This window comes from Choristoneura fumiferana, chromosome 23 (genome assembly GCF_025370935.1).
Source record: "Choristoneura fumiferana chromosome 23, NRCan_CFum_1, whole genome shotgun sequence".
Taxonomy (NCBI): Eukaryota; Metazoa; Arthropoda; class Insecta; order Lepidoptera; family Tortricidae; genus Choristoneura; species Choristoneura fumiferana.
Genome location: NC_133494.1, coordinates 10,029,321 through 10,273,216, shown reverse-complemented (window position 1 = coordinate 10,273,216; position 243,896 = coordinate 10,029,321). Strand labels below are relative to the sequence as shown.

General features: G+C 37.6%; 16 protein-coding genes across 48 annotated transcripts; 6 read left to right on the top strand and 10 right to left on the bottom strand.

Annotated features, from left to right (window-relative positions):
• Positions 1 to 3,430: 3,430 nt before the first annotated feature.
• Positions 3,431 to 5,566, bottom strand: LOC141440936 (clavesin-2-like). Its single transcript, XM_074105529.1, has one exon. The coding sequence runs from the start codon at positions 5,471 to 5,473 to the stop codon at positions 4,469 to 4,471; it is 1,005 nt and encodes a 334-aa protein (XP_073961630.1). The 5' UTR covers positions 5,474 to 5,566; the 3' UTR covers positions 3,431 to 4,468.
• A 16,394-nt stretch (positions 5,567 to 21,960) lies between these two features.
• Positions 21,961 to 35,062, top strand: qtc (GRIP domain-containing protein quick-to-court). 5 transcript variants are annotated; one of them, XM_074105789.1, is made up of 6 exons: positions 21,961 to 22,432; positions 28,693 to 28,958; positions 29,470 to 30,513; positions 31,068 to 31,169; positions 32,104 to 32,196; positions 33,900 to 35,062. In XM_074105789.1, the coding sequence occupies exons 2-6, from the start codon at positions 28,722 to 28,724 to the stop codon at positions 34,101 to 34,103; spliced, it is 1,680 nt and encodes a 559-aa protein (XP_073961890.1). In that variant the 5' UTR covers positions 21,961 to 22,432; positions 28,693 to 28,721; the 3' UTR covers positions 34,104 to 35,062. The 5 variants fall into 5 exon arrangements, with proteins under 5 accessions (XP_073961890.1, XP_073961894.1, XP_073961893.1 ...); XM_074105792.1 differs by lacking the exon at positions 21,961 to 22,432 and adding an exon at positions 24,980 to 25,087; XM_074105790.1 differs by lacking the exon at positions 21,961 to 22,432 and adding an exon at positions 28,248 to 28,549.
• Positions 35,063 to 35,369: 307 nt separating this feature from the next.
• LOC141441117 (protein smoothened-like) lies at positions 35,370 to 58,147 on the bottom strand. Of its 4 annotated transcripts, none has more exons than XM_074105787.1 (10): positions 57,928 to 58,147; positions 52,826 to 53,483; positions 51,801 to 52,014; positions 45,114 to 45,234; positions 44,210 to 44,288; positions 43,209 to 43,433; positions 40,566 to 40,767; positions 40,118 to 40,297; positions 38,433 to 38,633; positions 35,370 to 37,463 (listed from the first exon to the last, which is right to left on the bottom strand). In XM_074105787.1, the coding sequence occupies exons 2-10, from the start codon at positions 53,481 to 53,483 to the stop codon at positions 37,076 to 37,078; spliced, it is 2,268 nt and encodes a 755-aa protein (XP_073961888.1). In that variant the 5' UTR covers positions 57,928 to 58,147; the 3' UTR covers positions 35,370 to 37,075. The 4 variants fall into 4 exon arrangements, with proteins under 4 accessions (XP_073961888.1, XP_073961887.1, XP_073961889.1 ...); XM_074105786.1 differs by lacking the exon at positions 57,928 to 58,147 and adding an exon at positions 57,642 to 57,728; XM_074105788.1 differs by lacking the exon at positions 57,928 to 58,147 and adding an exon at positions 54,788 to 55,255.
• Positions 58,148 to 66,382: 8,235 nt separating this feature from the next.
• On the top strand, positions 66,383 to 97,179 carry LOC141441127 (cytochrome P450 4C1-like). Of its 2 annotated transcripts, none has more exons than XM_074105805.1 (11): positions 66,383 to 66,402; positions 72,109 to 72,273; positions 75,883 to 75,972; positions 76,260 to 76,370; positions 77,255 to 77,440; positions 87,265 to 87,461; positions 89,967 to 90,021; positions 90,959 to 91,142; positions 91,722 to 91,873; positions 92,683 to 92,871; positions 95,089 to 97,179. In XM_074105805.1, the coding sequence occupies exons 2-11, from the start codon at positions 72,117 to 72,119 to the stop codon at positions 95,238 to 95,240; spliced, it is 1,473 nt and encodes a 490-aa protein (XP_073961906.1). In that variant the 5' UTR covers positions 66,383 to 66,402; positions 72,109 to 72,116; the 3' UTR covers positions 95,241 to 97,179. The 2 variants fall into 2 exon arrangements, with proteins under 2 accessions (XP_073961906.1, XP_073961905.1); XM_074105804.1 differs by lacking the exon at positions 66,383 to 66,402 and adding an exon at positions 67,057 to 67,188.
• Positions 97,180 to 98,107: 928 nt separating this feature from the next.
• Positions 98,108 to 106,471, bottom strand: LOC141441126 (uncharacterized). 3 transcript variants are annotated; one of them, XM_074105801.1, is made up of 7 exons: positions 106,414 to 106,471; positions 105,748 to 105,818; positions 104,447 to 104,630; positions 102,484 to 102,701; positions 101,230 to 101,355; positions 100,848 to 100,874; positions 98,108 to 99,153 (listed from the first exon to the last, which is right to left on the bottom strand). In XM_074105801.1, exons 1-7 carry the CDS (start codon positions 106,448 to 106,450, stop codon positions 98,839 to 98,841), a joined length of 978 nt encoding a protein of 325 aa, XP_073961902.1. In that variant the 5' UTR covers positions 106,451 to 106,471; the 3' UTR covers positions 98,108 to 98,838. The 3 variants fall into 3 exon arrangements, with proteins under 3 accessions (XP_073961902.1, XP_073961903.1, XP_073961904.1); XM_074105802.1 differs by lacking the exon at positions 106,414 to 106,471 and adding an exon at positions 106,247 to 106,405; XM_074105803.1 differs by lacking the exon at positions 106,414 to 106,471 and adding an exon at positions 105,950 to 105,968.
• A 169-nt stretch (positions 106,472 to 106,640) lies between these two features.
• LOC141441303 (dyslexia-associated protein KIAA0319) lies at positions 106,641 to 123,907 on the top strand. 2 transcript variants are annotated; one of them, XM_074105990.1, is made up of 14 exons: positions 107,464 to 108,015; positions 109,271 to 109,501; positions 110,879 to 111,408; positions 111,491 to 111,611; positions 111,983 to 112,212; positions 112,790 to 113,012; positions 113,757 to 113,914; positions 114,981 to 115,121; positions 115,790 to 116,030; positions 116,811 to 117,001; positions 117,569 to 117,859; positions 118,470 to 118,689; positions 119,911 to 120,078; positions 120,631 to 123,907. In XM_074105990.1, the coding sequence occupies exons 1-14, from the start codon at positions 107,853 to 107,855 to the stop codon at positions 120,792 to 120,794; spliced, it is 3,072 nt and encodes a 1,023-aa protein (XP_073962091.1). In that variant the 5' UTR covers positions 107,464 to 107,852; the 3' UTR covers positions 120,795 to 123,907. The 2 variants fall into 2 exon arrangements, with proteins under 2 accessions (XP_073962092.1, XP_073962091.1); XM_074105991.1 differs by lacking the exons at positions 107,464 to 108,015; positions 119,911 to 120,078; positions 120,631 to 123,907 and adding an exon at positions 106,641 to 106,990 and having other exon boundaries at positions 118,470 to 118,908.
• A 171-nt stretch (positions 123,908 to 124,078) lies between these two features.
• On the bottom strand, positions 124,079 to 127,459 carry LOC141441304 (androgen-induced gene 1 protein-like). Its single transcript, XM_074105992.1, has 2 exons — positions 126,985 to 127,459; positions 124,079 to 126,907 (listed from the first exon to the last, which is right to left on the bottom strand). The coding sequence occupies exons 1-2, from the start codon at positions 127,132 to 127,134 to the stop codon at positions 126,350 to 126,352; spliced, it is 708 nt and encodes a 235-aa protein (XP_073962093.1). The 5' UTR covers positions 127,135 to 127,459; the 3' UTR covers positions 124,079 to 126,349.
• Positions 127,460 to 128,574: 1,115 nt separating this feature from the next.
• LOC141440861 (dynein regulatory complex protein 1) lies at positions 128,575 to 140,715 on the bottom strand. Of its 2 annotated transcripts, XM_074105436.1 has the most exons (16): positions 140,516 to 140,715; positions 139,842 to 140,029; positions 137,918 to 138,153; positions 136,343 to 136,549; positions 135,864 to 136,031; positions 135,134 to 135,512; positions 134,851 to 134,948; positions 134,649 to 134,774; positions 134,404 to 134,523; positions 134,257 to 134,311; positions 134,099 to 134,183; positions 132,795 to 132,871; positions 132,356 to 132,490; positions 132,155 to 132,257; positions 131,912 to 132,075; positions 128,575 to 131,087 (listed from the first exon to the last, which is right to left on the bottom strand). In XM_074105436.1, exons 1-16 carry the CDS (start codon positions 140,644 to 140,646, stop codon positions 130,897 to 130,899), a joined length of 2,463 nt encoding a protein of 820 aa, XP_073961537.1. In that variant the 5' UTR covers positions 140,647 to 140,715; the 3' UTR covers positions 128,575 to 130,896. The 2 variants fall into 2 exon arrangements, with proteins under 2 accessions (XP_073961537.1, XP_073961538.1); XM_074105437.1 differs by lacking the exons at positions 139,842 to 140,029; positions 140,516 to 140,715 and adding an exon at positions 138,278 to 138,326.
• A 7,001-nt stretch (positions 140,716 to 147,716) lies between these two features.
• Positions 147,717 to 152,325, bottom strand: RpL11 (ribosomal protein L11). Its single transcript, XM_074105355.1, has 5 exons — positions 152,234 to 152,325; positions 151,828 to 151,998; positions 151,134 to 151,283; positions 149,788 to 149,935; positions 147,717 to 147,869 (listed from the first exon to the last, which is right to left on the bottom strand). Exons 1-5 carry the CDS (start codon positions 152,237 to 152,239, stop codon positions 147,742 to 147,744), a joined length of 603 nt encoding a protein of 200 aa, XP_073961456.1. The 5' UTR covers positions 152,240 to 152,325; the 3' UTR covers positions 147,717 to 147,741.
• A 3,714-nt stretch (positions 152,326 to 156,039) lies between these two features.
• Positions 156,040 to 181,809, top strand: LOC141441109 (uncharacterized). Of its 17 annotated transcripts, none has more exons than XM_074105764.1 (22): positions 156,040 to 156,229; positions 161,720 to 161,891; positions 162,733 to 162,928; positions 164,072 to 164,137; positions 164,386 to 164,478; positions 165,382 to 165,465; positions 166,119 to 166,263; positions 168,356 to 168,466; positions 168,614 to 168,724; positions 168,940 to 169,050; positions 169,179 to 169,289; positions 169,795 to 169,878; positions 170,568 to 170,651; positions 170,968 to 171,138; positions 171,245 to 171,415; positions 171,636 to 171,806; positions 172,939 to 173,008; positions 173,511 to 173,672; positions 175,865 to 175,999; positions 176,437 to 176,546; positions 176,682 to 176,764; positions 177,634 to 181,809. In XM_074105764.1, exons 2-21 carry the CDS (start codon positions 161,857 to 161,859, stop codon positions 176,750 to 176,752), a joined length of 2,292 nt encoding a protein of 763 aa, XP_073961865.1. In that variant the 5' UTR covers positions 156,040 to 156,229; positions 161,720 to 161,856; the 3' UTR covers positions 176,753 to 176,764; positions 177,634 to 181,809. The 17 variants fall into 17 exon arrangements, with proteins under 17 accessions (XP_073961865.1, XP_073961862.1, XP_073961874.1 ...); XM_074105761.1 differs by having other exon boundaries at positions 156,040 to 156,362; XM_074105763.1 differs by lacking the exon at positions 156,040 to 156,229 and adding an exon at positions 156,454 to 156,799.
• A 143-nt stretch (positions 181,810 to 181,952) lies between these two features.
• Arp5 (Actin-related protein 5) lies at positions 181,953 to 192,545 on the bottom strand. Its single transcript, XM_074105778.1, has 12 exons — positions 192,363 to 192,545; positions 192,126 to 192,291; positions 191,467 to 191,633; positions 190,859 to 191,050; positions 190,523 to 190,753; positions 189,098 to 189,219; positions 188,914 to 188,994; positions 188,506 to 188,670; positions 186,360 to 186,523; positions 185,411 to 185,548; positions 184,310 to 184,464; positions 181,953 to 182,307 (listed from the first exon to the last, which is right to left on the bottom strand). The coding sequence occupies exons 1-12, from the start codon at positions 192,469 to 192,471 to the stop codon at positions 182,003 to 182,005; spliced, it is 1,995 nt and encodes a 664-aa protein (XP_073961879.1). The 5' UTR covers positions 192,472 to 192,545; the 3' UTR covers positions 181,953 to 182,002.
• Positions 192,546 to 194,073: 1,528 nt separating this feature from the next.
• Positions 194,074 to 207,618, bottom strand: VhaSFD (V-type proton ATPase subunit VhaSFD). Of its 4 annotated transcripts, XM_074105741.1 has the most exons (12): positions 207,527 to 207,618; positions 207,185 to 207,208; positions 206,798 to 206,879; positions 206,544 to 206,724; positions 204,650 to 204,862; positions 203,303 to 203,488; positions 201,792 to 201,926; positions 200,797 to 200,982; positions 200,013 to 200,200; positions 199,096 to 199,284; positions 197,429 to 197,542; positions 194,074 to 194,605 (listed from the first exon to the last, which is right to left on the bottom strand). In XM_074105741.1, exons 1-12 carry the CDS (start codon positions 207,573 to 207,575, stop codon positions 194,530 to 194,532), a joined length of 1,623 nt encoding a protein of 540 aa, XP_073961842.1. In that variant the 5' UTR covers positions 207,576 to 207,618; the 3' UTR covers positions 194,074 to 194,529. The 4 variants fall into 4 exon arrangements, with proteins under 4 accessions (XP_073961842.1, XP_073961844.1, XP_073961843.1 ...); XM_074105743.1 differs by lacking the exon at positions 203,303 to 203,488; XM_074105742.1 differs by lacking the exons at positions 207,185 to 207,208; positions 207,527 to 207,618 and adding an exon at positions 206,960 to 207,157.
• A 108-nt stretch (positions 207,619 to 207,726) lies between these two features.
• Positions 207,727 to 210,470, top strand: Tsen2 (tRNA splicing endonuclease subunit 2). Its single transcript, XM_074105745.1, has 3 exons — positions 207,727 to 208,555; positions 209,635 to 209,759; positions 210,330 to 210,470. Exons 1-3 carry the CDS (start codon positions 207,733 to 207,735, stop codon positions 210,462 to 210,464), a joined length of 1,083 nt encoding a protein of 360 aa, XP_073961846.1. The 5' UTR covers positions 207,727 to 207,732; the 3' UTR covers positions 210,465 to 210,470.
• Positions 210,462 to 211,131, bottom strand: LOC141441099 (COX assembly mitochondrial protein homolog). Its single transcript, XM_074105748.1, has 2 exons — positions 210,898 to 211,131; positions 210,462 to 210,822 (listed from the first exon to the last, which is right to left on the bottom strand). Exons 1-2 carry the CDS (start codon positions 210,953 to 210,955, stop codon positions 210,524 to 210,526), a joined length of 357 nt encoding a protein of 118 aa, XP_073961849.1. The 5' UTR covers positions 210,956 to 211,131; the 3' UTR covers positions 210,462 to 210,523.
• Positions 211,132 to 212,139: 1,008 nt separating this feature from the next.
• Positions 212,140 to 215,262, top strand: Rpn11 (regulatory particle non-ATPase 11). The gene is made up of 4 exons (XM_074105747.1): positions 212,140 to 212,271; positions 212,413 to 212,613; positions 213,240 to 213,396; positions 214,489 to 215,262. The coding sequence occupies exons 2-4, from the start codon at positions 212,436 to 212,438 to the stop codon at positions 215,087 to 215,089; spliced, it is 936 nt and encodes a 311-aa protein (XP_073961848.1). The 5' UTR covers positions 212,140 to 212,271; positions 212,413 to 212,435; the 3' UTR covers positions 215,090 to 215,262.
• Positions 215,263 to 215,267: 5 nt separating this feature from the next.
• LOC141441094 (uncharacterized) lies at positions 215,268 to 242,211 on the bottom strand. 2 transcript variants are annotated; one of them, XM_074105739.1, is made up of 20 exons: positions 241,948 to 242,211; positions 237,292 to 237,407; positions 233,872 to 234,111; positions 233,504 to 233,666; positions 232,932 to 233,070; positions 232,534 to 232,746; positions 230,061 to 230,262; positions 229,012 to 229,186; positions 227,492 to 227,588; positions 226,396 to 226,484; positions 225,481 to 225,640; positions 224,100 to 224,223; positions 222,897 to 223,028; positions 220,081 to 220,247; positions 219,233 to 219,351; positions 218,394 to 218,504; positions 217,377 to 217,541; positions 216,356 to 216,429; positions 216,137 to 216,220; positions 215,268 to 215,469 (listed from the first exon to the last, which is right to left on the bottom strand). In XM_074105739.1, the coding sequence occupies exons 1-20, from the start codon at positions 242,141 to 242,143 to the stop codon at positions 215,281 to 215,283; spliced, it is 2,955 nt and encodes a 984-aa protein (XP_073961840.1). In that variant the 5' UTR covers positions 242,144 to 242,211; the 3' UTR covers positions 215,268 to 215,280. The 2 variants fall into 2 exon arrangements, with proteins under 2 accessions (XP_073961840.1, XP_073961841.1); XM_074105740.1 differs by lacking the exon at positions 216,137 to 216,220.
• Positions 242,212 to 243,896: the final 1,685 nt, after the last annotated feature.

Sequence of the window (243,896 nt, the reverse complement as noted above, 5' to 3'; positions counted from 1 at the left end):
ATGTACAGTCAAGTTTTTAAATTTATGAGCAAAAATTTGATCAAAAAGATGAGAACACGACTCTATTGTTAACGGCGTAGAAGCATGTATATTTTTGATCAAATTTTTGCTCAGAAGTTTACGAAAAAATATTGACACCTACGCAGTTTTTTTTTTGTTAGGTAAAGACATAAATTAGATCAATAGATCTATGGTACCGTTGTTTGCGGTGGATCCTATCCTACCGTCTATACGTCCTGTAAACCTATCTGCGCCGCCGCACCGCTCGACCGCAACCCGGGTACCTACTGCGCAAGCGCATAAAACAGTATTAGGTTACAATCACTGATTTCGCAATAGATCTTCGAGTAAACATGTTTTCGTATTACAGCTTATTGTTCTGAGACGTAGCGCGGTGATTACCGATGTATCTCTTCTTTCCATCCACTAGTAAAGATGGTCAGTTTTAGATCAGAGGAAATAAATTATTAATATTTTTGTGTAGATTGTTATGATATATATGTTATAATATATATAGTTATAGAGTTTGATATTTTTGAAAAACAAAGTGAAATATGCAAGATCACGATCACCGCCAAATTGACCGACTCTACCAAGCAATCTAGCTTCAAGTAGAGTTGCCAAAAATACTGCTGGCAAAATATAATCCTGACTGAGTGACCTGAAATTGTGAAAGAACATGACTGAAAACAATAAACATTTGGGTTAAAGGTCAAGCAATCAGGCTATTAACTCTAAAAAGAAGTGGAGTTACGAGTGCCAATGCGACGTTCTTTCAACAAATAGTTTTCTTGTGTATTTAGTTTACTGTAACGTAACGTTGCAAGTTGAGAATTATTGAGCCACTCTGCTCGCAGTGGAAATCCCGCTTTAATATTTTGAAACCTTATTTGTATGTGTGGCTTAGAGGCCTGGTTAACCAGGGAGTTCCTTCCGGCCCGGGCCGGGCGGAAGCGGCCGCGTGACGTGCGCGCGCGCCGGTTCGATGCGCTCCCCATTGTCTTCAATCATAAAACTGTATGGGGAATGAGCCAGTGGTGTACTGTTCTACTTTATGGGCGAATTTCTTGTTCTAATTGGCTGTAAAAATACTGGTGGGAGTTAGAATAAGGAGACGTTTTCAGTTGGAATTTGCACCTTGCGGGTAGGTACAACGTCAAACAACTGCAATGACTTTTCGAATACTGTGTCTCACTCCTAGATATAATCTAACCATTTATAGTAATAATAATAATAATGACAACTTACAATACAATTCAATACAATAACACTTTATTGCACACCAACACATAGTAAGCAGTACAGAAAACATGGGTCTGTATACATAGAGATTTAACGTTATTATAACTTTTCTTGTTAAACATTGTTAAGTAAAAATGCATCCAGGTGTAAAAATGAGTACAGGCGATGTATGTGTACTTACAGTCACATTCTTGTCCCTTTTAACTACTTGTAATAAAGTAGGTACCTAATGGTTTGTTAAGACTGTCGGCAACCATACAGATCTTTACTAGTTCCCCGTATGTGGTACACTATGACGATCACCGTCCCTTTTTGAACATTTAAGTTGGTGATCGACGTACGAGCCGTTATAGCGCGGTTTACAGCGACGGTTGTACTCGCGACTCGTTGGTACTGATCGACTAGCGAGCAAAACAGTCGTGTGACCGCGGTTGAGCCAATATGTCGTGTTCAAATTATGAAGTTTTGATTGCACATATAAGTACTGAGTTCCCTAATGAAATAAAAATCGGTAGGTAGGCATTGAATTTGTCTAGGTATTTTGAATTTGAATTGAATCAGCCAGACCTATTAATTGGAAGTATGTCATTAATAATAATATTAAATAAGAATTTATATCAGATATTTGTAACCATAGATTTATTTTATGTAAAACAATTTATAAAATGAAATACTTAATTGGCCCTCTAATATTGGTGTGTCCTAACAGGCGTCACATGTAGGGTTACCACCCGTACTCTAAAATAGAGTATTGTCCTCTTTTTCATGTAGGCGTACTTTATAATCTACACACCAATAAAGTACGCTAAAATAATCTATTTACGTAAAAACTATTCTTACTGGCTCGTTACTGGTATGAGTACTTATGAGACTAAATAAACTGTATCCACTTAGGATAAAATAATAAATACTCTTTTTTTATTCTGTGTACTTTATTTTTGTCCTTCTAAAATGAAAATTACTTTATTGCCCTAAAAAAAGGTTGCAACCCTAGTCACATGTATACCTGCCTATTTATAATTCCATCTATGTTTGTAATGTGATATGCAATAAATGAATGAAATGAAATGAATTATTATTACTACGTATAGATAAAGATCTTCTCTATGCCATACCATAGTTCAATGTAGGTAGGTAAGTACTTACTTTGAGTCTGATCGTTGAGAAATTCAAGCTCCTTATAATACCATAACTTTGTCTGATACAAATCTTCACTTCCAGACCCGGTTCTCAGCATGCAGTAACTTTGTTATGTTGTTTTCTTTCGCCGGCAACTGACAAAACTGCCGGCTCGGCTCGCCGGCCGTGATCGACACGCGGTTTTACACGGCGAGCCGAGTAAAAAATTAAACATACTTGACGAGCCACGAGCCCGGCTCGTCGGTATATAAAACCACGGTATTGTATTGATACAACGGCGAGCTTTACCGACGAGCCGCAAAACCGCGGTTTTACTCGCCCGTCGATCAGGGCCTCAAGTTAACCTATGGCTTCTAAATTTAATGTTTTTACTTATTTATACTTGTGAGGCACACGAGTGATGAAATTTAATTCTCTCACGGTTGTTTGACGATTTCACCAGAATTTCAAAGCAATAATAAAGTAAATTACGGAATAGTCATGGTTTCCCTTTAAATCATTTCTACATTTCGGTTTACAATTATTTCATGAAGTTTATGGCGTGGTAGCGAGACCTATAACCATTATTGAATCGATAGTTTGTTGCAAATAAGGACATGCTGATGTGAGAAGTCAAAAACGACGAGTTAGTTTGTTTTTATTAAAACTGGAATGACACCTTTATTTGTATTTTATAGAATATCGGTGCCATCTCCGTAGTAAAAAGATTTCTATCAATATGACCAGCTAGCTATGAACAGATGCTACCAGATGTAAATCTTATCTATCTATTTTAAGTATTCATGGAACTACTAGTACGGCACTCAATTACTTGTACTTGGCATATCTAATCAATAAAGAGGATTCGATTTCTAAATAAAACGCGATCCCTAAAGGCACGAATCAACATAAATACTTTAAAATATAGTTAGGCCTCAAACGGAATTAAAATATAAGTACCTAGTTATTGCGAGATAGTATCTTGACATGGCAAGAATGACAAAGTTAAATATTTACCAACTGTCTGACTGAGGAAATGTAGCTAATGTGTAAGAAGATAAAAAGATGGTGATTTTTAATACGTTTATTCAAACTGCTACAATTTTCAAGCAACAGTCAGCTGAATGTGTATTTACAGTCATGTCACATGCAGCGTGTAGTGTAGGGCATTGTTAGACACCCGCGTCTACCCGGACAATACTCCAAGTGTCGCTGCCGACAATGTTATATCTACATACAATTGTTTCAGTTACTATAGGAAGCTATACATGCGTAAGAGAGCTTATTTTTGATATGTATGTATACTCGAGAGCTAGCCACATCCATTACAAACCCGTGGCCAGAAAGAGAATACAATAAATAAAATATTACTGTCTCCTAGGTATCACATCGTTCAGTTGCACATGCCTCATCTATCATACATACCAGCTTCATTCACACCGGCACAAAAATAAAATATAGTAGTAAATGCGCAACAAGCCTCACATGACCAAAGCGTGGATTATCAATCAACAGTCATACTTCTAAAATGCATGTTCTTAACTAACTCTTAAAGATAAACATGAGATATTTTGTCACTTACTATTCAAGAAGGTAATAAATGTTTAATAAATAGATTTATAACTATAGGGAGCTCGTTAACGATCCTACAAAAAAAGAAGCGAGTGGAATTCAGAGCTAAAGTCGAATGGCAGTGGATGCGTCAAAACGAGAGTTCGGCACCGTTACATGCGGCATAGCGACGAGCGCGGCGATGCGCGCTGACCGCTCGCCGCGCCGCCATTAAACGCAGCTGGGTCGTTAATTAAACGAACACGGACAGAAAAATATTGACTTCAATTAAGCAACAGAAAAAGCCACACTTGAATCATCACTCTGTCTATATAGAACTGTCATTTCTAACGTACACGCACCAGGCACACCGCGATTATAAATTCTAACTTTCTATGAGACTTTTTACTCTGGAGTGTTCTTAGTAATCCCTAGATAATAAATTAGCATTACATTCGATATCACAATTGCATACGCACAAATGCACTAGTGACACGTGCGAAGCGGCGTTTCTGTCCAATCGGTAACCACGTCGCATTCACTGTGCATCCAACGGTCAATCTTTATCACGCAACAACTCTGACTTTGCACCTTTTTCATTGCCGTGGAATGAAAAATTAGGATTGTCCTTTTGTTTATACGCTTTATCGAGTTTCGCCGAAGGAGGTTCGTCTTCAGGAGGTGCCGCGGTCGTTATCGATACCGGCACCGGTGTCATGATGGGGCTATCTTTGCTTTCAGCGCGATAAAACTCGTTGAGCCATCTCTCCGAATTGTACGAGGGTCCCTCTCCACCCAACTCCGCCGGTAGTATATCGAGCGGCAGAGCATCATGTAACGTCGATAGATTGTTGCCGTGCAGCACTATGCGCTCTCGCGTTTTCGCTCTCAAATACGGCTTTATCACGGCAAGCGCCGTCTCCACATACCAAGGTTGTCCGATGAAATGTATGGTCTTGAATCTCACCGGCATGCAATCCTGGAGGCCGTCGATCATCAGTTTTAACACTTTCGCTTGTAAACTACACGATTGCTTAAAGGTAAACTCGGACCAGTCGACGATGATAACGTATCCGTTGGCCTGGTTCTGCGGGTCGTGCAACGTGCGCTCGAGCGTGAGCAGCAGCGCGCGATAGACGGCGAGCAGCGGGCAGGCCTGCGGCGTCCAGTTGGCGGCGAACATGAGCAGCACGCAGCGGCCGCGTCGGTCGCGCTGCGCCAGCACGCCGGGCAGCCCGTCCGCCAGCGCGCGCAGCACGCCGCCGTCCGCCGGCGCCCACAGCTCGGCGTGCTCGCGCCGGTACTGGTGGTACGCCACCAGCAGCTCGAAGCTCTGCTGCACGTCGTGCTTGCGCGCGTGCAGGAAGCGGCGCAGGAACGCGTCGTCCTGGCAGCGGCTCTTGTCGCGCAGCGCGAGGTTAAGGCTCGAGTCCACGGCCTCCTTGAGGCCGGCGAGCGCGCGCTGCCGGTCGCCGTCCGTCAGCCGCTTGCGGGACACGTCGCAGAGCAGCTCGTTCTGCATCTGGTGCAGCCTCCAGTCGTACTCCACGTACTCGTTCATGGCGGCCGAGGTGAGTCATGCGCCTTTCTCTCGCGTGGCGTGGTTGCGCGCGCGCCGACGGGGCTCGGAGCCGACTGCGTCCGCGCCGCGCGCCGCGCCGCCGCACCGCCACACTCCGTTCATTAAACCGTATAGTGCTGCCTTCACGCACGACCAGTACTGGAGCGAATGAACTCGCTTGAGGATAATTAACCTTGTTTATGCCTAACTTGGGTGTGGTTTCCTTAGTCTTATTTTTCCATTTAAATGTAATTGTTTACACTGCTTTGTTTATTGTTCTTTATTAAAAATAGAGTCACTAAATACTAATATTAATACTGTTGTTGTCGTATATTTAATGAAATAAATCAGGATAGCTCCCTTCTTAAATCGAATTTAACCCAACGTGTTTCAGGCTAATTAGTAGCCCTTTGCTTTAGGAACTTTTAAGGGTTTTTATTTTATTTGATGGCTGGAAATATGGATTAAAAATCATATTAGATAAACTACGATTAGACAATTACCTACAAATAAAGGAAAAGTCCTTTATTAGTGTTATTACTATGTTTTTACCTGTTCAATTATTGTAATACAATGTAGTAAAATGCATCATTGTTATCTTCTATTTCCTATTTACCATAATCCTAGCAGATAGAGTTTGATAAGACAAGTAATAAGTGGCTGCACGTTTCCAACGGAGCATAACTTGCAGAGCGAGTTATAAATAAAAGAAAAACTGAAGGTTGGCGGTATACCGGTCAGTTGGCTGGCTGGTTTCTGCGATGACGTAGCCTTTGTGTGCGTGAGGGACGCACAGTATGCACGAGAGCAAGACAGGTATTACTACTCTTAAACTTTACTTCTATGAAGCCTTATACGTTACGTATAAACGTGCCCGAAAATCGTTTAACGTCCGTGCTTTGTTCGCGATATCGAATGCCTCACTAATAGCTGGCCGGCCACGCATTGTTCCGCGCGTACATAATGAGGCTTCTGCTATCTATGGTTTATTTAACCATACACGCGACCAAATATATCGTGTCATAGTTTTTGGGACTCTACCAATGGATCATTTTCATTTCATTATGATCACAAGCAATAATCAATGATGGATCCAGACATTTCTTGAGATGTTATAGGTGCATTAAATAAATAAGAGCACGTTATTAATATAAATTGATATTCCTTATATTTTGAGAATAACATGTTATTGTTTCATTTTAATAGATGCAAAAGACATCAACGAAGCCCAGAACAAGTTTCTTTGTCTTTTTGTCTCATATTTATATATATTACGAAATCAACTACATATCTACTATAACTGTTAACTGACAAAGAAAGCCTAATAATTCAACTTACCTGATGGTTACTCTATTTTTTCACGCAAATACGAAGTTAGTTTTTATTAATTAAACATTACACTTTTTGTCTGATTAGTTCATTTACGGTAAGTTCAACGACATTTAAAAAAATAACCGTGCTGGTGCAACGCATGGTCGTTGCCCCGGCTAGCTGCGCTAGCGCGGTAAAAATAGACTGTCTCCCGAGATGCGCAGGCGATAGCCAACGCTCTGCATGCTTATGTTGTCCTGGTAACCTGACATTATACTACACATCAAACTCTTACATACCAGCTAAGTACACATTGGACTGAAACGTAAACGTATAGAGGTACAATTACACCAGGTATATGGAGTTCTATGGAGGAGGCCTATGTCCAACAGCGGACGTCCTACGGCTGATATGATGATGATGACACAATTGGGTAGTTTATTGAGTAAAAAACATTCTATTCAGTCTATCGGGTAGATAAATAATAAATAAATAAATATCACGGGACAATTCACACCAATTGACCTAGTCCCAAAGTAAGCTTAGCAAAGCTTGTGTTGTGTTATGGGTACTAAGCAACGGATAAATATAATTATATAGATAGATACATACTTAAATACATATTAAACACCCAAGACCCGAGAACAAACATTCGTATTTTTCATACAAATATCTGCCCCGACACGGGAATCGAACCCGGGACCTCAAGCTTCGTAGTCAGGTTCTCTATAACCACTAGGCCATCTGGTCGTCATTGGTAGATAATTACGAAATATTGGAAACGTATTTTTTATTTTGTCAATGAAACAAAAAAATACAAAGATGAAGTCACGTCGTGCTAAAGGGTCGCTTGGCAAGACGTCACGCAGAACTTTAACTCATCATCATCATGTCAGCCGAAAGACGTCCACTGCTGGACATAGGCCTCCCCCAAGGTTCTCCGCTCTGACCGGTCTTATGCTTTCCGCATGCAACGCGATCCCGCGATCTTAACCAGGTCGTCGCTCCATCTTGTTGGAGGCCTAGCGACAGTTCGTCTCTCGGTCCGCGGACGCCATTCGAGAACCTTCTGACCCCATCGGCCATCAGTCCTGCGAGCAATGTGTACCGCCCACTGCCACTTCAACTGCCACTTCTGAACTTTAACTGGCTGGCTATATCTTCATCATTTTTGTTTAGTAAAATAAAAGATACGTTTCTAAATTTTCTGACTAGCCGTTACCCGCGCAGAATTTGATTATCACTATCCCACGGGAACTATGCAATTTTTCGGGATAAAAACTATCCTTTGTCCTTGTCCTGGACTCAAACTATCTGTATACCAAATTTCATCTAAATCGGTTCTGTGGTTTAGGTGTAATGAAGTAACAAACAAACGAACAGACTTACAAACTCTTGCATTTATAATATTAGTGACATAATCTAACTGAAGGACTAATTTGAATTTTTTAGGACACTAGCCTATTGCCATTGATAATAGAGCAAAAAACCCTAAAAAACACATTTCTTGCATAAAAATATATTTTTTTACTTTTAATTGCTTTAATTATTCGTCTATAAACATAAGTTGAATCAATAAGTAAGATACCTATTTGGTTTGGTACCGCATATTCAATAATAACTTGTTATTGAACATACGAGACTAAATCGAACCATATGGTCTGAAGATCAAGACACAAACATAACAAGACTTCATTTACATACAGCTGTAACATTAAATAAAACTGAAAGAAACTAAGTGCGTGTCGCGCCACGCGTGGTGGACGTTTTGGACGGTAGACGGACAGACGGACGGACATGGCGAGACTATAAGGGTTCCATCCGTGGGAAAATGTTTCGAGTGTTCGTGAGAACGTTTTAGTTATGGTTTAGTTACGGTTAATTAGATCGATTTTGACACAACATCTAAATGTAGGTTGATGGAGTGACTTTTTTTTGGGATTGTGGACTTCATAATGATCTATACACGTACTCTCATATTACCTAGGCAGTAGTGTACCGTAAGTAGAAGTAAGGATTATTTTATGTAATACATGGTAATACTAGCATGTTGCGCACGCGCGACTCTGTCTGCGTAGAATTCGTTTATCGCTATCCCACGGGAACTATGCAATTTTCCAAAATAAAAACTACCTATCCTGTGTCCTTCCCCAGGACTCAAACTATCTGTATACCGAATTTCATCTAAATCAGTTCAGCGGTTTATACGTGATGAAGTAACAAACAAACAGACGTACAAACATTTGCATTCATAATATTAGTAGGAAGTACGATATAAATATAACAACAATTTATTCATCCGCACAAACCAATAATATAAATAATCAGCGATTTCACACATAGTTATGCAATCTTACATATTTCTTGTTTTTTATGATTTTGCGCTGATTATATTGATTTCTTATTTTTAATCCCGTTATTGCACCACTTTTATACAGAAAGTTCCTTCTCATCATTTTCTAACTGAAATACTTAGATAAGCAATCGATCCTACTGATAATTTTGATAACCTAATATTATCATCAGGTGTCTGATAGATAATGATAAGCAGAATCGAGTAGTTAGATACGTCCCATTTCCACTGGTGGCCATACCCTAAATGTAGAGTCTCGTACAAGTGCTTAATTGTCCTACTTAGAGCCAGTTCCTATCTAGACGGACTGCCAAATATGTTTTCTACCATCAGCCAAATATGTTTTCTACCACCCTAAAGTTGATAATCGTTTGCATGTCATAAAACAATAATGCCAATAGAGGTGCCTGTCAACTTGAAAGTTCGACTTTAGCGACATATTCATTTGATAGGAACTTGTTTAAGAATTGATAGACCACTTATTTGGCTGGCTGATGGTACAGTACATTTCAATCGCAGATATAGAATATTATTGCAATGTTCTGCCGTCAGAATGCAGCACTAGCATAAATCGTAAATAGTTTTTTGAATGTGTTTATAGGCGGTGGTGATCTCTTACCATCAGGAGACCCACTTGCTCGTTTTCCATCCAGTCGAATAAAAAAAATGGCTTTTAAAAGTCCGTAGGAATATAATATTACTAGATGAAAACCCGGCTCCGCTCGGGTAAAATGTAGACTCATAATAATATGTTTGAAAAAATTTTTTGCCAGTAAAGACTGTCGTACTTATCGAAAAATCTGACGTATATTCCCAGCCTTAATTATTATCACAAACACTTTAACGGCTAACCTACGTATCGGGTATTTCACCAGTAGATATTTCTCCTAAATCTTATTTGCCCAAATAACTACGTAGTCAGTCCCAAAGTTCTGTCACAAATGAAAATAATGATAAAAACAAAAGTACCAATCAGTTTTTAATAAATTATATACCAATTTAAAGTACATTTAATAAAAAAAATAAATTTAGTACTTAAAATTATTCAAAATGACTTCCTTTGTTTTTAATACAGGCCCTTAATCGGCGCAGCCAGTCGTCTATCGCAGCACGCACCATTTTCATGTCTATTTCAGCGACTGCTTTTCTTAAAGATGACTTCAGGCTCTCCAAATTTTTATGGGGTTTAGCACAGACCATCCCCTCTAAGACCTGCCAAATTTTAAAGTCCAGAGGATTAAGGTTCGGACTGGAGGAAGGCCAATCTTCGTGTCTTATAAAGTCGTTTTTGACGGCCAAACCAGGCTTGAGTGGTCTTGGCTTTGTGTGCTGGCGCAGAATCCTGCTGGAACACAAAATTATGACCTGAAAATAGCGTGTTGGGCAGATCTTTGACATGCTTATCCAAAACCGTCTCTTGGTACACTCTCGCACTGATTTTGACCCCTTTTTCGCAAAAATGAACATCAGTTGGCCCGTAATAAGATCAGAGAATACTCTTCAGAGCTCCTAGCGTACACTCTATCATTATGTTTATTGTACTTCTCTTCAATATCGAAAATCTTTTCGTCTGTAAAGAGGATATCACGGTGTCGATTTTTCGCGTACCGCTTTAACAACTTCCGGGATCTTTTAAACCTTATTGTTTTAAGACGGGCATTAAGTAAGTGCCCACTCTATTTTTTGTATGCTCGCAGACTAAGATCTTCGTTTAAAACCTTTTTGACGTTTTTCTACTGACACCCATCTGCAAAGCCATCAACTTCTGTTTTCGGACAGGATTTCTTGCTATGCGTGCCTTGATCGCTTTGATCACTGCTGGTGTTTGTACGGAGCGAGGCCGGCCAATTCTTTTCTTGTCCTCAACACTGGAGACTTCATTGTACCTGTCAATCGTACGGTACACAAACCTAAGCGTTATATTTTCGTTTTTGAGCAACTTGAAAATGGTACTTGGCGAGTGCCCACAGCGGTGCAATGCTAAACAGCTATTCGGTTTTCTTTCAACGTCCACTCCATCGTGAGAAATTGCAGCGAATGACTGTTTATTGTTTTAAAATAATTGACAAACATTCAAAAATGGAATTCAATCAAATTTTCTTAAAATCATGTTTTAAATTTAAAAATAATATGCCAGTGACAGAACTTTGGGACCGACTACGTATGTCTGTCTCATAATCAAAGAAATTAGACCTAAAGGGCCCCATATAAGGTACGATCCGTCTGTACGATCGATCTGATGAAATCGACGAATCGTACCGTGTGTGGGGCCCTTAAAAGGTCACAATGGAGAACGAAATGCAAACCTGTGACACGTGATGACGTGACACTCACGCCACTTTGATGTGATGACTTTGACATGTTTACTACGCAACGCCATTATACATATATACTCAGTAATTTATTCCATTTTTTATTGAAAATACTCGCTAAATCCGAATTTTCTACCTACAAGTTGTCGACTCGGAACAAACGTCAACAACTGAAGATAGTTATAGTTGAAGGTAGTTGGTGATAGTTTTGAGTTTTGATAAGATCCATTCAAGTTTTCCGGCAAGACGTTTCGTTTTACACAGTCACATGAGTCACAGTTCTTTGTAATGGATACTTTTTTGGCGTGACGCACGCGATGTGTTGAAGGCGAGCCGTATCTAAGAGCTAGCTAGTATGAAACGGAACGTTTATTAACTACCAAGATGGCGACTGCGGTTTGTTTGTCAGTGCCATTAGAATTTAACGAAATTCTCCATAATCCGAATTTTGCGGATATATGTTGTCGACTCGGATCGACTAATTTTTTACGCTCTTCAATTTGATGTGCATTTCGTTCGAGTCTACCGTACCCCTTGACGAAATTATTAATATAGATTATATATAGGTGCCGGATTGCTACCACCATCTTGCCTGATAATCCTGGCCGTGAAGCAGCAGTGCTTGCACTGTTGAGTTACGGCGTGGAGAGTAAGACAGCCGGTGGAATTACTGGCATGTGAGGTATCCCATCTTAGGCCTCTAGGTTGGCAACGCGTCTGCAATACCCCTAGTGTTGCAAATGTTTATGGGCGGTGGTGATCTCTTACCATCAGGAGACCCACTTGCTCGTTTGTCATCCAGTCGAATAAAAAAATATTATTTTATGATATTTTGTTTTAAGAGAACTGACGTTGTCATGGCGGTTTGCTTACGGTTTGTGCTTTGCGTAATATTCCCTATTGTGCTGACTGCAATGGAACTGCGATGAAATGTTTCGGCGAATAACGTTTGGCAACCTGTTTTATTTCGCAACTTTTCATTTCGCAAACTCTAAAACTGTAAATATTTCAGGATTTATTTCAGAGCCATCGTCCCTTAGGCCCTTTAGGTTAGGTTAGGTTAGTTTTATAAAAATTCTGAAATATTCACTGTTTCAGAAATATTAAACGATTGGGAAATGAATTGTTGCGAAATGAAACGGGTTGCCAAACGTTATTCGCCGAAACATTAGTAAACCATTAATCATGGACTATAATAATTGTATTGTTACAGTTCATTAATAGTTATTTTAATATTTTTACTTGTGCCAGTGGTGCATTCACCCAGCGAGTTATTCCCTTATACATCAACTAATATTATAAATTCGACAATGTGTTCCCGAATTTTGACACAGACTTACTTCTATCCTGATCCTAAAGTAATTGTTATGGGGTATAAAAGCGAAACCTTAAGTGCGAAACTTTTTAAGAGTGTGAGTACGTAATTTAGTATGCTCATTGCTTGCTACTTCCTCGCACTAAAAGTACTAAATATTTGGAATGAAGATAGTTTACTCTAAATTAACAAATAAATTAAATTTAAAAGTAGCAATGTTCCTGTGCTGCGACTTCTGGCCGGAGCATGAGGTGTTCCGTCGTTTTAGGGTAGCGACGAAGATAACATTGAAAAATCCCTAAGTAAGTAATTTTTTTGTTCCTCTTTTTGTATTTTTTGCATACTTATGCAATGTATACTTAATTGAATTTTACAGCACATTTGTATAATTACTGCAATTCTGTAATTTTTTATTGATAAATAAATCAATAAATAAATAATACATAAACAAATCTCAACTCTGCGCGGATAAAATCGCGAGCAAAGGCAAGTACTTGTAACTTCAAAAGAAGAATCGTTCACCGCAAAAAGCATGTAAAATGGCAATTCGATATCGCTAGTTGCCGTATCTGAATGTACACTTAAACATGTTACGTTGTTGACGTAGTTGACGTAAACGTGAAACAATGACACTAACAAACGTTAATGGGTTAAGCCGCCGCACAAGGTCACTGCCAGACAACGCGAGATGAAGACACGCTAACTCACGCACCTGCACACATTATGTCCACGCGGCCCACTCGCTCCTAAGATACACATGCCTTCTCTTTTTAACTAATGATGGATAAAAGTGATATAGAAATTATCATCCTTTGTAGAGATTAAACAAAAAAAAAATGAAACTCTACATTCCCCAATAGTCACGTGTCGTCTCGGATGTTCGAAGTTGCAGTGTCATAGGGAGTATTTAAGGGAATATTACTGCAATTTTCTGCCGGCAGAGTGCAGCACTAGCACAAAACCGTAAACAGTTTTTTGAGTATCTTTATGTAAATGCCATAATGTCATATTATTTCAATTATTTTTTTGGAAATATAGCTTTATCGTTACAATCATGTTATTTTGTTACTAATAAATATGTCATGATTTCTATAGGTACTAATACTCTTTGATCATGATCTGTCATGGTGACAATAGTATATTTTTTATCGAGGGACTAAAATAAGCCCAGCGAGGGTGTCTCTTTATCCGAGGGTTTATATGACTTTTAGTCTTGAGGTGAAAACTCTAATTTTCACTTCGATTGCGAGAAAATGCTTTCTGTTAAAGAAGTAAGGCTATATTGACCTACTTTTAGAGCATGAGAAGTGAAGAATATAAAGAGAACTGACGTTGTCATGGAGGTTTGCCCCCTGCGCAGAGCTTTGCCTAATATGCCTATTATGTAGATTCCTGGGCAAAAAATAATAGTCTATTTATTCCTTCAGTTTTATTAACAGATAATATTGGGCTCGTTTTATCTTTAGTTTATCAAACAAAAAATAACAAAGATGAAGCGCGTCAAAGTTCAGTTGTGGGGGGACCCGTGACGTCACTCGATCCTTAGCAAAAAGTGTAGTGCGAGTGTGATACCAGATATCACACGGAACTTTAAACGATCATATACTTGTGACTTTAGTGGTACGTCCATGAAGCACATGCGCCTCATGCGTGACTTTACTGGTACGCCCATGAAGCACATGTGCCTCATGCTTGACTTTACTGGTACGTCCATGAAGCACATGTGCCTCATGCGTGACTTTACTGGTACGTTCATGAAGCACATGTGCCTCATGCGTGACTTTACTGGTACGTCCATGAAGCACATGTGCGTCAGCCAGTGAAGTAGGTAGTGCAGTTGTTCTTTCGATAAATAATAAACTTTATTACGTATTATTAATATTATATTATTTTTATTCATAAAGCACACCAATGAAAATTACTATGAGGACATTAAACACATTGGGGATATTACGTTAGGTACAATCATTACGATGGTGACGTTTCCAAAGAACGCTGCACATTGCTTCGGGACAGGGAACCTGTTAAGTCATTGTTATTAACCTCATATGCATTTAATCTGAATTAAATAAACTGTACTGAATTATGTAGGTACGTAAACTCTTTATTGTACAAAATAAGTAAACAAACACAATTGGCAAACATTGAGATATATGTACAAAGGCGAACTTATCCTATTATTATATTATTTAAGGGATCTCTACCAGTCAACCTACAAATATTGTTTAGTAATCAAATTAATAAATAGTTTCTAAATCGGATGAAACCGTCCTCAATGAAAAATGTGAGTGTGATCCCTAACTTAAAGATACATACTTAGTTAATTTGTAGTCTGTGCTGGATCTGCCAGATAAGTGGATCACACAGAGAAATAAAAAAGCGTGGCATGACATTACAGTCAAATTAACTTTTTGCAAAAGTACATTATTATAGGGTACCGAGTATGTGAGGAGGTACGTAAATGTCGGTGAACTCGAGACAGCAAACGTTCAACCATTAGAGGATAATGCTCTGTTTTCTTATTCTCCTATGAACACCAATAATGATATGTTTTGAATATAAGATTTTAATAATTTGTTCACCTTAATTATGAACTGTAAAAGTAACTTAATACATTTTATATAAGTATGCTGCAGTGGTGCAGTATCTCCCAGAAGAAGAGCTACCGTGGTGGCCTAGTTATTTGACCAATGGCCTCTCAAAATTTACCACGAGCAAGTAATTCAATGGTGTGTGTGAAGTTATATAGGCTATAGGCAGATATAGGCTGAGATTATGTAGAGCTAAACCTGATTTAAGACACGATTTTCCGGTTTATTTCATTAAATTTTGCTACAGACTACACTAAAACTATCAAGGCCTAAATACCTATTAACTTTCAAAAATATTCCCTCGTTGGAGATTCAAATGAGTCAACTTCCTTTCAAACCTCCGCAATCTACACAGTCTAACCGCCATTTAAGAAGGACGTTAATAATATAAACCTAACAACATAACAAACTATACTAGATTCATATACTAAATTTACAATGTTGCGAAGTGTGCAATTTATGTAATTGGAGTAATTTCAAACTCGTTTCACATATTCACTGATCTAGATGATGACGCTCTTAAGACTCTAAACCAGCGCTTAAGGTGTATGATCTCGCACATGCATCATTTTAGTCTTATCTGATACACGATGCACTTTAATAATTGGCCGGTGCACCAACTGCATGCAAATGTAATCATTCCTCCCGTGAAATCGGGAGAGAGCGAGCACTCGAGCGGTAAATGTGGCTCCGATGTTACCCGACAGGTACTTACAATGAAAAGGAAATTTACAGTTTATTGTGAACCATGGACAATACGATATGTTTATTTACGATTCACCTTGTCAACGGTTAAATTGACGCCTGGTTCGTAGCGAATCTGTAATATTTTACATTTGGTGAGAATTTTAACCGTGATATTTCCTTAAAAAGTCGTGTGTGAAATACTTTTACTATTGTTATGAGAACATAGCAAACGAGCAAGCGGGTCATGTCATGGAAAATGATTACCGCCGCTTATCAAGACCAATTACTCAAGGAGAGTCACTAGTCTGTTGCCGGCCTTTAAAAGAAGTATAAACCCTTTTCTTGAAAGCCCCAATGTCATAATTGGTTTTAAAAAAAAGTTCAGTTACAAAATTTCTAAAAAATACAAGTTTCATATAGGTACAAGTAAATATTAGGACCCCTTTTGTGTGGTGGTTGTGGTAACAGGTGAATGCGGGTTCGGATGTGAGAGTGAGTAGCAGCGCTCTATTACCAAGCAAACAGGCCCCAGCACTGAAGAGTGGAAAGTGGGGGGGAAATCATCACACTTTTTCCTGAGAAACTGTTAATTATTAAGGGCTCAAAATAGGCTCAAAATCCTCAAATGACGACTCTATCAAGAGCGTAGTACCTGCCTACCGGAGCTGCCTACATAGTAGTATAATGACGAGAGCGGTGTAGAAAAAGAGTCTGTTATTGGTAGGTGGGCCAATCAACTTTTTTACCGACACTAATCTGTCCGCGACATTTTTCAAACAATTGCAGATTTTTGTAGGTAAACATGTTTTTTCTGTAATTTAATAGATGGTGTACATGAATACATGCCATCCTATGTAAGTTTAAGCTATTAAACCGCGAAATATCTTGTTGGAAGTACGTTTTTTTTGGTAACGCTAGAGACAATTTTGGTAACGCAGGAGACGTCCAAAGTGTCGGTAAAATAGTTGATTGACCCAGGTACGTGTATATTTGTCTGTATTAGAAAGTGCATTATGTTTTGAGATGTACAGTCGAGTTCATAAAATTGTGAGCAAAAATTTGATCCAAAATATCTGAACACGCCTCTACGCCGTTAACAATAGAGTCGTGTTCAGATTTTTTTGATCAAATTTTTGCTCTCAAGTTTATGAACTCGACTGTACTTAGGTAGCAGTATTGGCAATGAGCAACATCTTTATATTCGACCTTGTGTAGCAAAACTTTCATAAATGGATATCTAACTAAGTAGTATGAACGTGATATTGATTCATAAAAAAAATTAATACACCGTCTATAGGTACTCATTAAATCTTCAGAAGAGATATAGCAGAATCTTCTAACGCGGCGTTTATCTACTTTAATTGGCTACGTTGGGCGTGCTGTCATGTCACAGTAGAAATAAAATAATACAGTATAACCAAGAACCATATATGTATAGTATAAGTTTTTTTTTTTGGAATCTTTTTGTATTATTTATTTCAATTCCAAATTTTTTGTTACTTTTACGGTCATCCCGTAAAACCCATATCGAAATACAAACTGAAATACCAGAAAAATAAGACAGAGATATGTGGTGCATAGGATAAATTCGTGTCTGTATCACTGTCCAGTGGTGGTGTAGTGGTATAGCACGTGGCATGGAATGCCGAGGACCTGGGTTCGATTCCTAGCGCTGGTCTTATTTTTCTGGTTTTTCTATGCATCTATATTTCAGTTAGTATTTTCGATAATACAGTATAACCAATCTACAAACAAAGGTCCGAATTCACACTCGTATATGCATGTTTTGTCGGTACCTACGCATCTCTACATAAATGCATGCCTTAACTCACCTGGATAGCGGGCAAACTCGAATGGAAAACGGTAAAGATAATAGACGTACCTACGGATATAAAAAATATAGGTATGTAGATTCACAGAATTGTTTATTATACGATATAGTTGAAGTACTGCTGTTTATACCTTGGCGCTGTGCAGCCTATGACCAGCCGGCTTGGTAGGTTCTAAAACCTGAATCCGCTATAGGAGGTGTGTATACGGTTTAGTACAATGTATAGGTAGTAACGTTTTCTCAATTCATTGCATTAAAATAATGTCCTCCTTCTAGTGTTCTAATCCTCGTTGCTGAGGGTTGTGCCCTTCATGAATCATTTTCCGGACAATAGCTCTCCATTTGACACGGTCTTCGGCTGCTTGAAAATAATTTACAAACAGGTAAACATACCTTTGCCTTCGATTGTACACTACAAACTGAGCTGAAACCATAACTCTTGCATGTTCCTTAGACATTTCATCGAATAAACCTTAGGTATATCTACTAACTCAAACTCAAACTCACTCAAACTCAATCTCACAACATGTATTGACATAAAAAACACACTACATCACAACAAAAATACAGAAAAAACATGAATAGGAGAAGAGAGAGAAATTAGAGACGTTGCGCTGAATGTGATGCCAAAAGGACTCAGCTCAGCATGTGCCGTAGCCCTGTAACCAGAGCTGCAGCGCTGGTTTTCAGCTGAACCCCGGTAAGTGTTCACCCACGTAACTGAGCGCGTAATTATTGTGGGAAAAGAAAATAATTTTATATTATAATATAAAACAGTTCAAGTGCGAGTCGGACTCGCGCACCGAGGGTTCCGTACACAATAATAGGTATGTAAGTAAACGAGAATCGTGTCTTGAAGATATTTCTCGCTTTTTCCGAGTGATTTAAAATATCCAGTGTATGCAGAGCCCTACTCTTAAGCAAAATGTACTCAGTGTGGGGTCAGATTATATTGGTCAAATAGGGTTACTCGGAATCGAATATATAAATCCCGTTCTTTCCCGTTACCGTTAGAATTTCCAAAAATCCTTCCTTAGTGGATGCCTACATTGTATAAGGTATCTATGTGCAAAATTTCAAGTCTCTAGGTCCAGTGGTTTGGGCTGTGCGTTGAAATATCAACGATTGATTTTCGATTGACTTTGTCACCACATTACCCCCTTTCAGGGGTTGAATTCTCAAAAAACCTGAAACACGTGTTTACTTATTTGTTGTTAAGAATACTCCTGTGAAGTTTCGAATAAAATAGTCTTACTAATCTTGTTTCCCCATACTAACTGGACCCCCATTTCACCCCCTTAGAGGGTGAATTTAGAAAAATCCTTTCTTAGTGCACCCCTAGACCTTAAAAGGAACCTACGTGCTAAATTTGAAATCCGAGAACCAGCAGTTTGGGCTGTCCGTTGATACAACAGTCAATCACTTTTGCCTTTTATATATATAGATGATATTTACAGACAGACATAAAAAATCAAGATTTTTTCAGACTTTTCTAGTTGGTTGTGTTATAATAGCTACCTTCATGTCAAATTTCAAGATTCTGAGTTCACGGGAAGTACCCTGTAGGTTTTGATTTCCTTGCGAGTTTCGAAAATTTGCGGAAATTTGCACCATAAACTGCTGCATCTTTTGATTGCGTTGGCTTAGAAGTATGATTTTTTCACAGCTCTAAGGGACAGTAGACCTCAGTATTTGGTATAAATTTCAGGTTGATACCTCCACGCGTTCCCGAGAAAAGGGGTCTTGACAGACAGACAGACGGACAAAAGTGATCCTATAAGGCAGGTTTTCTCAAACATATGGCTCCACTTACCCCTGTTAAAGTTTTTAGACGATAGCGAACTACAAAGACAAGAGAAGAGATAGTTTTAGTGCTAGTTTTAGTCTTAGTTTTTCTTGCAGCCTGGTGGTTTTTGGAGTCACGTAAACCTTGTCGCGAACCCCCTACCGTCGAATAGCGAACCCCTAGGGGTTCGCGTACCCACTTTGAGTAACCCTGCTATAAGGGTTCCGTTTTTTCCTTTTGAGGTAAGGAACCCTAAAAATTATCACCACTAAATCCGTCGCCAAGTGCGATGACTGTATCTTTTCAGATTAACTCTACCAGTAGTAAGTAAGTTTAATAAGTTTTATTTATTGTTTTGACACTAAAATGATTCACAATTTGTGTTACTAGCACAAGTACTGTACTAGTAGTAGCTTGTACTGTTTATTTTTCTGTACGCTAACTACACACAAATATTTACACAGTTGTATCCTATAAATTAAATACGGTGACAGCTGTTAAATCCAAAAGCAATTATCTAATGTACGTTTTTCATACTTAATATTAATGAAATCATACCTACATGCAATTTTTACATAATGTTTTTTAAAAATGAAGTTGAAATATTCTTTGACAATAAATGGCTTTAAGTCAACAAGATGCTTGTTCTGTGAAAATTTAATACCTGATGTAACTCCAACCGTTTCGCAGTAGAACCAACCTGGCAGACGATAGACGGACCGGAAGGAGAGCTCTATTGCGCTAATGCAAAACGGAAGGAAACTTCGCAAGAATCTTGATCACGCTAGATTTAGCATCGGTATTGTCGTTATCTTTCTTAAATTTAATCCTGAACATCATCTCTTTTCATTATAATTACTTGCTGAAACAGTAATAACAAAAAAACGCGCCAAAACGCTAAATATTTACCCACTTGCTAGACACGTTACTGTATTTTACTTGCATTTCTTAAGTTTTTCATCTAGGAAAATGTTATAAAACGCAAAATTGCGTTACTTAATTAGGATTAGGACCAAGAAAAGCAATTACTTTTAATAACTTAGAGAGGGAATGTTTGAAGGCGATATGTTTTGTGTTTATCGACAGCATCAAAATATACCGGATGGATACGATCAGTTAATGTAGTGCTTAGTGAGAAGTCTAATTTAAATTTTAAAATGCAATTTAACCCGTTTGAAATTTAAGAATAAATATTTATTGTGTATAACACGGAAAAGTACCAGAGTACAAGACAATTATAGAAAGGAAATCTTAGCTAAATTATCCCCTTTAGGAATATCTCCCAGTTAACTTATGAGTGTAGATTAGATATGTTAAGTACAACCTCACGGTTGCAGTAGGTAACAATATAAATACAACTAGTGTATGTCCGCGGCGACGTCACTGTTGCAGAACTTCTTATCCTGTGGGAATTTAATGACTAGCTAAGAATGTAGTTCCTTATATAGTCTGTGCCAACATTACGAAGGTTAAGTGGCTTTGCATACGAGTAGAGCAAGGTTTCATCTGTTTATATACATGAGTTTAAGCTTGATGTTGATGAGACAACTGGCTAACTAACCAATCAGACCAGCTTTTTCTTGTAATATAGAATTTAAAATAAATGTTGGTAAAGTTGTCTAATTTATTTACAAGCAACTGTTGTTATAATCTGAGTCTGAAATATAAGAGTCAAGCATAGACTCAAAGACATAGCATACAATGTAGGTACCCATGTAATTGCATCACAGCGCTGCCGATTAACAGGTTGGACTTGTACCTAATCGCTTCAAAAATGGTTTATCCAGATTTCTATCAATTAAAAGAAAACAAATTAGAAAACTGAACACAACCCGTACCTACACGTGTAACTTGTTTCCACGGTTATCAGACTATGTCGCACATAATTGTTCGCGAATTAATAACTTCCATCCGCATAGCTATCGACCATTTTGTATTGGCAGATCGTGGACGTGGACGATGAACGAACCAATTTTAACATTCCAAGCCATTCCATGTGCATTAAGAATATACATCAAAGCAATCTATGCCAATAGTTCAAGTCGTAGCGACAACTGCTTCTATGAAAATACAGAGTAAAAAACATACAAAAGACATAATACGTTCTTGCATAACTGACAATGCGTAAAATTAAAAGAATAAAATAAAATCTGAAGTCTTAAGTTGCAAAAGATTAGATCAGTTGTACCTGCCTAATGCTTAGGTTACATAAAAACATATTTGCGAATAGTATTTACAACGTTGCACCAGATGGCGCAGGGCTCGACTCGACAGGCGCATCGTAACGCAGCTCGATCGCAGTGCAGTCAGCGTGGCTCTACATTAATATAATATTCAAAAGTAGACGATAGAACCCATATACAGTTCTTACAAACTTTCTGATCCAAAGCGCAGTAGCAATTGTGTCAAAATATAACAATAGAAGTACTGTTTCCACCGTGGATGAGGCAGCGACGTGGCGCGGGGGGCGAGGACACTCGCGCGGTGGCGGTGGCGGCACCAAGCACCGTGAACAAACATTGACCAAGCACGCTCCGACTACTTGCCGCAACATTCTTAGTGTAAAAGTTACTGTGGATGGTTTACTCTATGCAATTTGCGATGTTTAAGTTGATACTAACAAAGTTATCAAACGAAAAGTGTGCGAACGAAAACGACTTTTCTATTTGACCGAACCGCGACTGTACCCTTTGAGTATGATGTGTTAACTTAGTGTTACGAATGTGTTCAACGGCAGCGATGGATATTAGAAACTCCGCGCAATACACTATAAGTGAGTGCAACGTTTTCATAATTTTCCTTTCGATTTATTGGTTAATGTTACACGTACTTTCGTGCGCTAATTTACTTTAATTTTCAGCTACACGTTACTGATGAATTCTTATGTAACTCTTACAAGATAGTTTTCCAGGCTCTGGCATTGGATACGAAACTATTTCCAAGTAAATTAAGTTTCGTTAGCCTGCAGATTTACCTATAAAAACCTAGTATAATAATTTTTACAACTCGTAATTTCAGCGAATAAAAAACCGATGATTTCTTTTGAATGTTTCATTGTTCATTATCATGAAATTTCAATGCACTGATTGAATGCATTGAAATTTCATGATGATTCAATCACGGCATATAAGTAGGTATGCATGATTACAAACTATTTTAGTCGGAGTTTTTGATTAAAAAACCGATACCTACATCACATGTAAAACTAACTACAAAATTAACTATTTTAGAAGCATAACATAAAATGTAGATAAGTATAATATTATACCCACTCGCTACAGAGTTGTTCAGTATAAGCAATTATTTTTTGTGCTGTTTTACTTTGGCCTTCAACCGGCCATGTCTGGTAACTGCTAGTTAGAAAAAACACGTAGCTGTAATAAACCTTAAGTGGATTGTCGGTTAAATCTGCCAATCATTAATAGCATTCGATAGTTGTGTGCCTGCGCCAGCTATGTACCTAGGTACTATTTCATGAATTAATTATTTATTCTAATAAATACTAAGTGTAGAACTTCAATTTCAAACCTAATCCCATACACGTTGATTGGTATAAAATCGTTTCAGCTATAATAGTTATAACAGGCATCAAAATAAATGTAAAAGTAATATTTGTGCTATGTAAAAATAATGAACAGATAAATAAACTTATTTTCCTTTAAACAGAAAGGTCAAATTAACTATAGGTACAACTTGTTTACCTACATCACTTTAGTTACAAATTATACGCCAATTAAGTAGAACAAGATTAACAAATAAACAATGTAATATTTATTTTATATTTAATTCAAACATAATCGATGCATGAAAGAAATAAAAGTAAAGCTCTTGACAGAATTACGAGCTAAATTTTATGTGCCTAGTCACTTCAAAAATAAATCAATTATCGGTTTTAACTGATTTCAATAGCTAGGTATAAATATTTATGTTGCCCGATAAGATATTATTTTATTATTATGACTCATAAGTAGTTAAATCCAAGTCATAAAAGGTGTCTAGTTAGTTAGACTAGACTTTCACGTAATAAATGCGTAGCCTAAACCCGGATTTTTAATCCCACGGAAAAAATGTAAACAAAGTTTCGTCATTGTCAAAATGACTTTTCAGGGGATTTCAAGGTATGGGCCCGCTAGAAATATTAAGTAGTTATATAAAGTTCTGTTGTTACCATGTTTGGTCTATTTTCGATAAAAGAGTCGTTTTTACGGGAGACAACTTATAAAAGTCGTCTTTTGACCGAGAAGTACTCGGACTGGAGTCCATCCTTTCATACAACAATGAACGAAAAACAACGGAAACCCTAACAATGAACAACTTAACAACTAAAAATATAACACCAATGTGGACAGTAAAAAAAATAACAGAATAAGACTCACTGGAAAACGATTACGATACGAATTCAGTCTCGAATGTTAGTGCACTGAGTGACGTCTCGCAGCAAGCGGCCCACAGCTTAAAAACCGGGGTGTAATACCAGGACAATAAATAAATTATGCATGCATACGAAAACAGTATTATCTTTGTAAGTTAATATACCAAAGTGTAAATGCCAAAATAAAGAATTTCAGCAGTAAATTAAAATATTTTATCTTGATTAAGAAATACAGTTTTTAATGGAAAGTCGATTTCTGGCAAATGTGGAAAGAGTAAAATATCTTGAATTCTGCGAATGTTTTTTGATAACGGCAACACCTTTGTTTACGTTATTTCCATGGGATTAAAAATCCGGGAGGTAGGTATATATAATATGTACACTCCGTTTAATTCAAGGTTTGAATTAACGTTCAAACTGTAACGCATCACGTTGCACGGTATTTCGAACACAAATGGACTAAAAATACATTTAATAACATTTAGTTTTTACTATGGAAGTTAACACAATTTCAGATAGTTTTTTTGTTTCAATTAAAAACGTGTGCAAAACCGTTCAGCTTCAAATGTTAAAATAAATGGAGTTATAGTAGTGTAGTATCTAGTACTTCACACACAAGCTGAACACGATTTTTCTGTAATTTAAGTAACTATTTAATCATTGGATATTAACGACAAACTGCATTATTAACTATGCATTATTATTTTTATTCGCATAGCATAGTTAATTTTTCGGTTTCTAAGTGCCTACTTGCGAAATAAATAATTATAAATTAAACAAATCCGCCATTCAAGGTAATTAACAAAAATTGGTATAAGTACCTACCTAATTATGTGCAATAAAAATCGTCAAGGTGACAGGCAACGGAAGCGTGCCAGTAGGTAGGTACGTCTAAATTAAACTATAATGAAATAATACATGAATGTCAGTTGGTGCTGTTATAGCCTAAGCTATAGTAGCTATAGTAGTACGTTTCCGTTTACGTTTAGTGTTAGAAAATTCTAAACATACTTATAGTGTGAGGTGTTGATTTAGTTACAACCAGTTTATTGATAAGTAAGTATGTGCATTGCATACCTATATATTAACTAAGGAACTCGTAGAACCTACAAGAGTCTTCTAATAGACACCTTTACTTAATTATAAAAGTAACTTGGTAGTAATAGCGAAGAGTCCGTAGAACCTTATTCCCACCGGCTTGCCCAATATTTAGAAAATAGGACAACAGTACATACAGAATTAATGAAAGATGTAGCGATCTTTGCTTCTACTATACCACGGAAATATCTGACGCCGCGCCAGTGAGTTAGGCAAATGTTTGAAAAGAACAAAAATTTTAACTTTACCAGGAAACAAATGTATATTTTAAGTAACTCGCGAATAACAAAAACTGAGCCTAAGTGAGTCTCGCAATAGATATTCCGCAAGCGGGCGTTTCTTGCTCGGTTGTGTAACCGTAGCGGTAATAAATCTAAGAGAGCCGCCGCTGCCGTTCAAATGAGACCGAACACGAACATTGGTCTCGTTTTTTATTTACTTGCCTGTTTACTATATTCGAAGTTATTGTTCTTTCGCATTCGTGGCGCGGGATGGCGCTGCAAAACACCATATTTAGAAAAGATTCTTGTAAAGACACAAATTATCTTAGCTCTTTCACAAATTGTCGTCTGCGGCAACCGCTATGCTCCCGATCCCACGGTCTCTATGGAATTGATTTCTTGTGGGTATGATTGTTGTCTTCTACATATTATAATACGTAGATAAGTTAGATACTTACTTTATCATTTTAATGGCCTATTGTTATTGTTGACGGTATACATTGGTATATTTATACTTTTACTATTTATCCGCTAAATGCTAGAAAATTAATAGAGATCAGCGATAGAGATTAATTTTAATAACTCAGTCGCTATTAGACTTACTCCGTGGACTTCATTTATACTCTATAGGTAACGGGGTAGGTAGGGTTTATACTCTATTTATAGTCTATAGGTAAGTACATAACTATTTATCTTAACCGAGTGTTTTTGATGTAGGTAGATAAAGTAAATATTCTTCTATACACTTGTATACATGTATGTAGGTATATAGGTATACCTACAGTGTGACACAAGACTACGCGACATGAAAGGAAAGTACCTAGTTAAATACTCTAACTAGATAGAATATTTTGCTGGAAGGAGACTTTGTTTTATTCTGCATTCAGAATAAGTATTTCTAAAAATGACTTGCTTCATCTGCGAATTGAATCGACACAAATGTAAAAAACATCCCGGAATTGCGTACGTGCCGTCAGTGGCGTAGTTACCGAAGGACTAGACGGGGCAGTGCCCCGGGGCCCCTAAGCTCAGGGGCCCCACGGACTCTGACTTACACTATAAATTGAACTAGTGAAAATTTCTCCCACATTCGGAATATTCGGAATACGGAACGAACTATTTTAAATAGTTTAGTTGGGGTTCTTTTAATAAAGTTTGTAATGTTTTTTACTAAGTATAAATTGATTTCAAACGTATAGTTAAACAGGCTATAAACGGTACAGTGGCCACAAACGGTACTTCTGCCCTATCTACCTACCCCGTATTGCCTGGTTTTACGCTCTAAGTGCACCACTAGTGCAGCACTATATACGCAGCTGCACCAAGGCGCACACGAAAAACTTTTTTGTTTTTAAAAAATCTTAGATTTGGCTAAGCAAACTTACTGCTGATTAAAACAAATAATACTAGAGAAATATAAATAAAATTCATTATTTCTTACGCCTTTCAACGCAATTTGGAATGTATGAGTCGTGATATATGTATGGTAGAGTTGCGATGGATGGCACCACACGACGTTATAGCGCAGTGTTTTCCAACCTTTATTTCGCCGAGCCTCCCCGAACCAAAAATACTTAATTATTTTAATAAAAATAATAATAATAATAGCCATTCAATCGCAAAAAACGTATTTCTTATTTTTGTAGAAATTAAAGGAAAAACACTATTTTTTTTCGATTGAATGGCTATTCGGAACAGTTAATTTACCTAGGTACTCGTTTAATAGATTTTTTTTCGGAAATGCAAATGTACCTATTACCTCCTCAATTCCAAACTCATTCAACTCCTACTTTACTCCATAAAGCACGTAACAATATCAGAAATACCAAAATACTAATGTTACGATTCAAGCTGTAATCGAATCATACCTACTAATGATACCTGCATCTAATTGCTTACATAACCTGCAGGTACATATAAATGATTACAACAATGTTCTTTCACAAGACGCACAAGTCGATCAAAATGGCGGAGTCAATAAAAATGGTGCGTTCCACTTTATGGACCTACCTAACATACGAATAAGAATGTTCTAAATCCACTCTACCTACCTATCCATTGTAAATTTATTAATAAGCTCACGTTACGGGTGTCCATGGGCGGCGGCGATTGCTTCCCATCAGGTGACCCGCATGCTCATTTTCCTCCTCTTACATAAAAAAAAAACTAAAAAGCAATTCCAGCATCAGTCAGCATTCCCGGAGTGGTACAACACAGGAATCTTTAAAAAATAAAAACCTATCAGTTCCTCAAAGGGCCGGCAACGTAGGTACTTGTGATATCCCCCTTGTTGCGTATCCATAGGACCATGGGTGACGGTGATTGCTTCCCATCAGATGACCCGCATGATTGTATATGATAGGGGGCAAACGAGCCGGCGGTTCACCTGATTAAACGCAATCACCACCGCCCATGGACATCTATAACATAAGACTTACGGACGCGTTGCCGGGCCTTTGAGAAATATGAGTAAGCTCATTTTTTGAAGATTCCCAAGTTGTAGGTACCGGTTGTATAAAATATATAATTAAATTATTAAGACTAACACTATGCTCAAACCATCCCAGTGTTGAGTGTTGTTGTTCGCGACAAGGTGCCTACCTATAGCCTATCTGCCAAGGGGTTCAGCTAGGTTTGTGCTAATAGACTGGTAACTATCTAAGTACCTACCTGCCTACACATAATTCCTGTACTCTGACGCTAGTGAAACACTAAAGGGAATAACGTCCCTGTAACTTTTTTGGCAGATACTTATTTATCCATTCCATTTATTCCTGAAAGTGCTAACAATTATGCCTGTTCTCGAAAAAAATCGAGGTAGGAAATATATTAGTGGCAATAAAAAAATGCCTTTAGCTTTACTGATGATTGTACCCACAATTTCCGGTTCCAAATTTAACTTATCAGAGCGTCGTGTTGTAATTTTCGTTTGCAAATTGTAATGTTGCAATACTTAGGTACTTAAGTTAAGCGGTGCAATGCAACTGATAACAAAGGCAAGGAATAACAGCGCTTATCAGCTTTTCCTATTTCAATCACTCGTTTACATCAACCTGAGACATCAACTCAACTGAAATGAAGTTCGTGAACAAAAGAAAATTAATGACAACAAAATTAAAATTCATTGTTTGCAAGTGGAACAAAAGATGGTTTTAACATGGGTTTAACTGTCTCGCTGCTTGTTTGTGTTTGTACTAACGTAAGTAACGTGCCGTATATTCGGTGGCCGCAGGTATGTAAATATCTGCCTGCAGCTGCAGATCACTGTTGTTCTTAATCTGTGGTCGTGCCGCTGCCGATTTGTCACTGTTTTTTTGACACGTGAATTATTTATTTTTACAGCGCAACCCATATGTGAATAATTGAAGAAAATGAACAGAAATTCCAACAGAAGAATACCGGAATACCACGATGAGCACTGCTGCGCGGGAAATGTCTCAAACAATTTCCGCCGCACCTCGTCACTGCGCCTGCGCGGTGAAAAAATGGTGCAGCGCTCGCCTCTTTCTACAAGGAAATTAATTTCAATTCCTATAATCACGGAACATCAGAAAAACCACCACGATGGGCACCGTCTCGTGGAGCCTAACCATCGCGCTCGGAGCCAAGTAAGTGTCAGTGTATGTATGGTACCATATTGCCATGGCTACTCAAGCCAAACCAAACGCAAATTTGCCTTACGTCAACTAAAAACGACGGTATGCACTGTACTTTGACTGTACTCAAGCAGACTAGTCTAAAAATAAATAAATAAAAATATTTCCAAAAAGTGAGGTTATCATAGGAAAAGAAAACTGGTTAATTTAAAACTGTAGCAAAAATTAGGTCATAACTATCCATATTCAGCATTGTGTTAAAAAGGTGTTAGGTATAATTTTTTTTAATAATGATTAACTGAACACTGTTGTCATCCCCTGATGCTGCTGTATATAATTACAACATACATAATAATATCTTATATTTCTTAGCATTTACAATATTTATTATAAATCTATTGAATAGATCCCATACTTGTGCAGTAGTGTCTGCTGCCATCATTATAGGTTTGTAATTTAACCTGTCCTGTGTTTTGTTTTATTATTATGAACAAACATTTAATACTTTGTTTGATTTTTCCAGTCATTTAGCTCGAATGCTCAAAAGCCAAACAAATCCGGCCTGAAAATACAAGAGCACTGCATGGAGAACGGGAAGCTGAGTGTCTCAGATTCAGCGCACACTCCACCTGGATCTCCCGAGGAGTTGCCTGATGATGAGTCCTTACACAGCTATGGCAGTGCTGCCACTGCTGCTTCAGTGGATGCTGGTTATGCACCATTTAATGGCACTACGTTCAGTGGACGATCCATGCGCTATGTTCTTCACTGTTCATCACATGCGGGTCTTGCTGGAGAAGAATATCTGACTCCTACCCAGAGGGCTCAAAAACAAATTCGTAGACTGAAAAATCTCCTCTCTCAAGCCAAAAAAGACTTAGACAAGAAAGATAGTGAAATTTTTCATCTCACTAAAGAAGTTGTGGAGTTACGCCTTTACAAAGCTTCAATCTGCTCCCCAGATGAGAAGTCTAACTCTAGCGAAATTGTAACTATAAGAGAAAATGCTGATGAAGCATCACTTGAACAGGAGAGCCCAAAAACAGAAGATGCACCTCATACCTTTGATGTTACAGACAGCCCCCTGTTCAAAGCTCAAACCCCAACCAGGAGCCGCAACAGCGAAATGCAAGGTTCCTTTACAGATTCTGGTCACTTTGATGATCTCACTAACTCTTCTCTACATTCCAAAGAATCTGTTCACATGTTGACTCACGATGCATCCTGTATGGTCGAACTAAATGGTGATGAGGATCGCCAGAGCTTGATCTCATATTATGAAAAGAAAGTTGAAGATGTGATGAGAGCTCATGTAGGTGAAACACAGGAATTAAAGAAAGCTCATAATGATAAAGTAGAAGCGCTGCTTCAGAAACTAGCTGATGTTAACACACGATATTGTGAATTGCTGCCAAATTACGAGCAAGCTAAAGAAAAGATACATATTCTGGAGAAGCAGCTAGAAGAGGCGAGTAAGCAACTGCAGGAGGAGGAAAGCCGCCACCGAGCTGTGTACTTACAAATGTACAATAAGGGTGTGGAAGCTGCAAACTATTCAGTTAATAAGGTAAATTTAATAATTAAGTTAAATTTGCTATAATTACATTCCTTAGAAACTTAACCTGTCTTCTCCCAGAGGCACAAATTTGTGCCCAAATTCCTTTGATCCTGTTATCCTGGGAGATGACAGATTAATATAAATAAGCATTAATTATTTATATCACTTTACTATTTGTTTACTCCATATTGTTGCAAGTCTTAACCTCCTGGGGTTCAGTGATAATACTAGTACATATTGTTAGCAATAGAACTTATATCTTTTGAAAAAGGAATAAAGTGTCATTTTCTCTGTATCATTCAAATTGACAAAAAAATAAATTCAACTTAATGTCTCATAGACATTAAGTTTTAAATTTCAATGTTATATTTTGTTGTATGGTGGGCCGCAGGAGGTTAAGATTTATTTTATTGTCAGTAGAAGCTTTTTTCTAATTTAAAAATATTGTGTTGGTTGTGCTCAGTCTGCGTGATATTTTTTATTTCTAAAATTGTATGGACAGAAAAATAGTCCTTCACTATTAGGATATTTTTAACATAATTTTAAATCCACTTTTTTTTCAGGATGGTGAGGCAAGCGGATCACAGAGTCCAATGAGCCGGGTGTCTGTGGAGGAGCTGCTGGAACAACTGCAGATCACGCAGACTGAGCTTGAAAACGTCAGAGTAAGTAGCCTAGCTGCATCTTCTATACCTGTTTGACTGCAATAACTTTTGGTATCATAAATAATCATAATAAACTATCTTTAGACAACTTCAAAGCACTTTTGCATAAGTTGCCAATTTTTAAATTGATAAAATCATTTGAAATATCTTTCGATAATCTCCTTCAAAATCTATACTTATTCATCATTTTTCATAATATAAACACAACTTCCTGCATTTCAGTTCATCACAGCATCAGCCATGCTTCACCCTTTATTGTTTCATTTCTATTGAATTTCAAATGAACAGTCAGCAGCAGGAGTAGATGAGCGGTTACGGTGCTCAAAATGATTACATTGAAAGGCTCATTACATTTGTAACATTAATTCAATATCTTAATTATCCTGAACAATATTTAAAAATATTAAAATTTTAGAGTTGTTTGGTTGACTGTTAGTTATTGTAAAAAAAAGATTATATAAACTGAAATTAATTAAAACGCGTATGACGTGACAGCATCGTCATCAAATAAATGTATTCATTCTGCAATTACTGGCACATGAGGTATCCCATCTTAGGCCTCTAGGTTGGCAACGCGTCTGCAATACCCCTGGTGTTGCAAATGTTTATGGGCGGTGGTGATCTCTTACCATCAGGAGACCCACTTGCTCTCGTTTGCCATCCAGACAAATAAAAAAAACTACATTTATGCAGGATTGTGTACAAATCTCATTAGATAAAATTAAATTTGAAATTACCTTACTCCATCTATCATTCCATGTTGACTGTTTTTCATTCAATAACAAGCTAACAAACTAAATGTAGTTACTGTTTAGAGGCTCCCAGCCAGATGTTCTGTAAGTGAATATTAACCACAGGATTGTACACAAGTCTTCTGTAGTGTGCATGTAGTGGCAATTAACAGAAACCCGCTTTAATGAGTAGTGCATTCCAGGACACGGCATTCAAGGAAGACAGAACAGCCAAATCCAAAGTACTGCTAAGTGCAAAGGAGGCTGTTTCTTTATGGGTCCTAGGAGCTCGAAAGGTTGGATATTAAACATTGGATAGAACATTCACCATTCAACACCATGTTTTCTAAATATTTTATTTTGTAACATACACTCTGCTTTAGCGCACAATATTTTGAATTGTAAATTATTTTATTGTAATTTACTTAATTCATAATGGTACATAATGGTCTACGAATATGTACATAATTTTTAAGTTGTACTCCTTTTGATCATGCTCACAGATTTTTGTGTATTAATTTGATACAAGTGACAGTTTACTTAGGGTGAAACAGAGGGCGAGATATGCACATCCCGTTTGCAGCTCTTTTAGTATTAATAGCGTTTAAAGTCGCTTCTGAAATACATCTGTACTACTAGCGTATTAACAGTTATTTACATATTAGCAGAATTTATTGTTTCATTATATTACATAGTCAGTCAAGGTTCTTTATTTTAATTGTGCCTAAAGTTAACATTGAATTCCGCTTGTAAATATTTATGATTTATCTAGTAATTTGTTTCATAAAAAATATTGGAAGTAAAATCGAGCAATAAGGCTGAAACAACAGTTACATGTAATATATTATTTAGCTTGCAATATGAATAATAAAACTTTATCTAAAAAGAAATATCTTAACATGCAAATGTAATTAAAATACCATAATATAAAAAATTTGGCCCTCAAATGTATGCAGTAATGGGTAATTTTGTATGTAGCGTGGGCCAAATTTTGTGCCGCTGAGTATATATTGAAGTTCATATTGTTTCAGACTTATTGCAAGGTTTACCTCAAAATTTAAGTAGTTACTAACAATAACTTTGTAGTACAGTCAAGTGTAAAAATATGAACTTATTCAAAGTTTCAAAAATAAGTAACACAGCCTCTTATTCCGACGCAATAAGGCCGTAGTAACATATTTTTGAGTGGTTCCAATAGATAATTATTTTTGCACTTGACTGTACGTAGTTGCGCTTTAGCAGTAAAACTTCAGCCCACTGTTTACTAACAAAAGAAATTTATAAATAAATTTAATTTTCGACTTTTATTTCACAGAAATTTTACCAATGTAATGTTAGTAAACTTGGGTCTTAACAGAAACAGCATAAATTAACTTGCATTCGTAGTTTACTTATTTTCCTGGCCTAAATAAGCTTTGCATGATATAATGGATTTGAAACAGCCTCTTTTGGTTTTGGGTCGTAGTAAAGGTACTTGGGTTTTTATTACTTATTTAATCTTTAAGGTCGAAAATGTATTAAGGTAAGGTAAAGGTTTTGTATTACTGTGGTATTACATATTATTTCAGTAGAAATTAAGGTTTGAAATCGTGTTCAATTATTTATATGTTCTGTGAAATGTTGAAAAAAAATCGCATTGTTTACTTGTGTAGAAAATTAAATATGATAGTTTAAAGTTTTTAAGCTTAATAGTTAAAATTGAGCAGCATGTTTTCTTAAATAGAGTTCAGGTGCCAAGTGCTGCAGCTAAAATGCATACTGGCACTACGCTTCGCCATATTCGCATGCAAAAGGGGGCAACTTTTACATAAAAAAGTATACATAATTCATGGGAAGGGCACGCAGTGACCGAAAAATTAATACTAATTATTGTGAAGTGCGGTGCTAGCATTAGATATTGAGAACAGAGACAATTTAAAAGCCCTAAGACGTAATTTTGAGCTGCAGCGTTAATTCGTTAATATTTTAGAACACCTTCTAATTGACTGATCTATTCCAGGCCATGTATCGTCGCATCGTGGAGTCCCAGAAGGGCAACAAAACCAACGTGGATCCCGAAGTTACTCTGCAATTTCTCAAGTCTGCGATCTACTACTTCCTCACTGACCCCGAGAACCACCAAGGACATCTCAATGCAATAGAGAACATCCTCGGCTTCACCGACGCAGAGAAGCAAAACATCCGCAAGGCCAGAGCGACATAAGACTGCTGTGAACGTGTGATACGCCCTTACCGTAGAATCCGTAGATAAATTGATTTGCTAGTATTGCTACATACACTTAGATAGAATTTAAAGTTGCGTGTCGTCCGAGACGATACATGTAAAAATCGTATTTTGAGATCATGTGCACTAGATTGAATATTATATTAAATCCTACATACAAAGCATAATATTTTGCACATAATATTAAGTTGTGTGGTTTTACTCTTAATTTTTTTTTTAGATAAGATATTCAATCGAATTTATTTTAGATACAGAATTTGTGAATTCCTTTTAGTTTTAAGGCCAAAGAATTTGAGTTTCTGCTCTCATAAAATAGTGCAATTTGACTTTAAGTTAAGAGTACAGTGATTTAAACTTCATCGTTCCTAAGTACTTGCTACATTCATTTTGTTACGTTTTTATAGGTTTATGTCTTTTTGGTGTTGTTTTCCTATTTTTATGTGATCTTTTTCTTAGTTTTAGTATTTTGCATGCTGGTCAGCATTTGTTTTATTTTACATAATATCAGGTTATATGAATCAAGGCATATTATTGTTTTAATTCTACTTTCATCGATTTAAAATCGTATTTGTGTACCAACCACACACCCGGAGTATTGTTGAGGATAAAAATTATGGTCGGATTTCAATTCATCTATAAATAAATAATACAATAAGTAAATAATAACATAAATTATACTTGCCACACTAGAAATTTTTATCCTCAAATGTAATTCCGGCAATAAAAGGTCTTAACACAAAATCCATCAAATTCTTGCCACTGCAATGTAACATCTGTGATTAAAGTACCTTTGTTAGTAAATTTCATAATAAATTTATTATCTTATATTAGCGCACTTCTCAATTTGAGAATTGCTGAAGTTAGCTTGGTCTTATATTTACCTACTTCTGCATTTGGCAAATTGAATAAGTGTTCGGTCATGCAAGTAATTAAGTTGTTGATAAATTATGCAAATAGGGAAAACAGATTATGGGTACATTTTGGATATAGGTGATTTTGCATCCATTCTATTTTAAAATAATAATGAGGCAGCTACCAAATACGTCCAGTAAAGTTAAATCGGATACCTAAATTGCAATACCTAGGTATTATAGATTTTAATTAATTTATTCACTGTTTGTGTATTTCATGACATAGTATATCCTGTGACATAGTTTGCTTGCTTCCGTTATTATTAAACTGGAAAACAATTAAAATATTGTTTGATTCGTCGCTTAATTAGAGATAAAAGAAAAACAACAGAACTAGATAAAACGCATTTTATTGCAAAATATATTGTCACGAAAATATAACTTCATGTAAACTGGTAATCCACACAAAAAGAGTAAAACTTCTTTAAAGCCATAAAAGTAATGTGTATTACACATCGCAGAGTATTTTACTCTATAAAACATGTCCTCACAAATATCAATATTATCATGTATCGGATTAACTGCATTTTGATTCGAGGTATCTTGTAAAAATACAACACCTATTATTTTTACCTTCATTGCCAAGGAGGAAAACTTGGTTTTTATCAAATGATGTGAAAAAAGTGGGAAGCCAGGACCTTAGCAATAAAAGTGATAATAGGTTCTAGTCTTATGATAATAATTACCATCTTCTAAAGCCTCGCAAACATCTTCACAACAACAGTTTCACAACCATTTGTGTGCGTAAGAAAATTATAAAAAAATAATAATACAACATACAGATCCTATTAAATAAAATAAAGTACAAAAACTAACCTAATCGCATTGGTTCAAAAAAGCATTGAATACACAACAAATATCGGTGTAATTTAAATCGGCGACCGAATATTTCATGCATAATGATATGGCACATTTATTATGTAGTGTGAGTTGCTGACGAATTTTATCTATCATAAATATAATCAAATGTCATGGATTTTGTCACTACGGGACTAAAATTAGAGATTCTGATCAGTCTTTTGTTTTCTTAAATCAAGTTAGAAATCGGAAGCTGCGCAGTCAATTATTTAAAGAAATTGAATCTTTTTACACAACCCAGGCAGGGGAGTTACGAGTAGTAAAATTATTAAGCGTTGTCTTATATCTAGTTGCAAACTTAATTAACTTATGTTATGAAATTTGAACTTCGGAACCTATTCTAACTAGCATAATTGCACTGCATGTACATCTTGCAGAGTTCTGCAGTTTGTATCATTGTGGATTGGACAGTTTAATAACTAATTTTAATCTTACATAGTTCGATCACGATATGATGAGGTCACAGGGCCTCATAATCCCCAGCGCTTAAATAAAACGTTAATTTACAAAAATAATTCAACACAATAAATAAATTATTTCATCAGCAGCAGGGTTACTACGAAAGTCGAAACTCGAAGTTCGTGTCGTGCGGTCCCTCTGACACTTATACTATTTAATACGAGAGCAAGCGGGCTCGCACGACAGGAACTTCGAGTTTCGTAGTAGGCCTGCAGGTAAGGTAGATTGGAAGCTGGTCTACAACTATTCAAATTTCACTTTAACCTACCGCATCTCAGTCAGCCGACAAACTCGCCTTTACCGTACGTACTGGGAATTATAAGCTAGTGTAAATTCGTCGAGATAACAGCTTAATTAATGCCGTACTAAATCAACATCGGACAGTCTCTTTAATGTAACAGCTCCGCCGACATCATCTCTATCGGATGCACTTCGACCTAATGGGATCTTTCTGCTTATCCCCAACACGAATACTATCTTCTTCTCGCAAAGTTATATCATCGATAATAAAATGCGAAAGAAATATGTACCTAACCTATTCAATGTCTCAAAAATTATATACCAATATCAATATTTTTTTTACCGGTACAATAAGTTCGCGGTACTGCATATTGTACTTCACCGGTAATAGCTATCAGCGACACCCTAATAAAATGGACGCTCAATTTATAAGCTGCTACTAGACCGACTGTATACTAACTAAATCATTGGTTTCGTTTTCTATCAATCAAAACTAAATTTGACTTCTTCGCGGGACGGATCGTTGTTAGCCGCGACGGCCTGCAGCCAATAGCGGCTGATCTGGCTCTCTATAGACGGGGTGCTCTCCTTGCGAGCGGAGGCGCGGGCCTTGCGTTTCGCTTTGCTGTGCTTGGTGCGGCGGCGGCCGACTTTTGTCTTCATTTCGGCGATTTTGACGGACAGTTGGCTGTCGAGGGAGTTGCGGCGGGACTCGACGGAGACGTGGCGAAGGCTGATGCTGATCTGCGAGTCCTGGCTGTGGCGGCGGTCGGGCGTGGAGCTGAGCGACGCGTGCGGCCGCAGGACTAGCGCGTCGCGCCGGCGCACGAAGCGCGGCAGGTTCGCCGCCCACGACGATGATAGCTCGCAACTGGAACACGGACCAAATAAACAATTAGCCTTTATCGACTATGCCCCCGTGAAACAATAGATGCGGTAGTTGGATTGTAATCCGGGATTTTACTGCATAATTCGAAAAAGTGCTATTCCCAAACTTCATTGTAGATTCATATTTTTCGTAGGATAAGAACACCTAAGTAAAATTTCATGTCACTGGTAAAAGTAGCCTGTGTTATTCCTAAGATACAATTGTATTCTTCTGCATATTCAATTCCATTGAAATAAATTCAGCCGTTTAAGCGGAAAAAGTAACAAAAACACATTAGTACGTTTTTAAACTGGGAGCGCCAAAGTTCGCATACTCTTTTCTGAGATTTGTTTTATAACAATTCTGAACAATTATTGGATTCAGAGATAAAAGAGTTATGACAAACGATTAATTCTGACAAACATTACATTCGGGCTTTCAATAAGTATGCGAGCCGATATGGACCCTTTGAAATTTTATAGAGCCAAGCGGTCCTCTACGAAATTTATATTTAAGCGATCATTATGGTAAATATTAAATAGACAGGAAGATCACATCTTTGTTCAAATAACTCTCACGTGCAAATGACGGCTTACGGGCCACCAGCGCCGAACAAAAAACATTTTGACCATGAAATGTTAGATCATTTTGAGCACCATAACCTTCTACTTCTGCTGCCGACTGTTCCATCAAACCAACTGAATCCTAACAGACTGAAACCTTTGCATACAAAAACTCATAGTAGCATCACATTGCTTGACAACGGTTCACTGTGAGAACGATCTACAGTGGGTCAGGAATTAAATGGTTCCATAGTAGTCACCTGCAATATTTGCCACAGTGGAGCCTGCATGCAAAAATATCCCTAGCAATAGTCGTATCAGATATGCACGCTTTGTAGTGTCAGATATTGGTGCTGGTGACTGTACAGAGTTGTAACTTATATTTCTGGTTCTAGTCTGCGGTGTATACCTCTCATGTTTAGCATTATAAGGGTAGTCGAGCGGCTCCGTCTGGTCGAGGCACAGCCCCACGGGGTCCTGGCGCGAGCCGCCCAGCGATATGGAGACCCGGCCGCGCGCCGCGAACTCGCCGCGCCGCCGGTACGCGCGCGCGATCAGCTCGTGCTTGCGCGCGCGACGCTCCTCCGCCTCCACAGAGCAACCGAATTTCCTGACGGGGAAAACATTCGTTACAATGAGGGCTATCGCGAATGAATTCGCGCTAGAGGCGCTAGTGTAGGTGAGGTCTCCGAAATGTCAATCTCATAGTTTTTGGTGAGCTACGCGGTTTATTTATAATTAGAATAATTTTGTGAATATTTTGCATTACCTGAAATGAATTATGGCAATTATGCGTTACGGGGCAATGAATGTCTGTGTTTTGAGACAGTTTTGTCTTTAGAAACTTTTGTCCTCCCTTTTTCCGAACAAAACGGACTAAGCAACACTGTGGTTGCTGGATATTTTTATGGTACGGTTTTAAGGTGTATTAATTATGATTTTAATCTAAACTTTGTTTTAACACCCGTAATAAGAGACTTTGAAAGCCACACTTAAAACCTCACGCAACATGCGCCATCTAGTGAGACAAAATACGATATGCCCTCATTGTTCTAGAAATTGCAAGTAGAACTCGCAACTTCGTACAAAATCAAATAATACGATTGATATTTTTTGCCAAGGAAAAAACTGCTTTTCATAGACAATTACTTTTCTACTAGTATTGTAATTCCAGCAGTTTTGCACCATTTTATTTTTTTTGCATGATGTGATTTTAATGGTGCGCAATGGTGCGTGTGAAGTTTCCAATCCGCACTGGGCCCGCGTGGGAACTATGGCCCAAGCCCTCTTGTTCTGAGAGGAGGCCTGTGCCCAGTCATGGGACGTATACGGGCCTACACGGCCAACACTATGCTGAGCTGGGACCGGTTCGCGATTTCGCATATTGTTTTTTTTTTTATTGTTTACTATGCGAAGAGCGAATAAATATTTATATTTCTATTTATATAGGCTGGGATGGTGGTGGTGGTGATTTTAATAATTGGTCCCCTTCACGTGTAGACACCTAGCCGCTAATGGCCGCGGCTACGTGTAATAACTACAACTTCCAACAAGTAACTGTGGTCATAGGTGGCGTCATCTTTATTATTCTTTTGGTACTTTTATAGTCTCAAGATCGTAATAGTCTCAGTTACGGTTCCATAGTGAAAAATCTAAAAGGTTCCGCTTATAACTCTTAAGATGGCGCTACCTGCGACACCTTAGGATACAAAATGGCGATTGTCATAATATCTTATCCAATAAAACCACGATCAAGCTAACATTGCCTACTGTTACTCCATGACATAATTAAAACGAAGCTAACGGACCTAGATCCAACAACTGTCTGATATACCCAGGGATCGACCCACCTTGCCGGCGGTTTACGATCGCTCGATGACCCTGCCTTAACAGGTTCCTACCGGCTTGATCTAGCTGGCGATTGAAGATAATGCGGATTTGAAACCAGTAAGATCTCATCTCAATCGACCTGACTATATTCGTTGCCGGCGCCAACATCACCGAGAGGAGTCACCATCCCTTACAGCAGCCCATGGCCCCGAGAGACTACTTGCAGATATCCCAGTGGACAGCAAGCAGTTTGGTTGCAGTCACCTGGCGAGGTAGCGGCGCCAAGCGGCGGCGGCGGCGGGCGTCCAGGTCCAGGAGGCCATGAGCACGCCGGCTAGGAAGCAGCACAGTAGCCGCAGCTGCAGCACCGACACCGACGGCCGCGCGCCGCCCGCGCAGCCGCGCCCCGGCCCCGACCCCGACCCCAGCGACACCATGCGGCACCTGATAAATAAAAATATAAACCTGATAAATAAATAACAGTCAAATAAAAAAACATTCCTCCCCTTTTGTCGCAGATATTAATTTATAATTGTAAATCAATGAGTATAAAAAATCTGTTGCTGCCCTAGATCCAGCCCAAAACCGTACGGGGGGATCAACCTTTGTCACCAAATAAAGAGCACTAAGACGTCAGAAGCATTAACATCGACATTAAGCTGGCTTTATTTTGGTCACCTCTCGTATCAAAATAAGTTAAAGAAGCACTTACACAATGTTATCTCTGAAGGAGTCTTTCCATAAATCAGCGTTGCGGAACTCGTAGAGGTGACAAGCGAAGGTGACAGCGATGAAGATGGCGACCAGAGCGGCGGTGAGCGAGCAGCGCGTGATGGTCTGGCGGATCTTGTTGGCCGCGCGCGCCGATATCACGTCTTTACTGGACACGCGCACTGCTATTAGGGAGAACACGCCTGGAACAGAAATTAAGCAGACTTAAACAGTAGTCACACACTAGAAGCACAAGCTTGACCCGTTTTATTCCCTGCTGGAATGTTATGACGTAGCACTACTAAAGATTCGCTAGGCTTTCTCCGACCTATTTATTTGGTATCTCTATATACGCAAAAAAAAACGTTTTAAGTACGTGTTCCGAGCCACTAGCCAAACAAATGGAATCCATTTGTCGAAGCCGCCCGGGTCACCGCCATCATGGTTGCCCGTATTGGCTCTGTGCACGACATCAGCGCCACCTAGCGTCCGCAAGTTTATCGGCTCTGAGGTTCTGCAGGGCTACTACGAAACTCGAAGTTCGTATCGTACCGTCCCTCTCGCTCTCGTATTAAATAGTATAAGTGTCAGAGGGACCGCTCGACACGAACTTCGAGTTTCGTAGTAGCCCTGCTGACGTTTTGAAATTTCATTGCGACATTGTGACAAAAATCAAACCTATCACGTATTAATTTATAATACAAAATTACTGTGATACCGTGATTTAGGTGGACAAAGGGCTGTGAATTCATTTTTAGTCATTAAAATTAAATGAGAATAAGAATAAGAATAGTTTATTTGTCAAACATAGGTACAGATGTAGAGATGATAAATTAAAAAATATAGAACCCTGTGTTTTGCCACATGGCGTACAAAATTTCAGTTTTTTTTTTTATAATTGCAGCTATTTAAATATACATATCAGTCAAAGAAAGAAAAAAAAACATAAAAAAAAACAATATAAATGTCATATAAAAAATAATAATCAAAGCACTAAAAAAACAAATTAAAAACAGTCCATCAAAATTCAAAATCATAACATTAAAACAATATCAATATTAATAATTATAAATTGTCATCACTTAAAAATTCATTGACGCTATAATAACATTTATTTAGGAGTAACAATGACATGTTTTTTTTAAATTGCGCCAAATTTCATAAGTGCTTGTTATAGCCTAAATTGAATAAGATATTTTGACTTTGACTTTGACTTAATTCAGTTCTTTAAAAGAATCTGGAATTTTATTAAATATTTGAGGCGCCATCCCTAAGACACTTTTCCGCACCAACGCTTTTTTGCAAGTTTTCCTCCGCAATGTATGGTGATATTGAGAGCGAACAGGGAGCCCGGCGTATCTCTGTCAGTTTATTGAACAGGCTAGCATGAGAATGGACATAGATAGCTACCTCCAAAATGTAAAGCGATGGAAAAGTAAGGAACACAACTATCAGTCATTTTAAGATTATACATAGCCCTTATGCACCTTTTCTGAGCCTTGAACACTGTTTCCCTACAAGTCGAATTTCCCCAAAATATTATTCCGTATCTTAGTGTTGACGCTACAAGTCCATGATAGGCGGTCAGCAGGGAATCTGTGTTCACGATCTTTGCAAGTTTATTTAGCGCAAAAGCTGATTTACTTGATCTGCCTGAAATTTCCATGCGAGTTTACTGTCGATCATTAACCCTAGGAACTTTGTGACCTCAACCCTTTCTATAGTTTGTCCGGCATAATTAACATAAATGTTTTCACTTGTTTTCTTTGATAAAAATGCATTAAATTAGTTTTGGTCAAATTAATTATTAAATTATTATGATCAAGCCATGTAACAATTTTTCCTACTACATTTTTTATGTCGTGTTCATATTGAGTCAAATCTTTACATTTAATGATGGATGTATTATCATCAGCAAACAGAATCATAGGGTGATATACTGTTTTTGTCAAATCATTTATGTATATCAAGAAAAGCAGAGGGCCAAGCACACTGCCCTGCGGAACACCGTATTTCACAAATTTAGTGACAGATGTGTATATAATATCTCTTTTGGTCTTTGTACATACCCTAGATATCTGTATATTGTTGCCGTTCAGTGAGATAAGACTCAATAAGCTTCCGAACCTGACCCCTTATACCATAAAGGCCAAGCTTGTATAGGAGAATCTTGTGGTCCACATGATCAAATGCCTTGGTCATATCGGTAAACAATGCACACACAGGTATACCATTATCAACACTGTCCATAACAATATTAATAAAATCAAAAACTGCCATATTTATGCCAAAGTTTATGTCCGCCTTCAGAGCGAAATTCGTACGGCCTCAGTTTAACTTACATCTACAGAACTACTTCTATAGAACTTCTATGAGGTTGTTCGATGTAAGTTGAACTGAGTCTGTACGAAGTTCGCTCTACTTGTGCGTGGTGGAAGGTGCGTAAAAAAAGGTAACGAGCAAAAACAAAAACGAAGGACTTAGGTGTAAAAAGACGACCTGGCAAACCTAGGCGGCGATGGTGGGATGAACTGGACTACTTCTTGAAGGACTGGCCCTTGTACGCAATAGGCAGAGAGCAGTGGCCTTTGTTCAGCAGTGGGACAGAATTGCCTAACTAATAATACTGGGACCATTTACATACCTCTTAGTAGAAAGTATCCCCCAAGAGCAAACACGAGGCAGAGAGGCGCGAGCAGCAGCGCGGCGCGCATGGGGTGGCTGACGTAGCCCACGAAGCACACGCCCGTGATGCTGCTGCCGTCCACCTCGCCCAGAGCCATCGTCGTTATCGTCAGCACCAGCGGCAGCGACCAAGCCACCAGGTGGAAATACGCCGCCTTCTTGTCTATCCTGTCTTGCATTTTACCTGGAGGGCAAAGTTAGCTTAAATTAATATCAGACAGTTTTTTTTTTATATATACGAAGGGGAAACGAGCGTGCGGGTCACCTGATGGGAAGCAATCACCGCCGCCCATGAACACCTGCCGACACGAGGAGTATCACAGATGTGTTTCCAGCCGTTGGAGAGACTGATAAGATAAGCTCGTTTTTTAAAGATCCCTACTTCGTCTATGCACTTTTCACTTTCCCATGGTAAAATGTAGGCAATGTTAATAGTGCTACTTTCTATTATCTATATTTTTATCGGTTCAGTATTAAAGTGCCTAGAAATTCAGCCAGTTGAAACAAATTATACGTTTTAATGAATTTTTATTACCTGTATCAGTAATTAAAATAAATATCATCTGTTTTTATACTCCAACAGGCAGGAACTTAAAGACACTACACAGGACCGTGACTCATGAAAGTCTCTACTGCAAACCCTATGTCCCTGCTGAAAAACATAATATGAATAGAACATAGCATGAATAATAATATGCTGACAAGAGTTTTTTTTAAGAGTTAAATGCAATCGTGTCTATAAATAATTAGTTTATTGCTATCCCGTGAAAACTATGCAATTTTTTCTTCAGCGGAAGCTGTCCAGCCGTTTTAGCGTGACAATTAACAAAACGTTAACACAATTACACTCACAAACTTTCGCATTTATAATGTTAGTAGGATGATAAAATATATGAGTACAGTAGGGCTACTCATACTACTCCATATTATTAATACTAAGTCATGATAAGAAATAATTACCCAAAGATCGAAAACTCATGTGCCACGCGTAAGTGAAAATCACGAACCAAACGCAAGCAGCCATCATGAAATAGTACACCTGCAGAAGAACAAAAAAAATAAGACAAAATACTAGCAGAAAAAAATCTTGATGTTATTAGCATTAAACCAAGTTAAATTTAGAACGTAATTAAAGGTAAACCAAAAATATATGACTATGGTCAAGAGGGCGCTATTGTTCTTATTTATATGTACTAATCGTTGATCGGAGTTTATATGGCAATAGTTCAGTATAGTCGGAACAATGCCATCTTGACTTGTCTACAATGTTTACCTGTTAGCCCAATGTTAATTTGGAAAGGTTTTGTAGTGAAATAGTTTCATTCCCTAAGCGTTTTTTTTTTCAGTAGTTTATTATAAACATTATTTAGACTACTAATCGTTTTAGGCATTTTTTTTATTTTCTTGTTTTTGTTCAAAGAGACCGCCACAGTGACACTGACAATCATTAAAATTATTGCCAGTGTAAGAAATAAGTTCCAATTAAATTCCGCAACATGGCGAATAGTTATATATTTCTGGTCAGGCTTTATAAGGGTGGCTTTCTATAACTTTATTCAAAGACGACCGATGAGCGAGTAAAACTAGACGTCTTCAATTTCTTAGGAATCATTGATTATTTTCTCGCTCATCGGTCGAGTTATCCACACAACTCTAGTAGTATGTTCTTCAGCGTCAATTTTTAAAGCAAACAAATTCAAACTCATGACAAACAACAAGTTCAGTTGAGGGCCTAAATATACACAGCCATAGCGTCAAATAATATATGTATAGCTTTATGGATAGTGACACCAAGGTGTATAGATATTTTTGACGTGGTAACTGGTAACATACATGTTTATGACTTTGACTGTACACTACTTACTAGAACGAAAACAACGACGCACGACAAATTTTCTTCAGCGGAAGGTTCACCCTGACGCCTAGTCCCATCTTTTGAGCAAACTATGTCCTCCCTAGAACCAATACCGAACTGGACTAGCCATCTGTAACAAAAGCACCTTCTTAGTTTTACACATTCAAATTCCAAAACAATTAAAAGGTTGGCATATAAAATTATATCAGACATATTTATCAACGCGCAATAATGTTCGTTATATTGTCTATGACTAATCGCAACGCTACATCTGATTTCACCTTGCCAGGTTGGCGTAACAAGCCGGCTGCTGTTACTAATTGTGTGATTTTGAATCATGCAAAAAACCAGATATACAAGTTTTAGCTAAAATACCAATAATATAATATTATATTTGTGTAACCTTTTTCTACAATAAAGAGTATGAATAAACAAACAAATATCTTTCCAAGTAAGAAAATACAAGCACTTTATTCAGTGAATTATTCTGTAAGCAGTTGTATAATATTGTATTTTTTAAACAGACTATATACAATCCGTGAGCTCTTAGAAGAACCTTCGGATTCGGGGGAAATCGGAAGGATTCGTGTATGTTGGATTTTATGTGTACTCCCCACATTAGCATTGTCTATTGTCTATGACAGCTCATCCTTTTGCACTCTCTTTATCTATGCGATACTGTCTTCGCCTTGTCAAAAATCCCCACGAGTGCTACGGTGTATCTTTTGAGTCTCTATTTAAAAATCAGTGTCCATCTTCTAATACTATATTTATTTTTTGACTCACAATGTGGAAATATATTATTGACATAATATAAAGATCTACATTGGCTGGATTTGTGTTTTTTGTTTTCGACACACCTCATACGAATAACCTTGGTAAGTATATCGCACGGCGACGCAGCCCACAGCGCAATTGCTCTTGCCAACAGGTTAGAGTGCCCAGAAAAATCCCAACGCCGTGTGATTGCTCAACAATTATACCAAGAAGGTAATATTTTTTTTGAGGTTATAAGTTTGCACTAATCCCCTCGTGCAAACAGATCGATACCCAAATCCAGCCACAACTTAACATTATGTCGAAGACGGAAACTACGACAAATATCCCCGTTGAAAAACTAGAAGGTATAAATAATTATGTAAACTGGAAATTTGCTATGCAAATGTTGCTGACCCTGGATGGAATGTGGAAGTGCATCGACGGCACCAATACTGATGCTACCACAGACGGCCGCGCTCTGGCTCGTATTTGCCTCGCAATTAAACCAACTCTTTATCAATATGTCCGTGATGCAAAGACTGCAAAAGATGCTTGGCAGAAGTTAGCGAACACATTTGAACCAAAGGGTTTATACAGAAAGGTTTTATTACTCAGACAACTTCACAAGATTGAATACAAACAGTACAGCGGAATGTCGGAGTACATTGAGGCAGTAATGCGGCTAGTGCAGCAACTGGCGGATATCGGTAAAATCATTGAAGACGATGAGGTTGCGGAGATCCTGCTAAGCGGCCTGTCACAGGAGTTTGACAACTTAGTATCTGGTTTGGAGACAGCCTGTCTGACAGGCAACCTTACAAGCGAAATAGTCCGTACGCGCCTGCTACAGGAGGAGCATCGGCGCAATGGTGAAGAAGGCTCAACGGCATATTATGTTAAGAAGAAGAAGAGTCCGTTATTCTGCAGTTTCTGCAAGAGGACCGGCCACAATATCAAGAAATGTTTTAAGAAGAAGAGGGAAGATCAGAAGGGACCGCATTCCATGTTTGCTTCGGCTAATGCAGTATCCAGACAAGACTCCCAGGACTTCATCCTTGATAGTGGGTCAACGTCACACATGACCTCGGATAGGGACCTCTTTAGTGAGACTGCAGGTAAAAATTCTATTGTATATATAGCCAATGGTCATAAACTAGTTAGTAATATTACTGGTAAAATTCCTCTTTCTTCTAACATATGCCTAAGTAATGTTCTCCATGTGCCAGACCTTACTAGTAATTTATTGTCAGTAGGACAAATTGCTGACAGGGGATATTCTGTCATTTTTAAAAAGGATAAATGTCAAATATTTCAAGACTGTAAAGTCACTGGCAACCCAATTTTGACTGCTAGGAATGAGAAAGGTTTGTATAAAGTGAAGGTGCAAGGACGGCCTGTCTTTGAGGAGGAGCCTCTCAAGCCCATGCAACGGCAAGGTACAGAGAAGGCTCATGCAGCGTTAGATGTGTCCATGGACACATGGCACAAGCGTCTTGGCCATTTATCAGAGGAAGGTATGCGAACTTTGGGTGATGGAAAACATTGCATGAATTTTCGTTTTAAGGAACAACAGCAGGAAGGCATACGTGGTAGCTGCGTGTCGTGCTTGACGGGGAAGATGCCTACAGCACCTTATCCTACTGTCAGCTCCAGTCGCACTACTCAACCACTCCAAATCATACACTCTGATGTCATCGGCCCGATGCAAGTACGCTCATGGGGCGGAGCACGTTACTTGCTTACCTTTACGGACAACTTTACCCGAAAAACATGGGGATACCTAATGAAAAATAAATCTGAGGTGAGTTCTCACTTTATTCATTTTAAAAGCCTAGTTGAAAAACAAAAGGGACTGCCAATAAAAGTGCTTCGTACAGATAATGGTACCGAGTATGTTAATCATAGACTCAGTAGTTATCTTCAGAAGTATGGTATCATTCACCAAACCACAGTGCCCTACTGTAGTGCTCAGAATGGCCTTGCAGAAAGGGCAGGCAAGACTATTTTTGACAAAGCAAGGGCTATGCTACAGGAATCTGGTCTTTGTAATCGATTCTGGGGTGAGAGCGTAATGTGCGCAATTTATTTAAAAAATAGATCTCCTACCAGAGCTTTATCAGGTAGCATTCCTGAACGCTTATGGTCTGAGTCTGAAATAGATGTCAGCCATTTACGCGTCTTTGGCTGTCTTGCTTATGCTTTAATTCCTAGTCAAAAACGTCGAAAGCTCGATCCAAAATCGAAAGCTTATATATTTGTAGGTTATGGTGAAAATTGCAAAGGATACCGTTTGTCTGATCCTACCAATCCTCGTAATGTAATACTTTCAAGGACAGTTACTTTTATAGAGGATAAGTTTCCTGAAAAACATAACAGATGTCAGCCAAGTTGTGGGGATAATTTTTATTTTTACAATATTGACAATTCAAATAATGGCAATAATTCAAATTTTAAGGAATCTAGTCAAGAAACTATTTTAAATGATGATTTAGTTTTAAATAATGATTTAATTTTAAATAATGAATTGAATATGAATAATAAAGCCAATTTTAATGATGAACATGACAAATCCAATAAATCTTGCTCAACAAACCCTCATATAATTTCAGATGCAGAGTCGCCAACTATGCCTGCGTGCTCGCCGCTGTCTGAAAATTACTGCACTGGCGATGAAGGTGCTGATGACGATTATGGTGATGAGGATTACGTGCCAGAGGGCACTATGTCTTCGCTTCCTACGTCATCACTTGATGGTAATGACAAAGGTAATGGAGATTGTGTTCCACTGGACGCGGAAGCTTCTGTGCCTGAGTCTGCTGCACCTGATAAAGAGTCCATGTCGTCGGCTGTTCCCGACACATTTAACTCGCGCCCTGTACGTCGTACGAGAGGTAATGTTCCTGGCAGGTTTAACGATTATGATTTGTCCATGTTATCTATGATGGCTGATGGTTCTTTGGATGAACCGTCGTCATATGAGGAAGCTGTTAACTCTTCAAATAAAGACAGCTGGTGCCAGGCGATGAGAAGTGAGTATGACTCTATGATCAAAAATAATGTTTGGACGCTAGTTGATCGGCCCAAAAACGAAAATATCGTTAAATGTAAATGGGTCTTCAAAAGGAAGCTAGATGATTCAGGTAAAAATTCTAAATTCAAAGCTAGACTGGTTGCTCGTGGCTTTAGTCAAAAGGAGGGGATTGACTATACTGATACTTTTTCACCAGTGGTAAGGCACAGCACTTTGAGAATCTTATTTTCTTTAGCAACAGAATTGGAATTAGAAATTGATCATATTGATGTTACGACCGCTTTCTTAAATGGTGATCTTGATGAAAAGATCTTTATGGAACAACCACCAGGTTTTAAAAGTAATGACAAAGTTTGTTTACTTAATAAAAGCATTTATGGCCTGAAACAGGCGAGTAGAGTGTGGAATGCAAAAATTCATTCAGTATTGTCATTAAATAATTATGTTCAAAGTAAATGTGAACCTTGCATTTATGTTAAGAAAACTAAGTCAGAACATATAATTATAGGTCTCTATGTCGATGACTTTTATATCTTTCATAACAATTGTATTCAAAGTGTTCTAAAAATGTTACAAGATAATTTTGAAATCCGTCATTTAGGAAAGTTACAAAATTGTTTAGGTATGAATATTAATAGATATAATGGTGTTACTACATTAGACCAATCCGCATATGTAAAGCGTTTGTTAATTAAGTACAATATGTCTGATTGTAAAGCTGTTTCCACACCATTGCCTGTTAATTCTAAATTTGAAAAATCTGAAAAGGAATGTATAAGCGATGATGCCTATAAATATAGACAGTTATTGGGCAGTTTGATGTATTTAAGTGTTTGCACAAGACCTGATATATCATTTGCATGCAGCCAGTTAAGCATGTTTAATAATTGTTTTGATGAAAGTCACTGGCGCGCTGCAAAACGTGTTTTGCGATATTTGGCAGGTACAGTCAATCACGGACTGTACTTCACTAAGAGCGATAGTTTTGATATCAATGCTTACACAGATGCAGACTGGGCAAACGATATATCAGACCGCAGATCTTACACTGGGTTTGTCATAAAGTTAGGCAATAATGTTATCAACTGGGAGTCCAGAAAGCAGCGTTGTATTGCTCTATCAAGCTGTGAATCAGAGTATATCTCTATTGCTGAAGTGTGCAAAGACATTTGCTTTGTTAAAAGTTTCATTGCTGAAATTATAGACAAAACTTGTAATGTAGTTGTATACAATGACAGTCAAAGTGCACAAAAGTTGCTTCTTATTAAAGATCACTCCCATAAGAGAACTAAGCACATAGACCTAAGATACCATTATATCAAAGATCTAGTCCAAAAGAAATACCTAAGTGTTAAATATTTGCAAACAGATCACATGGTGGCAGACATACTTACAAAGCCATTATGTGCTCAGAAACATAACAACTTTGTGAAGGCATTGAATCTTAAACCGTTAAGCTTGAAATAGTATATAATTGTAATGTTGTTATGTTAAGTTAATTATGCATCATTTTATTTTAATGCTCTACTTTATGCATGTTATAATGAGCTACTAGGCTTTAGTTTTTAAACTCTACCATACCTTGTTTGCCTGTTATTATGTAATGTATGCTTATGTAGAGCCATAATTGCTCATGTAGTCTCAGGATTAATGTAATCTAATGTGAGGCGTAAGGAGGAGTGTTGGATTTTATGTGTACTCCCCACATTAGCATTGTCTATTGTCTATGACAGCTCATCCTTTTGCACTCTCTTTATCTATGCGATTCTGTCTTCGCCTTGTCAAAAATCCCCACGAGTGCTACGGTGTATCTTTTGAGTCTCTATTTAAAAATCAGTGTCCATCTTCTAATACTATATTTATTTTTTGACTCACAATGTGGAAATATATTATTGACATAATATAAAGATCTACATTGGCTGGATTTGTGTTTTTTGTTTTCGACACACCTCATACGAATAACCTTGGTAAGTATATCGCACGGCGACGCAGCCCACAGCGCAATTGCTCTTGCCAACAGTGTAGTAGAAAATGACAATTGTCTTTTTGACTTAGTAGCAATCCATCACGCGGAGAGTGCACTCTTTGTGTTTTCATTTATACATATAGAGCAGTTAAAACCGCCACTTACTTATTTATTTAGTTTATTTTCCGAAAATTGTTTTCTATACGGAGTCAACTTAAATAGGGTATTTCTGTAAATAACCAATAACGGGAAATTGTTTATAATAAAATGTATATATTTTTTTTTAAAGAAGCTGAAAGTTATAGTAGTAACGAGGATTTTGAAAAGTACATTAAAAAAATATTAAACGAAGCAGACCAAAAAAATTAATTTGACATACCCAAGAGAAGTAGACACCGTATTTCCGCGTAGTGTGTTCTCTATTTAAATTAACGATGGAAGAATTCGCGAATGCTGATTTTGTTTTATTTGTATCATGACAAAAAGTCATATTGTATTAAAATTAGAAAAATATAAACAAGCGTAATATTATTACAGTAAGGTTTATTTTGTACTGATGGTTCTTTACATAACTTTTTACGGTAATTTCGAAAGGTTTTCCAAGTTGATAACAGAACAGAACCGCATATCACGATCGCGTGTCATCGTCAATACCCGAAGAATGCTTCTAAAATCCGAAGGTTTTTTTAAGATCTCACGGAGTGTACTTAGTGCAATCCACGAAGACGCGTGATTTTGTCAAAATTAGACATTAATGACATTGTAATAAGAACCACGGCACGCGTCATCGTGAATGACTCTACCTATACCTACCTACGTAATTTTTAAGTCAAAATATCAGTCTTTGATCAGACAATAAGATTCTTATTAGATCGTCAGTAAGTCAGAAATAACCCTCCTTTGGTGAGTGTAAATACTTAAAGAGCAAGCAGTTTCTCACCCCATAGAAGCGACAGCGAAGCACACATTGATGTAGAAGATGACCAGCGCAGGGTATTTGTTGGCGCTGCGCCAGTCAATGAGGAATGTGGCGACGGTGATGAGGTTGAACAGGAGGCACACGCCCGCGCCCCACGCGACCAAGCGGTGGATCTGATGATGCTCGTCCTCGGTATACAACGGGTCCTGACAAGGCAGCCCGCACCCAGATATACCTGGACATATGTAATAAATTCAAAAAATTTCATTTCCTACATGAGGTATAGGTAAAAAGTTAAGAAGATGACCTGTTGTATTAGTATTACAGTAACGTGTCCGTATAGATAAGTCGACGTTGCTTAATGAGTTAAGTCCCATATCAATTCTATGCCCTAGTCCTTACAAAAGGTCATCTTCTAAGGTTTTTACTTATATTACATTTAGGGGCTGTTTCACCATCCGTTGATTAGTGTTAACTGGCGGTTAGGTGTGATGCCGTCGCTATTTGTTTTGTTCGAATAGACGGAGACGGCATCACATTTAACCGTCGGTTAACGCTAATCAATGGATGGTGAAACAGCCCCTTAGAGTTAATGGGGGTGGAAGATTTTGTGATAAAAAAATATAAAGTATAGAAACTGCTGTGATTTTATTATGTATATAACTCTATTGTACATAAAAGTAATAGGTTACAGAGCATAGTAGATGCACAAAGGGGAATTTATATCTTAAAGGGATCTCTTCCAGTTAACCTTTGAATGATAGACAAGATGTCAGAAAGTAATAAAGTAAAATTAATAAAAGGCCTAAACCTATATTATCCCAAATAACAACATATAGAACATAGTCAAGAAGAGTTATTGTTGGTGAAAATTATAAGGTGATCGAATTTTGGTTCCAGTGTTGAGAAAAGACAGATAAGGATCAGTCAATAAGGATACTAGGAATATGTAACTTTGGAAATCCATTCTGATTGGAAATTATCTGATATCACTCAATTTACTTTTTATTCGCCTCACCATCAACATTAACACCTCAAACACTCACCTTTATAAAAATGTAAAGCTTTTTCAGTATGTATGAGGGGCGGCAAACATCTGCCTGTCGTATTGAACTTCATCTCTCTCGCGGCGTTGTCGCATTTCGGTGGGAACAGTGTTTCGTTGCATTTCAAATACGACGGAAAATATGAGGTATTATACAAAATGGCGCAAGGTTCCATTGTGACGTTACACATTTCAAACGAAGGCAGATACACCATGTCCTGCCCTAGCACCGTTTCACATTTCGGCATAAATGTCGCACAGAGTAAGGGCTGTATAACGGCCCAGCATTTTGGCACATTTATCAGGTGTGTATACAACTCCAACTGGTTTTGAATCTGGTGTTGGTTATTAAAAAATGTAAGATGAACACTGGTTTTATCAAAAGGTAGTTTGGCACCGAGGCAGGTGTTGTTTACGAGTGGTTCGCAGCGGGCTCGTCTCACGCAGCTGTCGAGTTTGATCTCTCGCTCGGGGAACCACTGAGTGCCTTTCTCGGTCTTTATCAGTCTGTAGTTGGGGGTTCCGTTGATGGCCTCGAGATGTTCCGTGACATTGTCAGCGAACACGTCCGCGATAGAGTTCCGCCCGTTGACGCCATCGTGGCTGGCCTTGCACACAGTTACTGTTAAGAGCCAGCATAGTCTTCGCAAGACGCTCATCTACAACAAAAGAGAAACGCCTTTAGATTCGCTGCCCAGCACACACTGTCAAATATAAAATGTAAAAAAATTAAACTGCATTTTCATTTATCAAATATCCTTTATTTATGTAGGTGCAGGGCGACGTCAAATAAAAACCCTTTCCAATTTCAGATATTTATTTTTTCTACATTACCGGAAATAAAGTACTTAGAAGTAAATAATTAATAAATAATAATGTAAAATTGTCCAAGGAACAGGGAGCTGCGATGGGTGTGGAAGTGCGCTGAACCAACACATTGTTGAATACAAAAAAATATCGCCAAGCCTAGCATTATGTCAGTCCAAATCTTAATCAAAACGTAAAATGAGTCAGGTTGGGTATAAACATCTTTTCTGGCTCTATCTTGAAAATAAATAAAAGAAAAAGTCTAACTTAAAAGAAAGTATTTTAATGCAAAACAGCATCTGCATGCATCAAAATGATAAGAACTTGATAACTATTTACTAAACCCAACATTGCTTTGTTTGGGTTAGGATTGTTATTTTTACCCGACTGTGACTGTGTTTTTGACGGGTATTTATTGCTTATTTTCTCAATTCGATAATCGCGTCTCTTATCCTTTCCAACAAAGCACTCTTATTGGTCATTAGGAATTTTAAATAATAATGCCAGTTAAAAGTATATTAAAAATAAATAAAATGAAACTAAACATAACACCAAAACTAGATACTGAAAACCACACAATTTTTATTTGTAGGTAGATACGTACGCAAAAACAATTTCGAACATCTGCTTCGCTCAACTGGATGCAAAAACTTACAGAAGTATAAGATATGTGACAGGGTGGCACAGTAGCAAATTCCAACTCCTATTTTTTCCATTGTATGTTTTTGTTTTCTCCTCAAAAGAAAGCACTTTACTGATTAACGGGAGCAGATATTTGTATGCCTGTTTGTAACTTATTTTACAATTTGATATTCCTTCAATGCATTTATCAAAGTATAACATGCTCATTAAATCTGGCCTGATCTCCATAAACCTATTCCATTGAAAATATTAATCAGAAATCTGAAAATCGTGCACATAAAGAAATATGAGATGTATTAGACAGCTGCACTTTACTCAAGGAGGGGGGTACGCCTTGGACATGGTGTAATCTTTATTTATTTTCATTTTTATTACCATTTATTTAATTACTCAACATGAAATCCTACATAAACAAATGTATCTTTACAAATGAAGGAATGGGGTGTAACTCATTTTATTAATCTTTCTTTTATTTTTTATTAACAAAACAAGTCAAAAAATACCGGTATCTTACTATAAGATGTTGCGTTTTGACGACTCCAGTGAAGAAGGCAGGAAGTCATACGGGCCACGACGAGCGGCTTCTCTGCTTAATCCCGCGCGGGCGACTGAGCGGCGGACGCGGCCGACTCATCTTTTGATAAAGTACCTGACAGCATATAAACATATCATGTGCCAGAGTTCACAGTTCAAATTAATTAGCAAATAGGACAGTTCAACTCACCAAGGTCCGCCAGTAAAAGAGAACACCTGTAGGTACAAGAATGTTAATATTTTTTTTTGTTTTTGTAATGTAAATTTATTGTTTGCAGAATCATCAGCTGAGGAAATAAAATACAAGCTGTAAATAAACCTTATATACAACCTTTTAGCAACTGCATCATCACTAAACATACTTCATCTTTACACTTACACACAACTTTCGTTCTAAAGATTTTTAAAGTCTTTGCAGGCAACCAACTATCAGTTTTTGGAGTACTAATTGGGCACGGATTTTCCTCCTCTTCGGAAAGATCGCCCGGAGCCCCCGCGGCCGCGCCAGGACGCCCCACGCTGCCCGCGCCTGTTGCCACGGCCACCATGCCCGTTCATGCCACGACCGCGACCCCTATCTTGGCCTCTCCCTCGATCTTGACCTCTACCTCGATACCCGCCGCTCCAACGTTGATTACGCGAATAATCATCGCCATCCTCATTATACGATTCTTCATCATAATTTTGATCATAGGATTGTTGATCGTCATCATTGTAGTCATCATTGTTATGCTGATACTGGTTGTCATAATTTGAATCATAATGCACTTTATTGAATCCATTGTCAGAGAAAGGTTGTCGAGGTGGAGGCATATTACCCATTGGTGGCATATTGTTCATTGGTGGCATGTTGCCCATTGGTGGCATGTTGCCCATAGGGGGCATATTATTCATTGGTGGCATGTTGCCCATTGGAGGCATTCCTGCCATATGAGGAGGCATATTATGCATTGGTGGCATGGAATTCATTCCCATTGGAGGTGGTCCCATTGGACCCATATTACCCATAGGCATAGGTGGTCTCATCATGTTGCTCATTGGAGGCCTATTTCCCATTGGTCTTACATTATTCATATTAGGTTGATTGAAGTCTTGATTGCCTTGCTCTTCCATGTCCACCTCATTGTCATAGCTTTCATCATGCCTGTAATCTTCCATATCATTATTATCTTCATTGTCTTGTCCATCAGAATCATGTTCTGCTTCAGGATATTCAAATGGTTGAAAGCTTTCCTCTTCAGCATCATCTTCCAAATGAGGCATTACATCATGCAACTCTTCTATTTCTCCTGAAGCTATATATTTTTTGAGTGCTACAGGACCATCTGCTATTGCTTTTTCAAGTTTTGAACCAGGCTCTACAGAAATCAGTTTACCATAGATGAATATAGCTGAAGGGGTTATTTGTTGCAATGGAACTGCACCTGGTACAGATTCTACTAAAGCTTGCGTTAGAGCTTCTGTGGTTGCATCATCTGCAGTAGGACCATGATTCCATTGAGCTTGGAAATTTCTGGGTATAGGTTTGCTGTAGGGAACCTTTTTCACTTTCTTCTCGAAATCCATTGGTATTAAGGTTGTATCCAAATCAAGACCAGGTATGACTTTGTCTGTGTCTGAGGAAAATATTTCAACTTTGTCTTCTGGTCCCATGCCCGGAATAATTGCTGGTTCATCTAGATCATGATCATCTTGCACTCCAGGTGGTAATGTATTAAGATTATATTTATCTCTCATTTGATCTCCAGGACGGTTTCTGGTCCAAAATTTGGATGTATGATCGTTGGACCCTGAGCAAAGTATGTGGCCAAGAGGATGCCATGCCATTGTCCAAACTATAGATTCATGAGCACCTTCTATACACCCAACTTCCTTGTCTGTACCCACATTCCAAAACAGAATAGCACCATCAGAACCACCTGAGCAGAATAGACCTTCATGTGTTGGGTGCCAAGCTACACTAGATGCTTCTTTTTTGTGTCCTCTAAATATTTGTAGTTCAGATCCAAGTTTGCGAATATCAAATAGCTTGAGCAAATGGTCACGGGATGCTGTAATTAGCCAATTTCCATTATCATTCCATTTCAAGTCCATCACAGTTGATTTGTGAGCGTGAAGAGTTGAGAGAGCTGTTCCAGACTTTGGGTCCCATAATTTAATCGGTTGCTGATTGTCCTTGCTACCAGAGACTATAAGGGCCTTAGTGGGATGCCACTGTACACATTTCACATCTGCACCATGGCCTCTCAAAATTCTTTCTTCTTGACATCTGTAGAAATCAAAGATACGTAAGGTACCATCATCTGAGCAGGTAACAATTTTAGAATCGCTGGGACTGAAACTGATGCCCCTTACTGCTTCTTTGTGTGCTTGGTACATTTTGACATTGTTCATGTTGCTTTGCCAATACTTAATGAAACCAGAGTGATCACCAGTCACCATCCATCCTTCACCATGAGACCAGACCATTGACCGAACTGGTGAATCATGAGCTTGCAAAATGGTTTCAAAATTGAATGTTAAGCCATTCCATAACGTGAACTCCCCAGATGACGCTCCAGTTATTAACCTTCGACCTTCTGGAGTCCAAGCCACAGCGAAAATAGGACACCTCATTTTATTAGTCGCCGTTTTTACGAAACGTGTGGTGACCGCGTTAATAGGGTTATCAGGATACGATGGAGGCGGCAAGAGATCTGGAGTGTACATAGCGTCAGGCTGGAGAGCGTGCCTATCCCTCCAGTCTCTTTGCCAAACACGACACTCTAACGCTTTAATTATAGCAGCATTATAGTCAACAGTTTTCCGCATAACAGATTTACGTAAACGTTTACCATCGAAATCGTCTTGAGTCATATTCAGGGGGCCCTGAGGCGGGAAACGCATCTGGTAGTTGAAAGGCCTAAAATTATGGCGCATGTTGTTTCGACCGGGTGGACCCATGGGACCACCCATGCCGGGTGGTGGCATTCCCATATTCGGTGGCGGATGTCCGAAATCCATGGTTAGTCACTTCGATACCTAGTTAGAAAAATATTTGCATTATAAATACAAATCCACCAATCGAGTCGACCGATGCCAACACAATTTAAGTGATCATTTATTTCCATGACTTCTTACCTTGTTATTGTGACACGCTATAACATTCTACACGGCCTTATTTACGACACAACACACATAATTACCGACACTGTTTAAATTAAATTAACGAAATGTTAGTATTAAAATAACACCAAACATTAACCCAACATTAACCTATTTTACTACATAAGAGAAAATGATACGATACGCTTTGCTAGGCGAACAAAGCATAGTCAAGCATCGCGTTTTTTTTGTTTCGTTTTTGCCATAAGCAATTTGGCACAGACAAGGAAAAATAATGTATTCTATTCATGTGCAAACCCCTCCCTCCGCAAAGATGAAGTTAAGCCAAGTGCCAAGTTTTAAAATGAGCTAACTTCACATTTACGGTAAGTGAAGTGTGCAGCTGACTTTACGGCTTTACTTAGGTCCATCTTGAGGGTCCATTCATCCATTCATTAATTTCTTAGTGGATGGAGTTTAAAATGTTGGGTTGCCCACGTAAACAGCGTTTGTAAAAAAGCCTTAAAAATTCTGTTATGCATTAACAACAACAATTAACCATAAATTTTCGTGTGAGATTGGGAATAAGGTACTCAACTCAGTTGTTTTTAGGGTTCGGGGTCGTAATCCAACAAGGAACTTTAAAAGAAGGAAAAAAAGGGTCCGTTAGGGTCAGGGCTACCACCGTTTCTAAGTTAAGCAGCATTTAAAAAAGTTTTAAATCAATTACAATTTTCAAACTATGAGATTTAAATAAAAAGCCATTTAAAAAACCCTTCTAGAGCAGAAAAAATTTATGAAAATCTTTAATGAGGGCTATCGCGAATGAATTTGCCGCTAGAGGCGCTAGTGTAGCGTGAGGTCTCCGAAATGTCAAATCTCATAGTTTTTGGGTGAGCTACGCGGGTTTATTTATAACTAGAATAATTTTGTGAATATTTTGCAATATCTGAAATTAATTATGGCAAATATGCGTTCCGGGCAATGAATGTTTGTGTTTTGGGACATTTTGTCTTTCGGAAACCTTTGTCCTCCCTTTTTTCCGAACAAAACGGGGACTATGCAACACTGTGGCATGCTCGATATTTTATGGTACGTTTTAAGGTGTATTAAATATGCTTTATCTAAACTTTGTTTTCACGCCCGTAATAACAGACTTTGAAAGCCATACTTAAAACCTCACGCAACAGTGCGCCATCTAGTGAGACAAAAAACGATAGCCCCCATTGCATTGTTTTAGATTTTTTTTTAATTGCACCACCAAAGAGGTAACACAAGTATTTTTGCTATAAAATTAGCCCGCATAGTGTAAAAAAATCTAGTGTTAGGTTGGTCAACCTGACGGTCTTATGAAATTTGACAGATTGCGTACTAAAAATTGTTGCTACCAATCCTATCAAAAATAGTAAGTAGCCGTATTTAAAAAAAAACTATGTCAAAATACCACAAACGGGACTTATCACGCTATTATTACATAAGTAATAATAGCGTGATAAGTCTCGTTTGTGGTATTTTGACTATGAGTGAGAATCACGAAAGTTTAAAACGTTAAAAAACTATGTGTTTGCTTGGCCGACCTGGCCCCCATCCGTAATTTGACAGATCGCGGGTAAAAATATCTGCTACTAACTCTGCCAAAAAAAAAAATAAAGAAATTAAAAAAAAAATGAATTGGCGGGAACCTTGCGAATTTTCCGTGGACATTTTTTGAGAGTGCGAATGTAACTTACAAAAATGGAATCATCGAGTGCTAGTGACATTAATTTCCTATTTGTTTAGCATCTCTTTAGCATGAGTATTTTTTCGTAATAGTTGAAAGAAAAGCAGATTATGCACCTCGCATTAAGTAATTTATAGTGCCCTCGTGCTTTTTAAAGCCTTCGCTCACGCTCGGGCTCCAAATCAGCACTCGGTGCAATAGTAAATAACTTTCGGCTTGGTGCAACAATCTACTATTGTTATTTGTTTATTTTCACGTTTAAAGTCAATATAAGTATTACCGTTCATACGAGCGTGGTCAAGTAAATTTTTGCTATTTGTTGCTTACATATGATAATTGTTTTTAAATAATTTATTGAATCAGTTCAGTTTTCTTTCATTAATTGTTTTTGTCACAAAAAACTTTCGTTTTCGTACCTATTACTATTTTTGCTTGGATTGGATCTCGGATTCTGAAATTATTATGAGATGACTTAAAATTGGTATCTTTCTGTAAAATGATGATGACTGAAAGTTTATAGGAATACAAAACTAAAACAGGTACTTATATTGTAAACAAATATTTTTTGTGGCCAGGAGGTGCCTTAGTCATATATATAAAGTAAGTTAAGAAACTTGGTTTCACCAGTCGAATTACACGCGTAACGACCTCTGTCTAGGTCTAGGGCATCTAGCGCAGCCTCCACTGGTAAAACCTGGCCCTATACCTACTACGAAGTGCAAAAATCGAACTTCCTAAGTATCTTGCCGTCCCGCTGACGCTAATATTATTTAATACGAGAGTGAGAGGGATGGTACGATACGAACTTCGATTTTCGTAGTAGCTTCCGGGCGGCTTCGTTTAGCCACCTCGCGTTCGTCATGTTTGATCGCGCTGACAACTCCGGATTTCCAATGCTGCAGCAGGGTTACTCGATACAGGGAAACTCGAAACTCGAAGTTCGTGTCGTGCGGTCCCTCAGACACTTATACTATTAATACGAGAGCGAGAGGGACGGTACGATACGAACTTCGAGTTTCGTAGTAGCCCTGCTGGGCATAGTGTAGATTCGCGAGCGTCCCTCAGATCGTTGAGCGCTGGCTCTACCTAGAGACCTGACTCCAAGAGAGGAGGAGGTCCTATCCATGTTGACGACAGGTAACAACAAAGCCGAGTCATGCGGCAGAAAAGTGAAATGAGATAACGCAGCAGATAAGCAGCTACCAGCTACGACTATATAATTATCGCCGTCCTGTGCCGTAGGTATGTTTATTGTCTGTCTGTCCGTATGCCACCGGTACCTATTTTATTCGAAAACTGTAAATGCTTTAAGAATGAAATACTACACAAAAAGTATTAACAGTCCCTACGCTGAGCCAAGGACGGACGAAACTATAGAAGTTCTGTGTTAGGGATACGGAACCCTGAAAATCGTATATCTGTCCGCGGATGTCCATAACTTTTCTTCTCTACAGGTTGCATATTTCAGTCGAATCTCGTCAAAGTTTAGTTTAACTTATTTAGTACTAGCCTTAACCTGCGGCTTCGCCCGCATTAGACATAGCTAATGCCGTCTTAACTCAACTGTTGATGCCCGTGCACTTTTTTGAAATATACAACTACAACCGTTTACTTACACGATTCTTGTTACCATGGCAACGCAATAAATAAATGTCTTAAAGTTTGGGTGAAAAAAATGTGTAAAAAAAAATAGAACCAACTACATAAAACCATGAAAATAATTTTCTACCAGTCTGAAGTCGGTGTCTCAGCACGAGCCAGCAGGAGTGATTGAAGCCCAATGTTAGCATGTAGGTATATAGGTGAGATAGACGACTAAAGGTCCACTCCTGCTGGCTCGTGCTGAGGCACCGACTTCAGACTAGTAAAATATTATTTTCATGGTTTTTTGTAGTCGGTTCAATTTTTTTCTCGCTTTTTAGTGTAAATAATCTAAGATACAATAGTTCAATGTCAACTGCTCGTCACCTTTTACGAAAGATTGCTTCTTCCGATGCAGAGACGTTCATTATTGAGGAGTCCTGGTGCTTCACCACCCGTTCCATTTTACCATATGCATTACGAGGAGCATAAATTGCTCAGCAACGGTGTTAAAGTAATTGAAATTCAAACCGAGAAATACTTGTTATTGAGTACCTCTAACTCCGATGGTCAACTGTGGTCTTCATCATCAATTCCATTTCACCAAATGATGATTTTCAAGAGCAAATACACGAGTTACAAAATAAATAAATAAATATTATGGGACACTTGACACCAATTTACCTAGTCCCGAACTAAGAAAAGCTTACTACTAAATATATCCAATTTACCATAGGTGTCCCTACAATATTTGAAGAGTTTCCTCGATTTCCTTAAGATCCAATCATCAGTTCCAGATTTGATGCTTATTTGACCTAGTGTAGCGTGAGGTCTCCGAAATGTCAAATGTTTTTGGGTGAGCTACGCGGGTTTATTTATAATTAGAATAATTTTGTGAATATTTTGCAATATCTGAAAATAATTATGGCAAATATGCGTTCCGGGGCAATGAATGTCTGTGTTTTGAGACAGTTTTGTCTTTCGGAAACCTTTGTCCTCCCTTTTTTCCGAACAAAACGGGGACTATGCAACACTGTGGCATGCTCGATATTTTTATGGTACGGTTTTAAAGTGTATTAAATATAATTTTAATCTAAACAATGATTTCACGCCCGTAATAACAGACTTTGAAAGCCATACTTAAAAACCTCACGCAACAGTGCGCCATCTAGTGAGACAAAAAACGATAGCCCTCATTGAAGCCATTCCTATACGATCGCAAAAAAAAGTTTTCAAAACGGGTCCATAAATGACGGAGCTCTGAGGTAACAAACATAAAAAAAAAATACAACCGAATTGATAACCTCCTCCTTTTTTGAAGTGGTTAAAAAGGTATTGTATTGTATTGTAAAACTCTTTATTGTACATGAAAATAACAGAACACAGGATAAGATACAGAATAAGGTTATTGGGTTACGGTAACAATTTGAAAGGACAACGTTCGCTCGCACAACACCATCTATTGATTGCAAAAGAAGTTAAAACACGTCATCTTGAGACCCAACCCAAGGAACGGTATGTCACCGTTCTTGGACAGTGCACTCTATTCTTGTTTACACTTAAAATAATTATAATCCCACGGGAACGCATTACCGGGAAATCAGGTATCTTATGTCCCAATGCAGATCTTTGTCTATCTGTACGCCAAGTTTAATGTACCTAAATTCGCGCAGCTGTTATTGCCTGATTGAATAACAAACATCCAAATATCTTCACTTTCACATTTATATTAGTAGGATTACGTATAGTTTAACTTACTTTAGTTTTTTCTTGTCATTTCAAAAAAAACTAGCAAGGTGTACAACTAACAGAAACAGAGCCACTACAGGTACTATACCTAATAATATGTATGTTATGTTAAGAGGATTACACTCATAATAATAAGATTTTGTTAAAAAACAGACTTTCAGCTGACTGTAGGTGTTTTCAGTTGAATGTAGGTAGTATTGTCATTCAAAACAAACTACTTTTCGACACCAAATTTCAAGTTGATGCCAACAACTGGCGAAAAAATTCATGCAGCAAAGACAAAGCTGCCCGGATCACCAGAATTTCAATTAAATATTAATATTGTATGTATTATATACCAAAACCTTTATATACCATATTCGCATAATACCTATACCACAGGGTTACTTAAAGTGGGGTCCACGGCAACGGACCCTTTTGGGTTCGCAGCATGTGTATCAGGGGTCCGCAGAAAGTTAGTCTGTGAACATATTTATAGGAAATTGCGTAGTAAACTTGACAAGACGCTTTGTCATTGTCGGGTGGCGAATTCAATATTATGCAATGCGTAATCACTGCGCTTAGGCGCTGCGCGTAGGTTTTATTTTTTATTAATATAATAAGGCTTTTTTTCCTTTACAACAATGTTTTTGACAGGGGTCCGTGGAATTGTTTAAATTGTAAAATTGGTCTGTACTGCAAAAAGTTTAAGAAACCCTGCTAAACCTGGAAGCGGTCGAAAAATTGATTGCAAATTTTGATTCCACGACTTACAAACATACAAACAAACAAAGAATACATACATATATGCACCGTAAATAAAAGCTTGTGACAATAAAAAAATCATATAAATTGATTACCCAAAAGGTCAACACTTTTTACGATAAAATTATTATTAGAGTAAGATTAGGTAAATATAGTTCCTTATGATTCAATTTACTCATCTACAAATACGGCAAACCAGTATTTTGGAGCCCATTAAATTTGTTCGGTAATCGTATACAAATATATATATATATATATATATCATATCATATATATAAATATATACTAATATATTTATATAATCATCATAAGATCAATTGATTAAGCTTTTTTTATCCATGAACATGACAATCTAAATTTTTTGCTTCAGGCTTAGAATATAATAATACATAATAGCGCTTTAGGTTGAATATTGTAAACTGAAAATTTAGCAAATATATATATATATATAAGTTTTATGTACCTACAGTTAGTAAGTATTAAAATACCAGCCAAGTGCGTGTCGGGGTACGCGCAGAGTATTCCGCACCAAATTCTGGTAAATTAAATTAGGTAAATATACCTACCTATATTTTATGGTGATTGAGTCGCCAAAATGGCAAAAACGGAACCCTTATAGTTTCGCCATGTCTGTCTGTCTGTCTGTCCGTCCGTCCGCGGCTTTGCTCAGGAACTGTCAATGATAGAAAGCTGTAATTTTGCACGAATATATATGTAAACTATGCCGACAAAATGGTATAATAAAAAAAACAAAAAAATTTTTTTTAGTGTACCTCCCATAGACGTAAAGTGGGGGTGATTTTATTTTCTCATCCAACCCTATAGTGTGGGATATCGTTATATAGATCTTTTAAAATCGATCAATCGAATACGAATCGAGTAGAATCGATTCAATGATTTGTTTGCGAAATATTCAACTTTAAAGGGAAAAATTTCATTCAAATCGGGCGTCCCCCCCTCTAAAATCTAAACCGGTAGGTGGAAAAATTTGAAAAAATTCATAATGGTAGTAAGTATATCAAACTTTCAAAGAAAACTATAACGGCTAAGTTTGCTTGAGATTTATTAGTAGTTTATGAGTAAATAGCAGCCTAAGGTATAAAATAGACCTAAACTTGGAAGATTCCGTATAAAATACGAAATCCTTAGAAAAATATTACATAATTTTTTCGTAATGGCTACGGAACCCTATTTTGGGCGTGTCCAACACGCTATTGGCCGGTTTTCATGGTATGATTGGGGGCGTGCAGTCGGGAAAATCCATTATGGATGGAAAGGAAAGGCCCAGACAGTGCAGGGCAGGATACACTCACCAACTAAAAAATCCGCCGCGGCTGCACGTCCGCAACGCCCTGTAACTTATATACTCATTACCTTACCTACTTACCAACAATACGAAAATCGATTATTGTGAACAAAAATAAAAACCAGCCAAGAGCGTGTCGGACACGCCCAAAATAGGGTTCCGTAGCCGTTACGAAAAAAATAAGTAATATTTTTCTAAGAATTTCGTATTTTATACGGAATCTTCCAAGTTTAGGTATATTTTATACATTAGGCTGCTATTTACTCTTAAACTACTAATAATTCGCAAGCGAACTTAGCCGTTATAGTTTTTCTTGAAAGTTTGATAAACTTACTACAACTCTGATTTTATTCAAAATTTTCCACCCACCGGTTTAGATTTTAAGGGGGGGACGCTCGATTTTAATGAAAATTTGCACTTTAAAGTTGAATATTTTGCAAAATTATCACTAAATCGATAAATTGTTTTAGCAACTCCCTAATGATTTTGAAAGACCTATCCAACGATACCCCACACTATAAGATTGGATGAGAAAAAAAAATCACCCCCACTTTACGTCTATGGGAGGTACCCTAATTTTTTTTTTTAGTTTTTTGTTATACCATTTTGTCGGCTTAGTTTACATACATATTCGTGAAAAATTACAGCTTTCTAGCATTGATAGTCCCTGAGCAAAGCCGCGGACGAACGGACAGACAGACAGACATGGCGAAACTATAAGGGTTCCGTTTTTGCCATTTTGGCTCCGGAACCCTTAAAAATAGGTAGTTCGAAAAATTGTGAATTTTGATTTTTGGTAAGGTTTGCTTAACTCTCTGCAGAACGCAAGGCACCTACAAAAATGTAGGCTTGACAACAGGTTTAGAATTGCTAATGGGTGAATAATCAAGGCTCGATTTTGACGCGTCAGATAGGTTATTGCCACTGTTAACTTGTTTTTACGTATTGTTATATTTTTTATACTATAGTTGATATCCTATATAATTCTCTATTTGTAGCATCTAATAATATATTGATATTCCTCTGCCTCTGCAAGAAAAAAATATCAAAACTTGTTTTCCATTACTTGTGGGTGGGCTGTCCGGAATCCGTTTTTACTTTGAAACCCTTAAATTGTAAAGAAACCATTGGGTAACTCTGGTTAATTTTAGTCAAGGCATGTTCTTAATTAGTTGATGCGTGCAAAAAAACGTTGTGAGTACAATTATTGTGCCCCGAATCATCCCATAAACAAACGTCAAAGTTTAGTTCGATCTTACTCGTTTCTAAGCTTGTGCCTCCGCGTACCTGCCGGCTACGCTGCTGCAGCCAATGGTAAAGTTGGTTTCATTCGTCGCTTAGTTTCCCGCCAATCACGAAGGGCGTCAAAAAATTCTAATAATGGTGGCTTTTGAAAAAAAGCGAACAAAGTGTAAGTACCTAATGTCTGAAAAAGAATCGCTAGAAAAAAAAATAGGTAGCTGAAAGGGAAAGAGAAAATAAAACTAAAGCAATCTAATTTAAGGCGAAGAATTAAAAAAAGGAAGATATCAGAAAAAAAGCTGAAGGAAAATAATTACCTCTCAATAATTTGAGACCAATTATAACTATATTGATTAATATTGATGCAAACAGGACACACTGTTAATTATGGTGGTCAGTATCAAATTTTGGTGACGCTTTTTCAAATGATGGTGGACATTTGCAAATTTTGGTGGACTGTAAATTTTTTAAATTTAAATTTTTCCTAAATTACTTGGCGTAATACTGGGCCATTTAGTAAACTTGTTTAATATACCTATTAGTTTCATTTGCGAACTTAACTTTATTTAAGTCTTAATTTGAAAATTACCACTAAAATTGGCAAGAAGATAAGCTGTTGCGATTCACCCTAATATTGCTGCAGCTATACTTTTGATACTGGCGTCGCAACAGATCACCACGTTCAAATTCGAAATCTGACGAAAATTCTCGACTAGTTTAAAATGGTCCGGTACCGCGTAAATGAATACGTGTATTGTGCAAATATTTGCGTTATAGTGTAAACTAAACGTTGAGGATATGTTATAGCCGCCGTGTTAAGGCACAATGATTATTCGGCCGGAGTCGTAATCTGCCCGCCAGTGCCGCAGCCCGTTTCCTGACTACTGAATAATCAAAAGGATAATTTTGTGTTTTTGTGAATTTAAACGGATATTTGAATAGTGAGGAAAAGTTGGTGAGTTATTGGGATTTTTAATGTTGATTTCCACCCGTATGATGAGTTACAGCAGATGCGGATATTTAAAATTGTTTTTTCCTTTAATAAGTTTCTCCAATCGTGAATATAGGAAAAATGACAGAAATGGGTATGTCTACCTAGGTCTGTGTTGTTACACACACAATTTTATTAACTAAGTATAAGGGCGTCTAGCATGAAATTTTGTACAACAACCACAATACAACATAATAACACTAGGTAGAGTTGCCGTGGAAAGGTAGAGCTAACGCGTCTGAGGGTAGATTTAGACACACTCAGAATGTAAATCATGAAAAAAATTTAAAAAATGTAACAGTACAAAAACTTATACCTAAATTCCAAAAGTGTACCTATCTACGCGTTCATAATACTTCCTTAATTAATGTAGACTTTTCCGCTGTTTGGTAAAAACTTGTCATTTCAATTTATAATATTCATTTCTAGTTTCTCGATTATCAAAGCAGAAAACTTTTAATTTTTTTTTTAAACGTATCAAAGTGGGGGTAGCTACGTAACATTGTTGTACAAATAAAAAAGCAAAGAAAATCTGGAAATATCACCAGAATTAAAATGAATCTCAGAGAAACTTATCAGTTCAAGTTGCACTATATTATAGTTTGATTTACGGCAAGACAAGTAAACAAAAATTACATCAAGGAGAAAAAATAGCGGTCACTTTTCATACAGCTTCGTACTTACTGAATGAAAAATTCTCTTCGCTCGTTAGTGTACGTTAAAAGTAGTGTGTTATTATTATTTCGTATGGCTTGTAGTTAGAAAGTATAAAAATATTTCCCGCTTATAGTTAGAAAATTACAAAAAAACAAAACTACAACCTAATGTCTAAATTAAGTAGCCAATCCCTAGCACCTGCCGTAAGCTAGAGCAAGTCGCTCATACCTCCCGCAAAACACCTGTCCCTACCTACCTCCTTGCGGTCCACCCCGGGCAACGGCTTCGCACGAAGACGGCTGAAAGATTCCGACTGTTCCTGGCTAGCTGGGTTTGTTCCTTATGAGCCTCCTAGCTATTCCTGCTTTTCTCTGGTTTTTATATTTTCGAAAATGAATAGTAGTGCGTTGATTATTTTATACGCATGCAAATACGTATTGTTTAAAAAATGATAAAGATTGGATTTCAAAAAAAATATAGTACCTATAAGCAAATGTCGTCGAGTCTTAACGTAGCCATCGACCGTGATACTACTAAAATAAAGCTTATATAATAAAAACCAAACGAACTTGATACCTGCGTAGTTATTTAATAAAGGCAATAAAATTAATAATATCTTTAGCTATATAAGCGTCATTAAAATGAAGAGAATATGATAAATAACTATATTCGTTGAGATATTCGTAGCTGTGAGGTCAAAGCAAAATATTGTGGATTTTCGCAGTGACACACACTATACAAAAAATAAAGTTAATTTCGCAAATTTATCGCAGAATTAGGAAATATAATACTTAAGCCAAAAAATACATAGCTATTTATATTCAACTATCCGTAAATTCAGAAATTATAAAAAGTGCTAATTTAAGGTACAAAATTCATCATCATCATCATCATCATCCCAGCCTATATACAGCCTATGTACAAGGTTCATTTTAGGTATTTTGTAAATGGATGCCTGAGTCAAAAATGGTTTTGGCAAACTTTTAACGTTTTTCACATACCTGTCTAACTACTCTACATGGGGTGAGTCGAGAACAAAATCATCTCTACGTTACATGTAGGTGTTTTGCAGGTGATAGGACCTTGCGCAAGGTCCGCCCGGATTGCTACCACCATCTTGCTCGCTAATCCTGCCGTGAAGCGGCAATGCTTGCACTGTTGTGTTTCGGCGTGGAGAGCAAGACTGCCGGTGTAATTACTGGCATTTGAGGTATCCCATCTTATAGGTATCCCACTTGCTCGTTTGCCATCCAGTCGAATAAAAAAAAATATATATATATGATTAAATAATCAAAAAAAAAGCTTAATGACCTAAGTATATGACCCAAACATAGTATTGAGAAAAGCTCACAAAGTAGTTCAGGTATTTACTTGTTTATAATTTATTCATAGATTAAAGTGAGGATGGTCGATCTATACCATCATTATTTAAATAGGTTATATATATAACTTTCATGCGGGCGTGTAGTTTGTCCACTCTAGTAAATTTTTTTTTTTTTTTTTTTAAATAGCTTATAATGTGTCCCACTGCAGGGCAAAAGCCTCCCCTTTCTTATTCCACTCGTCTCTACTCTGGCCAGCTCTTGCCAATCTGACTGAATCGGTCCAGGTCGTCCGCCATCTCCTCCTAGGTCTGCCTCTGCTGTGCCCGTCGCATGAACCCAATCGGTGATTACTTTGGCCCAGCGATCCGGATGCATGCGGCAGACGTGTCCCGCCCAGTCCCATTTTAATTTGGCGGTCTCTAGTAAATAAAGTTGATAAATAAAAATACAATAAAAATCAAAAAAAAAAACAACGAGTTAAAATCAGGCCAAGTTAAATTACAATATAAAGAGGCTGTTTCACCATCCATTGATTAGCGTTAACTGACGGTTATTTGTGATGCCGTCTCTATTTGTTTCGTACGAATAGACGGACATGGCATCACATTTAACCGTCAGTTAACACTAATCATTGGATGGTGAAACAGCCCCTTCCTAAGTCATTTACGTAGTCACTTCATTAATTAGCAAGTTTTTACCTTAAAGAAAAGCTTAAGGGCCTTTACCCCGTGTTTTTTAAGCGCGCTGTTGACGGCAGCGTGCATGTGTGTGTATCAGGGGTCTGCAGTAGGATCTGTAAACATATTTTGGTACTAGGAAATTTCCAAAAATATTTTAAAAGTGTGTAAAAGTGGTCCGTGACTGCAAACAGTTTAAGAAACTAGAGGTTGATTTTTTAAATCATACCAGTCGAACAAAAAGATATGAAATTATTAAGTGGTGTCGAATTTAAAATAGTAGAGTAACATATCAACGATACAATTGTATTTGAGCTGCAAAAAGCATTTTTTTTTATTCGACTGGATGGCAAACGAGCAAGTGGGTCTCCTGATGGTAAGAGATCACCACCGCCCATAAACATCTGCAACATCAGGGGTATTGCAGACGCGTTGCCATCCTAGAGGCCTAAGATGGGATACCTCACGTGCTAGTAATTTTACCGGCTGTCTTACTCTCCACGCCGAAACACAACAGTGCAAGCAATGCTGCTTCACGGCAGGATTAGCGAGCAAGATGGTGGTAGCAATCCGGGCGTACCTTGCACAATGTCCTACCACCTGGCATTGCAGCTATTTACAAATTTTCACCACTTTTCATCCATCACCATAGGTTTTTCTGTAATCTATAGCCCTAGTAATTTCGGAGTCAAGAGGAAACGGTAAATTTTCGCCTATTTTCTTACTTACTTTCTTACTTAACTTTCCAAACTACATACTAAAATGAAAAAAAAAACAGAACGAGCTCTTTCATTTCGTATGTCACACGTCTGCAACAATTTATTTTTATTTTTTTATTTAGCCCTAAAAAGTAGCGTCCTTTTTCCCTTGTATAAAACTCATTTTTTACGTTATAATGTAACGGTTACATGCTCATCTTTGAGTCACCGACTTACGTTACATAATCACATATGTACCAAATTTTAACTCAATTGGTCCAGTACGCACACCATGGTTTCGGAGGAAATTGGCTGAGACAGACAGACACACGAGTAATCCTACAAGTGTTCCATTCCTTTTGAGGTACGAAACCCTAAAAAATTACTTTAGGTATTGATGCACCGCATAAGAGTCCAGCACGCATAACTAGCTTTTATCGCAAAAATATCGTATCCCCTTTCCAGGACTGCGTGCTATAATAATTATTAAGCGGAACACGCACACACACACACACACACACACACACCACACACACACACACACACACACACACACACATGTTGTAGGTACTTAATAGGCCTTTAAACGAGTAATTCATGTATATAATAAACCTAAAACTAAAACAAATTGCTTAAAGTACCCCCCCTTAGGCAAGGTCCCGAAGATGCTGGAATTTTTTCCTCTTTGAATAGCTAAGCTAATTCTTTGTCCGAGGAAGCTGCAGCTCTTCGGTCCCCTGTGACGTCTATACTAACCTTTTCTATATTATAAAACTCATTTTTTTACGTTATAATGTAACGGTTACATGCTCATCTTTGAGTCACCGACTTACGTTACATAATCACATATGTACCAAATTTTAACTCAATTGGTCCAGTACGCACACCATGGTTTCGGAGGAAATTGGCTGAGACAGACAGACACACGAGTAATCCTACAAGTGTTCCATTCCTTTTGAGGTACGAAACCCTAAAAAATTACTTTAGGTATTGATGCACCGCATAAGAGTCCAGCACGCATAACTAGCTTTTATCGCAAAAATATCGTATCCCCTTTCCAGGACTGCGTGCTATAATAATTATTAAGCGGAACACGCACACACACACACACACACACACACACACACACACACACACACACACACACACACACGCACACACACACATGTTGTAGGTACTTAATAGGCCTTTAAACGAGTAATTCTTGTATATAATAAACCTAAAACTAAAACAAATTGCTTAAAGTACCCCCCCTTAGGCAAGGTCCCGAAGATGCTGGAATTTTTTCCTCTTTGAATAGCTAAGCTAACTCTTTGTCCGAGGAAGCTGCAGCTCTTCGGTCCCCTGTGACGTCTATACTAACCTTTTCTATATTATTTGTCTCCTCATTTGTTAAATTTTTACAGACTCAGCCCATTTTAGTTACTGACGAATAGTCCTACTGTTGTAAAATGTTGTTTCTGTGAAATAAACTTTTTAGTAAAACAATAGTATCTGTATCAAAACAAAGTGTTTCGTTGTCCTCAGAGTCCATCATGCTGATCGTGCTGATCCTAGTGGTGCTAGCATGCGCCTACTGGGCGTACTGGATGACGAACGTCCAGAAGATAGAGAAGGCAACAGCGTCGCTGCCTACGCTGCCGGGCCTCCCTCTCCTCGGGAACGCCACTCTCTTCATAGGGAACACTCAAAGTAAATATAGATTGATTAAGGATCATCTCGGTCTACATGTCACACTGCTGGGTACAGGCTTTCTCCGGAAAGAGAGGATTTGACCTGAAGTTCCGACGCGGGCCCAGTACGGATTGGGAAGTTCATACACACCATTGAAATGCTTCTCAAGCGTAACACACTACACACGCCTCACGATGTTTTCCTGTCATCATAAGCACAGACAGTGTAAGAAAATGCAAGTTCTTTAGACTTTGTCACAAGGTCGTGGCAAAGTCTAAAGAACTTACATTACATTACATTTTCTTACGCTGTGGTTGTGGTACTTAGTTAAGAAAGTGGAAAGGGTGGTAGGGTAGTGCTTGTCCTACGGCCTCTCAAATAGAAGATCGTGGGTTAAGTAAAACCGAGACTCGCACGCACCGCCGAGTTATTTGAAATTCTTGGGCAAAATGACATTTCCATTTTCGAGCTTTACGGTGAAGGAAGGAAAAGTGCATAAATGATCTTAGTGAAGTTCCCAATCCGCACTGGGCCCGCGTGAGAACCACGGCCCAAGTCCTTATGGTGTACCTACCTATCATGTGTCACAGTTGCCGGCCGTACCTACATCGGAACGTAAAATTATGCCGTCGAGATACGGTTCGCGTTCGGTACACTTACTTAGTGTACTTATGCCGACCTATAGTTAACTAGATGCGATATTATCGGCGTAACAAGTGTCCGAAATATTTGTTTCAAAACTTTCAAACGTTAGAATTTAAATAGGTATTTTTGCTTTTATACCTATCGATACCGCCATAAAGAAGGTCATCAACGAAAATAGCTTTAGTGGCCACTCCTTCATACATTACGTAAACTAGGTATATTAATAGCGGCAAAGGATATAATCGTAAATCTAACTTCTATAAATATACTAACTAAGCAGCAGAGGAGCAGTAAGGTGCTTGCTCAAAATCACAGATCCGTCGTTCCAATACGTCATCGATCGTGACAGCATGATAATGAATACATCTCCATAGAAGTTAGGAAGAAGATACCTACGCTGCTCTCGCGCCACGCTCTTGTAAGCTTGTAACCAGGGCTTTAAATACCGTTAAAAAGTGGTAACATTACCAACTGTCAAACCGATTTAACGTTAAATGATAATTAACGTTAAACGATTTACCGTTACTTATACAACTTTTTACCGGTATAAAAAATGGTAACGTTATCAGCTATTCATTAAATTAACGTTAATTCAAAAGTATCGTTAAATCATTTTAACGGTATTTATATTACTATTTACCGGTAAGCTTGGGTAACGTTAAATGGCAGATTATCCTCATTTATCGAGCGAGTATGCACGCGCTAAATTGGCAACACTCGGTAGCATAGCAAAAATTACCGATAGTGTTACTTCGGTATCGTTATAATAATGTGAATTGGGTAACGTTAACAAGCCCTACAATGTAAAGTAAATTTACCGGTAAAAATAACGGTAATTAGGTAACGTTAAATAATGTTAAGTTATCAATTAACGTTAAATTGTAATACCGGTACTAGGTATTTTTATGATTTTTACCGTTATTTAACGTTACTTATAGTGTGAATTTGGTAACGTTAACAAGCCCTGCTTGTAACCAACGCGCCACGACACGTTCGTTCCCGCAGACTCGGCTAGTGATGATGATAATTATCAGCACATCATAAATCTCACGAGACCAAATCGTGTCTACGATTAAAAATGACATGCGACTCTGCCGCTTTGCAAACATTTCAAAGGGTTTTTTAGGCTTTTTGAAGTTTTTGAGCATACTTAAATCTTGCATATTATGTAAATAATTAATGGTCATCGGATTAGTTAGTCTCTCAATTCTGGCTACAGAGTCGATTTATACTCGTACTCATTTATTCATAATATTTATCTTTTATTAAGTACATGACATTTTGCTTTTTATTTTTTATTTTTATGTCGCAAACATATAATTACACCAATCACAAACTCAAAAACGAAAGTACCTAAACACAACACAAAAATAAAACAAATAAGGTATGTAAGGTAGGTATGATAACCTAATGTAAATGAAAATGATACACGAACGTAGTTTTGCAAAAATGTTCCAAACCTAACCAATTAGTTTTTTTGTTTTGGAACTAGTACAATACAGTACTTATAACATGACAATACTTTGGAATATTTTTGCAAACTACGTCCACAACTAAATAATAATAATACTTAGTATAGTACCAAATCATGGAACAGTTTGGCGGCCGAGGTTTTTCCAACTCACTACGATATTATGGTTACTTTCAACATGCGAGTGTACCATTTCTTGCAAGGCCGGCAACGCATCTGCTGTCCTGATGGTGCTGCGGATGGGCGACGGGTAATCATTTAACATCAGATAAACCGTCTGCTCGTTTGTATGCTAATACATGAAAAAAAGCATGAAAGTTTCAGTAATTAAAAAAGTAGAATGTCTCAGATTTGTCTCAACAAACCATTTAAATGGTTACCAGTCAAGTCAAATCAGTTCCATCTACCTTTTTTGACCAGCGCTCTTATAGGTACATTGCAATAGAGATCGAACTTGCTAACTAACTTGAAGGAAGATCAAAGCATACGTTATCTTTTTATGGTACCTATGCATTTGCATTTTGTGTTTTTTAATCAATTTAATGTTTTACATTTTTCAAATTTAATGTTGCCTCCAGAATGTTTGTTTTGTAAAGTTCATCAAACTTGGCGTATTTATTAGTCCTGCGAAGATTATGCAATAGTTAATAACATCAATAAATCAGTGGGAGGTCAGAATAGACAATAAACCCCATCGAGAATCGAGTTGTGTCGATATTTACCAAGTTCAAATTAATATGACCCTGACTCAAATGAATTCAAATGAATATAATAAAACTCATTTCGGTTTTCTGAAATTAAAAATTAAAATTTTAATTCGAATGCGTCTATAATTACAAAAAAAATACAGATCAAAATGATGAATAGAGATTAGGAAACGCACCCGAAAAAAAGCACAATGATACTTTCTGAAACCTAAGTCATAAATTATTTCATTAATATAAATGCGTTAGTGTTTTCATTTTTGTTAACAATTATTGTTGTTATTTATTAATAACAATAATAAAATAAGATAACACTTATTTACATTTTGTTCTATTACATAAGTTTTTTCGTGTTTATTCACAAAAAAAACGACAAATAGATAGATAGATATGTGGTAAAATTCAGAACGCACCTACTTTTTTCGGAGACATGAACGTTTATGTGTTTTGAGACATTTCCATGGGATGAGAATTCTACGATTTAGAAAAGCTGCTGGCATAAGCTAGCTAGCATAACCTGCCTGAAACTGATTTATAAGAATATTCAATTTATTTTCTTCCATCTACCTACTATTTTTCTCGCTGCCGTGAGGTGAAAAATTGTGTGTTTCGCTCGGCTGTAAAGTTGTTTAGCATCTCGTGCCTTTGAAACCCTCAACTACGCTCAGGATTTTTCTTCCTAGAATCCTTCGCTTGCTCGGGTTTCAATATAAGCACTCGTGCCAAACAGTTACTTTCCAGCCTTGCATAACAAATAACTATAGTTTAATGTCTAAGTATACATAGAACTTATAATTTTGCTTTCAGAAATTTTAGCGAATTTGAAAAAAATCGCTGATTTGGCATATCTACACAAAGGCGCTGCTAAAATTTGGCTCGGACCTAAGTTGTATGTTGGTAAGAAATGAATTTTCCATCTCAACTAAGTTATAAGCTTATTGACTTTAGTAATAAGTACATTGATTGCAGGTGGTAGGACCTTGTGTAAGGCCCGCCCGGATTGCTACCACCATCTTGCTTTGAGGTATCCCATCTTAGGCCTCTAGGTTGGCAACGCATCTGCAACACCCCTGGGTTTGCAGAAGCGTCGGTGCTCTCATCAGGAGACCCACTTGCTCGTTTGCCATACAGTCGAATAAAAAAAATTAAAAAATACATTGTGGTGTGAATTCATTTTTTTTCAGCTGTTGGAAATCCAGAAGATTCTCAAGTTATTTTAGAGAATTGCTTAGACAAAGATGCTGTCTACCGATTCTTGCGACCATGGCTAGGCTATGGCCTATTTGTAGCACCTTGTAAGTAATTAATATCTGCACTATTAATAGTACCTATAGCTGAATGTAGAGTAACAATCGAGAGAATCTCGACCTTGATTTTCTTATGCAATCGAGTTCTATCTACCTAGGTTTCTATTTCGTGGGAATTTCGAAAAATCCCTTCTTACTACACAGCTATGATCCTCAACCTCGAAGAATACACCTGCCAAATTTCAAGTCTCTAGATCACTGAAACTACCTACGACGTGTATTAGATAAATTGTGTCTGTGAGTCAACCACTCGTGGACCTACTCTTTTTAATTATATATACTTTACTTACATATTTAACTACAATCTTTCGGTATTTTAGAAAAAAATCATTATAAACGTTACAGAAATACACATTGTACATTAAATACCTATAGACACATAGGTATATGAGTTTGCTTATAACTTCAAATAAGTTTTACGCAAAAGATAAAATAAACTTAGACGCGAGAACTCGCAATGAGTTAATAATTAGATGGTAAATACCTAATTCACGACATAACAAATAAAGGTCATCTTAATCTAACGATCTGCGAAATGTTACTGCAAACAGACGCGACTAGTTGCGAAAAGTAACGTCAACATCAGAAATTATGTATATTGACTTTCGTTGAATGTTCATGTTCACTTAAGTTATTGTTGCTTCTTCCGAGAAAAATTGCTTTAGCCTATAGGTTCTTAAATATTTTACAACTTCGTAAGTAATAATAATGATGTTCGAGAGTTAGAGCCAAATTCACAAAATATCGTTTAATAATTATTTTATAATTATAGTTATTGTAGCTATAAAATAATTATTATTGAAATTATAAAATTAATAATATTGTAATTGCTTATTTTATAATGGCAATTGATTTATATTATTAAATTGCAGTGGAACTATGGAAGTCGCATAGAAAAGTTATGCGATCAGTATTCAACAACAAAGTCGTGGAAGAATACGTAGAAGTCATAGCAGAGCAAGCAGATGTTCTGGTGAAGCAACTAAACAAGAAAACTGATACGGGAGATTTCGATGTACTAAAATTTGTTACCGCCTGCACGTTGGACATCGTATTCGGTAAGAAACTTTTTCTGATTGTTTATATTTTGGATATACGAAAGACGCAAAATACGTAGAGCTGTTTTCGACAGTGTTTTATTCAGTAATGATAAATTGTTGTCGAACAATAGTTTTGTAAAGTAACTGTTAAGCACGAGTGCTTATATTTAAACCCGAGCAAGCGAGGGATCGTAGGATTGATCCACGAGCGAAGCGAGTGGTTCAAAAGAAGAATCCTGAGTTTGGTCGAGGGTTTCAAAGACACGAGATGCTGAACAACTTTACAGCCGAGTGAAACACAATTTTTCACCTCACGACAGCGAGTAAAATAGTAGGTAGATGGAAGAAAATAAATTGAATATTCTTATAAATCAGTTTCAGGCAGGTTATGCTAGCTAGCTTAGGCCCGAGGCTTTTCCTAAATCGCAGAATTTTCAGCCCATGGAAATTTCTCAAAATACATTCACGTCCTTGTCTCCAAAAACATTAAATTTAAAAAATCAAAAACCCGACTGCCTTAAAAACTAAACGTAAGAACAGAATTTGTATAAGTAAGTATGCCAAATTTCAAGACAATCCGACTACTAGAAGTGGGTCAAATTTAACTTGCAAGATTTAACCCGCACATATGTACATACATAGCAAGTTAATAAATAGCTTTTTCTCAAAAATGTCCGTAAAAGTTGACATTATTCTTTACATATCAGAAGGTGAAGTGCATAGTTTATGGTCAGCGAAAAATTAAAAAGTTAAAAAGATTTCAGGCGCGCTAGCTCGACAATAATGGATTAGCGCGCCTGCAATTAGTCACATTTTTTTTTTATTAAAAAGGCCATGGAAATGTTGGCACAAGTCGTATACAGCCAAGTCTAATGGCCGGTATCAGATATTTTGTTGGAACTCCGGACTTTTTCTATTGGGTCTGAAATAGCTTGTGGTGTTTTCGGTGGAAAAATACACCTGCAGTTTATTTTTAATGAAAAAAGGCGGGAAAGAATAAGAAAAATATTGGAATAAAATTAAATTTTACAATATATTTTGAGAAAAAGTTTATTTATTCTATTTCAGAATTATTCACCATTTTTGAGAAAAGCTTTATATTAGTCTCGGCTGGAATAGCAATTGCTGGCTTCGTATTAGTTAAACGGACTCGCAAGCTCGTCCGTTTAATACTCATACTCAGCCAGCAATTGCCTACTTCCAGGCCACGACAATAATCTACTATTAAAAAATATGACATATTTTACAAGGAGTCCTAAGTTCAAAATAATGACAATGCATGTTATGAGTGTGGAATTTGTACCGTACAGTCAGCGTCATAAATAAGTGATCACTTTTGTACCTTGTCACTTTAACGTCATGTTTGAAGTAATGTGAGTATTTTCAAAATTGCTTTTTTGGGGTTGGATATGAGGCTGTATATATGTCGGCGGCCGATCGTAAAATCCGCCAGATCACGAAATTCCTAGGCATATCGTGAAACGCCGCCATTTCATGATATGCCTAAACGTTGGCCAGGCATATCACGATGTGCCTGAGAAATAATACGGCAGATCGATTAGAGCAACGCATTCGTCGATATTCCTAGCTCTATACCGGCACATCGTAAAATAGTTTCTTATTTGGCCACTGGTGGCGCTGCGTATGCAATGGCGGCCGTGACCAGCTGACCGCCCGTGTTTGTTTAGCGCGTGAAAAATGTCGGCGTCGCAACAAAATGATCTTTAAACCGAAAATAGTGATTGAATTCAAAATAGAAGTGCAAAAGAAGCTTTTGAACATCAGCTTCGTTCTTTTTATGTGAATCAAACGGATTCTGTGCACAATGTGAAAAAACCATGGACGTCTGCCCGTATTTTAGAGGTTAGAATTTTGTTGGTAAATAAAGTATTCACTAGTTGTTATTTATTTATATAGAAAAATTTAGGTACGACGAGCGAAGCGAAGAGTGGTTAGTATTAATTGTGATCACGACGCACGAGCCGAGCGAGCGAAGCGAGCGTGCCGCGGCAGCGGCCGGCGAAGTGCCAGAACCGATATGGCGGCGTTTCATGATATGCCTAGGAATTTCATGATCTGCCTAAACTGGCCAAATCATGAAATGGCGGCGCTTCATGATATGCCTAGGAATTTCATGATCTGCCTAAACGTCACTAGGCAAATCGCTAAACGGTGAGTTATGAACGATATGGCGGATGTCCCTTAGCCAATTCATGAATTGGCGGCATTTCACGATATGCCTAGGAATTTCGTGATCTGGCGGATTTTACGATCGGCCGCCGACATATATATCATTTTAGGTATATTTTACAAATAATGATTCAACCGCATCATATCTGGAGGAGGAGCCCGAACTTGGTATGTTTTGAAAATGATTTTTATTTTAATTTAAAGCGTGACTGAAATATAATTATGTGCTATATTTTTAGAATCGGCTTAGTAAGCCCTTTCATTAGACACGATAGGTTTCAGAACAAAAAAAAAATCCATACAAAAAAAAGATGACGTCATAACTTTCTCCTCTCCTTTTTTGTTTTTTATTTTCGTGCTACAGGTCAAACTGATTCTTATAGCCTAAAGATCAATCGTTCTCATTTTCATGCTTTTAACACTATGTGCAGCTTTTTACGGAATTTCGGGGTGTACCGCTAGCACTAAAATTGTGTAACAACTGTACGCGACAAGGTACACAAATGACCACTTATTACATACATCGGGGTTTTCGGTGCGGGAATGTTTGTCTTTAGCCAAAGAGTAGGTATTGACCACGTATTGACATTAAAATAAAATGCGCTGTGGTAGGTTTCTGCCTATCGAATAATTAATTGAAAAAAAAAATATGAAACATAATATTTAAGTAAATGAATAAGATCAGTCATTAAGATATGAACCTCTTCTTAAGTTCCTACTCGCGCCTATTACAATTACCGACGTAGAAAGATCGTTTAGTTCGTTGAAATGGATATTTACAGAAAGACGCCGTTGCTTGACTGTTCCAAATATAGAAAAAATATTAATATGTATTTTGTTATGAAAATCGCGTCAACTACTATTACTGCATGTAATTTTTAATGATATTTTTATTATTATCTTATAAGGCTTGGTAGTAAAGCTAAAGTACCCCCTAAATGAGTTAAGATAAAATTGTGTTATAGTTTGTATACATTTCGCAGAGAGGTAGTTATTCATTAGGCATAATAACTGCTCTCTTGTTGCACAAATAACTATTACTATGGTTTGTTACGTTGATTGCGGTTCATAATAACAAAAAGCCGCAGCCTCGTCACAAGAAAAACTAATAATAATGAGTGACTAAACTTTTATGTAGGTAAATAATACATGCATTAATATAATTCAAACTTTTAATTAGGTATGGTGACTGTAAAGACTAATGAGGAAAATAACAATGGGCGATAAAAAAGCAAGAGTTTATTTCAGTGGGTACTGGCAAACAAAACTCGAAGACAGTTAACTAATCAATTCACTAGTGTTTTGCTAATAACAGTTTTGCTAATTACGTACTGTGCCTGTACCTACCTACCTACGCTGGTTGTTCTTTGTGCAACCCCTTTTTACCCGACTGCAAGGAGTGGTATTGTTATATTTGGAGCAAGCGAAGGATTCTAGGATTGAACCACGAGCAAAGCGAGTGGTTCAAAAGAAGAATCCTGAGCGTCGTCGAAGATTTCAAAGGCACGAGATGCTAAACAACTTTACAGCCGAGCGAAACACACAATTTTTCACCTCTCGACAGCGAGAAAAATAGTAGGGAGGAAGCAAATAAATTAATAAATCAATAAAATAAATCAGTTTCAGGCTATGCTAGCTAGCTAATGCCAGCGGTTTTTACATTTCATTATGCAAGTCGCTAAACCTACTTAAAGTTGATAATATTGACAGTGTGAACTTTTTTTCCTCCGGTAGGTGCGTTCTGAATTTGACCACATATCTATCTACCTATTTGTCGTTATTTTTTGTGAATAAAGGCGAAAAAACTTATGTAATAGAACAAAATGTAAATAAGTGCTAACTTATTTTATTATTGTTATTAACACTAACGCATTTATATTATTAAAATAATTTACGACAAACCGCGTTACAGAACGTGTCATTGTGCTTTATTTTCGGGTGCGTTTCCGAATCTCTTTTCATCATTTGATATCTTATTTTTTTGTAATTATTAACGTATTTGGAATAATTTCAGAAAACTACAATGAGTTTTATTATTACTAAATAAATGTTAGTAATAGGAATAAAATAACAGATTAATTAACAGATTTAAATATTTCTTTAACAATGAATGACGAACTTTCTTTGTGAACACGTCAATATTCAACGCTTACTTCCTCAACCTCGTATCTACCCGATTTGTATACAACAAATCAACACTATTGTACCTTAACATAAAGATGATTCTAAAGCAATTTTATGTGGCCAGATAAGAGGTTGTGAAAGTAAGCGGTCGATATGTATTTTCAAGGGGCCACCCGCTTACGATAACGTTCGAATTTCAAAAACTCTCGGAATACATAAAATAAAAATAAAAATTACGATAGTGTTGATTTGTTGTATTCAATTCGGGTAGATACGAGGTTGAGGAAGCAAGCGTTGAATATTGACATGTTTCACAAAGAAAGTTCGTCATACATTGTTGAAGTAATATTTAAATCTGTTAATTAATCTGTTATTTTAATCTTTTTACTAAACATTTATTTAGTAATAATAAAGCTCATTTCAGTTTTCTGATATTATTCCAAATGCGTCTATCCCTAATTACAAAAAAATTACAGAACAATCAAAAAGAAAATAGATATCAGATGATGAAAAGCACAATAACACGTTCTGAAACGTGCTTTGTCATAAATTATTTCAATAATATAAATGCGTTAGTGTTTTCATTTTTGTTAATATTGTTGTTATTTATTTATACAAAAAAATTGATAATATTTATTTACATTTTGATCTATTACGTAAGTTTTTTTGTCTTTATTCAAAATAAATAACGACAAATAGGTAGAGAGATGAGACCACATGGTCAAGTTCAGAATGCACCTACCGGAGGGAAAAAGTTCACACTGTCAATGTTACCAACTCTAGTAATTGTTTTAGGTTTAGCTACTTACTTGCATAATGAAAAGTACTGGCTAACTCACTTATCAACGTCCAACCCAAACCCTGGATCTAGAAAGCTGAACTTTTACTCGGACTTCGAAATTCCCTCTTTTCATGGAGACAAGAACGTGAATGTATTTTGAGACATTTCCATGGGATGAGAATGAGAATTCTGCCATTTAGAAAAAGCCACTGGCATAACCTGAAACTGATATATAAGAGTGTTCAATTTATTTTCTTCCATCTACCTACTATTTTTCTCGCTATACTGAGATGAAAAAATTGTGTGTTCCGCTCGGCTGTAAAGTTGTTTAGCATCTCGTGCCTTTAAAACCCTCGACCTACGCTCAGGAATCCTAAAATCCTTCGCTTGCTCGGGTTTCAATATAAGCACTCATGCCAAACAGTCACTTTCTAGCCTTGCATAACAAATAACTAACTATAATAACTAACCTGTATCATACATACATGCTTTTAGCAAATAAATGATTAATTGACAAATTGTAAATTATAATGAGAGCCATTAAAATACGAGTGTGAGTTTATGAAACAAGCCAACAGGCAAGTTTCTTAATAACATATTATTATTAGGGTTTTTAATGCGTATATAACTATGTAGGTACGTAGGCAGTTACGTACATACACTGCTTTATGTTCACAAACAAATGAAATAATTTTGGCAACAAGACAAACTGAACATGACAAAAAAAAAGTTTGTTTAGTTCTTATCATTAAATTTTACTAAATTAAATTACCACTTCTACTTCAATAAAAAAAGAGGTAACCATGTTTTGCCAACTAGATTACTAGACTCGTTGACACACATTTTAGAAATTGGGTAGAAATCATATTTTTTATAGATACCATAAAGGACTTGTTCTGGTCGCTAAAATCCGACCAGTTTTGTACCGTTATCTGTCACACCTTCGAAAAGAATGCTTCAGCCAAAGTTTGATACTTTTAATGTTAAACCTGTCCTGTCCTACGAACGTTTGCGCCGTTAGTAAACAAGATTTCTTTATGTTGACATAAACATTTATAACACTCTGGCCAATGTAAGTTTGAGTACTAAAGTTTAATTGTTTGATTCGCGTTTACGATATGTTTGCATAGATAGGAAAAAAACGGAAAGATCTATTGACTCTACTTTGTAAGTAGAGCTAGTTATATATCGAAGGCGCTGCCAAAAGCTTTTTTACTAATATAAAATTTTACTCGCAAATGTGATGAAAAACATTGTATGTCGCTCGCACGGGCGGTAGTTACTAGAATTACGAACATCGACTCATTAAAGCCCTCAGTCTTCGACTTCGGGCTTATAATAGACTCTCGTTCGTTATTCCTTATTTACCGCAAAATAGGAAGCTGCTTATTTGGTATGCAAGGTGATTTAGTCGCCATCTCATTTAGACGTTATTCAGTATCATATGGTATCACTAGCTTTTACCCGCGGCTTCGCACGCGTAAACTATTCGGTCTGGTAGTTGCAATTGAAATTTTAAGGATTTTACAAAATTCCCCTGGAAATTTCCAAAATTTATATCGTGGTCTTCATTGAGGTTGTGTTGTGAATTACAAAATTCAAGACTCTAAACCCAGTAATGAAATTTCAAAAAATTTCCCTATCCAAATTCAAATTCAAAATTCAAATTCAAATCATTTATTCAGTAAATAGGCCGCAATGGGCACTTTTACACGTCATTTTTTAAACTACCAGCGCTTTCGGAAAGACCATTGCCAAGAAGAATGCGCCGCAAGAAAGTTGTCAGAAAGTCATTTTTTCAAAATAAAATTATTACAAATAAAAAAATTAAAAACTACAGTATACAATTAAAGAAAACATTACAAAATAATAATAATACAGCACTGGGATGTATGGGGTCCCTAAGTTACAAAACTATCCCGTGGGAATATCGGGATAAAAAGTAGCGTATGTGTTATTCCAGACGTCCAGCTACCTACGTACCAAATTTCATGACTCTAAGCTCAGCGGTTATTATTTCAAGATTTTATCCCTATCCCGTGGGAATATCGGGATAAAAAGTAGCCTATGTGTTATTCCAGAAGTCCAGCTACCTACATACTAAATTTCATGGCTCTAAGCCCAGCGGTTGTTATTTCAAGATTTTATCCCTAGGTATCCCGTGGGAATATCGAGTCAAAAAGTTGCCTATGTTTTATTCCAGACGTCCAACTACCTACATACCAAATTTCATGACTCTAAGCCTAGCGGTTGTTATTTCGAGATTTTATCCCTATCCCGTGGGAATATCGGGATAAAAAGTGTCCTATGTTTTAATCCAGGTTATAAACTAACTTTTCGCCAAATTTCATCCAAATTCGTCCAGCCGTTTAAGCGTGAAGAAGTAACAAACATACTCACTCACTCACTCACTCACAAACTTTCACATTTATAATATTAGTAGGATTAACAGGCCCCTTTTAAAATTTTCTTCTTTAGGTACATTTTAAATGATGTGTATTTCTGTCAAGTCGTGTAACCGAAATTACTAATACATACAAATTACTGGAACAACCCAAAATTCAATATGTAAATAAATAAAATAATACAATGAATACTTCTAATATATAAAATTCTCATGTCACAGTGATTGTGTGACTAAACTGGCCTCCGAAACGGCTTGACTTGACAACAGCTAGTAATATTCTATAATACAACGGTTTAAAATTTGGATAGTGACCAAAAATCACCTCGTACATACGACGACACCAACACAGACGAACCAAATCGGAACTTATTTATAGTATAGGTATAGTAAATGTATAGAAGTCTTTTATTATATTACTTATTTAAAAAAACAAACACTTTTTAGTTTTTTATTGTATGTAGGTACATTTCTGGAGTGTTCCTAATCAATAGGTAACCCACACCACTGAATAGCGACTGTCACCTAATTATCGCAAACTGTATGATGGGATTGATGAACGTGAACTGAGTTTCGTAACGTGGGGTTCCTTTTATCTTGCATAATATGGATTCTCCGAAATACACTTCGCATAACAGGTATCTCATATTTTTTTTCATCCGAATGATACTTTTGCATAATCATAACTTTGCATAATTATCAGTTCGAATAATAGTATCGCCGATTTTTAAATGGCATAATGGCATAGCAAATACTAGTTTGAGAATTTTTTTAACATAAAAGTAAAACTGACTCCAAAAAAAAACAAAAATGGAACCGACTACAAAACTCTTGAAAATATTTTTCTAGGTAGGTAGGTACCTACTAGCTCGAAGTCGGTGACTCAGCACGACCCAGAAGGAGTGATTGAAACCCATAGTATGGTGAGGTAGATAGACGACTATTATTCAACTCCTGCTGGCTCGTGCTGAGGCACCGACTTCGAGCTAGTACGTACCTACCTAGAAAAATATTTTCAAGAGTTTTGTATATAGGCGGTTCCATTTTTGTTAATTTTTGTAGAGTCGGTTTTTTATTATGCTTATGCAAAGTAATATTATGAGGTATGTCTTTCTGCGTAGCAACTATTCAAATATATAAATATTATTCTCATCGATATTATGTGATGTTAATATTCTGCTTTACAAAATTATGATAAATGATAGTATGAGAAAAAATATGTGCGAAAAGTAATTCGGTGATATGATGATCCTGTTCAAGGTTGTTATGAGAAACGAAATTATGTGATTCGATTTTATGCAACATATTAGTGAACCCGTAACGTGGTACACAGGAATCCAGTTCTTGTCAAGCGTGCGGCCGTCAAACGCACAGACGCTGCAGCTCACTGCAATTTCGTTCTGGAATGGAATTCGAATCTGTCAGTTGGTTTTCCGTTTTATATACTTACAGTTAAGGAAGGCAGTTGCTTAAGGAATATTATTAATTGCAAATCAAATAAATAATTGCCTTTAAATTTATTCTCATCATTTATATACCTTTGCACATCAATTAAATTATTTCAATACAAATAAATTAAATGTTTAGCAAAACTAGTACTGCGGATAATTCGAAAATATACATCAACACAAATTATGCAAAAATACTACAATCACATCAAAAATACTGACGCAAAGCAAAATTACTGACTCCACAGCAAATTAACTAGAGCGTGCGTAGATGATACTCATTCTCATAGCAAATTAACTTTTACTGTCAATTTGGCACCAGAAACTTAGGCACGACGACGAGCGGAGCGAGGAGGAGCGTTAGGTACAATTGCGACCACAACGCGCGAGCCAAGCGAGTAAAGCGAGCGCGCCGCGACAGCTGCCGGCGAAGCGCCAGAACCTTATTTATTTTGGAAATAATTGGGCCCCTACTAGTGCTGGTTATGTAAAAAGTATATACATGCTGAAAATAAATTGATAGGTAATTATATATTTGATGTGCAAAAATAGAAGCTATATTAAAAAAAAAGAGTTACAAGGTATGATGTGCGTTAGTCATTATTAGCTGTGCAATAATAAAAATGCTTTACTTTAAGATAAATAGCGGTACGCCCGAATATAATTTGCAGTTTATTACGTAATATTTTGAGTGAATTCGGTTTTTTTTTGTTGATAAAATAGGACTTTTTTGATGTGCGTTTAAATACTACCCATTGTTTAAAACCCCTGATTCTTTGTTTTTCTTATCAACTGTCGTCAGAGAGACTATACGAAACGATAGAATATAATTCACTGGATTGGTTAGGGTTCGTCTTAGAATAGCCTTGTATTAATTTCCGATATTTTTACCTAGAAACGGCAATGGGGGAGCGTATGGACGTGCAGCATTCGCCGGACACCCCGTACCTGCGCGCGCGCCACTCCGTCATGACAATCCTGAACATGCGCTTCTTCAAGGTGTGGCTCCAGCCCGACTGCCTCTTCAACCTTACTTCCTACGCCAAGGAACACAACGACAGCATCAAACTCACGCACCAATTCACTGACGAAGTATGTTTATCACTTTTTGACTTTATTTTTTTTTGACAAATGGTTCGTTCAACCAGGTTTCTTCATGCTAATGATGTCAGAAATATAATAAGATTAACTGGAAGAGATCCCTTTAAGAGATAAGTTCGCCTTTGTACATATCTTTCTATTCTTTATCTTTTTAACTGTTATTTTCTAATGATTTATTTACAATAAAGAGTTATACAATACAATACTAATAGGCTGTATCCTAAAACAATCAAATTGTCCGTCAGATAGATTATCACAAAATATTGAACACGTAATTTTTCCTTCTGTCAATTATCTTCACGCCCAAGTCAAATTTTCGTTTTATGAACATGAAATTTTGTCACTTCTGAGAGAGTTCAATGTCAAATTACTGATAAGTCCTTTATAAAGTGATGAAGATATATAGCAAGTTAAAGTTCCGCGTTACGTCACGCCGGCGATACCTTTTTGTCACGTGATGTTACTGGCTCCCAATCCCGAACTTAGACGTGCTTTATCTTTGTAATTTCAAAAGAACAAAAAACGTCTATTTTCTGATAATCTATCTGACGAATTAAGAATAGAATATTTACCCAGGAAACTACCCACTTATAGATAAATTACCGAGAGCGTGGAATTGCATGTATTGTGTGTTTATAAGCATTGGAGAGAGAGATCTCTATATTGTTGTCTCTCACTCTCTAAAGTGGAATGCAGTCGGGTAAATAAACACACAATACCACTACATATATATTTGCACAGTGGCGTAGCGTAGTAGGGGCGGGGGGGCGATCCGCCCCGGGCAGCACATTTAGGGGGCGGCAGAATACCATATAAATTTAATGGTAATGGTGAAGCTCCCAATCCGCTCTGGGCCCGCGTGGCAACTACGGCCCAAGTGTTCTCATTCTGCGAGGAAGACTGTGCCCAGCAGTGGAACGTGTATAGGCTGGAATGATGATGATAAATCCGTAACAAAAAAATGTCGCCTTACGATTCGGACCGATTAGAATGAGTGAGTACCCTAAATACGAGGGCGGCAAAATTTTCTTCCGCCCCAGGCGGTTAACACGTTCTCGGTAATATATCTATACCTGCACCATTAAAAGAAAGAAAATTTAGGAAAAAAAGTGAGCTACCTACCGCCTCTTTATTTTTAAAATTTGTTAATTATGCGAGTTCATTTTACGTACTATGGAAATTGATTCTAGTTTCGAAAACCGGATACATGTGATTTTAAATTATGTGTTTGTAAAGATTTTAATCGTAAAAACCCACACTCAGATCGACTTTGATTTTGGACTGTCTAATTTATTCCGGAATGTCATTGTAGAGTCGACTGTAATAGTGCATTACTGCAGAGGCCGGGAAAGAAAGGCTTGCAGGCCGAGTACCTATGTATGTATAGGTATACGATGCTGGCATGTTCTTTCACGCCGAGGCTTGTATAGTGCTTTCCTCAAACATGCACTAAAACAAATAAAAACTCCTAGAAATCAATGTTTTATTCGTAAGACAACTAAAATTGTACCAGACTCAAATTATAACTGCCATCTATATAAGTGTTTATTTAATTTTAACATGATTTAAAACTTTAGAATAATCCCAATAAAATCAAATTGCTATAAAAACATGTACATATAACGGACTGCAAAATAAAAAATCACGTTCCTAAACGAAACTTTTGAAATGACAATGGAACTTATTTGCAAAATGACTAAAGCCAAGTCCAGTCAATCAAAAAAAAAGACAATTGTCAATTTTCCCGGCAAAACTTTTTTTTTATTGTGTTTGCTGTTCGGCTTTTATTTAGGGCCGTTATACACGAACATATATACGATACGATATTTAATCAGCTACATTAATACCTACTTTATTATGTAAATAAAATTGTAATTTGGCGTAAAACGCATCGGTAATATTTATATATTTACATATAGAATATTCATAGTCCTGTGAATTTATTCAGTAACTAATAAATGAGCCATAGAAATTCAGATTATTAATTTCAAGTCGTGTATTATAATGGCCTTTATCGTGGATATTTGACGTTTTGCATTGAAACAAAAGACTGTTGTCTTGCAGGCCTAGGCCTTGCACAGTATATTTTGAAGCCTGCTTTAAGGAACACAACATAAACATTACATAGCATGTTTGAGAAAAAATATGAACTTATCCAAAACCTTCAAAAATATTTAGGTACCATAGACTCATTCCGTCGTAATAAGGTGGTAGTAACATATTTTGCGTGGATCGAATAGATACATATTGTTTCACTTGACTATACCTATGTATATTACGAATACGAAGCAGTGGTGGCCTGGTAGGTACTTAGTCTGACCTAAATTTATAATATTAATAAAGAGCGTCTGTAATTAACTCGACCATTTCTCACTTGAACATTTACGGGATAAAATATTCAGCCTATACCTATGTTAAGTACCACGTGGACCATTATTTTCGAAATAATAAACAGAGGAGGCGTGATTTGTATTAAGTTTTTTTTTTGTTTTTCAGGTTGTCAAGAAAAAACGCGTAGAGTATGAAAAGAACAAACACAATAACAATACAGGTAGGTACGAAATGTTTACTTCCTGTAAAACTTAAGTGCTCTTGCAGGTACTTGGAATAAGTACCCATCAGTAGGTGCCTCAGAAGGTGCAAATGTTGTCTGTTTGCATAGCGATTATTCTTAACATCAAGGCACAAGACTGAAGTAGAAGGCAAACTTAACTATGAGCACTGTAATCCTTAAATTTATTCGGAAATATGATGCTTTAAGTGGCCATTGCCTCGGTAGCTAATTGCGTTTCCGAGTGTTACTTAAACAAGGTTACGTAAAGTAAAGTGCCTCATTTATGTTTACTTTTTTGAATGAATTTCCAAGCATACGTGTGAATCTCGTGCCGGCTCGCGTTCGAGATATACATAATAAATAATATTGACCAGCATACGACAATATTGATTGATTGATGACGTCTTTCATCGAATAATTGCCGCGTTTGTCATGGAACCGTAATTGTTTTGACCTCAACATAATTTGCTTTGCCTTTGCTGTTCGCGGAGATAAACTAATGTAATTAAGTAGGTACATAAAATATTATTCTGTGACGTAAAACATTATTTTTCATCAATTTAATAAAATTCCTACTTTGCGTGATGATACAGACAGATAATATGCATTTTTATGAGTAGGAGCGAGACAAACAGAAATACATAATTTTTCCTTCAAATATTATTGCCTGAAAACTTTGACGAATTTCCACTTATTTAGGCCCTGATACCTATAGTACTATTTTTAAAATCCTTTTTAACATTTAGGGGCTGTTTCACCATCCATTGATTAGCGTTAACCGACGGTTAAATGTGATGTCGTCTCCGTCTATTCGAACAAAACAAATAGAGATGGCATCACACCTAATCGCCAGTTAACACTAATCAATGGATGGTGAAACAGCCCCTTAACATTCATCCTGAGTCAAATGCCTATTAACTAAATTTTTTCGCAGATGGCAAACTAAAAGCAGTACTGGATCTCCTCTTCGGAAGAGAAATAGAATTCACAGACGAACAACTTCGAGAACATATCGATTCTATTACGATCGCGGGAAATGACACTACAGCATTGACTATTGCTTATACCTTGATGTTGCTGGGCCAGCATAAAGATGTACAGGACAAAGTTATTCTGGAGTAAGTGGTAAAATATTGGCAGAGCCTTGCAGTGTAGGTACCTAATATTGACCACAAATGACAACGGCAATGGTAGCAAATTGCATAAAGTTTGAAAAGAGCACTGGGCAAAATACGTAATGGTCATTTGCTATAATTTTCTCTGATTGTTAACTTTACAGGATTAACAGACGCTATAAGACGCTTGAATCACAATAACTGAAAATGGCGATAAGGGGTTTCCATAGTAAATTTAAAAGAAATACTTTAATCCCTAGAGATTAATGAGGAGCTTTAGTCCCCATATGCAGAGACAATTCTTAACATTTTAAGAGCATGAGAAGTGAAAAGTAATTATTGTAATTTTGCATAGAACGTAGTTTTTTTCCTCCCATTTAAAGTGCAAAGTAAAGTCTTTAACGCGAGAACACTAAACAACAATAATGACACTCGAACTATAGCTATCTTCGCTCTGCTCGGGTGGCTAAACATCTCGTGTCATTGTGTCTTGTTTTAGACCCTTGTTGAACAATATACTATTATGTATTATGACAATCTACTATTATGTCCTTAGTTTTAAAATTATTTCATCATTTCCAGGCAAAAATCAATTTTTGGTGATTCGAAACGGGGCGCTAACAAAGAAGACATCCCGCAGATGTTTTATTTAGAGCGAGTAATCAAAGAGAGCATGCGGCTCTACACTGTCGTGCCCATCATCGCTCGTAACATTGACAAGGATACATATCTTCGTAAGTACTACCTCTACGCCGATGACTTTAATATCTGTATCAGAAAGGGAAAATTGAAATGACTAAATACCTGGATTGCGACCAATTAAGTATTGATATTTGAATTAGAATAAAAAAGCAAGAGAAAAGGTAGAACGAACGAAGAAGTGATAACAAAAATAAATAAATATAATATGTTTATTTTAACTTGATGGTCCATAGAATGTCAATAATAGTACATTGTGTATTAAGTGGCGTAAGAAGAGGATTACTAACGAGAGCCTATTAGAAGCCCGACCTCTCCGGTAAACCGTAACGTGTATGGCCACCATTAGTCAGAAATGACGTACAGACATGCTAATTTTTAAAACTAGTCATAATTCCCTTGGGGAGGAAAACTATACGTAAATCCATAATTCCCGCGGGAACAATTGAGCCCATTGTCCTTTAGTATGCAGGCACGGAAGCAAGTGTGATGAAAACAATATTTAATTAACTATGTCAGTACCTAACAAAATTAATAATAACACTGCCAAATAGCCCATTGAGGTGCACGTTCATGCGAGGCATGCACTCGCGATCGCATCCGATTCAGAGTGCGTTAGAAATAAGTATTAAGGTAATAATATTGTAAATCTGTTTAAAAAAATATACCTCGTTGAGTTTCTTGCCGGATTTTTCTCAACAGACGTTTTTCCGAACCGGTGGTAGATTTTTTGACATTCATAAGTGCTTGTTATAGCCTAAATTGAATAAAGATATTTTGACTTTTGACTTTTGAATCTAACGGTGAGACAGTGGCTGCAGGTTTTCAAAACTTTTTTTTGCAGCTGTCGCTGACGTCACTCTCCCTGCGGGCACGGGCTGCGTCGTGGGAGCATTCGCGATGCACCGCGCCAAATCTGTGTGGGGGCCCGATGCTGACGAATTCGACCCGGACCGGTTCCTCCCTGAAAGGTCTTTGGACCGCCACCGTGCGGCATTCCTACCTTTTAGTTACGGCTCTAGAAATTGCATTGGTACGTAATTGCTGATAGTGATAAGATTAAGTACCTTTCAGTATTACAGTGATTAGTGCAGCGGTTCTTAACCTTTTAGTTAGGAGTCTTGCCATGGACCACCAACTGTTTGAAGGTAATAATACACGGTAAAAGTAAAATTGTAAATGAATGAATGGTTGCAACCGCTACTTGACTGGCGCCTCGTTTTGCCAATTCGTTGTTGATGGCTTCGCGGACCACTTCGAGTTCTACCAGGGACCACCAGTGGTCCGTGGACCACCGGTTAAGAACCACTGGATTAGTGTACCTATATGGCGAAGCGCGCATTAACGAAATGATCCAATTCAATTTATTCCCACAACAATTTACTAAAAACTATGAAATAGCCTCTAATGATGAGGAACTGCTTCGTTTCCCAACCCCAGATCATACATACTTTTTGGTTTTAAATGTGTTTAAATATCAGTATAATTTATACAAAAAAAACTGACGGAAAAACCGTAAAAATGAAATTTGAGATTTTAAATTAGAGATATCTTTCAATAAATAGGGAATTACTTAGTGCTTATTTAGTTGGCTACTGGAACGTTGTAATTTTAATCATACAACAATATGACACAGACCCATGAACGATGTTTCATATCTGAAAGCTATTTACAGTAAAATAATAAGATATTCAAGAAATATTTATGCCCTGGAGCATCCCTACCAATGAGACAGTTCTCTATTTTCTGTCCTCTACGTACTCGTATGTCTGTCTATTCTAATTCTTACTGATCTAATACAATTACTAAACAAATGAAAGTCCGTAGGTAGTAAAAAGAAAAACGTTAAGCATTTGCACGGGTTCATTGATATATGTCGGCGGCCGATCGTAAAATCCGCCAGATCACGAAATTCCTACGTATAACGAGAAATGGCGCCATTTCATGATATGCCTAAAAGTTGGCCAGGCATATCACGATGTGCCTGAGAAACAACACGGCAGAGCAACGCATTCATCGAGATTCCTAGCTCTATACCTACCGGGCACATCGTAATATGCCGAAAAAAAGAAAAATTTAGGTACGACGAGCGAAGCGAGGAGTGGTTAGTATGAATTGTGACCACAACGCACGAGCCGAGCGAGCGAAGCAAGCGTGCCGTGGCAGCGGCCGGCGAAGTGCCAGAACAGATATGGCGGCGATTCATGATATGCCTAGGAATTTCATGATCTGCCTAAACTGGCCAAATCATGAAATGGCGGCGTTTCATGATATGCCTAGGAATTTCATGATCTGCCTAAACGTCACTAGGCAAATCGTTAAAAGGTGAGTTTTTAACGATATGGTGGATGTCCCTTAGCCAATTCATGAAATGGCGCCATTTCACCATATGCCTAGGAATTTCGTGATCTGGCGGATTTTACGATCGGACACCTTTCTTGTTAACGATTCCTTTTGCAGTATGCTATGCAATATATTGCGTGATGATCCAGTACAAGATCAATAATTATACTGCACCATCAAAATCATAAATTAATGCAGTTACACATCTTTATACCACTAATCATAAGGTCGGTGATCAGTGTATAGATTAGATTAGATTTATTTATTACCTTTTGAAAAAATATATTATAAACACATGTCAGTTAATTACAAGAAATTCACAAAGCATCTGACGATCGTGTGAATGTATACAAAAAATAAATCATATTACAATAAATTGTCAGCCAAAAATAAAAAATAGAATTCACAATGTCAAATCAGAGTTCAATGAAATAATAACAATTAAAAGCAAAGCAAGAATATAAATCTAAGTCAATTTTATCCAATAGGAACAATCAATCAAACGAACAATAAAATAATTAAAATGTCAAAGCAAAAAATAAATATAAAATTACAATTTACTTCACAAAACTGTGAAAAATGACAACAGAACAAAAACAAGAGTACAAAACAAGGTACATAAAAACAAAAATTAAATGCATAGGTATAATTTCAACATAAAATTTCACTGTACTCTTTTAAAGAGTACTACAATGACTTGTAAAAAAAAGTTTTTTTGGTGTGGGTCCAAATGTCTCATCCGAACATTCATTTTTTAAATCCACGGGTAGCCGTTCATAAAGCCTAGCTACCAAAGTCGCTGTAAAGCGATGAGGTACAAATGTGTGCTACTCTATTTTTGATACTGACTGTACTTAATGTAATGCAAAAAACGACGTGAAATAAATGTCATTAATAATCTTTTCAGGTCGCAATTATGGCATGTTAATAATGAAGAGCATATTGTCAACGATTATCAGATCATACAAAATAGATGCTGACGAAGTGGGTCCGCTCAAAATGGAACTCCTTCTCTTCCCTATACGAGGACATCAAGTCAGAATATCAAAGAGAGACTAAATAAGGCTACCTACGTGAATTTGGTTTGAAATCACTTTAGTATTACTATGGTATTGCGGGTATTGCCAACGATAAGTCAGTCAACAAAATGCTGCGTTAGTTTTCTCAATTGCAAAGAAATAAGATTAAAATATTTGCCATCTGTGCCCCGAAAGTTAAGGACCCGTTAAGCTTTATTCCTTGCGGGCAAAGAAAGAACATAACGTGTGTATCTAATCTCACTAGATACTATGACAAATTTAAGACCTACATATGTTTAAATTTTGGTCTGTTCCTCGTAGTTCGTAAAATAAGTATTTAAAAATGTTGAATATACTTACATACGTATAGTGTAGTGTAGGGTTTACTATCATTTGACAAAAAACGTCGCAAACTATTCATTTCACAACCACTTCATATCACCAACTGTTCATATCACAAATCATCATTTGATAAATATACTTTTAACAGACTTGTAACTTTACAAACAAAATCCTATGATAAATCATCATTCAAAAATATCCATTACCCAAACAACTCATTTTTTAAACTAGTTATTTCACAAAACATCAATTTATAAATAATTATTTGACAAACTATTTACATAACATATTTCAATTGATAGGATTTGGTAATCATGGCTTGTTCTCGTTTCGCATTCCTTAAGGTCGCAGTTCTAACCTAACCTAACCAGCTACATTAACAGAGTTAGTTTTTCTACGAATAAATGTTTTATTCGTAGTAGTTTTTCTATGGGTCGCAATTTAACCTAACCTAACCTACGGTACTGTACTGGCAGTAGTTAGTTTTTTCTTAGGGTCGCAGTTCTAACCTAACCTAACTAACTGTACTGGCAGAAGTTAGTTTTTCTTACGGTCTCAGTTCTAACACACCCTAACCTACTCGTATTTCTTAACCAAGTTATATAACCTGAGTTACAGGCGCCAGTAATTATTCTTAATAAAATGTTTGCCAAATGATGCATTTTGTCAAATGTTTTTTTGACAAACGTGGTTTTGCTAAATGACGAAAATAATATAAATAAATAGTTTGCTAAGTAATGATTTGTAATATGATGGTTTGTCAAATAAAGAGTTTGTGAAATTTAGTTTTATAAAACGATTAATTTGTGAAACAAAAGTTTGCGAAACGTTGTTTGTTAAATGAATATTTGTTGAAACATTGTGTAGGTAGGTATAATAGCGCTCATGTGTAAGTAATTTGTAGTCGGGTTAGTTCATTGGGCGATTAGAAGCAAACATATTTATAATTATGGTGCCCGCGTAGTGTCGGTTTACCCGTGTGGTGTCGGGTTAGAATTACACCTCTCCATTTCTTTTGTGGATGTCAGAAGAGTCGACTGAGGATATAGGTTAACGTATGCCGTAGGCGAAAGGCTAGCAACCTGGTCACTATGATACCGTTTTTGTCGATCTTAAAACCAAAAATTGCTAAAAGTGGGTCTGAAGCGGTAACGTTTCATGTGCTCTGCCTACCCCATTTGGGAATACGGGCGTATTAATAAATAAGAAGTAAAATCGCCAAGAGATAATTACTTAAACAAAATCTAAATTTTTATTCCGCTTCGTTTAACAATAACAATTATAGTTAACTTACGTAGCAGTGACGTAGCGCAGTAACAAGTCTTCACACCGGGTTACCTAAATTTTTATAGATACGGTAAGGCTTATGTACAATAATTGCTGTTCGTTAAATCTGACATAACTAAGTTACTTAACTACGCTTATTTTTCCGAGTTACCTAGCGAACATGTTGGCTCTACGCCACTGCTACGCAGTAGTTAGGATGTACATAATATAACAAGCTTTTTACATCCTTAAAATAAACACGGGGTCAATTATTGTGATATTACTGTCAAATAATGTTTTATAATAGTTGTGGGATATTTACTGTTAACACTGCATTATAGAATTAAATTATATGTTATTATATTATAAAACGTTTTTTATTGCTACCTAACCTAATCATCATCCACGCATATACTTAGGTGTGTAAGTTTGTGTACTCGTACTTACTACAATTCAATAGTTAAAGACGGGTACAAGGGCTACTATATTCGAGTCCAGAATTAAGCGAACTAGATTGACAGCTGTAAATGTTACTAGACAAAGCAAAAAAGTAATAGGCATAGGAATATCTCGATACAAATATGTCGATATAACCTTGTGTAGACGCGGAATGGAAATGTTTGTCACTTTTGGACTTTATGAAAATAGAAAATAGCTTTAAGCCTAAAAACGACAAAAAAGATAACAGAAAATTAAAAAAAATCAATAACGTAACGAAAATTTCACAATAACGAAAATAAATCCGAGCAAACCGATGGCAGTTAAGTCGATTGACATATATGGAATGTCAATAAAACTAAATGGCGGATGGCATCCTTACCGATGTACTACATTTTTTTTCCAATTCTCTCAAATAACAAATAAAACATTTTCTTTTATATTATTTTGTGTTAAGTTTTTTTCTAATATCGATAAGTATTAAGTTTTTTTATATCGATATTACAGCACTGGTTATCTGTGGCAACATTTTTGTGTAATGAACTGTCAAGTTGGTTCGCCTAATTTTGGACTCGAGTATAAAAGTCAGGGTTATAAAGGGTTAACTTTATTTAGGTATACCTACGCCACAGCGATACCTTGGGTTCCCGTTCTAAAGCCTGTAGTGAGATTTTCAAAATTAAAGTAAGGTAGGTATATCATTCGAAAACAATTCCTGTGGTAAAAGTCTGTCTATTGCTGCTTACATCTCGAATTAAATGTTCGATTAATTGATAATATTAATTAGAGCTGTAATTTTTCATTGCTTACTCTGCTTGTGGTTCAAATTTTTAAGGTAGATTGACCACTTCCGCAGTAAGGTACATTTTGAGTGAGTGAGGACATGACGGCGCGCAAGAAATAAGATCTAGTCTTAAGCGAGAAACAGAGATATTGTGGTTGTGGTAGCATTTGGTGTTAAATATATAAACAGCTAATTATTATTTTTTGTCATGGGACACTTGACACCAATAATAATTGACCTAGTCCCAAACTAAGCAAAGCCTGTGCTATGGAAACTAGGCAACGGATAAACATACTTATATACTCGTAGATAAATACATTCTTAAATACATATTAAACATCCAAGACCCGAGAACAAACATTCGTATTATTCATACAAATATCTGCCCGGCCGGGATTCGTACACGGGTCCTCAAGCTACGAAGTCAGGTTCTCTAACCACTTGTCCATCTGGTCGTCAAAACTAATTCAATATTAATATTACTAATACTAATTCAATGACAAAAAAATCACAACTGAAGATATAAAATATGTTTAAGTACGAGTAAACCCCATTTCTGGGGCGTAGTCTAAGGTCTACCTACATTGAATAGAATAGACAATCATAAATTGACGCGTTAACTCAAAGGCATTGTAGTGTTGATGGCGAAGAGCACGGGTCTAGCTAGTTATACTTATCCGCCCAGCGTAGAGACGAATCTAGAGACGAACCCGCGGGCGAGGTTTGTTTGTTTAGAGGCAAATATGAAAACTTTCGAAAAGAATAAACCCATTGGACCAAACGAAAAACTTGGGAAACCTGATGACCTTTACATTTTCTTAAACCCTAGAATCGGCGTTGTGGTTTCATCTATCGTCTCATTGTTTTGACCAGTTAGTCCGCCGGCAGCACTGTCAGTATAATCAATCGTAACGAGTGTTGCCTTTTGCTTCTTAGTGTACACCTCCAAATGCATGTAAGAGTCGCCGTCCATGACGTCCCGTGCGTCGTCCACGCCGCAAGTCATGAACTTGTTATATAGACTCATGTCTAAAAAGCCTATGCCACACAGCCGGTCCACGAGCATCGATACCATCATGCCGCGGAGATAGCCATTGCATTCAATGACGGAGCCCATGTCGTCCTGAAAAACATGAAGCTATTAGTCCCTCTTCTAAGTCGCTGCACTCTTCACAGAGCGGTCGTGGTCGTAGGTTCCTTCGCTGATGAAGCCACGAGCAACAGCTAGTAAGTAGAACAAAACAAAGTCGCTTCCCGCCGTCTGCCCCTTTGTGTGTAACTACTTAAGCAACGGCAACATTTTAATGCCGTTTTCATCAATCGTAGATGTCGTCACTACGTTTAAAAATACTCGTACCTCAAAATAGTCATCAAGGTTCAATTTTGTTGACATATTGATTTTAGATACGAGATTTTTCAAAGTAGTGACGATATCTTGTAAGTAACAATAATAATGTATCAGTGGCGTCGTAACAATTCGATTTCCACCGGGTTTCCTAAATTTTTTACTTGGCATACCAACACTACGAGTACCTACAAGTAGTTCCATCCGAAGACATATCTACATTACTCATTTACTTATTTCAACATTTGAAACTTACCTACTTAACGGTAACATTTACACACGGTTTATAAAGTCAGGGTGAAACAAAGAAACTATTTAAAATTGTTTGAACTTGAACTTCTATAGTAAAAACATAATTGTAATTTTGTGAATAAATAAATAAATAGATAAATAATAAATACCGCATGTAGGTATTTTTAGTCCATTTGTGTTCGAAATATCGAGAAACGTGTGTTACAATTTGACCGTTAGTTAATTGGAACCTTAAATTAAACGGAGTATAAAACACGCATTTCTCACTTTCTGGGTTGCCCAACGAAAATGTTCCCGCTACGACATTGCTAAGTATTGAATCGAGGATGCGCCCAGCAGGGCTACTACGAAACTCGAAGTTCGTATCGTACCGTCCCTCTCGCTCTCGTATTATAGTATACTTAAGTGTCAGAGGGACCGCACGACCCGAACTTCGAGTTTCGTAGTAGCCCTGCTGGTCCGCGCGACGGTTATTTTGGGAAAGGAAGATGAAAAACGTGAAGTTACCGTCTTTGATTATACCTACACTTTTTTATTTTTTCACCATTTTCTTTTCAATTTTGCACCCATGCAGAGCCGGGGCGGGTCGTTAATAACATAATAAGGAAGGACTTTAACATTCTGGTGGGCGTTAACACACTTATCAGCACCTGTATGACGAAATTACCATATACCACGGAACTAAATGAACAATAGGCTATTTACTTCGCAAACAGGTTACCTCAACCTCTGCAGTTGAAGACGAAGTAGCGTGCATATAAGGAAGTAATAAACAAATGCTCAAACAAAACATACTCAATAGTAAACAACTGCCTGATAAATACATATTATTTAAGTACTTCAGGTTAATTACTATACCAATACCCCTATAGCACAGAGGACTTTTACCTGGTCCCAGAAGTTACCTTTAACCATCTTTAACGTTAACATGCCATTTTCTTCTATCATTTTTTGTGGAGGTGAGGTAGGGTCAGACAGGAGGGCGTGTAGGTACGGCGATTCTGATGAAGTGATCAGAACCAACTCAATTAAATAGGTAGGCTAGCATTCCGCAGCAGTAGTTAGTGAAATTAATGTTTATTGTTTTGTTTTAACACTTGAACTTGTGACGATTCGATAAGTAATGATGTCGGATATACGTGATACGTATGTTTATAATTATTAACAGCTTTTAATTTGATGATTCATGTTTCATAATTAAACTTAGCGAAAAGACTTACCGGACATAGTGAGCCGAACTTCTCAGACTGTTAAGAAAAAAGATTTTTAAAACTATTTTAAAATGTAGACAACATTTTAAATCATAGGATACTTATATGAAACAAAAAAGATAGATCAGTACCCTTAGTGTAAGTTTTCGGTTACAACAGATGTCTCGATCGCGATCGCGTTAAAATCTCAATTTGTATGGAAACACGAACAACGCCTCTAGCGGAACGTTTGCGATGTTCGTGTTTCCATACAAATTGATTTAATGCGAACGGGATCGAGACGTATTTTGTAATCGAAAAATTACACTAAGGGTACAGATCTTTTCACCACTGGAAGTTCATTAGTTACATACAAGCGAACCTAATAATTCTGTTAATATCATCTACTTACCCTGCAAGGTGCCTGGTGCAGGCAAAGGTATTTATTATCCAAGTTCCACATCCTTTGGCACTTGTCTTTGTTCATGATGACCACATCCACACGACGCAAGGTGATCAGCAGCGGCACCAGATAACCCTAAAAGTTTTTCTGTCTTCAATTGCACTGTCAAGGCTGAATATTGCAAGAAATTTTACTTTCCAAATTCTTACTAAATTCTAAATGCGAAACCTAATATGTTTATTGATAGAATAATATAAAAGGTAGATTACGATTAACAAACTAAAACTATATTAAAAGTAAATAAACTAAAACTATAATAAATCTAAGAATGGGCCCTGCGGCATGTACAGGTATGTTTAAATGTTTCTTTGCTCCTACTTTAAGCCCCGGGGAAGGACATGGGAGAGTTTTTATCCTGTAAATTTGTAGCAGGTCGATCTTTCAGCATAACTTAAAACGAATCACTTATTTGCAACAAAGGTTCTAAATATTTTGTCGACGTTTTCATATTTCGTAATGGTCACTCTACACTCAAACTCCAACCTCACCTTCCATTGACAGTGACCTATCGTTGCGGTTCATACTGTTTGCGTTGGTCACATACTTCTGTTTGCATTTCGCTGTGTGAACCTTGATGAACCTTTACATACGTGACACCATAAGTTACCTACTTAACCTACTTGCATGTACCTACTTTACTAGTACCTGAAGAGCATATTTATTTATACTTACATTGAAAAGAAAAGAATAGGTACCTACATATCAATTAAAATAAAACTAACCTAAACGTAATACATAAAAAAGACAAAAAATAATTAAAACTAAAACAAATTATTTAAGCCAGACCCCTTTGGCAAGGTGCCCTCTTTGAATTGCTAGGCTAATTCTTTGCCCAAGGAAGCTCCCAGCTCTTCGGTCGCCTGTGAAGTACCTTATGTTTATTCTAATCAGATTAAGCGTAACGGAAGTTAACAATTCCACTTATCTTCCCCGTCGCGTTGTAGCTGAAATTAATCTTCAGTAATTCTTAATGATGATATTTTAATTCACTCTGCACATATACCTATTTATACTTCATGCGGCTTTTTTGCGGTATTTTTAGCGTATTTCCCCTGAAAAGTTTGTAAAAGGTCTCTCTTGGACAGAGAAAGTGAGACAAAATGTTCAAAACGATACCTACCTTACTATTCAGTATCGCCGGCAGTTTTAAATTACGGCACTAAGCTAAATTGTTACTTTAAAAATTTAATGGAAGATATTTACGTTTCGCCTGCTACCCCAGCCGTAGAAGCTGCACTTGGCTACGGTCCCATCTTCTATCGGGGGCGGTATGCTAACCTCCATAGACCGCCCGTAACGAATTCTGTTTAAAACAAAGTCTGCGTTCTGTTCCAGCGTTCGAAATGAAAAAGGCTCGCTGAGTACTAGCAAAGCTATGTTGTCGGTCGCGCATTTTTCCCATCGGCTAGTGTGATTATAACCTGGAAAATTGAAGTCATTATCACATTTATTTTTTTCAGCTCTTGGTTCCACAATTAAATGCGAATTAAGGAAAGGAGCGGTTCGTTGCGTCAATCCAAAAGCATCAGAGGACGTAGCTAACTGTAATAGAAAGACTTCTATTGGATACTTTCTAAGAAAGTTTTCAAACCATACCGCAATGGCAGGCTAGTCAGAAAAAAATAACCTAACTATAAAAAAAAACATTTTTAATACAAGCTTTTTTTACTGACTGTACTTTTTGTTGACTGTACTTGCATTGTCACCCAAACTACATTTGCATACCAAATTTCAAGTCGATGCTATTAACCGTTGAAGAGTTCCGTCCTACGGAGACGATCCTGGCTGGACTACCAGGATGTCACTACTAGATTATTGTATTGTCACGCGATTTACATGAATATTCCAAATTTCAAGTCAAGGACTACAGGAAGTTGGACAAATTCAACTGGCAAGATTTGATTACAGACAGACAGACAGAAATAAAAGCTTGTAAAAAATAGGAATCCTTCGGTAGATGGAACTATAAGAATAAATAACGTATACAATATTTTCAGGATGTTCCATCAAAGTGTATGAGGTAGTATAGCGAGCGTTAGCACGCTTGAGATAGAAAATCTTTACAGTAGTGTAAAGTTTTTCCAGTCAAACATATTTATAGGTTTATACAACCACAACCACTTTCTGGAATTTTCCGAACACATTTGAAAATACATTGTACAATAAAATAAATAAATAAATTAACCGTTTATTTAAAGTAATGACCACGGTAGACCACCCAATGTCAATTTTTTCCTTGTTGCATAATAAGTATCAATAAAACACATCACGGACTTGTTGAAAAATATCGGTAATGGATGTGTTGATCATGTTCTATTCGGTTTAAGCATAGCGTTGAATACGTAATCAATTGATAGACAATGAAATTGAATGAGGCAAGTCGCAGACGCGGAAGATGCGCAGTTAAGAAATTCATGTCCGTGGCATTTGTTTGTACAGTAACGGAACGGTGTGTGATCCAGACACCAGCACCAATATCTGACACAGCAAAGCGTGCATAAATATCTGACACGACTCTATTTCTAGGGCCGGTAGGGCGTGTCAGATATTTTTGCACGCTCCGCTGTGGCAGATATGCAGGTGACTGTCCAAACATGTATTTAGGTATGTGTCGCTTGGTCGGGTAGTACGTAAGTTTATTGACATAATTAATAATTTGATTTCTTGACAACTCCCCCTTGAGGACGAATTTAATTTATTTTGACATTGTATTTTATTGATTGTTTTTTATATTTGCTTATTTTTACAAATTTTGACGATTTCAGCATAAATTCTTATATAATCTGACTTAATGTATTTATATAATGTAATTGTAATGTAGAGTGAATAAATAAACTAAACTAACTAACTAAACTATATACTTTTTTAAATGTAAGTATTCAATAAACTTAATTTTGTCCATGTCTTATTGTTTTCACACAAAACTAATTTCAGTCATTGTATATTGCAATTACTCAAAGTTTTAAAAAGCATAACGTACAATCCGTAAATCCTTTGATGTCCGTTTGTATGAAAAGGCCAGTTTTCGGTTTTACTTCACCATCCAAGAGGATAGTTAGAAGAGCAATTTCGCAACAACAACAATCCGAATCTGATCCGAATCCGTGACCTTTACGGTCCGGAGTAGTCGTGGAGCTATTTGTATGGTGGATCTACAGGACCGTACCTCGATGCACACAAAGATTTTCCACAAGTCTCTTAGCGCCCATGTACTCCAGGAACTTATGCGTGCCGCCACTGACGGTGAACTTGTAGTTCTCTCCGACCACACACGACGCCGGCGTCACCACCACGTGCGGCTCCACCAGTGCGCCCGCGCAGAAGAGCATAGCGTGCGACAGAAAATGGACCTTGACAATGGGGTTTAAGACGGCAGATTATGTATGAGGACGAGTATATTATAAATTATGGTTTTCGTAAGGTAGCTTTGTAAATATAGAGTGACTTTGGCCTGTATGAAAACCACATTGTATATGGGCCTAAATAAAAACATAAAAACGTGGGCGATCAGCTAAAATAAACCATATCGCAATGAGCCATAATTTCAATGCAATAGGTTAACCGGCCAAAGGCCGTCAGTAACTCAGTCAATACGGGCCTCTGAGGCCTTTACCCTTAGTGTAAGTTTTCGGTTACAAAATACGTCTCGATCGCGTTCGCGTTAAAATCTCAATTTGTATGGAAACACTAACAGCGCCTCTAGCGGAACGTTGGCGATGTTCGTGTTTCCATACAAATTGAGATTTTAACGCGAACGCGATCGAGACGTATTTTGTAACCGAAAACTAAAACTACGGGTACCTACTTATTGTCTAATGCACCGGTTCTTGCCATCGCTTTCACCAACTTCTTCTGTCACCATGTTATACCGTCAAAGAGAGCGCGAAGCGCGAACGCGACGCGAACGTGCATGACTCCACACTCGCAGTCCGCGTCGGTCAGTATTGTTCGAGTACGCAGTGATTATATACTCTTTGCAAGCGACAAACGAGACAGTTTCTCTTACTAGTTTTCACAGGTTCCAGTAATTAAAAGGTTTTTTTAAGTCCCTGACCTTGACAAAATTCGCGCGCGCAAGATCTGCGCGTGGTTGACTCGCATTGTTAGTGTAGTACCTACCTACCGTCTATTTGTCTACATTTTTAAATATCGCTGCAACTGACTAGCGCTACTACGAAATTTTCATTGCGTTGCGAGGTATGAGGAGGCATCACTGCCGGATTATAGGTAAGTTAGGTATATTGGAAATTCAGATCTTACACACTCGCTAATATTATTTAGGTACTTACTTGTTGGACCACAGAATAGATAATGGTACAAGTTGGACCTTGATTCTTACGAAAAGCAAAAAAACTTGACAGTCGTGCTTCTCTTCCGCATTTGAGTTTTGTAAAACATTTTTTTTTAAATAGATTAGTTTGATGCTCAACGCTCAACCAATTACATGAGGTAAAAATATGAACTTACAACATATTGTGCTTCTGAGTTGGCAGCAGTTCTTCCCACAAAACCGGCAGCATTATTAAAATCTATGTCGACTGAAAAAAAAAAGTTAGGTAGGTAGGTAGTATAAAGCGAGCGCATTGCAAACAAAATATTCCAATTTTAATTCGAGGCTCGAGCCCAAATTAGACAATGACTGCGAAACGATGACTTTTCAAAAACAAACCTTAAAGCACACGTTAAGAACAACCCTCCTTAAGTACACGTTAGATACATATTAGACTCATGGCTTTCGCCATTTTGAAAATATTGCTAAAAGTGTATCGACAATTAAAATATACGTACCTACCTACCTGTAAGTTACTTTTGAACCAACTTAAGTACTAAATTTCAGGAAAATCGGTTAATATGTATGTATATGCGACCTATAGGTAGGTAGGTGCATACTTAGAGGAGAACATTTTGCCAGAGTTGAATGGACACGCTTCGCGTTTGCACGTTCAATTTACTTGGTGTCGCATACCTAACGACGAGGAACGTGATTTTAATATTGTACGGCAACAGTAGGTAACATATAACAGAAAAACGGAACTCTAAGGGAGACTTCGTAAAACCAAATACAAATTGATATTAAATAATAAATAATAGTAATGCGCGTGACTGTGTATTATTTAATGCTTCAACATTTACGTAATGTGGCAATTCCTCCAATTTGTCCTGCTCCCATCTTGGTTCGTTTTGTACTTAAAGGTAGTTTGTTTTGATTAAAAAATTTTAATCAAAAATATACCTACTGCAATTTAATTTAACGCTTCACATAAAGCAATGAAAACAATCTAGTAAAGTTAGAATACAATAACTTCCTCGTATGTTACTTGCAAAACAACAGTAAGTATGTTTTATTCAGCTTTAGTAGGTACGAACCTAACAATAGTAGATTGTACAGTCAGCATCAAAAGTAGCTATAGGTACACTTTCGTACTTTGTCGTTTTACAGCCACGTACTAAACGCCATGCAAGATTGTCAATGTGTCAATGTGACAGAGTAAAAAAGTGATCCGCTTCTTTTGATGCTGACTGTACAACAAAGGCATAAAACGACCCTTTTTTACCGAGGCGTTCATATAGCCACCCGAGCCGGTTTGGCGAGGGTGGATAGACACGTCGAGGGGGAAATGGGTTTAATGCTCGAGTTTTACACTCTGCTTTTCACTTCTATTGAGAGGAACTTACATAGCAACAGTGGAAACAATTGTTCACTTACTAGGTACCTTTTATTTTTCATGCCTTGCTAAATAATTATAACATTTTAATTTTATTGATATATTTTGATTGATTTTTAATTTTACATAAAATAAAAATTACTCAAAAAAATATATACCAACTTTTTGTTTGTGGCTGTTTACACTTGATTACCTTGGACTTAGACGAAGATTTTACTTTATGCACTAGAGCATAAAAACTAATTTTATGTCGCCTAGGTCCAGCATAAATAAATATCAACTTTACGAGCATAAGAAAGAAGTGAAAATTTTGTATGTGATATTATCTCAAAATTACTTATCAAAATTGTATCAAAGCTGCAAAGGTTCCAACGAAGTTCGGGAAATTTTATGCCAGCATTTTTGAATAAAATGATGCACTACCTCTGTCTACCACAAACATTTAAAGTAACGGAATAAACTCATCAGATATATCTTTTTAAGCCAGGCTATTAGTTATTCTGCGGCCAGGCGCTTTTTTCCTGACTTGATCAATTAGACTAAACTTGGCAGTCTGTGAGCTGTATAGTGAATGACAGCTTTAGCTATGACGAATTAAAAAAATGACCAAGTTATTAACAAAAATACGACTGAACACTGTCAAATATTCCAAGAAATGTCAAGTTAGTTACTGTCAAATCGTTAGCAAAATTGAAATCCATATTGATAGCGAAACAAAATAGTGATAAAACCATATGAAATATTATTGGATATTATCTTCACGCCCACGTGAATGTTACAAACCTAAACTGTTATTGTTACCCCAATTCCAACTGCGATAAGCTTTGTCCAAAGCGCAGTGTTACTCGTAAAAGGCGCAAGTAACTCTCAATATTGGCTATTTGTTTTATATTTCGCGAATCCATAATGATCGGTGTTTCCAACACCTTCGTTGGTTTGTTTTTTCTAGTATTTTTTTTGAATATACAAGCTTCGTTATCACAGTACAATAAGCCCTGGAGCGACAAATATGAGAGCAATACTTGCGCTAAACTGTATCCCAAGAATTTTATTAATTATGCCCCAGTCGGTAAGTACTAATCAATGTTCTTAATGTACGGATATATGTAATGATAATTTTCAAGTAATTCGCTATACAACTCTACCTCTAAAAAGAACTCAACTCTAGAACAACTCTAGAAACTAGAAGAACTCTAGAAAGTGCTTTAATATTGTTATACCTAGTGCCATCCACGAAGACGCGTGATTTTGTCAAAATTAGACACTAATGGCATTGTAATAAAATCACGGCACGCGTCATCGTGAATGAGTACCTATATAATATTGTTACAAAAAATAAATTTGAACAATACAATACATGTCAAATAGAAACAATTCGTCTTTTAAGAGGAAGACTTGTGGGGCATCTCAGTTAAGGTTCTGCATTCCATTTTTGATGTTGTTGCTTCAACTTTAGCTTTTATTTTTAATAGCTGTATAGATGAAGGCATATTTCCACATTTGATGAAATATAGTAGTAGTTCCTATTTTTAAATCAGGTGATAAAGATAATCCCTCTGATTATTGTCCGGTGTCCATCCTATCAGCGTTTAGCAAAATATTCGAAAAAATAATGCTGACTCAAATGATCACGCATTGTAATATCCATAAAATCATGCATCCACAGCAGTTCGGATTCACAAAAGGTAGATCTACCACAGACGCGGTCATAGTTTAGTTAAATTCATATTGCAAGCTTGGCAACCTTTTGAATGCTTTTGATTCTGTGGATCATGATACTTTAATTTCCAAGTTAAATTTTTATGGCATTTGGTGCTTTAGAACTCATTAAATCTTACCTTACACAAAGAAAGCAAAAGGTAGCAATTAACGGAACTGTATCGGAGGGATCTGTGGTTGAAATGGGAGTGCCTCAAGGATCCAATCTTGCCCCATTCCTGTATCTTATTTATGTAAATGACCTTACTTATATGGTAAGCCAAAAGTCGGGTAAGTATGGTTATGTTTGCTGACGACACGTCTTTACTGTTCAAGGTTAGTAGAAAAGATACCGACTTGTGTACCGTGTTGTGTTGAGTTGTGTTAAATACTTGTGATAGATATCATTAAATAATATTGTAAATCTGTTTAAAAAAATATACCTCGTTGAGTTTCTTGCCACATTCTTCTCATTCATAAGTGCTTGTTATAGCCTAAATTGAATGAAGATATTTTGACTTTGACTTTGACATTGAAACCTTATCATAAGAAATAAATAAATCATACCATATTTATAAACCATAGTAATGTCAGAGATGGTACTTGTAGCATGATTATTTTCCAAGGTAACCTAACCGCCGGCAACTATACTGAGAAGACTGGTCTGAAGGGGCTCCGTCAATGTGTGATGGCATGCTGCCTCGTAGACACCTGCAACATCGTCTTCATATATGATGGCCGATGTTTCCATGTGGACTGTGTCAGTGATGAGCTGTGCCTGCCCCTCCTTCGCACTGGCAGTCCCAAATGGGAATCTCATGTTTCCATGATTTTGGTCAAACCAGTACTACCCAATGGTAAGGGTGTTGAAAAAAAAAGTATTTACTTGTATTGTAGATAAATGTTCTACAGAGCACATACAACCACATTTTGGTTATCAAAATACCTATATCCTTTTCTGCACAATAATAAATATTTTCCATTTGTGTGACAATCTGTTGTAAACTTGATGGCATAATAATTAATTTGGTCAGTCAATATTTTAGTGTAACTTGCTGTCACGGTAATGTCTTAGTGGTGACTTCTTAAAATTATAATAAGTTAAGAGTTATGAGTTGTGACAGTTTTAAGGCAATACCTTCATGTCTCATCTTTTAAGCATGCTTTTTTCTAAGCTAATGTTTCATGTGCTATGGGACTGACTTAGAAGTTGATTGGCCTAATTATTTATTTGTATCAATAATACAAGAAAAGAAGCTTTTGATGTTGTTTTTGTTATTTCTCTCTCACCGGTTGCTCTTTATTTGCTTACAGTGATATAAATAAATGAAAAGAAAAGGCTAAGAAGTTAAGCAACGCTTTTATGTTGGTGTTTAGTTGGTAAAATTCCATTATTTCAGTATTTTCAGTTTATAGTTGGGTGAAGGTTTTTATTTCAAAAGGGAATATGCATGGAACACGAATTGTCTCTAAAATAACTACAAAAGTGAAAATAAGATACCTAACTGACGTAAAAGCATCAATATCTGTTGAAAGATAAGGAAGATACAAACAATAGTTTGCATTCTGTCTCTTTCCAGAAAAATAAAGTTAATGTTGTTATGTGTGTGTTATTTCTATGGTTGTATTATCATGACGTCATATGATGTTATAGTTAATGTTGAATTTAATTGAAAATTTAAAACATCAGATCTTCATAGTTTTAGGATGCTTAAAAAATTCTTCCAAAACTCATTTTATCAAACAATAAAAATATATTTCAACAAATAAAAATGGCTTGCATATTCCCTTTTATTTTGTTTTTCTTATCTTTTAGTATTTATCATGTAGCAATAAATTTACTGTAATTGAGAAGGAGATCTCTATTTATATATTTATTTTACGTGTTTTTTTTTTAGTTAATATTAGTAATGTTTTCATGTTTTTTATGTAAAATAAAGTAATTGATTGATTGAATATTGTTGTAAAGTAAAATAAATAAGAATAACATTTTTGTTGTAATTTGTTTTTCTTGTTAAGTGTTTCAACTGACCAATAATTAAAACTAGTTACTTATTTTTTGGCAAACTAGATACTGGTTCTGATGAAGCTAATGTGCATTAAGAAAGTTAGTATTAACTTACAATTTTTTTTTAGTTATTACATGACATGGCAAAGGCTACTTGACACACTTGACTAAAATGATACAATTCTTAATTATATTGGTATTATTTAACTAGCATTGATATTTTCAGAAAATTGGTCTGATATTCTGGACCAGTCCAGCTATAGAGACGTCGGCAGTAACTTCTCTCCTGAAGAAGAATCTATTTATACGCCATACACAAGCCGTAACCAGAACCTGCTCTCTGAAGATGATGAATCAAACTTCTTATCAAATTTCCTTAACAACCTGCCAGTGGATGAAGACGATGCTAGGCAGTTTGATAAATATAGAGATAGCTCTGACAATGAATTACTATTGGACAGAACAAGTTTCTTTGAAAAAGTTCCCTGTGAAGTTGGTGCCGCTGACGACTGCCCATTTAACTCTGAGTGTATCCCATTAGGTTTGAAAACACGCAATGGAATCTGTAAATGTGTACCAGGAACTGAAGAGAATAGGCAAGGCGCCTGCGTCCAAATGTTGAGGCCCTTTTCGAAAGGACCTACCATTCCTATGGACAGTAAGAAGAGTGGTGAAATTTCAGACCTCAAAATAGACTCGAAATCTGAAGGGGTGAAGACCATCCAGAATTTGACGGTTTCGATTTTATCTAAAGAGGTAAAATTGATTTTATGTACCTATCTCGTGACCTACTATGTATTTTAGACATACCTACATAATAAAATATTGTATATTCTAGGTTCAACTGCCTGAAAATGAAGTCACTCTAGCAGCGTACACGATTCCTGACGAAAAGGCAACAATGAGTCATTATAATTACGTGTGGACGCTTGTTGACCAACCCAGTGCTGGATTTACAGGTATAATACTATCCCAAATAACAAAAAACCTTTTTTTTATGTGCATTCTTCTTTGCTGTAAAAGAAAGAAAAAAAAATATTTTATCTGTATCCGAAAAATCTACATCACGGCGTTGGCAGCCAGTGACGAAACTGCATAGCACTCTTCAGCTCGCATTGGTGTTGAACCACCATACTGGTTCAACATTTACAAACCCTGACCGCCCTATACACAGATGTGATAAAACGTAGGAGGAGACTACGAGAGCGCTCCGTCCCGAACGGCATGTTCTAAAAGAGGGTCAGGTCGACCATTCGCACTGGCGTCTCTAAATTTCCCGTTCCAAGAAGTTCAAATTACGCCACTGACTTAAATTCTACTCTTTCCACAGGTAACATGAACCAAAACGGCGCAACTGTCACGCTAACGGACTTAACCGAGGGCCAGTACCGTTTCAAGTTAACAGTCAACGGCACGGACTCGTACGGTGAAGGGTTTGCCAACGTAACGGTTCTGCCACCCCATCGCATCAATACGCCACCCAAAGTGGTCATCACGCCGCAGACGCAGACTGTTAAGCTGCCGAATTCCGGCGCTGTACTTGATGGCAGCGCTAGCAAGGTAAAGCTGAAGTTTAAGTATATGTAGTACACAGCTAGCACGACCGGTGGAAAGAGTGTCTGCGTATTTTAAGTCAAAATATCTTTATCCAATAATTTAGGCCGTAAGAAGCACTTATGAAATCCACCAACCACAGGTTCGGAAAAACCTCTGTTTTTTTTTTCTAAACAGTTCTACGTTATTTATTTAATGATTTGCATCACATTTTTTTTCAATACAATTATTTTATTCTAAACTCAGCTCACTGCGACGCGATTAATAAAAGCAGTGCTCGTTTTGCTAATGACGCCACTACTATACTTCGCTGTTCCTAATGAATGAGGGTATAACGCAAAAACATTAGGTTCAATTAAGAATGACGTATTGACGATTCTTATGTTAGAGCCATGCGTAGGTGCCGGAGGATATGTCCTCTGGCTGGCCTCTGATAAAATTATGTAATAATAACCTGGCATTTGCTGAATCTAATTTAAAATGTCGCAAGCCAAACTCATAGTGCACAATTTTCACGCCTATTTCTCCATGTTCTATAAATAAGTGATCTTTTGCCGTGACTTATTTATATTTTTGTTTTAAGGATGACGACGCCATAATATCTTGGCACTGGGACCTCACTTCGGGGCCCATTGGATACCAACCCCCTCTACAGGACGGGCCCACTCTAGTGCTCAAAGACCTCAAGCAGCCAGGGAACTATACGTTCAGATTGACAGTTGAAGATTCGGACCATGTGAAGAATTCAACGACTGCTAACATTACTGTCTTGAACCATACCGACTATCCCCCTGAAGCTAATGCAGGTAACTTTGTCACTAATAGTAATAAAATACAAGTAAAAAGCATCCTACTTAATCAATTATGCATCGGCTACCGAATTAATAAGTATTCCAATTCAAAATAGAGCAAAATAAGGCTCTGAAATCTTTGGTTCTGAAATTACGAAGCCACTGATTTAGGCTATAAATAACGCTTTTATTCGAGTTTACACTTCCACGTTAACAGTACCTACCAAAAACCAAAGTAAAATGACGACGCCTGACAAAGACAAGAGATCTGAGGCCGTATTGTCTAACGCGCGGACGCTTGCTATCGCATTCACTATTTCTTTCTGTCTAACGGTGTAAGATGGTGACAGAAAGAGATGGTGAAAGCGATGGCGAGAGCCCGTTCGATCGCATTCACCATCTCTTTCTACCCTCATCTTAAGCCAAGTGACAGAAAGGAATGTTGAAAACGATTGTGATTCCAAGTGTGTTAGTGTTAGACAATAAGGCCTAAGCAAGCAGCCAGCAAGTATGTCAACTCTTGTGATTTATCGGCATAAAATGCTTTAAATTTTCGCAAAGACTCTATCTCCGTGCGCCAACTTAGAGTATAAAATACCTACACTGTTCTTTTTTTTGCTAGAGAAACGGGCGGCTGCAATGCCAGGAACATAGAAATAGATTTAGGAACTATATGATAAGATAAACTATGCCGGACTGTTTATTAGGTTGTAAGTAATAATGATTCGATCATGGTTGTATAAATGTAAATGTTACCAGGTCAAGACGTGATAATCTATCTGCCCAACAACAATCTCACGCTTAACGGCAGCCTGTCGACGGATGACCACGAGATCACGTCGTGGGAGTGGACTAAGGCCGCCGAGGACGAAAACAAAGCTGTCGACATGCAAAACACGCACTCGCCTTACTTACAGGTATTCACAATTACATTCTCAAAAATGACCGTTAAAGTTGACATTATTCTTTACATATCAGAAGGTAAAGTGCATAGTTTATGGTCAGCGAAAAATTAAAAAGTTAAAAAGATTGCAGACGCGCTAGCTCGACAATAATTTATTAATTAAATAATAATAATTAATTTAATAATTAATAATTTATTATTGTCGAGTCACAATTTTTTTTTTAATTTAAAAAGGCCATGGAAATATTGGCGCAAGTCGTATACAGCCAAATCTAATGGCCGGTATCAGATATTTTGTTGGAACTCCGGACTTTTTTTATTGGGTCTAAATTAGCTTTTGGTGTTTTCGGTGGAAAAATACACTTGCAGTTTATTTTTAATGAAAAAAGGCGGGAATGCATAAGAAAAATATTGCAATAAAATTAAATGTCATAATATACTGGGCCCGCGTGGGAACTATGGCCCAAGCCCTCTTGTTCTGAGAGGAGGCTTGTGCCCAGCAGTGGGACGCATATAGGCTGGGATGATGATGAATATATTTTGAGAAAAAGTTTATTCTATATCAGAATTCTTCACCATTTTTGAGAAAAGCTTTATATTAGTCTCTGCTGGAATAGCAATTGCCTACTTCCAGGCCACGACAATAATCTTCTATTATTCATACCGTGTCTGTAATTTTTTTAAGGGCCTATTTTCGATCCTCTACTGAGTATGGAATAAGAACTGTTCAAACTTGTGGTTTAACTTTTGCAGCTGCCGCGTTCGCGATCGTATTCACCATCTCTTTCGACCCTCGTCTTATAAGGCCAGGCGCGCACTATGATTTTTGTCGTGCGATAATTTTGTTGCAAAAATGTAACGTATGTGTTTATATGTCAGTGCGCGCATATTACAGCGCGATTCTAAAATTGTGTTGCGAAAATTAAAATCGTAGTGCGCGCTTGGCCTAACGTATGACAGAAAGAAGTGCTGAAAGCGATTGTGATTCTAAGTGTATTAGACAATAATGCGTCAGACTGCAAGCGTCGCGCGCGTCGTAATTCGAACACAATTGTACAGTGGGCACTTTTTTTATGCAGCTCTCGAATCTCTCGGAAGGCGTGTACACATTCGTGCTGAAAGTGACTGACTCTTCGGGGCAGGCCTCCACCGCGGACGTCCACGTATTTGTAAAGCCGCCCACCAACACGCCGCCAGAATCAAACGCCGGCTCTGATATTGTAAGTGGAGCCGTACCTTTCTACGTACCTACTTTATAATTACGTTAGCTTATAAAGATCTTTCTTATGCATGAAGGTCAGTTAGTCATTGTACAGTCACCAGCACCAATATCGGACACCACAAAGCGTGAATAAATAAGATCTGATACCTACGACTCTATTTCTGGGGCCAGTAGATGTCAGATATTTTGACGCTATGACAAATATTAATGCAGGTAGGTAACTGTACGATCTGTTTCAGACATATCGGAGCAGGATTTACAAAGAATATGTTACAAAGTGATGATGGTTGCAAAGATGCATTTTGTGGTATATTTATATTTGGTATTCATAACATAAATGTAAATAACAGCATGATGGTGGCGATAACAACTAAAGTTTCTAAAACTTCCACATTCACTCTAACATTAAAATCTGGTGTGATTCGGTCAATTACCTCCATTTCAAGTTTCGCAGCTATTATAACTATTTCTTAAGTAAATATTCGTCAAAATCAAGTCAAAACGGACTACTGATTCAATTGAATGCCCATCTCATTAAATACTTTTCTCGTATACTTACAAGATTTTCTGAGTACTGCTGTCGCTTCGTAGTTTTCACTTAAATATGTATACGTATACCTGAAGATGGGTAAAAGCTCATTGGTCCATTATCAATTATCATTGCAGTTCATTTCCCTCCCCCAAACCTGGGTAACCCTCAACGGTTCGACTTCCCACGACGATCATCGGATAGTCGCGTATACGTGGCGGTGCCTCGACGGGCCCACTAACTCAACCATCGTCGGCTTTAACGAGTCAGTGGCGAATGCCACAGCGCTGACCAAGGGCCAGTACGTTTTCTCGCTGACTGTACTAGACGATAATGGAAATTCCGCGTCTGATAATGTCACCGTCACTGTTACGCAGAGTAAGTGTCGATATGATAATTTTAGATATTACGCTTGAATCAGGCGCCACTTTACCTATGTCTAGGGTTAATACTAATTTTGTAATTTTATTAAATATAAAAAATATATATTGCTTACCTTGTAATTTTCTCTGTGTACCTGTTATTCTGCATCGCTTACTATTTCTGGTGTACAATAAAGAGTAATTGTATTGTATTGTAAAAATGTCTGTTTTCTAGATTTTTTTAAAGATCTATTTTCAATTCTAACCAAAAACGAAGAAAACATCAATATATTTCTAATCAAACTTTCATTTAACAATGTGCATGTTATGTGTCATGCATGACGAAATTGGAAATATACCAATTAGACTTATTTGTATTGGCTGAAGTGGCAGTGAGACTAATGAGACTGACTGAGCAACGTCAGACATCGTGTCGGTGATACAGCAATACCGCGTAAGTATCATTTTCCACAGGGTATAATTTTCACTGTACTAACAGTACTAACACTGTACTGTTCTGACAGTGAAAATTAGACCTTATAGAAAATGCTAGTTTCGCGGTATTGCAGTATCACCGACGATCGGTTACAAGCTCATTCTAGCGTCAGTCCAGTCTTTCATTCTAGTAAGAATAACGAGAGACTTATCGTATAACCTTCACGTACTGAACTACTGATCTGGACTGATGAAATATAAATGTATTCAATAATATAATAATAAACTGACGCCAGAATAAGCGTGTAACCGGTATCTTACAGTGAATTCTATATAATAATTATATTATTACATATTATAGACAAGAACAGTCCACCAGTAGCCAACGCAGGCGGTAACCAGGTCCTGTACCTTCCATTGCCGGTGCTTATTCTAAACGGATCAAAGTCTTCCGATGACTTCCGCATCGTGTCGTGGAAGTGGACGCGTTCCGGCATCGGTCTGGCCGCTGGAACTGTTGTGATGAAGTCGGATACTGAGCCAGTTCTTATGGTGAGTTATTTATTCATTTTCATCAGGTGAGATAGAGGTCAATCACACGTCAGTTATATGTAAAAAAACATACGGAACGTGCCTAGCCTAGTGTGAATAATGTCTATGCAGTCTAAGGTCTACAATATAATCAACATCATCTGGAGATGGTGCTGGTTGTTTTGGTTTTTGTTCATATTTGTAAGACTCTGCTGAACTAGCTTTTGCCCGCGACTTGGTCTGCCAAGAACTTGTTTATCTCTATCTAGCGGGAACTATACATTTTTCTGGGATAAAAATATCCTATATCCTACCCATGAACTAGGTATGTTCATCTAAATTGTTTTAGCGGTTAAGCGTGAAAAGATAACACACATATATACCTACACAAACAGAGTTACTTTCGCATTTATTATATTATTTAATGATGATGCATATTGGTGACCTCTACTGCACCTTGTATTGTACCATACTAAATAATATGGTGTATCTACAATTTAATGATATAACAAAAATTTAAGAAGCTAAAATGAGTTAATAAGAAGAAAAAATGAGTTAGTTCAAATGCAATTAACACTCTTTTTCCAGCTAACGAACATAGAGCCCGGTCGATACGTCTTCGAGCTAACAGTAACAGACGACCAGGGAGAGTCCGACCATGACACAGTCAGCGTCCAAGTCAAGCCAGACCCTTTAGAGAGAAATCAGCTAGAAATGACGCTCAATATACCGATATCGTCATTCACTCAAAGCCAGCTTGATTCGTTGATACAGAAAATGACGTTGTTACTGAAGGACGATATCAAGATAAACGTGACCGAAGTGCGCGGCGAAATTGATTCTGGCAACACTCAGCTCATATTTTTCTTGTGGGAGAATGTAAGTTTTATATAATATTTCAATTTTAGTCTGGTCAGAATGATGACAGAATTACCGCGTAACCTTCTCAGACTAACGGACTGATGATGCAGACTGGAAAATTAAACGTTTTCATCAATTATATACGTCAATCCGACGTGAATGACAGAAAATCAGAATGATGTACTGACACCAAAACGAGCGTGTAAGTGTAACCGAAGTCTATGATTTCTCTTCATCCACGCTCACACACACAAACACCATATTTTTTTAACTTTGCTATGTGACACTACGCCTCTAGACACAATCGAAATTTATCAATCAACGTGTTAAAATACAAATAAACATGAACACGCTAGAGTAGCTAACAACTGGGACTGTTTGACGTTTGCTTGCGATTGGCTCATTTAGTTATTTAACCTTACCGCACACTGAATGTACCGAACAAAGGCTAAACTGATAGTCTCTTTTCCAACCTCGACATTCGCGGAATCATCGATAGTATCGATGGAGTTATAATTTCAAGAATTTAAACCAATCACGAGCAAACGTCAAACGGACTTCTCGATACTAACGCCATCTAGCGATATTTCGCCTCTTTGAAAACCCTCATTATGTTGTTGGTTTTCAGGGCATGGCAATGGAAGGCATTCGCGCGCTGTCCCTGTCCCGCGCGGCGAGCGAGGCGGCGGGCGCGGAGGCGGCGGCGCGCGTGCGCACGCGGCGCTGTCTCAGCGCGTGCTCCGGCCGCGGCGTCTGCGACGACGCCACGCGCGCCTGCCGCTGCGACGCCTTCTGGATGCAGAGCCTGTGGGGCGCGCTCGGGCCGCACCGCGCGCAGCCCGACTGCGGTGAGACACTCGCGCCAGTAGCGTGGCCCCGACGCCACGCGCGCCTGCCGCTGCGACGCCTTCTGGATGCAGAGCCTGTGGGGCGCGCTCGGGCCGCACCGCGCGCAGCCCGACTGCGGTGAGACACTCGCGCCAGTAGCGTGGCCCCGACGCCACGCGCGCCTGCCGCTGCGACGCCTTCTGGATGCAGAGCCTGTGGGGCGCGCTCGGGCCGCACCGCGCGCAGCCCGACTGCGGTGAGACACTCGCGCCAGTAGCGTGGCCCCGACGCCACGCGCGCCTGCCGCTGCGACGCCTTCTGGATGCAGAGCCTGTGGGGCGCGCTCGGGCCGCACCGCGCGCAGCCCGACTGCGGTGAGACACTCGCGCCAGTAGCGTGGCCCCGACGCCACGCGCGCCTGCCGCTGCGACGCCTTCTGGATGCAGAGCCTGTGGGGCGCGCTCGGGCCGCACCGCGCGCAGCCCGACTGCGGTGAGACACTCGCGCCAGTAGCGTGGCCCCGACGCCACGCGCGCCTGCCGCTGCGACGCCTTCTGGATGCAGAGCCTGTGGGGCGCGCTCGGGCCGCACCGCGCGCAGCCCGACTGCGGTGAGACACTCGCGCCAGTAGCGTGGCCCCGACGCCACGCGCGCCTGCCGCTGCGACGCCTTCTGGATGCAGAGCCTGTGGGGCGCGCTCGTGAGACACTGCCCGCTACTGGCGTCGCGACGGGACGACTAGATTCTCATCGGGTTGCCTAAATTTTTATATGACTTCAGTGATGACAAGTGTGGCTAAGCTGGAGTTCCGAGTCACGACTCTCTCACTTTCCGGCCCCTTATGAAAAGGTTCACTCCACACCACTGCTACATTGAACATTTCGAAAATAGTATACATTTCACTCTCGAATCTGGTTTGCAGAAAAAATACGGGTTTGACATCTTTTTTGCTCTTGATAACTACGCAGATAGTAGATGTAAGGCTCTTTTGTTCGGTGTCAGCCGATTACGCGTCGATAGATCTAAGGAGACCCTTAGGCTATGTACGCACTATGCGGCTAACCGTGCGGTTTTAGCGCGCCGTCCATCTTCAAAAGTATCACTCGAGAAAGAGACGGCACGCTAAAACCGCGCGGTTAGTCGCGTACTGCGGACGTAGCCTTAGTCGTCACCTCACATCTCCCGGTCGCCTTTTTGCTTCCAGTCGTTATCTACCATCCTCCATGTGTTTTTCATTACAGACTGGTCGGTAGTGTACGCGAGTCTGGGCGGCGTGGCGGCTCTATGCGCGCTAGGAGGCCTGTGCTACGGCACGGCGCGGGCGGCGCGGCGGCTGTGCGCGCCGCGCAAGCCGCGCCCGCGCCCCAAGTACCGGCTGCTGCCCGTCGCGGATCACGAGGATAAACCTTGTGAGTCTCAAACCAGGGGGGCTACTACGATATTCCAAATTCGTAGTTAGTATCGTACCGTCCCTCTCACTCTCGTATTAATATTAGCGTCAGCGGGACGGCAAGATACGAAGTTCGAATTTTGCACTTCGTAGTATAGTTCCTGGTAGTCACCAACCAGCACCGATATCTGACACAACAAAGCGTGCATAATCTGATACGACTCTATTTCTAGGGCCGGTATTATGTGTCAGATATTTTAGCACGCTCGGCTGTGGCAGATATTAATGCAGACTGTACACACTGAGCGTTTTAAAGCGTGCGCATACATTAAAAACCCAGACATCACAAGATGTCTTTTCTTTGTTCTTAAAACGCATGATTCAAAAGTGCACACTTGAAAATACCCAATGTGTACGATGTCTTATTGTCATTAGAATACGTACTCTTTATTGAACACCACTAAGTACGTAAATACGAATAATTAACATTATGTAAAAAATGTCACTGTAGTAAGATTTAAAACGCACTCGACCACTAGCTTTTCTTAATTTACATTTATTTTTTCCCCAGTTGCGAGTAAAGACATGTCAGAATCCGAAACGGAGTCGGACGTGTTGTTCGAAAGCAAAAGCAAGACGACATCGTTCGCGACGCGCATGATGAACGGCGAGGCTTCCCGCGACAGCTACAAGAAAAACGGCCACTACAAGGGCTCCAGGAAAGTGAAAACGTAGCTCAGAAGCTACGTGGTGAGGCGGGCGTGTGCACAAATGTCTAGTATACTTTGATATCTGAGAACGGAACCCGGGTGCAAACATTCCTGATGATCGTGATGGCAAGTAAGTCCGCACTCGAAACGCTAAAGCGTCAGCCACATTGTTGCTCCAGTTTGAGCAATGTGACAATTTCACAGTTGTCAAAGTACGCATATGTTGTCAAAACAAATATCTAATCTGTAAATAGGCAGCAATGGTTCTTTTAATTACATATATTTATTTTTATTTATACCAGCGCATTCATAAAAAACACCATTGTCAACAAAAGTGTACTGCCAGAAACTTAGAAAAAAATATTTTGTAATGAAATGAATGAGCAACATGTCATCGTAATCAAACACATGTGTACTTTCGGAGCTATTATGTGATGTATCATCAGCCAAATAAGTGGTCTATCATTTTTTAAACAAGTTCCTATCAAATGAATATATGTCGCTAAAGTCGAAGTATCAAGTTGACAAAACGTCTATTGGCATACTATTGTTTAGTGACATGCAAACGCTTATTAACTTTAGGGTGGTGGACCACATATTTGGCTGCTGGTACACTTAAGGCGTAAAAGTAATTACAAAATTGTTTTAATCATTACTAAAAAATACGATGTTCAAACTAACATTCCTTAAGTCAACGTGATCAAAAACGCCTAAATACGATATGATTTAGTTGTATTTAGATATTTTGATCTGTTTAGATTATAATACAAAATCTGATTCTAACCACTCAAAAATATGTTACCACTGCCTTATTACGTCGAAATAAGAGTGTGGTAGGTACATATTTTTGCACTCGACTGTACTTAACGTTTTATTTTAAATAAGGACAAATGCAAAGAGCTCTAAATGTATGTTTTAACTTTTACATAGTTAAAGAATTTAGTTTTCATATGCAAGGGCATGCTTTCTTGTTACGTTCTGGGCTGTTCACTGACTTTGGCTGGCTAAACGCAACGCATACGTATATGCATATTTTTTATAATTATGGAAAGTATGCCTTATTTCTCAATGAGGTAATAATTATTCAAGCCATAATACTAAGTGAGGAAGTTTTATTAAATATGATTACTGTCGTTTATACAACGTGCTGCTAGTATGAAAATTAAAATTTCCAATTGTCTACATATTGGAGTTCAAAACATACTGCCCTGTGACTAATGGACCCTAAAAATAACAGTTAGTCAGCAGTATTACACATAATGAATTTGTAAAAAAAAGAATATCTACAATATATAGTATATGTTTGGGTCTAATTGAAATATCTTGTATGTAAGTTTAAGCAAAAAGTATACACTATTGTAATTCAAATAAACTAACATCTAGTACTTACATAATGATATAAAATAAATATTCCAATTAGTTAATGTTAGTTCAATAAGTAAGTATTGGTAAAAAGTATTGGTATAAAAAGTCACTTTGCAACCCCTAAGCACTTACCTGCTAGAATTTAAACAAACAATCCACAACAACAATGTCTTTATAGTTTAACGAAAAAATGTATTTGAGTGGGTATAGTATAGTCAAGGTCATAAATATATGTACGTTACCGAGACGTCAAAAATATCTATACATCTTTATGCCAGTAACCATAAGGTCGATGTATACATATATTTGGCACTATGGCTGTAGAGATACTTATGCCCTCGACTGCACTTCAAATTACCCACGCAAAGAGCAAAGTATAAAATTTCTTGTAAACGCTTTGTAAATAAGCAACAGCAACTCTCAATCATATTTTTTCTTTATAACTACATATACCTATACGAGTAGTCAGAATAAGTAGACAATATCAGGTTGCTACAATAGTCACTTACTTCGTACAGTACTTAAATGTATAAGATTGTGTCTTGTAGTTAGACGTAAACGTTTCGAATTTAATTTTATATCTATAAAAACTGCGTATGCACGGAATAATCATATTTCTGCACGTTAGCATCTTGTTGAACACGCTTATTTCATTGTACATAAAATATGTTTTGTACTATAGAAAATACTATACCATCAAAGTCAAAGTCAAAGTCAAAATATCTTTATTCAATTTAGGCTATAACAAGCACTTATGAATATCAAAAAAAAACTACCACCGGTTCGGAAAAACCTCTGTTGAGTAGAATCCGGCAAGAAACTCAACGAGGTCATCAAACCAACGGACTCATGATCATGATCCACTCTGGAACCTTTTCATAGAAAATGTCAGTGATATTGCATTGCCTGACGAGGATAATCGTTACGTAACGTGTGACACCTAGGTTCTATTGTGAAAATATTTTATGCAGGGGAGCAAGAATCAAATGGTTCGACTGTACAGTCGCCATCAGAATGATATTTCGGAATGGCCAAGGTGATCAAAAATATCGAAACATGAACTCTAACACCGGCCGCTCCGAAATATCTGATGGCGAGTGTACGATTATTTCCATGCTTTTGGCTAGAATATCGATCTATTAGAATCAATAATCAAATTTTGGATAGGCAAGCAAGTAGGAACAAGATAGTACTTATTCGATTTAATATTAGTATAATTCAATGCTGCAAATAGAAGGGCGATATACACACTTACTCAACAAAACAAATTCATGGATAGATTAAAAATGTATATCAAAATATTTAGTCAGATAAAGATATAAAAATACAGTTCTGTGAAACTAAAAAGTTAGATACTTTACGAACATTTTGATAATGTAATGTAAAAAAAAAAAAATATTTTTATTCATGTTGGGCTAAGTGAAATTGGGGTGAATGTTAAACAGTAACACACTACAGGTACCTACTTTAAAAATCAATAACTATAAATTGCAGCTACTTACTGTTTCACTTACTCTATAGCTCCACTTATCCCACTAAGTTTATTTTTCCAAATATTGGCGATTTATTTTCATTTATTTATATACTTTTTAGGTAATTTAATTCTAGTCGTATTTTAGTGATAATATTGTGTAGAATGATTTACTTGATAAATGTTCAGCGGAACTATATTTATTGATTGTCGTTGTATTCAAGTGCAATGTATTTTATATTTTAAGGTTCACAGATTTGTTTTTAATGTTTTATTAAACAACTTTTTGACTTAATCCAACACCAAGTTGTTGTTTTTTTTACCTATAACAATGCGCCAGAGTAAGTAAAGACTTACTGGCTAAATCATGGCATTGATTACGTGTTTAGTACAATCTTACTCCTTAAAAATGCAATTTCATTCGCTTTTACTCATTCTCAAAATAGGTACGTATAGTTTGAATAAAAATTCAGTTTATCAAAACCGTATTGCTTTATTCAACAAAACTAAAAGCAAGTGGCGGACTTAATCGAATCATTGATAAGCAATTATGAACACTTCATTACTAGGTACTTTTTAAAGCATTGCTACAGTCGCCGACACTCTTGGGCTAAGTTATCTTGTGTCTAGATCATTTCTCAATAGTCTGGAGTTCCAACAAAATAACTGATAGCAGCCATTTTAGTTGGCTGTATACTTGTGCCAACATTTTCATGGCCGTTTCCACTTTTTAAGAAGTTCAAGACTCGACAATAATTTATTATTGGATCGTTACATGAGTATTTTAATGTATGGTCTGCTTGATCATTTACATAGTTTTTCTCAAAAATGTCCGTAAAAGTCTACATTATTCCTTGCATATCAGAAGGCCAAGCGCATAGTTTATGGTCAGCGAATACCTAATAAATTATAAATTACTGCCGAGCTAGCGCACCTGCAATCTTTTTAACTTTTAAATTTCTCGCTGACCATAAACTATGCACTTAGCCTTCTGATATATGTAAGGAATAATGTATACTTTTATGGTCATTTTTGAGAAAAACTATGTAAACGATCAAGCCGGCCGTACATTTAAGTACTTATGTAACGATCCAAGAGACGCTAAGCTCGTGGCCCGCGACGCTTACCAACAACGCTGCTAAAAGCGTCACTGTAAAACCGCCCTAACTAAATAGACCGTTCGTGCGTGATCTTCATGTCACATATCAAGGTTAGTTAGTTACGTGTGTCGGGGACAGTAGGTATGGTCGAACAAATTAAATCAAGAGCCGGCGTGGCAATTTCACTAGACAAAAGTATGACTTGTCTAACATGACATTAGTAGCACAAAGGTCTACCCTGGGTCATGATTCAAATTGTTCACTTTGTAATTGTACACTTATCAGTATTATAGTGACATTTTAATTAATTTTAATTTATTATTTTTATTTTTATTTCATTTTATTGTACCTAATATACCGTTTTTATGTTTCAGTATAGTATAATTAATTAATTGATATTCGCATAACTTGCAAAGATTTCAGAATATCATAATGATACAGTTCAATTGTTTAATACCTCCTAGTAGGCTCCTACGTATTTGTATAAATGCAATGGAATTAAAGGAAAAGATATCAGGTAAAAATATACAGTGAAAAACAGGTATTTCTCCTCAAAAAAAAACAATAACATTTTGTTCAAACATAACCTAATCAAATTTTCCTATTACTTATTTAATATCTAAACCAAAACTGTATCAGAAAAGAATTGTATCTATCATTATTTAAAATTATAGCAACAAATTCATACTTATTATTAATAATGTATAAAATGACCCCTTTAACATAAAAAATAACTTTATAAATATACAATGCTGTGCTACCATTTTTATCAGTTTGGAAATAGAAATAAAAACCATGGTGTCCATGGGCGGCGGTGGTTGCTTCCCATCAGGTTGCTCGTTTTCCCCCCTCTTATATTAAAAAAAGCTTGGAATGTAAAGTACCCCATGCCCTGTATTGACATAAGACTTAGGTACAAAATTTACAGCTTCTTTTATTTATTTAAGTAAATAAATCGGTAGAATAATAATATGTAAACCAGTCCCTTTTACTAATACTAATAAATCCCTCTGACCTTTATACAACTAAAATAGTATTTTTTTGATTTCAGGGTTGCACAGTTTGTGAATATCTGTATCTTTGGCTAGGATTTACAGAGATAATTATTTTTACACAGTGTTTCCTATTTCATTACTTATAAAGGCTATAATTTTCAAGTTTTTACTTTAAAATATTTACACTGCAACACACCCACAAGTGCATTTAGCAATATTTATAACTATTATTAAATAGTATCAGGTATTCTAAACAGGCCAAAGTTTATTATTCCTAGTCATTGAAACATTTACTAGAAAATGTAGTTTGTTAGTAGACATAATTATTATATTGCTATGATGTCACTGATCACAACCAGCATTTTCAGTCAACCAGAATTTATGGCCGATTGTTAAGTAATTAAGTTATATTATATACCATTATATTTGCTTGTATGGTCAAAAGCATAAATATATGTACACTACCAAGACATCAAAAATATTGATACCTACACCTTTATGCCACTAAACATAAGGTCAATGTTTTGATACTATGGCTGTATATATATTTTTGCATTCAACTGTACTTGTCAATCATTGTTCAAATTCATTATAAGCAATTACATATAATAAATTAAGAAAAATATCTAGATTTTAGAAGGGCATGACATTATTGTGCCTTTTTCTTTCCAGATTTAACTGTGTCCTGCACTTCTTGAGCCCATACAGTTTTATTTAGTCTTTCCCCAACCACATATAATGAGGAAACATATGCTAAGCCAAATAAGTAAAATGCAATTCTCATGGGCCAGTTGAGGACAGCCAGAATTGGGTACACCCAAACGCCAGTGTTGAAATAAATAACATGGATCCAAACAGCATAACCCAACATAAAAGTGGAAAGTACTGTCAATCCAAACTTCCTGGCTGGGTACATTCTGAATGACATTAAAAGCTCAATTATCATAAACACTACGATATTAGTGTGCATTACATGATTAAGCCACACCGGAAAAACAGCATCCAAACTTCTTGGCAGGATTAACTCCCGATCAATAGCATAAATGCCCCAAAATGTTGTTCCAACAAACATAGCAACTGGGAATGCTAACATACTGAACAAAGAGTCCTTTATACGTCGAATCAAAGGCTTCTGTGACGGTGTCGGCTCATTGGAACCACAAACATCGTTTATTAGTGCCACAGTAAAGTATACTGTTTGAATCATCTGAAACAATTAAAAACTCACATAATTATCGTCTGGTGTATAGTCGGTAAAACAAGAAATAAGGAAATGCAACTTACAGCATCAATGAATGTCAGAAATTTTAATTTCCCTCCAAATACAACAGCTGAACCTGAAGAGCTCGGAACTCTTACGTATGTGTGATCGTAATAGCACCCATAGGCGAATTGTAAAGCTCCAACCAGATGAAATAACATTTGTAGAAGCATTTTAAAAGGTATATATTATTTTAGCACAGGAGTAATAGAATTCTTTGTTATTTTCTTAACAAATATGAACTTAAAGCGGATTTATCGAACCAACTTTCACAAAAAATTCAAGACCGACCGACCGAAATACTGTTACTGACACTGACACATGTCAATGTCACATTACTTTTTTTATTAACCTACTAGCTGTTGCCCGCGGCTTCGCCCCCGTTGATTTTTTCTATATTTTCTTCCATAAAAACCTTCTCCTGACAATAACGAACACGACAAAGAAAGATTTAGCGAAATCGGTCCAGCCGTTCCCAAGTTTTGCGCTTAGCAACACATTTTACGATTCATTTTTATTTATTAACCTATAGCCATAGCTGCGATGTCTTTTAGCCGTCTCATCGAAATCTTCCCCAGACGAACTATCATCAGCTATGCAGCAATAATAATTGTACAAAGGCGTTTCATATTAAATTTCTTTTACACCTCGTTAAATTCGTATTTATGGAGGATCCAGGCGACTAAAAATTAAGATATTAAGAAAATACAAAATATCCATAGGACTAAAACTACTATTAAATTAAAATAACTACAACTAAAACTTTAATTAAAAAAGAGAGGTGGGCCTCTTGGCATGGTGTCCATCACGCAGGCAGCATTCCCGCGTTGAACTGCGATTGAGATTCTTTGCGCGAGAAAGCTGCCGGCGCGAGGGTTGCCAGTTGCCTCCCTTAACCTATTGCTGAGCTCCCTGTGTAGCTCCAGCGCATCCTTACCCCAAGGACCTAATCTCGACGCCTAAAGCAAAGAAATGATATTGGGCGCCGAGACAGCTATATTTTGTGACCTTTCCCGGGCGTCTGCCGCCGCCCCCGCACATTTGGTAGTTGCTGGTAGGTAGGACGCCGCCAGGGTATCTGTACAGATAGCGTCCCACGCCACCTTTAACATTGGTTTGATGATGTATGTCTTGTGTCTCTTTCTTTAGGGTGTCCATGATTAAAGCATTGACACAATGAATAGCGCCTTACTGCTATACCTACTTCCTGGCGGTGACAGATTGATCACCGTTTTCTCGTAACTATTACAATTTTTATTAAGTAGCGCACAATTTCGTACATTTTTTCTGATTCACAAGAAATTTTAAAAGTCGACTGTTTCATAGGGAAATAGATAGCGGCCGCCAGGAAGTATGTGACAGATTGATCATTGTTTTCTCGTAACCATTCATTTAAAACCTCTTAACTACGTGTAGTACAATTCTTTTTAATTAGCGTACAATTTAGTTCATTTTTCGTACATTTTATTGATGTAAGTGAATTCCATACGACACCAAGTCACCGCTAGGAAGTATGATACGCAGATTATCTTTCACTTTTCTGCTTAAAAGCTGCAATCGGGACCCAATAATCTTGTTTTAAAATATATAATATCTTGAATAAATACACACACTAGTGATTAAGATTTTTAATAGACATCGTATGTACATATACAAAACAGACTTAGTAAGTTTTTTTGTTTATGAGAAGCAAATACAAAAAATACTGACAAATGTAAAAATAATTATGATTGATTAACAAAATTAAATAAGAGTAACAAAAATTTTAACTATTATAAGGTGCGGCCACATGCAGTCGCTCGACGCTCGTTTCCAGCGTCAAATCTGGTCATGTGACATATAGCGACAAAGCTGAAAATGTTGAGCTTTATCGCTGGAAAAAAACCTACAATTTCGAAGAAAACACTGTTATTTTTTGTTTTCATTGACTTCAATTTCTTTTATTTGTACCACTGACATTGTCACGACTGCCACTAAAGGTTTAGAAATTAGCTTCCAAGACTATTCCAAGACCAAGATAATTCATACAAGCAGTCATCTTGACGCTGCTTTTCGACACGGAAACTCAACTCGTTTTTTTGAGTCGCGGGAAATTCAAAATATGGTCACGTGACCAAATTTATCACTGGAACCGAGCGTCGAGCGATTTGCATGTGGCCGCACCTATAAGCTTTTTGATGACGCTAGTTTTTAGAGGGTTATGATTGTTGAGTGGTACTTAGGATGATGCAGGAGACGTGAGCAGGATCAGCCCTACCGCATTCACTTAGTTAAAGCTACTATATCGTACCAGTATTAGAAGAGATTAACGTTATTTTTTTAAAATGTTGCAAATTAAATTATTTGCAAAGTGCATGGTCACTGTAATTGAAAGTGTGGTGTTTTACAAAAATATTATTGTGAACGATTCATTATTATCAATTACCGAGTGTATAGGGTTGGTCCTTAGGGCCTACCCAGAAATTCGAAAATCGAAGTTCGTGTCGCTCCATCCCTCTGACGCTTATACTATTAAATACGAGAGTAAGAGGGACGGTACGATACGAACTTCGATTTTCGAATTTCGGAGTAGCCCTGCTGCTCTCGTCTTTCCAATCAGCCTGTACATACCCCAATAGATAGTAAAGCGGCGACCCTAACCGTTGCGACATTTTTGGCCGTAGACTTTGGCGAGATCCTTTATGACAAGTATGTGATTTCAAAGCGGGCGTACAGATGTTAACAAGATATGCAAAATTTACACCTATAGACCATTTTCAAATTATCCGATCCGGTATCGGTATCGGACGCCGATACGATATCGGGGCAAGTAAAATGTATGAAATATGATCCGATATCGAATCGGATAACCTGAAAGACTACCTACATAGTCAAAATACCACAAACGGGACTTATCACGCCAAAACACACGAGTAATATTTACCTCAACGTTTCGACCACATTATGGGTGAAGACCAAAAAGTTACAAATGTATGATTAATTTTCGTGTCACAATGGAAAAAGTTAATTAATGGAAATTATAACTACCTGCTAACGCAGCTTTCACGGTGTGCAACTTTTTGGTCTTCACCCTTATAGTACAGTACAGCACATTAGTAAAGTTATTTTGACTATGAGTGAAAATCACGAAAGTTTAAAAGGTACCTACATATTTAATACATTTTACTTGCCCCGATACCGGTATCGGCGTCCGATACCATTGCCATTGCTTAAGGCCTTCTCTTGTTTCATACCGAATTTTAAAGTCAATTCGATTAGTTAGAAAATTACATTGCAAATTACAAACTTAATTTAGCTACTTCCTCCTCACTGATAGGTTATTGAAAAAGATAGAATGTGTCTATGGGCCTGTTGGGTTATCACCTTATTCGACTATAGACAGATTGGGTCAGGCTCGAAAAGCTCACTTTCCCGAAATGTACACTTTCTAAAAGTGCACTTTACGCTAAATGTACACTTCCCAATTGTGGCACATTTTAAAAAAGTACTAAATAAATTCAACAGTTTCGTATTAATACTTAATCGCTCGGAAAGTTCAAACATGCGTCCCCCTCCCCTTTTCTAACTTTTCAACCTATTGTGATGTTGGGCAACTACGGGACCCGACACTGAGCATGGCTCGACATGTTCTTGCTCGGTTTTACTCAATTTAGTTTTATTGACAGTAAAGATTGTCCAAATTAGAGAAAGTGCACCTTCTGAGAAAATGTATCTATCTCCTGAGAAAGCGCTCTAAGAAAATATCCCTTTTGAGAAAGTGCACCTACTGAGAAAATGCACTTTTTGAGAAAGTGTACCTACCAATTGGGAAGTGCACTTTTAGAGACAGTGTACGTTCCGAGAAAGTGATCCTTCTGAAGAAGTGCACAGAGAAAGGTGTATGTTTCGGGAACGTAAGCTTTTCGAGCCTAACCCGACAGATTCAATCGAAATTATTAGATGGGTGGTAATCTAGCATATCCTTCTCGTTCATTGTCTTCCACCGTTCCCGTGAACGCGGGTGGATAAGGTCTTGCGTACTTGGGTTGAGCTGGCGGCAGTTCTGGCAACGCTCCTCTGACCAAGCGCCGCAGGGCCGCGTTGCGATGTCGAAGCGCAGTTACTTCTTCGTGAAGTTTTTCACGTTCTAGAAGCACAACCAAAAAAAAAATAACCTCTCGAAGTTGATTGAAGATGTTGTCAATTAGAGGGACACACCTGCCTCAGTGGCGTGGCGTAGCGGGTTTACTAATGTTTCGGCGAATAACGTTTGGCAACCTGTTTCATTTCGCAACTTTTCATTTCCCAACTGTTTAATATTTCTGAAACTGTAAATATTTCAGGATTTCTATAAAACTAACCTAACCTAAAGGGTTCTACACGATGGCACTGAAATAAATCCTGAAATATTTACAGTTTTAGAGTTTGCGAAATAAAAAGTTGCGGAATGAAACTGGTTGCCAAACGTTACGTTGCGAAAAGGCAGTACTCGGGCGTAGCGTAGTGGGGCGAGAAGGGCGGCCCGCCTCTTACGGCACTTTTAGGGGGCGGCAAAATTCCATAGTAAAATATTTGGGTCGCACCTACAATTCGGACAGATTAGAATGAGCACGAAATTTTCCATTACTTATACTGTGACGAAATCGGGGAATCACCTTAATTTCCCGTAGCGACAAGCAACAACGCCAGAGTTTGCAGGGCTACTACGAAATTCGAAAATCAAGTTTCGTATCGTACCGTCCCTGTCACAATCGTATTACATAATATAAGCGTCAGCGATACCAACCTCGATTTTCGAGTTTCGTAGTAGCCATGCTGATGACTGTTTTTGCCGAAATGTTTTTTTAGAATTAGATACTATAATTTTTGCTTATTGAAATACCTAAAAGAGAACTGATACCCACACGCTATGCTACCTAATAAAAATACTCCAGTGTGGGTTTTAAAAAATAATCAATTTTATAAAATCACCTTGCAAAATAGGTAAATAATTATTCAACCCTGCGAGCATCCCGTCCCAAAAACGATCCTTTTCAGCCGGGAAAATATTTTTCCATTGCGACCAGTACTGCTCTATTTCCTCCGCCGTCAGCTTACGAGACGGCGTTGTGAAATCCGGAGGTTTCACACTGTCCCTGTAAGGAACAACCTCTATTTAGTATTGAACCTGAAGAAAACGAATAAACAAGTTATGGCATGCGAGTTGTTATTTACAGTATGTCATAAAGTCTTCTTTTTTCTGGAGGCACGAAGACCGATATGAATTCTCCGAGGGCGGTAAGAACTTGCATAGGTTCAATTTCCAACAGGTGTCCCACTGTAAACAAAACAGATTTACACTACACACCGCAAGAAAAGGCACGCAGAGTCGCTGATAATACGAAAAATTCAAAATAAGATTAAAGGCATACAAACTTGGACAAAGAAATGGGTTAGTGGCCTTAGGAGTAGCTACTGAAGGCAGTGAAGTGACTGTCACGCCGCGACCTCCGGCGCGCCGCGTCGTGGCCGAGCCGCCGGACTCCGATGTCGTCGTACCCACCATGCCCACTAAACACCACAATATGCACAGTTAATAAGTATAATATATACCTATAATATCGCAACCGACTTCGCTTACTGACTCCGACTTTTGTCTGTTCTGTAGCGAAAGCTAAGCGAATCCGTTCCGATCCGAAACCGAACGACTCCGTTCTCGGAGTCGAAAAGATTTGGAAGGAACCGATAAGGGATTCGGATCCGCTTGAGGATCTGACTCTTAAATCTTCAGATCACGATTTACCAATATCTAGTATGTTTTAACAACTTGTCTAGTGATACTTTATTTTATCTAATACCATTAACAAATGTTTACCGTTAACATCGCCGCACTTTTGCATTATTTCATCAGCTTCAGCCATCAAAAGTTGGTCTGCGGTCGACATTTCACCTCTGTAAGACATCATTTTTCATTTAACTGATCGAACTTTTGCTATAAACCAGCATCGAACACAACCATGAAAAATAAAATAAAACTATATTTTATCTGTTATATTAAAAGTTTGGACGCACGTACCTTATAACAAAATTCCAAAAAACATTACAAATGAAACGGATACAAAATTCAGATCTATTGTCAAGAAGACATTAATATCTAAGGGATATTATAAAGTTAATGATTATATCATGGACATGGACAGGGTTCTTTGGAAATAATTCCGTTCCGCATTAGCGATCCCTTCAAATAGCCAACCTACTTACTGTGTTAAAAATAAACTTGTGTTAAATACTTGTGATGTAGGTAGAGATATCATTTGATAAAGTAAATCTGTTAAAAAAAATATATACCTCGTTGAGTTTCTAGCCGCATTCTTCTCAACAGAGGTTTTTCCGAACCGGTGGTAGATTTTTTTGACATTCATAAGTGCTTGTTATAGCCTAAATTGAATAAAGATATTTTGACTTTGACTTTGACTTTTGAACATTAACTGTCCTAATATGAATTCGCATAACATAACTGTGCATAACAGCGAACTTGCATAGTTATAAAGAATCATAACACTTATTTAGCATAATAATGAATACGCATAATTGAAATATGCATAACATTATTAACTATAACTTTAACTGTTATAAAATGAATTCGCATAATTTTATCAAGCGAGTGAATTAGCTTGGACAGGGCAAAACCGACCCAGTTAGGTTAGGTTAGCTACGATACGCTTCGCTCCCGCCTTAGCCTTCGATGTTAGGTATTTTTTATAATAGCCCAATAATAGATATTTTCACATAGTAGTTCACTACAATAATCATTTTATGTTTATACTGTTAATACTTATGCAAAGTAATGTTATGCTAATTAAATTAAGTCATCTTATCGTTATGCCAATCCACATTGTGCGTATTTACATTATGCGTATTCAGTTATGCGAATTAATGTTATGCGCATTAATGTTATGCGGATTAATAGTTATGTGAAATAACGTTATACCAATTTCAATTAGGACAATTAATTTATGCGAATTAATATAGACCCGTAAACCTCAGTAGGTAAGCTCAACCCGCAGTACCTACAACCTTATCTCAGTCAACCATCAAGGAAGTCACAGGGAGATTTATTGTAAAAAGACTTATAGTGGATTGAAGTTAAATAGTTCACATTAAATCTTATTTCGTTACCTAAAACCGACGTGCGCTGATCGTGTCGTGCTCGCTGACATGCTTCTTGCTACACTTGATCGAGCCCGTATTGATGTTCTATCGCCTGATAGACACAAAAGTTTTTATTTTAGTATATTTTATTACCTTCAACTGAAAAAAAAAACTGAAAATCTTACCACGAGATTTAGTGGCAATACTCGCATGGCGCGACACTTCATCTTGAGACTGTACCTAAAATATAAATGTTACGTATGCTCCCTGCATAATAAGAATAACGTCTTAGTAAAGAATTTCAAGATATTTTTTAAGAAATTAATACCTACAGTAGATTGTTCCGGCGATTCCGATGCTATATCCATTCCGACACATATTGGGCAAAAAGCATAATTCAAAAAGATTTTGCAGAGAAGCTCGACGTCTTCTTCGGCTTGAATCTCAAGCGCCTGAAACAGACAGAAGCAAATGGATAGCATTAGGCAAAGTTAGGTAGCCTGGTAAGAAGCACATTTACTTGAAAACGATACTGCCACATTTCATAATTAGTAGGAATGGTAAGGAAGATAGGCACCATAAAAATAGCATCTAAGGTACATAAGTTTCTTGACGTTAACTGAAATTTTTCAATAAGCTTCAGTAGGCGGTCTTCCACTAAAAATCCGGTATTGTCTGCAACCAATTGAAGAATGTGGCGGACCTAAAGACAAAGCAGGTTTTAGTCATATTTTAATGCGGTGAGTTATTGAAATTAATGAAAATATTAAGTAATGTACCAATTTGTCTTTCGCTGTTTTTGCAACCATATTTCGAGAATCAATAGAGTCCTTGCTAGCAACTGCAACGACTTGGCATTTATTCGCTTCCTCGTGCTCTGAAATTAATTAACCGTAATTAACTGTCGTATTAAATCGGCGAGTTACCTAGTTTCTTTACGTTTAATCGCTCATGGGTCAAGGACAGCGTGTAGTCGGGAAAAAAGCATTATGGACGACTGGTCCAGACAGTGCCAAACACGGAGTTACCTATTAAGGCATAAGTAGTTTTGGTGAACCTTACCATACTTTGAGAGGGGGCTTTTCGGCGGTGGAGGTGGGGGCGGCGGTGGAGGCTCAGCCAAAATATGAGCATGCAGTGCAACTTCAGCGCGTCTCAAATCCTTGCTTAGCTCCAGACACCGAGCAGCAGACATGCGCCAAACTTGACTGAACTTATAATTATTGACGTGCGAGAAATGGCCAGATTTCTTTTCCAAGTCATCCATAGCCTGCATCAGCTTTATAATTTCACTATCCGCTTTAATCTCTTCGATAGCACCATCTTCAGCAGCTTTACGAATCTTTGCGCGCAAAGAATTAGCGACGTCGGACATTTTGTTGAGTTTTCGTTTCTGTTGTGACCTTACGAAAACGTTTTCTTCTTCGCGTTTTTTCAAAACCTACAAAAATAAATCCGGTCCAAATGCGTTTCGAACTCGCGTAGAGTTCTTTAGGACCAGTAGGCCCAGTGTGTGTCACACAATGTATGCCTACCGCCCAAAAGTAACTTAACCTCCGTCTTTGAGTCACCGATTTAAATGTGTTGGTACCAAATTTTAATCGATCGATCCAATAGTTTTGGAGAAAACTGGCTGTTGGACGGACAGACCGAAAGATGTAAAACAAAGTATTCCTATAAGGATTCCTTTTGAGTTTTGAGGTATGGAACCTTAAAAATAATTACAAGAATATTTCTAATATATAAATTTTGGGAAATAATCGTGCATGGAAAGCCTGAAACACTAACTTACTTGGTAATTATAGCCGATCTTTTCAGTGTTAATAATACACGTAGATTTCAATTTCTCCAGCTCCTTTTGCAGTTCTTGTATCAGGGACTCGAGTTCGATTTTGGCCTCGCGAAATTTTTCGTGATGATCCCACATTATAGCTTCCATTTCTTGTTTATGAGCTTCCAACTAGAATACGTATCAGGAATTAGATACTACAAGCGTTTAATAAGGATGAGAAATAACGAGTGTACATTGATACACTGATTCATATCCGGTTTGAAGGACCAAAATGTGATTTTTCTGTATACAGTATCTATAGATCATACTATCAGGAAACTTGTAGGGTGCAAATGTCACTATGTCAGTGACTGTTAACTGACTTAACAAAAATACAATAATTGGGTGAGTGTGAATTAGCCTTAAAGACATACCACAGTAAATGCGATGCGATGAAGGTACGTGCTAAAATGTACGAGTAAAGCAACATAAATATGAACCTGCTCGAATTTGTATTCCATATGGGCCACTTCTTCCTTGTCTCGTTGCTTGTAAAGCGCCTCCCACCGCTTATTGTTGTGGTCGACCATTGCTTCGCGTTCTATTTCAATCGCCTGCTCTATGAGTGTGAGCTGTTTCTGATAAGCTCTTTGCAGTATGGTGACCTGCTTTTCAATTCTGTCTGATAGCTCTTTTATATCCTTGTCCTGAAACATCACGATTTTAGAATAATCTATTTGGTATATTGTATTCCAATCCAATTTATGACAAGCGTAAACAAAGACGCCATTAACCCGACCATAGACATTTAGTGATGTGAAAACCTAGAACCTATTGCAAAAAAATTAATCTGTTCAGTAAATCGATTATTTATTAATTGAATAGATCAACGTATTGTTGTCTATTTTATAATTTAAATAAATAAATAAATAAATATCACGGGACAATTCACACCAATTGACCTAGTCCCAAAGTAAGCTTAGCAAAGCTTGTGTTATGGGTACTAAGCAACGGATAAATATAATTATATAGATAGATACATACTTAAATACATAGTAAACACCCAAGACCCGAGAACAAACATTCGTATTTTTCATACAAATATCTGCCCCGACACGGGAATCGAACCCGGGACCTCAAGCTTCGTAGTCAGGTTCTCTAACCACTAGGCCATCTTACAATACTTGATTTAATTCCAAATTCTGTTTATTCAATGACGGCTATCGTTTTTTGTCTCACTAGATGGTGCACTGTTGCGTGAGGTTTTTAAGTGTGGCTTTCAGAGTCTGTTATTACGGGCGTTAAAACAAAGTTTAGATTAAAATCATATTTAAAACACCTTAAAACCGTACCATAAAAATATCCAGCAACCACAGTGTTGCTTAGTCCCGTTGTGTTCGGATAAAAAGGGAGGACAAATGTTTCCGAAAGACAAAATTGTCTAAAAACACAGACATTCATTGCCCCGTAACGCATAATTGTCATAATTAATTTCAAAATATTCACAAAAAAAAACTAATTATAAATAAACCCGCGTAGTTAATCCAAAAACTATGAGATTTGACATTTCGGAGACCTCACGCTACACTAGCGCCTCTAGCGGCGAATTTATTCGCGATAGCCCTCATTCTAAAAGCAGTAACAATTTTTTATTTTTTATTTGATGAAATCGGCTTGTTTACACTTTTAATAAATTGGACAGGCATAACGTATAGATACGGAAGGTTTTTGTTACCAACGTATCAAAAGACTCTTTATGTCCGCGATAAACGCTAGTGTGCGTGCTACCGCATCAGCATCAGACGTCAGAAATAACCGAAACGGATCTATATGCACTAGATCAGAGGTTCCCAAACTTTTTTTCTCGTAGACCACTTTCAAAGTTTTACTGTTTTTGGTAGACTGCTACATTTCTAGTATATTCCCAAAACTCCTAAAACCCATTTTTTTTCACACCAACGTGGACCCCTATCTGGTCGCCCGTGGATCCATCGGGGTCCACTTTGTTTGACCACTTTGGGATCCTCTACACTAGATATTAATACTTGTATTAATAGATATAAAAAGTATAATACTTGTTTATCCAAATCGTCGTAATAGGCAATATCCATGAGCTTGAGATCTTGCTTTAACTCACTAATGAGTTTTGATTTCTGTTCTAACAATGCATCGCACTTTCGCTTCTGCTCTTTCATGGCTGCGTCAATATCTAGAGGGTCTTTTATAGACATCATGACATCCCAATTTCCAGAGATGGCCTCATACTGCGTCTGGGCATCTAATGCTTCTTCTTCGATTTTCTGCATAGAACCTTGAAAAGATAATCCACGTTGCGTTAGGTACTATTGTCACAGATTATATACAAGTAACTACGAAACAGATACACCACTTGTATTGTATGGACGGAGGGCGATCCCACCGCTATCGATGCCTACCTCTCCTATCAGGGTGCGGGTGACGCAACGTCATTGAAATGTGCGCTAGGGTTGCCTCCGTTATGTAAACGCTAACTTTTTCTCGCTCCTTCGCTCGTTTGGTATTTAAGGTATTCGGGGGCAAGGTGATTCCACAAAACAAACAACTGATTGAATGTGTATTTATGTATGTATGTTAGGTACGGAACGGAACCCTTCTAGTTTCACCATGTCTGTTTGTCCGTCCGCGGCTTTGCTCAGGGACTATCAATGCTAGAAAGCTGTAATTTTGCACGGATATATATGTAAACTATGCCGACAAAATGGTACAATAAAAAAATCAAAAAGAAATTTTTTTTGGTGTACCTAGCTTCGCATAGACGTAAAGTGCAGGTGATTTTGTTTTCTCATTCAACTCTATAGTGTGGGGTATTGTTGGATAGGTCTTGTAAAACCATTAGGGATTTGCTAAAACGATTTTTCGATTCAGTAATGTGTTTGCGAAATATTCAACTTTAAAGTGCAAATTTTCATTAAAATCCCCCTCTAAAATCTAAAACGGTGGGAGGAAAAATTTGAAAAAATTCAGGATGGTAGTAAGCTTATCAAACTTACAAGGAAAACTATAACGGCTAAGTTTGCTTGAGAATTATTAGTAGTTTAAGAGTAAATAGCAGCCTAAGGTATAAATATACCTAAACTTGGAAGATTCCGTATAAAATACGAAATACGGTATTTGACTATTTTGTATATGTTTTATAAATTAAAACTACACAATGCTTGTTATCGAATAGAGAAACAATTTTTAGGCTACCTTTACAAATAACAAAGTTATGAGGGTTTGAAATTCAAGATTAGACAGAGAAAGACATACTGGCATGTGACGTCACACGCCAGTACCGCCATACTTGCTGTATAGAGAAAAGCGTTTGAGAAACAGGTATATAGATTTTTCAAAAAATCACTATAAGTAAATCCAATTTTCAACCGATTTAAGTTTTCTCTTCGCTAAACATTGTCTGTATATCTATATTTTCATAATAATATTAATATATGGCAAATTCAGGAGTTGTCAAATACCGTATCCTTAGAAAAATATTACTTAATTTTTTCGTAATGGCTACGGAACCCTATTTTGGGCGTGTCCGACACGCTCTTGGCCGGTTTTGATTGGTACATTGGTGCACCGCGCCGCGCTATAAATATGTCCATTTTGTTTTTTTTTTAATTCGGTAGGTACACAGGACGCACGCAATGCGTGCGAGAGTTGTTTGCGCGGGAAACGTAGATTATAGGTAGGCAGCGCCGTCCGTGCGCAGCGCGGCGTGGCAATCGACTAGCATTTGTGTCCTCTCCTCTGGACTGTACTATTACGTATTCTGTGCCGTCAGGTTCAAGTATAAAGGAGCTGCCGAGGTACTCAAATGCAATATCGGACCACGCGTAGCACGCCCTTTACAATAGAGCGTTTTTGAACTGCATTTTTATGTGTCATTTTAATACTTTTCAAAACATACCTAACTCAAACATAATCGTCAATCGTAATACAAAATCAAACCTAATCGTCGTCGCTGAGTGCACTTACGTGTCTGCTTATCCGTAAACAAAGCACGACGTATGACCTCTCGCTCGTCGGTGGTGACCTTAACATTGGTGACTTTGGCAGCGCCATCTAGCGCGAGTCGCTGCAACTCCTCGGCCGCGGAGGCAGTCGCTTGCTCGATGAGACCGGGCTCTTCTTCCGTGGTCCCCTCTTCCGGTGGCGCCTCCGCCCTATCCGGCAGCAGGCACAGTGATTAGACTCGATACGTATACCTAACACGTGCCTATATGGGATACGATAGGCGCCTGTGCAGGTAAAGGCGACGTTCCATCCACAATTAGGGGCTGCCGACCACTCTGTGGCCCTCTTGCTGAATTTAACATTGTTTTTATAAGCTTCTACAGGATAATAATTGCAGATCCCTACTAATTAAAGTAAGGGGACGTCTTCCCATCCAGTCCAGAGCAGGTGGCGGCAGGTGCTACTCTACTACACAAGATATCCAAAACTCAATGTCGGCTGCTCTACGACTCTCACGTGTGTGTAGTCAGATTTGGTAATAGTTAGGGGACCCTTGCGAGAATAGATGGATATCCACATTGATCTTCGCACAGCACGTACTAAAACTAAGGGATAAGGTTAGGGCTAAGAGATAAGGGTAAGGGTATAAGGGAACCACTTTATCGTACCAAAATTTTACACATTCTAATGCTTACCGTTTAATAGCTTCCTGCCGCCGTTTGATGCGTAGCGCTCTAGCGGCCTTTCGTTCATCGGGGTCTTGTGACGTGACCTGAGGCTCCTTCGGTGCCAAGACATCTTCCTCGTCATCATCTTGCCCAAACATGTTTACAAAGCTTGGATCACACTTACAGTACAGGTAAAAGCGCCGTCACGTCACGACTGGTTTATAACTATAACAACCGTCAAGTTCGTTTCCATGGGAACTTGATTGATGTCACTGTATATCAGTAACGTAGGAGTTTGTACAGTCAATGACAAAGATAATAAACGGCCAGTTACAATAGTACATTGTGTGTTAAGGGCGGTAAATAAGGACGAACGAGAGTCTATTAGAAGCCCGAAGTCGAATACTGGGCTTTAATGAGTCGATGTTCGTACTCGTAATTCTAGTATTCCGCTATATTATAAAGTACTCTGTGGTGCCGCCCGTGCGACATACAATGTTTTTCATCACATTTGCGAGTAAAATTGTATATTTGTAAAAGAAAAACTAATATTTTTTCAAAAATTGCCGATACCACTGATTGCGCATCTTGGCAGTGCCACCTCCGTGCCGCCCTCACCCTCTGCGGCATGTGCCCGACGTGCGCGCGCTCCTGCAGCAACGCGCGCACGGAGCAGCAGCACGCCATGCAGTAACAAACTCATTTACCGACCTTAGCCTTCGTGACAACATTAGTACGGGCAATGACTCATTTACCGACCTCGGGTTTCATGACAAGCATTTCATGATTTAGGTCGAGGGTTTTATTTGGGGGGTTGCAAGCAAGGTAGCCTGCATGTTACGACACTGTTTACGAGCAAGTGTAATGAAAAAATATGTATGCACGACAAATTTTTAAAGTCGATAAAGTCGTGCGTACGTACTACGTACAGCTTTGGAGTTGACTGCACAAATCGTTTTTATCGATGTTTGGAACGATGAGTGCTAGCTAGGTTACATTTTAATAGTAGGTATAGTCGAACAAGAAATTCCTTTACCACCCTAACCTAGTTTGGTCCTTTCAAAGATAGTTAGAACTATATTTTCTGTCACTTAAAGTTAGATTTGTCACTAAACTGCGATACCCTAATTATTATATCTATCCCTAAAAAATATACCTATTAGTCATCATATTAATTTAACTGTCTCATATTTAAGTCATCAGATTAATGTAAACCTGTATCCTAAATTATAGTTTGATCATCAAAATTCGATCACCAAAATAAGAGATCTGTTACCTAATAAATAGATCAGTTCCTTAATTCGATGCTTCTACCTATTCTATATATACGCCGACCAGCGAAGCGAGGACGCTTACTTAAATAGTTTAGGGCTGAACCAATGAGGGCTATCGTTTTTTGTCTCACTAGATGGCGCACTGTTGCGTGAGGTTCTTAAGTATGGCTTTCAAAGTCTGTTATTACGGGCGTGAAAACAAAGTTTAGATTATAAATCATATTTAATACACCTTAAAACCGTACCATAAAAATATTGAGCATGCCACATGTTGCCGTCGTGTGTGCATGTCCCCGTTTTGTTCGGAAAAAAGGGAGGACAAAGGTTTCCGAAAGACAAAACTGTCTCAAAACACAGACATTTATTGCCCCGGAACGCATATTTGCCATAATTAATTTCAGATATTGAAAAAAAATTCACAAAATTATTCTAATTATAAATAAACCCGCGTAGCTCACCCAAAAACTATGAGATTTGACGTTTCGGAGACCTCACGCTACACTAGCGCCTCTAGTGGCGAATTCATACGCGATAGCCCTCATTGGTATAATTTGTGAGAGGATATTATTAATATTTCATTCATTGTAGACATATCATTATCGTCAAATTTCAGTCCAATTATTTGATGATCAATATTATTTTCCAGTGATTATAATGAATTTTTAGGTATCCATTTCTATATTGTTTGGTGATTCAGTTTTAGTGACAAATCTTTTATTTTGGAACCCAATATAATTATTTGATGATCAATATTATTTTAAATAATAATTAAATTAATTGGAGTAATTTTTAAATAATATTTAGGTACTTAATCGTTTTAAAAATATTATTTGGTGAATCAATTTCGGTGACAGATCTACTATTCTAGGAACAAATATTATTTATTAGGTTGCCGAAAATGCAGTTTTTAGGTGGTCAATAAAATCATACCCATTTATTTATTTTTAGGCCATGTCTGCACTGCGAATTTTTTCCGCGCGAATTATATTCCGCGCTTTAAATACAATATTATACAATTTAGGATGAAATAGGGTCCTATTTGCTTTTTACTTTTTAGGGTTCCGTAGCCAAAATGGCAGAAATATAGTATAGTTATAGTTTCGCCAAGTCTGTCTGTCTGTCCGTCCGTCCGTCCGCGGCTTTGCTCAGGGACTATCAATACTAGAAAGCTGTAATTTTGCATATATGTAAACTATGCCGACAAAATGGTATAAGAAACTAAAAAAAAAATTTTTTAGGGTACCTCCCATAGACGTAAAGTGAGGGTGACTTTTCTTCTCATCCAACCCTAAAGTGTGGAGTAATCGTTGGATAGGTCTTTTAAAACCATTAGGGGTTTCCCAAGACGATTTTTCGATTTAGCGATTTGTTTGCGAAATATTCAACTAAAAAAGCGCAAATTTTCATTAAAATCGAGCGTCCCCCCCCCCCCTCTAAAATCTAAACCGGTGGGTGGAAATTTTTTAAAAAATTCAGGATTATATTTACTAGTATATCAAACTTTCAAGGAAAACTATAACGGTTAAGTTTGCTTGAGAATTATTAGTAGTTAAGGAGTAAATAGCAGCTTAAGATATAAAATATACCTAAACTATGGACGATTCCGTATAAAATACGAAATCCTTAGAAAAATATTACATAATTTTTTCGTAATGGCTACGGACCCCTATTTCGGGAGTGTCCGACACGCTCTTGGCCGGTTTTTCAAAAATGCCATTCGAAAGTAGTAAAAATCTGTGTATTAGTCTACAACTAAAATTAAACTTTCGACTGATTGAACATATGTATGTATATGGATTTTTAATTGCTCAAAAATTGGTATATCTGAAATAAATAATTTCATTTTAATTTTTTTTTCATTTTCATTTCATTGACCGGGTTGCCCAGATTGCATACTAATTTAATACACTCAGCATCAACAAATCGCATCTTTTTTAAATTTGTACCATTTGAAAGCACAATTATTGACCGTTTAAACAAGAATTATTAATTCTCGTAAAAACAATTAAAGTTTTTTTGGAGAGGCGCTAATTATATTTTTTTTCGATAGTCGACGTCTTAATAATCGAGAACTGCAGCTCTTTTATTTTTATTTCCTCTTATTAATTAGAAATATTTTTTTAAGTGGTCGATATGACGTTTGTGAGATTGAAATTGCAGAACCGGTGAGGGCTTAGTACTTAGTAGAAACACTAAAAAAAAAAACGAAGTCAACTGTCACTGCTGTCACTGTCAAGTAGAATCTAACCTAAAACCGTTTTATTTACTTTGCGATTTGGTGCGTGCGATCAGTGTTTTTTGGATAATTTTTAAAGACCTCTCAGCACAAACTCAGTACTTTAAAATTTGCCGCATTTCTCCACGACCTTTGCATGATAATTGGACCACGATTGGATAGTTTCGACGACTATTTTGGCTCTGCTTCTTCGACAACGCTATCTTGCAGTCTCGACGACACTTGGCTTGATATTTGGACTGCCTTACGAGTAAATTCGAATCACAGTATCCCTACAATGGATTCAGACGACTCCGACAGTATTCGAGTTGAAATGGAGCATTACAGAAATGTTCTCTAATGCTTTGTACGTTGGTCTATGAAATACAGACGAGATTTTCAGAATTCTGCGTATTTATGCATCCTAGTCTTTACAAGCGACTTGGTGCAAGTCAGCTTCATCTTCACTGCAAGTTGCTCATCAACAACATGATTATACGAACCTCTAGCCCTTCAACATCAAACACAGCAAAGGAGAACATAACAGAAGGGAGAGATATCGTGTTTTTTTACCAAAACAATAAAAAGGACATGGTCTCAGTAAGAGTCATGCTATACATAAAATATTTATGCACAAATGGGTTTATATTCTTTATTTCAAAGTGTATTGAAGGAAGAGTTTCTGCTAAATCATTTACAGAATGAAGTGGCTTTGTGTGGCTACTAAAAAGGGGGTGATTCCATATAAAGTCATAGCGACCTTGAGGTTACATGTGAAATGCGTGATTTGAAGATTAAAAGAATCCGTATTTTGAAGCGTCTCTGTTATTAACCATAACCACATAAAATAATGTAGACAAAGCTGTCTTATTGCATGTGTTTTAGATAGTTTTAGTTAATTTGCAGAGTAATATAATAAAAATGCAATAATTTATGTTTTATTTATTTCATAAATGTACAAATTATCATAAAACGTTTAGCATAAGCTAAACGCATTGCATGTGTTTTAGATGGTTTTAGTTAATTTGCAGAGTAATATAATAAAAATGCAATAATTTATATTGTTTTTATTTCATAAATACACAAATTATCATAAAAACATTTAGCATAAACATATGTCTCAAAAGACCTGATTTATTGGAACATGTATATAATATTCCTGGCAAAGGGTAATTTAAAAACAAGTCGTATTTTTAATAAATTAAATATTGTGCCATCCCCATAAAGGCATTAGAGTACTACTAAGAAATACAAGGAAATATAACACAAATATTATAGGTCACTATGTGTTAAACCGGGATTTTAGTTTACTTTTGCATCAAAAGATGTCACTATCTCGTCTCAAGGAAAAGCTGAATCGCGCTGTAAAGATTTTTCCAGCAGGCTATAAAAGGGCTGTCAATCATATTAAACTTTTCATTTCCTAAGCAACCATGGTTTGATTAACTTGTGTGTTATATGTGTAAACAATATGCGTACCATTGATCATAAGTTATAACAAACCGTGGTGATTTACTTGTATTTTTAGTACTTGTACTTGTGACAGTGACCCTAGATTGTATTGTTTGTTCTACCAGTTGAACTGGATGTGTGTATATATACTAGCTTTTGCCCGCGGCTTCGCCCGCGTGGAATTCGGTTGTTCCGCGCTGTTCTCTCGGGAACTGTTTATTTTTCCAGGATAAAAAGTAGCCTATATCACTCTGTGGCCCATAAACAATCTCTATGCCAAAATCACGTCGATCCGTCGCTCCAATGCGACGTGAAAGACGGAGAAACATACAAACACATACACTTTCGCATTTATAATATTAGTATGGATATATATGGCATTCAACCGTTTTATTTTGTCTGACTCTAATACATACATGACCGGGAATCGAACCTAATCAAAATCTCTGTGAGCAATGTTACAAATTCTGCACATTTTTTCGTTATTTTTGATGATGTAAATCATAAGTGAAAAGAAACATATTTTACAAGATTTTATTCGACTTGCAATGTACGAGTATGTATGTATTATAATTATAAACCAAAATGAGAATACAAATTTAAGCAAGTATAGTCAACAAAAAGTATTGTGAGGAAAAATAAAAGCTTACACAAATAAAAACCAAAAATGATATTATTAAGAAAAAAATTTTGCTGACTGTACTTTTTATCGACTGTACTTGCATTGTCAACTAAAAATACATTTCTGTATTAAGAGATTGTCATGTTCAAAATTACATTTCCATGCTAAATCTTAAATCTATTCTATTCTCTTCCATTAACCATTGAGGAGTTTTGTGGTACTTCTATGCCTCTTTTTTTATGGAAAAATGCATGTCCTTGGGAAAAACAGGTTATGCTCCTTCACTGGCTTTTTCTTGCAACCAAATAAAAACACCAATGTGTGTTTACATCCACCTGAAAAAAGATCAAAATTATTATAAATCCTTACTTATATTTAATATTATAAACGTGAAAGGAACTCTGTCTATCTGTTAACTTTTCATGCTTCAACCGCTGAACTGATTTAGCCGAAATTCATTATGTAGGTAGTTGGAGTCCCGAGGAAGAACATAGGCTACTTTTTATCTCACAGTTTTATCCCGAAAAAATACATAGTACTTGCAGGAAAGCAATAAGCGAATTCTTCGTAGACAGAGTCGCGGGCAACAGCTAGTTATAATATAATGTTTCACTAACCACAGAAATTTTACTCTTATCATAATATTTACCAGCCAATGCAGAACAACATCACCTGTCGCATCAATCACATTGTCAGTTGATATCTAAGTAAATGGTCACAATATAGGTAATAATTATGTTTTTGTTATTCTGTGCTCTCAAACAACTTTGGTCCGGCAACATATTCAACTTTTGATGCCCTAAAATGTAATGTAAAAAAATAGACAAGAAACTGTATTGATATACTTTTGTACTTACGTTCATCCATTTTACCGGTGCGGACAAGAGTGCTTTATCTCCTTTGATTTCGGCAACATTGCATACTTATCACTGGTGTCAAAATATTCTAGACTCATAGCCATGTGTGGCAAGTTCCTTGAATCTGCTCGCACAAATTCACTCATTTCGTATTGAAAACTGAAGCCGCTAAATAGAAAATATGGTCCAAAAGTCAAGCCACGTATCGTCGAGACTGCAAGACAGCGTTGTCGAAGAAGCAGAGCCAAAATAGTCTTCGAAACTATCCAATCGTGGTCCAATTATCATGCAAAGGTCGTGGAGAAATGCGGCAAATTTTAAAGTACTGAGTTTGTGCTGAGAGGTCTTTAAAAATTATCCAAAAACACTGATCGCACCAAATCGCAAAGTAAATAAAACGGTTTTAGGTTAGATTCTACTTGACAGTGACAGCAGTGACAGTTGACTTCGTTTTTTTTTTTAGTGTTTCTACTAAGTACTGAGCCCTCAACGGTTCTGCAATTTCAATCTCACAAACGTCATATCGACCACTTAAAAAAATATTTCTAATTAATAAGAGGAAATAAAAATAAAAGAGCTGCAGTTCCTCGATTATTAAGACGTCGACTATCGAAGAAAAATATATTTAGCACCTCTTCAAAAAACTTTACTTAGCCAATTGTCATTTCTCAAATTCAGCACAACTTTTCCCCATATTCGAAGGCGATTTCAATTCGCCCCTGTACAGCAAGTAAGTAGTCGTGCATGTAGTAATACTACTGCGCGACTATGCCTAATATTAGAGGAATTTATAAAATAAAACAATAGATAACTTTTCAGTTCTTTTACTTAGTTCACTTCTTACTGTTAAGGATGATACCATCATATTTCTGCTGGAACCACTTCATGGCATCCTCCTTTGTCAGGCGATGGGGGAACCCAACTTTGCCAGTTTTACGTCTCCTGTGCGCCACGTTGAATCCTGGAAAATTGAGGATATTAGGTATGAATAATGGGGACTAGGTATATATTTGTATTCGAGACAAATGTCTGTCTTGCCTTGCAAGAAGATGGAAAATGTGATGTTAAAAATGGAGCTTATTTTGGACAGACATGGCAATTTAATTTTAATTTTCATCTTCTGGAGATAGTATTTAGACACTGCTTCTCTTTCATCCTTATGTTATGAATGATTTTAATTATATTTTGTACTCGAAAAGTTAACCATTTACAAGGCCCCTAAGAACTAGCGTGTCTTCATTCGTACTTATATACACTGTTACAACTGTAATGGACGCCTTGTAACAAATGTATTTACGAAAGTCAGAGATGTTCCTTTAAATCAGAAATAAAAATGTGGGTTACGGTTATCCCATCGCCTGCCTAAGTATTTAACTGTCATACTCAATTTTGTCTTATTATATTCTTGATCTGGCGAATTCTTATTCTGATTCCTCCGACATCTTATATTGGTTATCATACTAAAGGTTTAACTCCAAATCTACTACAAAACATTATATAAATCACTGAAAACATTATTTTATGATCTTCATTCATGGCATGCTTAAAAATCCAATAATGTATGTTTGGCAGCCGCCTAAATCCAATTACCGGGCCATGGGAAGAATAGCTCCCGCACAGTTAAACTAGTAAGGCCATGAGCTAATGTCAACCCACATCCTAATTCTGGTCATACACAATAATGCATGAATATTTAGCAATGTTTACGATTACATTACCTTTCAACACTCAAAATCTACAAAATAAAAAAAAATGTTCAATCTATAATAATAATAAATTCTTTATTTAGCTAAACACAACAATCATTAAAGCATCTGTACAATAAATGTAGCTATATTGAAGTACCAAGTTCTTTAGGTTTGTGTTACAATTTAATATGAGCATGATTGGACAATGTTCCTTACTGCCCGTACTAGTTTAAACTGTAGTACTTCTGTTTCATAGAAATTAAGGAAAGTGTTTGAATTTCTCTGTAGTTTACTGAAATTAGAGTTTAAGTGAATTAAAACGGCTGCCAATGATATATTACGCGATTTAGAAGCGTGTTGTGAATGAAGATCATAAAATACTATTTTCAGGGATTGACAAAATATTTTGTAGAAGGTTTGGAGTTAAAACCTGACTATGGTAACCAATATAAGATGTGGGAGGAATATATACCTTCCCCTGGTAAAGGATTAGCTAGCACACCAACAAACTTTTACAAAGTCAAGTGCCATTTTGGATAACCAAGTCACACACTGAAATATTATTTCACCTAGTTAGACAATAAATGTGCCTTATATCAAAGAGAAAGACATATGGAACATAAATCCCTTTGAACAAAGATTAATTTTGCACATACTTTACAAAGTGAAAGTTTCAAGTATTCTTCACTTTTGAACAAATGTGCTTATCCAGACTATATCAGCTTTTCGTTTATGAAGCTAGCAGATCAGGATGAAATTTGGCAGACAGATGTTATCATAAGAAACTTTATTTTAGTAAAACCTAACCAACAAACAGTTGGAAAACCCCCGACTTTGTCACTTCACAGTTCAATATCTCAAAACAGGCTGAGCCGATTTTGATAAAACATGTCTAAGAACCATCGCTAGAAAACCTGATTTCAAATTGTCCACCTGTTTAAGAGCTACAGTGCCACAGAAAGACAGACACACATAGCGGTCAAACTTATAACACCCCTCTTTTTGCATTGGGGGTTAAAAATACAAACATGAAAATGATATGCAATTGTTTACATAATAATTGTAAAAATTAATGTTTCTTTGAAAAGCTTGATAAAACAAATAATGTTGTCAAATAATACAGTACTAGTTGCATGTGATTTTATGCCTCAGTTCCAAATAATAACCAGCTTCATTAAAGCAATAACATACCTGGTCGCCCAAGGACAACATAGAAGTCAAGACCGTAGATACCAATTGAGGGGTCATACTTGATACCAAGATCAATGTGCTCTTGGATACCGAAACCAAAGTTGCCAGTGGCGGAGAAATTGTCACGCCTCAACTCGTATTCCCTAACCTGCAAGGAAAGTAGAAATCATTATATTAAATAGATCATTCAATTTCTAAAAGGAATTTGCTAACATTATATGCATGATTATACTAAACAAAATAATGTTATTTCTTCTAGTATTCCAAATAGTAAAAATTAGTACTTGGAAGTTGCAAATCAGAAATAATGCTGTTGCATGAATTTACAAAGCAACACAGAAATAATTTGTGAAACTTGAACAATTCATGCTACTAGTCTTATAGTTAGCTATGGAAATTATAATTACAATGATTGTATAAAAGGGAAGATTTATTAATAACAAAATGCCTCCCAATTCTGAAATTTAAACTTCAAACCTTAAAAAAGTTCTAAAGCAGAAACAATGATGCCACTAAAATATTTTCCTTGAGATTTAGAACAAAACAGACCTCAATGTAGCTGTAACTTTTTAATTGAATCATGTTTTGTTTAATCATCTTGAATAACATAACTCATAATCTTAGAAATATACTCCTCCTTAATGGAAATACACATTTTCATGTAATTTTACTGTTAATATTAAAAGCTTAATATCATATAATAGTAGCACTGGCAATCTCACACAAAAAAATGTAATGCTGAAATATAAATTCATATTAAAATTAGATGGTGCTGCTTTGTAGCCAGGAAGTAGAAAAAATTATGATTGTTTTTTTCCAACTTTTTTATTTTATTAAGAACAAACATCATACTACCTTGTTTTAATATTTAATACCTCTTCAATACACAATTTTAAAAGACATGTTAGTACAACGTGTGGGTTATCTTCCATTTGAATAAAGTGAAGACGTGAAGCATGTGACAAGAGTGAAATATCAATGTTGCACAAACATTTAGTTATGATTATTAAACATTAGGTTCACCAATAAAAACGACGACACGAGCATTCAATATTGTTGAATCATTTTTGCATAGACCACATCATTATAGGGCAGCTGGCAGATATTATTTATTATTTAATAATTTAGGAATAAGACAGTACAACCTATCTGTGACAATAACACTGAATAATAAAAGTGCTTATTTATGTTTTATTGAGCTTAACCCAGGAAGTAACCCTTCTAGACTTACAGTATAAACACAACCATAAGACATGACTTTCTGAAAAGCTATCCATCCCAAGTCTGTGTCACCATACATTCCTTTTTTTTCATCTCAGAAACATTCATCAATAAGTCTTACTTACTTTGAGACCTCTTTCAAGGATTTCCTCGGCCTTAGCACCTCGGACAGTGCAGTGGACAGCAATCTTTTCATTACGCCTAATGCCAAAAGATCGCACAGTGTAACGAGCCTTGGAGAAGACAGGCTGCTGGCCAGTCAGCTGTTCCAGCACCTAGCAACAACCAAATTATCAGTGTACAATTGAATACCCCTGCACATATCTTAGATGCTGAATCAGTGAAATCTGCATTTATACAATCAAATAAACAATATAAAAAGTAGTTTTGTGACATTGAAAATAATTAAATATTTATTATTCCATGGCGAAATAATAAATTAAAAACCTTGGATCACAAATCAATTATTTTTCTGACCGAGCTTTATAAACATTTTCATAATCATCAATAGGGTCAATTTTGTTGATGTTAAAGCAGAAACTTTTTTTTTTAACTGTGCTCAATACAATTTTGCACAAATAGTGGATGGATATTCCATGTAACTTCTCTTAGTATTCCGAACAGTAAGGGCTTAGTGCTCAGAAGTTGCAAATAAGAAGTCTTACTTTGGCATTAAATTTACAAAGAAACACAATGTGACGTGAAACTACTGGAAAAATTCATGCTACAACATAACCTAAAATAAAAAACGGTTACCTACCACAGACTAGTATTTTCTATAATTTTAACTAAGTATAGAATAATGTATTGAAAACGAACCTTAGCAGCACGCGTCAGCCTGTCACCAGACTCTCCAACACAGATGTTCAAGCATAATTTCCTGATGTGAAGGTTTCTCATAACATTTTTGGTTTTGTCTTTCGGAGCCTTCTTCTCCTTCTTCACCTTTTTCTCCTTCTTCTGCGCAGGATTCGCGGGCGGTGGTACTCGCTGTAAAACACATATTCAATTCAACACAAGCACTTTATATATTTGTTTTCAATGTTGACTAGAACTTCGCAAGGTTTAGGTTAAACATTGCAACAGACTAGTAATGTATGAAATATGGTGTCACGGTAGAGTAGTATAAAATATAGAACCACTTCTGCAGCACCATTTTTCTTTAGCAACAATATTTTCACGGATTCAAACAGATAAATTCACTCATTACTAACAAAACACGTACCGCCATGATCACAATTTCCTAAAAAAGAATCTCAAAGAGTCATAGACAATAGAGAAATCTTAAACGTCAGTGTCAAATGGGGTGACCATTCGTAAATATGTTTAAGGACTGGCACACCTTATTGGAAATGATAGATCTTTGTACTAAGGAAAAACAAAAGAAACAGAAAGAACATTTATATTAAAAAAGAAAAAGTAGAGTTTAGAGTTAGTTTCGCACCATTTTCCTTACAATTTTTATAGTTCATGCTCAGGAACTAAAGTGAGGGTCATTCACCTTTTTTGATATCCGTATCCGCTTTCTAGGGTTGTGATATATTATGTAGTTTTGTTACTAGACTTACTAGTTAACTGTGCACAAAATGATATGCAAACTAAAATGCAATAAACAAACTATTAAAAACAATAAACAATTATCCTACACTTTAGGTCGTATAAGGGTCGTATATGGCTCTGTCCATCGGAGGACAATTTTGCCAGTGTCTAGTAGTTTTTGCCGTTGTACGCTAAAAAAAATCTAGAAAACGAAATAAGAGAGGTAATGGTGGATGAACGATGACAACTCGAATCGGCTATTCGGAGTTTACTATAGTACTTTTCGGTTAGCTTGGGTACGGTGACATTTGCTTTTTTTCCATTCCACGCCATGAATGTTTCAGGCCAATATTTTATGAAAAATATACTAGAATCTTGAAAGAACAATATATATATATATATATATCTCCATGTACTTTTAAATATTTTGTAATAATACACATTAAATCACTTAAAAATATAATAATATTTTGTAATAAAACCACTAAGATACATTTTAATCTTGTCAACTTTCATGGCGCAAAACGGAACTCAATTACAATAGAGCTTGACTTTGCTTATCGACCGAATCGATTCTACAATCTTGTCAAAATTTTATTAAAGAAATGCAAAAGCCTGGTCGACACTACTGGAGACTAACCCCCTTATTCATAAAACTTAACAAGCCTATGTTAACTAACATCTATCGTCGCAGGGCGAAGGCATTTAACAATTTATCAATAATAACAAAAATGCTACTTATGAGAATTAAAAGGTAGTGTATTCTATTTTCTATTGTACTGCTTTTTGAATAAAGATTTTGAATAAATATCTATCTATCTATCTAATGAATGCTTTGAACAAAATCCCTTTCGAACAAACTACAAATGGACAAACGAATTTATGGCGGTTTTAATTAAAATAGGTTTAATTAAAATGTTTATGAATAAGGGGGCAAAGGAATGGCAGCTATCTCTATCAACGAATGAGGGCTATCGCGTATGAATTCGCCACTAGAAGCGCTAGTGTAGCGTGAGGTCTCCGAAATGTCAAATCTCATAGTTTTTGGGTGAGCTACGCGGGTTTATTTATAATTAGAATAATTTTGTGAATATTTTGCAATATCTGAAAATAATTATGGCAAATATGCGTTCCGGGGCAATGAATGTCTGTGTTTTGAGACAGTTTTGTCTTTCGGAAACCTTTGTCCCGAACAAAACGGTGACTTTGCAACACTGTGGCATGCTCGATATTTTATGTGGTACGCTCGATATTATTTATTATAATTTTAATCTAAACAATTTTAACGCCTGTAATAACAGACTTTGAAAGCCATACTTTAAAACCTCACGCAACAGCTGCGAAAACCATACTAGTGAGCATAAAAGAGAGGCTATCGCGGGAATATCGCTGAGGCGCTAGAGCGCTAGTAAGGTCAATGTCTCAAATCTTGGGTTTTGCTACGCGCGGTTATATTTATAATTAGAATTGATGATTGATTGCGATGCGATGCGGTTAAATCATCGGCTTAATTAATCATTAATAAATTTAATTAATCAATGCTGAAACAGGGTGTAAACATGTGAGGCCAATCTATCCATGGATGAGGGTGCCACTTTTGCAAGCTTTTTATTTATCTTGCAATGTTGGATTGTATATATGTATGTTTCTGGTGTGCAATAAAGAATATTTGTATTGTATTGTATTGTACCATCCATTGATTAGTGTTAAGTGACGGTTAAATGTTATGCCGTCTCTATTTGTTTTGTTCGAATAGACGGAGACGGCATCGCATTTAACTGTCACTTAACACTAATCAATGGATGGTGAAACAGCCCCTTAATTATGTATTCTACGAAATTCGAAAATCAAAGTTTGTATCGCACAGTCACCACACGACACAACAAGCGTACATAAACATCTGATACGAGTCTATTTCTAGGTCGTGGCAAATATTTTTGCACGCTCCACTATGGCACAAACAGCTGGTGACATATACCACCGTCCCGCCGAATTATTTGATACGTGTGAGAGGGATGGTACGACGATACGAACTTCGATTTTCGAACTTCGTAATAGCCCGCTGATGACAATACTATATTCTGGTAGTGACATTCTAGTGGTTTAAGTACAGTCAGCAGAAAAGCTTGTATTAAAAATGAAATTTTTACTGAAAAAATATTTTATTAAGTACAACAAGACGCACACACACACACACACACACACACACACACACACACACACACACACACACACACACACACACACAGACAACATTACATTACACAACTATAATCTTTATTATTTATTACCATAAAGTCGGCGCTAAGCAAATTTATTGTAATATTAATAAGAGGCGTCAAATTATAGTTAAATACGGTATTTGACTATTTTTTATTTCTTTTATAAATCAAAACCTGCACATGCGCATGTTATCAAACAGAAAAATTACACAATTACAGCTTAGCTTTAAATATAACAGAGTTTTTGAAATTCAAGATTAGACAGAGAAAGACTTACTTGCATGTGACATCACACACAGGTAGCGCCATCCATACCTACTTACTTGCTGCATAGAGAAAAGCGATATAGAAAGAGAGATACTTATATAGATTTTTCAAAAGATCACTATAAGTCCAATTTTCAACGGAATAAATTTTTCTCTTCGCTAAACATTGTCTGTGTATCTATATTTTTTTAATAAATAATAAACAGGATAATGGCAAAATCAACAGTTGTCAAATACCGCATTGTAATTTATTTTTATTTTCTTTATTTATTTCACTCTTGCTTTGGCTTGCTAATTAACTCAGTTTTTTTTGTATGGCAATAAACAAGTTCAGATAGAACCAATTCAAAGTTAGCACTATATTAGGAACTTACAAAATAAAACTAGTTATATGTACAGACCTGTATTGATTATTATAGGTAATGTTTTCACTGTCAGAATTTCGGAATTTCGTTGACAATTTAAATCTAATTTCCTTATAGATCGAATTTTAATGAAATTGAGATGAAACAATTCTAGCTATGTACATACTTCATTATTATTTTATTAAGTATTTGAAAAGAGCAACAAGTGGATACTCTTACCCACTTAATGTTTATTGATTAAGTACCTACTTTAGCAAGAATATAATTAAGGATTAGTAATTTAGATTTGGATTGTTGGTTCAGTCATAGACCGATACCACGATCAGAACTTAACGCCACGTTTGAATCTAATTTGAATCTAATAAGACCAGGTGTAGTGCACGTAAGTCAAGAAAAAAAAATGGAACAAGTACGACCACTAATTTTAAACAAAACAGAACGGTTTTGTTGCTCAATATGCCGCATTCACACAAACTCAAGAATTCAACTTAAACAACATCTAAATGGCGAACCGCATCGATATCGATATCACAAGATAATGATATCTTTCAATGAACATAAAAGTTTTGCCGGCGAGAAAGCTGAATACGACGGAAAAGTGTATTTATTGATGCTTTTTGTCATTTGCGTGACAGTTTATTTATTTTGTTACATAATTGCGACATTGTGTTACCGGTATGCAGATAATTAATTGTTTGATTGAAATAACGTAGCATTAAAATCAATTTAATGGCGCCTTAAATTTCGCGCCATAATTTTAATTGGCGGAGAAGTCGTCCCCAAGCGTTCACGGCTTCTATGCGCACGAACGAGCGCGCAGAACAATGAGGTAGCAGCCATTTTATATCGGTGTCTAAAGAAAAACATAATTCGAATGGCCAATCTTAACGAAATTGTGTAATTAGTGCTGTAATTTATGTGTTTCTACACACGCTACTATAAATAGGTGTTTCTATACTTATGTAAGTAGAATCTTACTTTTGCCGTATATATAATGAGTAAATTTATACATAGACACAAATGAGACCTTACCATTTTGCATAAAAAAGGAATAATAATAAATTTATATCTCGTCGTTCCCTTCCCTTTACGAAAGGTCGATGTATGTTCAATAAAGACCTTTTATACTAGCGCGGTGTTTATGTTTACTGATTAGAATCGTTCCGTTGAATCTAACTTGTGTACTTATTAGAATTACGATGTGACATAACTTTCTGTAAAATAGTACGGATTATTGCGTTATAAACATTGTTTACATTGAGTAGAAGCGGTTTGAAATTATCTATTCGCATAACAACCGGCGGCGTCGCGCAGCCTCAGCTTGAAAGTTAGGGACAAAATTCAATAACGAATTGGCCATTTTATTGATGGCCGGGGGGAGGCTGGGTGGAGACAGGCGGTCGGTGAGCTTCCGCCATTTAATTTTTGTCTAAAAACTATTATAACTTACTAAAATGGCTATTGTTTTGTTTACTATTTCATAAACACATTTCTAAGTTGCTAACAAATGTATGTATATGATGAAGTAGATAAGCGCGCGCGTTGTGTGCTATAAATATATGTATGTCTATACTATGCTATACTATTGTACCTATTGTTATAAATGTATGCCTGTAGCAAAGTCTAGACTATAGAAGACAGTAGGTATTTAGAGCTTAACTTCTCTGGTCATTGGCCCTTCACCATTGCATGAAATACCAATTAGTCTTAATAATGATTAGCTGAGCATTAGTTCTTTGTTTCTATTTTCTTAGTTTTATAATAATCTAATTAGAAATCAATAAGAAACTTTTTTTTATCAAGTCTGATTCTTATAAGACTACCTTTCTTATATAAACCAATAAAAAGCAGACCAGTTTTTTGTCCTTTTGGTTTATTATTATTAATTAATAAATAATAATAATAATAATATTTCTAAATAATAGGTAATTTATAAATAATAGTTTATCTCAAACTGGCAAGTCTTAAATGGCAACTCCCTTGAATGAAATAGATTCACAGTAGATTACAAAATATTAAATGTTGAAATAAGTTTTCACTCAATCTATTTAATTTGTTTTTTCTTTACACAATTATTTAATTATGTTATAATGTAGCAAATATAGTAAGTAACTTATTTTAAAGCATGTGTGGTGTAATTAATGATAAAGATAATGATAATTTATCAAAGAACTATAATATTGTATTATGTATTTTTTTTCAACATTTTGGACAAAATTTTTCTTGAGTTTATTGTTGTGTTGTGTATACAAAATATTTTAACAACACATAAAAGAGTAAAAAAATAATCCTTGTGTGATGTGTATCATTCTGTCCTTTTTTTTGCAACACTAACTATCTGAAACCATGTAGAATTGACTAGTATTTATTACATATTAAAATCAGCACTTATTATCCATGAGAGCAACTTCCATGGCTCTTGTTGGGTCATAGATTATTAGTTGTCAAATGTGTTGGCTAACCTTCTTAGCCTAACAAAAGCAATATTCAAGAATGTCAGATGATATTTTGGATAATTTAGTTAATGTTAACCTTCATACTGAATAAACGATTTTCGCGCTGTCATCATTCATCCACCATTACCTCTCATATTTCGTTTTCTAGATTTTTTTTACCGTACAACGGCAAAAACTACTAGACACTGGCAAAATTGTCCTCCAATGGACAGAGCCAATTTTTTTTTAAAGAAACAACAACATATTTCGTTTTCTAGAATTTTTTTACTGACAACGGCAAAAACTACTAGACACTGGCAAAATTGTCCTCAAATGGACAGAGCCATATTTTTTTAAAGAAACAACAACAACTTTCATACTATTATGTATGCAATGTGGATTCCATTCCCTAGCAAGATACTAAATCGCTTGGAATGACTTAAAGCAAATCCAATAAGACATTTTTCCACCATCTGTACTATAAATCTATGGAACAAACTGGATATTGGACTGGGCTTGATTTTCAGTAAATTAGTATTCAGAAGGTGGTACCTAACTAGCTTAAAATGAAAATTTGTTAATGTATTCTAATAAGACCACCAAATACTTGCTGATATTTTAAAGTCCGCCGGCCTCTTTTGACACTTTAATATACTCCTTTCGTATGCTTTAGCCCAGATCAGTCCAAATTTTAAGGCTATCTTTTTACCTTAATCTGAGTTATTGATATTATTTGAACAAAGGGGGCTAAGACACAGTTTTTTTTTTACAATTTTCATCAGATGCCTGCATGTCCATGGTGTGGCACATGAACATTTGGCATTGTTTGACTTTTGCTAGCTTAAACTTAATACAATGTAATACTTATTTTATTAGTTACTGAATCCAAAATGACAACTGTTTGAAATTCTTGATATTAAGTTGGATATGTTTGTACATTGGTTTGTTAAGGCATTTTTTGATATTGCTATCTAATCTACTTATATCTAACAGTGAATGTTTTCTAGGTGAATAAATGTTTGATAATTTAGGTTCTTTCCTTACTCTATTATTAGAGGCATGATGCTCAAGATAGGCAGAGCCAAGGGCATGATGGGACCTTTGGGCACCAATAAAGTATGTGGCCGTGTTGGGAAGTGAATATTTCAGTTAATGAACTATGCTTGTGATCTTAAAACAAAGTAACACCTGATTCAATACATTTTCGAGTAACTTTGAACAATGTTTTTCAGGATTTTCAAATTTATTGTATTGAAGGAAATTGTTATTTCAGATTTATTCATTAATTTTATAACTGTGTGTTGGTAATAGTGTCCGTCTGCAACAAGATTTTCAGCTGAAACCATACCTTAAGTGTGTCACACACCCTAAGCAGATATGGTAAGATCTCTGTATCTGAATGCATTATCTTTCAATATCGCTTCCTATATAATTCAATGGACTAACACACAGCGCAGATAATTTATATTTTATCATAAAGTATCTGTGACTGACATATGTTGAAAGATGGTGCAGATATTATCTGCATATACAAATTAGTTAGAGGGAAATGGGAATGTGTCACTCGTATTTGACCGCTTACTTTCTCAACCTTGTATCTGGCCACATTAAATTGCCTTAGAATCATCTGCATGTAAAGTATGATAATGTTAATTTGTTGTATACAATTCGTGGTAGATATTATCGTATCTGCATAGTGTGTGATAGTGTCAGATACTAATTAAGTTTTATATGCAGATAAAAATCGCATCTGTGTAGTGTGTGACACGCTTTATGCTCTTGTCAGAGTTTCGGCCAAGAGTGATATTGATATTACATAACTTACATATTTTAACTCAATCAATTGAAAATTAAATTGTAATAACATGGTAGCACATTACATTAATATGTAGGTACTGTATTTTTACAATTAACCATTAAAAAGGTAGAGGCGATTTAGCAACCACATGCATTGAGTTGGAAATGGAACCTTATTAACTTCACAATACGTCACAATTTCCATTGTAATTATTGAAAATACGACTAGCTTAAAAAATATAATTTCTGAGGTAGCTAGTATACTCAGCGGCACAAAATTTGGCCCACCCTTCATACAAAATTACCGATTCTGCATACATTTGAGGGCCAGATTTTTTGCCGCTCAGTTTCTTCATTCGATAGCTGCTTTTGATTATGTGGTAGTATGCTCCAATAAATGGGGTTTTATTAAGGGTTAACATAATTTTAAATAAGTAAAACCCGACAAAATGCGATTCAGACTCGCGCACTGAGGGTTCTATACAAAATTTTGCTGTATATTAGCAGTCCATTAGTCCTACCCTAAGCAAAATGTATGCAGTGTTGGCTTGTTGGGTCGTTTTATACGGTTACTGATACTGACACGGACTTTTCTTATTGGTTGCGCTGCGCTGTAACGTTCGACATATCAGTCACGCCGACAAAGTGGTAAAATAAAAAACTAAAAAAAAAAAAATTTTACGTTACCTCCCGTAGACGTAAAGAGGGAGTGATTTTTTTACCCGACTGCGAAGAAGGGGGGTTATGTGTTTGACGCGTATGTACATATGTATGTATGTCTATTCCTATGTCCTTTCGTAATTACTCAACGGCTTAACCGATTTCGATAAATGATACGTCATTGGATTCGTCTTTATGACGCGAGTGACACTGGGTAGGTACATGAAATTCTTGAAAAATCAAAATGACGAATTTTTGGCGCCGAATTGTAAGTTTTCATAAAATGTTTTTTATTCAGACCCATCGAGTAGGGCATGAAATGAAAGCTAATAATTAGCCCATCTCAATATATATGGGTTGTTATAGTTTTAATCTACCATTTTTACAGAACTATTAAAAATGTGTGAAATAAAACAATAAATAAAAAAAAAAACAAAACCCGACTGCCATAAAAAATACTAAGAAGAAGAAAACAAGTCTAGTGGGCTAGAACTTTGTTAAGTAGCTAACTTAAAGTTCAACAGTCGGGACCCATTAGGTAAGTTTTTGACCGTCACGATTTGTTTCTGGACTAACCCTATAGTCCACACTATGAATATACATATCAGTCACGCAGACAAAACATTTTTTTTAGCGTACCTCCCATAGACGTAGTGGGGGTGATTTTTTTTTCTCGACTAACCCTATAGTGTGGGGTATCGTTGGATAGGTCATTTAAAATCATTGTGGGTATTTTCAAGACAATTTTTCGGTTCAGTGATCTGTTTGCGAAATATTCAGCCTTACAGATTGCTTGAGAATTATTAGTAGTTTAAGAGTAAATAAATAGCAACCTAAGGTATAAAATATACCTACCTAAACTTGGCAGATTCCCTACACTATACGAAATCCTTAGAATAATATCAAGTACTTACTTGATTTTTTCATAACGGCTACGGAACCCTACCTTGGGCGTGTCCGACACGCTCTTGGCCGGTTTTTTTGTGACTGTCTTTTGATTGCGTTGACACAAGTTTTTTTTTTCACTGTTTCAAGGGGTAGTAGACCCCAGGGTATTTGATATTAATTTCAGCTTGATACCTACCTACCTCCACGCGTTACTGAGAAAAAGGGCTTGACTGATGGACTGACGGACAGACAGAGAGAGACATATAGGTGGACAAGAAAGTGATGCTATAAGGTTTTTAACAAAAATACTTTATTATATTCATCATTAACGTCATCGTCAGCCTCAACTGGTAAACTAACGTGAATGACGCATCGTCACCATCCGTGACAGTTTTGTCGAAACCGAAGTTTGCTGAAGAAGCCAGCTCCGAAACCGAACTGTGGCTGAGACTGGATTTTTTGGCCAAAACTGGCTGAAACCTTGACCGAACCGATCACTAGTTGCTAAATACTTGTTTTATAGGTTTGTCTTTCTCCAGGTGGCAGCAGTTAAGGATGGGGATGCACCGGTATAGCCATTAGTTTCCCGGCGCACTGGGGCGTGGGCGTCGGGGGCGTGGCGCGGGGCGTGGGCGTCCCCGTGCCGCCCCCCGGCGACCTGCTCGCCACTATATCCATGTTCGAACAGCAGATCAAAGCTGAACCTATGAGGTACGTCTTGAGAATCTATGGGAAGATAGGCTAGTGTACATAATATAATTCAAGTTATTAGCCGACATGGCTGCGTCTAGACAGACGGCTTCTCGGGAAATCCGGCACGGAGAATCCTATACAGATTAGTTAGACGAACACAAAGACTTCTGTGAACTCGCCAAAGTAGGCGAGTTGTGTATGTGCCAAACAAGCTAGTAGGTCAACTGATAGTTGATGAGCACCACCATGGATGGACATCTGCAACACCAAGGTGTTTCCGATGTGTTGCCAGCCTAGAGAGTTAAGAATAACGTATTTGCTAGTAATAAAATACTAGTATTTAGAAAAAAAATCACTGGCTGTCTTACTCTCCAAGTCGGAAGACAATAGCGTAAGCTCTGCTGCTTGGCAGCAGGATTAGCGAGTAAGACGGCAGCAATCCGGATTGACCATGCACAAGGTCCTACCAACCGAAGTCCAAGTAGTTCAATTTGTGATTTAAGAAGTTACTAAAGTATGCTTGATGCTGAATGACTGCTGACTGTTGAAAGGCGTTCTATAATTTGGACTGACGTCCCAAGCCCGTATTGCCTAATCAGCTCTTGATAACAATCGCATTTTACCATTACTATCTGTCAAACAGTCTTGGCTGAAGGTAGATAAAGGTCTCCTTTTTCAACTGCAATCTTTTGGTAAAATCCAAAATGCGATCGTGAGCGTCTGCGCGTTAGACAATACGGTCTTTAAAGTTGCTGAGGTTGATGATGAAAAGTTACTTGTGACACTTTGGGGTCTACAAACAGATTTTTTTTTGTTTGACTATGATGTCATGATAGCACTTTTTTTAAATTTTCTCCAGTTTCTACACATCCCACGCCCACGTCCACCCCGGCCCGCCCACAATAGTCCGCTCCGACTCAAACCATGCCATCATCAACATGAACCAACACCACCCTGAAGATTCAAAGGACAGCCTCATAGTGCAGCAACAAGTGCAACATCAGCAGGATCTGATGGAACAGCACCAGCAACAAGAGATGCAACAAGATGACGAGGTCAGATTTACTGGGTGTTCCTACTTGTAATTTGTCACAGAGACATATCTGGGGGCACCGCAGTGCCCCTGCCAAGTCGAGCAAAAAAGCGGCACGGCCGTACCATCCTTTCTCGAAGCAATTCAGGCCATTTTCGACCCCGTATAACTTTGTTGTGGATTACTTGTTTTTTTTTACAAGTAATGTTTTTTATTGGTTTAATATATCAAAATTAAATCAAAAAATCAAAATAATTTATTTTCGGATAACTGAGTAGATCCAAGTATTGTTAGTTTATAGAATAGTCTTATGAGACTATGATAGTAAGCTGATAAGATATATTATTATTACATTAAATCAAGTTACCTACATTAATTTCTATGACATTCATGTACACTGCCTAATTAATTAATTAAGTTTTGTTTCATCATATACAATTAAATTAAACTGTCTATCTATGTCAAACCAAATAAATTCAAATTAATTAAATCAAAGTCACATTTTATTACATTATTAATTACATAATAATATTAATAGCAAAAAGTTTATTTCAGGATCTGGTCCTATGTATATCATATCAGATACATTCTTATAATAACATTACTCATCTAATTGAAATATTGAAATAAAATTGCATACATTTACATAAAATAATAATATGATATAACACTGATCATATTTCAATAGGTGTCGTACTTGGCGTTCTTATTGTGGTGAGCCATGCAACAGTGATTCACATAAGTGCAGTCAAATCTGCTTGCTATCATCTTGAGGACGCCGTTGGGGCTGGCCCGCAGCCTGCGCGCTATATAGATATTGGGGAAAACCGTATTTTTGTTTCTTTGACCTTGAATATTTTAAGACTTTATGACCACTAGCCATGGGAATTCCCAAAAAATAAATACATCTTCATCTACGTTGTATGGGAAATCGCAATATCGGGATAAGAAGCAGTATTTATGTTATTCCAGAATACCAGCTATGTCCATACCGAAATTCGGTTAATCGATGGTGCATGTTTACAAAAATAGTTTTCTTATCCATTGCATAAATAGCCCACAATGGCCAGCGCTTGCACTGCAAGAAATGTTTTCGCGTTGCTGATACTTTTGAAGGCTCATGCCATTTTTTTTATTAAAAGAGTTTTAATTTTTTTATTTACAGTTAAGCTTTAAAGGAATGGATGATGAAGGTGTTGAAATGGATATGGATGGACGCCAATGCTCTCAGGTACATACATTTGCATTATAAACAGTCGTTCATTGCGTGGGAATGCCCTAATAGAAAATACTCTCTCAGTGTAATTTATTGCTCAGTGTCGAAGTTACTGCTGCTTGGATTGTAATGAATTTTTATGATTAGACTTTCGTTAGCGTAATTTCTAACATAACAAACACTAAATAATTAGAAACTAAATGGCGCTAGAAATCACTATATCGCGTTTATCCGGTTTATCTCAAATATTATCTTATTTACAGGGTATGGGCGTTGATATGGGATCAGTGCAAACCAAAATGGAGATATCAAATGGAGGCCAGTCGACACCGCGTTCCAAACCGCAAGCCTGTAAGGTGAGATTGTGTTAGAACCCTATCATAATCGAGGTCTTAACCGATGACAGCTTCTGACAGGCGAAATATCGCTAGATGGCGTTAGTATCGTCAGGTGCTGGATTTACAATAAAATACATATTCTAATTAATTATATAGCAAGTACTAGCCGTTGCCCGCGACTTCGTCCGGGTAGTATTCGTTTTTATCTATCCCGCGGGAACTATTCAATTTTCCCGAGGACTCAAATTATGTGTATACCGAATTTCATCTAAATCGGTTCAGCGGTCTAGACGTGACGTGATTGAGTTACAAACATCTTCGCAAACATTCACATTAATATTAGTTAGTAGGATTAGCTTAGTGCATACAATTACACTTTAAATTTTAAACTCTACCATGAGCTTTACGGTGAAGGAAAATATCGCGAGGAAACCTCCAAACGCACCTGTGAAGAAATTCAATGGTGTGTGTAAAGTTCTCAATTTGAAGTGAGACCACGAGGGAGTTATGGCCCAAGCCCTCTCATGACGAGACAGGCCCGTGCCCTGCAGTAGGAATATAGGTCGAGACGATGATGATCCTAAAATTTCACGAAAATCGATTTAGAAATGCGATCTGTACAGGAAAACAGACAGACGTACAAAAATATTTATATCCAAACTGAAACGGAGACGCTTTGCGCTCGTCGCTCATAAAATAAAATTAACAACTGAAAATCCTCTTGGCAATCACGATAATAGATTGTATTTATACTTTGCCTTAAAGCTTACCTACTGAATTGTTTGATGTTGATCAATTAATACATAATGCATATGGTTATACTTCTCACTTTATTCCTTCGAACCTTTCTTGCAGTAAAACCAAACCTTTTCGAACTTTTAGTGCCATAAATCCAAGCGTTTATAAAATCCGTCTTAACAGGTTTGCGGTAAAGTATTGTCGTCCGCTTCGTCGTACTACGTCCATATGAAGCTTCACTCCGGAAACAAACCCTTCCAGTGCACGGTGAGTCGAAAAATAATATATTTTCGCATGATATTTTTAAACTTAAGAAATGTCTCAAGGAACCCAATTGCTGTTTCCAAATTTATTATTCATCAGTACTCCGCGCCATCACTTTTTTTTAAATAACAGTTGCAACAGATTAAAACAGAACACAATGTAGGGACGGAATAAAAATTTCTACACCCTTTTAACGATTATAAGTAACATGTAAAATTCTTGGTATCACGTCTTTTCCCATGTTTTTATTTGTACTTCTTTAGGTACTGTTTTGCTTAAAAATCTGCCATAAACTAGCGAAGTGATTAGATTAAAAACGTTTAAGGAGTTCTGCATAATATTATTATGATAAATTATAATTATGACGGTATAAGATTTTAGAACACTTAATAATACGGAAAATTAAATGTATGGGAAACACATCTTTATACCACCTTAAAATAAATTCAAATGGCCATTATGGCATATGATTCACTATGGAATATAACATTATGGCAAATCAAATTTGGGCATCCTGAGATTATTGCATATGAAATTCGGGCAAGCAAAAAGGAACCAAAATTCAAAATTATTTAATTAGATAATTTGTTTTTCTTAGTCTTGACCTTAAAAACTTTTCGAAACTGACATTGGCTCCTTTATTTGCGTTGATATAGGTTTGCGACGCAGCTTTCTGCCGCAAGCCGTACCTGGAAGTTCACATGCGAACGCATACGGGCGAAAGACCCTTTCAGTGCGACCTGTGTCTCAAACGGTTCACACAGAAATCGAGCCTTAATACGCACAAACGCGTTCACACCGGTAAGTCCGAAACAACTGCGTTTCGGTAGATGGTAATTTCGCTAAGCTCTATCTAAGCCAACTTAGTGCTCTTGAGTGAAAATAGCGTCTACTTGAACGTTGTTTTTTTTTTAAGTCCTTGTACTCCATGTGATGTTAATAGGGTTGACGATGGTACTGAAATTCAAAACCAACTTTAAATAAGCATGGTTGCCTCTACAAAAAAGTCCTATGAAATACTTAATGAAAAAAAAAACTATCTACTTACATACATATTCTAAGCGTATCTCTCAAAAAGAGGGTGTTTTGTAACATTAGGTACTTTATTTTTATTACATTACATGAGCAACACTGTAGGATATATACTACAGTTTAACTTTATTAAACTTTTTGCTATAATGGACCATAATTTAGAGTTTTAAATAATTCGGTGGCCCCCTGTCGAGGAATATTTTATAGGAAAAAGTTTTATGTGTATTATTAATATTTAGGGCATCATGATTTGTTAAACTATCAAAAAAGTTTATTTATACAAGTTGGGCTTTGAATTGCGGAACAATCTTTAGTCTATTTTTAGCACCGCATGATGTACAATCCAAGTAGCAGTTAAGGCATGTTTTGAATTATTTTAGCACACTGAACAGATATTGCTAATATTGATAGGTCTTACGTACAAATATAAGCCAATCCACTCACATCTATGATCACCTGGTGGTTATTGTATTTCTGTGGATTTGCCTATTTACATATGACCTAATTTAAGCTTATATCAGTTTTTTGTAGCTAAAATTGATTTGATGCTACCTGAATTGGAAAGATGAAAATAAATTGTTACTTTACCTACTGAGGATGAAACACAATTCACGTGACATCTAAAGACCTGTGCGGTTTTAATGTAATTTCCATATTTAGTTATTTGACATTTTATTTTTCCAAATTATAATTAAAATGTATTACCCAAATTTTTATGTATGAAATACGTATTGGCATGAGAGGCACGAGTTATTCGTTAGGCTAACCAATTTGGTCAAATCTGCATTCGTATTCGGGACGGAGGTTTTAGGGCATAATTTGTCGTGTTACCTATATGGAAGTTACATTATTGTAGAAACAGTAGTAATACAATCTTAGCTCCCTTGTTAATTGTACCATGAGGGGATTGTTCCAAAGCTAATGTCGATTACATTGGATTTTTTTATATTTTCACTCGAGTCAACCTCCTCCTGTTTTCGCGAAAACAACAGTAACATATAATTTCGTTTTATATTCCTTTTATTTTTTTCGTATTGACAACAACCTAATTGTATATTCGCTTATGTCCTATTTTGACGCCCTGATGTAATGAATATTTTTATATGTATTGTCTTTTTATCATTTTTATTTCATAATATTGGCTAAGGTTAATTTTATTTGATTGTACATGTACGATTCGGCATTATTAATAATATTCTTGCTGATATGTTTCTTAAATTTTGCGTTTCTTGTTGATTGACTGTTTGGTATTGTATTGCTTGTATGTCAGATATTTTGTGCGCGGACTAATTGGTACTTTAATCTCGTTGATAGAAAAGAATACCGTGTGTGGCGGCCAAGTTCAAATGTCACTCAGCCATTTTGTATGGGACTTGTTTACCCGCGTTAAACCTTTTGTTGCTAGAGAGAGAAAATAAAAGGTAAACAAGATGCAATCGCATCAATTAAAACTAGGCTTTATTATGTTGTTTAGAAAGATTACATATTAACTCGAGTTGTTATTTGAAAACACGAACGCGGCCTCTGGATGGAGCTTTTAGTTAACTTTATACTTACATAATTTATGGTTATTATCTATCTTTATCTGATTATATAGAGTAATATAAATACGACACTGGTGCGACACACAGTTCCATCATGGAATAGTTGACAATACATATGCTTAACATACATTGTGAATAGTTTTTGAGTTGTGTTGAGTAGATAAAGACACAAATAAATCAGGGCGTGAGGAAGGCTATATTGTGAGGTAAACAGGGGGAGGTAAAGGATTGGCAACGCGCCGGGCGCGGTGCCGGTTCTTTGACGGCTCAGGTGTTTCGTGAGTGGAGCGAGTTAGGATGCGTTGTTGGGGTTCTAGATGAGCACATGCGCGCCTTGATGGTGAAGGAGCGGCCCTACAAGTGTGAGCTCTGTGCCGTCAGGTTCACGCAGAGCTCCAGCCTCAACCGCCACAAGAAAATACACACGGGTGGGTTCTTCTCCTTTGTACCGCACCCGCCCCTCGCCCCCCTCCGCCGTAACGCTACTTTCTAACATTACCTTTGCCTTCTGAATTTACTCCGTAAACGTCCCTCGACGAAATCACTATTTTGACTTGTACGATAATTTCGTTCAGAGGAACACAGACGCGCGCTGCTGGCTAAGGAACGGCCCTACCAATGCGGCGTCTGCTATCTGAGATTCACGCAGAAATCGAGTTTGGGCCGGCACGGGAAAATCCATACCGGTGGGTCCTTACCTATACATCCTGCGAGCTTGAGCGTGACCATGCCTTGTCAGGCAGATCGGTTTGATTTTCTACTAACGAATGCTACGTAGCCTACCTCCCCCTGAATGTGTGTGAATGAGCAGACCTTGTCAGTTTAACGAGCTAGGTGTAATAGTGAATAACTTGTTTGAGAGGGAATTGAGATGCTATATCGAAAATCGTATACCTTATAGAGGAGCACAGACGAGCCCTGTTAGAGAAAGTGCGGCCGTACCAGTGCCACATCTGTTTTATGCGCTTCACTCAGAAGTCCAGCCTGGGCCGACATGGGAAAATACATACTGGTAGGCATTTTGCCCTAAAATCCTTAAGTAGACAATGCATTTGTTAATTTAGAGCTCACGTTATCAGGCACTCAGCTTGGCAGTGCGTCGCGGACGTTGTTGTAGCTGAACTTTATTGGTATTTCTAGAGGAGCACATCCAATCGCTGATCAACAAAGTGCGCCCCTATCAGTGCGACATCTGTGACAAGCGGTTCACGCAGAAGTCCAGCCTGGGCACTCATAAGCGTATACACACTGGTGGGTCCCAACATATTACATTTTTATTTGCATTCGGTTTCTAAGCCACAATCTGAACGTTGCAGGCTTCTGACAGCTCACACTCGTTGCTGTTGTGGCTTTGACACCCTCGTTTTGTGAATAGTTTTTAAGGGCTGCCCAGTACCCGATTAATTGTTTTGTTTTATCCGAGCAGGTTTAGCGATTCGAAGGTGTCATATTGTTTTTGTAAGATAAACTACGGTTCTCGTGTTAGGTAGCGCGCGCTCAAAAACTATTCACAAACGGTATAAAGTAAAGCATGTGTACGTTGTGAGGATTTTCGTTAAATTTAAAGTAGGAGAGAGAGATGTCTGATGGACAAATAAATTGCTCGTAATTCCCTCATGGTAGCGCGGGGCTTGCTTGGAGGCAGCCTGCCGGCGCGCGGGATTATTTGTCCATCGTGGTTTTGTTTTGTTTCTCTGTCCCCCCGCGTCCGCGTGCGCGTGTCGATCCGTGTCGTGGCGTGTCGTGGCGTGTGCAGGGGAGCGGCCGTTCCAGTGCGCCGTCTGCCTCAAGTCCTTCACGCAGAAGTGCGCGCTCAATTTGCACGAAAAAATACATACGGGTTAGTAGCCCACATACATATAAGTACCTACCTAAACACAGCAGTACTCGGTACGAGTAGCTCGATCAGAGGCGAGTCACTTCATCACCAGTGTTCAGTATCAGCATCTAGCATCATGCTTCGTTCTTATTTTCCGTTGCCCGCCTAACCCGTTGTTTTAAGTTCCCTCTTTCGACAGCTTCCGATCTCGTTGCTTCCGTTCCGACTAACATCTCGACATCGTAACTACCTCGACTCGCGCTTTTCGTTCTTCTGCACTTACCATTAATTTTCCTCTTACCATATTTTATTAATGTGCCGGTCATTAGCCCTCATTTTACATGCATTACGGTGATTTAGCGATACCATTATTTGTATATCATCATTTCTTCATGAATATTAATTCTTTCACAAAAGCGGTAATGCAATCGCCGCAATGACGCATAGACATTGGCGCATCGGTATCTGAAATTGGGTACCGAATCCAAAATTGGGATCAAAATTGGGGTCGGGGGTCGCCTCTCGGCGCGATGCGGTGGGATCGGCATTCGGCAGCGGACCGGTCCGCGCGCGGCTGCGTCGGCGACGTGCGTTACTCGCTTTTGTGTGTGCACTGGGCGCAGTGCAAGGGCGCCCTTACACGTGCGGGCTCTGCCCCGCGGCGTTCGCCCGCCGCCCCTACCTGGACATTCACATGCGCACGCACACAGGCGAGCGGCCCTATCAGTGCGACGCCTGTCTCAAGCGCTTCACGCAGAAGTCCAGCCTCAATATACATAAGAGGACGCACTCAGGTGGGTACAGCCGGCAGCCGGGCCGGACTGGCCCCCCGCCCGCCCCATGTCTCTCTCCACTCACACTCTGCCTCTCCTCCAAATCTCTCTTTATTTTATTTGTCATGCTTGTGTGTTTTACTCTTTATCGAATCGCCCGTCCACATTATGTGTAAATGTGATGTCTCACGATGGAGCATCGAGCGTAGTGTAAAGATTTGGAGCGGAGTTAGCGGCGAGCGGCGACCAGTCCGCGCCGGCGCCGCGACCTCCATCGCGAGGGCGCCTAGCGTCCTTGCCGCTCGGCCGCTGCTATAATATCTATGTTGGGCACCAGTCCAGGGCAGACCGTTCCAGTGCCTGTCGTGCCCCGCCGCCTTCACGTGCAAGCAGTACCTGGAGATACACACGCGCACGCACACCGGCGAGCGCCCCTATCAGTGCGACATCTGTCTCAAGCGCTTCACGCAGAAATCCAGTCTCAACATCCACAAGCGGACGCACTCAGGTACGTCGGCGCACTGCCGTAGGGACGTATGAACGATATGTGGGCCACTTGTGCGCGGGGGAAGTAGGCGGCGCGCCGCTCGACCTAACCTCCGCTTCGTCCACAGTGCAGGGCCGGCCCTTCCAGTGCCTGTCGTGCCCCGCCGCCTTCACCTGCAAGCAGTACCTGGAGATCCACAACCGCACGCACACCGGCGAGCGCCCCTACCAGTGCGACGTCTGCCTCAAACGGTTCGCGCAAAAGTCCACACTCAACATCCATAAACGAACGCACACAGGTAAGTTCCACGCACCTATTGCCCTCATAATATCTATCAAACATTTTTATCTCTGGCTTCTCTAGTCACTCGATCGTTAATATTCACATTACCTTTCCTTTTAAATAATTAATGGAATGTTTACAACCCGCGTTTGTCGGTGCCACATGTCAGGAGTGTTTGGCCATTGGACTCGCGTCATGCGACTGTTCGGGGTATACTAACGTGTGATGGTGGTTAGTGCAAGGTCGGCCGTATCAGTGCATGGAGTGTCCGGCGGCGTTCACTTGCAAGCCGTATCTGGAGATACACATGCGCACGCATACGGGCGAGAGACCTTTCGAGTGCGATGTCTGTTACAAGCGCTTCACGCAGAAATCGACGCTCAACATTCACAAGCGAATACACACCGGTATGCCTTCAATATCCACCGACGCAGCTACTCTCAGCCGACCGGGTCGCGCGACAGTCGACATAGTGCACTCATTAAACGAATTCGGTTTGATTAGTCAGAAAATACTAGTGCTTATAAAATAAATGAATTATAAGAATAAAAAAGAAATACTAGAATTTTAGTTGATGTTGTGTTAAGAGCTCTGTTGTATGGGTTGGCTTACTTGACTAAAAGCGCAACCATATCCGAATAGTGAGTTCGACTGGTATGGTCGAAACTGGGATTTTCTAAAATTCGACTGTGAAGCTTCCATCGACTGTGAAGTTGGACATCGAATATTTCGAAGTTGTTACTGAATTATTTCTTTGTGATACTTAGAAACTGAGAACATCAAACCCTGAATATTTTTGATCAGACTCACAGAGTCCGACTCAGTAAATTTGTGCGGTCGGCTGACCGGGGCTGCGGCGCTCTTATTTCATGACTGCAGTTTCTCATCGGATTATCTAACCGCTGGTAGAGCTCTCGAATTAATATTTTTAACACATTTCTAAGCCGTTTTATTTGGTATTGAAAATAAGTCGCATGTGTAAGAGTTATATGCAATCGCAGAATAGTAGAAAATGTTCTTAACACCATTCAGAAAAATAGATTCGTGTGTATTTCGGTAACTTGTTCACACAACTTTCGACTTTGTTTGTTTTGATAATAACTTCTTATTATTTAGTTATTTGAAGCAAAAAGCTAAGTAGATCGCTTTGTGTTAATTCGTTACCGGTGTACGAAGATGCTGCATAGTTACGAAGACGGCAAATTGCGAAAACAGGTACATTTTGTCTTGCTGGACCAAATGATGTGGCACCGACAACTTGTTGTAATTTCGATCTATTTTATCATTAGCTACATCATCATTATTTTAATTATTATTTTTTATCATTTCCTGGCTTCGTTAATTTCAGAATGCATCATTGTCTAATTGCATCTTGCCGTCTTTCTAACATCATTTTGCTTTTCACATTTGCTTTTTTACATATTTTTCTGAATCATTTGTTTATACATCACTTAACTGAATGCTTTGTTATCCTCAATAGAGCTTATATTTATGGTCATTAATGTACTGATTTTAATCGATTTATTTGTCATATTACAGGAGAACGGCCATATGCCTGTGATATTTGTCAGAAACGATTCGCCGTTAAGAGCTACGTAACAGCGCACAGGTACACACTATTTCCTACTACTAAAATATCAGAATCAGTAAAACTTATGCTGAGCTGACTAAGCTATACATGATGTACCTAGGCGACCATATTCAAGATTTGCAATTTGATTTTTAATAGGTATCCCACAATCGCTGCAACTAATGTTGTTCGCTGCCTCATCATACTATCAGCCAAATATGGGGTCTACTACCCTAAAAGTTGATTGTCGTTTGCATGACATAGAGCAATATCGATAACACGTGTCTGTCAACTTGACGGTCGACTTCAGCGGCATATTCATTCATTTGATAGAAACTTATGTAAAGAAAGATTGGCGGACAACTTGTTTGCCTGGCCGTACACAAGAACATGTCATGTTATGACAGCGGGATTTCGTTATGTACTTATTCATTTTCCTTTTATGCAATCAGTTGTTCATGTTGGTGTGTGTGTGTAATCATTCAGTTCAACTCTCGTGGCACTACCTATACAAGGTCGTAATCTTTTAAACTTCTGACAGGTGGTCGCACGTAGCCGACAAGCCTTTGAACTGCGACCGCTGCTCGATGACGTTTACGTCCAAGTCCCAGTTCGCGCTGCACATCCGCACGCACACCGCCGGCTCCTGCTACGAGTGCAGCGTCTGCGGCCGCACCTTCGTCCGCGACAGCTACCTAATACGGTCAGTCAAAACAAATGTTACACGGTAGATAGCGTTACCTCTCGCACAATGAGGGATATCGCGTATGAATTCGCCGCTAGAGGCGCTAGTGTAGCGGTGTAGGTCTCCGAAACGTCAAATGTCATTGTTTTGGGTGAGCTACGCGAGTTTATTTATAAATGATTAAAATAATTTTATTGTGTGAATATTTTGCAATACCTGAAATTAATTATGGCAAATATGCGTTACGGGGCAATGGATTTCTGTGTTTTAGAAACAGTTTTGTTTTTTGGAAACCTTTGTCCTCCCTTTTTTCTGAGCAAAACGGGACTACATAACACTGGCATGCTCGATATTTTTATAGTACGGTTTTAAGGTATTAAATATGATTTAAATGTAAATTTTGTTTTCACGCCCGTAATAACAAACTAACCACTATACTTCAGGCGGGAACTTTGTCTACAGTGGCGCCAACTGGTGAGCGCGAAAACGGTAGCCCTCATTTACACCGCGAGCGGAGCGGATTCATTAATGACTTAGTTAAACTTACAGTCAGCGTCATATAGTACAGTCGCCATCAGATATTTCGGAGCGGCCAAGGTGATCAAAAATATCGATACATGATCTCTAATACCTTAATAATAGAGTGCATGTGCCGATATTTTAGACCACCTTGGCCGCCCCGAAATATATGATGGTGACTGTACCTACGTAGCAGTCAAGATCACCAAATACTTGGAAACATACAAAATAGTCATTACCAGTGTATCAGTCAAAGCGGTCAAATTGTTCGAGACATTCATCGTGTACAAATATACCGGAGCACGCACGTCGCCAAATACTTTATAACATTCAAGCCGACATTAGTACCGTAGCAGCCAAAGTATCCAAAAGTATGGGACACCACAGAAAAATTTACTTTATTACATACCGTGTAAGGTCCAGTGATCCAGTTAGTTAGCTAATCCTCTTTAATACAATGTGAACGGTGTTCCATTTTCAGTCTCTTGGTGCAAAATGCACTAATTATACTGGCCAATTCAAGCCATATTTAAGAGGAAATCCGTTAATCCGGAATTCTGACAATGTAAATAAAAATGTGAGAAAAGCCGTCAGGCTTCAAATGAAAGAGACGGAACGATCACTGACAAGTTGGTACTCTTTTCGGTGATTGTCAAAAACAAAAAGTCGAATCTTATGACGTGTTAATTTATTTCGCATTCAACTCGATATTAAACCTTAAACCTTTTAAATAAAGCTTAGTTTTCTAGTGTGTCCCATACTCTTGGATGAACAATAGAATGCCAGTTAGCCAGCGCTAACTGCTCGCGTCGCGTGCGACGGATTCTACCTGTATCCGCACCCGAAGGCGTGCGCCCGCGAAGTTCACCAGCGCCATCTATACCGTAGCCCTCATCGAGCGGGTGAGCGGTTGGTTCCAATGGAGTGCCGAAAGTTTCTCGATGAGGGCTAAGGTATAGATGTCGCTAGCGTCACTGCTTAAGTGGCTAAATAAGAAACAAACAAGCTGAGATATGAGCTGCATAGGGGAAATTCCTGTCTGTACCGTTGACCAGCAGTGGTGTAGCGGTATAGCACGCGGTACAGAATACCGAGGACCTAGGTTCGATTCCCAGTGCTGGTCTTATTTTTCTGGTTTTTCTGTGCATCTATATTTCAGTTTGTATTTTCAATTTAGGTTTTACGGGATGACCGTAAAAGTAAAAATTTAGAATTGAAATAAAAAATACAAAAAGATTCCAAAAAACTCAATCTTATATTTATTTACGTCAAACCTTGCACGATAGGTCGATCCACATCCAGTGGTCTGGTTCATATGAAATTTGGTATACATAACATTATGTAGGTTCATATTGGGGCAAGTACATTCAACAAAAAAACCGTCAGCATAGAAACCTGTTATTATTATTGTTTTTACAAAAACTCATCTTTCAACTTGTGGGAAGTAGGAAGACAGACAGAACCTAAGGTTTATTCTAATCCCACTAATATTATAAATGCGAAAGTTTTTAAGTCTGTTTGTTTGTTTGTTACTTCATCACGTCTAAACCGCTGAACCGATTCAGATGAAATTCGGTACACAGATAGTTTTTTTCCAGGAAAATTGCATAGTTCCTGCGGGATAGCGATAACCGAATTCTACGCGGACGGAGTCGCGGGTAACGGCTAGTTTAGTATATTTTTGTCCACAGACATCACAACCGTGTGCATCGTGAGAATCACAGCAACGTGTCCGCAAATAGCATCGGCACCATCAACAGTGTCGCGACTAACACTAACAACTCCAACAATAGCAACTACGACTCGCCCGGCGTTTGTGACTTAAGGTAACACGCAATGTATTATGTATATTATATAGGAAATTCTACTGGCATTAGTAAATTCTCACGAAATGGTCTATTTTACGGTATGGATGTCACATCGACTCATAAGCTTAGAATATGAGAGACTCTAGCCATTCAGTCGTTTAGGTTTAAGCAACACAGTCGCATTATGAGTGCACATGCATGCCCTTGCATTGTCACTAAGCTCCAAGTGTGAGATGTGTTCAGTGCCACAGTTCACTGTTCACTCACTATGATAAATCATTTAAGCAGTTGATTACATTGCAAAAGTTTGATTTCCTTTAAATGAGACGTGCTAATGCACTATAGAGGACACTTTGCTATCATCGCCTTGACATAAAATTAAACATGGGACAGTGATTAGCACTCGGACGCCTACCTTAGTTGATTCTAAATTGTCCTTTTTTTGTTTGTTTCAGTTTTGTACCCATGGTCAACCGTTACATGACCTCGCAAGGGACACAGGTCTCCATGCAAGACACGCAAAGTAAGATGTCGGCCATGTCTCCGCAGTCTATCGCGTCGATATGTAAGTGTAATCTCTGTGTGTGGATTTTTTTTCAATGATTGATATTTCCGTCAGAATGTGACCTTTTGTTAATTTTTATCAGGTTTTGTCAGATTAGGGTTTTAATACAGTAACTAAAAAGATGTTTCTCTGCAGCGTCGCCGCCGCCGCCGCATACGCCCACTCCGCAGCCTCAGATGTCGGCGCAGATGCATCTCGCCGACTGATCGCTAAAATAGGTATATATTTACTCCATTTTAAAGGTTACGTACTTCAAAAGGGGACAAAATAATCCTTATAGCAATGATGACCAATTGTTTTTCTAGAGTAGGGTTTCTCAAACTTATGGCTCCACGTACCCCTGTTAAAGTTTCTAGACGACAGCGAACCCCTACCTCCCCCCCCCCAAAGAAGGTAATAAAACTGGCTGTTGGAGAAACTAAATTTATTTCAATCATCATGCCAACGAAAATACAAACTGAAACAAACAACAACAACAGATAACAAACAAATAAGTAACAAATTTGGAGTTGAAATATAAAATACAAAAAGACTCCAAAAACACCAGCCACCATCACGTAAACCTTGTCGCGAACCCCCTACCGTCGAATAGCGAACCCCTAGGGGTTCGCGTACCCCACTTTGAGAAACCCTGTTCTAGAGGGATTATTTAAATCTCTTTTAGAGGTAAATGTAAATACCTAACCAGAAAATTAGTCTTGCTTGTGGCTAGCTAGACGATTACACGTTGATGGGCAAATTCAAATGCCTTGGCTCGAAGGCCATTGGCAGGCCTGGGTTTGGCCAGCCTTGCCTTGTAGTATCACTTTACATAGTATTATTTTGTACTGCAGGGCTACTACGAAACTCGAAGTTCGTATCGTACCGTCCCTCTCGATCTCATATTAAACAGTATAAGTGTCAGAAGGACCGCACGACACGAACTTCGAGTTTCGAGTTTCGTAGTAGCCCTGCTGTACTGTTACAAATAGTGTAGAAGACTAATTTCAAGGTTTGAACCAAGATATCTTAAACCATCTACTTCTTTTTTTGGGCTTACCTACAGTGATGGCTATTTTGTTAACCATTTATATCTTTTTCATTACAGCTCTTGGTTGACTTGTAAGCCAGAGTGCAATATAAAATTACGTGGCAGCCAGCAACAAGAGCAGCTACTGTATCACAATAAGAAGTATAATATTAACTAACGTCATCTATAACGTGGAGAGTTGAATTCTCCGTCAGGATTGTCAGGTTGTCAACATGGACTAGAATGGATTGGCATTGTTTATTTACGTAGAGTTTATTTAGCTACTGTTGAGTTCGTCGGGCGTGACGCGAAGCGATGGTGGACATCACAACAGGACGAGAGTAGCGAGTAGTCAGTAGCGGTACCGCCTATGATATGCATTGTGATTTATATCCACAACTGTGATTTGTCTATACCATCACATAATTATATTAAGCTTCGTGGTGGCATTCATAAATCGATACTTAAAAAAAAAGTCTCATCATTATAGATTGTAGGCCTAAATTTTTGATCTCATATTCTAATTTGCTTAGTGGTAACTTTTGGATCGTGAATGGTAAATCTCCAACTGTGAAATTCTAAATTTTTTGACGTTCGCCGTTCGCTTGTCGTATACAGTCTTCGTAAGGCGTAGTGATTGTAACAATATCTTATTGCGATGCTTTAACTTAGAATGTGTCGGTGTATAATGAAGTTCAATAATATTATAGAGCTGTTACCGATGAGACGTATGTTGATCACAGAAGGTTACTAAATGATACTTCCCTTAGTAATTCATAAGACGGTTCCAGTTTCATGTAAAACTAATAATAATGAAGAAGTACAAAATAACTCCACAAACTGCAGTCCTCCGAGGCAATATTGAAAGCTTCACAAAAATAATAACTTTAATATGATGTTTATTGGAGAAATCCAGAGAAGTGCCTGTTGCAACATAAAATTGGCAATATTTTTGAATCGTATTACGTTCAGAGTGAAGTTATGTTCAGTGTTCATGGTGCCGCCGCACCGTAGGCAATAAGCGCCCGCACGACCGTGATATTGGTCCGCGGAGTGCACGGACAGAGCGTATAATTTGTGAAGCTTCTTACTATAACTTTGTGTGCCTTCTAGCGGATAGCGACATTAGGCAATATCAATCATAACACCATTGATGAAAACTTCATATACATTAACTAAATTTCAATGTGAATGTTCATGTAGAGTATTTTCTTGAAAATGTCGTACACAGAGTGTTATTGTTTACCAATTAGGATAAAGATGTATAGGTATAAAACGCCCTTTCCGTTTCACAAAGAATTCGATAAAATCCAAACCATTTATTTCCCGTAGAGACGTTTTTTCGAATAATAGTAATAAAGAATAGTATATAGCGCAGTAGTCTTCCAATATCCCGAGACAAGTCAGTGCACGACGCAGCTCCGGCCCGCTGCGGGGGTTCCTTATGGTTTGCCATTTAGATATCAAAGATAGATTGGTGCCATTTCTTGTAAATGATGCGGTAGAGTAAGTTTAGTTAAGTCTGCAGGTCAGGGTAGAATTGGAAATAGAATATTGTAAGAGTACTCGCCTTCTCTAAGTGTGTTACGTACCGACATCATACCTTAATTATTTTTATTTGGTATTATTTCTCCTTGTTATTTGTTTACCTTGTTACATAGAGATACATTATTTTATTTCCATCTTGTTGTGTGTGTCCATGTGCTGGGTTGGAAATTGTAAATATTTGTAGGGTTATTTATTGAATGATACGGAAAGGAATACAATCCACAAGAGACTAGCGGCGCGTCTCACGCGTCCACTACCAAACAATAGTCAAACTGAGGATGACATCAATTGAACTAAAATTAGAATACTTAATGCGGGACTACTATTGGGTAATAATAGAGACAAAATTTCCTTGTAGATTTATGTACATATAATAATATACATATGGATGTTGTTTAATAGTCCTCGATATTTTTTTATATTTTGATAGTTCTGTATTTAAAAGAAAACACGAGAAAATAGGCCAATGTCTCATTTATCATTTTAAATAAATAAATAAATTATGTACATTATATTAAGATAAAATATCTTACATATAGGTACGAACACGACGGATGCATTTAGTTGCCCAGAAATAATGGAATAAGTTAAAAGTTACGATTTCAAATGTCTTCAAGTCCTACATTTTAGTAAGTTTCTTACCAAGCCATTGAGAACAGTATTATTTAGACAACTTAAACTTGAGTTAAAAGAGTAGTGTAAATCTTTGAGCTACCATAATAAACTCACCATTGAAAATTATTAAATCATAGTTTGTAACGGCATTGTGTGGCACTATTTGGAAGGTGCTTCACAGTGTTGACACCATGATTATCCATAGATATTATGAATGAAAATAGGAACACCAACATAGTGAATTAGGAACATATAAAATATATAAATGTATATTGTATTACAACTTCTCGATGGCTCGGCAGGGGTTTTCATATGTTTTATTTCTAGACTTAGTAATATATTTTCGTTATAGTATGTTCACTTCGTTTATTACTGTTTTTATAATCACATGAGTAACAAAACCATCGTTAATACATCCCGTTAGAGCCATCGCCGAAGTAGATACATGGTCCTTTTAGTTACGAAATATATTTCTTTTTTTTATTAATGCTGGTACATTTGTCTACATAATCATACTACCGAGGAATATGTTTCGTAAAACACTAGGGCCCATATATAATTGATATAACAGCAGGGAAAAAACATAAATTATAAGGTCGTACAAGTGAGGTAGAAAGACCTGTTATTTGTGCGTCTTCACTGCTACAACTATTTTACATACCGATGTTAGTTATTAGTAATAATAACTTATTACATATAGAGAAGTAATGAGCCATTTCGATTTACGTAACCGTAAAAAAATAGTTTTTGTCTCCTCTACTTATTTTCGATTGTAGAAAAGACTGAATTACTTACTTTAAAAGAAAAAAAAAAAACAATATTGAACAAGAATACTCACAGGAATTCGTATTGGCAGCGCTAGTTTTTTTTTTTGTTATCTTTTTACCATCGGCGGTTGTTGCGATGGATCAATCTGTTGTTTTGTAAGCCCCATTTAGTATTTGGTTAATGAAATCGTACATATCCTATCCCGTGAACGTAATGTATACTTCCCGAGGCCGACTAGTCTAGGACGCCGGCCGCGGCCGCCGTCGACCAGTACATTCGGCGCGAGTAGGTTAACGAGCAGATAACAGTGAGCCTTGTGTAATCATAATGTCTAAGGTACATATATTTAGTTCTATTGTATCATTAGAGTTACGCGAACTTCCGCTTTGCCAATTATTGCGTTGCTTACATATTGTAATCATTATGAGAGTACAGCCTAAGGATTTTAACTTTTTTTATATACTGAGAGCTATTTCTAAGTCACTATTATTTTTACAATTCTCATCTATCTATACGATAATAAAATTATAAGTGGCTTTAAGCCATACTTAACCAAATTTTGGAGTACTTTACATAATTTTAATTCCAAATTTTTATAAATTCACCAAGCAAACATCATGGCATGATGGTTTGGGTACGTTTGTCATTTAGTTATAGCTCTTCAGAGTTTTAATGACCAATACTTTAACTACTAAACTGTTTTCTTATTGTTAAAATTTTTAGGCTAGTTTATATTTTATGTAATAAGTTAGGTTTGTTAACTGTGGTGTATTAAAACTGCACGTGAGTATCGCTCTTACAGCCTCCTTTGATCAGAAAAATTAGTTGTTTTATAGTCTGAGTACTTGTGATATTTTTACTAAATATTTTGATTTATTTATCCTATGAGTCTTCATATTATTATGTATCCTTATTGTTTACGATTGTTTATTGTTATACTTTGAGTATGCAACCTATTATACACGAGAGGGTGAGATAAGAAGGGGCTGTAAGAGTATTTATGTAGTCAGCATTATGTATATGCTTTAATGTGATTTTTTAAATGTACTCTTTATTATAGTCTCATCAATCAATATAATTAGCGAACTAACAAAGTGTTTTAAATTTTTTCAGTTCATAGTGATTTATATCGAGATCAAAATAAATGCAGAGTTTATTTAATTTTATGGAAAAATATACATTGTAAAACTATTCTTTAGTGCTCATTTGCAGAGCTCTAATAAAAAAAGAAACTATGTGAAATGCAAAAATAACAAGTCACGATTCTTTTAGAAGTCGCCATGTAGTGGAGAAAAATAAACGTGCCATGATATTTGTGGCTAATTTGATTGTTTCAATGAATTAATGGCTCCCCTTATAATAAGCCGCCCTACACTTCGTTATTCACCAAATCGTCACTGGAATTTTTCAATGTCGCAAATACGCAAACGCGCACAGGCTAGTAAAGTTGTAAAATGGAGAAGACATTTATATTTTTAAATACTTTAATTGGAAAATCCTGAATTACGAAGTTTAACTAGCAGTCGATGACTATTTCCTCTTTTACTACATTTGCGTCACCAGCAGGGGCCAAAGTATTGTCTACTATGGGGGCAGGGCTCTTGAAATATTTGTTGCTTGCGTGGTGTTCTTTCAAGTACTCTCCTCCGAGTTCATAATACTCCTGCTTGGAGACGCACCAGTTTTCAAACTCGTTACTGCCCGCGAAATCCCGGGCTCCGTACCAAGCGTCAAGGCTTGCGTTTTTGGCGGTCACCACTTTATGCGTGGACTGGAAAGGTCGCATTTCAAGAAGTTCTCGCTCTAATCTTTCTTTGAGACCTGAAAATAAAATAAGTATTTATATTTGAGAAACAAGTGCAGTGCAAGTGAGCTGCGTTACTTCATTATCATAGCGTCGCTTGGCGCAGCTCTCCTATGGTGATTTTTCTCCCTAACTACCGGGCAGAGCTCTAGCTAGCGGATGGATATACAGCATTTAATTTAGTAGCTTTTTTCTTTGGCCTAAGGCTTCCCTGCTCCTTGATAAAACTCGGTCATTTTTAGTCAGGGATTTAATAGTACATTGTGTCTTAAGGGCGGTAAACAAGGAATTACGAACGAGAGTATTAGAAGCCCGAAGTCAAAGACTGAGGGCTTTAATGAGTCGATGTTCGTAATTCTAGTACCGCCCGTGCGACATACAATGTTTTTCATCACATTTGCGAGTAAAATTGTATATTTGTAAAAGAAAAACTAATATTTTTTCAAAAATTGCCGATACCGCGATCTACGCTCTGGCAGCGCCAGCCTGATCATGCGCGCGCCGCGCTCCTGCACGCCGTGCAGTATCACACTCATTTGCCGACCTTGGGTTTCATGACAACAAAATTAGTACGGGAAATGACTCATTTACCGACCACGGGTTTCATGACAAGCACATTAAGGTCGAGGGTTCTATTTGGGGGGTTGCAACCAAGGTAGCCTGCGAGTTACGACACTGTTTACGAGCAAGTGTGATGAAAAAATATATGATCAAAGAGCGCACACACGAGTAAGTGTTTCTGTTAACCCTTTAGTGGGTAACGGCAAGATATTTGCCGTCATACGACTCAGATATTTTATTTTTTTCTCAATGAACGTGTTGTTAGTTAATATAACTTTTGGTTCGCATAAGAGAACATACTCGTACCAATTTACGAAAAAAAGAATAGCAGATAAACGTTATTCCAACCCATGTTAAATGATGATTCTTAGGCCTGAACTTAGATTTTTAACTATTCCTTACAATTGAACAAAAATGTTTGTAAATAAAATTTTGTTTGCTGGATTTATCCGATAGTCACAATTCTCTACTTTCAGAGACAAGATTGGCGATATAAAGTTTAAAGAAAAAAAATCTGTTATTTGATAATTTTAAAAAATGAAGACTGCAATATATTTGCCACTATCCGTTAAGTGTCTGGTGTTTATTAAAGGAAAGGGTGGGTTAGGCTACAATTGTTATTGATTTATATATGGAGCAATAGCTTAATTCAATACTTCAAATTTGCCTTTTACCTTTATTGCTGAATTAGCCGTGTTAGTTAGAAATGACAACGGAAGTAAAAAAATCTCGCAAAAAAAGTGTTGATTGTTCGTGCGTGCAATCTTATAATATAATATATTGTTGTTGCTTAACTCGCAGGTTAGGTATTTTTTATTTTATAAAAAGGTTTTTAATTTATTTATTTTAGATACGTCGTGCCACCCGTAGTTCCCCCGGCAAACTGACATGACGGTCTTGTCACTTAATGCCCTTGGCTGATAGCGGCAAACATATTGCCGTCTCATAATTCGGAAACCTTGCAATAATATATACATTTCTCTTTCTCAAAAATCATAAAAAAAATCATTCATGCTGTGCGTATCGTTAGTTCTCGATTCATTGCTTTAAAAAAATAATGGTCAAAGGGTTAAGAGCTTGTACAGATAGACTGGATTCCAACCACAACGTAACTGGAACTGCCGAATGCCTATCCAATACATGTCAATCGCAGCTAGCGTGCAGTTGTGCCGACTGTAATGAAACTGCAGCGAAAAATGTACTGTCAGTTGACAGTTACGTTGCAGTATGAATGCAGTCCGTACGTAATGGCCCTAAGATTTTGCAGTATGAACGCAATCCGTACGTAATGGCCCTAAGATTTTGCAGTATGAACGCAATCCGTACGTAATGGCCCTAAGATTTTACCTAATGAAAATTCAAGAAACATAAACTGGGCCAAATTCAATGGATCCAATTCATTTGTAATTTTTTGTGTTGACAACCGCCGTTTTTGAAATTTTTATCCATGAAGTTTACCTGGAAACTGAGAACAGCCCCCGGTAAGGAAGACATTGTTGGCCAACAACAGCTGGTCTTCAGGGCTAAAATGCTTAAACACGTATTCCAGGGTTTCTGCCAGGCCTGCTTCCAGGTTGCCCATCATTGAAGGCTGGAACATCAGTTCTGGAGCCCTATAAGATGAGACAAATGGTTGTGATAAGTCCTGTTCTATTTCTCAGGTTGAGATAGTGAGATATCATTGTCCTCGTCATATCAAACAGAAGACGTCCATTGCTGACTGCTGAACATGGGCTTTTTTTTTTTTTTTTATTCGACTGGATGGCAAACGAGCAAGTGGGTCTCCTGATGGTAAGAGATCACCACCGCCCATAAACATCTGCAACACCAGGGGTATTGCAGATGCGTTGCCAACCTAGAGGCCTAAGATGGGATACCTCAAGTGCCAGTTATAGTTTTGTAAAAGATCCGCACGACGATCGGTTTTGTGCTGACTGACCGCAGCCAATGGATCTTTACCGTATAACCGGGCTTAACCGACTACTTCCTCGTGCTTCACCTACTCAAAATTCTTCATATTGTGCCGTCTCGTTAACGTTAATAGTAAGCGGCAATATAAGAGAAAGCGAGGCGGTACGATACAAATTACAGAGTAGCCCCCATTGGAACCCTACGGCCCTAAAGAGTGAAATATCAGTGTACTTAATAAAATTTCCTCCCACATGCAAAAATCTATTCAACAACAAAACAAAAACGGCAGCTTATATTCACGTACGAGAATATTCGAAGCGCCTCTGTACTCGTCCACTCCAAACTTCGCGAAACTGGGATAAGTAAAGTAGTGGAGTGGACGCTTAGGCTTAGGCTTTATGTGCGAGGAATGTTTTTTTATCATGAACTAATAGAAACGCTTCATTTACCTATCCTCGCTCCGCGTTTCTATTGTTTCATGATAAACACATTCCTCGCCTCGTACATCTCATGTGGAAACGCAGCCTTAGCTGGTAGCTTTGGCTGGTGAAGGTGAAAAGTATCGTGCCGTCCCTCTTATCTTATTAGCGTCAGCGGGACTGTAAGATACGAAGTTGGAATTTTGCATTTGGTAGTATATTGCCTGACCGCGCGGGCTCGATGGCCAGATGCAGTTGGTGTCGCTGGTCGCTGGGCGGCGCCGGCTCGTGCTCGCGCAAAGCTTCCTCTAGCTCCAGCAGCCGCTCGCCGTCTGCTTCCGAGTCCGAGTCTGCGTCGCGGCTGATACTGAAAAAGGATAATCACACTGTAATGTTAACTGTCAAACTGCTCTTCATCAGACCATGGACATTGGCCAGAAGACACCCTAGACCAAACATTATTGTATTGTCATCAGCACAACTCATAATTATTGCCAAGTTTTATTTCTACGCAAAAACAAAAAGTGGGTGAAAATCAGGTCTAAACATTCCGTCACAAACATAAGGGAAGCTAATACGTGTCGTGTGATTGATAGATAACATTATTCTAACTGTCGAATTGGTATAAATAAATGAAACTGACTAAAATTTTAATGCTTAAACTGTAATATAAAAAAAACTACCACAACAAAAAATAATAATTACAACTTCATTTCATAAGCTTCTTTATCATCTGATTGCTTTTTTTTTTTATTCGACTGGATGGCAAACGAGCAAGTGGGTCTCCTGATGGTAAGAGATCACCACCGCCCATAGACACCTGCAACACCAGGGGGATTGCAGATGCGTTGCCAACCTAGAGGCTTAAGATGGGATACCCCAAGTGCCAGTAATTTCACCGGCTGTCTTACTCTCCACGCCGAAACACAACAGTGCAAGCACTACTGCTTTACGGCAGGATTAGCGAGCAAGATGGTGGTAGCAATCCGGGCGGACCTTGCACAAGGTCCACCTGCAAAACTTGCCTTGGTCATAGACGAATGGTTTTCTTCATGCATTAAAGCAAAATAGTTCTTTTATGGAGCCTACGTTTATCAAAAATAGGAACTTTACGTTGAAGTGAAAAAAACTTGCTAGTTTTATGTATTTTAAATTCTCCAACAAATTCAACGTCATACCTCTTATAAGCATCCCAGTCGGAGTCCTGGTTGCCGAAGTCGTCCCCGGCGGCGGCGAGGCGCGAGATGACGCGCATGCGCTCGGCCGCGGCCGCCGTGCGCCGGCGCAGCATGGCCGCGCGACGCGCGCGCCGCGCCTCACGCCGCGACACTAACTCCCGGTACTGAAATATGAAGCCGTCTTTACGCGCTTGCTAAAGCTTGGTTAACGTTCACAAACTTGAACGTGTGAATGGGGTGCAAGACCCTGGTCGTTCTGATGATATATTTATGATGATGATATAATAATTTCTTAGGGTCAGATATTGGAATTAGGATATTGCCGATTAGTGCCACATCGAAAATTAGGTGACAGAAAATATAGTTCCCATAAATAAACATGTTTGGTACAAATTTTTTTTAAACACCGATACTAGTAGTCCCTAAGAAATTATTATTTATTTATTTTTATTCGACTGGATGGCAAACGAGCAAGTGGGTCTCCTGATGGTAAGAGATCACCACCGCCCATAAACATCTGCAGAAGTATTAATATAAGAAGTATATATATATATATAGCTACGCTCCGCTTCGCTCCCGCCTTAGCCTTCTGAACCTAAACTATCCAAGTCGCTTCTGCACTCGAACCGTCTTGCTCGCTCGCTCAAATTTTGAAGTTCCGCGTCGGTCAGGCGCTTCGCGCCTTGTCAAAAGTCTAACCTAACCTAACCTAACCCATGTGGATATAATTTACCTAATTGAGTATTTGTTTTTCATGTGCAATGATTAGAACTTATGGCTATTAGGTCTATTAATCATTAGGAATAATCATTATTAGTTTAAGTAATATTAGAGCATTTAATATTTAGTACAAGTAAACATTAGGCTTCATAACTTTAGGTCTATTAATCACTAGTAATCAATTCGGACATACCATGTTTAGCTGTCATGATATTAGGGCTAATGAAAATTATATCTAACGTTGGTATGCCTAGTGAAATTTGATTTTATGATATTCGGGCTAGTGAGGGTGAACCATTATTTATAATTTACCCAATATAATTATTTGATGATTGATATTATTTCCAAGTAATTTTTAATTAATATTTAGGTAACCGTTTCAATATTATTTAGTGATTCACTTTAGGTGACAATTCTACTATTTTAGAAAAAAAAAAGAAGACATTAATTGACTAACATAGAGACCCATATACAAACGGTTACGTAGCATAACATCTCAAACCAAATGTCATAAGCTTGATACACATACGTCTAGAATGTCGAAATCCTAAATGATTAACGTTTGAAATACATACAACACGACTGGTCGAATGAATATAATATCGAACTAAGTACAAAATGAATAATATTATTTGTCATAAATTTGAAACACATACGTCTAGAATGTCGAAAGCCTAAATAAATAATATTTCTTGTATTTACTCGAAATCATTATTCTAACAAATCGTTACCCCTTAGTATCCACATTATTACACATAAATAGGTAGGTTGGGTTTGTTAGGTATCTTCAGATGCCCGAAGGGCAGACCGCTCAGAAATAGGAGCCCCGCTTAGCGGGGCTCCGTCGACATTAGGCGTGGGTTGCCTAATGCTGCTGAAAATATATTCAACTGATAAAATAATCTACTGGTAAAATAAGCGAAAAAAATAAACGCGAACATTACAAAACGCTTCATGAAAAGAGACGAATAAATAATAATGTAATTTGACTTTATGTATTTTGAACGTTATACATAGTGCGCAGTATAGATTACAAACGTTATGAATTTAGATAATAGAATTATTAAATTTAAAGAAAGAAGAAAGAAAGAAAGAAAAGTTTATTTTGGCTCTAAAATGTACCACCTAAAACTAAGACTAGAACTAATTTATGATAAAAGAAGTTATTAATATCTTACGTTATGCAATTTGACCGTATATATTTTGATCGTATGAAAAACGAACTGATGACATTTGATTTTATGTAGATGTTATGCTACGTAACCAATATAAACATATATATATTAACATATACTTTTTAGGAACAAATATTATTTATTAGGTGACCAAAATGCATTTATTAGGTGGCTACGAGGCTAAAAGGTACATACATACAACATACCGAGTAGTTAGTGATTGTGTTATAGTTATAGTTATATTAGGGCACCTTAGTTCGAGTGTCGTTGAGCCACAGCTCAAAGGCCTCGGGGTCGGAGGGTGGTTGGAAGCGGCCGCTGGGCCGGGGCTCCGCCGGCGTCTCCTCGGCCGTCGCAGCGGCCGCGATGCGCTGCTTGTTTTTCTCTATCCGCTGGTTCAAGTTCGTTATTTGTTTCTGCGGGGAAATGGGTAATTCATTAATAATAATGAGGCCCCAATATCTGCTTCAGTCAGAAACTATAATAATATGTAGTCGATGGGCCCCATAATCTATGTATATTCGGAAAGTTTTTTTACAGTCACGCGGGTGTCCATCATTTACTGGGTCTTGCATACGTGTCTAGAGTGCCTAGTGGGAAAAATGGGCTTGTATATTGTTGTTGTCTTTCATCAAAAGCAAGATAGATTCATTATATACCTGAAGATCCTCATAGCTTTTTATCTCAAATCCTTTTATTGCTTCGTTGAATTCATCAGTGTCGCCTCCCTCTATCATGTCCTGTACAATTAAGAGACACATTTCGAAATTGTTTTGTAAAGTCCTTTTAAACAAATAGGTCTACTAAATCGTGAAGAGCGTCACTCAAAAAGGTATAATTTACCTGTATCGATAGCAGGTGATTTAATTGTTCTTCGTCTTCCGCGAGTCTTTCTTCTCGCTTTCTCGCATTGATTTCCAGTAATCTTCGAGCCATCTCTTTCTTTCGCTCTTTTTGTTGTTCAGCTGGACACGCAAAATAGTTATTATTAAGGGGCTCCTAGACGGGCCATATTTTCACTGCAATTGAAGGTGTCCCTCTCTTACTCCCATGTTAGACAGGGACACCAATAGTTGCCGGCCACATATTGCAGTGAAAATATGGCCCGTCTAGGAGCCCCTTTATATTCATTTTACAACTATGTATAGGGTAGGCAATATGCTTAAATAATATCCTAAAGTAACTGAAAAAGTCATTGGGTGTTATTATCTCGCCTAGTTAAACATAATCCTCTTCGTATTCGAGTTTCTGATTATTAATGGTTAAGTCTATGGCTGTTGAATTTTTCATCAATTTACTCTTGCTCGAATTCATTTCTAGACCTACTTCTCTACTTCTGTCTACTAAGGTTTGTATCATGGATTCCAGTAGTAGTGGGTAAAATAAATAACACCCAATGACCAAATGTCCAAGGAAATAGACAAACGAATTGCAACAGGGTAGAAAAAATACTGGGCCTTAAAAGAAATTATGAAAAGCAAGGAACTGGGCATTAAGATCAAGAAGAAGACTTTTGATACCTGTATCTTACCCTGCATCACATATGGCTGCGAAACCTGGGCTTTGACAAAACACCATAGGGACAAACTAGCAAGATGTCAAAGAGGAATGGAAAGGAGCATGCTAGGATTGAAACTAATGGACAAAGCTAGAAGTGTAGACATCAGACACAAGACAAAATTAACAGATGTATTGACCAACTTAAATGGAGGTGGACTGGACACATGCTTCGCTGTAAAAGGGAGAAATGGAGCAAGCAGGTGACAGTTTGGTACCCAAGGGATGGCTCCAGGAGCCGAGGTCGCAAAGCAATAAGATGGGAGGATGGATTGAGGTTGACCATAGGACAGGATATCAATGGACAAGGATAGTGGCAGACAGAAAACATTGGAAGGAGTTGGAGGAGGCCTTTGCCAAAAGGCACACCAAAATAAGAGACATTTTGTGATGATTTTAGTGTAGATTTTAATTTTTTTTATTCTTTTTTTATATTTTTTTATATTGGATTTTAAATGTTTTGTAAAACTTCGGGAAATAAAGGCTTTATTATGTAACTGAAGAAATGAGAAAATGTAGACAGTTATTGATTTTTTGTATCTCTTAAAAATAAAATTGAGTGATTTTACTGTGTTTATCATTATAAAGCTTCCTTTAACATTTACCCCCTTGCTACTGTAGCACCGCCTATTTAACAATTTTCGATGGGCACTTTTACATAGACAGAGCTTGTGTTCCTTCCCTCTTCACCGCATACTACTGTAATTTTACCTGTCAAGCTTGAAGAACTGGAAGCTTGCACATAAGGCAGTTGAACCTTCTTTACATTGGCTTCATAGTAGTCCCCATTAAACCATTTCTTGATCTCTTCCTGGTAGTCAAGAGCTATGTAACAGTGTTCCTGTAGGATCTCCTCCGCTCGCGACATTGTGATGGCATTGACATGAACTGGATATTTCAGTTGGAGCAGTTTGTGGAGATAAGACACCATTTCACTACCACCTAGAATAAGGAAATAAACATTAAGAGGCTTCCATTTTAAATTTGAAGTTTTCTTTGGTTTCTTAAATTTTACGTACCTTAGCACTCAAAGTTAGGGTAACTCACCTAAATTAATCCTCCTAGCATGCTCATCAATGACTTGTCCCCTTATAACTGGGATAATGTGTATAGTGTGATATCCACAGTTGAGAATAAGTGCTGTGTCTCCAATGTCATTCCTGTACATGCTGAATAATGAGTCAATGCCATAGCTCACTCCTGGTACACCATAGCCTTCAAAGAGCAGCTCTGACATTACTGTAAAATACATGAAATAATATTTAGATTAGACTGTAAAATGTGACATGATATGTAAAAACAATCATGAGTAAAAATGTTGTTTTAGTTTTTACTTAATACAAACCTGTAAATAGAACTTATTATTTTAAATAAAGTATGTTGCAATAACTAGTTAAAACAGGTTTTGGAGGTAGCGCACTATGGTCATGACATTGCCTTGTGATATAGTAAAAGAAATATATACCAAGATACTAGAATGTTCCTTTAGTTGTTTGTAATTTTATCCTCCTGCCTTGATAAACAATTACTCCACACTGAATTTATCCAAATATCGAACTTAAAATTTACTGACTTTAAGATCATACTGTAGATCAACAAAATAATTGGTTTGGTTTATGAATATGAACAGTAACGCAATAAATTATTTTACTTACACTGTCTACAGTAATTTGGAGTTACAAAAGCCTCTGTCATAACAATGGGATGTGGTACACTGCCCTCACTATCTATTCCTAAATGGGAAAATATGTAGTCACAAACTTGCTCCTGGGCTTCAAAATGTGTTACCACATTTTTATCAAACTGGGTTTTGAGCTGGAATCTGAAAAAGCAAATTATTGTCAAAGACTTACTAACTAGGTAAGAGAAAAATAAGAAAGAAAAAAAGAGCAAATGCACAAGGCAAAATATCCACCTGGTGAGAGATTTCTCTATTATGGTATACAAGACTTAACCTGTGGCTTCACACACCCATTAGACCGTGGCTTCGTAAATCATTAGAACCAGCAGTTGAATTGACATTCTGGGATTTTATTAAATTCCGAAAAAGTATCCGCACCCAATTCTAGCAGTTGCAATTGCGAGATTTTAACCCTATCCGTGGGAATAGTGGGATAAAAGTAGCCTATGTATTATTCCAGACACCCAGCTATCTTCATACCAAATTTCAATCAAATCCGTCCCGCCATTTTACACACACACACAAACTTTCGCATTTATAATAATTAGCAGGACTATGGGTGTTTGAAAATTCATTAATTTGTAAAAAATACATTTGAAGCTATTGAAATTAAGTTAGTAAAATAATAATTACCTTACGGCCTCAATATTTATGATATCATTTCCAATTTGTATTGGTGGAGTTACTGGCGGCTCTGCATCTTTCTTGACGCGATCCTTGCGAGGTCTTGCTATCAAGTTTTTAAATATTAAATGAGGTTCATCGTATATAGACCATCCAACTCTGCACTGGTAAGACCCTGATTGAATTTTGAATTGATTAGTTAAAAATATAAATACATTTTGTTATGAAACTGTAAGCGATGTTTACCATTATCGATAACCAAAGGTATATGGCCGAATTTCAACGTTGGCTCATATTCATGTACAATATCGGGCACAGTTTTATAGTCTTTTAAGACTACTATATTGTTGTCCATGGCTGTAATTTAAATTATTAACTTTACAGAATAAATAATTTGCAATCAAATGCAATGCAACACACCGCGAACAATCTGTCATTAGTGTCACTGTGTCACTTTACCACACGTCATTTTGACGTTTTCGGCTTTAAATGTTTTCCGAGACACTTTCAAAAACGTTGGAAGGATGACTGGTTGCGACCTTAGACACTAGAGATCCGGTTGCAACCTTTCAAGTGTAGCTTTGCCGGCATTCCTATCTTCGATCCACAGCACGCTAGATCTCGCAGGTAGAATACTTAAAGCCCCAGCGGGCATTAACTGCGAGATTGCATGCTTGAACGAGGCCAAGAATGCCTGGCTAGCTGGACAGAGTCCAAATCTCCCGTCCAAACCACATAGGCAAAGGGCCTGGGATACAATAGCCTCCGTCACCACCTTACAGACATTAATAGAACCTTCAACAGGCAGGGACCGGGCTAGACTGTTAGCTGTGTCCAAGCCAGAATCAGGTTACGTGCTCCATGCATACCCCTCACCCAACGCTGAACTTTTATCGACCTAGACACTACGCATAGCTGCACAGATCTGGCACAGATAAATGAAAATGGCAGCCATATTTAATAATTTTAATAAATAATATTAGATGGTTTTGGGTCAAATCTTGCAAGTTAAATTTGACTCACTTCCAAGTAGTCCGATCGGCTTGAAATTTGGTAAACTTATGTAAATCTGGTGACAATACAATAATCTTATAGTGACATCCTGGTAATCCGGCCAGGTACGTCTCCATAAGACGGAACTTTTTAAAGGTTTGGCATCCACTTCAAATTTGGTATTCAAATGTAGTTTGGGTGACAATACAAGTACAGTCAGCACAAAAAAAACTTGTATTAATAATGAAATTTTACCAAAAACTTATTTACTATATCTAATCACCAGGAGGTCGGATATGGTTTATATCATGCCTTATTATTATATGGCCCTGACTGATTAGCTACAGTAAAAAACTTGGAAGTCGTAATTGTGACTGTCTCTGAGTTTTCGCCTATCTCAACAGTTGAGTACTCATGGAGCGTATCGAATTCTACGAATGAGTGCCCTATAACAAAGAAAAAAAAAGTAAAAGCGCTTGTCAAGTGTGCGTAGTACAGTACCAGCACCAATACACACACAGTGACACAACAAAGCGTATCTAATACTTCATTTCTAGGGCCGGTAGGACGTGTGAGATATTTTTGCACGCTCCGCTGTCGCACAGAATAGATAGTACCTAGTACCAGTGCAGTGCCAGATATGAATGCAGGTGACTGCTTGCTGACATCACTTTCATGGCTGTTACTTAGATAGGTAGTCTTACCATCATCACGTGATCATCATCCATTAACCCTTAAAAAGGCAGAAGCGATTTGGCGACCACATGCATTGACTTGGAAATACAACCTTATTATGTTAGATATAAGTTACAATATCCATTGTAATTATTGAAAATACTTATAAATAGCTATAAAACATTATTTTGTCAGGTATTTATTCGATAACTGCTTTTGATTGTGGTAGTATGCTCCAATAAATGGGGCCTTAATAAGGGTTAATTTACAAGAATTCACAGAAATAAAATTTCGTTTGCGCTATTTATTTACTTTATTCACAATACTGATGTAGCTTACAGTAAATCTCAAGTTGCTACAATATTTTTCTCTAATAATTTTAGTCATTCATAACAGTATTTTGTCACGAAGCCATTATATAACATTAAATCGATTTTTTATATAACAATTATAAATAGGAATGTGGATTAAACTTTGATATGCCCAAACAAAATAGTATTGTTACACAATAAATATTTATCTTATTTAATTGGACACATAATAATAATGAATCGGACATGCTATGTTTTTGTATTGGGTAACATCAACTCAGCGAGTTTTATTTACAGGTTAGGTTACAGCTTATAATGTATGCAAACTTCACTCTTAATTGGCGACACTTGAATAATTAATTAGTTTTAACTGAAATAGAAGCCCATTCTCTAGACAATAATAACAACAAATAAGCTTTAAATTATAATATTGCTTAGGCTTTAGCTCCGACCACAGTTCCAGCTTGTTTGTCGATCTGCTCCTTCTCCAACTGCTTTCCAAGATATTCCCTGAAAATATTACGATTTTATTAGATGAAATACTATTATTAATCACCGCAAATTTGTGAACTGCGCAGTGAGCGGGACTTATTTTTACCCGACAGACTCAAGGAGGGTTATTTCTTTTGATGACCTGCGCATACGCCTGCGCCGCTGCGCATCGTATTAGAGAATAAGGTATCTCATAGAAAAAGGTGTGAACTGAAACGGTTGTATTGGAGAACGCTAAGCGGCAATTATAAGAGATTTTCAATAAATATGCTAGTGTTTTTTTCAAATTTTTGAAGCAATCTTCAGGAGGAAGAGTATTTTTTTTTATTAGACTGGATGGCAAACGAGCAAGTGGGTCTTTTGGTGGTAAGAGATCACCACCGCCCATAGACACCTGCAACACTAGGGAAGATTGCAGATGCGTTGCCAACCTACAGGCCTAAGATGGGATACTTCAAGTGCCAGTAATTTCACCGGCTATCTTACTCTCCACGCCGAAACACAACAGTACAAGCACTGCTGCTTCACGGCAGGATTAGCGAGCCAAATGGTGGTAGCAATCCGGACGGACCTTGCACAAGGTCGTACCACCTGCACAAGATGCAGGATGAGGATTTATAAATAATGTTGAAGCTAAAACAAAAGAAAAAGAAGGACAATGTGTTTAAAGTTAGACAAAAGGAGGGTGCCTACAATATTTTGGTGGCTAAGCATTTAAAAGAAAATGTAATAAATAATAAATTAATTTTGTATTTTAATTCAATTTAATGTGTTATCTGCAACTTAAATACAAGACCCGATAAATTAATTGTAATTAATAATAAATTATTATATCAAAAGTTCGTCTTTCTCTTTGGTATTTTTTCAATATTGAACGCTAGCGTCCACCCGCCGCAATGCTGCGAAATAACTAAAGACGCCGCGTGCAGCGGGGGGCGGCGGCAGTCGCGGGCGGCGGGGGGACGTCGCTCGTGGCGGGTGGCGGGCGGGAACGACCGCTCCCAAATATTGACGAACACAGCATAATAGACGCGGCGGGCGACGGGCCGCTGCCCGCTTCGGGCGGCGGGTCAGAACGATCAAGGCCTTAAGCGGCTCGTAGACGGGCCATATTTTCACTGCAATTTGTGGCCGACAACTATTGGTGGCCTTCTCTTACTCACATGTTAGACAGGGACACCAATAGTTGCCGGCCACATATTGCAGTGAAAATATGGCCCGTCTAGGAGCCCCTTTACATTTTGTTTTATTGTTTTTGATACTGTTTTTAACCCCCGACATAAAAAGAGGGGTGTTATAAGTTTGACCGCTATGTGTGTCTGTATGTCTGTGTGTATGTGTCTGTGTGTGTCTGGCTGTGGCACCGTAGATCTTAAACGGGTTGACCGATTTGAATGCGGTTTTTTTTCATTTGAAAGCAGGTTTTCAGCCGTTTTTGAGATATTGAACTTTGAAGTGACAAAGGTTTTCCAACATTTTGTTGGTTATGTTAGGTTATAGTATAACCGGTTTTAATGATTCACGGTTGACATTAGATAGATCTGTTAAGGGATGTCAGTCTATCCGTGATCATGATGCAAGCAACTGCTACGACATATTGGGAGTTCATTAAAAGTAATCACGGTCTACAGTCCGTAATAAATATGTCTAGTTTTTGATATTAATTGATTGATTAATTTGGGTGGTCTGGTCCCTTAAAGGGATATGTTACGATTTCCGAATTGCACTCCTTGTTCCCACCAAAAGTCCAAGTCCAAACATTTCTTTCCTCACGGCTGAACAGTGCACGCCATCTAGCGATTCAGTCGCACAATTATCTAGTGCGCCCGACGCTGCAATCGTTGCAGCCACTTGTATTTGCTCTCGCTTGAAAAGCGAATAGAAACGACGTGCGCGCGTGTCTTGTGAATCAAAATAATAGTTGAGTGTGATTCCTCCATAGATGAAGACTGTTTGTTACGGCTCTCGTCGCTAAGACCAAGCAGAAAGCGAACAGCCCTCTTGTGAGTCATCCCGTCCAGCATTCTCCTACTTGCTGCGGGTCGGGTTGTCGAGGCATGCCTCCTTCTAGAACCGGCTTTTGAGAACAAAGTCCTCATGCCTGGTATAAACAGGATAAATTAGCCTTTGTACATGTTCTCAACGTTTGTCAACTGTGTTTGTTTCCTTATCTTTGTACCATAAATCACATACATACATACATACATAATTGTAAAGTAGTGTCTAATAATCTCTAAGGCCGTATAGTACGTTGACGTTTGCGATCGCATTCACCATCTCTTTCTACCCTCATCTTATGCCATGTGACAGAAAGAAGTGGTTAAAGCGATTGTGATTCCAATAGTGTAAGACAACAAAGCCTCTGGTCTATTGGTGAATACGTGAACACAATACAATACAATGAACCAACTCTTTGATTGTACACCACAAATAGTAAGCGATACAGAAAACAAGTACACAGAGAAAATTAAAAGGTAAGCAATAGGCGGCCTTATCGCTTGAGAGCGATCTCTTCCATGCAACCTTTTTTTTACAGAAAGAAGCAAGAACTAGATTACAGCAGGTAGTGCATTCCTATCTAAGGAATAAAACGCAACAAAAATACATCTTCACACACATATATGTATATAGCAACCGTACAAATCAAATCAAAATCAAATGTGTGTGTAAATAAATGTTTCTCTCTCTTTCTCTTTCGTACATACATATCATACATGTCTAAAATAAATATAGGCAGTGGGATAAACAGCAACATATATATATATATAAATAAACTATGATAAAGCACAGAGTAAGTATAGTATTACAGCAATATTCACCCTGTCACCTGAAAGTACGTACCAGTTGTGGACCATAAGTTTCTGTACGGCGAGCAGTGCCTCGTACCGCACGTTGGGGTCTTCATGGCTGAGGAGGTACATAACGCGCTGCTTTCCACCTAGCTGTTCGATGATGCTAAGGAAAATCACAGTAGGGTAAATACCAACATACAATTAATGGCGTAACTACCCCATAATGGCGAAAGGTGTAAAAGCGTCTGTTTGCTTGCTTTATTGCCATAAGATGTATTGGCTAAAAGCATGACTTGGGGTTTTGGGGAATTTTTAGACGTAAAATGCCAAGGAATGTTAGGGAACCACTAGATACAAAACAAAAGAAAAACAAGTTAAAGTGGCATACGCCCAGATTACCTACTATTAGAACCGCGCCAAAACCTGGGCTTACGGATGGTATGAATCGTTACAATTAGTAACTTTTTTATCAGATCAAATTTTATAAGAGACAAAAAACTTCACCACCAAAAATGTTGTACGAAAGATTGTTTTGGATTTATATATGTCTCTTCGTTCCATTGTCCATACAAACGTAGTCCCGGTCTCATTTGAAAACTAGGCAACAGAAGTAGATGAAATTTTGTAATTATGGACTAGACGTAATTATCTATGCCTGTGGTTTTCAGATTATCATATAAATGTGTAATATCAGAATTACACGAGCTCAAAAGTCGACAAAAAAAGAGGTCAATTTTGCACGAGAATTACAGACTAATAAAGCATCTACCTTATTAAGGGTTAAAAAAAACAACAACTTTATTTTGCTAAATATGTGTGAAAAACACGGATTAGTTATGAACTTTAAAAAAACTTCATAAATTAAGGACCTTAACGCTGTTTTATCGCTTGATTATCTTTTAAACAGTAAGAGTTAGGCCACTAGTGTTTTAAAGAAATTAACTTCATTTGACCTGTAGATTGTCTCTTTAAAGTTAACGGATATCAAAAAAACACGGTGTATAATAGGTTCATTCATAAAAGCTGGCGAGGATTTTGTATGAAACTGCCATATTTTCCATAGACATGTTACGCCATCTCTTGTCGATTCACCTATATGTGCTTCATTTACCTTTGTATTTATGTATTAGCACAATCCGCGAGATTCCGGGGTGGGTTGATAGTTTATACGATTATACGAGTTTATACGATTTTAGTCTGCACTGTACTATAGGTAGAGTCATTCACGATGACGCGTGCCGTGGTTCTTATTACACTGTCATTAATGGCTAATTTTGACAAAATCACACGTCATCGTGGATGGCACTATGTATATTTCCTAAAAGCATTCATAAATTTACCTAAATAAAAACTTTTTTGATGACTTCAGAAGTATAACGTATTCAAAAGAGGTTGTAATCGTTTCACCCAGAATATGGGTGCTACGTCAGAATACGTACGTCGTTGCGGAAGGCATAGGGGGGACGGCTGCGAGCGCTTATGTCATGAGCGATAAAGACAGCAATATCCCAAACGAATATCTAACGCGGCCGCGCGGCCGGCAGGGAAACTTCTCTTAATACAATTATTAAAATAATTAGGAATATTTTTTTATACATCGCAGCCATTGTATAAAAATGGATTTACGAGATTTTCTAGTAAAGAGTTACGAGGTTTTGCATTTAGGAGGTGTGCCACTAGCCGTAGCCGAAGTTATGGTAGTTATGGTGTACTCACTGCTTGCCGCGGGGGTAATGGCGGACGTATTCGCCCACGTCGTAGCAGGCGACGGCGAGCACGACGGGGTCGCGGCTCTTCTCCAGCAGATGCACCAGCGTGCGGAGCAGCTCCTGGCCGCGCTCGTTGAGCCGCGCCGCGTTCTCGCGCCAGAACTTGGCCGACTTGTGCACGGGGGACCATTCCAGGCTGAACGATATTTACAGTTAGTTTTTATGAGGTTGGTTGGTAAAGAAACGAGTTTGAAATGATCAATCGAACGCAACAATGTAATGTTCTCTACTTGGAAGATTTTTATTGCAAGTCTAAACTGAGCTTTAGATTTTAATCCGAATTCTTAGGCAAAATCTGAGTGTAAGTCGTATTTGACAGCTCATAAAACTAAAAATGAATGTATGATAAAAGGCTGGTCAGATCAATTTTACCAAAATCCTATTTATTTCCTAACAACATTTCCATTCGCATTTATCCAGTATGTTTTTTTTACTAAAGCTAATTTTCATAATCTCGTTTTTTTCAATCTTAATCGACGCAGAAAAATAGGTAGGTTTATTATCGTTGAATTTTGCATCAGCCCGATAGGTCAAAAGCACACAGAAGTAGGGAAGTAGTAGTAGAACTGTTTGTGTCGATTCAAATTGATTTAAACTAAAAAAAATATTCTAAAAATCTCTGGATACGATCAGGCTGCCAAACCAAACTGACCCTGGCAACATATAATGTAAGGGCTCTGAGAGACGAAGCGAGACTGGAAGATATACAGAAGGACATTGTGGAGACAGCAGGATCGGTCTGGAAGAGAGAGACAGATAGTCGATCTGGAGGGAGAAAGGTTGCAGAGGCGTATGCCCAACGGTGGGCGAAAACACGCTAAATAAGAAGTGAAGAGACTAATGATTCTGTTGTCATTCACTCACCGGCCGCTCTTGACTTCAGTAGCATACTGGTCGAAGGAGCTGAGGTCCTGCACGGAGGCCTGGAGACGCTCGTTGAGATAGTCCACGTCGTTCATGATGTCTTCGTCGTCGGAGCGCTTCTGCTCCAGGATCGTCAGCTGCTTCAGCACCTTGCACTGCACCATGGCGATGCAATGCTCCTTGGCCACCTGGGGGAGGACGAATCTTAGGGGGCCATCCATCATTCATATGTAACATTGATATGTAACAGAAAAATAAATTAATTGCGATTTTCATAGTATTAATAATAACTATGAAAAGGGGGTATGATAAAGATCCTTAAGTTTTTTTTGCAACAATTTAAACAAAAAGCTACTTCCCACTTCAAAGTACTTCCAAAAGGGCTGTATTTTTTCTTCAAATATAAATGGGACCAACCGAGAAGAATACTTGATTAATCAAATAAAATTTCCTGTCTTGAGGCAAGAAAAAAAAATACAGTACAGTTGCCATCACCATTTCTACACCTATATGTTATTCAGAACAGTTTTTACTGTCCACTAATTTAACGTTAACGTTAGATGCGTTTTAATCTAAACAGTTTCGCTTACGATTTTGACCACTTTCTCATGGTGAGAGCCTATCAAATGAACCAAGATAATTTTAATATATACTTTGGGCATAGCAGGTCGCCACATAGATACAACAGTATCCTTCTAACGTTAGCGTTGAAAGGAGACAGCTTCATCTTTTTTAACGCTGTGCCAACTATTTGAATGGACTATCTTTACAGAGTGGATGTTACCTGCTGGTCTTCAGGCTTCTCGATGAGGTTTCGGAAGACAGCGAGCACAATACGCGTGACCTTCTCCTTGACGGAATCGCTGAGAATATCCGCGAGGATCGGGATCGCGTTGAACTTGTTCATCTTCTCCGCCAGCAAAGGGTTGAAGGTCAGAACCCACAGGCAGAACACCAGCTGGTATTGAACCTGGCGAACAAAAATTATATATCCTCAAATTAAATACGTGTCAGGCATAGTGCGTTTGTTAATGGTCCATCTAAAATAATATAAAACGGGTTTAAAAAATTAAACTAGTGCGGCGATGGCAGTTTTCGGAAATGTAAGGAAAAATATGTCAAATTGCATGAAAGTTCTAAAAAATGGCGAAGGAAAAAAAATGTAAAAGTACTTTTTTTATTCGACTGGATTGCAAACGACCAAGTGGGTCTCCTGATGGTAAGAGATCACCACCGCCCATAAACATCTGCAATAGGGGTATTGCCACAGATATAGATTACACTAGATAACGCAAACACCTCAATCTGTATGAAAACCAACCGTGTCACTTTTTTATATCTACTGTTTTTATGTCTGGGTGAGCGGTTGGTTCCGAAGAATATGACGTCTGTCGACGCAACATAGATGTCGCTAGTGCTGCTGCTTAAGTAGCATAGTAGAAATAAGCAACCTGAGATATGTATGCATAGGAAAAATTCGTGTATAGATTCCTGTCCAGCAGTGGTGTAGGGGTGATAGCACGCAGCACGGATTGCTGAGGACCTGGGTTCGATTACTAGTGCTGGTCTCTTTTTCTGGTTTTTCTGTGCATCCATGTCTCAGTTTGTATTTTCGATACTAGATTTTAGTAAACAAGTGCGAAAGATATTGAAACTCTAACTAGTCTCAAAATGCGTAAGAATCAAACGCGCCATGTTTAAATTCAAATGCGTTTGACCCAAAAAATTTGAGATATATTCTGAGGTATATAATCTAACCTCCCCAACGATTGTATATACCTGAAAGTTGACTCGAGAGGCCAGGATCGAAAGCAGAGTGGAGATGCCATCGACTGTCAGGAACGCAAAGCGGTACTCGTCGACGCGGAGCATCATCTGCAGGCAGCGAGCCACCGATTGGATGTAGTCGTTGTTCTGTGACGAAAAAACAATCAATCAAACCCAGTGTTTAAAATTGGCTTTGGCCGAACAAAAAACGCTTTATGTCTACACAATAAGAGCGAAAAAGACGTCTCCCCTTCGGTAAACGTCGTTTCGCGTCGGCCGAGCCGATCGACGTCTTTTTCGCTCTTATTGCGTGGACATGAAGAGTTTGATCGGCTAAAGCCGATTCCGCGTCGATAGGTTTGGGGATAACCTAAGACAAAGAGGGTTCACACTGAGCAAACTGCCTTGGCAGAATTTGGTGCATGCTGGGGGTTTACCGAACCAAGCTACTTCGCTATAAACACGCATGATGCACCAAAACCTGCGGCACGCTAAATTGAGCCGCGATGGGCCGGGCGCTTCAGTTTATTAGCGCACGTGCGGTCATCTTTAGCAATGAGTACACATATCGATCAAAATTTCGCCCCGTGAGACGGCTCTTTAAATTCGTATCACATTAAAATAATACCTTTTCTTGTTGCTTCATCGAAATCGGGTCGATTTTATCTTGGATCGAGTTTCAGTCGCGTTTGATTTGTCAATTAACCAAATTTGCAAATGTTATTGAACAGATTATTTTCCTGTAAGTATTTGATTAGAACCGAAATAAAGTTTTTTTTAAATTTCGTGTTCGAAAAACCTCGGTCGGATCGGATCCGATTTGATCGTGAAAGCTACATTACGATAAATACACACATGTCGACGGTCTAACAAGAACTAATCAAGTTTACGTCCTTGAAGCACACTATCAATATTATGCAACTAAAAGCCAACTAAGCATATTCAAAATAAGAAAAGAATACAACAAAAAAACTGCAACTCTTCCCACAACCATATTTTCTATTTTCAAATTTCATTTCTGGAACAATAGCTCTTTAAAAGCACAAGTTGAATCCGTTTATTACGGAATCGTTTTGCATCAATCAAACACTAACATTGAAATCGCTTGTTAACCATAAAAATGTCTGTACCAAAAGTTATTTTAGTCATTAATCACTTTATTTGATGTAAGAGTATAACTGACATAACGGATTCATATTTCACTAGGATAGATTTTCAAATACTTTGTCGAGGACTAAATGCACCTGAGCGATTAAGTTCGCCTTATAAGTTATAAGTGAACTCTTAAGTAAAATTTCCAAATGATAATCGTCCGTAACTAATTCTGCAAATCTTAGTCAGCATTATTCACAACTTACCGAAGCTCTCGCGTCTTACATACAACTTAAATAAATGTTAACGAAAGCATGCCTTAAATAATTAATGAACACAAGGAATATTAATAACATTAGTAACAGCTTTAAAACATGTTAGCAATCGTTACGCACAACAGTCCTCCATATATCCTGGGCTACACAGAGTACCTTCTTGGGCCCGGGAGGCAAGTCTTGATGCTTGGCGAGCTCGTCGAAAGAACTATAAAGGCTCGAGTATTTCTCGTGAGCGTCAGTAGCCTTGTCCTTGTGGTGTTTGTGCCTGTCGGAGTGCGGCTTCTCGTGAGCCAACATAACCTGCTCGGCATGTTCTAACTCAGCAGTCATTTTCTCCGCCTTACCAAAAAACAAACCTCTCAGTAACAGTCACATGCGAAACCCCCGGCTGATGAGTGATTCTTGCACGGTGATCACTAGCTGTTATTCAGTTGATGGTTAGGTCTAAATTACTGGCTTTGTTAAAGTATACAAATAGTTTAGACATTTTATAATTAGTACTTGTATGTTATTGTTCCATTTTTATTAAGACTCAATGGATCTGAGTTTTTAAAAACATAACTAAACTTTCTAGAACAAAATGTTTAAAATATAAATTTACCAAACAAAGCCACTACACACTGTTATTGGAACATGGATAGAAATGTAGTATTCTGTAACAAGCTTGTGCTAAAGGAATACAATTAAAAAAAAATACAATTTTCTTATTATGTTCTTCGATTTAAAAGTAGAGATAACATTTTTTTGTTTACTTATAATGAATGAGTGTTTCGATTTATTTTAACAGAAAAAGAAAGATAAAGAAGAAAAGCGTAAAATATTAGACAAAAGCAAGTTTCAAGAACAAAAAAGTCAAGAAACATGTTTAAATAAAAAATAATAAAAAGAGTAGGTATTATATATTAGTAATTTTAATATTTGTGAATGAGAAATAAATTTGGAAAAATTATAAAGGAGAATGAATACATGATGATGGTGATTGGTGATGACTGATAATAATTTTCATCTAAAATTTTACTTTTTTCTTAGGACTAAGTACCCTTAATAGGTGTTAATTCCTTCCTAAAATTATTAAAAACTTTTAACAGGTGCAAAAATGGTGCAATCCAAAAATCCTTGTCTAGTGAAGTGTTCTTTTCATGAATCCTACTGTTATCAACATGGCCAAGCAATAATGATGTTATTAACAAAATGACAATTCACATGGTAATCTATTAACTATAACTCACAAATTGATGCAATCATGCATAAAATCCAAACTTATTTACACATATTTACTTACACATTCAATTTGTCACAGTACGAGTTCTTTATTGAAAAAAAATCATAGGTTCTTGCACACAAATTGATTTAATATCTAATTCAGTTTTTTTCTATATTTGACAAATTGTTAACTTAAAAAAACATGATAAACTATTCGAAATGAATACTCTCGACTCCTGTCTCTTGATCTATGCCAAATTCTCATTAAAAATTTACAGGGTGTATATTTGTACTTACATTAGATTTGAGTTGGTCCTTCAGCCAGGAGAGGTAGAAGTGGAGGTCGGACTTCTCCATGAGCACGGGGAACCAGCAAGCGAGCTTGGCAATGATACGGGCAGTCATGTGCTGCACAAACTCATCGTCCCGGTTCAGCAGGTTCAAGAATGGCTGCCAGGTGTTGCCGCCAAACCTGTTCGTGCGGAATATCTTCACTCTGCTCTTGTCCTCCTAGAAAATATTGAATGTTGATTGGTATTATGTTTAGTAAAATAATATTCATTCCAGCATGATTCACAAAAATGTTCTCTTCTATTTTGATTCTTTATAACCTGGATTCGATTCCCTGAGCAACCTGAGATATGTACCTATGCATAGGAAAAAATTGTGTCTAGATTAATGTCCAGCAGTGGTGTAGGGTTATAGCACGCAACACGGATTGCTGAGGACCTGGGTTCGATTCCCAGTGCTGGTCTCTTTTACGGGTATCCCCGTATATGAACAATGACATCTGACTACATTGGTTTGCACCGAACTGCATTAAATAGTAGAAACGGAAGACCAGCGCTTTCGAATCGAGTACCCTGGTCCTCAGCAATCCGTGCTGACGTTACATAACCCCATACACCACCTCTGATTGCTTAGTGATGTTCTCTTGTCCGTGTGATGGAAAGTGTCGTGAGACGATGAGACCGATGAGAGCGGAACATAGATGTCGCTAGTGCTGCTGCATAATAGTAGCAGGTAGAAATGAACATAATGTAACCTGAAATATTCATAGAGAAACATTCATGTCGAGATGGCCTGGATTGGGGGGTTATAGCACGCAGAACGGATTGCTGAGGACCTGGATTCGATTCCCAACGCTGGTCTCTTTTTCTGGTTTTTCTGTGCATCCATGTCTCAGTTTGTATTTTCGATATGAACAATGACGTTGTTGTGTGATATCTGAATGTCGCCTAAAATCCGAAATTTGCAAAGTGGAGATTGCGTGTTGTAGCAGCCGCCGATTTGCATTGGCGGATCGTAAAAGTAACAAAAGGTTACAAGAAAGCCAAAGTAGAATATTGAATGCTAAAATTGCTATAGTATATCATTTTATCGGTTATCATGGAGCAGCACTGTTCCTTGTATGCTCACATTATTTTATTTTGATTTGACTGTCATTTAGTATTCACAGGAATAGAATAGTTGATTGCCTCAGGTGTTGTTAATGTTGAGTGCTCCACTTATGACAATGAACTGCAGGCATTATGTAAAACATGTATATGTACGGCAGAGTGGCGCGCAGTGCGTGTTGTAGCAGCCGCCGAGTCGGATTGCTCCCAGAAGAAGGGTTACAGATTAGCCCAAAACATATCAAGCTAAATTCGATTTCAGACGTGAGTTATCCGTTTTGTTATCATTTAGTTATCCTGAGTTGTTATTTAGTTACATAATAGTTGATTGACTCAGGTATTCTTTTGTAGAGGTCCATATCAATGAACTGCAAGCATTATGCAAAACATGATATCCGGCAGTTGTTATTTAACTTTAATTTCACACAGACCCAAATATCAACAAATGTTTCAAGTAATAAGTTAAGCTCACAACAACTAACTCTATCCACATATTAAATTTAATTCAATTTTCTCTTGAGTCCCAACTTTTATTTACAGATGTAGCTCTTCAGACCTAGATGTGGGTCACCAGTTTTGTTATTTTGGATATTATTTCAACATTTTCAAATCCTTTATTTCTGGTGTACAATAAAGAATTATTGTACTGTAATTTGTGCTTTATAAAGAACATTCAGCGGTTAGTCCAGGTGTTAATTTGTTCTTTATAAAGTATGCAAAGAGTGACAAGGATAATATAGTCTCAGTGGTCACACCCTAAACTTGTATCACATAGTAACTTTTTCAAGACTTACAGAGAGGATGTCATCGATCAGCACCAAGATGTACTGGATGGTGTGATCCTTGCTGATGTGTGTCAGCAGGTTCAGGAACACCTCCGCACACTGCTCGGGGTTCTTATCCGGCAGGTCCTTCTGCTTCTGGGTGTCTAGCTTCACGATGTAGTCGTGATCGCGTTGAGTGATCATCTGCGACCTAAAATAACGTGCCACAAAGGTGAAACACATTTCCTCACAATAAAATATTTTTCTTAATTGTTAATACTTACTGCAAGTAAGATTGCCATTTTATTTCCGACTGACGGATCTCACTGGCCCTGATTTGTAAAACGCTGGTCGCAGCGATCATATCTGTGAGGAACAAAAGGTTTATACAAAATTCTTTCTCTGGATTTCATTCCAATAAGATAGCAAAGTAGGGAGTTACTTACCAATTTTATCATCACCCAGAGTGGGAATAAGGTTACCAACATTATCCTCGTTAACTTTAGCCATTTTGGCCAGGAATTAAAGAATATTGATCACGCCAATAATAATTGGAATAAAGATCAGAGAATTCAATAAATCCGAAAAACGAGAAGACAGCCTCAGCTGAGAGGGTCTTGTGACTACATAAAGTGAAGTTGGCAGCGAGAGGAGGGCACTCTATATCTTACCTTCTTTAATGTAGACTTTTCGTGCTGGAAAAAAAGAGATGGATATATTAGTTTTGAAGTTGTCTACCTTGATAAATGCAACAATATTGTAACATAAAAAAACTAAAATGTCATTTTGATTCGTTCAGAAACCAATAAATCAGAAATTTCTACTCTATGGTAAGTTGTCAACATCTGACGATAGAGAGAGACGATAGGACGTGTTCTTCTCAAGTTCCTCTTCTCCTTTACCAGCTGTTAAAAATAAACGTCAGTCAGACAGCAAACCAAATTATAAATTTTGCAAGGTCGCTACGTTGATGTTGCTTTGAGTTTTAATTTTTACAGTTGAATAGTACTTACGGTTAAAATCTTCGCCAACTTCGCGCTCACGGTGTTCTCGTCCAGCCATAGTTACAATTTTGAATCAGTTATATTATCGCAGAAAATTTAGTGCATTTTAATGCAGAAGTCATCGAAAAGCTGACTGATTCATAATTTGCGCTTGAACCCGTTGGCGTGACACATTTGGCTTTAAATACATTTGGGAACCGGCCAGTTCTATTGTCATGAGTTCTTTACAAATACAAACACAAAGCGAATGTCAGAGTGCTGATCCGAATAATGTGCTATCATTTGCGGTGGAATCATCGCGGTTTCCGTTGGATAGTTCGATGCGTATTGTTTTTACTGGGCATTTTAATGGATTTAGCGTTGAAGTGCGATCAATGGATGAGATGGCACTGCTGTATCACATGGGCTGTTTTGGTAAAGGGTCTGCCTCACGTTCCAAGCCCAGAGCAGCTCACGACTACAGTCCATCGATTATGCGCAAAAGGCAATTTTTGAAACGGAATTACTGGTATAGGAAGTTTGTCAATCAGGATGGGAAACCTGTTGACAAGTTGTTGACAGACCTAGATGAATTGGTAGCCAAAATAATCCATGATAGTCGGAAGAAAACAAGTAAAGATGTTATAGATCTTGTGTCTAGTGATGACAGTGAATGCAGTAATGATGCTAATGACTTTGTTGCACAAGAACACTTGATTTCTTTGCAGCAGCAAGATAAACAAGACTTGGTTGTTATAGTCCCAGATAGTGACTCAGAAGAAGGCAACTACTTTGAGAATTTGAAACCAAAATGTTGTGTTAATAGGATAATGGTGCAAGAAAAGTTACTGCTTACTTTGCAAGAGGCTTTTTTCTTATCATATGGGCTAGGGTGCCTGCAAGTGAAAGATAAAGGTGATACACTGCTCACAATCGAACAATGTTGGAAACTGTTTACAGAGACTGACAAGAAGTTTGTGCCAAAATACGTAGTGTATCACTACTTTAGATCAAAAGGCTATATTGTCAAATCTGGCATCAAGTTTGGGGGTGATTATGGTAAATATTAACTCTTTGTCAACCAGAAATTTGGCCTCACTAGCAGTGATTGTGGAAGTTAGTACCATTTCGGGTCCTGGGGTCAATGGACACAGATATTTTATCAAAACCAATTCTGTTATTTATAATTTTACTTAAACTCCAATTCAATAGAATCTGACAATCCTGTAGACACTTCCAGCCTACTAATATAAACACCGGGCTGCCTAAGGCTTTGTGATGTGACTATTATTCTTTTTTGATTCCTTTTAGATGATAATTGCAACAATAGGGACTTATATAATCAAGTGTGCCCAGATAGGGTGTCTTAAATATGTAGAAAATTGTCAGATTCTATTGAATTGTACTTTACTATTGCTCATGTCTAGGGTTACCATACTGACTGGATGTTGGAAATCTCAGGAACCTCAGGATTTTTATGGTTCACAATAAAATAGAGGATTTTTCCATCTTTTCAGTAAATAACTAAAAAATCAACTTTGGTCATGTTGTGACTTGCGTGAACTGAAAATGATTCCCGAGATCACAATTATATCAATACTTATAATAATTGATTTTTTTATTTGTTAAAAAATTGTATTTTGATAAATTCTCAAGATTATTTGACGGAAATCAGCCTTTTTCTCCGGACTGTTGAATTTTTCATCTGGAAACCCTATCCACATCTCTATCTGTGAAGACTTTGTTTATCAGTGTCTTTTTCTCTCTTAGGAACTGCAATTTTTCAGGGTAAAAACTATCACATCCTTCCCAGGGTTTCAAACTATCTCTCTAGCAAATTTCATCTTAATTGGTTCAGTAGTTTTAACCATGAACAAGTTACTGACACAGGCAGTTACTTTTTCATAATGTTAACCCCTTGTATGCTTAAGACATGGATCTGTGTCAAATTTAAGAATAACTTTGTATTTTTTTTAAATTAGCAGAATTAGTGCTTATTAAAACAGATGAGACTAAAATTCAGTACTTTTTTAGTTCCCACATAAGAGGGGTAATTTCTGTTATGAGAAACAGTTAAATAAAACTGACAGAATTTTGACAAACTTGTAGTAACAATAACTACTTTGTATCAATTTCAGTACTGTATAGGGAGGCTCCTGGAGTGATGCATGCAGATTACATAGTAGTCATTAAATGTGATGAGGACCCATTCACTTGGGTTTCAGTACTTGGGCATGTGAGAATGGCTACTACTACTGTAAAGGTATACATATTGAGAATTTCTTTATGACTAAGCTACTCAGCACAGCCACAGCCTGCATTTGATCTCTGGGGAATAGTGATTTCATGAGTTGCTGTAGGAATTTGATTAAAATATGGTATATTTTATTCATGATTGGTTAAAATCGCAGGATTGCGGTGAATGCGGAGAGCACAAGACCGGTCTGATGGAGAGCCTTGGGGAGGCCTATGTCCAGCAGTGGACGTCTTTCGGCTGACATGATGATGATGATGGCATATTTTTAAGCTGTAATACCTATATGTTTAAGTGGTGTTTACCTCCACATTTATGTCTACTGCTATATTTTATGGCAGAAAATCTATTGGACATACAATCTCAAATTTGCAACAAACATTAGTACAAGTAAACCTAGTATAGCTTAACAGGTACCCTGTTCCTATACCAGTGTAATTTCATTGTTATATAGTACACTGATGAAGTAAGTTATGTGAACCTGTGTTTTTAGGCATTTACCAGCATGTTTATGCTGGCTTTGTGTGTGGCATCCAAATCTAATGAATTATTGAGTAAATTTAAAATTTATATTTTCAGGATGTTTTGATTGCAGAAGTGGTAGAGCCCCTTGAACAGCCATTGAAAATGCCTGAAGGCCTTAATTGGTACAGTGTGCGGGAAATATTACTAACAAGAAACATTCCAGTTACAATAAATGAAGATATTGAATGAAATGCATTTGGTTTATTTATATTTACACTAATTTCACATAACTATCTCATCAAGCAAACTTAGGCTCTTCTAATAGATTTTTTAATTCCAGTTTTTCTAAATTCACTTCGTTCTTTTAAATATTCTTCGGTGCATAGTTGTCTGAAACTGTCATTGCGATACCAACTTGAAAGGCAGTCTTTGAGAGCCGAATTTTCTTTTCGGCATTTAACTACCATCAGTAAAGAAGCATCTTTGCAACATGCCTCAAACTCTCCAACCTCTTTTGTACATTTTTCTGTCTTAGCTTTATCCCTCATCAATTTTGGTATCATAACTTCCAACTCAACTTTTCTTAGACTACGATCATCGGGATCACCTGAAACACATCGATTAATAAAATAAACTTCAATATAAAAAGGCAGTGCTGTTTACGTAAACTTCGCAACCTAACCTAACCCGTGAGGCCCTTCAGAGAATTTGTTGGGTAAAACACTTTTGTCCTCTGGCATAGTTGTTATGTGGATGTTTAATAGTAACTGTTATTTCTCCTTATTTATATTTTTTTCTTCTGACTGATCATGAAATACAATAAAAGGTTACAAAACAGAACCCAGTGTCAGGCAATTTTATTTTGATTTGACATGGATTAAATTTGACAAGGATTTGATCAAGTCTGATGCCGCATTTACACTCGCGAGACGAGGTGAGAGTGTGACCAGCAGGGCTACTACGAAACTCGAAGTTCGTGTCGTGCGGTCTCTCTGACACTTACACCATTTAATACGAGAGCGAGAGGGACGGTACGATACGAGCTTCGAGTTTCGTAGTAGCCCTGCAGACGCGCGCGTGCGTCCGCAGCGATTTTTGGGCACGAGTCAAAGCTCGCGACGAACGAGAAAAGAAAGAAAGACGAGATGCGCTCTCGCTTCATTCGAGTTTGAACCTTGTGCTGAGCAGTTTGCAAGGTCAAAGACAACTGCAATCGCCACGAGAGTGTAAACAGGAAGTTATTTTTGTTATTATTTCCCTCAATGGCGGCCTTAAGGCTTGGGCCAAACATTTCATTTACCACCGATCACGCGAGCCGCGGGCCGAGATACGAGACGAGAGTGTAAACCCCGCATGTGGATTTCACGCCTATTTGGGTGCTGCCATAACAAAACTTAATTTAACCCCTCGTATGTTCTAAAACGTCGTGTGATAAAAGTACTATAATAAATTCTAGTCTCATCTTATTAACATAATCACAAACTCTACTGATTAAAAAAAATATTAGCCAAACGGGGAAATGGAATCAATTAGATAAGGGAAATGCGTAAGGATCGGAATTTAGAAAAATGGGTTGGAAAAGATCAGGAAGGGAAAGAAATAAATAATAATACTTATAGTTTTATATTGTTATGAGATAGAAATGTACATAGAGCTTTAAATATTGTATATAAAAAAATATTCGAGGGGTTAATTTTGACTCTTGACTTGACTAGACGGTCACAAAAAGTATTGCCGCAACAAACAATGGAAAGAACAACGCCAGTTCTGCGGGGCTACTACAAAATTCGAAAATCGAAGTTCGTGTTGTTCCGCCCCTCTGACACTTAAACTATTTACTACGAGAATGAGAGAGACGGTACGATACGGACTTTGAATTTCAGAGTAGGCTCTCTGGTTAAATACTTTTTGCTGGTAACACCAAACTATACGTGAGCTTGCATTTTCGACGTAAACGAATTGTCATTCATTCATTTCTCATTCATTTTAAAAATTCACGAATTCACCAGGATTATTTAAAGTTTTGGTAGTTCATAGTCAATGAATTTAGTTTCTTGTAAGTACAGAGTCGCTTAGTACAGTGCACATTGTTTAAAGTATCGAATTAGTGCAGTTTTCGGTGTAGTGTGAATGGCACTCAATGATGAGGTTTCGGTGTCGAGTTTGCGTTCATAATTTGGTTTGTTTTTCCTTACAGAGAAAAGAAGTTATAAGTGAAATATGGACCGACTTTTGCGTCTCGGCGGAGGGATGACGGGGCTGTCTCAGGCGCCCCCGCCTAGTGACGCTCCAGTGGTAGACACAGCTGAACAAGTTTACATTTCATCTTTGGCCCTCCTCAAAATGTTAAAACACGGTCGAGCGGGCGTTCCTATGGAAGTTATGGGGCTCATGTTAGGTAAATATTCACTTTGATACAAAATACTCTGCTAACATAAAGCTTGCTCAGATCCAATTATAACCTACATTATTTAGTTGGTTTACTTATTCTTGGTGAACTGAGCTCAATCCACATGTTCCTAAAAATAATATGACTGCAATTATAAAAATATAAATAATATTTCTGTAAATCATTGTCTTGCAAGTGAATTTTGACCCATTTCGAGTGGTCAGATTGAGTTGAAATTTAATACATGTACAGATATTCTATGAAAATTCAACAATAACATGTCAGCAAAAATACCATTTTTTGATTGTATTTAATTTAAAGAATCTAAAGCTATTATTAAAAATATAATTTTAATATAGTAACTTTTGCCAATGGTACATTTTGTTAACTGTGCAGTCTATCTACGCATAGTAAATACCAATTTCGTGCTAACTGCTACACCCTAGACCAGTACATATTAAAACTTATCCCCACTTTACTGTAGGAAAGATACACTAAAAATTTCTTTATCAGAATTTTATCTGACTAATTATAGCTTTCTGGTAGTAAGAGTCTGAGCCAATGTCGGCTAGACATACTGACAGAGAGATGAACATGGCAAAACTTTAAGATCCTTTAACTTTTTACATTTTCAGGTGAATTTGTGGATGACTACACTGTGCGAGTAATAGATGTGTTTGCTATGCCCCAGACGGGCACTGGAGTCTCAGTTGAAGCTGTGGATCCCGTGTTTCAGGCTAAAATGTTGGACATGCTGAAGCAGACTGGCCGTCCTGAGATGGTGGTGGGCTGGTAAGTTTTTTTAATTGATTATAATAATTTAACAATTGTTGTCATTTTTTTTTTAGTAGCCTATATGGTGTCTCACTACTGGTCAAAGGCCTCCCCTTTCTCCTTCCACTCCTCTGGCTTTTGCAAAATTGTTGACAGATATGTCTTTAAAATTATTTTGTCAATATGATCTTCATCTTCATGTTCAATTGGATGTGTGGCTTCTGACACCAAAGCTGGAGGTACACATTGAACATCAATCAATGTATGGTAACAATGGAAAGCTACAGTTGAAAAATTGTGAATGACATTTCAGGGTCAAACTAGCTCAATCATTTGCTGAAACATTCCAGATTAATTTTAATCAAAATAATTTTTGTAATCAGGCATTAACTTGCAGAGGTCCATATCAATGAACTAAAAGAATTTCTTTGCTCACCTGCTGCTTATCTTAAAGCTTTCTCGACTATTTTTATTGATATATAATTGACATTCCTATAATTTAATCCCTCCCGTTATACCTAGTCTTGTTATGTTTGGTCTGAACTGATGTTTTGATAAACCGATTTAGATAAATTTCTGCTAATTGCCAAATAGAAAAACAATTAGATAGCCGAAATTTGGCATGTATACATACATGTCTTAAACAGACTGAAGTGAATCTACTCCTCTGTACTGGACGTAATTGTGATTATCTGCTGACATAATTGAAATTATGCATTTTTTACATTGAAAACCTAAAAGTAAAAAATCAGCACCACTCCCCCATAACTTCATCACTGCTCATTCTGTCGTGTTTTTTTTTAAATTGGGAGACTAATTCCATGTCAAAAATAGCTGCCAGCCTTTTGGAAATTTAATATGGCTATTTAAATTGATGCTGACTAATGGCTAAAATTTAAAAATATGTTTTTCAAGAGACATGATCAAATAGATCGATTTTTCGGCCCCGAAAACCCCTTCATAGCAGATTTCATCAAAATCATTACAGCCATTTTCAAGATTCCCCAAATAAATATACAAGAATTACTTATTTGACAACAATTATGACAGCAAAAAATACTGTATATTTAATAGACCTTTTTATTTATAGCCTTTTTTTTAAATTTCCAGGTATCACTCACATCCTGGATTTGGCTGTTGGTTGTCAGGTGTAGACATTAACACGCAGCAATCTTTTGAGGCCTTATCCGAGCGAGCAGTCGCCGTCGTCGTAGACCCCATTCAGTCCGTGAAAGGCAAAGTGGTCATAGATGCATTCCGCCTCATCAACCCCAATATGATGGTCCTGGGGCAGGAGCCTAGACAGACCACTTCTAACTTGGGTCACCTGCAGAAACCCTCCGTACAAGCTCTCATCCACGGCCTTAATCGCCATTACTACTCTATCAGTATAAACTACCGGAAGAATGAACTGGAACAGAAAATGCTGCTCAACCTACACAAAAAGTCCTGGATGGATGGACTCACTTTATCTGACTACAAAGAGCATTGTTCCATTAATGAGACAACAGTAACAGATATGCTTGACCTTGCAAAGAATTACAACAAGGCCTTAGAAGACGAGGAGAAGATGACGCCAGAACAGCTCGCTATCAAGAATGTGGGCAAGCAAGACCCCAAGAGGCATTTAGAGGAGAAAGTAGATGTCCTAATGTCCAACAATATAGTTCAAAACCTAGGAGCCATGCTGGACACCATGGTGTTCAAATGATTGTAGTGCAAGACATTTTGTACCGTAAAGTGTTATTTAAGGCTATAAAGTGGCAAATAAAGAAATTCATTTATGCAGATCCACACGTGTCTCTTGTCCACTCATGTATGATACTTATATATTATGTTCTAATTTACTTAATTGTATTGTGAAATAAAAAGATTCTTTTTTAAGTTACTATTTTTAATGTGTTAATAGAATAGCTTTCGAGGCGCGATCTGCTGACGAATACTCTCCAATCGTTTCGCAACGGTTGGGTAGTGGTCAAGATTCGTGAAATCGATATCAAACATTGGCTGTAAATGGCACTGTTCATTCACAATGTCTCGAATTATCTTTTTTGCTTTGCGGAACGCTTTTTCGGGATCATCCATGGTAATCTGCAAATATAAATCAATCAATACATCAGTTAGTATGTTCATATTATTCTACCTCGAACAGACCAATCTTAAAAAAAAAGCACAAGTAGTAAAGCGACTATGCGTAGGTAAAGTTATGAATACTATAACTATAACTCAAGTGTTATACACTCAGCGTGAAACAGAAATTAAATGTATGCCGTGCTCTGAATACACGCCTATCTACGAAATTTCGAACCGGAGTGAAAGTGAATTTGAGCGCGCCATGCTTTACATGCAGTTTGTAAACAAGTACATTTAAAAAATGTAATACTTGTTCTCCGTAGGTGAACAAGTTAGGTATCAAAATGTCAAAACATTGTCGACCTATACATTTTGTGAAGATAAATAAATAATAATAATAATATCACAGGAAATTCACAATTGAAGTCCCAGAAGCTTAGCAAAGCTGTTATGGGTAGCAACGGTAGATAGATACATCTTAAATTAGAAACAGCAAGCCGAGAACAAACATTCGATTTTTCATACAAAATCTGCCCGAAACGGAATTGAAACCCAAGCTTATTCAGCTCTAACCAAATCTTTGTGAAGATAACTATGTACTTTAATAAATAGGGTGCCCAACGAAGGTCAAATAAATAATAGAAATGATGATGCGTGTAGGCACTACACAGGTTATATTACTAACAGTATCATGGAATAGGCCTGGGCAAAGTCGGTGTATCCCTTCATAGTCATCCTTTAAATTCGTGGAAATAGTCTCCGAAGGCGTCTGCAACGAAATTTGAACTCGATCATTGTTTCGAAATAACTCCATGGCTACGGCGAGCGGTGTAGGGTTTCAATTATATAATAATTTTGAACGACGTTCCTATTTTGTGGGGCGGGAAACGGAAGCGTTCCGTACCTTGACGTAGTGATTCAGGTGTCTGATAATAGAATCCGGCTCCTCGGCCTTAAAGCTCATGTTATAAGTTTCGCCTGTAAAAAAGAAGGGTAAAAGAAATGTATTACGTTATAGACTCATTAAAGCGTATTTGCGTCATCAGTTCATCACATCATCGTCCAACTTCTAAAGCAAAGCTAAATTAAAGATCGCCCCGGGTCTCAAAAAGTCTTAGGCATCGTCCTAATAGAATGCGAATGCGCGATCATCGTAGGTTCGCGCGAATTTTACTCGTACGAACGCGCGATCAAACATATTGAACTCGAATAGGTGTCCAAACGCACGACGCGGTCGCGCGACTCAATTGTTTGTAAATCTATTCGCGCGAACTTAGTTCGTACGAACGCGCGATCAAACATAATATATTGATTTCGAATAGGTGTCTTAGTTGAAATTCGCGCGATAATTCCACCGCGGCACCGCGCTCGCTCGCGCGCCGCATGAGGGCTATTACGAAACTCTAAACTCGAAGTTCGTGTCGTGTGGTCCCTCTCGCTCTCGTATTATATAGTGTCAGAGGGACCGCACGACACGAACTTCGAGTTTCGAGTTTCGTAGTAAGTACCTAGCCCTGCAGTTTTTGCCATCGCGCGAACACGCGACGCGATGGTCGCATCGCTTACTCGCGCGATGTTCGGGTAAGTATTCGCGTTCTATTAGGACGACGCCTTAGTCCGCCATTGAAGTTGTGCACAGACAACGCCAAAATTCGTTTGTACAGTCGAGTTCACAAATTTGTGAGCAAAAATTTTCGTCGGGTGACAAGCAAAAGTCACTAACTACGTTCACTAATTAAAGTCGATAATCAACCTTATTACTATTTAAACATAAATTTTCGCTCACAAGTTTATGTACTCGACTGTACCTAACAGACGCATTTGGCCTAAGCACTTATTTTACGGATGGACCAACAGAACAGTCTACGGATCTGTCAGGATGGCCCCTAAAGCAAAAAAAAAAACGTATTATAGTCGTTGCTTACATGATGCGCAGGCAATGTCGCTGGACTGCAGCAGGCCCGTCTCCACCAGGAAGGCCAGCCACAGGTCGAGGTCGTCCGGCGAGGCGCCGTACACGTTGTGGCTGCGCGCCGGGGCCGGCCACTGCAGCTTGTTGCTGATCGACCTTAAATTCTTCTTATCTGCGGCTGTGGAATATAGACACTTAATTAGCTACTACGCTACGCGCTACGTAAAAATAAAAAAATGTCAAAAAATGGAACCGACTACAAAATCCTTGAAAATATTTTACTAGCACTAGGTACCTACTAGCTCGAAGTCGGTAACTCAGCACGGCCCAGCAGGATGGATTGAGACCCATAGTATGTATGTACGTAGGTGAGGTAGACGACTATTGTTCCATTCCTGCTGGCTCGTGCTGAGGCACCGACTTCGACCTAGTGCTAGTAAAATATTTTCAAGGATTTTGTAGTCGATTCCATTTATTGTTATTTTTTTTATTTTTTTGGAGTCGGTTTTACGTTTTTGTTAATGTTTGTAGTGAACCTACGTCTCCTCTTTTACTATGCTAATACTTAGGTATCCTGTCCTGACACTTGAGAGAAAATATCGAATGGCTCTTAAGTACCACTTGTCGATTGTGCTTGTGCCTAAGAGTTAGCGCCGATACGATGAAGTGCGCCAACCATTACAAATTATTACTCTATGGCAGGGTTTCTTAAAGTGGGGTCCACGGACCCCTCAGGGATCCCTAGCATGTATGTCAGGGGTCCACAGTAGGTCAGTCCATAGATGGAGAGTATGTATAAAGCGTCAGTCTGTAACCAATTTACTAGGAAATTTCCAAAAAAAAAACTTTGACAGGGGTCCGTGGAATTGTTTCAATTGTGAAAGTGGTCCGTGACTGCAAAAAGTTGAAGAAACCCTGCTCTATGGAAATGACGTATCAATGTATGTCGCTGCATCCACATTGCAATAATTTTAAATAGCATTTTGCGTGATAAGAGTCACGGTTTACTTTTATTTAAGTCAAATCTTACATTGCTTTGCTGAGTCCATTTGAGGATCGATGTTAAGCCCCGTCATTTCTGGGGCATCTTGGGATGTGAAAGTAACGGATTTCGATGATTTAGTGCTGTCGGGCACGAAACCTGGGGGTAAAGTCGATAATCATGCCGAGAAATATTTTTCTAATGATAGACAAGTTAATTATAACTTATAGGTAGTTAAGTAAATAATTAACTTATTTATTTACCAATTTAATGAAAATGCTTACAGAAACTTCAGCTATCTTCATTCAGAACATTTATACTTTTATATTATACTAGCTTTTTGCCCGCGGCTTCGCTCGCGCAGAATTAGTAGGTATGTAAACTAAAACTTCTCTGATCCCACAGGAACCATACATTGTTCCGGGAATAAAAAGTAGCCAAGTAAAAAGTAGTAGTGTTAAACCAGGGTTTATTTACCTGTCTGCCAAATTTGGCTTTTGCGTGAAAGAATAACAAACATCCATCCATCCATCCATACAAACTTTCGAGTTTATAATATTAAGTAAGGTAAGATTTAGGGGCTGTTTCACCATCCATTGATTAGTGTTAACTGGCGGTTAGGCGTGATGCTGTCTCTTATTTGTTTTGTTCGAATAGACGGAGACAGCATCACATTTAACCGTCGGTTAACGCTAATCAATGGATGGTGAAACAGCCTCTAAGACTTTAAAACATGTCTAGGGTTATTCCGCCGACATCGCCTTAGCCTGCGGTGGCACCGATAGCAATTTTGGGGCATCTAGTGAGTGATACTGGTAGCAAACACAGGCCTAACTCTCTGTGTACATGCGCCAAAAATATATAAAATAAATTATAGATAACATAACCTTTCCATGTTGATGACGTATATTTGCTAAAATCATAGCTTTTCGGATGAGACACACTTGATACTTTTTCGTTTTTATGAGTCTTAGGACCTTCTTCGATATTAGTATCCTTCTTGCTCCTGTTAATTAAATTTAAAAGTAAAGTGCAATGTTCAAAAGAGGTTCAAAAAGACTTTTAGAGCGAAATTTAAACCCTAGTTCTTTTTAGAGCTGGGCTGACCGAAAACCTCAATGTGTTTATTGGGAAAAATCTATACTCAAAACCATTTTCTTATTTATTTATTTACCTATTTGTTTATTAGCATTAAATTGCACCTAACAATACAATTTTACCTATAAGGTGTAGCTAAATATTTACATAGGCATTCGTAATGCAAATTAAAACATTTACATCACAATAAAGTCATCCATAAGAAATATTATAATAATTATTGCCAATATACATGAACCTTAATTTACGGAACAATAGTATTAAATGTCATTTCATTTTCCCGTACACCAAGGGTTTATTAAATATATTAAGGGTTTATTAATTATAATATTTTCTTTTATCGCTTATTTATTTTCCCATTAAGCTTGGAAGTAAGGCTTTAGACTTAGTAGATCGAAAAACTATTTAAGTCGCAATATCTTTAAAAGCATTAGGTAAGTCATTCAATAAACTAGACTTATAACTAGCCAAGCAGGCTACAGTGCTTTTTAAGACTTATAACTTCGTAGGTTTCAAGAAATTAGGTATTACTTAAGTCAGAGGTCTTTTTGAATAGAAGTAAAGTTGTTTAAGTATTGTTTGTTATTAATATAGTACAGAGATGATATTTTTCTAACTTTTTTTTGGCTGACTTTACCTCCTCGTAAAGTTTCTGTCGTCGTAAGAGCTAGGGCCGACATCGCTGGCAGTCAGCTCCTCCGTCCCCTGTGATTCCTTGTACAAAGAGTACAGACTCGTGTCCATTTGGCTGCCCTTGCACGCTTCTCGAGACCTCTTGCAGACTCCCTCCAGCGATGACACGCTCTGTAGGTAAGTACTATCATTAATTCATGTCTTTTAATATGTTTTCTGTACCTAATACGGTCTCTTAGCAAATGCAGTGACCACGGAACATATTGTTTAGGTTAACCTGACTATAAAAACTAAACCTGAATGTAAAAACCATTTTTTCCGTTCTGTGATTGAAATATCTATTCGGAACTTAAAAGTTTGGTCCTATACCTATTTGATACCAATTTCAACCACGATAGGACATATACAATTCCATGTATCTTGTCGCATCATTACCTGAACCAAATCTTATTGTGAAAATCTGCTCAGTATAATTTAAAAGAAGGGATTCCAAATTAATCATATACAGTTTTCTATACAAAACGTAGCGAGAGTAAGCGAGATGTATCTACCGACTTAATAAGTGTAGGAACAACTCTTCCTCTCTAAGTAATTCTCAAAGTAAGTATGTATGTATAAAGCCTTGAATGTATCTTATATCTTACTTTGAGCAGTTTCCACAACTTAGCATAGCACTTAGGTATCTAATCTCCTTAGAGCTCAATAAACGTTATAACAATACACACTTAAGCTAAGGCTGTATCGGAGGTGGTACGCTTAAAGGCAAGGTAACGCCTTTTATTTCAAAAGACGTAGCTTGTAAACCGAGTGCCGACTGACTGTTATACCTAACTAAACTAATAGAAAAATCCGTCGTCATAACGATGATCATTTCTAACTTATTTTTGAACCCAGTGTCACAAAATGCACAAAAGTGTCATAAAAGCACAGCTCACAAAAATATTACTTACCACCTCCGGTGTGGCCTTCGCCTTAGTGTAATCATAGCTAAGTAAATACGTTTATTCGCTCCGTATTTAGTGAGGGACATTGACACTGTCAGTTGGTGAGCTGCTCCGTTGTGCTCGACATAATGGTCGCTCCCCATTAGGAGTGGTGAAGCGCAGAGCATTTTTGCGAGATAAAGATTCGAATTTTATATTTAGCAACTCACAATTTTTTTTGTTTGACCCCATTATACTCGTAGATATAAGCCCGTAGACATTGTTGAGAACGTACAGTCAACGTCATAAATAAGTGATCACTTTTGTACCTTGTCACTTTAACGTCATGTTTGGAAAGCCATACGAAATTGTGTAACGACTGAAAGCGACAAGGTACAGAAATGATCACTTACGTTGACTGTACCAAGTACACGCGCGACTTTCGTTCTCAACTTAAAACACAATTTATAAACTAAAATGGACCCAAAGATTGTTTCCAATTTTTTTTGTAGCTTATGAACGCACTGTTTTATTTTTTAATCTGTAACGTAACGCATATTCTATAAATACCGTAAAATTATACGCATGAATGCAGCATTTTTCAAATGTTCAACTTATATAATTGACTTTTCATTCTGTCTGTCACGCTGTCTGTGTTGTATTGCAAAAGTAGTAGTAAGTAGTGACGGATAGGTGAAGCAAACCGGGGTCGCTCGTGGCGGTGTATGTAATCCGTCCCCTCGGGATTTGTCGCCAATAAGCTGACCGACCAACCGTGAGCTGACTGCTGTACCTACTCCCAAAACAGTTTGAGCCTTATTAATACTCTCGGATTTTCTGCTAAAATTAACCGTGTAGGCCTATTTGTATCCTTAACACTGGGCTATAGAGAAACGCTACGACTAGCTACGCAGTACTACGCCGTAGCATCTTCACTCGTAGAAGTCTACAAATGGCTAGTATTGATAACTATGTCGGCTATTTATGCCAATTTGAGTCTATGAGAGAACAAACAAAAACTGCAAACCAGAATACAGGTTTAAACCAAAGTGGCCTTGTTCGTTGTAAAATGCTCTTTCCTATAAGTTTTAATATTTAAAGAATCAGCGAGTGTCTGGACTGTTTGTGGTAAGGTAAGGAATTGAAAAATTTCAGTAAGGAAATGAAAGATGGCAGCGGTGCCGAGGGACACTGCAGTAGCGTGGGAAGAAAGTACACGAGTACTTTAGTTTATCCTTTTATTCTTTTAGCACGTGAAAGGTAAAAGAATAATAAAAACACGTCTGTCTTTTTGGAACATAATACAGAAAGTAATTAATTAAATTTTACTTTTTAATTATTCTTTCCAGTTAAAAAGCAGGTGGTAGGACCTTGTGCAAGGTCCGCCCGGATTGCTACCACCATCTTGCTCGCTAATCCTGTTGTGAAGCAGCAGTGCTTGCACTGTTGTGTTTCGGCGTGGAGAGTAGGTAAGACAGCCGGTGAAATTACTAGCACTTGAGGTATCCCATCTAGGTTGGCAACGCATCTGCAAAACCCCTGGTGTTGTAGATGTTTATGGGCCGTGGTGATCTCTTACCATCGGGAGACCCACTTGCTCGTTTGCCATCCAGTCGAATAAAAAAAAAAAGTTAGTCCAGTAAGTACCAAAATGTTGTTTGTGTTTTGTTTTGTTTATTTAACCAACCGAGAGTGCAAGCCTATACTGAAATCTTAAATTAAGTTGGTACCTACTATTTTGTAACACTTCCTACGGTCAGATTTATTATTTCAAATATTTTTCCATAATGTTAATATAGTTATATATCTAGTACCTATAACATCAGTATATACCTTAAATTTACTGAGAAAAAAATATTATACGTTGTTGCAGTAAGTAGTAAGTATATTTACTTACGGAGGTCATAAGAGTCAGTAAATTGGCGCCTCTGGCGTACTCTTGGGCGGCTTTACGAGCTTCGCTATCCATGAGGAGGGAACACTCTGATTCTATTACGAATTCACTCTGATTCTTCTCTTCCGGTAGGCACTATGACAAACATTAAAGCTTGATTTAGACCAGAGGTTCCCAAACTTTTTTTCTTGTAGACAAAACCACTGATAAAGGCTTTTAAATTTATAAAATAAATGATCGATCACCGACAAAGTCAGTTAGTCAGTCCATCAGTAACACTCTACCCAGACACTTCACTCTTTTTTGGGTTTAGATAATAAAATAGTTTCTCCGCACAGATATTGCCGGCCGATGAAATGCCAATTTATTAATTGTAACAAAACCCCATCCATCATGTCACTGATAAGTGTTCAAGTGAGGCAAGGACAGCTTTTTACTGGCTCGGCGCTAGATGAAGACGTGATTTATGATTTGCGTCAGATAATTTATAATTTTCGCTGGTTAATGTGAAGTGACTACCCAACTTTCTTATTTCGAGTACAAAAATATTTCATCGATCTACGTTGGTCGATCCCGTATAAAACAAAAGCTTATCGAGTAGTGACGAAAGGCAGATATGAGAACTCCAGTAACTAGTACCCCAATAATAGAGACAAAGTTTCACGCACAATCACTAGTAAGTACCTACCTACACCCCTTTATGGTGTAGCGGTATTTGTGCATCCTCTCACCGAAAAGTTCATGTACTTACGGTCACCCAAATAAGTGCTCTATCAATTTTTAAACAAGTTCCTATCAAATGAATATGTCGCTAAAGTCGAACTTTCAAGTTGACAGACACGTCTATTGGCATTATTGTTTTATTTATAAACGTGTAACATATATTTCTGTAAAACATTGTATTTTGTTATCTTGCGCTGCTAATTATTCAATAAATCATTATTATTATTATTATTAATGGCATGCAAACGACTATCAACTTTAGGGGTAGAACACATATTTGGCTGATGGTACCTACATGCCGCCTCCTGTGGAAATCGATTTATGTCGGCTCGTGCGGTGGATTATCTCATTCGGCCAGTTACGTACCGACCACCGCGAATTGTAGCAGGTATCAGTGTACAGTCAGTAGCAGAAGTGGGTAACAAAAATGCAAAATTGCCAGCTCAGCAGGTATAAACGCTCTTAAGATGATCATGATCGTACTATAAGAATCTCGTTGAGTATGCCGGTGATGATGATGCGGCCGGAGAGCAGCACTTGCAGCGTGGACCGCTCCAGGGGCCCCTCCATGAACGACTGCTGTTTCTCGTGTGTGGCATTCCGCGCCCTGAAAAACCGAAAGTAGTATTTAGTCATAGGAATTATACGAAATAGTCTAAGATCCGAAATTAAATCGAATTTTAATTATTATTTGAAAAATGATTTTCAAAAATCAAATACATTTTTTAAAAATAATAGAAAACAATGTCCAGGACTTTTTTAGTAAACCCATTTCTAATATATTTTCTAATATACTAAATTTATTATAAAATACGTTTCATTCTATTATCAGATCGGTGAAGTTTGACGGTTCGTATCCTCTACTAAAATCTCTTCATCGAGACTCATTTTGATGGCATCAAGATAGCCCAGAGATAGCTATGGAGTAAAGCTCGAGTACGTACGAGTAGATGTGTAAATAAGAATGCTCATGTGAAAGACGATAATTCATTTAAATGGTTCACGTGAATCTGATTTGCAAATAGTTTTTTTTTCTGGAAAAAAAATATTTCTTTCATTTTTTCTAGCAAAAGATTACGCTTAAGTTTTATGAATTAAATTCGGGGTTTGTTCCTCGTACCTTGATTATAGAGCAGCTAAACTCGAATTTAATTCATATTTGTTTTAACAAAAAATGGAACCGACTTCAAAAACCTTAAAAATAATTTTCTACTAGTTTGAAGTCGGTGCCTCAGCACGACCCAGCAGGAGTGGAACTACAGTCGTGTACCTCACCTACATACTATAATAATATATTGGACTTCAATCACTCCTGCTGGCTCGTGCTGAGGAACCGACTTCAAACTAGTAGAAAATTATTTTCAAGGTTTTTTAAAGTCGGTTCCATTTTTTGTTAAAAAAAAATATTCATAGTTTTTAGTGATTTGTAGCCAAAGTGCATCACACAACAATTCCATTAAGCTCAAACACAGCAGTTATATAATATATCATTTTATAACAGAGTACCGGTACCTACGGTCTTCTTTATCAGGGTCCAGTTCACCAAACGGTACTTTCTAATGTAAATACTTGACTTGATGTTAAAAATGCCAAAATCGCTATAAGTGTGCTTTAAATATTCGAGGGTTGCCCTCGATTTCCTAAGATCCAGACTTGGTATCAATGGAACCACCTCGAAACTATGTCCTGTAGAACTTAAAAAAGAATTTTCAAATTCAGCCCACAATTTGGCGGAGTTATCGCGTAGGTAACAAACATACAAAAAAAAACATACACCCGAATTGAGAACCTCCTCCTTTTTTGAAGTCGGTTGAAAATTAGTAATGACCGCGATAGTCTAAAATAAAATATTGTGTACGCTTACGTTCTCCGCTCTAGTTGATTACTGGCCAAAGCCCTCTTGTTGTTATAAGAGGTGAGTATTAAGAACGGCCTGCGCCCGCGCAGTTTCAGCATCAAGGCGCTAATTAAATCCATGCAACAAACTCGCACCTTCCCGTCCTTAATGTATGCTTCCTCACGACCTGTTATCAGAATTATGGTATTTATTAGACATTTTTAAGTAAGCAATTTAAATTGTGCCTTTCTCTAACGTATATATTCAATATTATCAAAAAAAACCGGCCAAGTGCGAGTTGGAGTTTAAATGAATAATGTCTATTCGATTGACTATTTATTTATTTATAACCAACTAACAATCTAATTTACAGTTAATTGAAAATTTATCTTGTTTTCAAATCTGAAATAGCGTTTGTTTTATTTATTAGGAATGTCTTGGAATTAAATTACTCTTTCATGGTGTCAACACGTCAAACTACCTTAAGTATTTTTTTTAGGGGTAGGTAATATCTGGAATTCCAATGTAATTGAACACAGTTTACTTCTATCCAAATATCCCTGTGTATCTATTGCACGGCTGCAAGGCCCATTGTTTACAACATCTTTTTTTTCTCGCAGACCATTTCAAAGTTTTACTGTTTTGGCAGACCCCCTGCTGCTACATTTCTACTATATTCCCGAAACTACTAAAACCCATAGGCGTGCAGTGGTTCAATTCCAGGGAAGGCAGCAGCTGGTTTGCGCTGGCAGCAGCGCGCCAGCTAACCGCAGCAGGGTAGGCAGCACTAGAACCTCAATGCACGCCACATCAAAACCCCCATTTTTTCACTCCTATTCCCCGGACCCCTGTCTGGTCTCCAAATGAAATCCACTATGAAGACCGCTGAAATCTACTTTGGGAACTTTTGAAGAAGCATTGGAAGCATTATGTGTTACGTACTCAGTCCATACGACTCGCCGTCCATTTCGCTGTAGGTGAGGAACTCGCCAGCGAGCAGCATATCGTCAAATTTATTTCGATTCACCACTCTGTTGAATTGGCAGTATTGTTTAGTAAGGCGAACTTGCACGGCCTAGAGTGGTATTACTCCGAGTGTGCAAATAGAATTGTCAGGATTATCGATTTATTTTTTAACCCTACAAGCAGTGGCGTAGCCAGGGCCGTGCCGCACACTTCCGGCGCACACAGGCGCCAAGACAATAGGGGCGCCGGGCGCCGCTATCGAAATTATTTTTGTTACACTTACACAACAACATATTTCTTTGTAGTGGAGTTCGGTCAAAATTAACAAAGAAGAAATAAAAATAAGTTGAAACATTAAGATTCGTGAAAAAAAGAGGCGCTTCATAGGTTTCGCACACAGGCGCTGTGGAGGGTCGGCGCGGCCCTGGGCGTAGCTAGGTGGACAAGGGCCCCGGTGCATAGAGAAAGAATCAGGCCATCATCAACTTGAACTTTTATTGGCCTTCAAAAACATTTAAGTACCAAAAAAAAAATGGCTAGAGCCTGCTCACAACATTTTTTTCTTTTCGTTTATGCTTCTCTCTTTTCAAAGCTTAGGTTAGAGGGCCCCCTGGAGTCTGGGGCCCTGGTGCACTGCACCACCTGGCCATACGATAGCTACGCCACTGCCTACACGCAAGCAGCAATTCAATGCGGACGTGGATTCTGTATCACATTTTTTTCGTATCTTAGCAACTATAAGCAATAACGTTTTAAACTTTCGTGATTCACTCGTGGTAAATATTAATTGTGTAAAAATAGCGTGATAAGTCCCGTATATTGTATTTTAGCATTGATAAATGGTAGAACTGTACGGTGATCCCGGTTACACTTGCTTGCGATTGGATAATAAACCAATCACAATAAATCACAAACGTGACACACACACAAACGGACCTCACAATACTGGAGCGAACTAGCCGGCCACAGAAACCTTCATTATTGTGGCAGAACGGGCATAGCTGCAATCTGACTGGCAGTGTTTTTTTTCTTTAACCTGCGAGGCTGGTCTTCGTATTTTAATGTCAGTTACCTGTAGTGATCCTGATAATGGAAGTCGGCCGTTGTATGCTGAATCGCGAGTTGAATCTTCGTGCTGCATTCGCTTGCCAGCCGCCGGGCCAAGGAACCTGTAGGTAACTCATTTAAAGCCTTAATTATAATTTAGTTTAAGTTTCTAATCCTAATTTTAACAACAACCCAGTACTAACAGTTTTTAATGATTGATTCACGATTAATTTTATTATTACTCGTTAACTTGTTAAGCCTATTACAACTATTATAGCTTGTAAGAATACGGACAGTAGTCGTCGAACTATACTTAAGTAAGTTATAGAAATCGGATCTAGTGCGAAAATACCATACAAATACTCGTAGTTCGACAACTGGGCCGCCTGGACCCTGTTTATACGGATTCGTATCGAATTCCGATCTGGGAAATTAATCGGATAGTTACTACAAAATTAAAAAGTCGAAGTTCGTATTGTATCGTCCCTCTCACTCATATTAAATAATTACAGTGGGACGGCAAGAATACGAAGTCCGAATTTTGTACTTCGTAGTTTTAGGGCCATACGTAGTGCGAAACCGCTCTTATTTATGACAGTTGAGAATTAATCCTGTTGGTAACTAGCTAAGGGTATCGAGTCGCTGCACTCAAAGCGGGATGCATCTAGCAACAGGTTTATGCGCCGTAAAGGGGTAATGGAACGTTTAACAGGCGTTTTACTGCTTATAGTATTGCAGTTTGTGAGCGAATGCCTTTTGCGCATTAAGTAATTTTCAAAATGAAACTTGGCACGCTCTGGAATTCTGAATTATGTTTTGAAAGACTAAAACAGAATGTATGATGTATGAGTTATATATGAGCCTAATATCTGTGTGATTTGAAATTCACTTTTTGAAATATTACTAGACTAAGGGGCTGTTTCACCATCCATTGATTAGTGTTAACTGGCGGTTAGGTGTGATGCCGTCTCTATTTGTTTTGTTCAAATAGACGGAAACGGCATCACATTTAACCGTCGGTTAACGCTAATCAATGGATGGTGAAACAGCCCCTAAACCTCTGGAATTATATTCTTTGTATCGAAAAGTATGAGACTATGCCCACTAGCATGTTTCGTAACCAACCGTCGCCGTCGCGTGTCATGTCATGTGTATGCGTTTGACATTCCGTTTCAGACTCCGTCTGACACGTTCCTATTACGGTCATGGCATGATACGGTGTAATGTGTAGAGACCTTAACTGTCAAATCACACACGGTGGCGCTTGGTATGTGAATATAGCGGCTGTCAAACGAGTGTCGTATCTGTTCCGTAGTAACTATTTTGTAATCTGTGAACGACTCGTGCCATGTCTGGTAGTGTGTCCTTGTCGCACCTTTGCCGATGCCCTCGTAGCCCACGAACACGATGAGCGGTACCTCGGTGGTGTCGGCGGGCGGCACGTGCGGCGACACGTGCCCACGCGAGAGTTGTTCCACGTAGAGCAAGCGTAGCAGCCGCCGCGTAGCGAACGTGGTCACGCCTGGTAGTGTGTCCTTGTCGCACCTTTGCCGACGCCCTCGTAGCCCACGAACACGATGAGTGGCACCTCTGTGGTGTCGGCGGGCGGCACGTGCGGCGACACGTGCCCACGCGAGAGTTGCTCGACGTACAGCATGCGCAGCAACCGCCGCGTAGCGAACGTGCTCATGTCTGGCAGCGTGTCCATTTTTGAACTTCTCTGGTAATATTTTTTTTTGTTAATCTAACGATTACTTATACAGAGCAAGAGCCCGTGACAGCCAGACTTTCGTTATTGTATAAAGGCTGAATGTTTTTTTATTGGTAATAACACAGGTGAGAACGATCCCCAACTGTAAAAATTTGAATATTAGGGGTTTTGGAAGGCAGTACGTATTAGACGTGTTTAAAACTTCACCTCAAATTCGTTATAGTATAAATCTAAATTTTTATATATTGTTGGTAATGATATTAGAAATCACTTCCTTCATTGCCACATACATTGTAGGGTTGCAACCCCCTGCCAGACAGACAAGGCTGCGTTAACACCAGAGATGTGCTTCTTTTACCTATGCTCGCACAGCACATCTCCATTTGAAACAGCTAAGCGGAGCGAGGCTAGGTAAATGAAGCGTTTCTATTCATCATCATCCCAGCCTATATACGTCCCACTGCTGGGCACAGGCCTCCTCTCAGAACAAGAGGGCTTGGGCCATAGTTCCCACGTGGGCCCAGTGCGGATTGGGAACTTCACACGCACCATTGAACTGCGTCGCAGATTTGTGCAGGTTTCCTCATGATGTTTTCCTTCACCGCAAAGCTCGTGGTAAATTTCAAATGTAATTCCGCACATGAATTTTGAAAAACTCAGAGGTGCGAGCCGGGGTTTGAACCCACGACCCTCTGTTTGAGAGGCGATAGGTCAAACCACTAGGCCACCACGGCTTTTTATTGGTTCATGCAAAATAAATTCCTCGCATCACATCCTCGCACATCTCTGGTGGAAAGGGAGCCTTAAACTACATATGTTCGAGTAGACACCTCACAAAAAAAAATATCAGTTTTTGAAAACAACCTAACCGCAAGGTTTTTACCTGTGGAACAGGATCGAGTTCCGTAGCATTCAAGCTCAGCAGCACAGGGAAGGTGTCAAACACGACATCCTGGTAGCCGGGTACTGCGCAGATGGGGTTGGCGCGCATGTCCAACACGGACAGGCGGCGCATCTGGCGCATGTACACGGCCAACTCCAGCAGGATACTCAGGCGGTTATTGCGGATGTGTAGCTCGCGCAATCTGTAAGCACGAGCCTTATCATCATCATCGAGGCCTATATACGTCCCGCTGCAGGGCATAGCCCTCAGAATGAAAGGGCTTGGGACGTAGATCCCACGCGGGTCCACTGCAGATTGAGAATTTCACGCACACCATTGAATATAACGTTTTAAACTTTCGTGATTTTCATTCATAGTCAAAATACCACGAATGGGACTTATCACGCTAACACACACGAGTAATATTTACCTCGACGTTTCGGCAACCTTACAGTGGCCGTGGTTATGAGTAGACTGAAGTGAAAGGCGAAAGAGAGAAGTGCAGTGTGAAGAGTGAAGTGTGCTGGCAGACTTGACACCCCAAACTTCAGTCTACTCGTGACCACGGCCACTGTAATGTTGCCGAAACGTCGAGGTAAATATTACTCGTGTGTGTTAGCGTGATAAGTCCCGTTTGTGGTATTTTGACCATTGAATATCTTCGCAGACGATATCTCACGATCTTTTCCGTCACCGTTTACGGTAAATTTTAAATATAATGCATTCTGAAAAACACTATTTGGCCCTACCGAGGATCGAACCCAGACCTCAAGCTTGGTAGTCAGGTTCTCTAACTACTGGGGCTGGGCTATCCGGTCGGGAGATTCGGGCATTACTTTTTGAAGGTCAAATATCAATGAATACGATCTTGCTACTCTACTGCCACAGTTGCATGTCAGCTATGTCTGTAAAACCCATCCTCCACCACTTCCACATAAACCACATAATATATGTCACACACTCAACTATCGCAGGCTCCATGCAAACATACATATCGTCACTACTTTAAAAAAAACTCGTACTTCAAAATAGATAATTTTCTGAGTGATCTTTATGAACATTGTGTCAAGGTTCAATTTTGTTGACATATTGATTTTAGATAAGTACGAGATTTTTTCATACTAGATTTAAGTTTCAAACTATACAAGCTTACTAAGATCGTATCTTCTAATCGTCGTGTGAATCTCCTCTGTCATGAATAGTATACGAAATCAGAGATTCCGCATCGTCAAGACTTCGTAGTTTCAAGTTTCAAGTAGTAACCCAGTTCAGCTTAAAGAAAAATGAACATAACATTTGAAGAGAACCCTTAGGGCCCATAATTAATTTAATTTAAGTTTAGTTTACTACATCCCTGTAAGATTAGGAACTTATTAACTTTATACACCCCTTGCTTGTATTTTTAGTTAATTTTAGTTTAGGACTTTAAACTTGTATATTTAAGTTTAATTTCTAATCACAGATCAAGTTTATGGGAGATGGGAACGGAAGCAATACCATGCCCTCGGCACCGCTTTGCTTTAAGAGCATGACATGGGTGCGTATGAGCTAACTTTGGGGGCGGCAGACGTGAGCTTGCCTTCGGAATCCAAAAGCTTAATATGGTTACTTGACCTGAAATGTATATTTCAGAATTAAATTATTATTATTATTTTAATTTATGACGGTGGAAGCATTCTACACAAGGGACCCTATACATCCCTGTATTATTATAATTATTATTTTGTATTTATTTCTTTAATTGTATACTGTGGTTTTTAAGTATTTTAATTGTAATTATTTTATTTCGAAAAACTCTTTTCTGCCAAGTTTCTTGCGGCGCATTCTTCTTGGCAATGATGGTCTTTCCGAAAGCGCTGGTAGTTTAAAAAATGACGTGTAAAAGTGCCCATTGCGGCCTATTTACTAAATAAATGATTTTTATTTTTTGATTTCTGATGGACTGCATTCCAACTGTAACGTAACCGCAACTGCCAACTGCCCATACATGTTTCATCGCAGTTCCATTGCAGTTAGCACAACTGCACGCTGACTGCGTTTGAAATGTATGAGCAACTCGGCAGTTTCGGTTACGTTGCAGTTGGAATGCGGTCCATCAGAAATCAAAAAATAAAAATGAGTCTGTACTGGCCCTAAACTACCTACATTATTATTTCCAACATAATTTTGTAAACTATTTTTAATTTACTACCATTTGTAGACTGTATTTCTTAAGTGTTTTGAAAGATGTAGTTACGTAACGACCTAATCAGTCTCCATTAAAAACCATTTGTAATAATAATAATAACTACGACGGCTGTGGTACGGAACCCTAAAAAACATTGAAATCAGTTTACAGGTAGCGAATATATGGAGAGAATATTCAAAAACACATTCGAATACAGAACCTCCGCGTTTTAATGAAGTCTGTTATTAAATGTAACGCATTGTAAACATTTGTTGTACAAGGTTCGACTGTACTTTCTGTTCCTACCTTGTGCACCCTGAGAATATTCTCATCGATTTCAAGTTGTTTTCATTCAAGTTAAGATACTCGAGATGCAGTAGAGTCCAGAGTCCCGCTTGCGCGCCAAACTCGAAGTTAGATATGTTATTATAGGAAACATCTAGCCACAGCAAACGCAGATGATTCAAATTCTCAAGCCGCTGAATGTGGTTGAATGAGAGATCTAGATGCCGGAGATATCTGAAAAATTATGTTTTAAATTACCTATACATAGTAGAGAATAATCAAAGTCACGATACTTGGAAAAGCTGCGCGAGATTGTGCGATATATCATTCAATATAGCTAAGATGAATCACATTGCAAGATAGTTTTGATTTTGATCCTATTACTACAAATAAATACTTATAAGAAATTTGAAGAATACCTCAATTTTTGCAAGCCGCTAATACACTTGATATTGTTATGAGATAAGTCTAGAATCGTGAGGGACCAAAACATATCCAGATCCCTTATCTTCTTCACGGAATTGTATTTATAATGTACTTCGGTAAGAAACCACTGCGCTGAAAATAGAAAGGTTTGTATGTTAAGATTTTACTCCACTCTACATCTGTCGCGTTGTTTTCCTAGAACCGATTTCTTTTCCGGATGAGAAAATCAGGTGCGGTACTGATCTCGGCTTACGACGACGTAGCGGGGAATGAGGAGATCAGTGAACAGCGACCCGGTAAATAGCAAAACCTTCTTCTATAATGGATAAAAGCCGATGTTTTGTGCCAAGAAGGGGACTATATGTCCTACATTGCTTCGACGAGAAGCGCCCGCTTATTCCGGCTAGAGCGAGCCAAAACAGAGTTATCGAATTGAATAGTACGAGCAAGCGGGGACCGCGTACATTATGTAGGTACGTTGCTGTTAACCTTTCCGCATCCACACCCGGGGACAGGTAAGTAATCCTCTACTCACATATCGATACCGAACTAATGTTTTATTTACGTGTGCTGTATTCCAATACGGAGTTGAGCCTGTTGAAAGCCACGGAGATGAATTGCAAATAAAGAAGATACGATAGTACGGATAAATCTGTTAGTAGATTAGACGATAAGTCTAAGTACACCAAGTATTTGTATTGTTGCAGTACATCGATGTTGAGCAGGTGCTGGAATAAAAATTGCGTAATTAATTTCGTAAAGAGGTAAGTAGGTAATTAACTAAAATGGCTGTTTATCTTAGAAAAACCAGCTCGTCATACAAAAACTACTTTAACCAAACCGTCTATTGAAGGAAAAAAAAAGTGGTATTGCAAGAGTATGTAGGATTATTATTATTAGTTTAATAAAATAGGAACAAGACCGTGATCAAACCTTTCCAGAGAGACTTAATTTGATATAAACGTAGTCTCCCAGGATGGGCGTTCGTTTCAAGTAAGAAAGGCATGTGGTGACCACGTCTCGTGTGAGCGTCCCTGCAGTCATCTCTGCCACATCTTCAGGCTTGAGGATATGGACGGTAGGTGAATACACATCAGCATACAGCTCTGGGAAATTGTAGAAGCAACCCCACAGATTGCCTTCGTTCATCAATGGCGTTACATTTGGCGGGAACTGAAAGATACATAATATATGACTGAAAAGCGATGAAATAGTAGATTGTACAACAAGAGCATAAAACGAGCCATTTTACCCGAGACGTTTATATAGCCACCCGACCTGGTACAGCAAGGGTGGATAGACACGTCGAGGAAAAAATGGGTTTAATGCTCAAGTTTTACACACTGCTTTTCACTTCGAAGGCGAGGAAAAGAAAACATCAACAGTGGAAACAATTGTTCGCTTAGGTAGTATGTACCTCTTATTGTTCAAGCATTAATATATACCTAATTATAAATTTATAGTTTTATTGATTTACTAGCTTTTGCCCGCGGCTTCGCCCGCGTGGAATTTGGTAATCGCGCGCTGCTGTTCCCTAGGGAACTGTGCATTTTTCCGGTATAAAAAGTAGCTTATGAACTATAAGAATTTCCTTGCTCACCCGCGACCTTACGATAGGCCAAAAATCACATCAATCCGTCGCTCCGTTTCGACGTGAAAGACGGACAAACATACAAACACTCACACTCGCATTTATAATATTAGTATGTATGGATTTTGATTAAATATAATATATGTACAAACTTCTTTGTTTGTGGCTGTTTACACCTGATTGCCTTAGTCTTAGACGAAGATTTTACTTTTTGAACTAGAGCATAAAAAGTCATCTTATGTCGCCTAGATCCAGCATAAATACCAACTATACGAGCATGAGAAGTGAAAAAGGTTTTTTAAGTATTCAGGTGAAAGCTCACTCCTAGTATAGGTGTACCCATACACGATGATACTGGAGTGAGCATCACGTGCTGGTTGATACTTTATTGATTAAGGCTGACCAGAATTATAAAAAACTTCGCCATATTGCGGAAAACCAATAGAATTTATTTCTTGCTCTGGTAACACTAAATTGAAATGTCATCTGTCTATTGCTGTCAAAGTTTAATGTTGTTTGCGCGTGGTATTTTATAGTGTTATTTTAGTTTTTGTGCGTTGAAATGCCGAAGATTATCCATAGCCTTGGAAGGAAAATAATTCACAATGTATAAAAAGTATTTGTCATAGAAGAAATCTGAGGGATTAGAAAGTATTCCTTTAAATAACATCACCGACACCGTTGTCACTTGTCAATATGACTGCAGGGCTACTACGAAACTTGAAACTCGAAGTTCGTGTCGTGCGGTCCCTCTGACACTTATACTATTTAATACGAGAGCGAGAGGGACGGTAGTAGCCCTGCAGATAGGTATCTTAGAGTAGATGTAAAGAATGTTGCAATATAGAACGTAGAAATGCTGCCCTCGCGTCAGGTTTTTTTTTATATTACTGGTCAGCCTTTACACTATTACGTCTAACAACGTGTACGTAATCTTTCAATGTATCAGAAAATGAATGAGGTACTTACAAAAAAACAAAATAATTAAAATTGTATCCTTCTAAATGAACTCTCCGCTCGGAGCGGCCTGGAAAATCACGGCATTTTCCATCGAAGTTAAAACGACATACGATAAGATATTTTTTACCTCGGGGAAATACAAGCCGTGGAGAGTGATGAAATGTGACCCTACTCAGGGGGACGCACATCAAATTGGCGGGGACGCGATCCTGCCGTTACTTTTGAGCCCTACATCACCTCAAAAGATGTTTAACGGCCCTTTTACCTGTCCCGCATATTATATGGCGGAGAGGCTTGTTGACGACAATATTTCATAGGAAACTTTATATTCATGAATATTACATGCAATGCTGAAACAACTTTTAGGTAACTCGTCGCCGAGTTGGGGAAAATAAAATGCCAATTCACTTTCACTTACTTTACTTACAGTTTCCAGAAAATGGACAGGATTAATTTACGAGTCACAATTTCAGATGTGGCAAAAACGGAACCCTTATAGTTTCGCCATGTCTGTCTGTCTGTCCGTCCGCGGCTTTGCTCAGGGACTATCAATGCAAGAAAGCTGTAATTTTGCAGGAATATATGTATATGAAATCTATGCCAACAAAATGTTACAGTAAAAAAATCAAAAATAGTTATTTGTGCAACAAGAGAGCAAAGTTATATTTTGTTGCGAGTGTTGATTTTGAATCCCGAGTAAGCGAAGGATTCTATAATTGAATCACGAGCGCGAGCGAGTGATTCTAGGTTAGAATCCTGAGAGCAGCAAGGGATTCAAACACACGAGATGCAAAAAAACTTTGGTCTCGTGTGACACATACAATTTTTCACCTCAGCAGCGAGAACGTAATTTAAATGTACCATGCGAGTAAAACCACATTTATCTCCGGTAAGCAGACAGGCTTTGAATATGGAACGAAAAAGTATCCAGCATAAAAATAAAACTTTAAATATGATTTTATTAGGATTTCTATTGTTGGAAACATGAATATAATTAGATTACTTGCAAATTCATTGAATTTGACAAATATTTGGTCCAACTTTAAGAGATAGGCAGTATATGGAACGATTTTATTAAAAAAAAAACAAGAGCAGTGGCTTTCGTACAACGAGGTTGCATACTTTATTAAAAGAGTGGGAACATTTTAACATTTCGGAAATATTTCGCTGTCATATAAATTCACTATGTTTTTTTTAAATTTCACCTCGTGTTTTTGTTTATCAATTTTTCCTGATTATAATTTAATTCATTATTGACATATTTTTAATGCTAAAGGTGAACATAGTATTTTTTTATTAGGTTCATATATTCTTGCTTAGTTAAAAAGTAAAAAAAAAAACTTATAAAAAAGTAAAATTGAGCGGGACATTCGTTAATTTATGCTCGTTTTGTTTGCAAATTTATCTTTGTAGCCTTTAGTTTATATTTGAGAAAAGCAAGCTTCGAACAATAAATGCTATACTAAAACCCTATAATAATGCACTGCATACTTTTAATATAACAAGACGTTTTGTAATGTTACGGTTATATATGTATCGGAACGCTTGTTTGTTTCTTTTTAGGCCTACATAATTTGAAAATCGAACTTAGTACCTATCGATTTGATCCAATCTCTCGCTTTTTTCCCAGCACTGTCCTAAGCATTTAAAAAAAATAATTAAAAAGCTAAGTACTTTGTCTTACGGAGGGAGCAAAATGCGATTTTGCTCACTGATTTTTCATAGCAAAAACTGCCTGTTTGAGCTGCTGAGGTGAAAAATAAATTGTCGTACTCTTCAAAGAAAACTGTTTGTATTATTACCTGTTCGGCGAATAAGGCTTCGTCGCTTTTATGTCCCATATCAGATACAAAGCATTGCATTGAGAAGAAATCTTTGCCCGTTAATCCGATACTGCGGGTTCTAAGGCTGCTTTGCCCTGCGATAAAATAAGAAGTAAAAGTGATAGTAATTTATTTTGTCCCCTTCAATACTTATATTACAGAAAATGTCTGGTAGATATGTACACCTACTTATGTTGAGAGTTTGTATGTTGAAAATAAAATAAAAAACAAAATGTAAATTCGCTTTAACAAAAAAGTAATCATAATAATTTAATCCTTTCTATTTTAGTCCCACTGCTGGGCACAGGCGTTCTCTCAGAATGGTTGGGGTTGTATTCCCACACGGGCCCCGTGCGGATTGAGAACTTCATATGCACCATTAAAAATATTACTTCGTAGACACGTGTAGTTTTCTTTATGATGTTTTTCCTTCACCAGAAAAATTCAAATTTTTCACTAGAGTGAAAACACGTTTCACGGAACATTAAAAAACTTAGTCTTATTTAACTGTAGGCAACTGTAAAAGTAAAAACTCGGAAGGACGGCTTTTTGCAACTCATCAGTGATTTCTTTACATGCATTTTACATGGCTTAAAAGATAAATGCAAACAAACCGTGTTACAAAAACGTTAAGTTATCTTGTGTGAATGATAAACGCCGTCCATTTTCATCCCGGACATATTTTTCCGCTCTCGTGGTCGCAGCGCTGCTCAATGGACCCCGACAGATCCTTAAAATGTGTTTATGGGTGACAAAGCAAGAAAGAGTAGCGCTCGGCCCGCTCGACTTGTGGCCCTGTGAGAGCTCTCATGTAGGGTTACCATTTCAGCCCTGATTTGAAATCGGATAATACAAATAGGCGCTGAATGTTTTAGATACATAAAACAAAATGAAATTAAGAAGTAGTGTAAATATTCCCACGCATTTAAGGCTTTTTAATCCCCGATGCAAAAAGAGGGGTGCTATACGAGTAGGTACGTAGTAGTCAAATGAATTTATGCGCTTTATGCATTTCTTTTATTTTCCCAGTCTCAGGAAGTTTGTTTTATATAAATAGTGAGACAGGAGCACGCTCACCGTCGCTTCGCTCGGTTAACGACTTTATGTTATGCATGCATGATGTGTTTGCCTATAATTGGATAAACACTCTGTTATTACATTATGCCATAAGATTATATTGTAAGTTTTATAGTGTTGTATTTGTTGGCCGCACTCCGCACTGGGCCCGCGTGGGAACTATGGCCCAAGCCCTCTTGTTCTGAGAGGAGGCCTGTGCCCAGCAGTGGGACGTATATAGGTTGGGATGATGATGATTTGTTGGCAAACCGATAAATAAATAAATAAGTTTGACGTCATTGTCTGGCTGTCGTAGTAGTGTAGTGAAGTGTAGCTTTCAAACGGATGGATTGATTTCGATGCGGGTTTTTTACGTGAAAGCGAGCTTTTTTCTAGTAGTTCTTAGTTATGTTTCGTTTAAACCAGTTTAGCCGTTTTTGGGATATTGAACTTTGAAATGACAATATCGGGGTTTGTCTACTTTTCTAAGTTAGTTAGGTTTTTATTAAGAAGAATGTTTGGAAATCCCACTAATATTATAAAATTTGAAAGTTTGTAAGTCTGTTCGTTTGTTAGTTTAGTTTGTTTGTTTATTACGTCAGCACGTCTAAACCGCTGAACCGATGTAAATGAAATTCGGTATACCTACAGACAGATATAAGTAGTTTGAGTCCCGGGAAAGGACATAGGATAGTTTTTATCCCGGAAAATTGCATAGGTCCTGCGGAAATCATCGCGATAACCGAAATCCTACGCGGACGGAGTCGCGGGTAACGGCTAGTATAACGATAAAAATAGGCTAATACCGATACCCGACCCGGTGGTCAAAAGCATTGTCAAATATTGATATCAACTTGTTTGACAAATATATACGTACGGATTTTTATGTCTGTTTATGTCTAATGTGATCTATGTTGTCCAAGAGGACCAAATTAAATACAAGTTCAGCAGGAAGGTAATCCTACTGTCACGTGCGAATTCTGCATGGGCCATAAACAAAGAATTACGTCACTGGGCCACGATATACGGCGTTAAACTTCCACGTTTTTCAGTCACGAGCACCTACAGTCACCAGCACCAATATATGACACAACAAAGTGACATAAATATCTGATACAAGTATTTCTAAGGTTGGTAGGAAGAGTCAGTAATTTTGCACGCGCCGCTGTGGCAGATATTAATGCAGGTGATTGTACTCGTAGATGCAGTAGGTGGGCGTTTTCAAAAAAAATGTGTACCCTTTACTTTCAAAATGTATTTTTTTTTTCATACAAAATTTTCTGAGCCAGTTTTGTGACGCCCGTACCGTTTTTTTTTCTTTATTCGTCTGGATGGCAAACGAGCAAGTGGGTCTCCTGATGTTAAGAGATCATCACCGCTCATAAACATCTAGTGATCTAGTGTATGAAAAAAAATGTCACAAAATTGACAATTATTTTGGGTATACCCATATAACCATATTTTTTTTCCAAATTTGCAAAATGAAAATAATGATGATAATGATCGATTGATTGAGATTGTATTGCTTAAGAAAGTCAGTTGTTGCATTTCTGTTGATCATGTGAGATTAGGTCCACTAAAATATTCATAATTTTTATTTTGGAAGTACGCTACAAATACTTACATGAAAGAGTCACATTTCTGTCAAACCGTTTTCGGATTTATGATGTGATATGAGGAAAAAAACATTTTGAGTACCTGTCACTCATTGCCTCACCTATACAATATAATTAATACATTCAAAGGTTCTTCATTAACACCACAAATCGATACAGTGAAATACAAAATGAAAAATTTAACATGGTCTATTATTGTAGAATAAAAAATAAATTGGTGTTTGCTGGCTGGTAGATCTGTGGAAAGATTAATAAGGCCAAGACGATTTCATTATTTCTTCGTCTTTAAAATAAGTGTTAGAAAGTAAAAAGCTAATGAACCTTCTTTTTCTTCATTAAAGAATTTGCAGGCTGATTTTTGTTATCAAGTTAATAATCTAATTCCAGCATACTTCCAAAGCGTAATTAGAAGCCTAATCACGATTCCACTTATTTGTAAGTAGATAAATACGTAGTTTATTACCAAATGTCAAAAAAATATTCGTTATATATTTTTTACGACTTAGAATAAATATAACTACGTAGGTACACATACGTACCTTAAGCAACATGTGTGTTGTGAGTTGTGGGTGTATTGTGAGCAATATAAAGAAAGAATGAAAACAATTACATAAATAATTATTTACGTAAAGTAGCACTGGAATGGAAAGGTGATCAAAAAGTTGACCAAGAGACAAGCGCAAAACTATAGGATAGCCCCTTGAGCAGGCGTCATTTATCGGTTGTCCGGATCGTAAAATATTTGAAATAATCATAATAATACGTACCTATATGTATATTTACTTAGTGAAATTAATCCGGCTAACTCACGTCATAAATCGAGTTTATCTCGATCGACATGTTTCGGGCTAATTTGAGGTACGCGCCATGAGGGCTGCTGAAAAACGCGCAAAGCGCGCCATCGCTATGCTCGCGCGACGTATATATATAAGTATATGTATGTACGTAAGAATATATATATTGATTTTCCCACTAAGGTGCATAAGCCAAAGGCTATTAGATACCTCTTCCTAAAAATTACATGAGGTTAAAATGGCATATGTTATGTATAAGATAATTAATATAATTAATTTTAAAATTGCCACGCCCCAACAGGGCATCATTTTTTATAATTTTTTGTAAAAGGTGTTGCAATAAATAAATACTGAATACTGAATACACAGGAAAACTTAAAGTTCCATCTTACAAACTGGTTAAAACCATAAAGCCAAGGGAAATTGGATACGTTTTTATAATAAAATACATTCGTATTTTATGCAACTGTATCGTGATAGGGGTCCTTAAAACACGAGTGTGGATTTATGAAACGAGGCGTAGCCGAGTTTCATAATAGGGGCACATGAGTGTTTTAAGGCATAATTACGTACAGTTGCGTACAATATTTTATCTATATCCATATATTAAATCCTCTATCATGTGTTCAAGAACCATTGAGAATGACCTGCATTAAAGAGAACTAGGTAGGTATGTCTGCCCCACGAGCTGCGCCCGCTGCGCGCGCAACGACCTGCTGCCCTGCTGCTGCACGTGGTCGCGGCGCCCACCCCCCCGTGCTGTAATGATGTATGGAATCTCATTACGATACAGATTTCTGTATCGATACAGCCGTGTCCATAATAGTATCCAATGTCGTAATGCTGGTCATTTTTTAAACGATAATTGAGGATTTACTATATGGGTGTAGATAAAATAATATTACAGATCAAAATGGAAAAACACAATCTAGCCACGGAGCTGGTGTCAGTCTTTCACACCACAGATAAGTAAATCATCATCATCATCAGCCAGAAGGCGTCCACTGCTGAACAAAAGCCTCCCTCTTGGAACGCCACAATAAACGTCAACTCGCTACTTGCATCTACCGGTTGCCCACAACTCTCACGATGTCGTCAGTCCACATAGTGGTAGGCATGCCAACGCTAAGATACAACGATAAGTAAATATAGAGAAGGAAAATTCGTACTTGACATAATTAGCTCCAGAGGTTCCGAAGGAAAGTAATTGACCTTAGAGACTTCGCCCCAAGTGCATACCACACTGCCCACGCGCATGTACTTGGACGAAGTTTCTGCAGACTGGAACGACTTCTTTGTAGGAGCTTTAATGAAACTTTCATCTGACTTGACCTGATCCTTTAACTCTTGATTTTTATCAGTCATTATTATTATTTTGTTATGTCCCTTCGTATTTTTAACGAATTTACTCCTCTGTCTTCGACGGTTGAGTGTAAAACGCAGTGTCAAAACATTTTATGACAGCGAGATGACAGCACTCTTTTTTAATATATATTTTTTTATAATAAATAACTTTGTTGTATCAAACCTCTTTTAAGTATAAAGTATCTAAACATTTTTAAATAGACACAATGTTTTAAGGAGCGGCCACACCGCTGCTTAAAAAACGGTGACGATACGGAATCACAGTGACGCATCGTATGCGCTCCGTTTTTATCACATGCTTTCCACACCGCTGCTTAAAATACGCAAACGGTGTGGAATCGCAGTGACGTGCCGTAAACGTCACGAATTTTCGGTAAAGTCCTGACGTTTACGGCACGTCACTGACGTTTACGGCACGTCACTGTGATTCCGTATTTTAAGCAGCGGTGTGGAGAGCATGGTCTAAAAGCATACGATGCGTCACTGTAATTCCGTACCGTCACCGTTTTTAAGCAGCAGTGTGGCCGCTCCTATAGACTGTCGCGGTCATTACTATTTTTTTATGATTTATATTCGGGTTTGTACTGTGTACCTTGATTTTAGACAAGCTCGATATACCTAAACTTTAATCGAGAAGATGGTTTTAAGTTGTCAAGTAGGTACATACGCTACGTGGCCACCAGTGCTAAATATAGTTAAACCTGATCGTGTTCGTGACAATGTGAAAAAAGTGAGTGATACTGTGAGTGTATTTTGCCGTGTCTTTAAAGCGAGTTCGAGTTCCATTAGTAGTGGGAAGCTTGTTAGGAAGAGGGTAGATTGGTTACGTCCGATTTATTTTTCTGATTGACAGGTTATACTAGCATACCCGCAATCTCGTGATTTGCTCGTGATCATGGAGCATGCAACTGTGCCGAAATATCGAGCTTCTCTAAAATCAAGGTACGTGGAACAAAACCCGAATTTAAACTATATATTTTTTAAATAGATCTCAAGGAGTTTTTTTACATAAAACTGACCGTGATTGACCAAGTTATAGATCCATAAACAGCTCGTGCATCGGCACCCCTGGAATATAGTTGTAATAATGATAATATGGGACCTCCACGGTATACTATACATATCTTTCACACATCCAGTTACAGACGTACTCCTCCTCTACAAATTGCCTTTGTCCGACGCCTAGAGTGAAGCACAAGAGCTCGAAGAATGGATGCGTTCCGTAAGTGGCGAGTTGGCACTTCGAAGTTTAAAGTCCAGGAACAACTCTCTACCTTTAGCCGTTTACATTAATGTTGCCAACTCGTTGCCTCGAGTGGGGGACAGTTTGAGGGCCCTATTTAGTAAACGTTGAGTCACCGCCTAGGTACCTACCAAAAGTTTACACACACACAAACATCACGCCTGTATTCCCAAATGGGGTAGGCAGAGCACACGAAACGATACCGCTTCGGAGCCACTTTTAGCAATTTTAGGTTTTAAGTTGTCAAAAGTTTAATTTGAGATATTAGCTTCGCTCTGCCCAAGAATTTGTTAATAGCGATAAATAACGATTAACGATGAAGCGGGAACTAGGTAATTTTCCGGGATAATAACAATCCTATGTATGTCCTTTGCGGGATCTTAAATCTGCCATCCTCAAGCTATAAAAGGCGCCTGTGACAAAATCAAATTTGGAGATGGAGTCGAAAAACGCGGTGTTATTTTTTAAATCGATGCAAGTTTAAGTATATCGGTAAATTAAAGATGTTAG

Coding starts and splice junctions, on each gene's coding strand:
- LOC141440936 (XM_074105529.1), bottom strand. CDS start 5,473: ATGAACGAGTACGTGGAGTACGACTGGAGGCTGCACCAGATGCAGAAC.
- qtc (XM_074105789.1), top strand. CDS start 28,722: ATGAACAGAAATTCCAACAGAAGAATACCGGAATACCACGATGAGCAC. Junction 30,514..31,067: donor CAAACTATTCAGTTAATAAG/GTAAATTTAATA, acceptor CTTTTTTTTCAG/GATGGTGAGGCAAGCGGATC. Junction 32,197..33,899: donor GGGTCCTAGGAGCTCGAAAG/GTTGGATATTAA, acceptor GATCTATTCCAG/GCCATGTATCGTCGCATCGT.
- LOC141441117 (XM_074105785.1), bottom strand. CDS start 57,810: ATGGATTTCGGACATCCGCCACCGAATATGGGAATGCCACCACCCGGC.
- LOC141441127 (XM_074105805.1), top strand. CDS start 72,117: ATGCTGATCGTGCTGATCCTAGTGGTGCTAGCATGCGCCTACTGGGCG. Junction 77,441..87,264: donor CACGTTGGACATCGTATTCG/GTAAGAAACTTT, acceptor ATTTTTACCTAG/AAACGGCAATGGGGGAGCGT. Junction 91,143..91,721: donor CAGGACAAAGTTATTCTGGA/GTAAGTGGTAAA, acceptor CATCATTTCCAG/GCAAAAATCAATTTTTGGTG.
- LOC141441126 (XM_074105801.1), bottom strand. CDS start 106,450: ATGGGAGCAGGACAAATTGGAGGAATTGCCACATTAC. Junction 104,631..105,747: donor ACTCAGAAGCACAATATGTT/GTAAGTTCATAT, acceptor CCCATTGTCAAG/GTCCATTTTCTGTCGCACGC. Junction 99,154..100,847: donor AGTTCGGCTCACTATGTCCG/GTAAGTCTTTTC, acceptor CATGTTTTTCAG/GACGACATGGGCTCCGTCAT.
- LOC141441303 (XM_074105990.1), top strand. CDS start 107,853: ATGATCGGTGTTTCCAACACCTTCGTTGGTTTGTTTTTTCTAGTATTT. Junction 108,016..109,270: donor TATTAATTATGCCCCAGTCG/GTAAGTACTAAT, acceptor TTATTTTCCAAG/GTAACCTAACCGCCGGCAAC. Junction 113,013..113,756: donor TCCCCCTGAAGCTAATGCAG/GTAACTTTGTCA, acceptor AAATGTTACCAG/GTCAAGACGTGATAATCTAT.
- LOC141441304 (XM_074105992.1), bottom strand. CDS start 127,134: ATGCTTCTACAAATGTTATTTCATCTGGTTGGAGCTTTACAATTCGCC. Junction 126,908..126,984: donor TTCTGACATTCATTGATGCT/GTAAGTTGCATT, acceptor TAATTGTTTCAG/ATGATTCAAACAGTATACTT.
- LOC141440861 (XM_074105436.1), bottom strand. CDS start 140,646: ATGTTTGGGCAAGATGATGACGAGGAAGATGTCTTGGCACCGAAGGAG. Junction 138,154..139,841: donor GTTTACGGATAAGCAGACAC/GTAAGTGCACTC, acceptor TATCTTTTCAAG/GTTCTATGCAGAAAATCGAA. Junction 135,513..135,863: donor AGATCGGCTATAATTACCAA/GTAAGTTAGTGT, acceptor TTATTTTTGTAG/GTTTTGAAAAAACGCGAAGA.
- RpL11 (XM_074105355.1), bottom strand. Junction 151,284..151,827: donor GGCTGACGCGTGCTGCTAAG/GTTCGTTTTCAA, acceptor GGTTGTTGCTAG/GTGCTGGAACAGCTGACTGG. Junction 147,870..149,787: donor TGTTGTCCTTGGGCGACCAG/GTATGTTATTGC, acceptor TCAATTTTCCAG/GATTCAACGTGGCGCACAGG.
- LOC141441109 (XM_074105764.1), top strand. CDS start 161,857: ATGTTCGAACAGCAGATCAAAGCTGAACCTATGAG. Junction 161,892..162,732: donor ATCAAAGCTGAACCTATGAG/GTACGTCTTGAG, acceptor AATTTTCTCCAG/TTTCTACACATCCCACGCCC. Junction 173,673..175,864: donor CGCGACAGCTACCTAATACG/GTCAGTCAAAAC, acceptor TTTTGTCCACAG/ACATCACAACCGTGTGCATC.
- Arp5 (XM_074105778.1), bottom strand. CDS start 192,471: ATGGACAACAATATAGTAGTCTTAAAAGACTATAAAACTGTGCCCGAT. Junction 189,220..190,522: donor CAGTTCTTCAAGCTTGACAG/GTAAAATTACAG, acceptor TTGCGTGTCCAG/CTGAACAACAAAAAGAGCGA. Junction 182,308..184,309: donor GGGCTGTTCTCAGTTTCCAG/GTAAACTTCATG, acceptor TTTTATTTTCAG/GTCTCAAAGAAAGATTAGAG.
- VhaSFD (XM_074105741.1), bottom strand. CDS start 207,575: ATGGCTGGACGAGAACACCGTGAGCGCGAAGTTGGCGAAGATTTTAAC. Junction 200,201..200,796: donor AGAAGCCTGAAGACCAGCAG/GTAACATCCACT, acceptor GTCCTCCCCCAG/GTGGCCAAGGAGCATTGCAT. Junction 197,543..199,095: donor CATTACCCCCGCGGCAAGCA/GTGAGTACACCA, acceptor GATTTTCCTTAG/CATCATCGAACAGCTAGGTG.
- Tsen2 (XM_074105745.1), top strand. CDS start 207,733: ATGAGTTCTTTACAAATACAAACACAAAGCGAATGTCAGAGTGCTGAT. Junction 208,556..209,634: donor CAAGTTTGGGGGTGATTATG/GTAAATATTAAC, acceptor TATCAATTTCAG/TACTGTATAGGGAGGCTCCT. Junction 209,760..210,329: donor TGGCTACTACTACTGTAAAG/GTATACATATTG, acceptor TTATATTTTCAG/GATGTTTTGATTGCAGAAGT.
- LOC141441099 (XM_074105748.1), bottom strand. CDS start 210,955: ATGCCAGAGGACAAAAGTGTTTTACCCAACAAATTCTCTGAAGGGCCT. Junction 210,823..210,897: donor TGAAGGGCCTCACGGGTTAG/GTTAGGTTGCGA, acceptor GATGTGTTTCAG/GTGATCCCGATGATCGTAGT.
- Rpn11 (XM_074105747.1), top strand. CDS start 212,436: ATGGACCGACTTTTGCGTCTCGGCGGAGGGATGACGGGGCTGTCTCAG. Junction 212,614..213,239: donor AGTTATGGGGCTCATGTTAG/GTAAATATTCAC, acceptor TTACATTTTCAG/GTGAATTTGTGGATGACTAC. Junction 213,397..214,488: donor CCTGAGATGGTGGTGGGCTG/GTAAGTTTTTTT, acceptor TTAAATTTCCAG/GTATCACTCACATCCTGGAT.
- LOC141441094 (XM_074105739.1), bottom strand. CDS start 242,143: ATGACTGATAAAAATCAAGAGTTAAAGGATCAGGTCAAGTCAGATGAA. Junction 234,112..237,291: donor AAGCCTTATTCGCCGAACAG/GTAATAATACAA, acceptor TGTATCTTTCAG/TTCCCGCCAAATGTAACGCC. Junction 233,071..233,503: donor CGTATTGGAATACAGCACAC/GTAAATAAAACA, acceptor TTCTATTTTCAG/CGCAGTGGTTTCTTACCGAA.